Source organism: Chlamydotis macqueenii, chromosome 2, assembly GCF_036417535.1.
Source record: "Chlamydotis macqueenii isolate bChlMac1 chromosome 2, bChlMac1.mat, whole genome shotgun sequence".
NCBI lineage: Eukaryota > Metazoa > Chordata > Aves > Otidiformes > Otididae > Chlamydotis > Chlamydotis macqueenii.
Genome location: NC_141557.1, coordinates 149,499,709 through 149,773,348, shown reverse-complemented (window position 1 = coordinate 149,773,348; position 273,640 = coordinate 149,499,709). Strand labels below are relative to the sequence as shown.

At 42.0% G+C, this 273,640-nt stretch overlaps 1 protein-coding gene across 6 annotated transcripts; it reads left to right on the top strand.

The window, feature by feature from the left end:
• Nucleotides 1–95,046: 95,046 nt before the first annotated feature.
• Nucleotides 95,047–273,405, top strand: SAMD12 (sterile alpha motif domain containing 12). 6 transcript variants are annotated; one of them, XR_015257733.1, is made up of 7 exons: nt 95,047–95,168; nt 116,816–116,994; nt 144,124–144,253; nt 181,919–182,059; nt 192,287–192,358; nt 257,965–258,082; nt 264,134–273,405. XR_015257733.1 is itself a non-coding variant. In XM_086741199.1 (6 exons), the coding sequence occupies exons 1-6, from the start codon at nt 95,156–95,158 to the stop codon at nt 264,154–264,156; spliced, it is 558 nt and encodes a 185-aa protein (XP_086597325.1). In that variant the 5' UTR covers nt 95,047–95,155; the 3' UTR covers nt 264,157–273,405. The 6 variants fall into 6 exon arrangements, 4 of the variants coding, with proteins under 4 accessions (XP_086597325.1, XP_086597322.1, XP_086597323.1 ...); XR_015257734.1 differs by lacking the exon at nt 192,287–192,358; XM_086741199.1 differs by lacking the exon at nt 257,965–258,082.
• The last annotated feature ends 235 nt before the right edge of the window (nt 273,406–273,640 follow it).

The window sequence follows — 273,640 nt, the reverse complement described above, 5'->3', positions numbered from 1 at the left end:
GTAAAAAAAAAAAAGAAGAATCATTTACCATTGCCCTCAGCTACAGAATGGGCACCTGCAAAGAGATGGGCCCCCAAAAAAGGGAACAGAGTGTATGAGTGTTCTTATCAGAAGCTCATGTGATTTTAAGGACCAGTAATCACTCACAGCTCAAGCCAAAGGCTTCGGTGGCTGCAGAGAGAGACTGTACTCTTGGATTTTTTCCTTAAACCATGCGAGCAGGGCTTGAGTATTCAACATATTCCTTTCCCTTGTGTAAAGGAAGGAAAAGCCATCAGCATTTAGCTTTGTATGACAAATATTCCTCTATTACAACTGAGACGATCTTAAGCAAAGAATGAGAAAGACATTCCTGGTAGATATGATAGGTGCTCATCAGAAGAGCTCTCCTTACCAAGAGTACACATGGGACATCCTGCCTTAAAATATTTGGGTTTCATTGTCACTGAATTCTCACATCACTTTTTGTACCAAAAGGAATAAACTTCCTTTTATATTTCACATCCTATATATTAGCATCTCATTTGTCAGTGTAGCTTAGAAATGGTGCTGAACACCAAAAAAAATCCTAGTTTTGTGTTGATTCATTTGAAATAATTTACATACTTTTACAACAGAAACTGTTTTTACATATAATTAAAAGGCTTAAAAGATGATAACAACAGAGTCTCAAATTTGCAAAATAAACACCAGATGTTTCCATGACTCTGCCAGGTGTGGAGGTTTGGGGTGTTGTAGGTATTAAAATGAGAATAATCATCTTACTGGCAGCAAAACGAAGAGGAATCCCACACACCTCTTACAAACGTTTCCATCCTAGTCCTTTCTACATTAGCTCTATTTAATACAACAATTTGGCAATTGGTAGCGTAGCTATAGTATTGAGTAGTAATATATTAAAAACTGCATCAGTGGAGTCACTTTAACAGAGCTATTGGCTAGGGAAAAGCACAGCTGCTTCTTAGTACATGGTACTGGTTTTAATTTATACATTTATACTTCCATATTCCAGCTAATTAGATGTAAGTCTCATTGTAAACAACACTGTGAACGTCTGTGGCCCTTCATGAATCACAATACAGAAGAAGATGCTCACAGCCACACAGTATAGTTTATGCTATAGCTACCCTATGAATATGCTATATTTCACTAGAGTATAGCCCTGACTGAATTTCCTGTGAAACTTTAGCATTAAACTATTACCTGTGTCTTTTAAAATATGATTTTTTTTCCTCTAAAGTTACACCTGTTCAATGAATTACACCTTTTAAAGCTGGTTCCGCTAACCAGGTGCCCACACTCAGGCAGACACTTCTCAGCCAGTTTATGCCTCATTTATCAATTCAGCTTTGCTCAGCTGGAAGGAATCGAACACTTCACATCCTGAGCAGGCGACACTTAAACTGTATTCCCTTCCCCAAAGAGCCTCCAGCCCAAAATAGCCAAGACAAACAAAAGCAAGACCCAGGATAATGAGGGAGAGGGTGAGGCAAACAGAAAGTGGGAGGGTTGCTTGGAAAAAATGTGGGTTTGGGGGTGGTGGTTTGTTTTTCAAGGAAGGCTGCAGGAGGAAAGAGGAGTTGTGAGGTGGGCAGCAGGTGGGAGAGGGGTCCCTGTGTCTGTGGCACGGAGGAAATCCACTGTGGGGGAGAGAGAGGTGGGGGCAAGGAGGGAGGCCTGATGGCTGGGGACAACCAGCCAGAGCTGGGCCTTGGGGGTGACAGGAAGAGGGATGCTGTGCTCAGGGTACCCTGACCTGCTGGGGTACCAGTGCCTGCCCTCCTCCCAGCCTGGCTTTGGGCCAGACTCAGGAGAAGGCAACCATTTTGCCAGCCCTGGGCTAGTGGTGAGGCCGCCCCTGCCTTGGGGTGGAAAGGAGGAGAGGAATGGGGAGGAGAGAGGAGTGTGCTGCCTCTGCTGCCCTGGGTTGTCCTGCTGTATCGGCTTCTTCTGTGCTGAGAAAAAGGAAACACAGTTTCAGGAATATTTGAGGGAAGTGGTTAGATAGGCTTTAAGGGAGGTTCTTCAGTTGTCATCTGTCCAGCCGTTCTCTCAAAGAGCGGAAACAACCCTCAGTTATCAAAAAATACCGTGGGTTTAAAGCAGAAGCTTAAGATTTCAAAATCTTCTACAACCCCATTTTTTAGATCTTTTTTTTTATACGCACTTGTCCTCTAGAGAGTCAGCCTTTTGGGTCCCAGAAAATATACAATGTTTTGGAATAGGAGAGAAATTAAAGAAGAAACTAGATAATAAGCTCTCTAATCATCTTTCTTTATGCTATGCCCATCGCCAAGCGCAACAGATTCCTGGTCCCTGACTGTGACTCATGGATGCTCTCATAGTAAAATTACCAATCAATGATATAGTCTGCTATAGACCGAAAGTTATAAAATAAAGCCTGGTACTATATAGCTTTAAAAAGTTTAGAGAGCAGGACAACAAAGGTTCAAAGAATTGGTTAGGAATGTGCACATGTCTGTATCCGAACACCACACACACACTGACACACACCACACACCATGGACCCAACTTGTACTGGGGGCTTCAGCAGGCTGTGGTGATGAATTCAATTAAACCCAGCCCTTCATCGTCCTCAGACACCCATCCTGCCCATCCAGGTACGAGTCAACACCGCCGCCTCCAAGGCAGAGGTATCTGGTTTGCTTGTGAATCACCTTCAAAATGTCCACATTTTCAGCCTTAAAGTAATTCAAAACTGTGGCTCAGACATAAGCAAATATTTATAGAAAAAAAAGAACCAGCAATTTCGGCAGACTATCAGAAACTATTCAATTTTGGACAAATGTCAAATATAGGAAATACCCATCCTCCAAAATATTTCTTTGTTGAAATAATTTGGAGAAGCCAAGAAATTGGACAAAAATAACTGAAAAAAAAAGAGAGTTTTACATTTTTCTTCCTTCACCTTAATTAGATGGTAGAACCAATATTGGCAATAAGCTCAGTAGTGAGGATGGATAAAAATATCTACAAAGCTAAGGCTGCAGTTGTTGTGCCACTGTTCCCAGTGGAGTTGAAGACAGATCTATGGGAAAGGGCTTTAAGAGTGGACTCAAAATCGCAATGAATTGAGTAATTCTATTTTTGTATTAGAGTTTGGAACTGAACAAAACTTGAGACAGTAAAGCAGGTGAACGCAATGCGAACGTAGTTTATTCCACTCATCATCATCCTCATCCCTTGTATTTATGGCAAGTTTGCGTAGGATTCCTCTGTTTGTTTTTTTGCATTTAAAAAAAGTTCTTCATACTACCAGGTTATTTTTTTTAAATCATCCTGACCTTTCGTACCTAGGAGGTTATTTAAAAGGAACCACATGATGAAAGATTGTGGCTTTGGCAATATTTCTTATATGAAGAGGACAGGGCGTGGTTCAATAACGGTGAAGACAGAACTTTCTGGAGAATATTTTTGTCCTTTATTTCTTTATCTAAGAAGGAAAGTCTTCATCCACTTTTAAATAAATAAATAAACTTTCTGGCAAGTTGGACTTACATCATTCTGGATGTGCAGAACTTTGTCAGCACACAAAAGAAGATTTCTGCCTATTGATAGGATCGATTGTGTGGTATTGGTATTGTGCTTCAGCTCTGCCTATGGCACTTACGATGAGTGAAATGACACGTCCTAAAGGATGATTAGTCCTACATAATGCAATGGAAACTCAGTGTCAGTAAGAGATGGATCAGGTCCTTCTCTTCTTTGAAGGGGAGAAACAGAGACATCAAAGATCAAGGTGCCTAAATCCCAGAAGGGTTGCAGGAGCCTCTCCTGGCCAGAGTGAGGGAAGACGAACATAGACTCACGTTTTCGGGAAGGGCGTCCACACTCAGGAGATGTGTCAATGCTTGAAGAAGGATGTGTTTTTTGGATTGCAACAAAATAAGCTGAGAGTGACTGGCAAGCCGGTGAAGCCGGCGGGAAACCGGGCTATTCCGGTCTCCGGGAGGTAGAGAAGAGCAGCTTGGTTTTATGCGGCGTGGGTTGGGAGCCAGCACAAGGATAGAAGGAATGGGTAGTTACTGCTGTTGAGACGTGTTTTCAAAGTCTAAGAGGACTGACATGCTGAAACCTCAAGAAGCCAGAGGACTGATGCAGGAAAACTACATTTTGTACCTCAAAATCAGACTTTCTCTCTTGAAATAATCACCAAAATCAAGTACCCAGAAAACAAATCTCTCTTCTTTGAAAGGAATAAATTTATTTGGCAGCTAATGACCAAGACCCATAGCAGTATTTGGGTGATTTTGTGTTGATAGAGGATGCTCACAGAAAAGTGATGGCAGCACCACAGCAGTAGCAGAAGTGGTGACCCAGTGATGCTCCCAAGCTCTCTCTGTACCCTTCAAGGGCTCGGACACTTTAAACTCAGGACAAGGATGCCCAGACCCACCAAGGAAATTGCTGCAAAGGTTTGCATGCTGAGACTGGGTCCCACCCCATCACTGGCTCAGACATCTCTCTGAAACATGGTCTCGTAGCCTGGCTCTCCCTGGCTCTTCCTTTGGGAGATTATTGCACCCTTTGGGTGTAGATCATTGCTTCACCTTCCTGCCACACCTGGCGCTGCTGGTGCCCACCTCTCCTTGCCCAACTGCACACAGGCAGGGAGGTGGCAGCAGGGGTGGACTCCCTCCTCCCCACCCTTAGGGGCTCCTACCCATCGGCTGCCGGGAAGAGGCCCTGACTCAGCCTGGATGCACCAGCCTCCAGCTTCCAGCCTGGAATGGGGCCACGCCAGCAGCTGAGTGCATATTGAACAGTGGTAGAAAAATGGGCAGGCAGGGACTGCATTTGCATTAAACAGGCATAGAGAAAAGTGCAGGCAGAGGCTGCATTTGTTAGACAGGCATAGAAAGAAGCGCCTGCTAGGATAAAAGCGATGGCCAGGGCCTACAGTGCTCTCCCCCCTCTTCCCCAGCCTCTGAGGAAAGCAGCCACATCTGCAGGCTATGAGATGTCCCATCCAGTGTAACCCACACTTACCAGTGTGCAGTGGCTCAGCCCCTAAAAAGAGGGATGGAGGGCTGTGGCCACTGATCCCATGGTAAGGATGCAGCTTTCTACCCCAGTACCCAAGGACTTGAGCCATGGGGCTGGTGGGTGCACAGCAAGCCCGTGCAGGGATGGTGGGTGCATGGGGCAGTGTGTTCTCACCCGGAATGCTTCCCATCTCCAGGACAGCATTGCTCATCCTCTGTGCACTGTTGGAGGCTGTGGGTCTGGTTCCCCAATGGTTTGCGTTTGCTCAAATCTGGAGAAATTCTGCAGAAGTCAATGGAAAAAGAAATACATGTGAAATAGAAATCTTATCCCAGAGAGCCTGGGCAGCCAGCGGTTCTTCAGAGGCAGGAAAGGTATCTTTCATTCAAGGAGGAGGGGATTCATTTATCAGCCAGAGTAAACAGACAATTCTGTAGCTGATTTTGTAACCCTATTATGACAATAAACCTGAAACTACCCCACGTATTCCATTTTTATTAATAATTCCCTCACATACAGCAGATCCTGTTCAAAGGAGCTGGTGAAGTTTTCCTGAAGACACAGAGGAGTTCTTATATCCTGACATAGGGGTTTGCAGCAGGGGGGCGAATGCTGTGTTTTACCCAACTGCACAAATCCAGAAGGATTTTAAGGCCTACAGATTTGCCCCTTCTCTTTCAAAGATAAAGAAAAAAAAATCTCCTTTTATTTTAACCATAATAACCTTAGAATAACTCCAGAAAGTTCTTTGAAGAAGCAACTCTTTCCCTGCAATTGTGTGGTGCACCAAACTGACACCGGTGCAATATGCAGGGAGTTGTCTGACAGACTAAGCACGCAGTACTGGGGAGTCTGTAACGAGGCCCAAGGTGTAATTGTAGGAGTTCTGCCCAAGGAAGTAACAAAACCCCTCTGTTCAGCACTGTGAATTCAGACTCCAAGTCAATTTAGGGTTCTCTTCAATTAAACTAATTGTAGAATGTTTCTTCGTGTGCAAAGAGAAGCATTTCAAAATGAACAACGTTGGGTGAGACACACACAGGTCTGGCTGTTCACGTCCCATCGTCCTTGTTCCCTTACAACTGTTCTGATCACACAATAGCCCTATTACTGCTGTTCCTGCTTTGTTGCTGTCTGTAGTTTATTGATGCAATTCCTTCCTCCACTCCGGTGGAGTAAATGGCTCTGCTGTTACCCTGCATTTTACCCCTCTCCCATCCAGCCGTGCTGTCATCCTCCTCTCGGCATGCAGAAAACCTGCAAGGCACAAACTGAGACAGCAAAGAGCAGCATTAGCCCCAGAGCCACCCCACCTTAAATACTGAAAATATTTTGTCAGTGCAAAGGCTCCGTGAGTGGCGAATGGGACGGCAAAGTGCCATGCTATTGCTCTGAGCCATGCTGCTTTTGCAAGCTGCTTTGGAACCGCAGAAATTGCACCTAGTGTTGCACACAAATCTCCCAGCTCCCTCTGACGCCATGGTAAGAGAGTGGTTACTGCGACATTCCGCAATGTAATCCTGAAGGGTATAGGAAAACTCAAACACCCACAGAATACAGAATAAAATAACCCTGACAACTAAAAGTCTGGGTTATATGAAGGGTAATGACTAGGAAAACCCTTAAGCTAGGAAAATACAGTCCTGCGAAGAATCATCATTGCTCCCACGATGCAGGTATTATGAGACACATGCTTCAGTTTTGCTGGAGCAACAATAAATCTGACACACACACAAAAAAGCATCAGTCCTGTTGCCTGCTTAGCCTTGCTTAAGACTAAAATACCTACAAACACATTCAGCAAGGGAAGTACTTAATCAGCAGTTTCCTGGGTTTGCTCTCATGCCCCAGAGATACCATACCCATGGAAACATTAAGTGTAGAAATAAATGTATACTTCCAGAGTTGGTGAATTAAACAGTAAATTAAGATAATTACAATAATAAGAATAAAAATGTCTATAATTCTTTAATAACCACGTGTTCCTCTTTTCTAGGAGGATTTCATATCCAGCCCTGGAGATATTATTCGCTCTCACTTCAGAGTAAGTTCATGTTCAATTGAGAGATGCCTGGAGGGAACCTCATGCCAACACTGGAGGGAGGCTTGGAGTAATTTCCCCACCTCCTGAGCACTTTACTACCTTCTTGGTAAAGTATCCTTCGGGGAGATAAAGGGTCCTTAGCCGTCATGTACTTAATGCTCAGTGGTGTTTTTTTATGTTCCAAATGTAAGGTGTTTTCCAAAAAAAATTCCCACTGAGGCATAACAAGCTGGCAGCGTTTCCCTGAAAAATCCCAAGTACTGAATCTTGGGAAAGGATGCTGACTCACTGATACTGGTGGCTCAATACTGAGCTCTGATACAAAGAAGTAGGACAGTTGCATTACTCAAGCAGGAGAAAGAAAGGTACAGAAATGGGAAAGCAAGAGGGAGGAAAAGACAATTTTATCTTTCCTTATGGTTGAAGACATACTGTAAGAAGGGTGACTTTAGACTCATTTGTCATACATAGGTTTAGCTGATCTGCATTAATTTGTATTATCCAGGTTTTCTGTGTTGTGCCTAAGGAACACAAATTCAATTTTAAATTGTGGGACGTCTAGCTCTGTTCTCATCCCAAGCCACAAAGAAAATCTTCCTCTCCTTTCTCTCCAACCAAACTTTGAAGACAATGTAATCCTCCTTACTCGGAGTAAAACCTGAAATGGATAAGAAAACACTTATTTATAATGGACAGTTTAGAACTGCCTTTTGTGAGAGGGCATCTGATTTATGGTGTAGTGTCATTCACTACTTCAGTCAAACAGCTTATGTCCAAAAGTATAAGGCAATCTTCAGCCTCATGTCAGGCATGAAAAGATGCATCTTACTTATTACATGTCTTTTTAATTATGATTTAAGGTTTGAGCCTGGTAGTCTTCCAAGTCCAAGGCTTACTTGATTCTTTTGGATTTCTAAATGCTTTAAAGAAAAGAGCTACTGAAAAATTAAATTGCCACAGGCAAGCAAAATAGAGCCAGTCTGCACCACTGCCAGCATAGATAGTCATTGCTGCAAAGGGAAATACTTTCAGTATGACAGCTACAGTCTTCAGACAAAGAATTATAAGGAAAAATGTTATTTCGATGTTTATTCAGTCTAAGAAAATCTCCTTGCATCTGGAAAGATGGGCTGAGGAGAAATGAATACAACTTAGTTCTAGTTCAGCTATACCATGCAGGATTACTCGAGCAATAACCTCAGCTGCTGGGAGCCAACCCAGCCACCCGACATTCTGTCTCGCAGCCATTTTAATCCCCTTAATACAACACTGAGCACCAACCAGAGAAATTCTTGTGGAAGTTCAGATTTCAGATCCACTGGCTTTTCACTTCTCCCTCCCTGGCAAGCGTTTGCTGGTTGTGCTGAAGGGGAATTCTGAGCCCGCAAAGACAGGCACCTGATTACCCAAAAACTTTCTGGGTTATGCTAACGTGTCTGGTTTCAGTCTGGTCTCCATAGATTTTCTGCAAACCCTGTTTCAGTTCCTCTTTTCTTGTGAATTTCTCTGTGAAGAGAAATATAATTTTTCTGTGGATGCGATTCTGGTCTTGCTTGGACTGGTGTTGCATGGCTGTGTATCTTGATTTGGAGTTTTGTTTTATTTACTGAAAGCATAGGAGAATGACTGGGCTCTGCAGCCTACCCCAGAGCAACCTCTCTCTTCACGCTGCTACAGCTCCACCAGTGGAAAGGGGCCACAGACAATACAAGAGAGTAGCAAATGAGATATCTAGTTCCTGGAGGTGCATTTCCAGCTAGAGGACAAAACAGGGGGTACCACTAGGAGCAGCCATCTGGGAACTCCTATTACCAAGGCTTACTTGCTATTGAAAACAGTGGGAAGCTCAAGGGAAATGGTTAGTGCCTGCTTGCTAAGGCTCTGATAGCAAGAGCAGACCAAAAAAAAATATAATCTCAGATTAAGTCCCTGGGTCACTTTTTCAGTGTTAGCTTGAGACAACAGTTTGGTTTCCTTTTAAATGTTTGATTAAAATAATATCAATACACTACAAGTGGAGAGTCAATATGTTAACACTTCCCATTTTGCTGCTCAGTCCAATGCCTTTGTACTCAGAAAGATTTGGCACCGTAGTTTGTTCGAATATGGCAAGAGAGGGAGCTTTGGCTTGGTTATTCGCTATCTGCATCTGTCTGGCACGATGCTCTGTTCTTCTCCCACAGCCACAGAGCCACCTCCCTTACTGAGCCGGCTGCAGCCACAGACGGGCAGAGCCCAAAGGCGCTTAAGCAGCTCACCCTTGCTTACCCTGAAACTTCCCCTTGCTCTGTCAGGAAGGACTGAGGGAACCCCAGCTGAGAAAGTCAGTTTAGCTCATTCACATGCACTCTTAAATTCAAAGCCAGAGGTTAAACTAAGCTTTTCCTTCTGAAGAGACTCATTTATTTGAAGTCAAACAGGCAATTCTGTCCCCCTCCTCACAAACCAAACAAAAGTAAATGTAGTATGTTCAACTTAAAGCATTTTAAATTAAAATAAAAGAGAAAAAAACCCCAATTATTTTCATAATCTTGTTTTTATTTTCAAAGCCTAAAAGGGCTGAGCTGAACTAACATGGAAGTCAACCCCACCTGACTGCAGTCAGTGGAATGGTTCCAATTCACACAAAGGCTGTACGTGCCTGTAAAACCAGGAGGAAAAAAAAAAAAGAAAAAGCATTTATATCTTCAGAAATCATTAAATCATGTATTTATGATTATACAACAAATGGTTAGGTCTGATGACTTAGGAAACTAGGGGACAGAAAATAAAGTGTTATTTTACACTGTGTATACATATTGCATCTACATTTTGTGAGAGTAAACAGATGCAGAAAACGTTCCCTTTAGCAGGCACTGTCACAAACAATCTGTGGGGCAGGGACAGAACTACTTAATTCCTCTGTGTAAAAAGCACAAAAAGTACTGGCCTAAAACTGCCTGCTATGAAGAAGGCTTAGATCCCTCTTTTTTAAAAAGGCCCCAGTTTGTCACATGCTGGCACATTCAACTTGTACAGGTCCCCTGGCCCACTTTCTGCTTTCACGTCCCTGTCTTTCTCTGCCTTGCAGGCTGCTCTTGGTGGGACAGCTGTGTACAGCCCCTCAATAAAGTCAGATTAGGAAATCAATCCCACTAATTATCACATCCAAAACAAATACAGCCCGAAGTTGCAAAGTAAGAAGGATTTTGCCTGCACTTCTGCATCTCTTCAGAAGAGAAGCCAAACTTTTAAGAAAGTTGGCAGAAGGTATTAAAAGGAGCTTTTCTTACAAAGCGAGAGAGAGCAACAAGTGGGTGTTGAAGTGATTACCTTCAAAACAGCTCAAAGACAGACATGCTTATTTGGCTTCTTTTCACCTGGGTTATCCATTACTTTTCTTCAGACAAAAATTACTTGATTTGTGTTCAACAAACAGTGAAAGCAGCTTTTATTTGACATTGTATAAGGTTGTCTGTTACTCAGAAGTGTAGCTCTTATTTTTATGGCACAAATGAGTAACTGTGACTTCTGTGGAAGTTATGGAAAGAGCATGCAAGGAGGAAATCAGTTATTTAGCCCTTTCTGGAAGAAAGGTTCTTCATTTCTTAATAATTGCTGATGTTCCTGCTGTAGCAGCCTATGTGCATATTCATATGGCCCTGAATCAAAACGGGCTTTTACACTTGGGCAGTGTAACTTGTCCTTCTTCCTGTGGCACTGGAATAGATGGTGAGGAACGATGTAATGAGGAAAAGCTCCAGAAGAGCCGATACATTAATAAGAGTTGAGCCCAGACCTGTATCTGGGATGTGAGCCACCCTTTGATTATGGCACAACTGTGACTACAGTCCAGGCTTTCCACTCCATCCCAGTGCCTATGACCGAGTATACCAAATGCTCTCCCTCTTCTCTCCTACTCATCTGCTCCTCATTGTGGGGAAAGAACAAAATCCATATTTCTAGTCTGAAGTCTCATTGTATTCATGGACAGGGAGAAGCAGTGTGAGGTGTCTCTTCTGCAGGCAGCTTGTGCAACTGCCCATGCTGAGCTGCTAAATAATGTCTGAGAAGTCAAAATGTCAAATGACTGAGAAACAAAAGAGGTCTGAGGAAAATGAGGAAGAGTCGGACCACAAAAAGAGGGATTCAGAAGGAGGAGTAGGCAACAGTGAAGGAGTAAGTAGAATAAAACAGAAAACAGTATAATTAAAGAAGCGGTTTGGTGTGGTATGCTGTGCCCTAGCTCTAACAAGGCACATCTCATGCATGTTAGAGACCCTCCATTTCTGCAGTTTCTCCGTTTCTTCCAGAATCACAGGGGGGTTAGCGTGCTCCCCAGCCGAGACTACCAGGTCAGAGAGAGGAGTACCCTGAGGATAACTGGTCTGACCTTTAAAGACAGACGTAAAGAAGGCATTCAGAACCTCCGCCTTTTCCTTATCCTCAGTGGTCACATTCCCAGCCTCATCCAGCAAAGAGTGGATATTAGTGATAGAACTAGAGGCAATGGTTTCAAGCTGCGCCAGGGGAGATTCAGGCTGGACATTAGGAAATATTACTTCTCGGAAAGGGTAGTCAGGCACTGGAATGCACTGCCCAGGAAGGTGGTGGAGTCACCGACCATGGGGGTGTTCAAGAAACGTTTGGATGTTGTGTTGAGGGATATGATTTAGCTGAGAAGTATTGGTGATGGTTGGACTGGATGATCTTTTAGGTCTTTTCCAATCTTGATAATTCTGTGATTCTGTGATTCTGTGATATTCTCCTTTGTCCTCCTCTTACTGTTAATGTATTTATAAAAGAGTTTCTTATTCCTTTTCACCCCAGTGGCCAGGTTAAATTCAAGCTGGGCTTTTGCCTTTCTGATTTCACCTCTACACATCCTAACGACTTCCTTGTATTCATTCTCAGTTGCCCGTCCCTCCTTCCACAGGCGGTAGATTCTCTTTTTCTCCCGGAGCCTCAAGAATAGCTCCCTATTCATCCACGCCGGTCTTCTTCCCCGCCGGCTCATTTTGCGGCTCAGGGGGACCGCCTGCTCCTGCGCCCTTAAGACTCCCTTCTTGAAGAGCAACCAGCTCTCTTGGACCCCTTTGTTCGCTAAGACTGAATGCCAGGGGACTCCCCCTACTAGTCTCTTGAACAATTCAAAGTCCGCCCTCCGGAAGTCCAAGGTAGCAGTTTTACTATTCCCCCTCCAAGCTCCACCATGAATTGAGAAATTTATCATTTCATGGTCACTCTGTCCAAGGCAGCCCCCAACCTCCACATCTCCCACCAGACCTTCCCTGTTTGCGAACAGCAGGTCTAGCGGGGCAGTTCCTCTCGTGGGCTCTCTGACCAACTGCATTAGGAAGGCATCCTCTATGCACTCCAAAAACCTCCTAGACTGCTTCTTCTGTGCTGTGCTGTACTCCCAGCATATGTCAGGGAAGTTGAAGTCCCCCATGAGGACAAGGGCTGACGACCATGCAGCTCGTGCCAGCTGCTTGTAGAATACCTCATCTGTCTCTTCATCCTGGTTTGGCGGTCTATAACAGACGCCCACCAGGATGTCTGCCTTGTCAGCCCTTCCTCTGATCTTTACCCTGGGAACAGGGAGGTTGTATAGATGTACAGATGACCTCCAGAGGTCCTTTCCATCATCAGCCATTCCGTGATTCTGTGAATGCCAGAAGGTGTGTTCATGCTATGAAACTTGTTGGACCTTGGCCAGAAGGAGCAGAGGCAGTAAATGGTGTGGGGCTATGTCACCGAGGCCCACATCACCTGGCACCATCTCCACAGAGGTTGTGGCACAAGTTTCAAAGCCCTCACCCTACTGTGGAAGCAACAGTACAACAAAGCAGCTGGACTCCCTTTTTCTCTGCCTCTCTGGGACTGGTTTTTGCTTATTTAGGAAAGTCATTTGCATTTGCTTTTAAAGTTTGTACTTCAGGAAAAAAAATCTTGTGTTTATTATAACAAAGAGGACTTGAAAATAGATGGTGTGCATGTATGCTTAGGTCAGAAGTGCACTTGCCTCAGCTGATAATTATTCTGTATTTTTAGCATCAGGGTGGACAAATCTTTCTATTTTCTCCATTGGACCAAAAAAAAAAAATTTCCTTCCTGTTACACACCCAGAAGTCACAATGATTGTTCTGATGACAGTGTCTACTTCGTTAACGCATGCATGAAAGCTGCTTTAAAGCAGGCAGATAAATACAGCTTGGCTTTATTTTAAGCTTTTCACTTTTTTACTAACGTGAAGCTTCAGCTCAGTTGGAGTGATGGCTAAAATTTGCAGTCCATAGTTCTCCAGTTCAAATGCGGCAATCTAATGTAGATCTAATGCGTTCAGCTCAACATTCAGAAATACACACTTAGATATATTCAGAATTACGCTATTGTTTGTCTTGATTCTGCTTTTAAATAATCCTCAAATTTCCAGTTTTGGTGAGTATAATTTACAAGAAAATCCCTCTTTTACTTACATAAAACAAGCTTAAATAAACATCTTTAAACTACTTCCATGTTTGCTTTATTTTATTAAGATAAAGTAGTGATAAAAATGAATTAGGGATTAAATAATTCCCCACAAAAGCCTTTTTTACAGACAGTAGAAGCTTCCAGAGATTTACGATGAAGGGATTCTACCTCATTAGGTGGCTAATTCTTGCCAATCTGTTTACACAGAGAACAACTGAAATACAAGAATTAAGATGGTTTAAGAATTAAATGAAACAGCTCTGCACGATGTTACAGAAAGCAAAGCTGTGGAGCTTTTGTTGAAATTTCTATTTATTAAGATGTGAGAAATCCTGTTGTCTGGCAAAGTGACCCCAAATCCCAAGTGCTCCGATCTGGTGGCAGGGATTTCTCTCACTTAACCAGCCATGGCAAATGTGACCTTGACCAAACTGAAGCCCTCCACAACGGCGGTGGGAGCACACAGAGCGACCACGCGGCTCATGCCAGCTCTTTGGTCTGCACACACAGACCAGGTGGATGTGAGGAGTATGGAGCTCTGTTCTGTCCTGCCTACAGGCTCAGATATTGGAAGAGAATTAGATCACCTCCCCCTTCCTCTCTGTATATTAGTCTTTCCTCCATTTCTCACTAGCTCTTTTGATGACTTGTATTTAATAACACCCCTGGATGGTTTTTAAAAACATGCTGTTTTAATGTTTCTTTAACAAAACACAAATTCCCATCAGACATAATTTTATGGTCTTATTACTCACACCAATGTTGAATTCCCCTCATTATTCCTATTGACTTTGGCTTTACTTAAATCCTGTGGCTGTGCATTAGTGCTTCTGCATAATATAAAATCATTTCCCTTTGGTAAGATTTACACTACACTGCTTTAAATATGATTGAATATCTCCTTGTTCTTGCAAGAAAGCAAATAAGGTGTCCTTTACCTGACTGTCTGTTCTTATTTGTTTCCAAATTAAACAGTCCTCTGATTATTTGCTCTTATCCTGTAGTGCTTTGCATAGCCCATGAAGATCATTTGCAGATTAGAGCAGTAGAGTCAGGCAGGAGAAGAGGAAAATGGACTGGAGAGAAATGGAGTGAGGACAAAGGCTACAACCGTCCGTTGAAAATGTTTTTCCCATATGTTCTTTTGACATAAAATTGGTTTCTCGATGTCAGTGCACAGACACCCCTCAAGCAGCGGGTAGCCTCTCATGAAAGGAGCAGAGATGCAGAGCAAAGAAAATTGGATCAGAAATTAGAAAACCGGGAAAACAAAAAGGGAGATAAGAAAGATCTGCTATCTGGCTGGTGCAGAAAGATCTAAGAATCTTGTCACCAAACAGTTGCAAAGGGACTCCTGACAAATAAGGGTGGGAACAGACCAACACTATGTGATTTTGTTGACCAGAAAAGATCATAAAGTTTAGACATAAGTGTGACTTGTTACCTTGTCTTGCTGGTTGACCATAAAGCTATTGCCTTTGTGTGTTATGAATGCTGTAGCTGCATTTCACTTTAGTTTTGTTTTTTGGGGTTGGCTTTTTTTCTTCTCATTTTCTTGAGGTGCTGGACACTACTGCACTGTCTACTCAAGCAAACTGCACTTAAACAGCACCTCTGCAAAAGTATAGGACAGGCATGGAATTTTCCATTTTGTTAGAAAGTGTGTATTTGTCAAACCCAGCCAGTTTCAGTGGGAGCACACATGCCAGCTTCCTCAGGAAGAATTTTGCAGCACCCACCTGGAATTTCCAGTGAAAACAGCCTGCTCAGTCTCCACGACAGTCTGTTTGTCAAGGCACATACCTGGGGTGTGAGAGATCCAGAGTCAAGTTCTTGGCTAAGAAAGATACCACTGGTGATATAAAACAAAATAGCTCTGAAAGGAGAGGCTGACAGAGCCCTAACCGAAGACAGACAATCATGTGGCACGAAGGCACTTATATCCACTTTGTCTGACTCTTTGAAAGAACAGAATTGCTACAGCATGAAGGAAACAAATAAAACTATTTTCTGAGCTGCTGACAGCTCTGTTACTTCGGTGGACCTGGAAAAATCAAGCTATCCATACATTCCTTCTTTGTCCTCTTGATAGTCAAAACTGGTGGTCACAGTCTATACAGGCTACACCAATTACTACTGCATGAAGGTCTGATGACAAAGTCATGGCTTGAGCCATACTGCAAAAGAAATCTCCCTTCTCCCAGGAAGAAAGTATTTATTTCTTCCATCTGATTCTTTCTCTCTTGATCTGGTATCATGCCCAAATCTTCTCTTTGAAAAGATACAGAAGGTGCATCTTTCTGGGAACCCTTGGACCACACTTGAATCAAGATATGCTCCTAGCACCAGATGGCAATTTCTCCCACTCCGTGGCTTCCATCAGTGATGAGAGACTGGTCTGAACATCAATTTAAACTATATTTTGGAACTATACTGGAGACTAATGCAGATTTTCTTAGTGGCGGGTCATACTCACCCATGACTGAGTATCATATTGCAAGAAGACCGAATGATACTTCTTGAAGCTGCATCTCCAAAACATGACTAAATACCCTCTTTCACTGAATGTCCTGAAATACAAATGGGCTTAGTTATACTTTCACTGTAAGTCACCAGTAGTGCTACTGACATCACTGGGATGAGACCCTAAAGGAGGAGGATGTGCTGTGCTAATAATGTTAATAATCATTTTTTCCAGAAAGCCCTCCTTTGTAAATGAAAAGCCCTGTAATAGCATGGAGTCCTACTCATATAATTTCCTTTTCTTGCATTGCAGTATGCCTGGACTTAATAATGGTGGAAGAGGATATGGCAAGATTTAACCTTACTGAACCTAATGTGAGACTGACATTGAAACACTGACCTACTCAGCTTGCCCATTAATTAAGGAATATGCAAAGATGTATGTGTGTATTTCACAGTAACTCTGGATGCAACTGATGGAGTAAAAGACCCCAGAAAGGGAAGTTATTTTCATGGTTTTCCATGTTCCAGCTGGCAGCATAGCATAGCTCCTAGGTCCGCGCTTCCTCTTTCTACCAAAGAGGCTGAAGGGACTGAGTGTTTCTCACGACCTCTATGTGTTCAGCCTGTTGGCAATAACCACGGACAGGTGCAAATACCAAGGGGTTTCTGTTAAAATTAACAAACACCCTAAGACGCACCCAGACACCTGGGAAAATTAGATATTTTCCCCAGATACCATAACAACCTATACTTCCCCTCTCACAAGCTTTAAGGCTGCCTATAAACAAAAGGAATGCTACTGAGGAGAAAAAGGAACCCAGAATTAATTTGTGAGAACAGAGTGGTGACAAACAAATTTCCTACCAATGTTTTGTACATTCCCATCCTCCACCACCTTTAGCAGTCGGCTTTTTTTTCCTCCAACGGACTGCGTGAATCCCCATTAGACAAATACCCTCTCACAGATACTGTTTCTCGCCTTTCCACATCTCATTCAGTTTCTCATCAGATCACAAAGTTTTTATCTTCTATGGAAATGTCTAATGGTGTCTAATCTATGACTGGTCCTTCGCACCATCCGTTGTCAAGCAATTGCTGCCCTACTGTGCCTGGGGATACCTGGCTTGATCCTGAAGAACCTCATAATCCAGGTGGAAACTCAGTCTAAGAAGCTAGACTGAAGGTGACACCTCAGCTGCTACCTCTAACTGCAATGCCTGTACCTGTCCTAGCAAGATTAAAGCTGTAGAGATGTGAAGTAAAGGAAGTTAATTTCTGCTCTGTTTCCCACCATGATGTCACACTTGCACCATCTGGTTCCCAACTCAGCTGGGAAAAATGGCAAGAACCCACATCCTCACTCGCATGGGGGGCTAGTCACCACCTTGCAGGCGTCACCACCTTGTAGAGGTACAGGCAAGAAGAACCATTATATAGAGTCCTTGAATCAAAACTGGAACTGTTCATGTCTAACAAAGCTAAAGAGGGAAAATAGTTGCATGGATGGAAGGGGGAAGGGGTCACCTGTTAAACGGAAGATGATTCATTATCCAGGGCATCACAAGAGAACGGAAAAAACTTCCTTTTCTGTAAGGTCAAAAAACATCAACTAAAGGTTCTTATTTTTCACCTGATAACATCCATTTCCAGGTGGCAGTAAAAGCAGCCATGGCTCCACATCAGGCCCAAAAAGGCTGGCTGTTCTTCGGAGGCATTTTTCTGTGCCAGTGCCTGCCACATTTCCCCTTCACTCCCACATCCCTTTGACACAAATTCAGCAGCAAAAGCCCAGAGGAAAAGCAGAAGCAATGAAAATGTCCAGAACAATGAAGAACATACACTCAAAACTCGAAGTCCATACTCTACCCTTCTGGGCTGTGCTCAGCTTTCCTGCTGTTGCTGCTGCCAGTGGCCCAGTCGCAGCCTCCAGGCTCCACTGAGGTGGGTGCCAACATGTGTCCCAGTCCTGTATGGCCACAGTTTCTGGCAGTGCTGACCTCTGAGCTGTGCCCTGGCCTCGGCTGGGCATGTGCCAGCTGGCCTGGGCTAACCCTGTGATAGGGACACCATGAGGAATGGGAACAACCACATGCTGGTGTCCAAGCCCTACAAATCTCCCTGGGCCTGTAGCCCACATACTTAATTGTGGAGTCAGTCCCCAAGTCCAGATGGAACCCCACACATCTCAGGCCTCTCTCTTTCATTTTTTCCTCTGTATATGTGTGACCAGGGTGAACGCAGGCGCAGTGTGAACGGACATTTGGGCAGGGCAGCCAAAAATCACTCCTTTCTGCAGAGTGCTGGTTACGGAGGCACTGGTCACTGTGGGGAGATACTCACCTCTACAGACTCTGTAGGCCAAAATTCAAATGTTCCCCCTAGCCTCAGCTATGAAACCTCTCTCTTGTTTCTTGATTTCTACAAGGGACTGAACAACTGCTATTTGGGCCAAAATTTAATCCTGGTGTTACAACAATGGACTATAATGACCTGAAGGTGTTTTGGATTTGCTTTTTGCTGTAGCAAGCCAGATGGACACAGAATAGTGATTTTTCCTTAAGTATCTGAAAGGAAAAATCAAATTTTATTAAAAATACCATAGAGAATGATTGCTTCTTTCACATTCTATCACTCCACTACACAACAAAATATATGAAAGTAGCCCAACTGCATATCTAGTCATACAAAGGCAACAAAAAGCACATTACAAATAATATATGATTCCACACAGTGAAATAGCATCCATAATACAATTCTAATAATCCCAGAAAAAATAGAATTCCACAGCCAATGAGATTTTCCTGACCTGTGTGTAAAAACCATTGGATTAGTCTTCATCCAGCATTGTTTCTATGAGGCTGAAACAAAACAGTATTAACTTAGTTCTGGGGGGAAGCAGGATTTAAAGTCTCTAAATATACACTTAATGTTGTAAACTGAGTATAATAAACTAAAGAAAAGTAAATTTAGAATCGAAAGAAAATTAACAGAATAAGGAGGTCTGACCGTAAATCAGTGAGTAAGTAGCTTTTGTAAACTCAAATGTGTGTTATAGTCCACAAAATTAAAATCTGAAAGTGGTGGAAAGTGTTGATTTTTGCCATCTGGCAAGTCTGGGGTCCAAAGACAATCCTAGACCTTATTAAAGTCAGTGGTCTGGCTGGATCATCTTCCAGGTACAACAGAACAGTTTGGGTAAAAAACAGCAGAAATTAATCAAAACAGTTACAGATCCATAAATAAATATTAATCCACAAGTTATTGTAGAAATTCTTTAGAAAGTAGAATCTCTGAAACACTTCATGTTTTCTTTGAACCAAGCAGTAAATTGAGACAACTCTTTACTTGACAAGTCTATGCTGCTCATTTCCCGTGCTGGCAAAAAAACATCACGAATAGGCACAATTTCATGGCCACGGGCCCATGATTGCATTTGAGCAACATCATATACAACCTGTGGGTTACAAAGGCCTACAGAGAACTGGCTTTAAAAATTCAGAAATGCATGGTGGAGAATAAGATGGGCAGACAACACGAGCACTTGTTTGAGGAGATTTGTATTTAATGCCCGCTTCTGTGCACCATTAGCTGTTTGCTGATGTTGAATGCACCATTAGCAAGTTCGCTGATGATACCAAACTGGGAGGTGCTGTTGACTCCCTTGAGGGACAAGAGGCCTTGCAGAGGGATCTGGATAGATTTGAGCATTGGTCTATGGTTAATGGGATGAAATTTAAAAAGTCCAAATGCCAGACTCTGCACAGGTATAGACTGGGAGAGGAGTGGCTGGAGAGCAGCCCTGCAGAAAGGGATCTGGGGGTGCTGGTTGGCAGTAGGCTCAATATGAGTCAGCAGCGCGCCCTGACAGCCAAGAGGGCAAACGGCATCCCAGGGGTGCGTCAAACACAGCAAAACCAGCTGACCAAGAGAGGTAATTATCCCATTGTATTCAGCGTTGGTGCAGCCTCACCTTGAGTACTGTGTGCAGTTCTGGGCCCTGACATTTGAGAAGGATGTGAAGGTACTGGAATGTGTCCAGAGGAGGGCGATTCTGGTGAAAGGGCTGGAAGGAATGTCCTGTGAGTAGCAGCTAAGGACTTTGGACTTGTCTAGTTTGGAGAAAAGGAAACTGGGAAGTGACCTCATTGCTCTCTACAGCTTCCTGAGGAGAAGCAGAAAGGGAGGTGATGATCTCTTCTCCTTGGTATTCAGTGACAGGACACTTGGAAACGGTTAAAAGTTGTGCCGGGGAAGTTTAGACCGGACATTAGGAAGCATTTCTTTACCAAGAGGGTGATCAAACACTGGAACAGGTGGTTGATGCCCCAAGCCTGTCAGTGTTTAAGAGGCATTAGTATTAGTATAAAGGGCATTGTCCTTAACAACACGCTTTAACTTTTGGTCAGCTCTGAATTGGTCAGGCAGTTGGACTAGATGATGGTTGTAGGTCCCTTCCATCTATTCTATTCCATTCCATTCCATTCCATTCCATTCCATTCTATTCTATTCTATTCTATTCTATTCTATTCTATTCTATTCTACCCAGTCTGGTAAACTGGTGAGATGAATACTCAGGGAATCTGCCAGCAATGCTCTACCAGCAATTTGAAGATCCCCAGGTGGGACATTTTCTGGATGCAGTGATTTAAGTATTTAAACATGAAGGCACTGTAAATTTTTTTCACTGTCTCATTGTCAACCCAACTTCTGCCACTCAGCCTTTCTGCAGTGGTGCAATGACTTGGAGGGATGAGTTCTGGTGCAAACTGTGAGATGGTCTGTCATGGGCAAAGAGCTGAAATTCACATTCTTCGTGTAATGGGAAAAACCTGAAGTACAGACGCTCTCAGACTGGAGAGATGGAGGGAAAATAATAGCAGAAGGCAACAGCTCCAGGGAAAGTTGAAATGTAGATCTTTGTTGAAAGACAAATCAGTGATCCCTATAACCTTTAAAAACATCCCAACGTCTTGCTTCAGGCTACAGCTGGATCCAGCAGAGTCGGCAGCATCTGCATGAGTGACGCAGCTGGACTGAGGTCCATGTGCAGGCGCGCGTGGGTGCCAAGTTGGGACGAGTCAGTGGGGGTAGGTCGGGGTGACATTTATGGCTGGCTGGCCCAAGGGCCCCATTTCATTCCTTGCGCCAACGTCTGTGCCAATCATGCTGAAAGACTACCAGAAAAATTATGTTTTGAAACAAGAATAGAGCCTGCTTAATCCTGGTTAACACAAAGCCTCTCTTAAAAATGATGTGCACATTTTTAAGAGTTTGTTTCACGCTGACTAAACCACAAAAAGGGGACATTCTTTATTACTATTTCTCTTGAAGCAAATTAATTTCCATTCCCGCTGAAGTGAACCTTAGGGAGTGAGGAAGAATCACAAGAGCTAATGGGGAAGGCGTCGCCCATGTAACACCACCAAAAATATTCAGTTACTCTTTCCCCACAAAGCCACTGGGTAATTTAAAATAATAAAACATCAGAAAACAGGGCAGCTTGCTTCTCTGTAATTTAGAAGCATAAAAGGGAATGGATGCTGTAATTACAGACTGCAAAACCAAAAGCCCCATTTTTTAAAGTTGTTTCAGCGGACTTTTTTTTAATTGCTATTAGCTCCTCCAAAGCGGGGACAAAACCTCCAGTCAAGGGCTTTGTTCAAATTTGAATAGACCAAGGAAAAACAATGTACCCCAAAAGGTGTTGGAGGGGCCCCTTGCAGACCAGAAGTGGTTAGTGTGACACAAGGCAGATATTCATGCCGAGACTAGGATCTGCTGCAGGCAGAGGTAGGTGAACAAGAGGACATTTAGCATGTCTATGGTATTTTCCATCAGGCCAGATCAGCATCCTCACTTGACAGATCAGCCACTTGAGGCACAGAAATAATAAGACTGATTTTAAAAAAGACTGCTGAAGAGACAAAAATTAAGCTAAGTTAACATGCCTTCTGCATTTTTTCTTAAAACTACTAATCCTTTGGGTTTGTGCACATACAAAAGGTAGTTAGTTGCATATGTGTACTGTAGTTAGTTATATGTATGCATATACAGTATCGTTAGTTATTTTCCAAAATTAGCCAATTTAGCTCAAGTGCTCTAGGACCATTGCAATGAGAGAGATCAGGTGCCATCTCTTCAAACAAACAGAAGGAAACCCAGAGGGAAAGAGATGCTTTCACTGAACCTTTTCAGGGTAGTGAAGAGAAACAACCTAACTTCAAGAATAGCACAGCTTTTCCAGTGAAGTTCCTTGTTCTGAGGTAAAAGGAAGTCACTTCCAGCAGCTCTGTATCCTTTCTTGGCAATTCAGGCTGATGGTGTTGGTCATTGTCTGTTCCGCTTGGAAGGCCAAAAGAGATGGAAACACGCTGTCTCCTGCATCTGCCAGAACATATTTGCAGGCAAGGCTTCTGACTTTCTTATTTCCTTTCCTGTTTTGTTGTGCAGGGATTTTAAGCTCCTGGCTTCCAAGCTCTCTTTTTATAGGACTTTTGCCCTTGTTTATTGTCATTCAGTTTTTAGTTGTTTTTGTTAAGATGCCCAGAATCCTTCAGGCGTGGATGCCCATAAATTAAAACGCATTATTATTATAATAAAGTTGCGTCACTGCTGAAAGCCAGACTGGCCAACACAGATCTCTAAATAGAGGGTGACAAGTTGGATAGTATTGACCTCTACAACTAGCAACACAGCAGAAAGTATCTAATCTGGGAGGTGGAAAATATGGAGAGGAGATGTACAAAGGCATGTTGATATAAGCTTCTGGTGGTCTGAAAAGTTCATCTTTGAAAACTGGGATTACCATGAAAATCCTTAAAACTTTCATAGGGAACTGAGATGAATTATATGCTTATAAGACTGTGGTTGTTCTAAACTATTGGGATTAAATGCTAAAACAGGCAGCATGCTTTGACTCCCATCTCAAATGAGGCAACCAGCTTGAGAGAGCAGTGACTATGCACTACCACAATTACAGGGAGAGTTTGCTTATTGCAGCAGCCACCTGAAACGAAGAGTTCAATGATCAAATAAAACAGGCTGCTCTTTCTCCAAGCTTTTCTTTGAATATCCAAATGAAAAGTTTTCACTTCAGGGCTTTGAACACAGAAAAAAATGCCCCAGGTGTTATTGCTTGTCATTTCTCTGCTGCGATCAACCCAACTCACAGACAAAAATTCAAAGACTTAGCAGTTATCTTTGTAAGTGTGAAAACACTAGATAGAATCCATCCTGCACAACCAGGAAACCTTGAAATTGTGCTGCAATTTTAACACCTAAAAAAGCTATTCCTTAAGTGCCTAAGTTGTTCATGAGGTAAAGGAGATGCCTTGGAAGGCTTTCAGAAGAAAATTCTACTGTCTAATGTAGATGTATAATGTTAAGCAACGAAGATTTCCATCCAAGGGGCCTTCAAAAATCTGCTTTTCTCCATTTATTGTACAGGGAATGTTGTCACCTAAAAGGTATTAGATTCAAAAATTTAGCCACAAGTTAGTTGCTTGAGTTAAATGAGTTGGATCCAACTCCTTCTCCTTCTACCTACACTTTAACTCTCAAGCGCCCTCCATATGAAAACTATAAAGGTGTTTTTATACATAAAAATGCACCACACTCCTGTGAAGAAAGCAAATGTTATTTCCATTTCCCCATAAGAAAACTGACTCATAGAAAAGGGACAAAATTACTTAGGTTAGGTATGCAATGCATAGTTTTGAACTCAAGTTGTACCTTGTCCTTCATTTCCAGGACTACAACAGAATAAAATCCACACCCGTGGTCAAATGCCATCTGCAAAAGGCTGAAAACACAACTGCTAAAATACATCCTCCAAGCTTACATCAAACTCTACTTTAGCAGAAAAATACCTCCTAGAGTCCAAGTTCTACTGCCCACAATCTCTCATGCTAATATGTCTTTTTAATTTATAGTTTATTAGTCTTATTCATGGTACTCTACGTAAAAATTCATTAACCACCCTGCCTTCTGGTTGCCTTTACATCTGAAATGTTTTCATACCAATTTTTGGCTGGTTTGATTTCTTAGTCTTTTCCAATTGAAAAATTATGGGTCCTGGTTCTTGTTTTATTTGTAAAATATCTGATGATCTAACAAACAGAAAATCTTAGAAGAAAAATCTTCCCTTGGAAAAAAAGTTCTAAAAGCTATGTCTGATTTGTCATAGGTTTTCCCCTGAATATAAATAATATTTATTTTAGCCAGTAGGATTCAATACAGCAGATATTAGAAGGTTGATCCAGAACTATATGATAATGACGTTTGAACTCCTGCTGTCATTACTTTAACGGAAAGTCCTACTTTCAGCTTTGCTAACCAGGAAACAGGCAGAACTAGATATTCTTTAAAAGCCACAGCTGCAAAATTTCTACATAAGGAAGTCCTTTTTCTATTTTTATTTGTGAAAAGGTAGACTTTTTTACATATACGTGGATGCCTTGCATCGCCATGTCAGAGAGGATGACAGTAAACATCCCGTTTTGCTAGGATGGGAAAAGGTGAAGCACTAGCAATTCCTCACTTCAGATTTTAAATATAAAAGCAACTGTGTGGTATTATTAAAACAAATATTAAAACTAACTGAAAAATAGCAGTAACTTCTTCGGGAGAAATCATAATCATGGCTGATTTTACTGTTGCTCATTCTGTTACCTGCAGCTCTCAGGAGTTTGTCTATAGGTTTCTGTCAGGACCTGGCCATAGGTCAGACACAAAGGGTCTGTCCTTCTGGTTACTATTAACTACGATGCAAGTCTGGTCAGCCTGCTATGTCCCTCCCTCATTGCAAAGGGATCTGAAACGTGCAGCAGATTTTGCACTTGAATAACTCCTCCCCTCTGGACCACTGCTTCTGAGTGGGTCCTACTGTAGCTAGACGCTGGGAGAACTGGAGGTCTACAGTCCTGGCTTTGATCTGGTTAAACTCAGATAAAGTTCATCAGGGTTAAACTTTTAATAAATATTTTGGGCCACATTAACTGAATCATCTACCATGATATTTTCCCCTTTCACTGAAGTACAATTCAGTTATTCATGTGTGTTAATTAATAATCCTTCAAGAACCAAAACATTAGTACATAATTTATTCCTTTCTGCCAAGAAAATTATACAAAGGACTTTGTGTTCATTGCTCTGTTGCCAGAAGAACTATACTTAAGAAACAGAAAATCAGAGAAAGACAGACTGCCCATTCTGTAAAAGCATCAAAGACAGAGATCAGACTTTGCTTATCAACCTTGATGGTCAAATGGGAGACTTCAACAAACACATCTCACATAAACTGTCAACTCATCTGGAAAAAAAAGTTCTTGCTAGGGCACTTTTCTTTGTTATCTGGTATCAGAGCTTTATAACTGCTCTGCTCCTTTAACCACAAGACTCATTAATGAGGACTACTTGGCAATGGCTACATCACAGCTTTGAGATAATGTCTCCAGATGTGATTTAATGAGGGAAAAATACATCCCTCCTGCAAAGATAAACAATGTGAAACTTTCCCAGCACTGTCTGTTCTAGTCTGGTGGAGAGGACATAGTTCAGTGCTGATGACACAGCTCTTCCGCTGCAACCACCTCTCGGATGCAGCAGCTGAGCTGAGCACTCAATGTTCGGGGTGGTCAGAAAGCCTGCCTTCACACATGAACCATACTGCTAACATTTAGATTTAGTTTGTTTAGTTGTTCTTGTCTAACCACTCTTCAATAGCCGTTCACTGTATTCTTATATTACTCTAAACGGCCTGTTTGCTTCATGCATACCTCTTCTGCCCATTTGACACTACAAAATAATAAACTGGAAAACTTGCCTAAACATTTATTAAAACGCTCATTCTTGTTCAGCAAAGCTATCTATTTATGAAAGCAATCACAGAATCGTAGAATCATAGAATGGTTTGGGTTGGAAGGGACCTTCAAAGGTCATCTAGTCCAACCCCCCTGCAAGAAGCAGGGACATCCCCAACTAGATCAGGTTGCTCAGAGCCTCATCCAGCCTGGCCTTGAACGTTTCCAGAGATGGGGCTTCCACCACCTTTCTGGGCAACCTGTTCCAGTGTTCCACAACCCTCATTGTAAAAAATTTTTTCCTAATATCCAATCTAAACCTACCTCCCTCTATTTTAAAACCATTACCCCTTGTCCTATCGCGACAGACCCTACTGAACAGCCTCTCCCCATCTTTCTTGTAGGCCCCCTTGAGGTACTGGAAGACCGCTATAAGGTCTCCCCGGAGCCTCCTCCTCTCCAGGCTCAACAGCCCCAACTCTCTCAGCCTGTCCTCATAGGAGAGGTGCTCCAGCCCTTCTATCATCTTCGTGGCCCTCCTCTGGACCTTCTCCAACTGGTCCATGTCCTTCTTATGTTGGGGGCTCCAGAACTGGACACAGTACTCCAGGTGGGGTCTCACCAGAGTAGAGGGGGAGAATCACCTCCCTCGACCTACTGGCCACACTTCTCTTGATGCAATCCAGGATGCGGTTGGCCTTCTGGGCCGCAAGGGCACATTGCCGGCTCATGTTGAGCTTCTTGTCCACCAGCACTCCCAAGTCCTTCTCCTCAGAGCTGCTCTCAATCCATTCCCCACCCAGCCTGTATTTGTGCCTGGGATTGCCATGACCCAGATGCAGGACCTTGCAGTTGGCCTGGTTGAATTTCATGAGGTTGGCATGGGCCCACCCCTCCAGCCTGTCTAGGTCCCTCTGGATGGCATCCCTCCCTTCCAGTGTGTTGACAGCACCACACAGCTTGGTGTCATCAGCGAACTTGCTGAGGGTGCACTCTATCCCACTGTCCATGTCGCCGACAAAGATGTTGAACAGGGCTGGGCCCAACACGGACCCCTGAGAGACACCACTCATGACTGGTCTCCACATGGACATTGAGTCGTTAACCACCACTCTCTGAGTGCGGCCATCCAGCCAATCTAAGTTCTCACATGGAACGATCTTATCCATCCACATGAGGAGCCCTAAGAGACAGAATTAATATAGAGGTTTATGAATTCATTATATCAAATTCTTGCCTGTCAATGGAGAATAGCTCATCCCCATCCCAAGATGTGTATTTCTGTCTCCCTTGTCTCCAGATAAGGCACAATTATAGTATTTGGTTTGAGAAGGTTTTACTTCGATGTTCAAGTGACGACTTGAGTATATAAATATACGGGTCGTTCCTCAAGAAAACAGTTTCTCCTACAAGATTGTGTAGTATTTGGAAAGCACCCAAGTAAGATCTTCATAAAACTGTCTGGTTTTCTGGTGGTTTTGTCCTCAAACAAAACAGATGTGCTCAGGTTTTGCTGCCCTCTGCCAGTGCAGGCACAAGTACTGTGGTAAAGAAAAAAAAATCTGGTAACCAAGCCTTTGATATAGAAAAACCACATGGAGTTGAGTCATAAACTGTGGACACGAGACAACTAATTATGGGTTATGTTAGGCATGGGGAACAGGTTAACTGCTACATAATTACAATTGAGATCGCTGTGGACACAGTCAAGGAAATCCAGTTAATAGAAAGAAGTAAATGAAAATGCATTGGTATCTATGAAGGAAAACAAGTCCTGTCTGTTTTCTTTAGCTTCTTCAGTGATTTCAGATGTTCTCGATGCTCTACCACTGCTTAAGCATTATACTTATGAAGAACAAACAGGGGTTTATATTTCACATTCAGCTATTTTTTTGTGAGAACAGCAGGGAAAGAATTAGTAAAGGTTTATTTAATAAGTGCCCTGCACAGGCTGCACTGCCAGTTGAGTGAAACTCTAGATACAAGCAACATAATACAAACTCGGAATCTGTGAAATGGAAACTTGTGTGAAATGGATCACTGAGTGGTGGAAAGGAGATGGGTGGTCATACCAAAATGGTTGGTAGTTAAAGGGCTATAGGGAAAGGTGAGGCACTTGAAGTGGGACTCATTGGAGGACGCCATGGGCAGCAGAGTCCTGAAGCTGCCCTGGGCACCCTGCCGGCAAGGGCGGCCCTGCCAAGGCTTGGGTAGAGCTGCCTGCTCCCGGGCCGCTTCTTGTGGAGAAAAACCTTCTTCTGCCAACAACAAAGGAGGAAGAAAAGTGAGGTGAGTGTCCAGATGGGCTGCATCCCCAGGGCTTCCCTGAAGGCCTGACTCAGACCAGTTTGCAGGCTTCCCCATTTCCTCCTAGCTTGGTGGAAACTTTTATCCCGGTTCCTTGAACTCACCCTCCAAAAGTACACACCATTTCTGAGTACACACCTATATATAGCCTCCTTCTGCAATGCCACCTCACTGCCAGAGTCTGTTTCCCGTTGACAACAGCTAAATGCGGTATTAAAGTTTGAGGTTGAGGTGATGGGTCTCTACCTGAGTGAGTGGGCAGGCAGCCAAATGAATGTCCAGTTCGCTTGACCTTACCGTGGCGTCACAACTTGCACAGTGAAGTTGCAGGCAAATACTGTGGCTCTTTGGGTTTCTCTGTTTGCCACGATGATTCCTCTTTTGGTGCCATTGTGGGGATGCTGTGGGTAAGCCCGGGCGGTGCAGTGCACGCTGGCAGCCACCAGCGCAGGGTATCCCTCTGCCCCACCAGGCATTTCCTTCCAGCTCTGTGGCTGGGGATGTACTCTTGTTCAAGACACCCAGGTGTGCTCCTGGTCTTTCCTGGTACATAGGCATTCATCTTCATTTTTGATCTGCAGCTGTAAAGGCACAGGTCTCCTCTTTAGACCATCAAGGAGGATGTCACAATGTCCTTGAACTTTTCCGTAAAAATTTCTGACAGTTTCTGAGTCCCATATGGACTGGAGAAGGTGTCCTGTTTAAAGCACATTGACATCAATATATTTATACAAGTTAATCATGTGGGAAATGTCCAAGGTGAATAAATCCATCTAGCATCTCACAAGCCTCCATAGTTTTTATTACTGAAAACAACTTAGTCATCAGCAGACTTTAATTAGCTGGCTACCTGCTTCCTCCTGCAGATCCTCAGTGTCTGAGACACCCCCTGTCCCAGAAATGATCCCTGGCTTTACATCACAATTTATTTCTTTTCTTTGCTAAGGAAGAGATTTCCCCTGTGTAATCACTTCTAAGTCTTTGCCAAGACTTTGCTTCTTGCCCCATGGTTACTTATGCTCCATTTGTACCATTTATACTGTGGTTATTTGGAGTGTCTATTAAAAAATTATGAAGGGCTTTTTTGAACATTAGTGTAAATTGAGTTTTCCAGATCACCTTTTCTGCAACTCGTCTTCAGGCTGTACTATTCCAGTCACTAACAAATTGCTGCTCACCAAACCTATGATTTAGAAAGACAGAAGGACTTGTGATTCCTCTCCGCACAAAGAAACATCCTGTCTCAAGGCCTCAACCCTGAGTTATGACCATGTGGAGTTTTGCAGCCACTGCATATTAGAAATAACAACTAATTACAAAACTGCAGGAAGTGAAACATAATTACTAAGGAACAGTATTTCAATGCCACCATAGTTTATTTGGACAGATGAGCGTGTCTTGAAAATGAAGGATTTCCCACAGGAGAAATAAAGATTCTTAAATTGCATTTTGTTCTAAAGGCCATTTCTACACTTTTCTTTTCATCGCCTCCTTTGAAGGAAATCATAACTCAGAGAGGCAGAGGGTTAAGGGTGGAATGAGCATTAAAGGCTCCTGCCACTGCAGTGAGAATCTGAAAAAGATTTTCAGAGAGTCCAAACCTATGATATTTTTTTGCTGTTTCTCCTGGCAGTGATGTGATAGGATTTAAAGCAAATTTGGGCCCTGATGGATGACAACTGCTGCTCTGAGGGAAAAAAATTCAGAAGATTATTTTGGAAAGCCTTTATGTATCACCAAGCAAGGACCACACACATAAAAGTTTAGGGATCCATTTCCAAGTAATCTAACTAGAAAAAAAGAGGGGAAAAAAAAAAAGAAAAAAAAAAAAAAGAAAGCAAGAAAACCAGCACTGTGTGGCACCTGGGAGATGTTAGATTATCCAGGCTATCTACTGCACAAGAAGAGGAAAGCACCAGTGTAGCCTTGGTGATTGCTACAGTCATTTCTACAGCTAAAGTATCTGCTTTAGTGTGTGTCTATCTGATGTCAGCTGGATAAGTTACTCAAGTTTTTCTGATAGGCAGGTGGTCGCTCCCAGCTGTGTGCTGTGCCCCTAACTTCACTCTCTTCTCCCAGAAAAAGATCTTGAAATGACACTCAGCCATAAACACATTATTTTGATTCCATTAATTTGGCGACCTGAGGTAGCTTATAGGCCACTCCATTTCTTGGCTGAACTGGAAAATGTTAAAACACTGGAGTCAACTGACTTAGACATTCATCCTTAAACATCCACCAAAACTGAACTGTGTCACTCCTACATTTATGCCATGGACCAGCTCTCCCCTGACAGATCACAGAAGTTAAATTGGAAGTTTCATATCCACTTCAGAAATCCTCTTCTATTTGCTGTGCAAATTTAGTGAGAATACCTCTGGCACTGTCTAATCCACACGCATTGTCCTTTTTTTTTTTTTCCTTTTTGTTTTAACTTTCAAGTTTCTCTCCTTTTACAGTTTTATTTTGGTGGCAGGCACCCATTTCCTTCATGTCCAATTTAGGTATGGGACACTTTCCCAGAACTGAAATGAAGGCATGAGTAAGGAAAATGGTATTCAGAGTATGAGCACTGGTGAGGAGTAGATGCCCTCCATTACCACCAGTGAAGTCTTATCATAAGCATGATGAGTAAGTTTGGAGCTGTCATTAAGGCAGGTTTATTTTGGCATAAGATGAAATAATCACTTTTTAAATTGAATTTCAACTTTATAGACTCAAGGAGTGATAAATTACATCCTTATTTATTTGGTCTTGACACACGGAAGGACCATTCGTCTGTGCGGCAGAGATCTCTCACAGAGCACTGTTTAACCACAAGGCCTCCTCCAAAACCTCTGGATATCAGCAAGACTGACTTCAGCAGGGTTTTTGGCTCAAAGTAAGTGTGCCCATGCGACTGTCAATGCCACAGCAATAGTTCTAATCCTTTTTACTTGCACGGGGCAACATCGCATCATATTCATCCCTATTGCCCAGAGGAGCAAGTTTCTCACCTGCACCCAAAAGCCCTGGTGGCACAGAGAAGCCTTGGATGAAGAATATAGAACCTGGCACATAAAAAAAAGCACTGTCTGCTCTGCATCCCACTAGCACCTTCCTGTGGTGTTTTGTTCTCTGTGTGGAATATTTTTACTTTTCTTCACGTTAGCCATATCATCAGGTCTCACACATGCTTGATGGCCATGTCTATGAAGTAAAATAGTGGCAAATGTTGAAATTATGTCAGTGAAAATAAACAGCAATTTCTAAGGAAGCTGAAAACTGGGTGCATACAAGTGCTGATGGGCTGAAGTGTCTATTCTTCCAATCTTGCAGTAATACGTATCGTGTTGAAATTTGAAAACAAGGAGTGAGCATGAATAAAAAGAAGGTCCTAATTCTTTTTCCAAGCATATTTTCTTATTTACTAAAACAAATGGGTAAAACTATCATCAGGAAAACATTGTTACATGACCATCGCCCGAAGTGTATTCTTACCACTGGATCATAATTCCTTTTCTTTCCACTCCTTAAAAGTTCATTCAGTTCTAACTTCTACAGTAATGTTTATCTAGAGTACCTAATTATATAGTGCAACCTGCATCTGGAGTGCTGGTTCAAGGTTATTATAGTTCTCCACAGACATAACAAAAATATTGTTTTAAACTTATCCATTGAGGAAAAATGGCTGCATTTTACCACTGATAGAAGCATATGGATGTAAAATAAAATCATTAGAACTTTAGAAATGTAAGAGTGTTGTCTATTTAGACGAATTTCCTCCATGACACTTGCTGTCACAAAAGTATCTCCTTTTTGTTTCTGCTGCAGACATAAAATCTGAAAAATTTAAACTAAATATATTAGATGTATAAAATGACAGCTTGTAGAGATAGACAAATAAGAAAGGTGAGTTTTATGAATGCTTCTCAGTACATGTTCCTTATTGGCAAGACTTGGCAAGATTAATGAAATATGAAAAATGGAGTAGGAATAATAATTTAATAGCTTTTCAGTACTCAATATCTGAAAAAGATGCTTCTACTTAATCTATACCATAGTGATTATATGCAGAGCACCATTACTTTTACTACAAAGAAGAAAACTTTTTCTTTGGCAGCAGTAAAGGGAAAGTGGGTAGATAAAACAAACTCTTTAATTCATATGTCCTTACTCATAGGTTTCCCGTCAAGCATGGTTTCTTCTTTATTTAGAATCAATACTAAGTAAGGAAAGGATAAATATATAAATCGCAAAACTCTTTCTGTGGGTGTACTGGTAGCCAAAGTAAATTGTCTGAGGTTTGAAGAGACCATGCGCTTGTTCTGTATTTGCTCTAAAATTCAGAAGTGATGAAGAAATAGAATCCCTAGAATGAGGGCTGTGAGCCCTGCTGGGAGCGCTGGCCCTGTTTATGGCATGCAGCATTCCTGACAGATCCCCTGCTGCTCACTTCCATAGTATTCCTGGTATCTGCGGAGAGGGTGAGGTCTCACACACAGCCAAAACTGCGAAGTGAGGAGCCTTTGACTGGGGCCCAGCTCGTCTCTGCGTGCCAAATGACTGCAAGGCAAGAACACCGTAAGACCCTCTCCTAAGGGATTTATACTGTGGAAGCCTGACCCTGCTAACAACTTGCGCAGCTGCTTGAGTGCAAAGATAAAAGTAATCCCTTTAAAGTCAACAATTACTTTAAGACAAAGAAAGAGATTAATTATTTTACTCACAGTGAAATACATTAATTGTACATTTACCACTCCCCCTCTCAAAAAAAAAAAAAAAAGATTTCACTGTTCCCAGGCAACTCACTTACACTTTCTCTGTGTCAGTGCCCTTTTGGGAAATGGAGGCAGGAAAATGTCCAGGTGATGATGTGATAGCATTCTGGAAGTTCACATTTGTGGCATGTTCTAAGAACTTCACAAAAAGGTGAGTCAGAAGTGGAGAGACTCTGATTCTTTTTTTTTAATAATGCTTCTGTTTATTTGCTCAGGTAAGGCAGTCCTCAGATAATGAAGTCAGCTGAGAGAAATCACAAGTTTATTAAAGGTATGATTTCATATTACATGAAAACTCCTGGGGTTTTAAATGTGTGCCAATATTTTTTATTCTTCTTTATTATCAGAAAGAGCCTTCACTTTTATCTGGGTAAAAAATAGTATCAATATTAAAATAAGTTTGGGAACATGGGAACTGCTCCTTCTAGGTATCTGAAGTAAGCAAGTTTAAAAAATAGGAAGGTATGAAATACTTGTGTGTGATACAGATGCTTCTATGCAGCAGGCTTCATCAAAGCTGTGAGGTTCCTAAATCCACGACCACTTAAGCCCTATCTTTAAAATCAGGCATGTCACTCTCAACACCATCTGGGCAGATAAGCCTGGTCAAGTCACTGTAGAAAATTCCTTCACCCTTCATAAAAGGTTTCAACTTGCGAAAGGTTAAATGTCACCTCAAAACATCTGAGTTCAGCCAGCTAGCAGGCTCCAATTCTTGCTCAGTAAAAATTGCCAGAAGTGGATCAATATCCTGAAGAATTATTACTTGCATTATGTTACTGTATAGTTCAATCAAACTCTCTTCCTTCCTGCTTCCTTCCATTCCTCCTTCCTTCCTCCCTTCCTTCCTTCCTCTGCCCATTCCAGAAACTGCAATAAAATGATCTGAGCACTCAAAATGAGCATGAAAAACAGAGGGAGAGGCTTTACTGGCTCAGTTCCAAAGGAAATGAAATTACTTTGAGGAATTTTCAAATTTTGCATAAAATTAGCTGGATGCCAACCCACATGTTTAGATGTGGGTCAGATGAAAATTACTGTCACAGGAGATGTGGAAGGTCAAATTATGAGATAACCCGCTGCTTGGTCTTGTGTCCAACAATGACAAAAATCTGGAAGGAAGTGGTAACTTGAAGGGGGCTATCTGGGACTGCAGGCTGCCAGCACTGGTGCAGTGTTTTTCTTGCATGTTCATTCAGAATTAAAAGACATAGCAAAAAAAAATGTCATAAGGTTGATGCTTATGCATGTACAAAAGGTTCAAATAAATGCAGTTCTGGAGACATTTGGTTTCAGGAGGACTAACACTTGAGTTTGCAGGAGAATCATTTCTTTAGGAGAAAGACTGCTGGTATAGGAATGGAGATGACATGAAAGCAGTGTTGGGGCAGCTGTGATGGTGGTGTGGGTGGCCTAGATCTTAGGCAACATGTCTCAAGCACTTCATTTGCGAGGTGTTGGGAGAAGGCTGCAGAAAATCTCTGCCCAAATTTCTCATGGAATAAACAAAAGAAACAATTCAACATTTCAGAGTGGAAAGTCTGGGAGAGGATGACAACTTTTCCAACCTTGTTTTCATTATTTATTTCAGACTTTAGAAATACTAGGGAAGGTATTTGCTCTCCACAGTACAGCTCACAGTACCCAGAACAGGGCAAACACAGAGCATGACGATGTTTTAGGTATAACACAATACTAAAGATGGTCTCTTGTTTGACATCTAAGACCCCAGTTGAATAGTACAAGACTTAAAAGCCCTACAGGTCATAGGGGAAAAATGAAAGAGGAAAGCAGGAAGAGCTCCAGCAGTGAGCTTGGCAGCCAAAGGGAAGTTGGGTCTATTGGTCTATTCAAGCGTGGGACACAGTAAGTGAATTTTTTGGAGCTGAGGAAGAGCCTGATTAGAAATGTCAGGAAAGAAAGGAAATTTTTCAGCCCAGACATGGAATATGGCTTGCAGACATGGGCCAGGCTGGAGCAGGCAGGATGCAGGAGCTAGGGATGAATTCGTCAGTGCAAGAAAACATTTCAGACTTAGTCCAAAGAAGGTGGGAGAATTTCACGCCTGCCAAAGAAATCATGGGAGACTTTGGGGTGAGATCACTACTCACCTAGAGAGTGGGGTAGGACCTCAACCAAGGAGGGGGCTCTCAGCCTCGGGTTCCATCCACAGAAAGATCACCACAAAGCTAAGTGGGGAAAGCAAACAGCAGCAGAACTGAGGCCAGACAGGTCCAAATCTGATACAAGTACTTAAATGCAGGGATACCTCACATTTTTCCAGACTTCCATCAATGCTATTATAGAGAGGATTGTGAGAACAGGCAAATTGCTGCTACAAGATGATGCTCCTGCTGAGCCCAAGTTAAAGGAAAATTAAAATTTTTTGAGAATCCTTTGTTCCACTCGCAGCACAAAATTAAGGGAAAGCTGAAGCAATCGATCCAATGCAGTACAGTATCAGGAGCTCCTCTTAGTCTGAGTGAAACCTCTACAATTCCTACATTAGCTATCAGTATTTTTTTCATCATAAGGAAAATTATTTTCATATGAGATTTTTGTATAAGATGAATGCTCAAACAACAGCAAAATATTCCCAAGTAAACTGGGAAGGATAAACAGAATACCTTATGGTCTCATCACACACAGAGCTCTTCCAGGCCTCCTCGCCAAGCCAGTACAGTTCAATGGATGTGATGCTCCTTTAGGAGTTGCACTTCTGTTGTGTATCTGGCTGGTTTTAGTGTGCATTCTCTACTGTCCTCTTCACATCCATGCTCAAAAGCTCCTGAGGACTATCACTGAATTCGCCTGAGAGCAAAGCAGAAAAGAAGAAAAAAAAAAAGGAAAGGGATGAAACACCTGTCTTCTGTTTTTCATGTTTTTCTATTTCCAGCATTATCAAACTACATGAGAACAAGTAGTCCCAAAGAAGAATTAATGTACATAATAAATTTTGTTCTACTTCAAGCTAGGGGACAATAGGTTTACGGTGGAAAATTTGACCCAGTCCTTTGTTTTTTCTTGAGTTCCATAACCAAAAAAAAAAAAAAAAAAATTGGAATTTGTTTTTTCAATTTCAAAAGCTTGAGCTTTCACTCTGAAAGCACAACACAAACTATAAAGCATGTGGGTGCTTTGGCAACACATTTGGGTTTTAATGAGCATCATGTATATTTTAACTGGGGAGAAAGAAGTTCCTGTGTTTTTTTTCCAATATACCATTGCTTCAGTGGGAGTCAAAAGTGAAGTGAAACCATCGTGTTAACCAAGAGGATACCAAGATGATAGTGTTCTTTGGTTGTTCCCAGCACTAATACCCACTTGAAAGCAATAAGGAGACCTTATTTCCTTTTGGGGGGCTTATTTTAGCATTTGAAATATGGCAGATAGCATAATTGGATTTTAAGTATCTGATCCAAATTTATTTCAGGGGATTGAGTCAAAACAAATACAAATTCAAGTTTGCCTAGTGCATTTAAAACCTGGCAGCACACGTGTTTCAGGACCTCACCAATTACAGCACTTCACTCATTTCTGAAACAGTTGGCTGCACATTATTTCTATCTAAAACCGTGTCCCACACTTTCAGGCTTAGTTGCGGGTTCGTAAGTGTTTGTTCTATTATTCAATCATATTATAAAATGAACCACATTTTCCAATAGCTACTTCATGTTCCCTATTTCGTTTTTAATTGCGGCATTTCTTCAAACATCAGTTGTCCCACAGGATTTCATTTTTGGACCACTTTTGCAAGCCACTAAAAATGATGAATTCTTGAAGCTCGCAATCCGAGCTCCGTTTAAGCCCACATACCAAAATCTTATCCAAAACCATGTCAAAGAAGCCAAAACCAACCCCATACCACTTCCTAGGTCTAAGTTGCATAATGAGTAGGTCTGTACCCTCCCATAAAAAAAATAAAAACCCCTGGCCTGCTGTATTTTTCATGGACAGAGTTACCTCAATATCCATGAGGCATCGATATTGTATTGCACTATGTAAACAAGAGCCTTCTGTCATTTGTATCTGCTTTTAACTCTTGCATTTAAAATCCTCTGATCTCCTGTGGTCTGATGACGTTGTCACTCAAACACAGAGAAAAAGAGTTTGTGATTACTAATAGGCTAGTTTTTGTCAGCTAAACCACCTTTTAATCTTTATTTTAATTTTTGAAGGCCTAAAACTGTCCAGATGCTGCTGGTCCTTGTTGTCCCATACCCATTTGTCCCCTTAAAGACCCTTCTCTGCCCTGTCTTGTAACCGCTAGAATATCCCACACTTTCTCAGATAAGTATATGGGTCTTTCAGTGTAGCCCTAAATAATTTACAGAAAAATCTCAGGCCAGTAATCTAGCTTTTTGAGGAAAAAGACAGATCATTATTATGAAGTCCACATGTGAAGAAAACAATCAATCATCATCTTCTGGTGGAATGACAAAAAAATGCTGGTGAGGATGGGGTTGCTGCCACATGACTTTGGTGGCTGGGATCCCAGCAATCATCACATCTGAAGCAGGCCAAAAAGGACAGGCACCTTCAGCTACATCTCCTGTCACCATTCTTGTTGTAACTTCTTGTTACAACACTAAAATTATCAAATTTTAATTTTTCATGTATTATATGTTGCAAAGCACTTCAAGTGGAATTACTTCTTTTACCTAAAGTCTCCTGAACTCTAGGAAGTTTTGCTCTGGGACCAAAGTAATGAGTTTGTCAGTGGGATGCGTTCAAAAATAGACTCTAACCAGTCTCACTGCTGGAGGTTCAGCAGCGAGAGACATGAGATAAGGAGCTACAGCCTCTTCCAGGTGTCACCAACTACTGCTGGTTTCTGGTCCTGTAAGCTGTCGAGCAGCATGCAGAGCATGTAGGGAGCAGCAAGGTGGTGACAACGCCCCCCAGCAGCTACTGGTTCTGCCACCTCTAGTGTCTTTGTGCTCACTAAGCAGCACATTGCTGGCTGCAGGTTGCTGCCATTATCCCTCCAGTGACATGGAGTCCATGTACTGGCATGCAGGCTGCGGAGCTTTTGAAGAAGAGAAACTAGGGATGTTTGCTGAAGCTCGGATAGTTGCCTAAAACTAGTCCCCACATGGCAAAGCAAGTGGAGGCCCAGTTTTTGCTAAGCAAGTTGAGTTTGCAGTTTGTGTTTCTGTATAGCACTGGAAACCCTTAGCCCACATCTTCACCACTTTTCCACACCATAGTTACAGGCTTCTTAAATTTCCCTTCTATCACACAGTTGCTCACAAAGCTTACCTCCCTACTACACAGATCATTCCTGCTTCATTTAGGACAAGAATCCTCAGATCTTTCAGGAAGGCAAATCAAAGCAAGATGAGGCTGTGCGTTTTGCTTTCACATCCAATGAGAAACCAGAAATATTTATTCCTACACTGTAATGAAGAACATGGTATCACTGCTAGAACCAAGGTGTGGGCTAGATCCTCCTTTCTCCGATTCTGAAATTCCTCTTTTGGGAACTGTAGTCCACAAACAGCAGGTGAATAAAGGTGTCTGTGAGGCATGAAAGAAACATCTCAGAATATTAAAAAAAAAAAGGTCTATGTCCATGAATTTAAGAAGCAAGCAGATCCATGTGCATGTCCTGGTCCCTCATGAAGGAATCCGTGGAGTTCCTCAGCTTGGGAGAGTCGTGGGAAAACTCTGTAAATTGAAGACATAGAAAGAAAAAGCAAGAGAAATGCAGAGTATACAGAAACACAGTTAAGGGTGGACCTACACTCTGGTTCAGTAGTTAGTTCATAAGCCCTTAATATATGGCTTCTTTAAAGAGGCCTTCAGCTTATTTATGATTCCACATCAGAGCAGTGTTACAGCAACCTTATTTTGGGTGGCCAAAATGTTGATGATTGTGACAAGTTTGCATCTGGCAAAAAAGGTCATATTTGCCTTGACATGAGCATAAAAATTTCTCCTGGCCAAAGCTGCTCCTGGAGAGTTCAGGTACACAACTGGAATGGGCTGAATGCTGTGTTACGCCATCCTATAAGTGTCAGTCATGCTTTCTCAAGGAGGAGTGATGGTATAAATTCTGCCAGCTCTTCTGGCTGCCTTCCCTACCCAATTCATCCTGTCTGGCATGAGCGGTGAGATCTCAGCCAAGGCTTAAGCTCATCAAAGTGATCCATCACTCATCATCCATATCAGAAATGACAGCGATGTAGAAGCTGAAAGTCATCAGTGGATTGGATACACCAAAGTCAATGTTCCTCCCTAATCTTTCCCGTGTCGCCACACAAAAGCTAAGCCAGAATCAAGGGGATATAAATTAATAGGAAAATATAAATTGATTCTAAACTATAGATCGCTGTTAACCTCCTCTCCCAAAAGAAACACGGAAACTGCTAAACCATTACCACAGGTCCTTTCCTAAGATTTCCTCGCTCTTACAGATAGACACAGTACTTCTATGTGAACTTCTAAACATAGGTACAATGCCACACACTGCTGTTTCCTATAATGAACAGTACAAACCAGTGCTCAGTAAAACTATTCTACCATGCTTATTAACTTTTAAATTATCTATAGTCCAAAGTTCCTTATGAGCTGTATGTATACATCTGTATCTGGTTGAGAGTGTTGGAAATGAAAGTAAGAAAGTGAATTCCAAACAGAGCCATTCCGCGTGCAGTTATGCAGAAGGACGTTAAATTCAGATTACAGTCGGTATCTGTAATTTTGATGGTTCTTAACGTCTAAGAGCCTGTCTTGCAGCTAGCTTGCTTTACACAAAGAGAGTTTTGTTTGCAATTTTTAAGATTCTTTGAAAAGCCAATAAAAATCCTCTCAGCAATTCCTCTATGTGGAATCATATTGACAGCATGGAGGGGTCATTGACAGGGCTGGGATTTCTACCCAGAGAAACGAAGACCAAACTGTCACCTTCTGAGTGGACTAGCATTCTAAGCGAACACGAAACGCGTCCAAAAGTAAGCTTCACAGATGCTTTTTAGATGCAGGCAAATGGCAAATCTCAGCAACCAGGTATAATTTCAAGTCTTGATGGTCACAGACCATGGGTGCCGATTTACAAGTATTTCTTTTCTTATTTTTCTTTTCTCCCTTGACACATTCATGACCTTTTTCGCATTATTCCCTCTAGTGATTTCTTATCTCAAAGCTTCTCTTTCCTGTCTGTCTGCATAGGAAGTCCCATACTCAAATGTTACTCAACATAAGACTAAAATTTCTGTTCCCATCCGCAGTCTCCCCTGTTTCTGCTTTTTGTCCCAAATTTCCTTGTTCTTCTTTTATTCCATGCACATGATCCTGGCTCCACGCCCAGCCTCTCCAAATTGGTTCTGCATCTAGTGAGTCTGCTTCCCATCATTTTTCCCACTTGGGGTCTTTGTTTCAATCTTTCCTTTCTTCCCATCAGTTCTCACTAATGCCCATTCCACTCTCTCCTTAGGCTGCTTAATCATCTCTCCCTCTGCAGTCTCTCTTTGTGCAGACCGGCTTCTCATCCGATCTGCTCTCTTTTGTAACTACGTCCTCATCCCAACAGTGTCTAAAGGTGACCTATGTCCTTCCACTCATCCTGCCTTGTGGCTTTTCATCTCGCCAGCATGAGTTTCTTCATCTCTGCCTTTGTTCTGTTCTGATCTTGCCAGTCTCACATTTTTTTTATATTGCCTCTGCTCTTCCTTACTGATTTTAGATTACAGTCTCTTTGTTCAACCAATTTCTTCTTTTATTTCCTTTTCGACAAAACTCACCAGCTCCCATGCTTTTCCAGCTCAGTCTCTTGGTTCTCTCTGGCCACATATCTGAGATATTGGTCTTTTCTCATCTGGACTCAAGTTAGATGGTTTCTTGCTCTCCGATGATTTGGCAGTGTGTAGGCACAGAAGGCATAAGTCATGTGCCAGCCTGCTGCTACTTTTAAAAGCATCTGCAAGGAAATCCTGTGTTGGTAAGGATGCAGAAGGCTCAAGTCACTCTGTGGAGATAATGCAGTTGGCATGCAAAAGGTAGCACATGCTCAGGACAGACAGGAATTTTAAGGAACTTATCTGCCAAGCTCTACCATATTACTAATGAATTGGGTTTAAAACCCAGCCAAATATGGGCAAATGCTTATGTGTCTGGCACCAGGATGCCTCCAGCCTGCCAACCTTCAAGTCAAAGCATGGAGAAGCTAGCATTTCCAAAAAAGAATTCTTACAACCAATTCATTAACATTGGCAAAACAATGTCTTTTTTTCCTAATCCTTTTTCTGGGAAACAGCATAACCATTTTCACTGAAACTTTCCAAAAAAAATCTAAGCAGCAGAGGCAGACAGCATAAAAATTCACAAAGTTATAAATAACCAGAATATGGGATTTATAATTAGAAGCAAATTTACAGTATTGGGTAGCATAGTATCGATAACAAACATTTTTATTACTGTAGCCCCAAAAATGCTGTTCAGGGACCACAATTCCACTGTGTTAAGTGTGTAGAAACACAGAAGAGGGATTAGTCTACAATATTGTTGTCCCGAAGAGCTTATAATTCAGATTTTAGACAACAGGAAACAGACAGATTCAGACTCATGGGGAGTGCAAGGAAACAATAAGAAAATTCAGTGTGTCTGGCAAATCATTTCAAGGTACCGTCAGCCTATGTATTATCGAGCTTTTCATAGGTGTTTCGGAAAATAAAGAGTTTTTCAGGAAAATGAGGCTTGATCAGACAACAAGGTACTTTTGCAGACACTTATGGAGGCATGGGGTCAGGGTAGGAAAAAGCATGGAGGAATTTAAGTGAAACTAATTAGCCGTGCTGTGGACTTCACAGCAGATGGCATCCAGAAGAGAGAAAGGGCCAATAACTAGCAAGGGAGTGGACTGGAAAGAAAGCCAGAGTTAACAACGGCACCCAAGAGGTTATTCTGGTTATTGGGATTGCCACGTGCGCCCATCTCTGTGCGTAAGAGGGGACTGTATGACCTAAGGACCATTGTTCCCCTTTCCTTTCACCTTCTCGCCACCACAAAAAGGAGGAAACACAGACCACCTGCTGCACCGTTGCATGCATGGGAAGGAGCATTATTATCTTCTGAGAGATCAGTTGGGCTAAAATAAAACTCATATATAGCTCTAATTAAAGCGGGGAAGGGGGGTTGGGTGTGGGATAGAAGTGACCTTATCACCTTGATTTGAAAGCTTGAAACTCTCCACCATCCTTAGTGCTGCTCCTCAGCCTCCTCTGCGATGCAGGAGGCGGCCGAGGCCCAAGAGGTGTTTTGGGCAGAGGGGTGGGTGTTCAAGGCCGCTAAGGTTTGTTCCCCTTTCCCAGCAAGAGGACTGCAGAACAGCAGGGACAAATTCATGGTTTCACCCCAGACGGAGGAACCCTTGACGCAACCGACCTCCAGCCCGGCTGGCCGTACCTCCAGCCCAGGAGCTGCAGCTGTGAGCGCGGCTGCGGCAGAGCTGCGGGGCCCGAACAGCCCTGGCTCTCAGCGCCGCAGCAAAAACAGCGCCGCGACTCCCGGCCCCGCACCCTCCGCCCCGCGACTGGGCGGCTCCGCGGGCACGGGCTGGGCAGAGCGGCGGGGGCTCGGCGGCAGCGTGCGGTGTGAGCGCCATCTGCTGGGCCGGGGGAGCGGCGTGGAGGAGGCCTGCGCCGCCACCGCCCCACGCCACGGCCCGTTATCGCCCCACGCCATGGCCGCGGCGTGAGGGGGCGCTGGATGTTCCCCTACTCGCCAGCAAGGCCGGCTCCTCACAGCAGGCATGGGGCTACGTGGAACAGGGTGATGGCCTCTCCCTGCGCACAAAGCACAGCACGGGAACAGCGCGTTATCCGGAGGGGCAATGGTGGTGGAGATGTCACCCTGAGCATGGCGCCGGCACAGCCATCTCCGGCATCCCAGCTCCAGTCCCTGCGAGGTGCTGAGCGAGGGGGTGCTGAGCCTGCCTTGCCGTGAGTCCTCTGTTGTGCGGGCCACCCTGGTCCCACTGCCAGTGCCCTCAGGCCAAGCTCAGTGCTGCCTTCACACCCACCGGCGTGCCCGTGGTGTATGCTGCTCAGGCCTTGTTAGCTCTTGCAGGTGACTTCAAGCTGAATTCAGAGCTTTGCCTGCAAACCCGCAGCGTGTTAAGTACCACTAATTTAGATTTGAGTGAGACATCTGTAGTGGACACTGCAGTTTGCTTCTCCCTGCGGAAAGCATCCCTTGCTCTCTGTTGGGTTTATCATCTTTGGCAGGAAGACGAGCTCTTACAGAAGCCTAAGCCTCTTCTCCAAAAGCAGTGAGGGGGCTCATCTTCCCAAAACAGTCATTCAGCAATCTCTGGACCTTGGCTGAGAGCATGTGGTCTCCCGCTAGCCCCACAAAGCTGTCTCTGTGGGGCATAAATATTCCTTCCTACAGCAATCAACATCTGGTCCCGAGCGGCTGGCTGAGGTGAGAGTGGATCATTGGAGGGGATGGAGCAGCATGAGATAATCTCAGCTCTTTGTTCGCATTGGAAAACTGCTGGAGAAATAATACCACCATTCCAGTGCCAGTGGCCTGGTGTGACCTGCTTTGCTGCAAATGCTTGTCTCTGGCTCACACTTTCAGCTTCTCTCCACCACACATTTGTAAAGTTTCAGGGGGAAATGATGCAGATTATTTTCTGATGGATTTCACCATTATCTTCGTACTGAGTTCACTGAGAAAAGGAAGCCCTTCAAGAAGGATCAAGAGGTGAAGAATCCATAACTTCCCTTGGCAATTTGTTCCAGTTAAATTTTTATTACTGATTTCTAATTTGCATTTGTCTGGCTTTGTCTGCAGACTATCTAGCTGTCTTTGTTTTTCTTTTTTACTAGTTGGTAGAAACTCAATCACATATTTTCCCAGTCTTTTTTTGATTAGCTAAACTGGCTGAGCCTATTACAGTTGTCACTGTACGGCATATCTCTAGGGCTTTGGCAATTTTTATTCTCTCCAATATCTTCTCTAGTTTTTCAACATCCGCTCTGAAATGGGAAGAGTTGATCTGTACAAATATATTCCAGTTTCAGTCTGATCAGGAAGACTATGAACAGAGAAAAATCCCAATACCCATGACTCCTATCTTCACATACTGAGACCAGATCTATGACCATATTGGCCCTTTTCTTGAAGATTCACACTGAAAGCTTACACTTCTCTCTTCTTCTGCTTTCCAGCACTCTCACTGTTTATTTTTCTGCAACCACTGCCTACGTTTCTTCTTCTTGACATACTACTTTCACTTGATTTTAATAAATTGATCAATTGATTTGAAAAGGTGCGGCTTAAGAAATGATCATCTTTTTTTTGCCCTATAAACATTACTTTTTACCACAAGAAAGACCCCGTTTGATGGTAATTCCCAATGACAGCTACTTTATGAGATTTGCAGTGGTAATATGTGAAGTCAATATGTGTAAATTTCAGGTAGACGTGAGCATATTTTCTGTCCTCATTGTCAGAGGCTGAGGGCTGAGGCACAGCAGCGGTCCAACAATTTATGACATGATGAGTTTTGTTGACTAGCTGTGTGCATGTCCTCAGCCTATAGCAAACACGAGATAAAGCATTTCAACTTAAATCTCAGTAGAAGACATGCACATCACTTTGCATGTGTACATTTAAACCCCTGGGAATTCATTCAATAATCCCTTAACCCATGAGAAGTCACTTATTTGTCGGAGTCCCGAGTTAGGGAATGTGGTTTCAGCAGCTCTTCCCTTAGCACATCTCCAGGACTCTATTTTCTCTGGAACAACCAATGTGAAATAACCAAATAACACAAGAGTTATTTTAAAAGAGAGAAAATGTCTTTGAAAAGAGATAAAAAAGATTTTAATAACATCCACATCCACATTTCAAGAGAAGTGAATTGCCACTATTGATTTTTCAGGCAAGCAGTGATGAAGTTGCAACAAGAAGTCTTGACGGCAATCAAGAGAGATTTCAGGGCCTAGGACAACTGGTTAAGGGATTAGGACCACAAGCAGTATTCTCCTCTATCCTTCCAGTTGCAGGGAATGATGAAGGAAGAAACAGGAAAAGCAAGCAGATCAATACCTCGTCCTGAGCCTGGTGTCATTGGCAGAATTTAGGGTTTTTTTCTGTTATGGGTTGGTTTACACAACACCAGACCATCTGGCAACAGACAGTTCATCCTTGTAGTCCTCCTGACTACAAGGATGTTGTGAGGTTATTCAGGGAGAAAATTAGAAAGGCCAAAGCTCAACTAAAGCTTAATCTGGCTACTGCTGTAAAAGACAATTTAAAATGTTTCTATAAATACATTAGCAACATAAAGGAGGGCTAAGAAGAATCTCCATCCTTTATTGGCTGTAGGAGGAAACGTAGTGACAAAGGATGAGGAAAAGGCTGAGATACTTAATACCTTCTTTGCCTCAGTCTTTAATAGTAAGACCAGTTGCTCTTGGGGTACCTAGCCCCCTGAGCTGGAAGATAGGGATGGAGAGCAGAATGAAGCCCCCATAATCCAAGGCGAAATGGTTAGTGACCCGCTGCACCACTTATTCACACACAAGTCTATGGAGCCAGATGGGATCCACTCAAGGGGACTGACGGAGCTGGTGGAAGTGCTCACAAAGCCACTTTCCATCATTTATCAGCAGTCCTGGCTAACCAGGGAGGTCCCAGTTGACTGGAAGTTAGCAAATGTGATGCCCATCTACAGGAAGGGCCAGAAGGAGGATCTGGGGAACTACAGACCTGTCAGTCTGACCTCAGTAGTGGGGAAGGTTATGGAGCAGATCATCCTGTGTGCCATCATGCAACACGTACAGGACAACCAGGTGATCAGGCCCAGTCAGCATGGGTTTCTGAAAGGCAGGTCCTGTTTGACCAACCTGGTCTCCTTCTATGACAAGGTGTCCTGCTTAGAGGATGAGGGAAAGGCTATGAATGTTGTCTATGTAGACTTTAGTAAAGCCTCTGACACCATTCCTCACAGTATTCTCCTGGAGAAACTGGCTGCTCGTGGCTGGGATGGAAGTACTCTTTGCTGTGTGAAAAACTGGCTGTACGGCTGGGCCCAAAGAGTTGTGGAGAATGGAGTTAAATCCAGTTGGCAGCCAGTCACAAATGGTGCTCCCCAGGGCTCAGTACTCGGGTCAGTTCTGTTTAATATCTTTATCAATGATCTGGATGAGGAGATCAAGTGCTCCCTCAGTAAGTTTGCAGATGACACCAAGTTGGGCAGAAGTGTTGATCTGCTTGAGGGAAGGAAAGATCTACAGAAGTCTCTGGACTGATGGATTGATGGACTGAGGTGAACTGTATGAGGTTCAACAAGGCCAAGGGCCAGGTCCTGTGCTTGGGTCACAACAACCCCATGCAACCCTACAGGCTTGGGGAAGAGTGGCTGGAAAGCTGCCTGGCAGAAAAGGACCTGGAGGTGCTGGTTGACAGCGGTCTGAATATGAGCCAACAGTGTGCCCGGATGGCCAAGAAGGCCAATAGCATCCTGGCTTCTGTCAGAAATAGTGTGGCCAGCAGGAGTAGGGAAGTGATCATCCCCCTGTACTTGGCCCTGGTGAGGTCACACCTGGAATACTGTGTTCTGTTTTGGGCCCCTCACTGCAGGAAAGACATTGAGGTGCTGGAGAGTGTCTGAAAAAGGACATCGAAGCTGGTGAAGGGTCTAGAGAACAAGTCTTATGAGGAGCATCTGAGGGAACTGGGGTTGTTTAGTCTGGAGAAAAGGAGGCTCAGGGGAGACTTTATCGCTCCCTATGACCACCTGCAAGAAGGTAACAAGCGATAGGACAAGAGGAAATGGCCTCAAGCTGCACCAAGGGAGGTTTAGATTGGATATTAGGAAAAGTTTCTTCACCAAAAGAGTTGTTAAGCATTGTAACAGGTTGCCCAAGGAGGTGTTGGAGTCGCCATCCCAGGAGGTATTTAAAAGATGTGTAGATGTGGCACTTAGGGACTTGGTTTAGTGGTGGACTTGGCAGTACTAGGCTAACAGTTGGACTCCATGATCTTAAAGGTTTTTTACAACCTAAATGGTTCTATGATTCTACGATTCTATGCTTACATCTGTCTCTTTGGCCATTTTTTTTGTCAGGTCTGCCAATAACTCCTGTTATCTAGGCAGAGACAACCTCTGTGTTGTGGCCAGAGATCTCCCTTTTCAAATTTACACTAGCCACAGAGGCTGCTGCTTCTGCTTTTCAAGCCAGTTTTCCCCAGTTATTTACACGCTGAGTATTCATGACAAAGTTTAACTGTTTCCAAGAGAGGTATATTAAACTGCCTTATGACAGCAGAGGTGATTCACTTTACTGGAATAATGGTGCACACTCCTGGGAATTGCACTCTTTTAACTAGGTTGATTTCAGATTAAATTAATTAAAGCTGCACGAAAAAAAAATGTAGATGAATGCTAAAATATCCCACTGAGATTCTAAAGACTCTTAACAATGATTAACTGCTATCTTAAAACCACTTAACTATTCGCTTCTGAGACCTTACCCTACAGATCCTTCTCCATACAGAAGAGAAGTACCCAACCCTCCACTTTCAATCCCCTCTTTTTATTAATGTTCCCTCTAAGCACCTTTTGGAAAATATATGAATGGTGTTTTCAGACCATCTGTAGTGATCTTGCTCTTCATCAGAATCCCCATATGCATCCTTCCACCATACTTTGAGATAAAAATGTGTTGCAAATCACTTGCAAATAAAAGAAGGCAGCAGAGGTGAAGCTGAGAGCTTGAGGCAAAGGATACACTCTGGTGTTCACCTTGGTAGGACATTCCTTCCCAGTAATAGAAATCAAAGCTGGCATGTAAAAGCTTACCTTTTTTTCTTTTCTTTTTCTTTTGCTTTCTTTTTTTTTTTTTTTTAGAAATAACTAAGTATTTAGCCATCATTGGTACAGCTAACACAATGATGGACTAGGGTTGGCAGAGTATGAACAGAATTATTAACTAACTGCTTTTTCCCAGTTTGCCCCTTTCCAGCTTCAGTAATGTGGTTAAAATAACTGTTTGTTGTCTATATTCTGAGTCCTATCACTCAGATCCCTACCTTCAGTGGATCTGCACCTCTGGGGATATGAAAGTGGGAAACTTTCCAAATAGATGTAAAAAGATTGAAGCCAAAAGGTTATTCTTCTCTTTCAAAATGTCATTCTGAAATCTTGTATAGAAGGCATTATCCAAATGATAAGCAGGGTGAATTAACCCAGACTTTCTCCTTGGAGAGAACTCAATCAATTATTTTTTGTTATGAATAGAATTTCTTGTTACAGTGGTCCAGCTGCTTGGCAGTTTTATCAACTTTGCTACAGTCAGCCCAAGGCTACGGGCATAGGCATGGTCGGGGCAGCCATACATTTCTTGTTTCTGTTGAGTGCACCCTGACTTCATTGCCGGGTACAAGAAGACTCTTACACCTGTAAAATCAATTTTGAGGAGAAAACGCCACTCTACTTAGGAAAGTAACAAAACTTCCACTGAGCTCCAGGAAACCGAGTCTTCTGATTTCTCAACATCGGTGCCATCAAATAATTCAAATTTCTTCATTACTGAGGACTTTTTAATATTAACCTGTGGGGACAAGGATATTTCTGCTTTACGTCCTGGTTGTATTTTTTTTTCAATAAATTATTTCTCTGTCTCTTCCCTTTCTTTCCTTTTGTGTGTCTGTTAGGGTTGTCTACCAAGTTTATTGAGAATGGCTATAAATAGCAGTGTTAGAACCTTTCTAATTGTCTTAATCGTGATTCCCCGGAGTCCCTGTATGCACATAGCACATACATTGATCCAAACAGTTTAATCTAAATTGGATGTATTGCATCTTTCAACACCATTTGATAAAGCTGACCATAAGCTGTTGTGGACCATGCCTGGAGCTGCCAGAGGTGGGGCAGCTTTGGCTGGTAACTCCTGCCAAGGTGAGGGGGAGATCTGGGAGGAAGGAACCATCCTGATGCTGAGCACGCTGCATTTTTGACTTCTTGGAAGCATGAAGCAACCTGACAGCTTGTCCATAATTAAAAGGTTTACTAAGATAGCACTGTGATAGAGTGTCTGCAGCACTGAGATGCAGCAGGACTTCTTTTTTTTTTTGCTGCTATCATTTATATTAACTCCCAGAGGAAAATCAGTTGTGCTAATTAGGACTTGTGAGTCTAAATGTCAATATGCAACTGCAGTCTACAGAAGAAAAAGCTCTTCAGAAATAATGTCTTTGCTGTACAGAAGAACACACAACAAAACATTTGTGCACAAGATTATTCTGAAGCCAGTGTAAGGACAGGAACTAGCCATTTTGGAAATACCTTTGTTAACATTTGGCTGTTGTAGAGTGAATTTTTCGACATTGTCTTCTCTTGAACACTCATTATTTGTTCTTCATTTCAAAATGTCCTGCAGTAAATCTGAGTCTGTGTTGTTCATATCAAGACAGAAGAGAAAATGAAAGAGAGAGGTAAAAGACATCTTAACTAATTCAAATCTTAAAGGTTATACTTCGAGAACACAGATATTTGCCTTTTTTCCTCCCTGAGCTCTTTACCTTTCCTTGCAATTGAGATATAAAATAAATTTCTTAAGAATAGTAAGATAAAAATAACTTCTGGTAAACTGCATTTTCATGAAGTGGTTGGTTAGAAAAATATTGATGTTTAAACAACTGTAGAAAGAAAATCAATAATGAATGCAGTAGTTTGTAGGAAATTCTTTAAAAATAGAATTCCTTTTAATGTCCGTAGTGAAGGAGAGAAATCGGTGATATTATTACCTATCCAAAATAGCCAGCCTATAGCTAATTTCTTCTCTTTGATGAAATATGATCTTGAACAAGTTATTTGTCCTTTATTTGATATGACATAGCTTTAAATCAGTGTGTATAGAGTGTGACACGTCAGCCAAGCATGGGCGACACTGACTGAAACCAGCAGTGACTCAGGCCCAGGAAACATGGTGAACTATAATGTGCACAGAGCCCCCCCAAGCTTTGCAGCACAATATTCACCTACAGTCCTGAAAAATAACTGTGACCTGCAGATTATTTGCAACATTTCACTGTAAAGCCTTGTGCAACCAGATCAAATGTTCTTTTAGTGTTACGAAACTTGGCATATAGATTTCTTGAAACGCGCCTCACATCCTTGAGTGAACATCACTGCTCACTAAATCTGGGCTCCCACCTGTGCTGGCCTCAGCCATTAATTTTCTCCAGTCAGGCGTACAAAACCTGCTGCCCCCAGTTTGGATATGCTTTAGTTCAAGATGGATTTACCACAATTAAGAACCTGGTAACATAGTAATATAGACCTTCTCAGCTCACTGTGAAAACTCTAGTGTGTCTCAACAGACAGCACATCTGGACACTGAAGGAATGCAAAGCCAGTCAGGTTGTGGTAATATATTTTGTACTTTGTTGTCCATCCTGATCTAGGTTAACCTAGATGTTCAAAACTAGCTATCTGTCATACAAGTGGAAGCTGAGTTATGACTCACTCTTATCTTCCACCTGAAAATTGTCAAGCACTTTAGGAAAGGACTGTTAGAGGATTTGATTCTCAAGAAAAATACTGAGTTGAAATCTGTATTTATTTGTAACTGTGACCTAACAAATCTATAACCTGGCAGACAGAAGTTTGTTATTAACACCCTGGGGCCTAGCAGGGCGGGAACTTCCACTTGGAATGATCTAGTAACAAATATTTTCTTGGCAAAATAGAAGCATTTTATGGTGAAAATACCAACTTCCTTAAAAAATAGAGTTGTTTTTCTACTGAGCAAAAATGAAAATGAAATATTGGGTTTCACATTGGCTTGGACAAAATTGTTTTGTTAAGCGGCAGCGTGTTCCAGCATCCATGCCCAGGACCCACAGCTGACAACGTGCAGGCAGCAGTTCTGGCCACAGATGTCAGCGCTCTGTCCCTGGGCAGAAGGGAGGTGTCTAATTCCACAGAGGAAGCGTGGTGTCAGACATGGTGTTCTTGCTGTTGTTCCTGTTGGCTAGCTTGTGGGCTCTCCACCTCCTTCCTCCTCTGTCCAATGCTGTCAATCCTATTCTGGGCTCCTGAGCTCTTCCCAGCCCAAGTGTCCAGTGCCCAAGCAACTCCCTTGGATTTCTGAATTCCTTTCTCCAAATGGGACTTCCCTGGCCAATCTGCATCCAAATCTCCCGATCTTTCCACCCTGTTTACTTACCCCAGGTTTTAACCTATCATTTTTGCTCTTGCTCAATTTCCTGCTTGTATTTCTGTTCTTCCCTTGGCTGGTACTCTCTCCAGCGCCTTCTGGGCATAGTTATTTCCTCATTTGTATTGACAGTCCTGCAACCATCAGAAAGCTTCATCCCCTGTATGCACAGGCCTTCTTCCAGGTCATCAGTACACAACGGAGGCAGTCTAGCTAGCAATACTAATCCCTGGGTAACCGAAGCTGGGATTCAGTCTGCCAGAACTTAAAGGACAGAACACTCTGAGGAGAGAGCTGACAACAGCAGAAAGGGAAAAACTGGAGAACTAAAACATTTCTTGAAATAGAGAAGTGGGGAAAAAGGAAAAACAAGAGTGAGAGAATCAGTGGTTTCAAACTGACTTTGATACCATGGCGTGAAAATCTAAAATAAAAAGATAATACAGGCTTAACCTTCCAGCTTCCTCGATGCACAGGATCAAAATGGTGAGACGTTTCCTACTCCGGTGACACTTTGTCTTTTGGATACATGCCTTTTTAATCAGCCTCGGACTCCTCAGTTTAGGAAGACATTGAAGGTTTCCAAAGATCTTTCTGGCCTCAGGTAAAGTCAGTGTTGCCAAAATAATATCTCAGACCCACAACTACTGTCAGCACAGGGACTTCCAGCCTGCAGCAAATGTGTAAAAAATTAAGCTAGTTTACCCTCTGCACTGAGGCTAACCTAATTCCAACTACTTTGCATCTACGATGGGTTAAAATGCACACGCAGCTGCTGTGATCCCAATGGCACAGAGTGCATTACCCATGGTACGCCATTTCCATGGGTGCACTTGCTGTCTTTCTGAGGGTCTACAGGCACCTGGTCCAGGCTTTCTAGACTCGATGGGAAGTTTTTTCTTCATGTGAATGGTCCTTGGGATCAGTCTCGCAATGACAAAAGAGGTCGCCTTCTGGCTAATTATCACCTTGCCAAAATACTTGCTATCTTCCTATTCCAGATACAAAATCGCTGGGATGGGAGACTGTTTCAGACGTTAACATGATTAATAGTATCACTAGAAGACTTCTGCACACTTCTGCTCTGCAAGCACTGTGCTGCCAATACTGGTCAATAACAGACTATCACAAAATAAATAAATGATATTTGCACGTGATAAGCTCCAGGTCCAGTATAAGTAGAGCAAGTAATTGCAGAGGAAAACAATTTCTCCTTCAGATGTTTCTTAGGAGTATGAGGGATAAGTCAACTCTGGCAAGGCTGATTTAGCAGGAATCTGGTGGACCTCAGTAGAAGAGGAATGTTATCCCTCCTGCCTCCAGGCAGGTGGTAGAATTTTAACAAGGTTTTCCCAAGAGACCCCTCAAAGCACATCACTTTATGTAATTCATTAGCTCAGCTGCACCTGAGGTCTTGGATTTTCTGGACAGGATGTGCTTCTACAAAGTGACTATAAAAAATAGAGACCATGCTAAAGCTCAAATCTCCAGAGGAAGTCCAGATGGCTATTCTAAAAATGCAATCAAAAAAAGCCCCCTGGCCTTGATGGTTTGCAGACTGATTTTAATAAGAACTACCAGAGCATTTTCTCTCCCAAATTGGGAGAGGATTTTTCAGTACTGAAATAACAATCTGTCACTCAATTAAAATTTGTTTATGCCACAAACCACGTGGAACTCAGATGTTAGAGGATAGAAAGTGCCACTGACAACCCAATTTGTCAATTGTTTTATTCAGTTTTAGTTTAACCTCGTATTTTTGCTCTAACCTCCTTTTAAAAATCTGAATAAATTTTACAATAGTTGTGGGAAGAATAATTTTAACTATAGACTTGAGGAAGTCAGGGTCTGAGCAATTAACACTTCAGTCAAGGCTGGCTGAAGATACAATTTCAAAAATCTTAGCAGATGTGAAGCGATGCTACATAGGAGGTGGCACGTTGTCTCTGCTGCAATGCTACAGTACCTGAACACTTTCTAATAAACATAGAGGTGAAATTTGGAGGATAGCATGTAACAAGTGTTGGCATAAATTTTGACAAACCATTACTCAAGAGATTATTTTCTAATGTTCATGCATGCTCAAGCCAGCAAGGAGCACTCTTAACCAAAAGGAAAAGAGTAAAAATGAATGTCTTGTCTTTCACAATGTATAATTAAGCTATGAAACTCATTTTTTACAAAATATTGAGGTCAAGAGTTTAGTGGCATTAAAAGAAAGATTACATATTATAAGGATAATACTAAATCAAATGGGGTGGAAAAAAATTGCAGGTAATACACAACCTCCCTGCTGCAGGCAAAGACAACTCCTAATTAATAATAAGATGAATTTTCCCCTTGGCAGGTTATGCTGAAAATGTTCACCACTGGGTCTCCTGATGCTCCCTCCCTCTGCCAGGAACAAACTCACCAAGACACTGAACCCAAAATCCACCAGCGTGCTCCTGGTTCCCAGCATACTTCTTGAAAGGATATCACCCAAAGAAATGCCCATCAAAATTATGGTGATTTTGAGTGAAAAAGACTGTCTGAAGCATGACTGGGAAATTGTGTCCCATTCTTGTACAGCTTGTTTTGTCTGAAAGATTGGCATTTTATTCTGAAAAGGGCCAAACTAGGTGGGTAACCACTGGTAGGGGGTGGGACAAACAGTGGGGAGGATCTTGCCTGCATAAGGGGGCTAGCACAGCTGGAGAGATGGAGTATTCAGGTCTCTGAAGTGTGAGTTGACCCACATGGAGAGACAAATTGTTCTTTAGCTTCTTCCACTGTCACTCACAAGAAATTCAAGGTCATCAGAAAAGACAATATTCTGCTCCAGATCGTCACAAAATACGATTTCTTCCTATGGGAATAAAAATTAAAGCGGTTATCTAAGGAAAATCTACATAAAGAAAAAATTATGTGGAGATGGACTCCAACAAAGATGGGCATGGGGAGGAGATTAAAACAGTCTAAATAAATAAAATTGTGTTTTTGTTAAAAGCAGTTTCTTCTGAAAACAAAACAAAAGAAAAGGCCAAAACATAGTAGCATCAGGCATAAAAAAATAAACCATTTTAAACTGGACGATTCCAGTGAAATACTTCCGTTAGCTCTACGTACAGTTATGCTCCCAGGTAGAAAGGCTAGTAATGAAGATTGGAAACAGAAGAACATGCTGAATGGGAGGCGTCGAGTCAAACTGTGAGACCTGGCCTCATTTGTAACTGTTGATCCATTGGCTTCACACATGGATACAACTCCTTGCCAATGCCCAGGATCCTAACAGTCACGCTTCTAATTAACTTGGACTCCGGTTTCATATTTTCCCTATGATAACAGCATTGTAATAAATCCCAGAGATTACATTTTTAGCACAAGGCTCACTGTGGAGCTGCCTGGGAGATGAAATTGTGACAAGTAGTGCAGGAAGCTTCAGTGAAAGATGAGATGCTCTGCTGAGAATAAAAGCAAGGCCAGCAGTTACAGCTCCAAGGAGGAAATTCAATGGGCCACAAAACATTATATTTGAGGGTGTTAAATTGATTGCTAAGTGGGTTAAGAGAGAAATTCCCCTCTCCCATTCAGCATGGCAGAGGTGGAAGATTGAAGCTGCTGCCTAATAAAGATTGTGCTTTTCTCTGAAGCCTCCGGCAGGGCCTGTGAGAAAAGCAGGGAGAGGCTCACTGCCATGTCCAGTGCCATTTCAGAAGCCCAGAATAAAATCAACTGCCTTTTCAGGGTGCACAGGTTTTGGGTCACATCCACCAGCCCCATCCAGATGTCTCACCAGATGCCTCAGATGCTCCATCGAACACCCCTAGACCCTGATGTTCAGTCACCCAGACTGAGACCCAGAGCTCCGTTGAGCAAAATGGGAGCTGAGACACTAAAATTTGGATGCAGATGTCATTGTCTAGAGCTGAATCTGGACCCTGTAATGTGTTATCAGTGGCTGAGTGTTAACTGCTCTGTAATTAAAGGACATAAGCTGGTAACAGAATAAGTCCTTGCAAACCAGTCCTTGCAGGATCTCAAGTGCCCTCAAACTTTTATGAAGAGGAACAGTAAATATTTGGTCTGTAAATGAGTTTCTGGAAAAAAGAAATGAGAATGCAGCTAAATATATCCTTTGAATCTTATCCTGTGAATCTCAGAAGACCTGAGTCGGCAGTCTTTTCTCCATTACAGTTCCCACTGCTGTACATGGGATGATGGACTGTGGCTGTAAGTACCATTGTGGGCAGAGTGGAAAGGAGGAGAGGTGAGTTCCTCCCATAGGCATGGAGCAAATCCAGCGAGCACAACACTCCATCTACACAACGAACTGGAGCTGGGCCTCCACACTCCCTTCGGTCAAGGGGAATCTACTCTCACCTCCCCCACGCTGCAACGCTGGCTCTTTTCCGCCTCCTCTTCGCCATTTACTGGAGCACAAGGAATTGGATTACGTTAACCTCTGTGCTCATGCAAGGGAGGAGGAAAGACTCTCGTTTCTCTTCTTCCCTGCAGCACAGGTCCAATGACATCCTCGCCCTGGGTTGCTGGCCTGGCTTGATTAAACCCTGAATAAGCACAGCCAGATTTGAGTCAAAGCTTTTGCTACTTAAAGCAATTTTCTGGAAAGGGTTAATAAGCAGTTTGAAAATCCTGTATCAAAGACATATGTCTATATGCCTGAAATAATGCAGAATGTTTTATTTTCAGATGAGTTTGCTCCATTCTATTTAAATTCTGTGACCTTAAGGAAATCAAGTTAGTTCTAGCTTTTAGTTTATAGATTTTGTGTTTGGTATTCAAGGTTAACTTCTTGCTTGATTAGACACAAGCAAATGCTAGCAGCTGCAGTACTACAGTGGAAACAAAATTCTGTACTCTATTTGGTCAGAAATGTCAAGAATCTGGTAGTTAACTACAAAGAATTAAGGTAAGTTAGATGGTCTTTTGTTTTCATGTTGAAAAACATAAAAATGTCATAATGTAGGACATATGCAATGATTTGAAGATGACTGTCCTTATTTACAGAGGGTGTGCTACTCTGTTTTTAATTCATTATCACTGTCATCACAGAACCAGTAGAGGAAAGTTCAAGCAATTTGGGAAAATATTTACCTGCTGAAGGAGCCATGCACATTGTCCTTGTAACGCTGTAAATGCCTGCAAAAATTCAGCAGGATTGGACAATGTAAAATTTGTATTATATGGCTGTTCTGGTTTTGTTGGGGGGGGGAGGGCTAAGGCAAACAAGGACAAAAGAAAATTAAGCAAATACACAGGACCAAGGCAGGTTCAGATAAAACAGCAGTGTTGTGTTTGCCCCAGATTAGGTGCATAATATGCACTGGTACTGGCACAAGTTGGTCTCCTGTCTAGCCAGCTGCCTCTGCCAAGTCTCTATACGCTCTCATTTTCATACCCCAGAGTCTTTCCAACCTATAGATATGGTGCATATCCTTTGACCACTTAATAGCCACCATGGATTGTGAGACACCTTTTGCAATTGGTGTGTCAGAGGCACAGAACAAGTCCCCACCTCCTAAGAAACTGAGCTGCTCTGGCTAAGACTCACTGGACCTGAAGCTGGCTGCTCTCAGGGGCTGCCAAAGCTAAGAGCATTCTCAGATCCAGTGTAAGAACAACTATGTTCAAGACTGATTTCAGGCTGCTGCAGATCTCATTTGCCTTGGCAACAGGCTGTGTCAGGGAGCTCTCTTCTGGGAAGGGGCCATGGATGGATCTGCTTATGGACAGTGACATGAAGCCAGGCCAGAAGAAATAGGTGAAGGCATCAGGCCAGGCATTGAGTGCCACCTGCAGGCAGGCAGAGTAGACATTGAAGAGGCTCTGGTATTGCCCTGGGAGGTATCATTGGCTTGCCCCAGAGATGTTTCCCAAGGCCTCGTCTCTGAACTTGGCCTTCATTGTACAGTCATGGCCAGCATCTCCAGGGAAATATCACTGTTACGCAGCTGTTTCATGCTCCCAGCTCCAACATGAGCATCAGCTTCAAGTCAGACCTTTGCCTTATGATGTTTGGTTTACAAATATTACTGGCTTTATCTCTGAGTGAAGAGAGATGAAGTTAGTTTGCAGTCAAAGTAAACACCTTTGAAATGACCTTGGCTAGTACACGGCTGTTATGCATCAGTTTGGAATGAGCTTGAGAAGAGAATACACATTGGCTGCTTCTTTTGATGCAAAGTTCAAGTGCAGACTTGAGAGCTTGTTGATTGGGAACATTCAGATATGGATCAGGGAAAGAATGCTTCCTCCTCCACCTTTTATTTTCTTCCGTTAATATAATTTCCAGATATTTCCACAAGGCATCGGCAATAGTTGTTGCTATGTGGCAAAGAAACTCTTTTTAGAGTCTTTACAAGTCATTGTAGACACATATACAAAAGATTTTTTGATACTAAAGGAATACGACTATTTTTTTCAGTTACTAAGTCAGGATTCAATCATAATTTCTTTTTAGGAGCTGCCAGTGCAAACCAAAATGAAAAAAAAAATGAATTAATGCCCTAAATATGTGACTTTGCATTTGAAGAAATCTAGTCTTTCAGCAGTGCTACTGAGGGTACACAGTGCCCTGAACTTTCAGCAAGATACATAGAGTAAGGACTACTTTATATAGAGAAAGGTCCTAAAAGCTGTCATCAGAATTACAGCAGTTCTCAGAGGTCTCCTCAGTGTGGGAATGCAGGGGATCTTCAGACCCACTTTTTTCTTGAGGAAGGTGAGGAAGGAGAGACTTAGCTAGAACTCCGCTGTGGCATGGCTGTTCAGAAAAGAGCTGTAACTAAAAATTGCCCAGAGAGGTGGTGGATGCCCCATCCCTGGAAACATCCAAGGCCAGGTTGGCGGGGCTCTGAGCAACCTGATCTGGCTGAAGGTGTCCCTGCTCCTTGCAGGGAGGTGGGGCTAGATGACCTTTGAAGGTCCTTCCAACCCAAACTATTCTATAATCCTATGATTCTCTGATTCTAAAATTGTCTGCATGCATCAGGGAGCTCAAAGGACTAACGTTTTTGGTACAAGTCCTGAGACTGTTCTGTGCCAATTAGAAGTGGTCATCAGTGGGACTGGGTGGGCTGTAGGCTCTGAGATGTGAAGCATATAGCTCCCCTAGCGCTTGTTCTGTCACTGTCTGCAGATACAGCCTGGTCTAACTGTCCATTCTCTTTGTATTACTTTGTTCATCAATGGCCTTCCCATCTCTAAAGATTCCAGTATCTCACCGCTGTGGTGATTGAGGGGTTTCTCCCTGTTTCAGGGACTAAATATCTGCCGGCACAGACCCACCTTTGCAGGACCCTAAGGAGCAGAGGCTGGGCTAAATGCTTGGTTTTGTGAGAAGCCTGAAGAAGGAGCAAGATTTGAGGCTAAAAGCTGGCAAAAAGGAGCAGGAGAAAAGAAGCTATGCCATTATCATTTAATCCTTCTGTGGAAAGAAGCAAGGACCTAATATCAACAGATGAAATTTCCCAATGAAAATGTTTCTTGGGACCTAGTGTTGCCTAATCCATGGACCAAAACTGTTTGGAGCGTTGGTTTGAGGCTGGTGGCCTACTGTGTGCGTTTCCTGGATGGCCCAATCTACTGGCTTTGTGCCTGGGAGTTCAACTGCATCTTGTTTAAAACATGGCACGCAGCTCTTAGATCTGAGTGATTACTGGCTGATTTAGACAAATGTTGAAATGAATACAGAGGTGAGGGCTTTCCTCTTCCCCACAGAAGACTGCAAAATAAATCATAGATGGTAATGTTGATGTCTTGGAAATAAAAGCTAAAGTAAACTGTCAATGAGACTTACGTAAATGACTCTAATAATTTTGTTTTGAAGATAACTCAAACTCTTAGCATCAGCCAGCTGGCATCTTCAAAGTCTGTCTATAAATACTAAAAGCTTTTCTTTGGCAAGAATACCAAAATATTACTGGTATCTCTGGCACATAATTCAAATAAAAATGAAGTCAACTGTAAATGTTATCACAAACCTTAAATAGTCCTGATATCAACGAAATGGAGAGCTTCATTATGCCAGGCTGACATAACCTCAAGTAGTTCTTGAACAACAAGGACTGTGTTGGGTGATCCGCTCTTAGATACATGAAGTGTTTTAACAAGAGGCATGTTTTCTCACACAACTTGGTACCTTTCCCTTGATGTTGCTGACTCTGCAGTGATAACTCCCTCCTCTTTGGCTCTCTCTGCAGCAAGACTCAGGTTGGACTGCTGCCTAACCTAGGTAGATTTTCCTTAGTCTAGTCCCTGATCTTTGAGACCTCCTGAGCGTTTTGCATATGACCAAACAGCACATAGACCAAATATCCTGTGCCCTTTGGAGAAGGTCAGCCTAGCAGCACATCTGGTGAAGGCTGGTGCTGTGGATGCACTGAGGATTTCTGCATGCCCTTGATGGACATCTCTGGCCTGGTGTGTGAGCACTTTGTGTGAGTGTCTAAGGCACAGGTAGAGGCTCAGACACTCAGGAGAGGACTGCCATATGATTGGAAATCCTATAGAAATAAAGCAGTTACCCAAAGTACAGTCAGAGGAGGTTTGAGGAAGATGATACTGGGAGAAGCTGGGTATCCAGTAGCCCCATCGATTCCTGATTCCTGGAAAATGTGTCTCTTGCAGCCAAAGGTAATGGTGTCCTTCTTGTTACTTTTGCCTGTATTGATTAAGCCTGGTATGTTCACAAAGATGACAGTTTGCCCGCTAATGCACAGGTCATTTCTCTACTCTGAGATTAAGAACAAGCACAAAACACCATTTGGTGGCTGCTTCCCAAAGCTTACACAGAGTGGGTAGAAAAACGAGAAAAGCTGATGGCTGCTGGCAGGCTGGGCTGTGACGCGTATGCCCTCATCAGCACCAAACCTGTGTGAACTGCAAGAACAAAAGCTTGGGGGCCATGCTAAGGCACGTGTGTGCCTGGGTTCCTCATCCTTCTCCTCCCCTCAGCTCTCCCAGATAAGCTTTTGTCCTTGCATTATACACCAGCATCCTTGTATACAAATTACGTGGTGAGTCTGGAACCGAGAACCATCAAATTAATAAAAGTGTGGAGATACCCACTTTGTTAGTCAGTCCAGCGACTGTGGTGATGTAGCTAATTGCATACAGTCCAACCCTGGGAGTCCCACGCGAGCAGCTGCATCTGTGCCGCAACCTGGCAAACCCCAGCAGAGCTCTGCGTGACACAGCCCTGAGCCTGGGCAGACCGAGACCCGCAGGATTCGTAATTTAATTTTTACAGCTCTGTGATATGGAATGATGAAACTAGCAAAAATTACAATTTTGTACTGCTGAAATATATTAAAAAAATAGTGCCTGTGATGCAGAAAGAATACATTGCCAGGCACAATTATTTTTAGATAAAAAGCAATAGGAGTTGTAAGATGTAGACTTTCATTTTTCCTGTCTTTTCAAGCATCAGCTTGGCAAAGGGTTAGGTATTCCTAATGCAATATTCCATGGTTATGCAGAAGGACAAGTTGTGCAATATGGCATCATATTTTTCAAGGCTAACTAATGAAAGAGGCCAAAAGTGTGTGTAGATATTTTTTCTGCAAATCAGTAATGTGGAAGATAATAAAATATTTATGTTATGTAACAGGAACCCTCTGGTTATGCTTTATTTTTGGAAAGGTTAAAAAAATGCAAGGGCTTCTCTGAAATGAACAATTTACTCACTTAATGGGAAATGTGACATGGATTTAGCAGAAGCCATGAACAAAAGCAGCAGACTGAGGCAGCAAGTGGAGTGCTCCAGAGTTCGGGTGCATTGTGCTTGCTGCGAGCCACCATCACGTGGAGGATTATGTGCTCCCTGCATTTGCCAGGAGGGCAGTTTTTCTCTGTTTCCCCACACAAATGTGTGTCTCGAGTATGCTTCTAAGGCTTTTAACTGAGACGGAGTGTGTTTCCACACCGGATTACCAGTGAGCAGCTAATACTCTGCCAGGGAGGGATCCAAGAGAGGGAAACAGAGCTCAGCCTAAGCGTGTTGGTGATGCCCTCACTTTCCAAACAAGGTTGGAGGCTGGTTTTGCTTGAACCATTGCAAATGAGGGGGTGCAGGATCACCTGCTGGTGGTGATGTTGGAGTCAAAGTGTTTGTCTCTCCCAGTGTTAACTCTCTGAGTGCAAAACAGGTGTTGAAATTGTCTCTGATAATATCACATCATCACAGGCATACTTGGCCTTTCCCAAAATGATGCAAAAATACCACAGAAAGATAAATAGAGTGTTCTTTACATGCTGCCTAGACATTTCATCGTAGCATTGCTACGTAACAATGCTACACTACACCGTGCCATTACCCACCTGCTGACAGGGTATTATCCTAAGTAAGGGTTCAGGTATCCTGCAGATAAATTTGATAAGTGAACAGATGCAGGGGAAAAAAAAAGGCAGGAACACTTAGTGGAGAAATGTTGGCAGAGAGCCTGAATCTCAAAATTGTAACTCTGTTCGTTATCAGGTCAGGGAGAACGGACTCACGCACACAGTCCTGTGCCGTGTTACTGGTCTTATTTATTCAGTTAACAGTCCTGCGATCAAAACAGCTTAGCTATTTGTTATAGATGTGCTTGACAAAAAGACCATGCAAGACTAAGTGGTTTTTAGCAGTGGCAGGGTTTTTTTCACCCCTGCTTTAGCAGCTGTTTGTCTGAGGGCCACTTGCACCAGACTGTGACTGGCCAAACGGGCAGTGGTCAACAGGAAACACAGATTTTGGAACTTCTCTGGCCAAGGCTATCATGCTGGCTAGTGACAGCCATGCTGTGCAGAGCTGCTTTTAGGGATCAAGTCAGATAACAGTGAAGAGACAGGGATTGTTAGTGACTGCTCAAGATTTTATATTAATTTTTTTTTTGCTTCATCCATGTGTGGAAGTACGTTCCCTGAAGCAGCTGTGGACAATGTGTTTCATTCCACAGCTCCTGCATTAGGATTCAAAGTATGGGGAAGGGGAGTGATTGGGACAGGAGGATTTTGCTAGGCCTTACATAGTTTGTGCTTACTAGCACCTGGAGAAGATGCTGTTGGTTTTCTGCTTATTCTCGGGGACCCTGGAGAAGGAAGAATGCCTGCTGTATCCCAGCCTTACACAAGCAACAAAATACAAAGCAAACATCAATTTGGATCAGCAGTGTTAGGTTTCCTGAGTTCATGAGGAGCAGTTAGCTCTTAGTTGTTAATATCTGCCAAGTATTATAAGAGATAAAACTCAGAAAAATTGCCAAAAGCAGAGTTGTCAATCACTGCCCCTGGCTGTTGGCAGATGGAGGGTGTGTGGCAGAGACAGGACAAGGACAAGCCATTAACTCCTTCACTGCTGGAAGCCGTCATCCCAGGTACCCTCACTTCTGTACAGTCACTCAAACGTGCCCCTGGCAGTGGCCCCTACAGATGTTTCAAAGGCTGGCGAAACAAAACACACATCTGTAATTGCTCAGCACAGAGGTACAGTGATGAAGGGGAAATTCTTATTAACATGTAAGGATGCTACAAATCATGCAACTATTGAAAAGTTAGGGGGCATGCTGGAAAAGTGATTGGTAGCATCCAAAGTAGGAAGATATTCAGCTGTTATATTCAGCTTCCCATACAATATAAAGGCTGCTAGGCACCTATATGGCCATGGATATGTTGTTTTCTCATGAGGATATCAGTGTTTGAAGAAAGATTAAGGGAATGTGTGACTGCAAGACCCTGCTACTCCTCTGCTACTACAGTGCTGGGCAGCAAAAGGCAGAAGAAAGAGCCCCACTCTCCATGTACGGAGCGCACTGCCTGAAGGAAACACCTAACTGCTACACAAGAGACAGCTTAAAAAATTCCCAAGCAGCTGAATTTGCTTCTAAAATTTCCAAATGATGCAACATCACAACAGCCCAGGCACACTCTGCCCTTTCCCCAGCTTTCTGCAAGTCACCAGTACTTCCCACCTCACACCAGTCACCTCCCTTCTCAGGCAGGGCTGCCTGCATCCCTGCTATCAGCAGAATGCCAGTGTGTGGCTTCAGCCTCACACAATTAAAAGTTTAAGAGGCTTGCGATGTGGAAGGCAAGTTCCTAAATCAAATAAAAATGTTCTCCATTTGCTTCAGACTCTACAATAATTTGTTCCAAATTTCATGCTCTCCATTGGTCCAATTTACACAAACTCACACTAATTAGCTGCAGAACCTCTTTTAAATTTACAAAAGCAATCATTCTCTGTGATAGCTCTATGCTATGCCCAACTCCCTCTGAATAGACTTTAATGACACAGTAACCATGGTTACAGTATATAAAATATGCAGCCACGAAATGTAGAAATGTAACAGCGTAATATAATTTTCTCTGGAAAATAAAGGTTTTTGGCATATTTGCATTAATTAGGACATCACATTAAGTATTTCATGTCTGCATTCTTTATGAAAATAAAAGTCATAACAGACAAAATTATTCTTGAATTCTGTTCAGTGGCAAACAGTACCCTTGGGAAAGCATTTTCCCTGATAAAACAGGACATTTTAACTGGACATCTATAAGTGCCATTCTGGTAAACTGGAGTTATAGCGTGTTGGAAACAAGCCGAGATCCACTGCGATCGGAGCAGCCATATGTCACAGAGCTCGGGCATTTAATCTGAGGAGTGGCGACTGGGAGGAAGCAGCAGAACCTCTCATCCACAGAAGCGAGCGGATAACGGGGGAAACCCATGGACCAACATAGCAAATGAGGACTCGCTGCATCATGTTTCCAAGCTTTTTGCTTTTCTGTTGCTATTTGTTATTATATCTGTTTAACTGGTATGAAACAACCTATTGTACATCAATCAAGCCCTCTGCTAAACTATACTCTGAATATTTTGTGAATCCTGCCACCCCCTCCATCAAAGTTTTGTGTATACACAGCTCTTTTGGGTGAGAGTTGGGGATGCTCAGATGCTGTTGACAATCTGCCTCTCTGCAGCAGATCTGATTGTACTGGTGGGCTGGGACATGATCTCGAGCATTTTATCGCTCCAGCTTACACCTTTAACATCTCCACTTTGGCAGTTTGTTGGGAAAAGGGAGAGGGGTGACCATCCCAGGGAAAGGGAGAGGCAAAATGCAACCCTGCTCTGACTTCTACTGTAGCTGTATTGCATGCTACCATACACACGTAAAACATAATGGGATGGGCGCATCACTATCAATGAGTTTGGAGTTGTAAAGAAAACTTGAACCAACTTGGCTGTAGTGACTGAAACTCAAAAGCTTACTTCCAAAGTAGATGCTGCTTGCTGCTCTGTCCCTTTCAGGGGACAACTTCAGAGCAGTCCTGACACACCCATCTGCTTATTCTTATTTGCAGGAGTGATGCCCTAATGAGTGGCAAATAGCCTTGAAGTGACAGTTTTCCAGCAATACAAAGACAGTTGCTTTATTTTCTCTTGAAACATTCATCAAATGACATTACAAGAGGAATGCATTGACAAAAACTAGTCTCCTCATGACAAACTGATGTACAAGAGAAAAGATTAAATTAATTGAAAAAACATTTATTATGAATAGGTCATTTAGCTCTAGCCTCAAGCAAACCACCTTCTTATCAGCTGGACATGGAGAGTTCAGCTCTACCTCTTGTTCTCTCAGCTGCAGCCTAGTGAAAGCAACACAAAGGAAGGAAGATTAACCTTAGAAAATACAAAAGGATGAAAGGTTGGTGAAAATCCTTCAGTTCCATTTAGGTCAGGCTGGCATTCAGCAACAACTCCGTCCAATTAGGCAACTGGAGCGGATTTGCTCTTTGTCCCCATGTCTTGTGCACCCTTGTTGCAGAAACAGAAATGAAGGATAACATTTTTATTCCAGTTCCAAAATACAGATATAACAATTTTCAATTTTTTCCTCAGGGAAATATTTCAATATTCCTAGGGAAAAGGTGCTACATTTCTTTTTTGTTACAGTCTTATCCTTTTTTGTTGTTGTTATGTCTTTGTTTGTTTGTTTGTTTTTCCCACCACGCAGACAAGATCAAATTTGGAACCCCAATTTTGCTTAGCTAGATCTTGTTTTCTTTAATACAATCCTCTGATTAGGACTTTCCAATCCAGTCCAAGATAACACAGAAAATGCAATTAAGATTGACATGTACATGTTCTTTATAACCTTGGACTCAGTTTCTAAGATACACTGTGTCTGTGCAGAAGGGACAAAAAGAGCAGGATTCCTTTCTGAACCCTGTGCATTTTGAAACTGTTTATCCTCACAGCACAGAGCATCTCACTCAGATATTTACAAAGCACCTGTCACTATGGGAACAAAATTAAACATCAGAAAAGCAAAGGGAAAAAAAGTATTTTCTAGTCTTCTGCTTGCTTCTGAAGAAAAAGAAGGACCGAGTAGAGCACCAGCTCCAAACTTCAGTCTAGGTTTGAGTTCATTTCCAGCAAAAAGCACCAATGACAACACCATCTTCCATCCTCCCTGTTTTTGAAGAGCATAACACCACTAAAGAAATCAAAGAACATATTTGAGAAGATAATGACTATGTCCTGGTCTACATACTGTCATTCTGATAAAAAGTATCGTAAAATCCTAGTCCTCACTGAGTCAATGCAAAAATTAGCACGGTTTTAAGTCTTTTTCTTTTTTTTCAGTGAAACATATGTTCAACATGCTCTACAGTACTTGGACCTGAAGTAAGTACTTCATGACTGCCGCCCATCCAGACAGAACTAGTAGTCAGAGGACCAGACTCGTGATGGTTGGGATTTCGTGGCCCCTCTGAAGTCTCAATGACAGACTGGTGTTGGTTCCTGCTCTGCGATACGGCTGTGCCCGCCTGTCCTGGTCCAGCTCTGCACCCCACAGAGAGTGGTGGCAAAGGTACCTTCCACGCCACTCTTACCCAAACACCCAGCACTGACATGCCCGCTCACTGAACAACATGTCCTCAAATCATTCTGATGTTCTGAATAATTCAAACCTACTAAAAATATATGTCATTTTTAAGAATAATTAGACTACTATTATCCTTTGAAACTGAGTAAGTATATTAAAATTATTTTTAAACAGGACAAAGATATAGAACTATGAGCTCCTTCTTAGTCTTTACTGCTATGTTCTTAAGGTATGTATTTCCACATGCATTGGGTTCTGCACCCAATAGTGACTTGTGGTATCATATATTGTGGTTTCTTCTCCAGTCCCACTTCCATGCAGAAATGCCAGCCAGGCACATCTTGGAAGCTAGTTGTCTGAAAAGTAATACACTTTATTTGATATTATTAACACATGATACTTGTGCTTGATGGTCAAAACCTGTGCTGACCTCATCAGGAGTGTTTCCTGATTCAGGGCTGCCAAACAGAATTTGACCCACAGCTTTACTGAAGAGACCCTGAGCAGATCAGTTGAAGCAGTAAACATCACATCCAGACCTGCAGTTGTGTTTAAGTTCTCCCTCCTCTCCAGCCCACGTTGAACTGTATTTATCCTTTAAAAAAAAAAATAACTCTACTTGCAGATATTTTTCAGTTGCTTGGAAAGAAGAAAGTCCTTGCTTAAAATTGCTGCATTGCAACATCGCTGCTTCCGGCTACTCAACATCCCATGGCATTGCATGAAACGCCGTGTCCACACAGGCCTACCTTAGTGAGGGTTCCAGTCAAGCACAACATGAGTCATCTTCTGAGCTTCAGCTGGCTGACTTGCAAGGAATTTGCAGGTGTGTGTTTGTTTGGATTACAAGACGACTATTTCAAGTGGAGACAGAATGTTTCATTCCTGCTCCTCACTCCCATATGCACATTATATTTGTCACTCCTCTCCACAAACATTTGTAAACTAAAAATAATGTGTTAAATATACGTACTATATTACAGTGCTTTGGAAGACGTAGAGCCATCTCTGCTTACAACTTGAATTTTGTCTCTTGGCTGTCTCCCTCCTTTGGTAGACAGCACTCTCGCTGTGCCAGTTGGAAAGAAAGACCCATCCCTTTCCCCTCACCCCTTCTCAGTTTACTCACCATTACTTTCATAGTTAACATTCAGAGAAAATCAACATCTTCTGAAAGTACAAATATTTTGTAGACAGCCTTGGGAAACCTGGCTTGAATCATCTTTCAGGGTAAATTTGTGAGACCTCTTTTTCTGCCAATGAAAGTTACGTGCAAGCAAACAACAGCCTAACCAAGAGCCCATCGGTTAAACAAACTTGGTCTTCATTTCCAGCACAGTCTTTCTCTTTGCACTGTGTCAATTTTGCTGAATAGCTCAGACTCTCCTGGAATAATTGTCTCATTAGATATACAGGATACCAGTTGTAAACTGCATTCTGTCATCTCAAGAATAAATTATACCCAACCAGCTACCGAACAGTGAGTGAGGATAGAGTCTGGCACATGTATTTTGCATGACTCTCAGAACAAGCAGTATCTATCTGTGCTCATTACCACTCAGGTAGCAAGGTCAAGGTAAAATCCTTTTCATTGCTTCATCTCTTCCAAAGGTCATGCAAAAACGAGTGCAATCATTATCCAGCATCACCTAACATTGGATCAAAATATTTTAATAGAAATCAGAACTGATTATTCACAAGGTCTCCTCAGTGGTCTTTCACAGATGCATGGGAGACAGATAAAAAGAGAGGGGGAGCAGGCAAAGAAGAAAGAGTCTATAGAAAACAAGGGAAAAAGAATAATAGAATCATAGAATAGTTAGGGTTGGAAGGGACCTTTAAAGGTCTTCCAGTACAACCTCCCTGCAAGAAGCAAGGACATCTTCAACTCGATCAGGTTGCTCAGAGCCCTGTCCAACCTGGCCTTGAATGTTTCCAGGGATGGGGCATCCACCACCTCTCTGGACAACCTGTTCACGTTTCACCACCCCATAGTAAATTTCTTTTTCCATATATCCAGTCTTAATCTACTGTCCTCTATTTTAAAACCATTAATCCTCGTCCTGTCACAATAGGCCCTGCTAAAGAGTTTCTCCTCATCTTTCATATCAGCCACCTTTAGATACTGGAAGATCACTGTAAGGTCTCCTCGGAGCCTCCTCTTCTCCAGGCTGAACAGCCCCAGCTCTCTCAGCCTGTCCTCATAGGAGAGGTGCTCCAGCCCTCTGATCATCTTCGTGTCCTCCTCTGGACTCACTCCAACAGGTCCATGTCCTTCTTATGTTGGGGCCTCCAGAGCTGGACGCAGTATTCCAGGTGTGGTCTCACCAGAGTAGAGGGGCAGAATCACCTCCCTCAACCTGCTGGCCACGCTTCCTTTGATGCAGACCAGGATGAAATTGGAGAAAAGAAAGAGAGAACTATGTGAATGTTAAGTGAGAATTAAAAATGGGATAAATATGTTAAAAATTCAAGAAAAAAAAATAAAAAGGAGTGAACAAGCACAGAATGCAAAGATTGTAAATGAAATAATGTCAAATCATCATTATATACAGCTGTCTTCTTTTCAGCAGAGGTGCCAATAATCTTCACTTCTGAAATTGTCTGACCTCAATTTAATTGTACTTTAAGCATCCAACAAGGTGTCACAAGTTGAAATAGAATACACAATTATTTTCATTTTTCTTAATTGAAGTAAAATGACATTCCATTTGTATTCTGTTTTCTTTGCTATTAACACTTAAAGAAGAAGATAGCCAAAATGATTGGACCTTTTTGTCCTTGATTGCATCTTTCCCTCTCAAAGAAGGTAATTTGCTCTTAGGTGGTTTAAGTGTTTGATTAATTAGGGACCCCAGATGTAGAAACACACAGGATACTCATTAGCAGAAGAGAATGAGAATTAAGGAATTCAGTGATGATTTGCCTGAAATGGACAGTGCTACCAAGTGCTTCACAGGCTGTAACAGGAGTGCTGTATCTTTAATAAATAAGTAGCGTTGGCAATTTCAGGAGTCATACAGTGATATATCATTTTGCTCCGAGGCATTGGTTCCACCTATCCAATCTTCATAATCATTCTGATAAACCATTAGGACCTTCTTCCCCATTCCTGCTTGTCAAAAACTGTCACTGAGCTCCAATGAGTCCGGTCATGCACTAAGACATCACATGGGAAGACACGTGGACGTACTCAGCTCGTCTCTCATAGTGCCTAAGACAACCATGTTCCAATTTTGTGACTTGTCACCAGCTCAGCGCATATGTCACACTGGCTCTATAGTGATGGCAACACATGCCCATTAAAATACATTAGAGATCTTCTCCCTTGTTTATTCTCTCAAGGGAAAGAAATTTGGTTTTGTTTCCTTTTGACTTTACTTGCTTTCTTAACACTTTTCCAGTAGGATATGTCAACTTGAGATAGCATTAACGGGTTCTTGATTCTAGCCATACCACGCTATTGAAAATAGAGCCCCAATGTTTTTTTTTCAAGGCATATAAAATTAAGGCTAATTTTTAAGGCCTCCTAAAATCATACTTAGATGCTACTATAGTTTCCTGATCCTGTAATTGGCTATAAATTGGCAAACCAGAAGGCTACAATGAAGCCTCCTCCTGCTTTGAAAGGTGCACACATTGGACACTCCTGGTCAGAGTGAAGGTCCGGCTCTTACGAGTGCTGCCAGTGAGAGCAGCATGCAGCTGCAGGGATGTTTATGTGATGCTCTTCATGAGGGGGTAACTGAACAAGAGCCTGTGCCCCAAAAGCCAGGCTCCTGTTGTTGAATCTCTTGGCCATGGAGTTATGATGGTTAATGATAAGAGGGATTTTCCCTTTGGCTAATATCCTTCCACCTGAGATACTTCTGATTGAGGATGGCATGTGGGAGGAGCCAGAGACAGAGGAGAAAGCTCAGGAAATCTTTATGAAAAAGCCAGCCACTAGAAAAAGACTTGCAGAAGATCATTTCTTACAGCAGAAGGTGCATAATTTAGAAATAATGATTTGCAATGCAGACTGTTCACATAGTTAAGCAGAAAGAAAGAAAATTTTACAAATGAAAGGAATGAAACTCTACTACTGTGGGATTAATGGAAAACACCAAGGAGACATTAACTCTGCCTGCAAAACGTAGTAGACATTTAGCATACTGAAAAGTATTTCTATATTATTTTAAAGGAGTAGCAAAAATATAAAAAAAATACACAAAAGGGATTGAAGATTATCTCTGCCATGTGATATTCATAGCCAGAGAAAATAGCTATTATTATTTATGTAGGAAGGTTAGACAATACAGGATTCTTGTGGACATTCAGCAATGTTGTTTAATAATGAGAAGTAATGTCAATCTTGCTGCAATCATAGACAGATTAATCTCAAGTATTTCTAATACTCAGCTGAAAAATAATGAACAAACAACAGATCCAACCCCCACACATACATAAACACACAGAAACACTCACTCCTGCATCCTAATCTCCAAGGACCGAAAAGGTTTTGGTTTGTGACCCAACACTCAGGCTGTATTTGGAGTTGACCCTGGAGACAGGCACCTTGGGGCTACCCTAGGTCTGCCCTGCGCCACCCTAGAGTAAATGTGGAGATCAGAGGACTATTGATAGCTAAATATGTATCTTCTGTATATCTTGTATGTTAAATCCACTGTTGCTGCTTCCTTGGAGGGGCTGAATCATCATTTCTATCTTCGGGGTTTTATTAAATGTGTTCTTTAATGCTGTTTAAGTCATCAATGAACATTGTTGAACACCTGAAATTAAGATTTTAGAAGGTACAGTTCATAGGTAAAGACTCTCCTGGCTGCACCCATGCTGGCCCTTCAGCGAGCTGCCGAGAGTGAAGCCCTTCTGAAAGTCAAGTCACTTTCTTGGGTGCTTGAAATAAAGTTTTCCTTAGAAAGCTTCATTATGCACCTAAGTTCATGCTAGGCGAGAATGCGGCTAAATGTCCCTCCTGCGTAGGGACTCACTGGCAATGTGCAGGAAACACTGGAAGGAGTCAGGCCATGTTTTACTAGGCTAGGATCTATTTCACAAAACCATGATCAAAGCTGATCCTTTGGTTTGCTCAGAGCTACATGAGTATGAATTAAAATGACAACTCCATGTGAAAACATTTGTTACTAGGGAAAGTTATAGATCTCAAAATAGAAAAAAAAACCAACAGAAGAGTGTGAGAATGAATAATGAATAGAGTTTATAAAACCTCTTGGGAAATTCTAATAGAAAATACATAGCATTTTACCATAAAAATCCTAGATGATGGTATTTAATGCCAAACCAAAACCAACATTTATGTTAAAGCCTGAGAAAATGAGAATTTAGTAAGCATTCAGTGCCCAATTTCCTTTTGTCATATGTGCTACAAAATATTATTGAAATATTTTAAATTAGAAACTGACTATGTACGACATCCTAAAGCAGGCTTGCAGCAGCTGCAAGGCTAGGAAACTTCTGTAAAATTAGTGACATTTTCACTGTAAAAAAAAGAAAAAAAGTGCAATATTATGGTTAAACCTAAATATTTTTGGGAAAATCACTATGGTAAAGGAGGCACTACAAGTACAGTATAAGGGACTTCTTAAGAAAATACAGCTTTTGGCAGCAATGTGGGTTCTACTCTTTATAAAACAACAGGTGAAATGACTAATAGTCCAAATTGTATATGATAATATAATTCTTGAATTTCCCAACCTCAGTTGATTGGAAACTGCTAGCAGTAAAGGTCTGAACAGGATGGAATAGTGATTTATTTACTAAATGGTCAATGAATCAACAGGAAGTGGTGGCGATTTGGACTCTGTTTCAGTGGGTGTGAAGCTCTTGAAGAAAAAAATGGCAATAAAAATAACTGTGGATAGGCTGAGTCCTTCATGTTAAATTGCAATATGAACAAATGTAAATCTGGAATTAAGTTAGAGCATTAGGGCTTCCAGTTTCCATGATGGAAACAAAACTTAGACCATTTAATGTAATAAAATCCAGGATGTAGGAAATTCCTATCCCAGACCATTAAAAGAACTGGAATATGAAATGGCAAGTCCAGTAGGAGGGACTTAGTGAAACTGTAAATGTTGTCTGGAAGGTTGAAAACGCAGTGTCTAACTTCAGAGAAGGAGTAAAACATGATTCTGAGCAACAGTAGGCCTTTTAATGTGAAAATTTTAGAACAGATTTTGGAGGCATGCATAAGTAAGAGTGGAGAGGCAATAGAAAGCAGACCGAACTGCAGCATGGCTTTATCAAAGATAGCTCATGACAGACTAATTTAATATATTTTTTTAAATAAAATCAGTGATTTCCCAGACAAAGGTAAGACAGATAAGAGACAGACAGATTAAGGTTACAGATAGATAGATAGATTTAAGTTAAGCATTTCTTACAACACTTCATAGGAAATCATTATTTAAGTTGAAGATAATAGGGATTAATGTGAAGTGGATAGGGAGCTGTTTAAGGAAAAATTTGCCCTAAGTCATATTTAAAAAAGAATTATGAGGATGGCAGACATTACTCCCTCAATTATCATTATTGGGACCTATGCTGCTTAATATATTAGTGGTCAAAGAGGTAGAATCAACTTATTTGCTAAAGAAATAGGCAGATGACACAAAGTTGAGAGATATTATGAACACCAAGAAAGTAGAGGGTCACAAAAATTTTTTTTCACAAGACACTGAAAAACTTTGTTTGATATACGGTGTTCTTTTCTGCTTACCTATGTTCAAGAAAAACAAACCTAAGTCAGAATAAGAACATAGAGGGCTTTGGAAAATGGAGCATCCATTTGATGAGAAAAAATGAAAAGATAATTTATTTTGCTTAGGCAAATGAAGGTTCAGAGGGGATTGACGGTTCCTCATATTTGGGGGAAATTGTTAAAAAGGGAGAAGAACCGTTTAGGTGAAATTTTAATACTGGCCTAAGACCAAATACTATAAACCAATAATGAGTATTTATTAGCATAGAAGTTCAGAAGAAGACTTTTAAACATCTCCGGAAATAAATTCAGGAAGAGTTTTCAAAAAAATGTTATGAGATCCAGAGTCTGAACTCCATTTTAAGATGGAACCTGGTAAGTTCAGGAAACTACTCTTTCGCAACTTAAAATGCCTCAAGATGGAAAATGAAGCCTGATATTAGTCTTTGGTACTTGATATTTTGGTATCTTCAAGATACTGTGAAGCATGTGTTGATTATAGAATCATAGAATCTTTAAGGTTGGAAAAGACCTCTAAGTTCACCAATCTAAACATCAAAAGATGTTTGTTTGCATCATACTTATATTTGTATACATTTGTACATGACATACATGACATTTTATATATAATATTTAGATTTATTTAAGAAGATCATTCTTAGTAGGAGAAAGGAAAATGTTGTTATCCTTTCTAAGTATAATTCAACTTCTGAGTTGGAGTGAGTGAGTGAGAAAGAATAATATTTCATATTTTTATTAAATTCTAGATGTTGCCCAACCCAAGAGAATGTAAATGGAAGACAGTTGTTGTTCTAGTGCCATTAAATTCTTAGGTGATTGATTGGTATGTCCTGTTCCCATCCTCAACAGCAAAACAGCTACCAGATTTGGGGTCACATTGGTGATCTGGTTTCTTCTGTCCCCTCTGTAACACGAAGTAGTAGACCACTTCCTAGCATAACTTAAAAGTTTTATTTAATATTTTCCTTCCAGGGACATTGATGAGGTCCTTGAATTCTTCTATTTTTCCTGTGGACCATTATAATTTAACTTTTCATTCACCTAATATAGACTCAAGGTTTGTTTTAAGATACTGGGATGCATTCTTGACTTTAGGATATAGCCTGGTGTAGATTAAAAACTTTACAAGTTAACTGCTGTTGCATGGTTTCCCCAGCTAGGCGAAACACAACTGTGTGACCCATGTGGGTCTCTATTAGTCTTTGTTTCTTTGTCCCTCGCTTCTGCAATTGTACAGATGATGTAGCAAGGGGAACGGGTGGGTGGGTTGGCTGTCACCACCTAAATTGCTTGTGTTGTGTTCCTGTAATACCTTTTCTTTTCATATAATAATGTTTAAGAGCCATTCGACAATTATGGCTTCTGAAGACATTGTACAAAAGACATTTGATATATGTTCTAAGCTCAAAACATGACTGATCTCACAAACAAAGGCAGCCTTTAGGGAGGGCCTCTGTTCTTGAAGGTTCCCCAAACAAGTACCATAGGCAGCATGCAAGAAGTGTGTATTGACAGAAGCAGCCTTGTTCCTTAAGAAGAGCACAATCCCTATCTACTTCTCTAGACACCACAAATAAATGTATAGATATCATTGGCACTTGGGTTTTTTTGCATATGAGAAACATTAGCAATGACAAAACTGGCTTTTTTTTTTTTAGGGGAAGCATTGTCTGTGTTGGACTGTAGAAATGTCATTAAGTTTACATTTTCCAAGCCTCATGTTCTCTCCTCTGGACTTTGAAAATCCATAGGATAAAGAATACATCCTAAAGCTGTAGTAGCTCCTGATTCTCAGAAAAAAATAGATGTAGCAAAATAAGAAGCTCAGATACTGCATTCAAACTTATCTCTTACTGGAACACGGAGAAAGAACAGGCTGGTCAACCTCCTAAAATTATACAGATGGCTTGTGTATCCTGGAAAGCTACTGACATTTTAATGCAGAAGGTTTTTCTTGGTGGATGGAAGTCAGCCTTTGCTATGAAACAAGGATAAGGACATGGACCTGTTGGAGTGAGTCCAGAGGAGGGCCACAAAGATGATCGGAGGGATGCAGCACCTCTCCTGTGAGGACAGGCTGAGAGAGTTGGGTCTGTTCAGCCTGGAGAAGATAAGGCTCTGGGAGACCTTACAGCATCTTTCCAGTACCTAAAGGGGGCCTACAAGAAAGCTGGAGAGGGACTTTTGGCAAGGGCAAGTAGTGATGGGACAAGGGGTGATGGCTTTAAACTGGAAGAGGGTAGTTTTAGAATAGACATAAGGAAAAATTCTTTGCTGTGAGGGTGGTGAGGCACTGGAACAGGTTGCCCAGAGAAGCTGTGATCCCCCTCCCTGGAAGTGTTCAAGGTCAGGTTGGATGGGGCTTTGTGACCTGGTTTAGTGGAAGGTGTCCCTGCCTATGGCGGGGAGGGGGTTGGAACTAGAAGGTCTTTAAGATCCCTTCCAACCCAAACCATTCTATGATTCTACAATTCTATGATATACAAAGAACAGAAAAAGAAGATTATAGTGCATCATAAAGGGATCTAGCAGAAGCACTTGCCACACTAGGCACCTTCCACTCTGTATTTTTGGATACACTCCAGTTGTTCTTTGTCCCCAAACCTGTAATTATCAATGTTCTTAGCATGAACCCCACGGTCGTATGCCAGGTGGGTGCTGTGAGACAGGTACCAGGTAGACTAGTTGCACGCCAAGCAGCTTCACAGCTTGAATTCCTACTGTCGGCTATGTCCATGCAGATACTTGCTGGTATGATTAGTGAGAGAAACAATATTAGAAAGGTTAACAAAACTGGTCACAATGCTTATGGCATTATTATTGAGGTGGACAATTGAGAGGACAGATGTCCCAGTCCTACTTATCTTAGAAATTGCTTTTATGTGTTGGCAGTATTTCAGGACCAACCAGCTGGACAAAACTCAGTATCTTTGCCCTCTTGTAATATTTTACACTAATAAATATTTATTCCAGTAAATGAATGCTTGGGTTTTACAAACACCTCTTCTATAGAATAGGTCTTCTACCCACACTAGAAGGTGGTGAACTTCTCTTTCCCTTCGAGTCCATGCAGTTTTTTGCTGGAGAATTCAGGAGCATAGAGTTTCTGTGAATCTTACATTCCTTTTATCAGCAGGAGGTCATATGCTCTGCCAATCCCATATTCATGTAAATCCATAAGCCTAAAGGGGGGGATTTACAGAGAAGTCTGTGAAAGCAACTTTGCAATACTTGCCTGGTTCTGTATCTTATTAGCTTCTGCAGGCAATGGGCCAATCCAGCTCCTAGTTACTGCAGTATTAAACTAAATAACTGTCTTAATAACATAGCAAAATATATTCAGAGCCCTATGGTGCAAAATATATTAGATTATTTCAAAGACAGGACAATCTGAGTCTCTAGAGAAAAACAAATGTAATTAAAATTATTTCTACTCCAAAAATTCACTTCTCATTACAAACGTTGCCACAGAGTATTCCCAATGCAATTTTTATTCAGAGTTAGAGAAAGAGATATTAGCCTTCCTGAAGACTGTGTTATCTTGAATAAGACAGTGCATTGCCTTGAGTGAAAGAGGAATGGAAATTAGATGCTAGATTGTGTCAGATGACTTTTAGTCTTCAAATTTATATGGTCCAGGTAGGAAAACATAGTATTTGCTGAGGCAGAGATGGAAGACTTAATCACATGTGACTTCAGAGTGCAATTATGTGGTAATAATTGCAGTTTTTAAACATTTGTGGAAAATACTGTGTAAGATACAAAAAAATATAGACATAAAAAGTGATGAACACTAAATAAAATCCTCAGGTTACTTACCTAACTGAGAATACTTTATTATGTGGAATCGGGGCCATCAGCAGCAGGTCATCTTATCTGACTCATCTTTAATTCATTTACATTTCATTTTATTAATTTAAATGTTCAGAGAAAATGAGAATGAATTAAATAGATTCACAGGGACTGTGAATGCAAAACATATGCTCTTCACTGCGTTATAAGAAAAGAGTTTGCTGAGGAAGAAATCTGCTTATGCCTTTTACTTGGGCAGGATATTTAGACGGCAGCAGGTAGAAGCACCACTTGAAAACATACAAACACTTAGTTTTGCTCCTCGGCGAATAATATGTGAAGAGTTCTTCCTCTGGGTGACAGGAACAAGATCATGATTTCTCTAAAAACAGACTAGAAAAGGGGATGTTGATACAGCAGGGAAAAGCTACAAGGCAATAATTACAGAACAGTTCATACAACTATAATTGAAATAGTTAAAAATATTTTGCCTGTGGGAACTCTGAATAGGTTTGAGATAGACAGATGGCTGTCTTTAACAAACAAAACCAAAAAACCAACTCTGTCATTTCTAGATAAGGCCAACAGGCTTAGATTTTTGATGCATAGCTGAAAAAGTGCACTATATCCAAACATACAAAAAATATCATGTATTGATGCAGAGTGATGTCATACGGCTCCTCGATGGTAACTCACTGAGGGACTGGAGACAATCCAGCAGAAAATATAAATAGAGTTATTAGCAAAAACAATTGCCAGAGGTCAAACAGGGGATTTCTATTTTCCTGTTCCCCAGCCAATCCTGTCCACTCAACCACACCTGCTCTCAAATTCTACAGTCCTACCGCTGCATTTCTTAACCTTTGCCATTTTTCTGCTAAGCAATGAGTAAGAAATGTCTGCATCCTCCCATATAATCGTTCAAGGAGACTCGTAGAAACGCTTCCCCCTTTTCCATTTCTCCCTCATTCTCCAGGCAGCAAGATGAAAAGACGCTCCATCACCCCTGCTGGCAAATGCCTCCCACAGATATTGCAGCCCAGTAAGTGCTTTGTGGTTCTACACTGCGGGTATTTCCATCCTCTCCTCCTTTCTGGAGGAAAAGTGTAAATGTGAAAGAACAGCAAATGAGAGCCCTTCGCTGTGATTAGGAAAAGCTGTCTTCACTAATGAGCAGTGTCCTTCAGATGAAAAGGATGGAAGGAAATGTCCAGCTTCTTGCAGAGAGCCAAGTCTCCTTTTGCAGGAAGATCAAAGCCCACATTACTTCATGTTTTACTGTAGCTTTCTAATAGCTGCCATCAGACATATACATCTCAAGGAGAAGATTGCCCAGCAGCTCCTATTTTATGTGGCGGAAGGTGCTCACCTAGTGTCTCTTGAAAAGGTGCAGCTGGTGTTGCCCTGCTCTGGAGGGCACCAATCAGGTATCCTGGGCAGGGAGGGAAGTACAGATCCCTGTTCTCCTGGCTGCCCTCCCTCTGTGTGTTTGGTGTTGGACTCCTGTCATGCAGTTGCTGTAGCCATGTTACGCCAGTACGTTTATGCATCTAGTAAAAGCACCACAAAACCTGGATTTACCTTCTGTCAAGATGCCCAATGATTTAGGAAAAAATAAATCAGTGCAAATCTTAAATCCATCTGCACCATTTCTCCAAAGTCCAAGAACATTCAAAAATAGATACTTACAATAGATAACATTAATTTTTCAACAGAGAAAAAGATCCATTCTGCTTTATGCATTAAGCTGGAATATAGGAAAGAGGCTCCAAGCCCTTTTGCCCATGGTAAATGTGATACCGCATTGCTGCTGTTAGAGAACCCGCTGCTTTCTGCATTGCTGCTTTATGGCAAGTGGAGGTCACATGTGAGTTTGCAAACATGGCAGGTGAAAAGCTGAGAGACCTGCCTATAGAAGAACATCTCAGCTTTGCTATAGAGAGCTCATACTGCTTGAACAAGATCTGACATTAAAGAAGGGCAGAGCCATTGCCAGTCAGACCGAGCTGGCAGGAGTAAGTGAGCAGAAGTAAGTAAGTAAGTGATGACAAGTAAGCAGGTGATGCACAGCTCAGGCTGTTCAGGCTGTAGGAGCAGTACAAACATGGCTTGCAGTATGGGCAAGAGAAAATTATGGTACTGCAGACACAACCCCCAAGCTCTGGGAAAGACAGAGGCACAGCAGAAATAGGGTGCTGCGGGTGTCCCACAAAATCCTCAATATATAACTTCACATGCTTGTGAGGAAAATTTGATAGGAACACTGCAAAAAAAACCCCAGTGGTGATGTGTTTAGGTGACATGCTTGGGTGACATGCGTCAGTGTGCACCACTCAAGTGATAGTTCCTTGAAGTGCTGGTGGTTACTGTTTGGCATTTGGACCCACACAACCTCAAATACAATGAAGACACAACACTGTTTCTGTTGTGTCATCAGAGAGACAAGAAGTCTGTTTAATTAATGTTGGATGCGATTTTTTACTTTCTGTACATAAGACTGTTTACTTGCAATATTTTAAGACTTGCCCAGGTTATGTGTAGTTTGTTACCTGAAGATGAAATTCCTGAGAGTGGTTGTTTGCATGTAGATGTGACTATGGGTATGATTTGTGTACCTGTTGAATTCTCTACCAGAGAATTATAGAATCATTGAATAGTTTGGGTTGGAAGGGACCTTTAAAGGTCATCTAGTCCAACTCCCCTGCAAGAAGCAGGGACATCTCCAACTGGATCAGGTTGCTCAGAGACCTGTCCAACCTGGAGTTGAATGTTTCCAGGGATGGGGCATCCACCACCTCTCTGGGCAACCTGTTCCAGTGTTCCACCACCCCCATTGTAAATTTTTTTTCCTAATATCTCATCTGAATCTACCTCCCTCTATGTTAAACCCATTAGTCCTTGTCCTATCACAACAGGCCCTCCTAAAGAGTTTTTCCCTTCACTTTTTATTGAAGAAGCACACAGGTTCAGTACTGCTACAAGAAATACCCGTAATGGGAACTGGGCTTCATTACCATCAGATGATAATGCAGTGCAAAGTCCATTCATTTATTATAAAAGCCACTGATTAAGGAACTTCTGCTGAAGGATTTGTTCACAGAGTTAAAATTCAGCTTAATCTGATCCCGGGTAGCAGAAGTCACTTCAGCTATCATTTACAGCAAGAGATGATCAATCACAGAAACTTGTGTGATGTTTTAGGAGAAATTTAATCTTGTGAATGACAAAATATGATCTGCAATGACAACAAAGTCATTGACAAAGTCAATGACAACGAAGTCATAGAGCATCAGATGAGGCCTTTGTGACCAACGGGGTTCAAGTCCATAGAGCTTGCAGGGCTAGGAGGAGTATTTGTGAAACTCTGTGGTTTAAAAACATATTCCAAGTTAATGAGTAACATAAGATATATTGCCTGGGCACAACAGACCCATTCCAGCTTTTATTACAGGGGGTAAACTTTAAAATTTTAAATAGGTCTGTATGAGTTTGCATCAGTACAGACTCACAGAACCGTGTGGGTTGGGAGAGACCTTGGGGGTTTCTACTTCAACCTCCTGCTCAAAGCAGGGTCAACACTGAATTCAGACTGGGTTGTTCAGGGCCTTGTTGGGTCTTGAAAGCCTTCAAGGATGGAGCTTTGCAACCCTATAGTGCAGTAATACAGTACTGTCATTCAGGAGAAAGGCTTGTCAGAACCGCTCTGTCCTCTTGCCCTGCCTGGAGCTTTGTTATCACTTAGTTGAGCTGTGAAGGCAATTGTTCTTCTGACCAGGTGGCTACACCTTATTTGTTTAGATTTTGAATCTAACTAATGGCACAGACTTTTTGGACAATTGTTTGAATGCTTCTCAGAAATTGTGTCCATGTTTTTTAATAACTAGTCCAAAATCCAGTATTGCTTGGATTATTTTATTTTATTTTATTTGTTTACTTTACCCGAAAAGAATACAGAAGCACAAGCAGTAGCGGCAGAGGTCATCTTATACTGCATCGACTCAGCAGGACAGAAGCTGAACTTTGCCAGATGACACTTCAGATGGACAGAGTCCTCTTCTATTAAGAATACAATTTTTGCAGCAGGACCAGAATCTAATGTTGACATTACAAAGAAATAGCTTGCAAGTATCAAAGTTTAGAACTGCCAGAAAAATGACAGGCATACTGTTTATTTCAGAGGCTTACTTCTTGCATGTTCTTAAAGAAACTTTATTCTTATCTCTGCTTGAGGTGTAGATCAGCACCATTTCAGAGAATCTCAAGCCTGCCCTGGGCAGACCTTACCGAAACCCGCAGAAACAGTCAAATCCTGGATCATAAGCAGGCAACACTGACCTTCATCTTGTGCTACTGCCACTCTGATTTCTGATGCCTCAGACTATGAAGTCAGCGCGCTGCTTACTTAAGCCCTTTGGGATAACAGTAAGGCCACTATATTTGAGGCACGAACACTTAATAAAACCAAGAGAGAGTATATTGCTGTTGAAAAGACTCTTTTACATAAAAATAGCGGAACTACCCTTCAGGTCATAGATGCAACCAGCACACAGATTATTTTGTTTGGCGAACAACAGAAGGATTCAAATGAGTGGAGATATAAAATGCCTAATGGTCAGTGAGATAACGTGGATTTACAGGCATAAATTAAGATCTTCACTGACATAAAAAGCAGATCAGAAACTGAACACAGGACAGATGTTTCACCATTTTTTATCTTCACTAGGTGTCTGCACAATGACAAGTAATTGTCGGGAGTACTGGAATGGTTACTGCAATTATTTGAAAGAGATTCCTCATTACATCTGATTCAACAAACATTAAGTGGCTTTCTGGCAACAAGATGGCCTAGCAATCCTAAGCACTTTAATTTGAGATTGCAAATGAATTTTCCCCAAATGCAGTTGTGCAGTGTAAGTTACTCACTATCTCGTTATTCCATTAAAACGATAGGGAAAATATGTACAATCGGCTCATGCTAAACTTCAACTCATTTTCAGAAGAAAAACCTCACAGTGGAATGTGTATTGGATGCTTTAGTTCAAAATAATCTTAAATATCTAATTACTTGCAGAATATAACAGTGACCAATGCCCTTCCAGCCTGACTTACATGGGTCAGCACAGCACAGTTGACATGAAGGGCCCGTGAGCTGATGCACCATTTAACCGCTGCTCTGCTCTCCTCCTGGAAGGAAATGCCCAGACATAACACTAACGCCACTAATTGCACCTGCTGCTATAGCTCACTGTTCTCTCTACTGTTTTCAGCCAGGAAGAAAATCTCAGAGAATCAATATCTGACCAAGGATCACCATTCACCATCTTAGGATTTGAACTTCTTAAGGGAGAAAAGCACGATGCAGGGGCATCCCTGGAAGCTTACCTTCAGGCAGACCAGAGAACCTGAAAACGTCGGTAGAATTTTAAAACTGTTAACTGAAGGAAAGTGGGAAAATCTTCCCTGGAGACTTTCTATAAACCCTTTTATGGCATAACAGTAAGAGCATGTTAAGATGTGGCTTGCCAAACATTTTTGAAAGACCTATTCAGCCCTCAGTCAGTGAAAGATTCCTTGCTTCTGACATGGGGTGAACTCACTACAGGGCAGGCGGCCACCACAAAGCAGCATTGATAGCTCATTTGGAGGCCTTACTAAAGGCACGTCCTTGCGCAGGCTCTCAGCAAGAGGGAAGATTTCAGTCTGCGGAAGATACTGAGTCTTTCCGTGTTTGTGGGATTTGCAGTACTTTTCTCCCACCGTGTTGCCGTGTACTGCTTTGCCTTTCTGATACGGTGTCATCAGATAAAAAAAGACACTGTTGCACCAGAAAACATCTTCCATCGTGTGGTAGGAAGCTTGCATCTTCATTTTGCAACGAAGAACTATTTAGCTCTAAAGGCCTCTTAGGGTGGTTCTGGAACAGGCAGAGGTGAAATACAGAATAAAGGACTTAAAACCTACCCTGGGAAGAGTTCAGGATTCACTTGGAGTACAAACAGCGGCAGCAGCAGAGGAGCAGCTCAGAGCACAAAGGAAAAATGAAGCAGCCTTATGAGCGAAACTGAAGGAGGCAGATGGCAATTAGGTGTCAGTAAGTTCTCATTAAAAGTGGATGGTTTCCAGACTCAATTAAAAGAAAACTCTTCAGAAAGATCTTTTGGAGCAGTAGAGAGGAAAAAGCAGGAGCATTAAAACCCTTACAAGGCTGCAGTGTACCACAAAATCTTTTATTTTTTTTTTGTTGTTTGGGAAAATGGTGAAAATCTCATATTTGAAATCTGTAGTTCTGTCACATAACTCAGATTTCTGATGCTATAAGCTTGCAAAACAGATGTGTTCAAACTAGTAGAAAAAAGGGAGTACAGTAGAAAAATAAAAAGCGTAACTAAAACATTGTGCTTTGTTTTCTTCCTGTGTGTTAAAAATAATGAACTCATTACAACTTACATTCTTAAAAATAACCTACAGTAGGAGTCTTAGGAGAATGCACAGATTTCTTACCTATAAGACACATAATAAAAGAATATTTTTGCCTGTTATCTTGGAGAAATGATGCTATGAAAGCCATTAGGCTCAGAGCTTGGTCGCTTACTGCCCTCAGTAGTCACGCCAGTCACACCAGCCCAGGCTGCAGTTCCCCGAGTCGTGTGGGTTGAACCGTCGGTATCCCCAGGGCTGACCGCAGTTCATTCCTCGTCTGCTCACCTGCACTCACAACGTACCCATTGGGTCTGAGTGTGGGTCAGAACTCCACCCGTTTACACCGTGACCTCCAGCAGGTTTTGCCGGTGAATGACCGCACTGAATGCACCACACTGCCCCGGCGTCGGGGCTCAGCACGGCCTCCAGCTACTCTGCAATGCACGCGGGGTGGAGTGCCGGCTGGCGAGGCTGAGGGCTACCAGCACCTTCCACACTGGGCTGAGAAGGAGAGGGCTGAGCTGTTCCCTAGACTCTGTTGTTCCTGGCAGTCATTTCCACACAGCTGGGACAACAAACGGTAAGTACACAACTGCTGGGTGTAGTCTCCATCCCAGAGCCCAAGAGGACAGTCACACCAGCTCCTGCTGGTCGGTAGGAAGCCAAACTGTGATGGAATACTCCACTGCGAGGACTCTCAGAGATGTCACTGAAAGAATCTCAAAGGGCACCAGAAACTTGTGTTTAGACAGCAGACTTGATGCTGGAACATCTTCACACCAGTCACAAACACCACTTACATTTCTGAGCTTACTGCACGTTTCAGAGCTTCTCCATTGAACTGTTTCAGGGCAGGGCACTTGGGGACACCTTCACCCAGTTTGGTACAGCACCATAATGTCTGCAAGGGCACTTAAGTAACGTACTGAGCTTGCAACGCGGTCTGGAAATGTCATCTTGCAAAATTTCCTTCTTTTTCCCTCTTCTCTTCTTGTCCCCAGGGCTTCTCAGCAGCTCAGGCAAAGCCACTTGCGAAGATGAGCACAAAATAACTTAAAACTTATTTTGTGCTTATCTTTGGGGTGGCAAAATCCAACTTTGCAATGGAATGGGGCTTGGGGGTTACTGGGTTAAGGAAGCAAAACCTCAAGGGATTGTGGGAGGTTTTGTGGTCATACAGATGGAAATGGAAGAATTTAATGTTCTTCTCTCACTAGCATTCCTCCATTTGACTATCAATACTGCACCAGCGAAACATCCGACCCCTGTCCCCAAACAGACCATGTTCACCTCCATACGGGGACAGAGAGGAAGACAGCAGGTTTCTTTGGCGATAGGGAAGCATGAAAAAGCACCAGAAAGCTGGAGCGACAGCTCAGAAGAGCCTCAGTGAGCTGGGCTTGTTGCTTCTGCTGTTGGGTGGCAGTGGGAAAGGTGCACTTCTCCGAGAAACCAACACTTCTCACCTTCCCATTCCCACCTGTGCAGCAGTAGTGCCTAAGCTGGGTGTGCAGCTGTGTGTGATTCCACAAACTAGTCTTTTCTCCTGCTAGGACAGGCAAACAAGTATCACAGGGCATTATTTGGGTTATTAACTACTCTCAGAAGTCTGTTACCTACCCTTGGCCTTGACAGCAAGACCCATGCACAGACACTTCAGCCAGTGGGAACAGAGATTTCTGTTTTCCTGAGCTGTGGGTCAACTGAACCATAATAGTTATTGCAGTCAGATCTGCTCCTTGCTTCTACCCCAATCTAATCCAAAATAATGCCATTCATTTTCCTGGAATGATGCTTGTGGGTGTGAGAAAGTAGGAATTGAGGACTTGGCACTCCCAAAGCTTGTCTTCATTTGCAATCATTAGTTTAAGTTAATACAACTGAATGACTTCATTTGTGCTTAGCTTGGTTTTAGCGAGCGCTGGCATTCAGGGAAACACCACTCCAGCTACTGGAGTGATTTGATTAGCAGCGCTGAGTGATTAGATTAGCAGAGTGGCTGGACAGAGCTGTTAATTACTTGTTGTCATTCCAGCTGATTTATCCTCACTGCACCAGCAGCTCCAGCTATGCATTTGCACAGATAAAACCTGGGCATGCCTATATCCCGTTGTTTGTTCGTAATTTACAGCCTTGCCTTCTGTCAGTCCCTTAGCTTACACAGTGGAGGTCTGCACTGGGCTGTAAGCTCTGTGGTTAGCCTGTACTGGGGATCATTGTATGGTACTGAAAATGTCAGCGAGAGAAACTATTGGTTCTTTGTCGTAACTCCAGCAGAGATGTATGTCAGATTCTCTGGGTAATGCTGTTTCTGGAGTGCTGCTTCCTGGCACACCACAGTGCCTCACTGCAGAAACAGTACAGTTTTGTGACGCTGTTGCAAACAGCAGTAGTTTTCACTGTCTATTAAGCTCTGTTGAGTTCCATGTTGTGGCCAAAAGCTTCCTAGGAAATAACCCTAGTTTTAAGGCTGAAGCTCCAGAGAGGATCATAGAATGATGGAATGGTTTGGGTTGGAAGGGACCTTTAAAGGCCATCTAGTCCAACCACCCTGCAAAGAGCAGGGACATCTCCAACCAGATCAAGTTACTCAGAGCCCCGTCCAACCTGGCCTTGAATGTTTCCAGGAATGGGGCATCCACCACTTCGCTGGGCAACCTGTTCCAGTGTTCCACCACCCTCATCATAAAAAAAAAAATAAAATTCCTTATGTCCAGTCCAAATCTACCCTCTTTAAATTTAAAATAATTACTCCTTGTCCTATCACAACAGGCCCCACTAAAAAGTTTCTCCCGATTTTTCTTATAGGCCCCCTTTCAGTACTGGAAGGCTGCTATAAGGTCTCCCCGGAGCCTTCTCTTCTCCAGGCTGAACAGCCCCAACTCTTTCAGCCTGTCCTCACAGAAGAGGTGCTCCAGCCCTCTGATCATATTCATGGCCTCCTCTGGACTTGCTCCAACAGCTCGATGTCCTTCTTATGTTGGGGGCTCCAAGAGCTGGGTGCAGTACTGCAGGTGAGGTCTCAACAGAGTGGAGTAGAGGAGGAGAATCACCTCCCTCGACCTGCTGGCCACGCTTCTTTTGATCCAGCCCAGGATGCGGTTGGTCTTCTGGGCTGCGAGTGATCATTGACGGCTCACGTCCAGCTTTTCATCCAAGTTTTTCTCGGCAGGGCTGCACTCAATCCCTTCATCCCCCAGCCTGTTTTGATACTGGGGGTTGCCCTGACCCTTGTGCAGGACCTTGCACTTGGTCTTACTGAACCTCATGATGTTTGCATGGGCCCACTTCTCGAGCTTGTCCAGGTCCCATTTCGTCCTTCAGGCATGTCGACTGCACCACTCAGCTTGGTGTTCTCGAAGGGGTGGGTGCCCACTTGCTATTTGTGAGCATTTCTGTTCAAAGACAAATTAAAGCAAATAGGCAGTGAGGGGAGGATTCCTCTTTGTAAATGTCCTCTATGAGTTCCATGTTTAAGCTTACTGGTCATCTGTGCTACTGCCGCTGTCAGGAGAGAGGATGACAAGCACCTTCGATGAATGCTGCTTTTTCTCCCCTTGGTGACTTCTAGGAAATGTAGTTTTACTGAGCGCTTGATGCTTTGACAGATAAAGTTCAGTGAGATGAATCCTACCCTTCCCGCTCCCTGCCATGAGGAAGCAGACCTATGCTGCTGCTCCGCTGCCAAGAAATAGCAGACGTTCTGTTTGCCCATATGGAAGCAGCGCTCTGAATACTTGTGCTTGGAATACATGTGGAATTCCCTTTCTATTAAAAAGCAAAACCAAACAACCTGCTAGGAAATAAGTGGACTGCTTTTAGGAATGTGGAACAGTTCTTCTTTCCTGGATGCTAGGGACAATGTAGTGTTGGGTCACTATGAATTCCCTTGTCTCTCCAGGCAGTAAAAGCATGCAGAGCACAAAGGGAAAACACAAAGCAATGCTGTATGAATGATCTCAAAACATAACACTGATGAGGAAAAGTAACATAAAAAAGAGGATAGGGCTGTGATGCCTTGCATTGCTGATAACAGTTGATGTTTGCATAGTGACAGCGTCAAATCCTTCAATACTGGACCTACACCTCCTCTGCACTGGGAATTTTCACTATACGAGGTGCAAGGCAATGAAAAATCAGGGTCATAATATCCCACTGAGTTTCTGAGTCATCTTATTGCACTGAAATAAAAGCACTTTAGAAAATAGAAGCCATCTGTGATGTTAAATGCAATTATCTGATTTGCCTTAACAAATGCTCACAAATCACCGCCAACCACTTGGATTTTTCAACACTGTTCTGAGTCATTCATAAGCAGGTAAAGGTCATCATGCTAAGACATTATCAACTCTGATCATTATCAAGTTATTATTATCTGCAATAACACAATTGCTTCCATCCAAATACAGCATATAAAAGCCTTTTAAAGAAAGAGACAGGTTATTTTTTTTAGCGCTGACCTTCAGAGGATCATACTCAGTATGTTACTACACTGAAGTCTGTGCAGTATTGATTATTACTTATAGCTTCATCCTGCTGGCACTGAGGTAAATGACAAAAATTACTATTGTTAAAGGTCAAATGCCAAGCTCTGTGCTCCAGATTCTCCATGGCGGAAGCTTCTCTACATCGGGAATTCCCCAGATACGTCCTTTTTGTCTATTTGCCCAGTGGCTTTGCCCAGGGCCCTTTGCAACAGGGCCACTGTGATGGTTGTAAAATATCGGTTGCAAAATATATAAAAAAAAATAAAACCAGAAAACTAAATATTCTGGTTGTAAATGCACTGTGCTCAGGATGTAGCAGCCCTACTGTGCATACCCAGATCACCTTCTAGATGGGTTCTGCACACATAGAATCATAGAATCATAGAATCACATGGTTGGATGGGACCTATAAGATCATCTAGTCCAACCGTCTTCCCACTACCATTGCTGCCACAGCTACTAAACCATATCCTGTAGCTTCTCATCAAGCCGCCTCTTGAACACTGCCAGGGACGGAGACTCCACCACCTCCCTGGGCAGGCCGTTCCAGTGCCTTACCACTCTTTGAGAGAAAAAGTTTTTCCTCAAGTCCAATCTAAACCTCCTCTGGTACAACTTGTGGCCATTTCCTCGGGTCCTGCTTGTTGCCTGGAAGAAGAGGCCAAACCCCTGTTCATCACAACCTGCCTTCAGGAAGCTATAGAGTGCAATGAGGTCTCCCCTGAGCCTCCTCTTCTTCAGACACGTCCCACACCGCACAGGCTCATGCATTTCTCTCTGAGGAGACCCAGAAGAGCTATGATAATGCTATCTAAGACTTTGTCAGATGTTATTTACACCTGTAACAAAACCTATCAATAGGAATTTAAAATAGTCACTCCCATCTTCAAGAAGGACAAGGAGGATCTGGAGAACTACAGACGAGTCAGCCTCACCTCGACCCTTGTGAAGGTCACGGAGCAACTAATCCTGGAAACTATTTCCCATATTTAGGATGGAAATACCATTAGGATGGAATCTATGGTCAAAATGGATTTACAAAGGGGAAATCATGCCTGACTAACCTGAGAGGCTTCTACGATGAAATGACTGGCTTGATGGACAAGCAAGGCTTTCAACACTGTGTCCTATAACACCTTCTTAGAAAAACTGATGAAATACAGACTAGATACATGGTTAGTGAGGTGGATTGAAAAGTGGCTGATATGCTGGGGTCAAAGGGTTGTGATCAGCAGCACAAAGTCCATTTGGAAGCCAGACACTAGTGGAATACTCCAGGGGTCAATACTGTTCTGTCATCTTCGTTAGTGACCTACTGGGATGATGGGACAGCATGCAGTCTCAGCAAGCTTGCTGATAATCCAAAACTGGGAAGAGTAGCTGACATACTGGATAGTTGTGCTGGAGGACATGGAAATACATGTCCATCAAAGGTCCATGAAGATGATTAAGGGATTGGAGTATCTCTCAAACAAGGAGAGGCTGAGATCTGGGCCTGTTCAGCTTGTAGAAGAAAAGGCTACTTGTATAAATACCTGATGAAGGGGAGGGAGTAAAGAAGATCAAGCCAGATTATTCTCAGCAGTACCCAGTTAAAAGAAATGAGGCAATGGTCACAGACTGAAATACAGGAAATTCCATTTAGATTGAAGAAGAAACTGTAAGGAATGATCAAACACTGGAGCAGGTTGCCCAGGAAGGCCGTGGAGTCTCCACCCTTGGCAATATTCCGCCTGAGCAACCTGCTCTAGTTGCCCTTGGTCTGAGCAGAGGGTTCTAGATGATCTCCAGAGCTGCCTTCTAGCCCCAGTGACTCTGTGATTGCGGGTTACTGAGAGTATACAATTGTTATAGCCCACATCAAGTTGCAGTTCAGCAAATAATAGCAGAAGTGAGGATTGTTTAAACAAGTTACCCAACTGTTTGCCAACTGGTCACACGGACCTGCTATGGTAGACTGTTTCTCTAGCTCTGTTTACATATCCATCCTCTACGAGGTATGGTTCTTTCATTTTCTACGAGAAATGCTTATGCAGTAAGGCTCAGTGATTCACACTCTCCCACCAAGAGCAAGGGAGGTACTCCAGGTTTTACTCTTCTCTGAAGAAAAGGGACCAAGCATTTTTCAGGAAACCATACATCTCATTCACTGCTCTCAGATCTCCAGTACAATCATCTCATCTGAGGCTGTGACTGAAGCAGTCAAGCTCTGCATTGGTGACACTACCCTCACTCGCTTGCTGCCCAGTTCCTTGTGCTGCCACGTGCGTTTGGGCAGTCATCAGTGAATAAGAGCAGGTAACGGATGGGGGTAACCCATATAAGGTTTTCCTCATACCCAGCCTGAACCTCTCTATTTTCAGCTTATGCCTGATTTATCCCAACCTCCATGCTGCACTACTGTGAAAAGCCCGACTCAAAAAGCTGTCATCTAAGGCACCACAGCTGTGGTCTACACATGCAGCCCCACTGCTGATTTTGGATTGTCCTGCTGTTTGTTGTCACAAACTTACTTCAGGAGGGAAATGTGTAGCATGTTTCCACATTGGCATAAAAATACTCTTTAGGGTACCACTAAGCAATGAATGAAAAAACAATTTGGATCATTAGAGGATGGCAAAAGTCAGTACCACTCTCTGCGCGTGGCTTAAGAGATAGGTGTTACAGGGGAGTGGAATTAACCTCACACTTGTAAGAGGACAGACCTTTGTATACACTGCTGTCCACCCCAGACATGTATAGATCATAATAACGCATCTGCTTCCCCTCCTCAGTTTTCTATCATATGAAATAAAACATAGTAAATTATACAGGTTTTTGGAGTATTTTAACACTCAAATTCCATTTATTTCCTTGCAACTAAGAGCAGATATTGGCTATTTAAGAATATAATTTTTTATTTAAAAAAATAATTGATTACTGAACAGATAGAATTAGAGAAAACACCAGAAATTGCAACAGTAATGATAAAATACATCTTGAAGATATCCTATGATCTTTTCTGAGTCTCCTATAGACCCCCAAATGCACTTCCTGTGGTATTACGGATTATCATGCAAGATACTTTTGACAATAAGAGAATACAGGCGTGTAAGATAAAAAATACTCAAAATATACTTCAGCAATAGTATAGGCAAAGAATATTATACAATTATGCTACTACACGATTAAAACCTGCTTTTCAGTGTCTTAACGGCATACTGTTGAAATCATATTATATATTTCAAACATGTTTATTATGTTTTTGGGCAGATTACAGCCTCCCTACCTAACAGCTCTTCTGAAGTCATTCTGAGTCCCCAGAAAACTGCTTCTAAATATTAGTGTTTACACTTCAGCACATAGCACACCTTGGTTCATTCTGTGATACTACAATTGGATCCACACAAGTGTAAGAATCTGTTTCTGTGGATCAGAGCATGGGACTTAAGTCTAAACTTGGTTTCTCCCCTTTTCTCAGCATATGCTTTGTTCAGTTATAGAGCACCTTTTCATCTTAAAATCAAAACCCTGAAGGTTGGATAATAAAAAAAAAAAAAAATCAGCAATGCACCCAACACTTTTTCCCTGTGCCTTTCAGGTATTTGCATGAGACTCAGCAGGTCTTCTTCTCAGGAAATGCCACTTCCTACAAAAAAAAAAAGAGAATGCATAGAAACTCTCCACCTCCTCCTCTCACTCCAGATTTGGCACCCAGTATGCTTGTTTTTCCAGCCATGTGGCTGGCTCTGACAAAGGGATGGGAATTGGATGGGAATTCTCTACTTACCACTTTCACACCTGAATTTCCAGCTACCTCCTACACTGTGGTGACCATAAAATTTCTGCTGAAGCTTCCTGTTTTTTCATTACTAAACCAGTGCAGCTCGTGGCCTAGGGCATGTGCCTGAACCACCATAGAGCCCTTCTGTTTTCCTCTTCCAGCCCTCAGTACCAGCAGAGGTACTGAAGTGGAAAACCCCACTTCTTCTTCCCCATCAATATCAAATCTGTATGGTCCTATGCGTGTTCCTCCCACACCTTCCCCCAATCTAAACGCATTAATCTTCAGTTACCTTTGAAAAATCCCACCCATTTCCATGTGCTGATTCCCAGCAATATGCAAGGCAATGCAAGCGTCCAGCTACTGAGTTGTTAGGCTGGTGATACGGCTATTTCTGTCAGACTGGAGTCTGAGGACAAACTTTGAATGGTTTTAACTTTGCCATCACAGTCTAGGCCCATTCAGCTAAATGAATCATAGCCAAAAATATTCAGTCATGGCTGTAAAGCTGTTCACTGCCAGAAGCACTTGGTGCCTGGCTTGAGGTCAATGACTTTCAGATGTTTCTCCCACTGTCCCTGAAAGATGGCTCTGTGCATGTGTCTGGGCACCCAAAGTAAATAATCTTGTTTGAAAACACTGGGTCACAACAATACAGCAGAAGTACCTCTCTAACAAGGTCATCAGATGAAGATGAGTGAGAATTTCACTATCTTTTACAATAAGGACTTAAGAGCACAAAGGGATGCTTAAAGCTTAATGACTGTTAAATTTCTGTAAGGTGAAAGGGGAATAAAAGGGAGAAATGATGATGGATGATAGTGTAGTGGAGCATATAAGCCTAACATCTTGTAGACTTCAGAACTCTTCTAGTAGAGCTGTGCTGTTGATGGATGTACTTTCATCTAATGTTAGCTGGCAGGAGTCCTACCTGGGAATAATTCAAATGGCTAAGGAGCCTCTGGTCAGTATTGCTTATTTCATCTGGTGACCAAGGGCAAAATGCACAGCAAACTGACTTTGGCTGTGACAAACTGAGTCTGTTTAAAGGGAGCTTGCTACTCTTTTAAGAGAAAGTTTAAAAAAAATCTGCCTGGAGAGAGGCAAGGTAAAAAGAGAAGCAAGAAAGCAAGGAAGCGTGATGAGACAGCTTTTTCTGAGCAGAGAAAGCTGGTCTTTTTCTACTCTATAATTTAGCAGGGTGTTTTTAGAAAGTTAGCTTGCTCTCACTGATGTTTTTGAAAGCTCTGCTCAAAACAGATTGTATTTTACCATAGATTAATTGAATCAATTTACAGCCTCTTTTCTCTAATGAGTGACATACATTAAATTACAATTTGCCTAGTCTTGACCAGAATTTGAGAAGTTTCTGATGTTTTCAGATACAGCTAAATACTAGGTTTCACTAGCTATCATGTAACATTAGGTATCAAACACTACACCTTTTAACATCTGTCATGCCCTATTTGCTATCTAGTCACAGCCATAATTTTGCTGTTCTTCAGCAGGCGCAAAGTCGTAATTAAAAACTACAGGGCTGTTTAAAGGGCTTAGTAAAATCGTACTCACTGGGGATGTCCTCAGGGTCCACAGCTGAAATGTAGTTACCAGTCAGAAATTCAGCATACTAATGGGGATAGGACTCCAGCTCTCCACATCCATGCCACTTGAACCCTGAGCCTTGATTTATTCACCCTATTCTGACTCATTCTAACCAAAAAAACACTGCTTCACATGTGCATCAGCCAGATAATTACTCTAACATAGCTCCAAATATTGTCACAAATAAATAAATGATTAATTGGATACATCAGCTTAATACAAAATGTCATCAAAATCACAAAAGTTTATGTAATGATGTTGAGAAGAAACTGCTGAAGGCTGTGTGTGTGTATTACATATATTTGAAAGCTGTGAAATCCAGGAATACCCTATTTTCTTGACACAAAGTATGTGAATATCAGCCCATTTCAGCCAGCGCAGGGGACCACGTGTGCATTGTGCTTGGGCACACCAGCACATCCTCTCAATCGTTATTACTTATAATGCACTGTGAGTATGCCTACCACTTTGCAAACACGTGAAAGACAAGGCTGCTGCTCCAGGGAGCTTGTATCTTGCCTCATACGCAACACAAAGGCTAATAGTTCAAATGCATACGAGAGCAAAGAACAAGTGAGGTCTTCAGGGCAAAGTTGGTAATAGAAGGCTTTGGGAAAGAGTTGAGCTTTAAGGCCTTTCAGTACAGGCTCTGGTTTTCTCTCATAAAATAAATAATGAAGACCTCATTTTATTTTAATTACTTTACATATTTCAAGAATGACAAAATTCCTGGGGTTTATGAAGTTCTGATTCATTTGTACATTGTATGTTCTTGCACTCTAATGCAAACTCAGGGAAGTTTGTTTTGCAAAAATAACCCGTCATGAATAACACTCATTAGCTGCAATAACCACTGCTAACAAACAAAAAGAACATGTGAAAATGTTTTCACACCCTATCTGTATTTACCCTTGTGTACTTGGTCCCTGTGCTGTTCCTCTTGACTTTAATAATGACATAATTTGGTGAGTGAAGGAACTCATAGAATCTTTTTGGGTAGGTTAGTATCTGTTGATACATTTAAAACAAACAAACAAACAAGGGTATTTCTGAAGGAGAGAAATCTTCAAAACTTTTTTGACATCTCAAAACGAAACTGGAAAGGGTACAAAGCCACAGTTGTTTTTTTGGACAGCAAATATTTTAGGACAGATCTTAAGGGTGCCAGGCTGTTTGGCTTAGGATTTGTGAGGAACTGAAGCAAAGGCTCAGTTACCATGTCCCTAATTGCCTTAATTTTCTGGATTTTCTAGGCACTCGATCAGAGTTGGACAGAAGGAAGATGGTGAATGGAGAAAGGCTGAGGGCCTCAGGCCGGGGCAAGGTGCTGACGGGAAGATCTGGTGCTTTCTGTGTGCCTTTCTCCTTCCCTGGAAAACCTCCGCACTAGTGAGAATCATAGAATCTTTAAGGTTGGAAAAGATCTCTAGGATCATCAAGTCCAACCATCAACCTAACACCACATGTCCACTAAACCATTTCCTGAAGTGCTACATCTACACGCTTTTTGAACACCTCCAAGGATGGTGACTCCACCACTTCCCTGGGCAGCCCGTTCCAGTGCCTGACCACTCTTTCAGTAAAGAAGTGTTTCCTAATATCCAACCTAAACCTCCCCTACCGCAGCTTGACGCCATTTCCTCTCGTTCTATTGCCAGTTACTTGGGAGAAGAGAACAACACCCACCTCACTACAACCTCCCTTCAGGTAGTTGTAGAGAGCAATGAGGTCTCCCCTCAGCCTCCTCTTCTCCAAACTAAACAACCCCAGTTCCCTCAGCTGCTCCTCACAGGACTTGTGCTCCAGACCCGTCACCAGCTTTGCTGTCCTTCTCTGGACGTGCTCCAGCACCTCAATGTCTTCCTTGTAGTGAGAGGCCCAAAACCACACTCAGTATTTGAGGTGTGGCCTCACCAGGGCCGAGTACAGGGACACAATCACCTCCCAGCTCCCGCTGGTCGGGCTGGCACCGGGGTCCCTCAGGGCCGCCAGACTGGAAGCCGCAGGGACTGAAATCCCCTGTGCACCTGCGCAATGGCCGTTCCTGCTGGCGGGGCACCTGCTCAGCCCCTTCTTCCCACACCTCGGTGCTGCTCACCGGTTCCCCGGCCTCCCACGGCCCAGCCAGCGCCACCGGCCGCTGCCAGCCCCCCGCCCTGGTCGGAGCCCTCGGATGCCGCCAAGTCCCCCACAAAGGCCCTCGGGGGAGGCCGGTGCCTCGGCCGAGCGCTCGGCAGCCCCCGGGCACGGCGGGCCCGCGGGAGGCCGCTCGGGACTGCATTTCCCAGGCTGCCGCGGGGCGGGCGCGCGGCCCCGCCCGCCTGTCAGCGGGAGCGCTGCAGGTTGATCGCCGCGGCTGCAGATGAGCGGAGCCCGCGCGCGGGCGGGGGGGGCGGCCGGGGCTGCGCCGCCGGGGCCGGGTCGGCGGCCGGCGCACTATGCGAGGCCGGGAGGATGGCGGTGGAAGGTAAGGGCTCCGCGTCCTCTGCCCGCTGCCCCCGGGGTCCCTCCCCTGTCTCCTCCCCCGGGCACTCACCTGTGCCGCGGCGGGGCCGGCCTCGCTCGGCGGGGAGGGGGCTGTGCCCTCCGGCGGAGCCTGAGGCGGTGGCGGCGGGGCCGCTCTGCCGCCCGCTGCACCGGCCTCGCTCCCCGCGCCCCTCGGCCCGGCCGCCCCCAGCGCCGCGCCTGCCCCCGCCCCAGGTGGCGCAGGGTGGGCCCGCCCGCCCCTGGGGGCTGGCAGCGGGGGCTGCCCGCTCAGCCTGCGGCAACCGGAGGCTTTAGTCCGGCAACTTCCCGGCGGGCCCGGAGGTGCCGCCTCTCCCGGCAGGAGCGGCAGACCTGCGCCGCCTCCCTCCCTCCCTCCCTTCGGAGCGGCCACCGCGGCCCCGCTCCGCTCGCCCGGCGTCTTCCCGCCGAGGCGCCGCCGTCTGTCCGGGTTCTGCCGCCCGGATCCCCGAGGTGCCCCGAGGCCGTGACACCCACCAAGCTCAAGCAGCCCCCGCGTGGGCGCTGAGCTGTCGGCCCCGGGGGGTGCTCGGCCCCTCCTTCCCCCCACCGCAGGAGATGGAAAAGCTTAAGGGCCGAGGTGCCCGGTTCCTGGGTAGCCCGGAGCTGTGAGGTGCCCGGCTCCAGGGGAAGTGCCCGGTAACTGAGCAAGGTGGACACTTTGCTGAGGTCTTCCAATAGCTGCTGGGCTCCTGCGGCAGCCTGACGTTGGCTGCTTGTTCCCTTCCCGCGGGGCTTTCGGATAGTTGGAGGAGAGATGTGACTAGGTGGATGGGAAGAGGAGAAGTCCACTTCCCTGCTGTCCACTTCCAAAATTTGCTCAGTTTTCTAGTGCTTTAAGCATTGAGAAACCTGGGGTTTGTGTCCTATCTTTTGTGCCCTTGGGGAAGTTTCAGAACTCCACAGTGTGGAAACCAGCCATCTGACCTCTCTTCTATGCTTAATTTGGGGTATGTTGCTTTTTTGGGGGGTGCTCATCTTGAGACTACCTTGAGCTTTGTTTCTCAGATATACTGAGATCTACAGTCCCATCAAAGACCACTTGCTTTATTACTGAAAATCATGCTGACGCTGTCTCATTGCTGAGTACCCAAGTGAGCAGCACAGGTGATAGTCCAGCAAAAACTTGGGCTTACTGAAGGCAGTGGGCAGCTTAACAACCCTGAAAACCAGCTTCCTAGGCAAACTCAAAAAAAGGTAAACAAAACCGCTATGTCTCAAAAGGTGCCTGTGTACATTCTAAGCTCTAAGATTCTCCATGAGTCAAACAGATTTCTTATGCACAGGCTGCTTTATTGAATGGCAGTTTTGAAGACTGTAATGATACAAAGAGGGAAGGTAGTGGTCCTGAATAAAAGCATTGCTTTTTTGGTGACAAAAACTTAGCAACATGAACTGGGCATGCGTGCCCGGTAGTGGGTAAGTAAGTAAATGAAACAGACTGCCATGCACCAGATGGTTCATATGCCAGCAGCAACCCCTGTTTCAGTGTGCTCTCTAATGTCATCCTCCTTTATTCACTTGAAGTCCTTCTCAGTCTGTTTGCTAGATCTTTTCAGGTTTGTAATAATTCCTGTCGTATCTGCAGTGCCTTCCATCTGAGAATCTCTAAAAGCTTTGTAAATATTAATGAAGGAAAGCTCTGCTAAAGCTTTGGGAAGCAGTACTGCTTTGCCTTCTCCTGAGATGGGATTTTTTTCTTTAACTCCTTCTTCCCATTTCTTTCCCCCAGGATGCATCCCTGCTATGGTCTCTCAGAACAGGCTTTCTTGTCTGTATGTTCTGTTTTCCTCCCATTTTGAGTTTTTCTCTTTCAAGTTTCTTGCCTTTGCATAATTATATTACCCTCACGCTAGCACAGCAAGATGACTACTTACTTCTTCAGCACAAGTAGCCATGCAGCTGTGATTACTTTGTGTGAATGTAGTGCATGCACATTTAAAGTCTTTTCTTATCCATTCTTTTCTCTTGGAACTATGTTTCTTTGTGGTTAAAAACATGCTTTTATCTTAATGCGTCTTCTGCCGTACTGGAACCCTGGATGTGAGCCATGTTCTTTTCATGAACTGTGACTTTTGGCAGGTAATGTGGCATTACAGCTTCTGTTTGGGAAGTTGAGAGGTTACTTGTCCCTGATGGCTCTGATCACTGCAGAGTGAGGATCCTACTCTAGTCAAAAGTAAAGTTGCTGTTGACTCTTCTAAATTGATAGTTTCGTAGAAAAATGCCAATTTGCTGAACTCAAAATGTCTTGGACTCAGGAAACACAGACTGCCTTTTTTCTTTCCTAGTTGTTTGATTTGTTTGTTTTCATTGGAAAAATGTCTTCCTGGTTTGCTGTTTGTGATCTCGAGAGCATAACCTACTGTACATCAGCTTTGAAGGCTTGGAAATAAGGAAAGCCCTGAAAACTTCATTTAAGCTGAGATTGTCTGGCCTTCCAGTCTCTGTGGTAGTTGGCTGGGAGCTTGGCTAGGATGGGCTTCCTGGGTCTTCAAACCTTTTCATAGAGTGTAGCAAGGCCTCTGGACAGCTGGGCCAACTGGCTTCTTATTCGAACTCGCAAGTGGCTGGCTCTGGGGTGCAGCTGGCAGGGAGTGGAGAGGTCCCTGGGGCACAAGGGAACCACGGATCCTGGAGCGTGGGAGTTCCCGGCTGGAGCCAACATCCGGTGCCCCACCAGCTCCGCCACGGCTATTGTTCTGTGGAAGCCGCCTGTTTGTCAGCCTTAGCTATGAACGCAGAGACTCTTTGTTTCTCCTTTCAGAAATACCCTGTGTGGCTAAAGAGAAATTGTTTTGTAACTTCTAGTTTGTGGAGGATCTTTGAAAAATTCAGATTCCATTTTATTTAACAAACTGTTGAAGTCTTCCTCAAATTTGATTATTTTTAATGCTGTCTTAGCATGGAGTGCTGGAGTTTAGTTATGGCAACAAATGTCCGGTGGTTTACTTAAGGAAAATATCCCAGATTTTTTACTGGGATAGCTGACAGCAATGGATTTGCAAATATGACATAGGAATTTGGAAGGTACTACGGTTCCTTGCCAGTTATATATAATACATACCTGAGTGTCCCGAAAGAGATTATGTAGACTGGGAGATCCTTTGGGCTGTGTAGTACCAGTGCTTCCTGATTGATGAAAGGATTGGTGTGTGTATGGGGAAAGTGAGTTTGCGCTCCTTAATATGAGCCCATCTAGATGGGAGCACTGCCAAGGTAAGTCTATTTTTAGACCTAACAGTTTTGACAATATTCCTTTAAGTGTTTTTTTTCCCTCTAGTAAGAATGAAAGAACTAGGTCAGAGCCAGTAGAAAAAGGCTTTTGATCTCTGCAACAGTGTTCTCTTTTTTTTTTTCTTTTTGCTCTTATGCAGCAGAGGTAAAGGGAAATAAAGAAATGGTGATTTCCTCCCCTCCCCCCTGTGTTTATTGCACAGGAAAGTGAGAGACTGACAGCACCCACCAGATAATGTATGCTTGCAGGTAATCCCACACAGTTCTGTCGGATCCCCTGCAGCTCTGACCTGTGGTGTCTTTGAGATTCCTGAGCTAAAAAGCACTAATTATATCATGGAGTTCTTTTATAGTAAGTGTTTAATGAACTTCGCTCTAACATCTTTCCTTCTGTGTATAGGCTTTGGGAAGTGCATACATACATTTGTTGCTAGTCTCTTCCTGAAAGTTAATGTAAAACTCTACTGTCCTGTGTCTCTTCTGTAGTGGGCTTGTGCTACTAAGACTGGATCTGCCTACTGGAGACTATTTTTTACTAGGAAGTGGAGTCTTGCTGACATAAAATGACAATGACTCTGGCCTTACCCCTTGGTAATCCTCAAGGGGACTAGAGACTCAAAGGAGATTAGGGCATTCTGGGGTGTAGCATCAAGGTTAACTGCTGCAAAACTGACCTTTCTTGTAGCTTCTAACCAACTTCTATCAAAGCAATCCCCTGAATTTCAGCAATGTGATATAATTGGGTGGAAAGCCTTCAGTGCCTAGCCAACTCCAATGGATATTGAATGCTGCCACGTGTTTCCTCAGAGACTTGAGATACAGTGAGCTCATAGACGTGCTATGCCAACTCTGCCAGGAAAGTTAAAGTGAGTTCAGGACCACCCGAAGGACAGCTTTGAAGCAGGTTTCGGTGTAGGTATCTATCATGCTGTCAGGGTGTGCCCAAAAGTGCAACTCTTTTGACAAGTATTGGGTTATTCAACTTTGTCTTATTCCTACGCCCAATCCAGGCTCAGACTAGATGTCTCCACATCTGTGGAGAATGTGATCTAATAGATGGGTTTTCAGCACACTTAATTGCCGGTGAACCAAAGAAGTACCAAACTCTGTCATTCAAATATAGCATGTGCTTCCGTCAATGCTCTTGTTTTCTTCAGTAGTTTCCAACCACTCCTTAACTTGAGGGACTCAGACATGGCTCGGAAAGAGCTGCCAGTTGGAAGCAAGGCTGAGATACACATCTACCTCTTCAGCTGAAACTGTGACGTTGGGCTGTAGCAGAGGAGTTGGGTAAGACCAGTGGTGGAGGTACACACAAGACAGAGAGGAGTAAGACCTGAACTCCAGCCTTCAGTCTTGGTACCAGTTCTGTACGTTATTTAGTGTCCATGTATTGCAAAAATGTATCAGCAATTATAGGATTCCAGACTGGGACGCAGGTCTTCTCCCATCCATATTCATGTAGCAGCCTTCTTGTTGGGCTGTAACATCCCTACCCTTCTTTCCTGTTTAGCAACAGCAAACTTCAGAAGATAGGGTTTCCTTTCTTTATGCACCACCACCACCCTCCCTCCCTGCCCAGTGTGCAGGTGGCAGTGTGTGCTCCTCTGCTTGGAGCCTCTGCTTAGAACTTTCCTATCAAGGGTGCTACATTTGAAAGTCAGCTCCATCACAGTTCATTGCATGTGTCTTTAACAAGCTAGTCAATGATCCCTCTCCAATGGAATAGTGTAGCTAGTTAAGGCCAGGAGTCTATTTTGGACTGCAAGGTCTCATTTTGAATAGGTTCACTATGCTCCTCAGGCATCATATAGGGAGACTGTGAGCTCAGGTTCAGAAGGTGCATTCCACTGTGTGAACTGGAGACCCCAAAATGAAGCTGTGGCAACAAAGAATGTCACTGCTCTGAAGTCTCTTTGGGTGTGTTCAGACTGAGTGAGGAGTAAATAATGATGACAGGTTATGTGGTCATTTTCCCCTCTCTGCTTTTAGAAATGAACCTATATTAGGCAGGAATCAAAATACAGTATAGACTTGATGTGTCACTGCATTTTCCTTGGATAAAATTTGGTTGTAGGATAAGAGTGTACCCGTGAACTCTGAAGTGCTTTCAGGTCAATTAATTTTGATGAAATTCTGTGAGTGCTTGGCCTTACCCTTTGAAATACTTGGAAGACTTAAGCTCCAGGAGGACATTGATTAATATAAATTGGCTGTTTCAATGCAATCAAATATCATCATAAGGATAAACCTTGTCAGGTGGTAGTGATGTATGGGCAAAGGGAAGGAATGGTGCTTTGAAAGTTCACGTGCTTTCTCCACTGAGAAGGCAAATGAGCAAATGACAAGAATTAGACATTAGAAGGATTTCCTGCTACTGGAAAGCACTCATAAGGTCTGAAGTGACATTGTAAGATCTCATATTTACTGTTTAAATGGAAATTATAGAATAGAATTCTTCTTGAGAGGTTGTTGTTTGTGTGGGGTTATTTTTGTTCCCCTAAGATGTCCAAGCATGGCAGGTAACATCCAAGGAGGTTGTGTAGCTGTCGTGGTTTTGTTAGTGAGGGGGGGCCTAAGGTGGTAGCTTCTGTAGGAAACTGCTAGAAGTCGCTCCCCTTTGCTCAGTGGACTCGGCCGGGCCTAGGGCGGACCCGCTGCTGGCCAAGGCCGAGCCAATTGGTAGCAGAATGTCCCGTGATAACGCCTCTGCGATAACGTATTTAAGAAAGGGAAAACAGAAAAAAAAAAAAAAGGAAGAGAGAAGAGAAGATGTGAAGAAGCTGAGCAGGGGCAGAGGCGCAGAGGGGCGCCTCATTGCGCCTTGCAGGCCTCACCCTCTGGCCTCTCGCCAACTTGGTCCGGCCCAGCTGCAAGGAGTGGAGAGGAGATGAGAAGTGAATAAGATGTAAAAAAGATCCTGAGAGACATCTACCAGCCTGTTGTGAGGAACGGCTGCAGACACCAAGGTCAGTTCAGAAGGAGGGGGAGGAGTAATGCGGCTCCTGGCCAAGATTCCCCTGCAGCCTGTGGTGACGACCATGGTGGAGCAGGTTGTCCCCCTGCAGCCCATGGAGGTCCACGGAGGAGCAGAGATCCACTTGGAGCCCGTGAAGGACCCCACATCGGGGGAGGTGGATGCCTGAAGGCGGCTGTGGCCTGTGGAGGGCCAGCTGGGGCAGCTGTTCTGGAGAGACTGAACTCCGTGGAAGAGATGACCCACACCGGAGCAGTTCCACGAAGGACTGTGGCGTAGGGGTGGGACCCCATGCTGGAGCAGGGGAGGAATGTGAGGAGTTCTTCCCCTGACCATGAAGCAGTGGCGTGAAACAATGTATGATGAACTGACCGCAACCCCCATTCCCTCTTCCCCCCTGTGCCGCTCAGGAGGGGAAGGTAGTAGAGATAATGTTAAGCTTGGGAAGAGGGAGGTGTGGAGGGAGGTTATTTTGTTCTCTGTCTCATTATCCTGCTGTTTATAGTAATAAATGAGTAGTTTTCCCCAAGTCGAGTCTGTTTTGCCCGTGATGGTAAGTTTAAGTATTTCTCCCTGTCCTTATCTCAAACCTTGAGCCGTTTTTCCTTATATTTTCTCTCCCTATTCTCTCGGAGGGTGGGGGGAGTGAGAGAGAGACTGCGTAGTCTGGTCCCGATCAGGGCTGAACTACAACAGTAGCTTTGTTCCTCTTGTTTCCACCTCAGTGTATGAGGCCAAGGCAAGCTGCTTGATGTCAATCTCAAGGGTTATGGCAGGAGAGCAGCAGTGAGAAGCTCGGAGTAAGGCACTGTAGCCAGGTGGTGTCGGAGTTGCAGAATGGTCCAGGTTGTTCAGCTGATAACCATGGAGAGGTTTCTGTCCAAAACATCATCTGAGGAGGCTTGCGGGTGGTTGCAGACCTAAGTGTCTGGAGAGCACTGTAAGTTTTTGTTTTGCTCACTGGACTCTGAAAATGCTACAGCTAATTTGCAGAGGTAGTAGAGCTGTTGGAGGGCTACTGCTCAGTGCACTAAGTATTGAGTTTCTGGGTTTGTTAGGGATACCATGACTGGTTCTGGTGCCAACTTTCTCTGCTGTCCTGGCTGAGACAGCTTTTGTGCCCTGTCCTGTCTCTCTGGTGTGTCTCTTTCTGTCCAAACTGTATGACCTCTGCGGCAAGGACTGCCCTTTCTGTGCATGGGAGATACTCAGAGGTTGTGACTGAGCAATCCTGTTGTGGGTTATTTCTCATGAAAGCTATTGCCTTTGAATGGATACGGGCATTTACCCTTGTACACTAACAGTTGAACAACTCAGCCCTCAATTATTTGGTCAAAGCATGCAGAGAATGTGGAGGGAGTTGTTCTGGAAGGTGCCAAAGGCAAAGGTGGAGAAAATGGCCAGAAAATTGAGTAATTTTGAAGTCTTGTGAAATCGTCTGGTTCGTGGTGGTCAAAATAGCAAACAGGATTTCAGGAGCTATGAGGAAGAGCTCAGAACAATGCGAGAAACAACACTGTTTCTATGTCATAGCATATTGCTCTTGTATTTGGAATGCTCCCTGCAGTTTTGCTTGCCACACCATAAAAAAGGCACAGGACTGGAAAAAGTACAGGAAAGGGCAGTTGGCTGGTCAGAGATGTGGTGTGTTCTCTGAGGGCAGGTTGCAAAGTTTCAGATTCTTTAGCTTGGAAAAGAGATGACCACGGGGACAATCCTTAGGCACTGAAGAATGGTTTGGAGAAGGTGAAAAAGGAACTAGTTCACAAGGCAGAACAATGAAGCTGTAGAGTTTTGTGCTTAAAATAAAAAAAAAGGAAATAGGGTTGGTTTTTTTTTTTTTTTTTATAAAACGCAGTTCCCTGGTGCAGCTTTCAACCTTGGGTCATTCCTAGCCTGACAAGGGAGGATGAATTCCTGTACGCCCTGCTTTTACACGGTTTCCTTAAGCAGTGGCAGAAAGGGCTAGACTCGTAGTCTGACCCAGCCTGATCACTTTTATGGCAAAGTCAAGCTCATCTCGTGCATCCAGAACAATTCCACTCACCACAACAGGCTGATTGGTATCAAGTAACTGAGAGGAGAATTTGGCCCGGGTAACCTAGAAACACAGAGAGGAAATGGGGAATTGGGTACTGAGCTGTAAAAACGTTAACAGACAGGTAGTGATGTATAAGATATGTAGCTCTCCTTTTCAGTATATAAGAACTGATACTGTTCTCTAAGAGGAACTGTCTGCTGTGTCAGGTCAATGGGACTGGGGAGGAAGGAGGGACCTTGCATTAGGCTGCAGCTGCAGAAATGCCATCCTGGAAAACACCAGTTCCCCACAGCAGGAATGGTTGGAAACTGCTGTACTGCCCTGCATAAAGGAGGTGAACTATGTCTGAGAGACACCTTCAGGAGAGCCTGAAGCAGATTAGATTTACAGATCTCACCTTTAGTGGCTTCTGCCTTGGGTTGGTTGTATGTTCCATCACCTTTGCATAGGATCCTCTTTCTCCCTCCAGAAGCATCCCGTGGCAGAAAGATTACAAAGAGAATGATGAGGGAGTTGCTGTCAGCAGCCTCATGTTCTCTGTGCAGCATGAGCTAAACTTGGCATTAAAGAGCAGGTTCGTTACTCAGAACAGCAAGAATTCACCCTAATATGTGCTGCTGCTGGATGAAGCAGGCAGGTGGGCAGGGGGACTGAACTTGGGCTGAAGTGAACTCTGTGTTCTGTTACAGAATCTAATATGCTTGCTGTGACAGAACAGGAAAAGAGCATGAGACAGATATTTGGGGTGGATTGTAGCCTGTCTTTAGTGCAGTCCTATCCATCTCTGTGTAACGTGGAACCTTGCTAGCTAATAGTCTCCAGCTGAATATTCAGGTCATTACTTCTCTCCATTCCCCCACTTATTTGCTCTCCTCTACCCTGTTTTTGTGACTTTTTTTTTTTTTTCCTCCCCCTGGAGGGGATTTTAGTTGAGTTGATTTGCTTCTCTGCAAATAACCTAGTAAAAGCAAGAGAGAGACTTTTAATAATGCTATTTCAGAAATGTAAAGAAAGAAGAATTGTAATGTGTGTAAATAGAAGCTTTCTCCTGGATTTTCCTCTAGCAAAATAATTACATGCTCTCAGCTAACGGTTTGTTGCTACACAAATCAGCTGGGATACTACAGTGGGTAGGATACAGTGGTATAAGTAAGCAGTAGGAGGTGAAGAATTTTACTGGGGGAAGGAAAGAAGGCGTTTCCAGGCTCTTCAGTTAAATGTGCAAGGGAAGGGGTAGCCTTGAACAATGATAAAGGAGTTAACTTTTAGGCAGTTGAGAGAAAGCCAGGACTGAAAACAGAAGTCAACTGCTGGATTGCAAACTAGTTATGCTAGTGAGAATGAATAAATACATTTTCTTTTGTGTTTTGACAACTTTGTGCGGTATTCATGGGACAAGAAATACAGCCTGGATCCACAGCTAAACTGCAGCCATTTCTGTGCCACATGTTCAGCAGATGCCAGCTTTCATGAGTAGGGCAAAGGCAGAGATCTACAATGCATGTCTGGGACAGTGCACCGCTGATGCCATAATGAAAGTGTCACCTGTGTGTGTCTGAGCCATGCTTTGTATGCTGATAGAATCATAGAATGGTTAGGGTTGGAAGGGACCTTCAAAGGTCATCTAGTCCAACCCCCCTGCAAGGAGCAGGGACATCCCTGACTAGGTCAGGTTGCTCAGAGCCTCATCCAGCCTGGCCTTGAACGTTTCCAGAGATGGGGCCTCCACCACCTTTCTGGGCAACCTGTTCCAGTGTTCTATAACTCGCATTGTAAAAATTTTTTTCCTAATTTCTAATCTAAATCTACCCCCCTCTATTTTAAAACCATTACCTCTCGTCCTAGCGCAACAGGCCCTACTAAACAGCCTTTCCCCATCTTTCTTGTAGGCCCCCTTGAGGTACTGGAAGACCACTATCAGGTCTCCCCGGAGCCTCCTCCTCTCCAGGCTGAACAGCCCCAACTCTCTCAGCCTGTCCTCATAAGAGAGGTGCTCCAGCCCTTTTATCATCTTCGTGGCCCTCCTCTGGACCTTCTCCAACTGGTCCATGTCCTTCTTGTGCTGGGGGCTCCAGAACTGGACACAGTACTCCAGGTGGGGTCTCACCAGGGCAGAGTAGAGGGGGAGAATCACCTCCCTCGACCTGCTGGCCACGCTTCTCTTGATGCAGCCCAGGATGCGGTTGGCCTTCTGGGCCGCAAGGGCGCATTGCCTGCTCATGTTAAGCTTCTCATCCACCAGCACTCCCAAGTCCTTCTCCTCAGGGCTGCTCCCGATCCATTCCCCGCCCAGCCTGTATTTGTGCCTGGGATTGCCATGACCCAGGTGCAGGACCTTGCATTTGGCCTGGTTGAACTTCATGAGGTTGGCACAGGCCCACCTCTCCAGCCTGTCAAGGTCCCTCTGGATGGCATCCCTCCCTTCCAGCGTGTCGACGGCACCACACAACTTGGTGTCGTCGACGAACTTGCTGAGGGTGCACTCTATCCCACTGTCCATGTCGCCGACAAAGATGTTGAATAGGGCTGGGCCCAGCCACTCGTGACCGGTCTCCACATGGACATTGAGCTGTTGACCACCACTCTCTGAGTGCGCCATCCAGCCAACTCCTTATCCACCGAGTGGTCCGTCCATCAAACCCATTTCTCTCTAGTTTAGAGAGAAGGATGTCATGCGGAACAGTGTCAAAAGCTTTGCACAAGTCCAGGTAGATGATGTCAGTTGCTCATCCCTTGTCCACCGATGCCATCACCCCATCATAGAAGGCCACCAAATTGGTCAGGCTCGATCTGCCCTTGGTGAAGCCATGTTGGCTGTCACCAACGACCTCCTTGCTCTCCATGTGCCTTAGCATGGTTTCCAGGAGAATCTGCTCCATGACCTTGCCAGGCACAGAGGTGAGGCTGACCGGCCTGTAGTTACCTGGGTCTTCCTTATTCCCCTTTTTAAAAATTGGGGTTATGTTCCCCCTCTTCCAGTCATCGGGGGCCTCACCAGACCGCCACGACTTCTCAATACGATAGCCAGTGGCTTGGCAACTTCATCTGCCAGTTCCCTCAGGACCTGCGGATGGATCTCATCAGGCCCCATGGACTTGTGCACCTTCAGGTTCCTCAGATGATCCCGAACCTGCTCTTCGAGTACAATGGGCAGTTCTTCATTCTCGCAGTCCCTGCTTGCACCTTCTACAGCTTGGGCGGTGGGACAGGAACTCTTGCCGGTGAAGACTGAGGCAAAAATGTCATTGAGAACCTCAGCCTTCTCCATGTCCTGGGTAACCAGGACACCAGTTCCCTTCTGGAGGGGGCCTACATTTACCCTGGACTTTCTTTTGTCCCCTACGTACCTATAAAAGCTCTTCCTGTTACATTTTATATCCCTGGCCAGATTCAGTTCTGCCAGGGCTTTGGCCTTCCTTACCTTATCCCTGGCCACTCGCGCAGCCTCTTTGTAGTCCTCCCAGGCTACCTTTCCCTACTTCCACCCTCTATAGGCTTCCTTTTTCACTTTCAGTTGGTCCAGGGGCTCCTTGCTCATCCACGCCGGCCTCCTGGCCTTTTTGCCCGACTTGTTTTTCATCGGGATGCACCTCTGCTGAGCTTGGAGGAGGTACTCCTTGAATATGGACGAACTTTCCTGGGCCCCTCTTCCCTCCAGGGCCGCCTCCCATGGCACTTGGCCCATCAGGTCCCTGAAGAGGCCGAAATCCGCCTTCCTGAAGTCTAGGGCAGAGAGCTTGCCATGTAGTTTCCTTGCTGCCCCGTGGATCTTGAACTCCACCATGTCATGGTCGCTGCAGCCAAGGCTGTCCTTTAGTTTCACATCCCCCACCAGTCCCTCCCTGTTGGTGAGCACAAGGTCGAGCATGGCACCCCTCCTTGTTGGCTCCTCTATCGCCTGCAGGAGGAAGTTGTCATCCACGCATCCCAGGAACCTCCTGGACTGCCTGTGCCCTGCCGTGTTGTCTCTCCAACAGATGTCAGGGTGGTTGAAGTCCCCCATGAGAACCAGGGCCTGTGACCGTGAGGCTGCTCCTATCTGCCTATAGAGCACTTTATCTGCTCTGTCCTCCTGGCCAGGCGGCCTGTAGCAGACCCCTACTGTGACGTCCCCTGTCCGTCCCCATCCTCTAATCTTGACCCATAAGCTCTCTGTCAGCTCCTCCTGCATCCCCAGGCGGAGCTCCACACACTCCAGCTGGTTGCTGATGTAGAGAGCGACACCCCCTCCTCGTCTCCCCTTCCTGTCCTTTCTAAAAAGCCTATACCCCTCCATGTTGATGCTCCAGTCGTATGTGTCATCCCACCACGTCTCCGTGATGCCAATGAGGTCGTAGCCCTGCTCGTGTGCAAGCATCTCCAGCTCTTCCTGTTTATTCCCCATGCTGCGTGCATTGGTATAGAGACACTTCAGCTGGGCCCCCGACAAAGCCGACTTGCTGGCTGGAGCTACAGGGGTGCTATTGGACCGCAGTTTAGGTTTATTTGCACTTATCTGTGATCCCTCCTCAGCTTCTGGACCCTCGGTGCTGGCACTGGTGCCATGCTGACAGCAGTGGGCTGAACTGTGCTCCCCCTCCCCCAGCAACACTAGTTTAAAGCCCTCCGGACGAGCCTGGCAAGTCTTTGTCCAAGCGCACTCTTCCCCCTCTTGGTTAGGTGCACGCCATCCGCCCCTAGCAGCCCGCGCTTCTCAAAGCACGCCCCATGGTCTAGATACCCAAAGCCCTGGCTGTAGCACCACTCCCTGAGCCAAGAGTTAACCTGCCAGATACGTCTGATAGGCTCACTAGTGTTTAGAAAAGGTTTCTGTAATGCTGGCTGATTATAAAATTGAATAGTAGTGCTATTAGGACTTGAGATGAGGCATTTTTAGAAATATAATTTGCAGTGGAGCATGACTTGCTAATCTCCTAAGTAGTGATTGCAAGACAATTCTTCCAGGACTAGTGGAACTAATGAAGATTTGTTTCTTACCTGGATGTGTTCTTTGTATTTTCTGTCTACTTCCTCTCCATACTCACTGTGAAATCCTCAGAGGGCAACAGTGGTACCTACTCTGGAGTTTGCCAAAGTCAGTTGGTAACTGACAATTGCAATGTATGGTGGATGATACTTTTCTTTTGAGAGCGCATTATTTTAGGTCTCTTCCACTCTATCTACTCATTGATTTCTTGATTATTTTTTTTTTTATTTTTCATACTTATACTTCTTGTCTTCTGTAGCACCCTCTTTGATTGCAAGTCTGTGCATCTCACAAACTTGAAATCCAGAGGAGTTGCTTCACTTTTCAGGAGAAGCTTTGTAGATGCTCACACAAGCCTTCTTATTAACAGAGGATGAAATTCGTTTGCAAAGCAAATTACCAGCTATTTTGTACTGTAATCCATTGCTCAAATTATGTTCCTGTACACATCCTTGCAGGGGGGTTGGACTAGATGACCTTTAAAGGTCCCTTCCAACCCAAACCATTCTATGTGATGCATGTTACTTACTGACCTTTATTACTTTCTTCACTAAGATCCATTTTGCTCTGAGCTAACTGCATAGCTCACGAGTCCCCTTTTTCACCAGTATTCTCCTCTTCCTCTATATCTGTACAGGATTTGTGGTAGACTTGCCTTACTTATTCACTGAATTGGTCCATTTTTCAATGAGCTTCTCTGTTGCTAGTGTGAATTCAAGTGTTGCTTGTACCAACTGTACATTTATAAAAATGGAATGAGAAACTGCTTTAGAAATAATTTGGCTGTCCAGTCATTGTGCCTGCTTTTTATAATGAAATCCCGTTGCTGTTACAAAGGCAGAATTTGCATTGCTGAGGCTCTGAGGTCTATCAAGCATAGTGATAATATGCAGTCTGTCTCCTGAAGAGCAGGTGTAACAGAAACTGTCTTTTATGTTTACAGCATTTGCTAAAGTCTGTGAGATAAGAGATGGCAAGTGGATATTGCCATACATAAAATAAGCAGTTTCGAGTAGTAAAACTGTCAAAAATGCACAAGTAAATTTCTTAGCTGAGTAAACTTAAGTACATCTATATCTTGGTGGGATGAAGGTCTTAAAAAAAGCAAATTTAACCCCTACAAGAAGACGATTTCTTATTCTGGGCTTAGTGTTTCTGTTCTGTAGACAACTAAGGAGTCTTTCTTCTCTCTGTACACTTAAGATTTGCATTGCCTTCAACCAAGTTACGAGTTTAGTTTGATTCCAGATGAAACTGCTAAGTTACTCTTTCTGGTTTCTTGATATAATTCTGATGCTGTGCCATCAGCTACCTCTTACAACTGAAGGTGTGTGTAAGAGATGTATGTGGAGTGTAGTAGATTGTCTCACATTTTTTATCTTTCTATGTTTGTCTCTGCCTTTAGTTTTGCACCATTTTTCATTGTTTCTGGAGAGAGCGAGTGACTTGTAGCAGTAATTGGCTTGGTACCATGGGATGACTACCCAGTTACCCAGCTAGAGATGTTCAGGGATAGTTGCATCAGGAGTGCAGTTACTTTTAAATTTTGTCTTGCTGATGATAATTCTAAACGGGTAAAAAAGACAAAAGCCCCATAATTTGCAGTTACAAACTAAAAGGAACACCCTTTCTCTGAACACTTTATCACGTTCTGCCTCTGTCCTCTTCCTACACCCGTCTCCCCTTTGCTCTGCCCTCCCTGCCCATCTTGACTTGGTTCAATGTCCAGTTCCTTGCTGCAGAGCTGTTTCTTCCCCTTCAAGATACATCCCAGCTGGAGGGCACGTCCCACTGATTCAACAAACTCTAGATTGTAAAATTCCTATGTTGTAAGAAGTTTATTGTTTTTTAAACTGATTAATCCAGTAGGTGATTAACGGTCATGATAAAAAGGGGTTAGAAAGAGAAGCAGCTTCAGGAGGGACCTGAAGGTACAGCAGTGTGTGTCTCTGTTTGCCAAGCCTTGCTGTCTGTGTTGGAGCTTTGAACTCAAACCTACGGGTACAGCTCATCAGTAGCAGCGGTTTATAAATCATCCCACAGCTCAGCGCTGGCCTGGCTTTAGGCGCAGCTTAATGCTGATTTTTTGATGCTGAGAACAGAAGCAGATAGCTAGAAACCAGTATTACTTCAGCTAAGTACTTTGGGAATTCCCCTTAGAGGAGGTTTCTGATAGATTCATGTTACTTGTACTGAAGTAGAGAAGATCCCGACTGATTTGGTGGTTTTTTTTCTCTGTGTGAATGCTGCTGATTTGGTGGCCGTTAGATAGGCAAATTCGAGAAACAGAGTGGGCAAAATCTTGAAGCTACTTCCTCAGCAGATTGCCAGCAATATTTACTAGGTGGCAACATAAGCAGCAGGTTGTATTGATGTGAAACTTGGTCTGCAATTTTAGCTGGTCCAAAGTGATGGGCTGGGGGACTGTGCTGATTTACATTAGCCGGAGATGGGACTGTATTGAGGAGTAATTCCTCTAGGCAAAAGCCAGACAGTTTCTCAAAACTAGAAACTGATTGGTGAAGCAGATGGACCATCTGTAGGATTTACAGAAACTTATTATCTGGCAGAAAGTTTTTCCACAGTAAAGTAGTAAAAATAATCCTAAATTTTATGGTATAAATTAAGGTAATCTTTATTAGCTGTTTTTAATTTTGTTTTTTAGTACTGTAGAAGTGTTACTAACTGCTCGGGTCATATAATCTTTGAAATAATTCCATGTTTTCTATGGATATTCAGAGTTACTAATAAAGTAGAAGCTTCTGGAAATACAAGAAGGGCTTTGCAGTGTGGATCCTTCTTGCTTGTTTGGTCAGCGTGAGCAGCCATCTCAATCTGGAATCAGATCTTGGTGTTCTCAATGCAAGTGTCTCCTCTCTGATCAACCCGGTTAAAGTGGGTTGTGAATGATGGCAAGCAAAAAGCCCCAGGGATGTTGTTTGACTACTCGGTATTGAAATACAGCATCTGGAAGTGTATAGAAGTCTGACTGAAAGCACTGACTGCAAAATTTGATGTGGCTGGAGATTTGATTTTCTTTTGACAAAGCACTAGGCAGAGAGGGAGGGAACAGGTCCCTGCTGTCCAAGAGCTGCTGTCCAAAGGTCTTGTAGGATCTCCTTTCCTGGAAATACCTGTTAAATCTTCATGAAAACTTGGGATGACTGAAAAGATATTTCAATCCTTTCTATAAGGTCCCTGCTATGTCCAACGTGAGTTTGTTAGTGTTCCAGCTGTATGAACTGTCTTTTTGTCTGTCTTTTTCAACAATGTGGCATTTTATGGTGGGAGTAGCAGGTGGATTGTATGGATTTACCTCTTAGCATGGAGCAGCTAAGTCTGTGACATGAATACATAAAATTGAGCTTGTGTGCTTGGCAGTATTTGACACATGGAAATTTTCTAAGGATTGTAAGAGGTTGGATTGGTATCTCCCATGCCTGCTTTTTGTCTCTGAATAGCAAAAGCTAGCATATGACTGTGATGCACACAGAGGGCACATGAGTAAGAAGATGCTATTTTTACTCGATCGCTTTTTTTAGAATAGAGCGATTGTTATTGCTTGTAACTCAAGTACTTGCCAAATATGCTTTAATGTAGCCTTAATTGATCTTCTTAAAATTTTAAGCAGCCAGCAGTATTCCCACTGAAACAAGTAGTTATGACATGTTTGACACAGTAGGCAGCAGAGCACAGAGGTAGCGATTGATCATAGATTTGATCTGCTAAGCCTTGAGCCTACAGATGGAGAGTCAAAGACTTTCCATCTGCCCATGTAAAACTTTGGATATATCAAGGCTGTGTTTTGAAGAGTGCCTTCAGGCTTTTCTCAAGTCAGGATTCACAGAGTACCCTCTAGTAAAAGGCAAGGCTTGCCCCTGGATGCCAGTAACTTACTGTGGCTCTTGGTGACTCTTGTGTACCATCAAGTGTGCCCAGACAAGCTGTCTTTTGGCTGCTGGCCATCCGGGAGGCAGGCGTGTATGGGAGGGAGGTAGCAAGGGGAGCGCAGCATTCACGTTGCCCTGCGAGCTCTGCTTTTGAACTGTATACGCGTGCTGTGAGGGATCTGCGGGGGCAGAGAGCTCGGCTCACGTGTATCAGCTTCTGCAAGGCAACAAATTCTCCTGCTCTGTATACGTGGAAAGGTCTTGGGCTTGTGTTCTAGCATGTGGAAAAAATACACTGTGTGTTGCATTAATTTTGTTCCTTCACTAGTTTTTTAGGACAGATGTGGTCATTTTTCCATTTTGGGTGCTCCACTTAGTATTTTCTCACTGAGTTTTTGACTGTCATAACTTGGCAGACCTCAGCAGTCTTTTCTTTAAAGTTCAGGAAAAGTGGATGTTTTCCTGTAGATTTAGCTCTACCAGTGAGCTAGGAGTACAGGAGCACTTAAGTACCTTTGTTTTAAATAATAGTTTGTTTTGTAAATGTAATCTGTGGATCTATATTATTGTGTCTGCCAGCACCATTCATCATGTGCTTGTTGCAGTGCAGTTGGATCTGTACAGAACATCCACCCTCCCTCCCTAAAAGAAAACAAGTTCCCTCCACAGAAAGCTTTCAATCCAAGTTAAGTGACAATTGTTGGGGAGCATGAGAGACACAGCATTAATCAATTGTTAGGTGGAGTTTTCAGCAGGGAAAGGAGAATCTAAGCGCTCTGACACTGGATGAGGAGTTGTGTTGTTGAGACATATGGATAATGCATTAATGTTGAGAATGTATTAAAGAATATTGGAAGAGCTTCTGTTTCAAAATCTTATGATACTGCTGATATTTAGTGGTATTAGGCTGATACTGTCAGATGATTTGGAGGTAGGGTTTGGTGTCTTGATGGACTTTTAAAGACTGGGAATGATGAGCTGGATTTAATTTGGTAGAGTGAAGAGATGCTGAGACAATAGGGATATTGTCAAAGCTGTGGTGTGGGAAAATGGTCTGAATGCAGAGGGTGGGGTGAGCTAGTGTTAGCTAATACCAGGGTAATGAGAAGTAAGAGCCTGGACAAGTATTTTAGCAAGAGACTACTTTATAGGTAGAATCTTTTCCAAACAAATGCCATTAAGTCCTGAAAGATATTTAAGAAGAGTCAGCTAAGGGGGTCGGAGCACTTGGGTTGTGGTAAAGTTGGTAATTTGTAATTCTTTTGTAAGAGCTACTTAGACTCAGTTCTACAACTTGTTAATCCTGGGTGCTGTCAGCCCCTTTAGTTTTGCATAGTCAGTCCTGAGTTTAGAACTGGTCTTATCTGGCTAAAATTATAATGTGCAGATTTAAGAATATGTTATTATTGACCAAACATTGACCTCTTTCACTGCTTTTAACAAATCTTGAAATACAAGCCATGCAATTTTGGCTTGTATTGACACTTAAAAGGAGACAAGAGCTCCACCTCTGTGTGCCACAGAGATGGATATATGTATTTCTGTGTGGTAACAGGAAATAACAGACCCATGCAAGCAACTATTCATTTCTTCTTATTCTCTGTGTAGCTGAGAGTTGGAGGCAGCACTAAAGGAAAACAATACAGCTGGCTACCTGAGGATGGCTCAGAATAAAGAGAGATTAGCTTTGCCAAGTGACTGAGATACTTACTCTCACCTCTGCTTTTCTCCTCCTTCCCTTCAGTCTGCCTTCTCCCCATGCTGAGGTTCTTGTTCTAGGTGTGTCTTCCTTAAGGAACAGATTCAGTCCAGGTGTATGGTAAGCCAAGACTGTGACGTGGGGGTAAAGGAGAGAGATTAACTCTTGCTTCTACCCCTAGGAAATAAAAAAAAAAAAGTTGTCTCCCTCCCCACTTCCAATATCAGTAACTTTTGAATAGTCTTTCTTGAGGAAGCCTTGTTTCTTTTAACCAGTCACCTCTTTTTAGTAAAAAAGTAACGGGCCTGTATGTAATCACTAGCAGCGTCTCCAATTTTTTTTCCTCTTTTGTATCCTGAAGGAGCCCAATATAAAGCATTGCTGAAACAGCACTAACATTCATTACTCTTGAAGAAATTATGGGCCAAGAGTCAAGCAGCATCTTGCCATGCGATTTATTTATTTTTTAAGCCATCCAGGTGATGCTTATGCTACCATGTTATTAGAAATCTGGCTTATATGCTCCCTGTAATGAATGGTAAATCAGTGCTGTAACACAGAAGGTTTTCTTGTCCATCCCCTACCACCCTCCTCCCTAATCTGTATTGTTTGGGGGCACTGGGAAGGCAGGAGTTGCAATCCACAGGAAGCTTGCTGCTGGCAGTGTTAAGTCCCACTGTGCTTTGTGATTTCTCTCTAGTGAGCACTGTAAGAGGGCTGACAGCAGCCAAAACCTGCCTATTTCTGGATGCTGCTGAGGTGTGTTAGTGTTTCAGAGGTGTATGCAGGAGCTAGGCAAGATCCTTGCAGAAGACAGTTGGAGAGATTTTTATGGACCACATTTCATGCCAAGTATCTTTCCCTTCTAATTTCCAGCCCTTGTGGAGTAGAGAGTACTTTTACAAGTTGGTTAGGTTATCTCCCATTTTTTTTGTACAGGAGGGAATTATTTTGGCTACTAACAGAACAGTTTCCATCCTCACTGGGCTGTGAAAAAGTCTGTCTTGATATCCATTTTTTCAGTGGTCTGGAGCATAAGTAGTAATTAGTAATTACTTGTTTCTTTCAGGTAGGTAAATATGATCTAGATGAGATAAATAATGCTAGGTGGATATGATCTAGGAGACAGAGAGAATTTTTTAGTGTCTTAAGACACACTGATGTAAATATAACCCACAAAATCATATCTCTTTGAAACCTCCCAGGGGAGCTTAAAAGCCCCAAAGACTCCAACAGTTTGGCAGGTTCTGTATACCCCTCCATAATGGCCCTACTCACAGTGAGATTGAAATACAGTTCCCTTCCCATTTTTTAGTTTTGTTTACTAGTTTTCTGTGGACCAGTTACATATTATTTTATTCTTCTGTACAAAATGGCTGTAGTTTCTAATAAAACACGTTGCAGTTCTTTACTGCTTTCCATCACTCATTGTTAATTAATTATCCTTCATAATGTTCCTTTGACTTGAAGGAGATATTTCCATCCCTAGCTTGCAGATGTAGGTATTGAAGTGCTTGGATAGATCACTTATCTTTTACAAATATTTGGATGTTTTTAAAAATCCCAAGGAGAAAAACCCAACTTTTTGGCCTTTGCTTTAATTCTTCACCAAGGACTTGCTGTAATTTAGGCTCAAAGTTTTCAGTTAAGACTCTGGGATTTCAGTGAACGTATTTTCAAAAGGTGCTGTAGTTGAAGGACCCTCTGCCTTCTCCAGCTGCTTGAGCCTGTTTCCTCTGAGAAGGCTTTCAAGGGCCAATCCGTAGCTGGTAGAAACTGGCAGTTCTCATTCCTTCCCCACCCTTTGCTTCTAAGCCAAACAAGAGCAAAAGGGCAGCTTTTATTTTGGCTTTACATTGTGTTTTGGGTTTCTGTTCAGGTCTGTCAAACATTGCACCACAGTATCTGAGAAAAGTTCTTTTGCATACAGGGGAAGTTGGGACCATTAATTACGAGTGGGGCTAAAAGCGCAGTTACCCAGAAACACGAATGCAAAAATCAGATACTGGCATGAAGGGGAAGTTGCCTCAGGATCCACCCATTTTAAAGTTGCTACAAATGGAAAGAAGGTTGTTAATGCTGCTTTCTATGTGAGTGCTGGAAGAACTGTGAAATTTTGGACAGAAAACTGTTAAACTACTGCCATAGTTCTAAATGTGCATTTCTGTGCTATGGTTTGCATTTGTTTTATTTTTTCCTCCGGCTGCTTTCCTTATTCTGCTTTCATTAGTTCACACTTCATTATATGCTCCTAGTACATCCCTCTTGCTTATTAGCATGGTGTAGGTGGTAATTTGCAGTGGTTCAAAGTGCTAAAGGAGAGATAATCAGCTGGGTAAGTCATTACTCTGTGCAGAGACTGACTTGCTGTGCACGGCTTACTTATTTCACATTGTTTAGGACCTAGAATGTTGTAGTAATTGAAAAAGTAATAGAAAAACTTTAACTTGCTTGCCTAGAAAAGAAAAAAAGGTACAGCTGAATGATGAATACATGGGATATGTTGTCCTACCCTAGTAAAAGATGTAAGCTGAGGGTCTTGGATGCTGTAGTGAATCCAGTAGAACACAGTTCAACACAGGAGCCTGCACTAAATAGCCTTATCCAGTGCTGCATTGCCTCTCATTTTGTTTTTCAAATATAATCCTGCATCCATGTCAAGGTACAGACAGTTCTTTTGCTGTGCTCTGACATAACTCTGGTTACCATGTGGCACTTCATAGTACTTTGTGATAAATGTTTGTCACACTGAGTTCTTCTTTCCTAAGCAGTGTTTTCTTTGTCATATTTTTTTCCCAGCTATCCATTGCAATCTGAATCCAAATGGTATTGATCACCCTGTCCCCACAGAAGGTATTAATCTGCAACTTGAAGGTGAAGGAGTTGAATCGCCCTCTGTTAAGAACACTAGTCCTCCAAAAGGGCCTGAATCAAAAGAGACACCCAAGAGACAACAAGTGGAGCCAGAAATATCTAAGGTAGGTAGCGCTGGGTTCTTATTTATTTTGGTGAGTCTTAAAGAATCTAGGCTTCTTGAAGTCCTGGCTACTGCTTAAAAAGCATTTATTATCCTGTTGAAGACATACAGAGGTGTGAAAGTAACAGTTTGAGGCAGTGGGTGTCACAGAAGCAAGGTATTGCTTCGGAATTTTAGCCCACACACATCTTGGACATTGCACTATTTTATTTTTCTCTAGATGAAGATAATTAAAATAATGGAATCTCTCTCTTTCAGGCACTATGGAGACTCTTTTCCAAATGACTTGGGTAACGAGAATGGGAATAGATATGTCTTTCTTGAGTGTTTGCTTGTTTATTGTTTTGGTTTTTGGGTTTTTTTTCTGGGGCAAGTAAAGGAAGACAAAGGTCCTGTGGATATATGAATATGTGGATTTTTATATGGGTGACTGTGTTTGAGGAACTGTTAACTAATTTTAGGTAAAATACCAGGTCAGTTCTTCCATGTCTGTTATGTCAGTGAATAAACATACTTCAGAGGTGAATGCCTAAAGACAAATGAAATGTTTGTTCTCATTCATAAGCTGCTGCTTCTTGTTTGCGTGCAGCAGACATGACTACCAAGTGCAGGTGAATGTGTGTGCTCCGGATGCTTTGGGTATAGGACAGTATTTTGTCATATTACATTTACTTTTCATTCTAGTTAAAAACAGGAGAATGTTTTAAAAAAATGGGGGAGATTCTTTAAAAACCTTATCAGTTTTTTGATCTTTAAAGGCCTAAAACCAGGGTTTGGGGAGTGATTTCTGCAGAGCGGAAAAAATTGAGTTTTTACTGAATTTGACACTTTGGGAGTTAACAGAGCAAATAAAATCAGTGACTTTTTTTTTTAATGTCAAAAAAGGCAATAACAATTAATTCAATGACAGAAGAAATAAGAGTATTTCCTCCTGTCATCAGTACAGTAAATCTAACAATACGTATATAGTTGTGATGTATTTTACTTTCAGAATAAAATAGCATTAAACATTTTGAGCAGTAGCCTTGACAATAAAGGTTTAGTATGAATTCTCCATTCTGATTTTTATCTAAAATATCTAGTTTTAGATAAGTACAATTTAAACTCCTTTCATTCTGTCTTAAGTCATTGAACTAGATCCAGTACAGGTTGGCATTGATCAAAATCACTGCTACTTGCCGTCTAGCACGTTCCTGATTTGTCTTGAGCCTTTAGAGAACCGGTTTGTGCTTATTGTTTTGAGTCATCCATTTGGTAACAAGACCACCAAATTTTGTATAGGCTTTGAGACAAAGCTCAGCTAATAATGCTGTTACCCAGCTTTTTGCAGACAAAGGCAAGCTAACCCTGCCCATGTTTCAACATTACCAGATGCAAACCTGCCCTGTATTGGAAGCTAAGGAGGTATGTTAAGCTCAGAGGAGATCTTACAAGTTTGGTCATGAAGAAGATAAATGATGCAATGTGGCTTCCAGTCGAGAATGGACTCGTGTAGTTGACATGGAACACAGGCAGATCAAACTTGTCTTTGCTTGCAAAAGACTCCTCCCAGTGGAAAAGTGGAACGAAGCATATTGGTGGTTTAATGAAATGGAGCATGTTTCCACTGTCTGGTTTGATGAATAGAGAAAGCTGGGGAAGAGAGAAAACATAGTGCTCTCTAAGTAGTGAAATCAGGTATTGGTTTCCTACATCTGATTGCAGTAGCTTTATTTAGAAAGCTGAGCATGTTTCATATTTAAAAACAAACAAACCACCAAACAAAACTAAACACTTGCTTGATGGAATAAGCTTGGCATAATAGTATCAAGCTAATGACATAGACTGTTTTTTTTAATGTATTGTTGCATTGTTAGTAACTTTGGGGTTTTTTTTGTGTGGTATTAACTTAGTGATGTTTTTCATCTGGATTCATATGTTACAGCCTGAGGTTGCCTGCCTTTTCTGGCTTGCTCTGCCTTAAATTTAAAAATTGTGTTCCTTTATGCTCTAAAATGTGAATATAGTGTTGGGTTTGTAACTTGTGTGGCTTTAGGACTTGAGTTAAGCTGTCATTATGAAACTTTATCCATGCAATCATATGTGTATAATGGAAAGATGAGCGGGAATAGAGGAAAGTTTTGTAAATAAAACACTGTGGGCAGATGCATTTGTTTTATATTTCCTCATTGCTCAGTTGTTTTCAAAAAGATTTCTTTGCAATCTTGTGTTTTTAAATAATAGTAACACATACGTCATATCCACAGTAGTGAGACTAAATTGCACACAGCAATGCAATGGCTGGAATGCAATTTAAGATACCTTATAGACCATCTTCTCTGCTTTCAGCTTTCTAATTTGTCTTCATTGGGACCAGCACTTTAAACTGCTGGCTGCTTTAAGGTTTTGCTGTCCAAAGAAACAAACAAAATCTCCTTTCTAATGAAGTGTGCCCTTCATTTTCTGTCCTCAGCTATGGACTGGCAGAACAGTAGTAACTCATGGGCTACAGATAGATTTAAAGTTCCTTTTTATGCAGCTACTGTAACGTAAATAGGGGAGTACAAGTATTTGTTTCTATATTTGGGATGCAGACAGCAGAAGGTGTAGGGTGAGTAAAGGATCACTCATTTGGAAGTTCCTGATGAGTATGAAATCTAATTTTTATAGCTTGACTGAGGTAGAATTTTAACGGAAGACGGAACAATGATCTTGGTCTCCCTCAGCTGGTTCCCTAAGGAACCAACTTGTTACTAATATGGGTGTTGTGGTTTAACTCCAGGCAGCACCGAAGCACCACACAGCTGCTCACTCACTCCCCTCTGGTGGGATGGGGGAGAGAATCAGAAGGGTAGAAGTGAGAAAACTCGTGGGTTGAGATAAGGACAGTATAATAGGTAAAGCAAAAGCCATGCACGCAAGCAAAGCAAAACAAGGAATTCATTCACTGCTTCCCATGGGCAGGCAGGTGTTCAGCCATCTCCAGGAAAGCAGGGCTCTGTTATGCATAGCAGTTACTTGGGAAGACAAACGCCATCACTGTAAAGTCCCCTCCTTCCTTCTTCTTCCCCCAGCTTTACAAGCTGAGCACAATGTCGTATGGTGTGGAATATCCCTTTGGTCAGTTGGCATCAGCTGTCCCAGTTGTGTCCCCTCCCAGCTTCTTGTGCACCCTTAGCCTACTCGCTGGTGGGGTGGTGTGAGAAGCAGAAAAGGTCTTGACTCTGTGTAAGCACTGCTCAGCGATAATTAAAACATCCCTATATTACCAACACTGTTTCCAGCACAAATCCAAAACATAGCCCCATACAAGTTACTATGAAGAAAATTAACTCTATCCCAGTCAAAACCAGCAGTGAGCAAGTCCAGAAAAGGCAAAGTTTATTAATATCTTAAACTGATGTGCATAATCCAGTAAGACTCTGATAATGTACAGGATATAATAAAAATTAAGGAAATTATATGAAGTATAAAAATATTTCAATTTTTTTTGTTTTATGTGTTTATTTTAAAGTGTGTATTTATGTATATAAATATACACACTTCCTTGGTCAGTAACTGATTTTTCAGTATTCATAGTACATACAAAAATTCAGGCAGTTGAGTTAACACTTTTACAGAGCAGAAAACATCATTGGAGAAAGCAAAGATGGTTTTTAGTATACGTTTGTAATATATATTATTTCTTTAACTAACACCTTCTACATTTAACCTCTGTTATGTGTATTTTCTGGAATTCTTATCTTTATTTCATTAAAATGTTACTTATCGCTCTTCTGTCTGGTCTGTTTGGTTTTAATATCACTGTTCTCTCAAGATAAACCAAATGAGTCTGGGGTGTGGGGACACAGTGAATTTGGGGACATTTGTGGTTATGCAGTAGAGTTCTTTTCCTAACCTTTTTGAAGTCCTGTACTTCTCTGAGTATAGGCTTTAACAGAAGGCAACTTTCCTAACAAAATTCAGAAAATCGTCTCTTATAGAAGTATTCACTTTAGCAAGGCTTCCCACGTGTTGCACTCAAAGCCCCGTTCATTGTAAGTGTGAGACCCAAATCTGGTCTGTCACTTATTAGTAGATTGTTATTTATCCAGGGAGTTTTGATTCCCAAGTAAGGTGTGTGTATCTTGTGACACACTTTGTCTCATTATGTGGTAGCAGCGGTAGTAAATAATTAAGTGTTTTTAATGGCAACCACTACCGTTAGACTTTTTATCTTCTGTTAGCGATGGCAGATTTTTTTATCTGATTCGAAGACAAATTAACAGTCCTTTAAAATGTTCATGAAAACTGTGAAAAGAAACTGGTAAAAGAAGTGAGAAGCTTTTTTATCTTGCCTTCTGTTGATGAGTTGTACATAGGCACAAGTAGACTATACTTTTTGTTGCAGTGTAGCTCATTAATTCCTTTGCTTGCTTTTGCTTTCTTTAAAAAAATACTTTTTTTTCAAAATGACATCAAACAACACTGAAGGGCTGACTCAACTCAGTAATAAGAGGATGAGAATTTATCTCTGCTTACTGGGCCCAGTTCAGGATGGATGGAGGTGGAAGCAGCTCCTCCGGCTTCCTGGGGAGTTCTGCTCTGCTCGGGAAGTATTTGGGGTGTGTGTGTCAAGCGTGTGATGAAATGTCCAAGCACGAAAGAGTGAGGCTTCTGAGTCATAAGGGTGTTACAGAATTCTTCTTAGAAATATAAAAGTGTTTTGTCATTACTTAAAAAAAAAAAAAAATCCTGGTACTGTTCTCTAATAAAAGAATAGAAAAAGTAGTTTTCTAGAAGAATTCTCCGGATTTTTTAATCAGTGGCTTCTGCTTCACAGTGTTTATCCTTTTTGGTCAAGCTTATAAAAGGCATTGGATGAGAAAGACAGTATTTGCCAAGTAGTGGTGCTGGTGATGAGTACGATGGAACATACACATTCATCAGCACAGCTGCTGTGCTAAGACCATTTTATTCTTTGGCTGCTTTTTTTTTTTTTTTTTTTTGGCAAACACCAATGGGCATTGAAGTGAGGTGATGAGGTTTTACTATTTTCCTTTATCTTCCAACTATTCCCATCTTGTAAAGCTTCTGGTGGCCACAGAATATGTGAATGAGAACCTAGATTGGACTGGCTGAAGTTAACAAACGTTTTGCCTGTTGCAGTGAAGGTTCAGCATAACCCCAGCTGGGCTATGCCACTCCTCCAGGCTTTGCTTTAAAATGGTGCGGCAGCATGGGAGGGTGTTTGAATTGCAGACCTCTACATGTATCTGGTAGCGGTGCAGCCCCTGGATGGTGAAATGTTACTTTGCTAACAGAATGTTTGCTTTTCTTAGTTGATTTCTGTGGAGAGGTAGCTAACAGATCACCAATGTCCACATCAGATCACCACAATGAAAGCCAATAGATACAGTGTGTGAGTAATTTTTATTTTTTTTAATTGTTTTCTTTCTCTCCCTACTCTTCAACTGCAATAGTGCCAAAACACCACTTATTCCGTTGGATCTTTTTTATGACTAGCAAAAATACGTATAGAATCTGAGTGTATAGTATGTCTGAAGTGGATTTAAAAATATTTGGTAAATACTAATATCAGCGGAAATAATTACACCCCAGGGCAAGGGGCCTTTCTAATGTCTCATTCTGTGACTATTAGAAACAGAATAATAATGTGCTCAATTCTATCTTAATTTTCAATAGACTTTTTCTCTCATGTGCTGTATAGTTAGATGTATGCATGTTGTCTTGCTTTCAGGAGTCTAAATTGGGGATTTAAATGTTTCATGTGTTATGTATTTCTGCCTCTCTCAGCCTGTCATTCGTGATTGTGAGCTCTGGTTGAAGTCTGAAGTTTCAGAACCATGCAGTGAACAAACCTATCTTGAGTGGTGAAACAGGAGTGCTGGGTGACCCTGTACATTTCAAGCAGCTGAGGCTGATGTTTTGTTTATCACTCTGAGATTTTACTGGTGTGAATGAAGTGCTGGGGTAGCCCTACCTGTAGTACCAATATAGCTGCTTGGTTCAGAATTTACTGTCACAAACCAGGAAAACAAGAAACATCTCTCTCTGTTGGGGTCCTGTGAGACAGTTTGTTATAGGAGGACAAATGCCTGATTCAGAACCCACATGTATTCTTGCTGTAGCATGTTTTTCCCCATTGCTATATCGTCCATTCTCGTTATAAATAGTGTAATATGAAGGCCCACATTTTTGCAGTGAGGTTTCTACATTCAGCATAAAAGATCTGACTTCTCCTGTTCATCCTGTTCACTCTGACTGCGTGTCTGGGGATTCTGGAATATCATCTGCCCTGACAGCAGCCGCATGTAAGTGGCTTGAGTTGGTATGCTGTGCCCTGCCCAGGACAGTGAGGGGAAAAGAAGGGCATCTGCAAAGGACCATTATTCATTTCTTTCTCCTTCACCCCCCATCACAAGGCGAGATTATTTTCCTATTGCTTCTCTTCTTTTTTTTCCCCGCAGGAAGTCAAAATAATTAGCTCAGTCTAATACTTAGCTCTTTAGATGGGTATAAGTAGAACAGGTGAAGTTTACTCACAGAGACTGCTATTGATTGACCTTCCAAACTATTTAAATGGATCCTTTATGACATTCATCTGTACAAGCATGCTCTATCTATGACTTCAGTCTATAAGGTGATACTAGGAAGAGAAATTTCTCTTTGTCAGGCTTTTTACAGGTGGACTTTCACCAAAAAATCAATGATGAAGACACTTTCATTGGTTCCATACACACAGTGCGTGCACGTGAAGGACGGCAAGGTGTCGGCTCGCGGGAAATGGTGCCGTCTGTGACCCTGTGGTGTGCTAGGGGCTGCACAAATGCACAGCAACAGCAAAGCAGTGGCTGCTGCTGCAGGGAGCGAATGGAGTCCTCGTGTAGGGCAGACAAGAGCAGATGGTTACAGAGAGGCAGCTGAGGGAGCATAAGGAGGGAAATGGAGTCTGGTCTGACTCCTGTTGTCCTGTGAAAGCTATCAGTGTGAAATTTGTGTTCTTTCCCATTACACTAGTGTGAAAAGGAGCAGCAATTGCAGTACATATTAGCAAACATAAGCAGTAAAAAGCTGTGGTAGTACTCTAGAAATAAGTGGTATGTCTAGTACTATAGATACATGTAGACATAAACACATTATTTAGAAGAACAACCTCTCTTCGGGGGAAGAAGAAGTATAGATAAAAAGATGGAGTGGCTTTTATGGGAGAAAGCAATTCCATACAGTGTATGAATGCATAATGTACTTATAGTGCCAGTTCTGCCGCTTACCTTGTCATGAAGCTGTTCCACAAAGCCATCCAAACCCTCTGCTTTCACTTTGAAGCTACTTTAAGGGCTTCATAGAGATTGCTTCAAAAATAAAGCAGTATTTTAATGACATAGCTGCCTTGATGGCGAAGGAAAAGTATAGAATTGCCCGATAAAGAAAATGATAGCATTGTGATTAGAGGAATTACAGAATGTATTATTGTACCAATTTAGTGTTTAAAATGGAAAAGCAGTTTAATACTCCACTGCTGGCACTGCAGGTTCTGCCAATAGTGCATCTCATCTGAGTTACAACAATAATTTCATTAATCTGCCACATGTGCTCGCTGGACTCTTGTGACAAAACTGATTAGCAGTTGCTGTAGTCCACCCTTTTCTCTACAAGTGAGAAATTTTTTCTTTTCCATTTTGAAAAACGACAGAACTGCTGAGCACCAGGAGTGAAATGGGTCACAATCACGGGGGGGATGTGGGGCTGTAATAGTCTTGATAATGTCTGAAGGGCGTTTCTTGTGTTATCAACCTGTCAAGCTTTCCCTCGCTGCAGAGGTGTGCCGAGGAGGGAAGGGATTTCATTAGGAGGGTCTGGAAAAGGGTGGCCTGGGGCAGAGTGGAATCTGTCTTCCCCTCGGTTACTGTGGGTGGAATTGAGCTTGCTGATGAGGGCAACTTAAATTAAGTGTCTGTATGTAAGCTAGGTCTCTACACTCCTGTAACCTTTGGTGGAATCTAGTCAGCATGATGAGAGGGATCAGACTCCATCTGAAGTGACCACTGCTAAGTTGAGTCTGTCTACGCTTTGGGGACTGCATTGACACTTGAGTTTAGTTATTCAGATCGCAAACTCGGTTCTGTCCTCTGCCTTAGCCTCTAGCTAACCAGCCTCTGCGTTAGATGTTGAAATGGTTATTAATGTCTGATGGAGGTGAAACCTTGTGTTAGGAGACTGTATTTCACAAGCTGCATTTACCTCAAAAATCATTGTTTGAACACTTGCGATAGACTAGTCCCATGTATATGGCTCTGTTCAAGGTGATCTTCTGGCAAGCAAATACTGCTTAATCTGAAAAAAAGGTCTGTCTTTTGGATGGAAAGGAAATAATTGGAGAGTGTGTGTTTCACTTTTCCCCTTTCTTTTAATTGGTCTTGAAATTTAGAAGCCTGTCACTGTTCCTTAGAAGTAAAGTTCTTGCTCTGTGGCTCAGTTTTTCCAACTGTAGAAGAATGATGATATAGGACCAGTTAAAACTGTTGTTCAATACGAAATAGAGATTTGGAATAAATTTGCTACCAAAATTTTATCTTTTGCATGTGTATGTATGTAAAATTGATTGTCCAAAAGCTCTGCGATGGAAACTGGAAATTATTGGCTTGGTCAGGCTGCCTGAGAACTACAAATGCATCAGCGTGTTTGTTGCCTGTTCCTATTCTTATCCATGGGACAGAATCTCCAGGTGTTTTCCGTGGGGTAGTGGTGAAGGCCTCCACTGGTGCTTTGTCTGTGTAATGCCTCTGATTTTGACTGGAAGTATTTGGTGGATGAGGACTGCCATTACTGGAGCGTGCATGGTGTTTGGCTCTGAGGGATATCTTGTCTCATTTGGGCCTCTAGGCACTGCAGAAATGCCAACAGTAATGACCTCTGAAATTAAGGAGGCTTTTCACTATGCTTTCATTTCACACTTTGCAAATACTGTTCTTTTTAGCTATTTCTGAATGTGGACTTCAGTCAGGAGTGTTTCTTTTTTATCTCTATTCCACAGTCAGCTACAGATTACTGTACAGCTGATGTGCCACCGCAGGGAGCAGGGACACAACTCCCAAATGTTAAAGCAGACATTTTCTGTGATGCTGTGTATTATCAGTGGGGCAAGAAGAAGGTAAGGAGAGTGTTGTTTTTGATGAGAGACAGTTCTCCCCTTTTTTTTTTTTTTTTTTTTTTAACCAGCTGCTCTGTAAGTAGCATGGGCTTTCCTTGGCTGTGATGTCAGTAAGTGTAACCTGCACATAGTGATTCAGCCTGGGGATGGCTTTAAAGCTGGAAGTGTCGGTTAGTGTGCAGCTGAGGCCTTTGCCACTTGGAGAAGACAAACACTGTTGGTGAGCAAGAGTGGGATCAAACATCACAAGTAATTTCTCTTTAGGGAACATGAATACAAGTCCTTCAACAATCCATGGCTTAAGAAGAGAAAAGAGATTAGTTTTTGTTTTTAAGCTAGTTATTTACTTTAGCTTTTAAACTGTCTCCTGCTCTGTTCATGCAAACTTGGGATGTTTTCTTATTCTCAAAGTATACCAGCTGTCATCTTTGAGACCCTACAGACTGACACATGGTCATCTTCTGCCCACCAGTTTAATCTTCACCTGCCAAACTGATCTTGTTACCCCTAGAGCCTGTATCTTTTCCCTTCATCCATCCACCCATGGAGAGCGGAGAGTTCACTAGGCTGAAAAAGTTAGCTATGACCAGTTAAGACTGGAGTAGTAGTATTCACCCATGCTTCTCAAACTGTTGCCTGAAATGGAAGATGTTGATCCATAGGCAGTGCTACCAGAGCCTGCCTATGCCTGATTCAAACTGAACAACCATCAGAATCTGCACTGGGCTTCCCACCAGTCTGACTGAGAGTTTGCAGAAGCTCAGTGTGGGCTTCAGGAGGCAGCTGTGCCCATCTTATGCCCCACAGTAGCTAACAGATGTGATCCTTCTTGCAACCTCAAGAGCTGCAACAGTAGAAGAAGCCAGAGTGTGCAGCCTGGGCTGTTGGGGAGCGGGAGCAAGGCCACTGTTTGGGGTTGTAAGAAGCTGTTAAACTGGTTGTTTCTTACAACATAAACATTGCATTTCCTGCCTTCCTAGAGGTTGCCATGCAATGGCTAGCAGTCATTAACACTGTCTGGAGCAACAGTTCTTCCATCTCTTTTACCTCCTAGTTCCTCACCCAGCGATCATAGTTATTGCTGGTAGAGACTGTTCTTAAAAGATGTACTTGGTAGAATGAATATTTCTAATTTTACCAATGTCTAGGAATTAATATTGTGATGATGCATCAAGCTGCACTTCTAGGGTTAAATGTGTCCTTGACATGCATATCTAAAAATAGATAATCTTCAGCTCTGAACAAGGAAGGGTTACTGCACATCTTGAAGCCTTTTTTTCTATCCTTAACGTAGAGAATCTCATAAGGGGGTATTATGTTCTGCCTATTTTCCTTTTTTCTCTAATGTCTTTAAGTGCATCCATCAACTACTGATGACTTTGCTGACCTAGACCCTCTACATTTTTTGCCTTTTTTTTCCTTGCTTTAAACAAAAGCCTGACAATAAGTCTGTATCTAATGATTTTAGAAATGCTATTAATTCATCTTTCATTCAAGGCTGATTGCTTTCAATCTTAGCAGTACACTTCAGATTGCGAAGGATTTTGTGAATGTCATTTTGTTTTGAAAAGGTAGATGTGACTGAACTTCAGCATACCTATGCTGATGTACAGTCTTTTATCTAAATAAAGCTTGTGTATAGGTTTGAAGATGTATTTTTAAATAATCAATATCCTTGCTGATTAACTAGAAAAACTTTTTTTCTGGAGATAAACACTTATTATAATTATATGTTCTCCTTCAGATGTAAGACTTTCTCAAACTTTTATTTTGGTGACTCAGAATTTTTGCTTTTTTTTCAGGTTTGTTGTAAAGAACAAATAGCTTAATTGTCAACATTTCAGCATTAGATAGTGATTTGTGAAGTTGATGAGAAAAACTGACATTGTTATTCCATGTGCTAAGCGTTTCTGAAACCTTTATTGTTGACTGTAGAAGAAGAATCTGAAAATGAAGTGCTTGTTAAGGTTCATGCTTATTAAACTGTCACTACTGTTTTCTTCTTCTGTAGAGAAGGCTACTTCATGACTTGCAAAACTATAGCTGATTGTCCACAGTAACTGGTAGCAGATTATTTCAGAAAATATTTTTTTTGCCTGAAAAATTATCAACTTTTTTTTTTATCTTAACTGTTGTTTCATGTTCCCTTAGTTTGTGTTGAAATAATTTAGTATTGGAAGACTTTTACTTTCAAACGGTATTTTTGAAGTAAGCGTTCAGCATGTTGATTAAACTCTCAAATTCATACGAAATTCAAATAGTTGTATATGTCCATTAGAACATATTGCCCCTTCTGCCTTTTGCTGGGAGAAAAACAGTGCAAGATATTACCTTTCTTTTTTTTTTTCCTGTTTACTTTTTCTCCTCTACACTGGTTTCAAGGTTCCAAAGGACGCAAAAGTGCTGATAAAAGCCAAAAAGAAGAATAATTGGAAAGGAAGTTGTCTTAACTTTTTATTCCAGAAAGAATACTGTAGAACGTAGTCAGGTTACATGAATAGGCCTGACATTTGAAGGAAAAAAAAACCACCCGAGAGTGCATTGTTGTGCTTTAAAATATTTTATGCAAATTGCAAGTGATTCTAAAAACACAAAATAAACTGAACAGATGAAATTCAACTTGAAAATTAAATTGGCTCCTCTATATGTGGCACAATGATGGCAAATAAAACCAGGCCACTGTTGATTAAATTCTTACTTAACTCTTTTTTGCATGTTCATCATCATCTTCCTTCCTGACCACTCTCCCATGGTTATGTTTTTGTTCTGGGTTTGTGAGTTGTTCCCTCCTCCCCTTTTTTTTTTTTTTTTTTTTTTTCCCCTCCTTGTACCGGAGTGGAGAGGGGCAGGATGGAGTGGAAGCGCAAGTGTTTCCTAGCTGCCCCGAGCTGCTGACTGGGCACCCCATGTAGTGGGGTATTGCCTGCAGCACGGTTCAGTCCCCAGCCCCTACTTTCTCTCATTTTGAGTTGACAGCTCAGTTCTTTGCATTCAGCGAGTTGATGATCAATGCATCATCCCACTTGCATTATCTCACTTTGGCTTTTATTAGTGGTAGAGTACTCTGTACTAGTTGATCAAAAATAACCAGTGAGAACCATCCCCTTTGGCAGCATTTCCTTGTTGATTTGGCTTATCTTAATCACTTTGCTGTGCTGGCAGTATTTAGGAGGAGAGTATTGCTTTACTGCTTTTGCTGCTGAGAGAAAAGTCTGTGGAAACGCAGTCTAAATAGAGCTAGGGGTAGACTGAATCAGATTAGGAGGAGGAACAGGAGGTATCAATTTAAAAGAGTAGTAACCTTAATAACCAAATGTGTTTTGATTTTACACCACTTCACCAGCTTTACCAAATGCTTCGGTTTGTCCTAATGTGTAGGAGATGAAAATTGGGTGATCTTACAGTGAAAGAGGAGATTGCAAACATTTTTTTTTTGTTCAGAGAAAAATGTAGCAGCCCTCTGTGTCCAGTGCTATTATTACATAAGCAATAGAATGAGGAGCAGTGAAATTACCCATCTTGTAGCCTGGGATATATGACTGAGCTCAGAGGATCAAACGAAGAAGCCGAGGAATGCAAAGGCTGCAGGGAGAGTAGGTGGATGGTGGAGATCATGCTAAATAGTAGAACATGTGCAGCAAAAGGGAATTTGACTGCAGAGGATGAAATATAGTGCAATGGAAGAATAATTTCTAGAATGAGTCTGAGTATCCCACTGTATTTATAAATCTTAGAATTGAGGAAGAGATAAAACCAGACAATTGTTGCTGCTGCATGCAAATACACTAGAAGAATAAAACTTGTGTGCTGACACAAGCAAGTAGGGCTATAAAACAAGGTAGAACTTGAAATTTTCCTACCTATTAGAAAGTTCCTCTCATAATTTTATTAATGGATATTAATCTGCCGCATGTATAAACAGATTGACTATAAACTCTCCCTTAGCAAAGCTCATATTGGTTGTTTCTCTTTTAATCCTGTTCTAAATAGGTTGACAAGGATTATTGTATAAAAACAGTAAATTGAGTTTTTTTGACCTTTGCAGCATCTGCATGAAATATAAAGATATAAGCGATGAGCTTTGGATGTGTTATTGATGTTTTAATCAGTAAAGCAACACAAAGTAAAAACTGCATGTCAATGTTTCATTACTACATTCACTTTTGAGATTAATTATCCCAAGTGGTTCTTATGTTTGTTAGGGAAAGCCTTTAGGCCCAGTGAATTTTGACTAATTTGTTAGAAAAGTTATTCTAATTTACAATCTTTATTCTCTCCAAACATACATAAAATACAAATGTAGCTTTTACTGTGTTGCAACACAAATCTTACACAGTAAGTAATTGTGACAGTGCTAGCAAGTACTTTCAAACAATGTGCTATAATAGTTCAGTGCATTTCTAATGTGTGTTCTGCCTGGGTTAAGAAGTCATAAAGATGTTAAATAGCATTCCCAAAGGTTATCTCTGATTATACTAGCCAAGAGAATAGCATCAGAATCATTTGTGGATATTGATAATATTTTATTGTCTGACAGGAAACAGCCTTTTCTTATCTGTATCCACTAATAATTTTGAGTAGGAAAATAATGAAAGTTTGTAGTACTGTGTTCAAAGAAGTAAAACAGCAGTAGGACAGAAGTGAGGAAGAAACCTCTACCTCCATGTAAAATTTAATCTCATGAAGTAAATTTTGAAGCTTTTAGTAATTAATCACAAGGCAACTGCATCTCATCTAGGGACAGTTTAGAAGTGTTCGACTTCAGTGGAAAATCCTTGTTGACTCAGCAGGTTTTGGAAACAAGTCATCATAAACAGCGGGTAACAAAATTTAACTTATAATTGGAAAATGGTGATATAGCTGCTATGTACAAGGGGAAAGTAGATTCATGTGGGACGCTTCAATGAGCAAGTGAAGTGGAAGAGAAATGGGAAGATGAGGGGACTGACTGCTAGAACTGTGCTATCGCATCATGGCGTGAGTGCACTGTCTCATGAGCTGTGAGCAGGAGAACAGCTTAAATGGCATAGAAGAGACAGGGCAGGTGAGAAAGAAAATGTGAAAAGTACAACACATCTCCAAGAGAAAGCTGAATTCCTTACCAGCTAGATTATCTGGAAGCCCCATGCAGTGCTTTGCAAAACTGTCTGGGTCTGTCAAAATGCTGCCTGTCAGTAGATGGTGCTCTTTATATCAGCTATTTACTCATGCTGCCTGTGTTTGGCTGTGTTTTCAAATAAAAGGTCTGGTAACATTCCTTAACAGTTCATTTCTCTGAATTCTGATGTCTGGGAGATTAGAAAATGGAGGCTTTTGAGGGGCTGCCAAAAGAAATGAAAAAAGTAGTGTTGACTGGGTTCCTTTGAAACATCCTCCATCCTTGAATTTTTTCAACAACTTATTTTGCTTGTGAACACGTATTGTTTTGAACTTGGACAAATTCAGAAGCTTCCAGCATAAAAACCTTGAACAAACATTGTGGACTGGAGAATATATAGCAGACTAATTCCTTTTGGAGACTGACCTGTGAGACATTGCCGTAACATGGTCTAAAATAAAACTGCAAAGCAGATTTGGCAAGTCATTTGCAGTTCTAAAGTTTTGTTTTGCTTATCAACTCTGCAGTTTTACCTGCTGTTTCTGGATAGATAGGAATGAGCTTATTTTTAAATGTAATGCTTCTTAGAAGGGACTTAAATGAATCAATGCAATTTTGAGTTTTACCTGGAGTCATTTATTCATCGTTAGTTGGATGGATATAAAAAGCTGCATAAAAATTAAGATTTCCTTGTTAATGTGATTGAAGCATTATTGGATCTACCTGCATTTTTTGTTATTCAGAAAATATACCAGCTCTGGAGGAAAAAAGTAAAATGTGTTAATTATGTAAAAATATCACTTGCCAAAGGCTGCTGTTGAGACGAAAGCCCTGATTTGGGCAGCACACCAGCATGGCAGACCTAATGGGGAATTTAAGATGCTTAGAGTTACATATGTCTTTATGCAGTGGCCTGTGTATAGAACATCACCTACTTAACCAAGAGTTAAATTTTGGCTTGTGAGATGATTTTGCCCCTGGAGTGAATCTTGAGAACTGTCTGCTGTTCACTGCCTGACACTACTGGACTCTCTGCAAACAAAAATTGAAGGATTAACATGAATTTTTAATGTAATCTTAAACTACAAGCAAATGATCCAAGGAAGAGAAGGGAACTGAGTTCCCTTCAGAAATTTAATTCAAATATTTCTAGTTCTTATTTGGGGCCAGTTTGTCATCCCAGCACATTGATTTAGATATCCCTTCACAGATGTCTCTCCAGAAAGGTTATATATTGTAAGTACTCAACACATTGCAGCAGATGATTTTCATTCTCCCACTGCTTAATTTACCTTCTCTCAGCCCTTCTTTCACATTCACATCCTTATGACCCAGGTTCCTTATATTGAGGCCAGGTGGACATAATATTTTTGTTGAAAAATCTCAACTCCACATTTTCAGGGACATCTCACAGATGCCTTCCCAAAAAAGATGTTGCTGGGATATTTGGGGCTGATTTACAAATGGTACCTGGAACCCAAGATGCAAATTTTCACTTTACTGGCATTTCTCCCCTGCTTAGCCTCCCTGTAGTGCCTGCTGGGATATTCCTGGGAAAGTCCCATTTTCCCATGAATGGCCTGATCTAGGAGATACGTTCAGAGCATGGCAACAATATTAACTTCCGCCTTCCCTTCCTTCCTGCCTCTTGAATCTGGTCTGCTGAGTCCCATCTATGTGGGCTTTAATTGCTCCAAATCTTTGAGTTTTTGAGCAGAGATAGTGCTGCTGCCACAGCCTTCTGTTTCCTTTTAAATAAGAACAAGCTTCTGATCTTTCTTTTGCTTTCAAGTTTATTTGCTGCGCTACAAGGGGTGCTTCCTGTGAGTGAGGTGTCTCTCTTTGGCCTGGGCTGGCCTTGATATGAATATGGGACTTGTGCTCTGTGGCTTTTTCTGTGTCTTCTTGTTGGCTAACCTAGACAGGAGGGGCTGGCCTTCATGAGTCTTGGAGTCTTTTTGCTTTCTCTAATAAAGGGGATAGAAAGGCATTGTAGTGCTTAAACTCTTTTTATGAATATAGGACTTCATAGGGATGATAAGAGAACAGGGGAATTTCCTTATTAGGGAGAGAAGACTAGTTTCCCAAAAGTAATTAGCAAGAAATTACACTGATGTCAGAAATGCCCTGCTAGTTTTGAAAAATAAGTAGAGTATCTGCCTTCTAGATACTTATTTAAATTTAGAAATCCATTATGACCTTCTACACAGGCTTTGCAATGCTATTGCGTGAATCAGATGGGCTAATCTGCCGCTTCTGTCAACATCTGCCTTTTTTCTCCTGCCTTTGCTGGAAGTGGAAGCAACGTCACACTGGGATGCAAGAGGTTGACCTGTCAGCTGAGACTCAAGAGACATTTTCTTATTTGTACTCCTGTACATGTCTGGCCTATGAAGTTGTTCTCCTCAAAATGTATTTGGCTCAAGAGAACACAGTTAAGAATCAACTGGCAAAGGTATCTAGAAAACTTTGATTGCTGTTGGGGTATAAAATACCTTGGCTGCTGCACTTGGCTTCTGCATATGAATGAGCCTCTCCGTAAAGATTGAAAGTTGGCATGGGAAGTTTATGCTACTTTTTACACTACAAGCCTCTTAATTGGCGCATCTGCTGGAAATGAAGGTGACAAAAATGTGATTCACTCAGAAGGAGTAAACCTTGTAGGAAAGCAACCTGTCATTATTTAATAGGGATAAAGATCCTCTCAGGATGTTAAATGTTCTCCTTGTACAAATGTACTGTTGTTGAGCTAATGGCAGAATTAACCTCACCACCTGCTAACGCTGAAGTAAGTTTCTTTTATAGCTCTTCTCATATAGAAATACTTCACTGTCTGTGTCTTTCCAATAAAAAAAATGGACTGTACCCCTCACCTCTGACATACAGGAGCTATCAAAAAATCCACAGCTACTTCTCAAACCCTAAGCTGTGACACATTGAGTACCTTCTTGAAAGAATACTGTAATTAGAAATGGAAGGATCAAGGTGTGATCTCTGCTGGACAGATTTATTATGTCAGGGTAACTCCATCAGTAAATCCAAAGAATAAAAAAAAATTCTGCAGGTATCATTAACTACAACTCCTTCAGAGAAAGCCTTAGCAAAAGGAATATTATGCCATAGACGTGTTTTTCTTTAAAAAGCATGTCACCAAAAAGCACATGACCCCACTGACACTGTCAGATACCTGTTTCTGAGATTAGGCTTAGCCTATATTTGAATAACCTTTTTATCAGGATATCCTGAATATTTAGAAGCATAGGGAAGATTTTTTTTTTTTTTAGTTTAATTTGTAAGGAGGACTTGGGATTTTAGATAAACGTTTATGTTTTGTTACTAGTGTTACCTGAAATCTCTGTAAAGACCAGAGGTACTGCTCTGTTCAACTTCTTTTTTTTTTTTTTTTTTTTTCCTATTAAATAAAGAACTATTTGTATTATAGTAGTATTCCTAGTAAAGAAAACTAACTTTTATAAGCCTTAGAAAATTCTACCATTGAGCTACACATTGTAATTTTTAATTTACACATTTCAGTTCATATCCATGTTAGCATGGATAATGTGAGTATGAAACAGGTACCTTTAAAACAGTCATGGTCCTGTCTAGTTCTTCTCAAGGCAGCCTGTTTTGTGATTCTTATTGCTAACTATTGATAATTGAGCTGGTTTTGAAAGAATCCAATTAAGTGACAGAAGAATTGCAGATAAGGCATCACCAAATATATGTGCTTATGAGTCAGAAGTGTTCTCATGATCCATAAAACAAATACAGACTGACCAACTTCCTTTAACTCTTATTGAATTCACAAGTATAAAATCAAAACTTTGTGCTGTTCTTCAGACCTTTACATTTTTAGCTTGTCTTTTGTTATTTATTGTTCTACAATTAAAGAGCCACAAGATTTCAATGTATTATTGATGTTTTCATGCAAATTAAACATTTTTCCAGTCTAATTTGACCAGTGGATTTTGTTGCTACTACAGGCTGTATTTTAGCTAAATTCTTCTATGTGACCATCTTTAAATAAGTATGTGAGAAATTCCAAGAAATCAGTGGACCTACTTATATGCCTAAGTTGTATTTATTTTAATTCCTGATAAGCAGTCTTGGTTTCTTTCAAGTGTAGATGTAGCTGCCTAAGATGCAACTTGCAGAGGTGCTAGGATTGGTTGGAAAAAAAAGAAAAAGTGGGAATGAAGTGTCCTTTATAATTGTCAGTTTTGTAGTATAGGTAGATTTTGAGTGGTGGTTTTGTTTTGGTTTTTTTTTTTTTTTAATTTTTATTTTAATCTAGACCTGAAGAAAATATTTTTGACAAATACAAAACATCCTCAAAAGTGGAATTTCAGTTGCTCTGATGATATTTCTGAGTTCAGGACAAATTGTTGGCAAAAGGGGAGCTACATTTCATCACTGTCTTAGTTACTAGATATTTCTGTTTGCTTTCCTCCCTGTACCTGAATAGATTGGAACTTAGAGCTTTCACCAAGATGGGGCACTCTCCTGTGCCTACTGCCAATCTGAACAGAGTATTCTGTGATGAAGACTCACACCATAAATCATTTTCGCAGTGGATGTAGTACTTAGTCCTTAAGACAGGACAACAGACAATCTGCAACTTTTGTGTGCCATGTTAAGGGTTAATGTCTCAAATTTTTATTCTTGCTGTAGTGGATGGTTAAATGCAATAAAAAACATATGCTTGTAATAAAATTTAGTTAATTACTTGTTGTAAGTTGCTGTTAATACCAAGCTGTTAATTGAAATTAATTCTGTTCCTTGTTTGACTCAACAGTGGTAACAAGCAGGCTAGAGAAGTTCAGGGAGGAGCCTTCACAGCTGCCCAAGGCATGCTAGTACGGCACCCGTTGTGTGAACAGAAATTGTCCATTCTCCACATCTGTGCAGGACACAGAGTAGGTTTCTGTTTGTAAAAGCAGGACAAGAATGTAATCTATGATAGAAGATGGTGATGGTTAGAGTCCAGACTTGAACAGATTTGAATTGTCTCAGGTAGAGAAGGGGAATCAAAATCACAACAATTGAGGTATCTTGTGAAGTAGGAACCCTCACCCTGACAGAGCAACTCTCCTTCTCTGCGTTTTCTCTGCAAATATCCAAAAGCAAATATTTATTTTTTTGATTGGAAGGAATCTTCTGCATTGAGTGAAATGGATCTTTAGTTTGGCAGGATTAGAAATGCAGTGTTTTTAAACTGAGTGAATTTTAAAACATTACACTCTTTGGATTTGGCTGTCAAAACCGAAAATTGATTGTGCTCTTGGTCCTACTTGTGATTTTATTTTAAGCATTGTTGGCCTGTCTGTCCCAGTTGTGGCTTTCAGGATTTTTGATAGCAATTAGAATGATGTCAGGCAAGCTTCTTGACAATGCTGAGGAGTGCTCTGTCTTCTCCTTTCTCGTCCTGCCACTCCAGTTCTTCACAGTTTGCTGATAGTGCCACTGCCATTTATCTCAACACCAGCATCTGCCAGTCATGATTCTTGCTTTCAGAGTGTGATATCTCACTGAAAGACAGATCTCTCACGGGAAATGTGTCAGCTTATTTATCCTTGCTTGTTGTTTTGATACTGTCTTTATCCCAATCAGGATAATGCTCAGTGATATTTTTTTGCACAACTTTATCCTTTCTTGTTGATGGTTATACTGGTGACAGCCTTAAGAAGGAGTTAACTCCTTCTAACAACTTCTTGCTTTCCAGACCAATCCCATTATTTTTCATAATTTGTTTCCTTTTCCCTCCTTTGCAGTCTGTCTGTAGTACACCTAAGCTTGTGGCACCAGTACAGAAGGTAGTGGATTGGGCCAATGCCAGTATTGCTTGAAAGCCAGGTAAAACCTCCCTCTTCCTTCATTGCTCTTTGAAAAAGTCATAGTATTAGACTGATTTGGGAGCCTGGGGTAGAAGTTTCTGCTTGTCCAGAGCTGGCTTTAAGCACTGCCAGAGCAGTCTCTTGGTAGGCACAGCAATTTCCAGCAGTCTGCTGGAGGCAACAAAAAGAAGCCAGGGGCTGACTTTTGGCCCTTGTGCTTGTGAAAAGGTGAAGAGACTCTGTAATGGAGACAGGAGGCTGTGGACCACTGCTGCTAATATAGGAGGGAGGCCCCCCCCTAGAGACGGCATTTGTTCCTCTTCTTTTCCTCCAGAAAGTGGGAGGATAGGAGGAGCAAATCTATTTTACAGGACCTGTTCCACTTCTGCACCTTTCCTCTTCCTGGAGACCCTGCCAGTCTCCAGTCTTTCCCCTACCTGGTCCTTCCTGGAGAGGGCTGACTTGGCCCTGTTCACCTTGTGCTGAGAGCCCTGAGCTGGTGCTGCTCAGGTGTCCTCATCTCCCTTTTTCACTCTCTTCTCTCCCCTCTCCCCTATGATGTCAGAGGACCATCCTCATCTGTTCAGTGCCTGGATCGAGGGGGCAGTGATCCCTCTGTGGTTCCAGATTGTGTCTCTTCTTGGACTTCAGGTGTGTTTGAACTAGCTTGGAGTCTGTGAGGATGTGGTTCTCCTGGGGCCTCCGGTACCTTGTCTGGACTTCATTTGTGCTCCTGTGAGACACAGTGAGATGGCTGCACTGAGTTGCTTCTCTTAAAAAAAAAAACCAACGTGTTCTGGGAATGTAGATTTAGGTGAAACAGAAGGCATTGTAGCTCTACTCTGATCCTTCTGCTGACCAGTGGTGGTAAATAACTCCCTCTTGTGTGTGCTTCTAACTGATCTTGTCTTTTGTGGGATCCTCTATGTGGACTCCAACGTCAGGCAGTGTGGTGTGGCCAGATGCCAGCGGACCAGACCAGGGCGAGGAGGGACTGTGTGTAGGACAACTTGCATGGGAGCAATGGAGGAAGGACTGAGATGTGGGCTGGGTGCTGCTTCCAGCAGCGTGCTTTGAGCATCAGGCTGTGTTAACAGATACGAGGGCCCTGGGAGCAGCCTCCAAGTCTTACTCATGGCATCATTCTGTGCCTCTCTGCCGTGCCCGGGGGTCATGTATTAGGCCAACCAGTTGCATTTTGCCATGTGGAGCAAATAAGTTTGAGGCTGCAAATGTGAGACAGAAGCTTGCAATTCAGGGAGTACAAGGTGCTTGCTGACCACACTTCCAGCACAATTTGGGAGTCGTGGTAGGTACCCTACATCTCTACAGTTTTCATTCAAAGTGGACACTGTGTGTTGCTCAGTCATAGGTGTATGACTTGCACAATAGCTGCTGTAGTGTCTCTATTTTAATCCTTGCTAGGTGGCATTAGAGTTAATGTCTTGGCTAAATAAAGTTGGTTCTTTAAACTTTTTAAAGTTGTTCTTTAAAGTGTGCTTTAAGCTAAATTGCAATGATTTTTTTTTTTAATATATTTTGTTTACCATATTGATTCTTTGTTTTTCACAGGGAATTAAGTAATAAATGAGAATGTGACTGAATTTCTGATACAATTAAAGTTTTAAACATTCAATCTTTTATCAATGTATAAGGGAAAGTGTCTTACAGTATTTTCTTTTTTTTTTAAATAAACACATTTCTTTTGGTTTGTCACTTTGTTCTGTTCTTAGTATTAAAATTCTAAATAACATGGACAGGAACCCAACACAACGGAAATTTCAGTGGTTTTATGGAGTGTCTGCTTATTACTGTAATTTTCTTCAGTCTTTGCTGGAAAAAATCTGTAAGTATGACTATCTGACTGTCTGAGAAAGTGTATTTCTAAACCAAAATGTGTCCTTTCCAGATTCTTCAATATTTTAAGATGTCATATAAAAATACATTCACAGGTTTGGCTCATTTCTTCTGTTCTTTCCAGAACTGAAACTGGCTTTTATGTTTAGTCATTGATTCTGAATTCTATGCAGGCAGTTTAACGTTGGAGAAGTGATTTGGAATATATAAAAAAGATTCTTATTTTCTTGGTTTCAGAAATAGAATCTAAGCATGTTAAAAAAAAAAAAATCATGCTTTTGAAGTTCTTACTGGACATTGCTGCTCCTGCTGCTTCTTGTCATAAACGATGAAGATGATGCTGTTAGTCTTGCTTCCAGAGCAGCCTGAAAAGATTTGACAGTAGCTTAGATGATAGCTTTTGGAGCTGTATAGTTTAAGTTCTCTGCTATATCTATCTATATCAAATACACATAAATTTTTAATTTGCTAATTTTTACAAATATCATTGGCTTTTTACAGTTTGCTTGCAAAGACGTTTATATTTTGATTTAACAAATAGTTCCTTCTCAACTTCACGCATGAAGTTATCCCACTCCTTTCCTCCCAGTCTCTCTCTCTGGTCACAGATACATCAATGGTTTTCTGACACATTTTAATGTGGGTGACAGCCACCCATCTCACTCTGTCCCTCTTAGGTGGCAGCGACCATGTTAATTCTTTCCTTTGCTCTTTCCTTACCTCCCCTCACAGGTGTCAGCCCCATTTTCTCTCAGACTGCCTAACTGGTTTAACACAGTGGTTCGACGCTGAGTGGTTGTACTCCACGTCTACTCTGTGTTAAGATTTCTTTGTGTCAGAAACACAGCTGGCAGAGCTCCACACGCTGGTCTAATAAATGCCGGTGCTTCTCGTTGAAGACTTGCCTTGCTTATGTCCTTTGACCAACACAGTTATAACAAAATTGGTCCTGCTTTGTCTTTTTCTAGTTAAATTGTAAACTCCAGAGCAGAGTCTCTCGTGATGTGTGTTGGAGCTGAATCTGCCTTAACGCACTGAGCAGCGCCTCTTTTATCTCTCTTTCATATAAGTGGTTTTTTAGGCAGAAACTGTAGGGTCTGACTTTGGATAAATTTGAATGTAAATATGCGTTAACTCTGCTTCTATGTCAGGATCAGTGTGTTGGCAAACTGGATGTTACAGGTGGTGTCAGGCAGCCTTCTTCCAGCAGACCTGCGGTCCTGTTTGACTGAGGACCCTGATCTCCACAGTCACTGGATTTTGTAATCTGAGCAGATTTGTAGTTTGGGTTGGAGACGCTCTTTTAAATAACTTGGCTCATAGTACATAAAGTAGTTTTAATAATGAGATTGAATCCTCTGACACTCAAAAATACAGCGGCCTTTCTTCTCTGGAGCAAAATACAATAAATAAAGGCAAATTCTGGTGAATAAATTGACCTTCAAAATTGGCAGACGTGGTAAACTGCACCTGGAAGGCTGAAGAGATAACTTGTATGTCATTGCTTAGGGCGAGCAGGGCTTGGTTGCTAATGCTGTTCCGAACACTGAAATACACTCTCTAGTATTGTGCTGTAAGATTGATTTGTTTATTTATTTGTTCTTGAGTTGGTGAATTTAAGTACTGTCTTTTCTGCACCATGGAACAAAGAGAGCATGAAATCGTGTCACGTATTAAATATGCTAATTTTGTTTTCTTCTTGGGAGTAATTTTTATGGTTTGATATACACATAGCAAAATCTGGGGTTAGGCAATTTTGAAGAAAGAGTTTGACACAAAATCCTGAAGAAATAGATTTCTCCTTCAAATACACAAGAAAAGATCAGAAAAGTGATTATTCTCATTAGATGGATATCTGGCACGTGAGTTGGCATAGCGCTTGGCAGGATTATAACTAAAAATGTTGCCAGCAAAGAGCAATCTCAGGATGAGCTTATTTCAGGAAAATGACAGGGAAGACGAGACCAAAGATTTTTTTTTTTTAATATACTATTTTATTTTAATCAGTTTAGGCCTACTGTTTGACTGAGCTGATAAACAGAAATAAAGTAAAATATAATATGTTTTCCACCAGTCTAGGTAGTTTATATATAGTTAGTGGCAGGGGACTCATTTGGTAGGTATGTTTATGGTAAGGGTAATTTTCCTTGGTTTACTGGGATTTTTTTTTTTCAGTGTAAAATCTAGCTTTAGAGCAGGGAAGAAACTAACAAATGAATTTTGTGGGAGGGAAGCATATTTTTTAATAGCCTTTCATTTAGAGCATCTGGTGGGAAAATATTTGGAGTATGATGTTCCAAAAATGAAAGCAACAATAATATACTTTTTATAACCATTGCTTTAAAACCCCTGTATTCCTCTAACTCATCAAGTTTTTATGAATTAGAAAATTAAACATAACGTCTGATGGTGTCGATGTAAAAATGTTCTCTTTGGACTGCAGTTGTAAGTTCATCAAACGTTTCAATCATAATTCTGAACATTGGACAGTAAAAAATCAGCATGTATGTTTGTTGTGCAGTGATCTGTATATTGCAGGGCATAATAGCTACATTTGAAATGGTCTTTCAGTTCTACAGGCACAGAGGGAAATGTTAAATTTGTACTGTAATTGCTGATAAACTTGTTCGTTAGATATTTATCATGATGTGCTTAAACCTTTTAAGAGGAGAATAGTTGCTGAACTGAAAAGAGCATCCTCTTAGTTAAAACAAACATTGTCACTACTTGTGTACTTTCAGCTAGGAATAAATAGCTTGTAAATCTATAGCTAGCTATATATATTTGTATACAAATATTTGTAATTTCAGAATGTTTATGATGTACAAGAAAAGCCATTAACTATTTCTTTTTTAAGGGCTGACAGACTTTCCTCTAGTCTTCAAAAATTCCAGTGCTCAAGAAATAACTTTAAATTTAAGCAGAAACTCATATAAAGATACACCTTAAAGTCTTGACCCTGTTGTTTGGGGATTTCTATGAAATCAAAGAGACTGCTTTTATTATATGGCTATTTTTACTTTTTTTTTTTTCTTTGATGTGTTTGTGAAGGACATGCATTTCTATATGCGTGTAATGAAAATCAGCTAACTGATACCATAATATTGGGCTCTTCATTGAAATTCAGTTTTTTCTTTGACTCAAATAGCAGTAACAAGTAGGCTAGAGAAGTTCAAAGAGGAGCCTTTGATCTTCTTCGTTGCGTGAGGAACAGTTACAGGGCACTTGCTCTCCCTCCAGAGGCTGCCCCTTCTCCAGACCTGTGCGGTGTCCAGAGCAGGTTTCTGTATGTGCAGAAGACGAACAGAAAGGTTAGTGGTAGAGCAAGCGCTGTCCTGGTTACAGCGTACCATGAACACCTCTGGAAATTTCAGGTTTTTTTGGACACCAAGTCTGTCAGTCAGGCTTCTGCCTGCTGCAGGTTGATGAGTGGCAGCAAAAGATGAGAATCAATTATTTGCAGTGGTTTTGTGCATTATTGTGATACCTGTAAATGTGGGTGCTGTCTGTTCATGTGTTTGAAACAGGAGTGTATTTTTGTTCAAAACAAAAAAAAAGGCTGAGCTAAAGGATGTGCATTTTATTATATATTAAACTGTAATTTTCCTGCTGTTTCTTTAACTTCTGCCCAGGTAATGAAAAAGAGATAGAGAAAATGGGACATGAGAAATTCAATACATGTTTGCCCGCTGGAATTTTAGCTCTGCTGTATTCCTTGGCCCTAACTTAGTATCTCTGCATGAGATATTTTATGGACTTAATCGGACGTGCAAAGCACTAGCTTAAAACTGCTTTGGTCCTTTGGGCTTCCAGTTATGAAAAATTTCATAGCAACTTTGAAAAGATCTGTCTGACAAAGTACATCTGCATAAATGCCGAAATAAACCCTGGCTGGCAATATCAAGGGAATCTGCCATGAGTCCTAATGGAGAACAGTTGAGATCACATTTGCTTTCACCTCAAATTTGTGCAGAAAAAGTTCTCTTGAATTCTTCTACACCACTAAGGGGCTGGGGGACAGGTATTCTTCATGTACAGTGTGGGAAGGAGAATACTTGGATTTTATTCCATAGACTCAGTTTTTTGACAGAATAACGAAGTAAATTGACACATTGGTGTTCACACCCACTTACAATCACAATTGTCTAATGTTAAACATTTGTTACTGGTAATACCACCCATCTATTTAATATTTCCTTAGACTCCTGGGCAGACTGTGTTGCTAAAAAGAAAAGATGAAATAACTGAATATGTTTTCTTTTTTGTTGTTGTTTTGCCTACTTTTACAAAATACCTGCAGTTCAGGTTGTCTACAACTCAGCATTTTTATATGGCTAAAAAAAATGTATGTGCAAAGGTGAATGGTTTCATTACATGAAATGTGACTTTATACATATGATAATGCAGTTGACTTAATTTATGGAAGTTTTCTGTATAAACTGTTAATTTATTTGTTGAGATAATCTATTATAAAACTGACTTTTCAGGAAAGTATTGAACAGTGGGGTTTTAAATTTATTTATAAAGAAGCGACTGTTTTAAGCAGGAGTTCTACTTACTTCACATAATGGTGATTGTAGGAGGGTTGAAGGTAAGAAGGAAGCACAAAAACTAAAACTCCTTGTAAACATCACTCAACTAGGAACAATGTCAACTGAAATGCTCAGTATGAACCGGTATCACCAGCTCTCCTTCCACTGGTGTGTAGTCTCCTTTTCCCAGGCAGAACCAGTCTTTAAGCTTGTTTGCACAAAAGATTGCTTGTTGCAAGATCTTTTCTAATTGTGGTTGAGGAATATGCCTGGCCTGAGGATACTCCTGATCTTCCACGGTTATATCCAAACTGGAACACAAACATTCATCCCTCTTGTGAATTTGAAGTCTTCAAAGGCTGCAGCTATTGCCCTTTGGGTGCAGAGTTGGTCACTCTTTTAAACTGTTATTCAAGTAGGACACGGTGCAATATGTTTCTGTGATGCAGGGAATGTGTATGCAATGCAAAATAATGTTAAAGAACCTTCTGCTGTGTGTGAGTCCTGTGTGATGTATTTGAATAGCTGCCTCTTGTGTAACGTGCTGGTGATTATTGGATATCTGGCAGTCAGAGCAGCTCCTATCTTTATATCGTATGTAGACATCACAGATTAATATTTCTGAAACTTGTGCGTGGACTAAACATCATTTTTGTTCTTCCTTCTGTGTCTCTAGTCTGGGACTGTGAAGCTGACCAAGCCTGTGGCATTATGGACCCAGCAGGATGTCTGCAAATGGCTGAAGAAACATTGCCCTAATCAGTATCAAATCTACAGTGAGTCATTCAAACAGCATGACATAACTGGTAAAGTATGCACTATCAGAAATATTTCCCTTCCTTAAAATGTGGCAAATGGTTTTACTTGGTGATTAATAGATTGTGATTGTGCACTGAGGGCGTTTTGTTGATTGTATGACTAGAGAGTTTAAGATTTAGAGCAGAGGGAATATACCAGCTTTCATAAGATGTGGTAAGTGATTTCCTCATCTGCCTAAAATATAAATTTCTGATTATTCAGGGTTAATATAGTAAGGAAAGAAGTCAGTCTGTGTGGGGGATAAGGGCCACACTCTGTTCATTCCAAATAAATAACCCACCCTCCAAACATTAAGAAATGTCCTATGAGGAAAAATGCAGATGAGTTCTTTTCACTGAGGTGCTTCACCTTGAGTTCATATTCTTCTTTGCCTTTTTTTTTCTTTTTTTAATTCAACTTAAGAGTCACTAACATGGAAGATGGGAAGCAAGCCTAGGTGAGCCCCTCCCGAGGGCTGAAGCAGGATCAATACAGCAAGTTCATTTCTGATAGATGTTTGTCTAACTTTGTTCTGGAAAATTTGCAGTGGAGGAGATTTTTACATCTCTCTAATCCAGTATTTTATGGTCCTTAAAGTTGATATTTTTCTAGTATCAATCTAAATTATAATTTCTAGCCAGTGAAACCGATTTCTGTCCCAGGCATAGCTTGAGTACAAATAATTGTTCTTTCTTGCAGTCTTTCCTTTATTGGGTAGGGAGCTTCCCACTTGCACATACTTCCCTTGTCTAGCCTAAAAAAAATTTGTTTGTTCTATCGTGGTTTGTCCCTCAAATACCCGCAGGACCTCCACACCTTCAACACTTGATGTCTTGTCTTAAAATAATATATTAAAAAGCATAATTGTATTTTATTTTCCTGTTTACTTTAGAAGTTTATATTGATTTTGTTGATCTGCTTGACTTGTTAACTCCTACTCAGTTTGCTGTATAGTGGTATTTTAGCTGACCGCTTTAAACTGACATCAGTTTAGCAGAGTAACTGAATTCATATAAATATAGATGTATCCTGGGAGATAAGTAGTGTTTTTACTTATATCCCAGGCAGTAATTATTCTGTAAAAAGTTTAATGTGGAACACACTGAAGTGGTGGTATACAAAACTGGGAATTGTCATTCAGCCATTTAATATCAAGCAGAGACTTGAGTTTCACATACAAATGTCAGTCTTAACAATAATATATTGTTAACTAATGCGTGTTTCAATCAGTGTCTGTTCATATAAGTGTACTTGTGGTGTTTCAAATTTTCCATTGATTCCTGTTGCTGTTCTTTCCTTTCTGATAATACATGAATGATTGCAAACATAGCAAACCAAACTACCAGTATTTGTTTACTACGTAGCCATGAATACGCACACACACTTTTATATGAGAGGTGGTTTGTATTGGTTTGGTAAGTGTTGAGTTTTAGTACATAGCTATTGTGCCCATTTCCTCTAAGTCATCATCTGTTAAATGCAGTCCATAGGAATGTAGTCGGTGTCTCCACCCATGTGTACAGAGCTGACTGTATCCAGAGCGCTACCAGAAAAAAACTGAAGCTGTTTTAAAATTTTTTACTATCATATTGTCTCTTTTGAGAATTAAGGCTCTGTGAGATGAAGTTGTTTTCATTTCAACATAAACATAGATGGAGACCTTGTAGTTTCATTGCAGATGTGCAAAACTTTGAACTTTATAGACCTCTGTGAAAAAGAAGAATCAAGATCAATCTTTCTTACTTTACACAAAAGAAGCATAAGGAAAATATTAGTATGAGTGTTAGAAAGTAAGTCTGCAGGGAAGAAAATAACTTTAATTCAGTAACTACCAAAGAAAAGAAGAAACATGATCAATGTTTGTACAGATTTTATAAAAGTATATTGTGATAATATTTTGAGTGAAATCAATAACTCGGGAGGATATTTCCAGTGCTGCTGGTCCCTGTGACTCCGATTATTTAAAATCTAATAAGGGGATACAACAGTGGATTTGTGGCTCAAAAAAAGTAGAGCATGAAAGGAGCATGGAAACTAATATGACGATTAAGCCAAGGTACTGTAACTGGTTCCAGATACGGCTGTGGAAAAGTGATGTGATTGTTGAAAATTTCTCAGGAATTAAAGTAAATTTACAGGCTGCTTTGATATGGAAAAATACAATGGAAAAGAACTTGAAGAAAGTGACATGAAAAGGACATAAGGATATTTAAACTTTTATTTGAAGATGAAATCTAAGGCATGGTCATAAGCCAGGCAAATAGTCTTGGGCTAACATATCTAGCAGTTGTCAACCATAGGTGTTGAAAAGTGTGGCATTTTACTTGGGACTATTAGTTGCTGATAACAGTTTATTGAGTTGGGGGCCAAACACAACCCAAAATGCCCTTTCCTTTGTGGAGATTTTATACCTTTTTACTACTCCTGACAAAGAGCAGCTGCAGATGTATAAGAAAAAAATGCTTAATCTGGTGATTTACTTAGTGAGAAAAAAGATCTTCATATTAAATCATCTTGAGGATGCCATGGGACAGAGTATACTTTCATCAGATTTGCAGATGACACCAAATTGAGGGTAGAAGTCAATAGACTCAAGAGAAGGGCTACCATTCATAGGGACCTAGGCACAGGGTCCAGACGTAGGCTGGAGGACTGCCTCAACTGCCTTATGAAATTCAACAAGGACAAATGCAAAGTTCTGCAGCTGGGAAGGTGGAGCCCCTTGCACTCCATACAGCCTGTGGCTGGCTGGCTGGGGAGCTGCTTTGGTGAAAAGGACCTGTGGTCTTGATAGTCAGGAAGATGAAATGAACCAGTGTTGTGCTCTGGCAGCAAAGGATGCTAACAGAATCATGGGCAGTATTAACAGGAGCATAGCATAACAAGTATAGTCATTATTCCTTTTTACTCTGCACTTTTTAGACTCCAGTTCTTGGATCTCCAGTGCTAGAACTTGCATTGGAGTGAAAGTTCAGGTGAGGGCCACCAAGATGCCTGGGGCTGGAGCACTTGCTCTGTGAGGAGGAGATTGAGGGAGCTGGGCTTGTTCAGCCTGAGGAAGAGGCAGCTTGCTGGGGTGGGATTGGGGAACTAGCAGCAGCCCCCAGTTTGTAGCCCCCATTTATTTATCAAAAAAAATGGAGCCAGACCCTTCACAGTGATGTATGAGAGTCACCAGACTTGAGTTGAAAGAAGAGGCTGAGGCTGAACATAAGGAGAAACTTCTTCCTCATGAGAACAGTTGGGCATTGGAACAGGTTGCTCAGAGAGCTTGCGCAGTCTCTGTCCTTGGAAGGTTTGAAGCCCCAGTTAGATAAAACCTTGAGAAACCTGATCTGTTCTCATAGCTGACCCTGCTTTGAGCAGGAGGTTGGGCTAGAAATCTGCTGAGATCCCTTCCAACCTGAATTATTCTGTATGGTTGCTGAGTACTTACTGAGTACCTCAGAACCAGTGAAATGCATTTTGCAGCCAGTTAGGGAGAATTAAAGATGGAAAAGTCTAATAAGAAATTGGGAGACTTTTTTTATACACAAAATCCTTGAGTTCAGGGAGTGGAGCATTTGGTTAAGTTGTCTTACTCAGCAGCAGGTCAGAGGTCATTTTCATGGTGTTTGACCTAGAGTCGGAACCAAAAGAATTTGAAGGGCTAATACTGAGTGAGATCTAAGGGCACCTGAGAGGAATTTGCAATGGTAGGAAAAATAAGACAGTAAAAAGGGAGCAACAAAGATGACAGTGGCCTGTACAACCAAGAAAGCAATGTAATGGTAGGGCCATGTCACCGAAGGCTCTACAACTGGTGTGGGCATTTACACCAGTGTAAGGGGACATAGAAAGTTGCTCTGACTGGCCAGCTTTTTACACTCATTTTATACTGGTATAATCCAGGAGGCAAACCTCAGAAGTGGACCTTGCTTTCAGTGTGTATTTGGGGCTTTGAATTTGCTGGGCAGCAATACTTTTAAACGACTAGGGAGTTCTTGAGAGATGAGTTTTCTTTGATGGTCTTATCCTGTACCATTGAAACAAATGAAGATATTTGCAATGTCTCAGCATTAACAGGAGCAAGACTGGGCATAGAATGACTACGGAATAACCATTTTGGGGACAATGGTCCATTGAAAAAGTAAGAAGTCTAAGTAACTGCTTATCAATGTGTGATTTGTTGAAAGGAAGGAAGGAAAGAAACCCCGCTTCACCTCGTTTTTACGCCATGTTCCCCAGTGTGCTAATGCATGTCTTCAGAGCATGAGGTTTTAATGCTATGATCATTAACCAAACCTCATTCTGTCAAAGGAATACCCAAGAGGTACCTTGGTGCAAGTGAAGGAATTTGATAGGAGGTAGTTGAAAGGACTCAAGCCTTATTAAATTAAACTTTTACAGAGGAAAGGAACAGGATGCAAGAAAACCTTTTTTTTTTTTTTTTTTTTAGTTTTAGAAGGGACCAGAATTTATGAATATTCATTAAATACTAAACGGCACCTCAGAAAATGAAATATGAACTGCTACTGCAAACCTGCTGCAAATAGCTTTAAAATCTAGCTAATTCTATAACCTTTAAAGATGCTTGCATTAAATCAGCTATATTGACAAATTTTTATGAAATTCATATAAAATCTTGCTTTTAAAATCTGAATTTATTTGATTTTTTCACTTCAAAAGTATCTTTGCAAATGCTAGGGGTTTATCATATCAGCTGAAATGCTCAAGTTATTTAGCATGTTGGTGAAGGGATGGTCTCGTGGTTTAAGGTGCTACACTGAAATTTGGGGAAATCTTTGCTCCATTTCAGGTAACTCTGGTATTCTTAGGAAGCACTCTGAATCCTCAGGGTCTAAGTTACTCTATCCAAACAGAGAAGGGGCATCTTTTTATGATCAAAGTGTTGCCAGATACCTTTCTGATTTCCAGAACATATATAGTTTAATTTTGCCCTTTGTTTCAGGGAACTCAGCTGAGTTTCGTGCTGCAACCAATGCAGTGACCTGGGGATGAAAGGTGTCCAGTGGAGCGCAGGATGCATGGGTTTCTTTAATACCTCTGGTGCAGGAAGGGTGACCTAAACCAGGTGGCTTTATTCACCATGTTGTGACCTCCTGATCATGTTCATCCTCCTTGTATATGTTTTGGCGTCTGTACAACAAAGATAAAGATACCGTTGTTGTTAAATGTGTTGTAATATGTGTGTAAAAGGCGTTGGTTGAGCCAGCTGAGTCTTCCTGTTAACAGTTCCGTTTCATTAGGAACAACTTCTACTCATTTCTTGATCCTTCCCATGGCAAATTATTCCAAATTTGTAATCCTTCATCCTCCCGTTACTATCACATTGACCCAAAATATCTCTTTAGCACAACTAATGTGAGCCTTGATGCAAGAAGCAAAACAGTCTTCTGTGAAGTGACCTCAATAGGTGTTCACCCCAATGCTTCCCTGTCTGTGTTACCGGACACCTGCCCCTCCGGAGTCTTCTCACAAATCCTACTGTAGTTACAGTGCAGAAGACTACACAAACCAGCACCTTTTCTTATTTTACTGGACATTTTTTTATTGTCCCTTATAAACTGATCACAACATACTCTCAAGGTTGTTATTGGTAGAGGACTGTTTTTATGATCAGGTTTTGGACTGGTACCAAGTGAAGAAGGCCCTGGGTCAGGGCAAAGTGTTCTAGGAAGTACTTTAGCCTCCTTTAAAGCATTATTAAAGTTTTGCTTACCACATTTTTCTCTGTGTGGTCTCAAACCTGTAGCAAGTTTTGAGCATTCTACAGCACTGTCATAGATCTCAGTAAGCATCTAGTGTATTCACAGAAGATAAGAGTTTTTTAGTAGAAACAAAAAGAACCTTGATTATGTCCAAATGGAGCGTATTTCTGATAAAATAATTAATTATCTTCCTTGTTTTGCATGTGACAGTGCTCTTCATCACAAAAGATCTCTCCTCCTAAGCAGTGTTCATCTGATAGTGATGGTATAGAGGCAGTTTCCACCTCCAGCCATCTCTGTGAAGCCCTTCCCTTCTCCGTGGTGCAAAGCTTAAGCCAGCCTTGCCCAGGTCCTTATTTGTGCCACTTTTCCCAGCCCTTTTCTGTGAGGTCTTAACAGCAGTGTTGGTTGGTGGGCTGTCAGATCAATCGTGACTACATCCATCTGCGGTTTAAAAAATAAAATAAAATCACTGCTTCACCCTGGAGAGAGCTTTCATTCTGCTGCCTGGATAAGGTCAGACTTATTTGCAGCTTTCTTTGTGGAGCTGTGATGCTTGTGTTGGAAAATGTGAGGTACTGAAGTTTTCCCTGTTTCATACTTGGCTGATCTCAAATTTTTAACATGTGGAACACATCAAAGAGTGACGGTTTTGGAGTAAGGCTCCTGTTTGCATAATACGTGGCAACTGTTCTTTTTGCATGGAAAATTCTAGCAGAAATATATTAATGTAACCCTGTGCTTATATAGCATAGAATTGAAAGAAGTTGGGTGAGCCAAATAGTTGGAAAGTGGAAATCTTTTTTTTTCATTATTCAACCTCTTACCAATAAAGAAAATTTTGCATGAAAGTAATCTTCTCTCATGTCTTAGCAATGGTTCCTGGGTGTGGCTTTTCAGTCAGATTATACCTCATGCAATATGCAGCTAACTCCCACAACCAAAGGCAAAGCTGTAACAGCTCATGAGAGATCTGGTATAACCAGGAGGGCTCATCTGCAGTTCAGAAGGGGACAATGAGGCTTTTGAACACTTCATGGAAGTTGTAATTTAAGTATTAACATAGTTGATTATTTTCTAATAAGTTGGCTTTTCTGTGAGAAATAATCTGTGGACTATCATGACAGAAAGTAATCTTTTGATATATATATATATATATATTTTAATCTGGAACAGGAGAATGTTTCCTAATTAGCTGCCATCACAAAATCTTCATTATTAAAGCAGCTTGCTGCTTGTGCATGGGAGAACTAGGCTCTGTATGCGTAAGAGGAAGTTGAGTCAATTAGTTGCGGAGTTATCTTCTCTTCCGTGTGCAAACCAGTGGGGAGTGTCTAATGCCCTTATTTGTTACATAAAATCCTGTGTGGAAGAAGTGATATTATCATCTGTTCTGTGTAATAGGAAAGGGAACTTGCTGAAGGGCGATTGAGGCATTTTTGGCCTTGCTTGCCAACAACATTAATGTTATTCCTTCTATATCTACTAAATTCAGAATGAACAGTTTCCATGCTCCTGCCCCACTATCAGCTGTGAGATCTGCTGTGCAAGCAGATGATGAATGTTTTACACCATTTCCTGTCTTACTGGGTATTTCTTGGGTCTGATTGCTTTTCCTTGGTATGCTCTCTCCACTTGTAACTACCTGGGAAGATCTCTCATGGTTTCAATAAATGATTACAGCACACTCAGAAGTGAATTGCACTCTAGCAGCCTCTTTTTCTTTACTCTGTCACTATGTAAGAATTCAGTAGGAGCCGTGATGGCCGCGTTTGCTGTAGCTTTTATTCCTACCTGATGTATAACGCAGAATCCAAATCATCTTTGAACTGAAATTGTAATTCCTGTCCTTTAGCTTCAGATTTGAAATTCCCTGTCAACTTAGTTTAGGTAAGTTCTTCTGTACCCTTAGAGTGTGAGTATTTAGGTGACAGGAGAAAAAGGTATATTGCACTTAATTTGAAGCCGTGTTTACTTCCTCCTCAGTCTGTAGTCCTCAAGTGCTGTCAGATGTTGGGCAATTAATGTTTCATAATTACATGCAATGATATTTGGATTATTCCTTCCCTCTAACAAGATTTTTTTTTTATTTTTAATTTAATCTTGTTCTATTTATTTTAGTCAACTTTTACTGACTAGAGATCGTATCATCTTTTACCCTTCTCACTGAAAACATGTTTGTTGTACAGTCTTTGTAAACGAGATCCACTGTATTCTCTACAAAACACTGCTTCACATCAGTATGGTGTAAAACTCACCCCCAGAACCTCTGACCATGGCAGCCGGTTTCAAAATCAATTTCTGTTTCTCACTCAAAGGGGAGCTAAAAATGTGAATTAAGGTAAGATATGGAAACTGTATCAAATGGCTTAGCAAAGCCTATTTCAGGAATTCTCAAACCGTATTGTAAAGCTTTGTGATATTTCCTAGTTTGCTGATAAGGCTGCACAGTGTGTCTGCAAGAGGAACTGAACACTGGTTGTGATCCGCTGACAGAGCCAAAAAGCTTAGGGAGCTACTGATTTAGCCTTTGGGTACTTACCCTGTCTATCTTAGGTGACTCAGGCACCCAACTTAAGTGGGATTTGTAAGACCAAGGGTAAGAGAGTAAATTGCTGAAGTAATCAATGGAGGGGTGCAGGATGCCTCCAAAATGAGTGAATTTAGCGGACTTAATATAACTAAGAGAAGATATTATGAAAACACTCCTGTGCACCCTGTTTCCTTCGTCCACTTTGTTTTGTTTTGTGACCCTTCACATGTTCTTGAAGAAGTATGGTGTATTGAGAAATACCCACAAAGAAGCATGCATTTTATCAGCTATTTTTTCTTTAGTTGCTTTACAGGAGTATTGATTACTTTATTAATAGTTCTAACACTTTGCCAAATATTGAAGCTCTACCCTCTCATTTTATTTCTTAGGAAGTTATTTTTTTTACAGGTTTTTGGAGCCATCGCAAACTGTTAATGATTACATTATTACTTTACTGTGTTCCTTGATCAATCACTAGGCTGTGTGATCCCATTATCTAGAAGCTAGCCAGAGCTGGAGCACTGTTGTTACTTTGAGACCTCCAAGGAACAGCTTGAAGACATAGGATGTAGCATTGTAAACCCTCATGGCACATCTTTATTTCCTTTTTTTTTATTTATTTCCCCACTTTATTAATACTGATTAACTACTTCAGTGTGGTACATAACAGCCTGGAGTCTTTCCACTCAGAGGACGGGGTCCTTAGTTTAGAAGTGGCTGTTGAATATCTAGGCCTTCCTACGAATTGTACCGATTCCAAGTATTGTGCCCTGACCAAAGTCTCATTAAGCTGTAATTCTGTGTTGCTTTTTAAAAACTTTTGCTGTATCTATTGAGTCTAGAACTTACTTTTTCAGCTCGATTAAACTGCTGGTTAGTAGTGCTAGGCTCTCATCTCCCACCAAGTGAGGCTTTCCTGCAGTGCTTCAGAAGTTCTGGTTCCCGTTCTGGTGGGAACCAGGATGGCAATGGGAGGTATTGGAGGGTCTCCTTTCAGATTACTTGTGCTGTCGTCTGGGAAGGAGCATTTATTGTCTTTTCTGTGAAGACACAAAGTTAATTTTATGGCTCAGTTGTAGGTAAGGAAAACTTAGATGGGGAAAACTTCAGTGATTAAGTGGAGGAGTTGTTGGAGGACCTTACAATTCTTCACTTTGAAGAAGTGAATTAATTTGCTGCTTAGTGGGTGTGTGTTTGTGATATCAGTGAGCAGCTAGAGCTGATTCTTTTTATTTCAGCTTGTTACTTGCCAGCATGTGCTATTCACGATATGGGGATTTAGTCTTAGTGTAATCTTATAATTATTTGGCAGCGTTCCCCAGTCTAATAACACAGCTAACCTAATGATGAAATGCAGAAGGAAGCTCTCCTGAAATCCGAACCTGGAGGAAGCCACAGCTGAGAGTTTGACTTCTCCTTTGTGACACAAAGGAGCGAGTGTGCATTTATTCTCTCTCATCCGATCAGTCTGCAATTCATGGTGTCCCTTCTCTCACCTCCAGCTCTCACCGTTCTCTCTGCGACTCCTCTCGAGCCAGATGCGCTCTGCAGACTATGCTGCGATTCCAGCTTCTCTGCTGTCTTTCTAATTTTTTTTAATATATGTGTGTAGCTAACAAATCCACTCCTGCACCAAACCTCTGACAGATGGATTAACCCATATCCTAAATGTTGCCCTCTCCCAAGGCTCTGGTTTCAGCTGCTTTCTGCTGCCTGTGTCAGGGCCCGCGGCCTTGTCCAGGGGAACCGGGCCCGCCCTCAGTCCCCCGCTGGTGCTGAGCCACGGCAGCTAGCCGCCTGCAGGCCGCAGCACGGGGGAAAAAAAAAAATTAATCAGTGGCGGGGGAAAAAAAAAAAATCAGTGTGTTTTTTGACCTCTTGCCGGTGCAGAGCCGGCGGCCGGGTGCGGTCCCGCCGGGCGCCGCAGGGGGGAGCCGGCACACAGGGCACGGCCCCGCCGCAGCCCGGCCATCGCCGGCCCCGGGCACCCAGCGCTCCCCAGGCCGGGGGGAGGCGGCAGCAGCCCCCCTGAGTTACTGCAGTGGGGTTTGTCCCAACAGGGTGTCAGCGTTTGTGCGATCAGGGGCGGCAGGAGGGTGCAAGGCAAGCCAGTCCTTACCCCTCGCTTTCAGCCTCTTTTATTAGCTGCTCAGTTCCTAGTTTTTCCACGTCCTTCTTTGAACATTATTCTGGTTTTGGAAACAGCAGCCCAGCCATCTGAGCCTTTTACAGAGAGCAAAGAAACTGGAGGAAAAGGCACTCTCCTCTTCCACACCTCCCCTATATTGTAAAAAAAAAAAATCCAAAGCTGCTTTTTTTTTTTTTTATTTACCCGCTCAAGTGCTAAAACAGCTGGCCTCTGAAAGTCAAGATTTGCCAAGAGAATAGCCTTCAGTAAAAAGAAGTGCCTCCTAGTGCTCCAGTGAAAATTATTGTTTGATTTGATACAGTTAATTGCACGGGTTGGATGTCTGACAGGGTCTGGTACAGTGCACTTGACACTGAGCTTTATCCTTGTTATCATAGAATGCACAGCGGAGCGAGCTTACAAATACCTGGCTCTTTTAGCAGAGGTATAAGGACCCAGCTCCAGCATTTTCCTCTGAATCAGTGGAAGGAGCTCTTGGAACAAAAGAAAAAAAAAAAAAAGGCTGGATTCTGTCCAAGCCCTTACTGCAGTCAGGAATTGATCTTCAGCCCTTCACCCAGCAAGGATCTGCGCACCCTGTGAAGTGTTTATCTGATTCCTCAGATCCGAGTGATGATCAACACTTAACTGATGCAGGAGAAGGCTTTCTGTCTTTCTGTGTGCAGCCAGAAGAATTGCTTCCTACTCAGAAAGAGGAAGCCACCATGAGAAACTTGTGTCTTTTAACTGGAGCACTTATCCTATGAGGACAGGCTAAGAGAGTTGAGGCTGTTCAGCCTGGAGAAGAGAAGGCTCCAGGGAGACCTTACAGTGGTCTTCCAGTACCTAAAGGGGAACTTTTGACAAGGGCATGTAGTGATAGGACAAGGGGTAATGGCTTTAAACTGGATGAGGGTAAGTTTAGATTAGAAATTCTTCACTATGAGGGTGGTGAGGCACTGGAACAGGTTGCCCAGAGAAGCTGTGGCTGCCCCATCCCTGGAAGTGTTCAAGGCCAGGTTGGATGGGGCTTTGAGTCACCTGGTCTAGTGGAAGATGTCCCTGCCCATGGCAGAGGAGTTGGAACTAGGTGATTTTTAAGGTCCCTTCCAACCCAAACCATTCTATGATTCTATGAATTGATTTTGTTACCTGTAAACAGAAGCCCTGCACTTAGAAATGTGAGTCTAGACAAACAAAAGAAATAGGACCTTAATAAGCCATTTTGGTCTGAAACATGAACATGTAGATTAATACATTACCTTCTTAACAAGGTGCACTAAAGACATAATTCCTTAAAAAAACCCAACAAAATACAGTCTTCCGTCACCTGAGGTTTCATTAACCATACTGAGCCCCCAACTACTTTCCAGTGGCAAACTGTTTTACAGCAATCAACATTAAATGATATAAAACTTGGGGGACTCCTGTTCTAATAGCTTGTTATGAACTACAGCTACTATCTAACATAATCCAGTATGTGAATGCATACATGTGAGGGCTGTGTTGCTGCTAAAAGTCAGGTGTTCTATTCTTATTGAACTTCAGTTCAATCCACAGTTCTCTGTGGATTTTAGTCTTTCAGGACTACATTGCAGCATATTTACAGCAGAAGTGGGGTTAAAGGGTGAAAAAAAACCAAACAAACCCAAATAAAAAGACCCAGAAGGAGCCCCAAAGCCATGTCAGAAGATGAGCTATCCCACAGAAGTCTTCAGAACCTTAACAGCCTGCAACCCATCAGGCTGGGCAGATGTCACCCTGTTCCCCAGTAGCCGTGCTTGAAGCACAGCAGAATTCCTGCCCAGCCGCTTGGTAAGAGAAGCCTCCCAAGTTCCACAGACAAAAATGTTGCTTCTTAATTGCTGACTGAAAAAAACCAAATCCTCCCCCAAGGGGAATTTGAGGTTTTGTTCTGTTTTGTGAAATTCCGAACAGTGATACCCTTGAGGAAATGTGTATCTTCTGTCAGTGTGCCATGCATTTGAGACAAGCTGTCAATGTAATCCCAGTCCTGTCAACCGTTCTGACAGGGCACCTGCATTGCACAGGGCCGGGTGACATTGTGCTGTGATTACAGGAAGGTCTTTTACAGAACTGTTTGATCCCCAAATAAGTTTAGGTGTATAAACCCCAGTCACTTTCTCTGCAGGTTCTGTTGGGTGCAGTGAATTGCGAATTGAAATGACTTACCTGTGTGCAGGTCAAAATCACCAAATCCTGGAGTTATTTAGGTTGGAAAGGTCCTTTTGAGATCATCTAGTCCAACCCCCCTGCTCAAGCAAGGTCAGCTAGAACAGATTGTCCAGGACCGTGTCCAGTTGGGTTTTGAATATCGGCACAGATATTCTAGTTAGTCAAAGTTTTCCATGACTGTTATTTTGAATGTACACTTTTAAATGTTTGTTTTGCATAGGTTATGTAGATTTTTGTCTTGCAGTACATGTTCTTGATCTAAATATAACAGCTCAGAACCTGAAGATGGATTAATAAGGTTATTCAAAAAGCAGTGCCAAATGTGGAATAATCCCAAATGGCCTATAAGGAAATGTTTGTTACATGTTCTAATTTTTTGTTGCCATTGTTAAGTATAAACACTGTCTGGAGAAATGCCAGGAATGTGACAATCTGTTATGAGCATATCAAATCTATGAAGTAGTGCAATCCAGTCCGCTGTCAAGCACTAGTTAAACTGCAATGCTAAAATGCTCTTGTCCATTGGTCTCTGAATGTTATATGCATGTAGATAAAGCTTGTCATATATTGGCTTATCAAAACCAAACCAAAGACAGCTTGATTGTGATGAATGTCACCTGTAACCTTTATCCTGAGCTAATCTACTTCTGAATTTGGCATTCACGGATGTGTACAGTCCTTTTTAATGTCACATTAAGCCATATTCAGACCCATATCATACTAACTCATTCCAAGTCTATCTCATGGCGGAAGCTCCTTTCTGTTGAAAAATGGTGATCTGGGATTTTTTTTTACTCAACACAAGGAGCTACAGACCTATTAGCCTCTTTCCAATTCTGCCAAAATAATGTAACAGTTAATTTAGGTTTCTGTCAACAAAGAATTGCATTGTATAGTTAATACCAGTCATCTTGATGCCTGTCAAACTAACTTGGTACTTTTTTCTTTCTTTTTTCTTTTCCATTGGCAAGGGTACAAGTTAACAGCTACCATGTGGAATACAGTATCTTTTTTTGCCTCCGAAGCATGCAGTTTAGGATCACATGACATCTTAATTAAATACGTGCCTTTTAATTCCGTATACCGCACGCTGGTGTCAGGCTGGTTCATTGACAGATGCCCGTACGCCACAGGGAGACACTAATGAAAAGGGCCTTTATTGGTGCCCCCTGCATTGGCAGCATCATTGGTTGTGCAGCATCATTCAGACTTTCTGTGCTGGTTGCCCAAGTGTTGCAGTTGATGTGGTAGCAAACAATTAGCAGGATGGGTTAATGGTACCAGTGTGGTATAAATAATCTAGCTAACTGGTCCTGACAAATTTTGTTTTATTGTAGCCAAACATGGTGCAATATATGAGAAATTCCTTCATCCTGCAGATGTGGTCTCTTCTCCCTTGGAAAGCAGGCTGTCAAAGAAGAAAATGAATTGGGAGTTATTGCAGGTAGCCACGTTACATGCACTCTAAATGCAAAGCAATGGGACTAATGTAATCTCTGGTTATAAAAGTTGTATTGAATAGCAGAGACTGTTGTAACATACACAGGTCAGGTCACTTAGGTCTCCTACAAGGATGCTATGTCCAGTTGTGATGTTTTAATTCTAAGAATACAATAGAAGTAGATGGAAGGCGGAGCTCAGCCTTTTCCCAAGCCGGGAAGATGAGCCTTGTGTTGTCATGTTACAGGAGATGAAGCTGCTGAAAGGAAGGTTGATAGGTGACCTGATAACTGGGTATAGGGATTTACCAGGACAACAGCGTGTGTTCAAAAGCTGAAATTGGAAGCTTGAGTGATTCAGTGATCAGAAAATGAATACTGGCTTTGCAGGTCATTCAGCACTGGAAGTGCTTACTAGGAAGAAGGGTAGATGCTAACAGAATTGAGTTTTTAAAAGGGGAGAAAGGTGGGTGGAAAAATACGTGGTAAGCATGTGTACGTGCAGCACCCAGGCTGCATGTTCACAGTGGTCCTTTAGCAGAAATATCTGTGACCCCTAGCTTATGGTATACTTTACAACCTTGTTGTGTGAATTTGGGTAGGGGGTCATTTGTATTTGTGGTTTTGTTTTTCTCCTTCTTGAGAGTCTAGCCCTTCAGAAGTAAAGGCCCTTGGGAAGCTCAAATGAGCCTTGAACAAGGCACCCCATATAGCAGGAGAAACTGATCAGCAAAACTACAGATAAAATAATCTGGCAGTTACCCAGCTATTCTTCTTGTACTCTACACATGGTTTTTCCTGCTTGTTCAATCAGTGTGTCAGACTAGATGTAGGTTTAAAACTTTTGATAAAAGAGCAACTTATCTTTGTATTTCCCCTTCAAGCTGTATGTGAGCAGTCTTGCATGCCACTACATATACTCCATTGTAAACATCCCATTTGGAGTAACTACCTGTACTTAGGAAATTACATGGTAAAACCAGTTAGTAATTTATATGTGTAATGTGTATTTTCCTGACAGCTCTCCTAGAGTTTGAATCTATTATATTTTCCTGTGTTTAACCAGAGAGCATATTAGGCTAGGTTCATGTAATATAGAAAGTCTAACTCTGAGATTTAAAGTCCTCTGTCTTCTTTTAGAATTCCCCTGTGACTTGAATTTTGCAAATGTACCAAATGTGACATATGCAAAGATGACATCTGTAAACAATCTATTACACATTTCTCATGAGTCCAGTGTGATGCTGATACATGCTCACATACCTGCTGTTCCTTTAGTTCTCTTCTTAGGCATCATTTCTGTACAAGATTCCCCATATAGCCTATTAATACCATCTGTTTTCCATGTCTATTTACACATTCTTCCTAGATCAGATAAACATTTGTTTCTGAAGCCGCATGTGATGCTGTCTTGCTGGGACAGGTACTAGAACTTACAGCCTGGTAGGAGACTGACTTCTTGAGCTGTCACCTGGGAATTGCTGTAAAAAGCACTGTAGGGCAGATACCTAATTCTTATGTCATGCTATGCATTTCCTTACATTTGGCACATCAGAAGTGGCTCTTGCACTGTCATAAAAATGATAATTAAAATAACTATTTGAAGACCATTTATTCCAAAGGCATACTCGAAATATTTTTTCTAATTCAGAAATGTGTGGCCTTCAACTGATATAGCCTGGATCAGATCAATAGAAGGATTTTAACCATGGAGCACTCTTTGGCCTCCATATGCTACATAAAGTAGTGCCATAAGGTTTCCCGATCTAAGGCTGTGTTGCTGGGATGGGACTTAAAACTGCAAAGTGCAGACAGCAAATCAATTTATAGGAAAGCAGGGTTCACACTGGCTGTGTTTATCCCATTTTTAGGCAAGAGTATATTCTACTTGTGCAAATGCTATTGCTTTTTTTTTCCTATGCTTATGGCTTCTTTAGGTTTAAATAGATTACCTAATCTCAGGGTTTGAGATTTTTCAAAAGCTCTTGGAGAATTCAGATTGGGAAGTTCAGGTGTTCTCTGGTGTCCATTCAGAAAAGTAATTCAAGAACTGTAGAGTTCCAGGAGATTTTATCTTGGTGCATGAATTTTCTTTAAAAAAAAGCAGAAAGAGTTACCTGCTCAACTTGAGAGAATACATTGGCCATAGAACTTTACAAGACTCTTTTTTTGACAAGGCCAAATCTTAAACTACTGTGTGAATGGTTCAAAGGGGAGCACTGACACTGGATCATCTGAGTCTGATTTCCTGCACCTTTAATATCCCTTTCATAATTTATAGATCTGCATTGTTGCAGCATGACACAGCTTTGCCTGAGCACAGCTCTCAGGCTAGATGAAGGATTGCGTGGAGTATTCATGAGCAGTCTTCTCTGCGGGCCATGAGTGAGGTAGAACCTTATAAGGGAACGGTCTGTGATGCTGGAATGGATGAATTCATATTTCAATGCCTATACACCCACAAACTGCAACTTTAACTTACAGTGTTGAACTGCATTGATTCCCACATTGTTCATCACCAGAGCTTAATTCAGTGGAGCTCTCCCTGACAGCTTATGGCAATTACAGTTGTATGTGATGGGTTTTAATCTTCTACAGGGACCAGTCATTAGAGGACAATGAGAGCTTAATTTTCCCAGTGAATTTCACAGCAACCGGCAGATAGTAGAGGAAGTCTTGAGAGTTTTCTGTTTCAGGGACTGATGAATGTCCATTCCAAAGACTGCAAGTTCAGGCTCTGTTTTGGTCATCTTCAAACCTTCTATTGTTTTCTTGTCCTAGTCTTAGTATTTTAAATTTGTGTGTGTGTGTTTTCACAGATTTTTGATCCTTCTTTTGAATAGTCATCTTTTCCACTAGTGGAAACCTTTAGAAGTACAGGAGGGACAGTTGTCTCCTCTTATTCTATCTAGCTCCACAAAGGCACTACCTGGCTTGGATGAATCTGTCCTTTAGCCTGGGTTGGAGCAGGCACTGTCTCCTGAAATTACTTTTTGAGTGGGTCTGTTGAGTGGTTGCAGACTGAAATGCTTTAAAGGTTCTAACATGAGAAAATTTAGGTTGATCTTTATGAAGACAGTGTGTTGGCACAAAGGCTTACTCTCAAGTTATGCTTTCCAACTAGAAACTGTGGGATTTTTTTCTTCCTCCCAACAGTTATTTAATTCTTTTAACTGAACTGCAAGTATTTTCCCTGACTTTGTATTGAAAACCGTTGAAATTTTGGCATGTGTGCTACATCAGGCAGAAGATGCATCTAGCCTAGAATCCTCCCTTTGTCCAAAAGTAGTGCTTAGGGAGGAGTGTGAGTACAGGCCAAACATATTTCCTCCTAATACCTCCTAATACCCTCTTCCAGCAGTTTGTTGTTCGCCATCTTCCACCAGGTAGGATAACTCATGTGTTTGAGCAGCTGCTATATGAACACATAGCCGAAGTCTCTGTGGTAATATGTATGAGTAAAGGATGGAGATAAGAGTGCTCATCCAACCTGAAAGATGACATTTCCTGATTTCTGAGATCTGAGCAATGCAGCTTTAATATTGACTTTTCATGTGCTCAGCGATGGTGGTGTGGTTTGTACTAGAAGAGATGCATATTTTAAGATGCAAGGGAGTAATAAGGGTATTCAAAAAACCCACAAAACACACAAGAAACACCAGGCTGATGAAGCAGGAAACTGTGTACCTCTTGAGCTTGTAGTTTTTACTGATACTTAGTTAATATTTTAGCTGGTATCACAATTAGTTTTACGTCCAGAAAATGCAACCTAAATGTGCACAGTATGTGCCTGTGTGTGTCTGTTTCAATTTTCATACATGATCCAGACTTGCGGTATTTGAATCATACAATGGTTTGGGTTGGAAGGAACCTTTAGAAGTCATCTAGTCCAACCCCCTTGCAAGGAGCAGGGACCTCTTCAACTCAATCAGGTTGCTCAGAGCCCCGTCCTTGAATATCTCCAGGGATGGGGCATCTACCACCTCTCTGGGCAACCTGTTCCAGTGTTCCACCACCCTCATTGTAAAACTTTTTTTCCTTATGTCTAGTCTAAATCTACCCTCTTTTAGTTTAGAACCATTACCCTTTGTCCTATCACAACAGGCCCTGCTAAAGAGTTTGACCCCATCTTCCTTGCAGACCCCCTTTAGGTACTGGAAGGCTGCTGTAAGATCTCCCTGGAGCCTTCTCTTCTCTAGGCTGAACAACCCCAGTCTGAGATATTTCTGTCAACATTGATGGAAGTCTGCTTTGAAAAACTTGCAGTGTTTACTTACGGATCCCTACTGTTGCAATACAGTTCTGACCTTCAGAGACACCACTTCTGAAGAACACACAGAGCCTTTTTATTTTGTTGAATTTGATGAATGATGCCTGGCTTTCATTTCCCTGACAGACTGTTTATTTTCACCAGGTGTGCTTCAGGACTGACTCTTTGTTTGTTTGTTTTTATTAGACAGCTAGTTAGTTGTCAGTAAAATAACAATTACAGTATCTGAACATTTATTGCTTGTTCTAGAATGCCAGATGTCAGGATACAACTTACAGGAAAAGATGGAAACTTCATCTCTTCTTAGTCATAGTAGTCTTGAAAATTGAAGGCAAAGTAGAATATGTTTTTTTACATTCCATCTGAGTGAATCCTTCAGTAGTAAGCAAGATTTGCATACTCTTTATGTAAGCAAGCTCTAGCTAAACAGCATCCACTAAATCTTGTACTGTCTATTGCTGACTTGCAAAAATTGCGGGGAACTGTTACACCAATATGATCATCCATCTGGCAGAAAAAATGTTGTAAACTGCAGTGCCGTTAACGCTTTTGTATGGCAAAAGCTCTGATGTGCTGGATCCATTCCGTACCTCCATGAATTGCCCCGTGGTGGGTTGACCTTGACTGGATGCCAGAGGCCCACCAAGCCGCTCTATCACTCCCTTCCTCAGCAGGATGGGGAGGGGAGGAAATAAGATGGAAAAATACCCTGAAACCTCGTGGGTCAAGATAAAGGCAGATAAAGCAAAAGCAAAGGCTGTGCATGGAAGCAAAGGAAAACAAAATATTTATTCTCTGCTTCCCACCTGCAGGTGATGTCCAGCCACTGCCCAGGAAGTACGGCTTCAGTACATGTAGTGGTTGCTCCAGAAGACAAACATCATAATAACAAATGCCCCCCTCTCCTCCTCCTTTTCCTTAGCTTTTATTGATGAGCAGACATCATATGGTCTGGAATATCCCTTTGGTCAGTTGGGGTCAGCTGTCCTGGCTGCATCCACTGCCAAGATCTTGCCACCCCCAGCCTGCTGGTGTGGGGGGAGTGCTGGAGGGACAGCCTTGATGCTGTGCGAGCACTGCTCAGTAGTAGCCAAAGCACTGCTGTCTCATCAGCACCTTTCCAGCTACCAGTGAGGGCTGCTGTGGGGAAAATTAACTCCATCTCAGCCAGACACAATACATATCCACAGTAAAAGAATAGTATAAACAATCGTAGTCTGAAACACTCACTTGTACAAACCTGCAATTATAATTGGTATCGAGAGACTGTGGGAAGCAGTATCTTTTCATAGTATCTCTCAAATATATATCAAAATGTTTAAACAGCTTTCCCAAAGAGTTTGAGGACTTGCTAATTCTAGACTGATATGTGAGTTTAAAAAAAAATATACAAGTTGCTGTTTTTCAGTAACTAATGACTTTATCTGGCTGCAGAGAAGTGAAGTTGCCAAATTTGACCTTGGACCAGAATCATAGCTGGAATATTGAACTTTTTTAGTTTTATGTAAACCACAGTGACCAGTCATGTAATTGTCCTCTGCAGGAGGTTATTGAAAAGCACTGAAATGGATTGCAACTGCAGTGGCCCAATGTGGACAACAAATTAGTTCGACTCAGCTTCAAATTTTGCAGTAAAATGCCTTGTGCCCATAAATGATTATGTCAGCTGGTTGTCAAACCACATTGGAAGTGGGTTAACCTAAATGTGGGTTGGATTCGTCCTCAACAAAGTAGGCATGGATGCTCTTGTGTCCTCTTGCAATTCTTGCAAGCATAGTAAGTTTTTTAAGTAGTAAAGCAGTATCTTATTGTGGACTGATGTGTCCTGTCCTGCTCCAGGGGCATCCAGGCAGGATTTAATCTCTAGTTTTAAAAACTGGTGTGTGGCTGTTACCATCCTGTGCAATATTAGTTTGTGGGGAGATATCTTTGTCCCGATTACTCCCCAGTCATGCCTCAGGCAACTGTATGTGGTCATGTACTGGAAATGCTCAGTGTAATTGACCTCTGGAGAGGGGAGCTTTATCTTTCCCAGCTGTCAGGCAGTAACTTAACAGAGCTATAAAAGCGGGAGTCGGGGCAGGTTCCAGGTAAGGGGACGACCAGAGCTCTCTCCAGTGCCTTTGTGAAATAGAACAGCTGTGGCCAAACTGTGTTGTATTGACTATTGCCTCACAATAATATGATGAGAAGTTTGATGCTGTTATTTAAAAATCTTCTGCATCTCTTGTTAGATGTGCCACATTGCTGTCATAACTTGTGGTAGTGTGAATAGTATAACTCGTATCCAAACCCGTGTGCTGCTAATCCAGTGAACCAGGTGGAGTCGTAGAAATCTTCAGTGAATCCAAGTTAGAACAACAGAAATCTGGACCGTAGATCTTCACCTCAACAAACATGTTTCCAGTTCCTGCAAGTATTTAAGACTATGTAGAAATAGAACTTAATGGAAGGAGAAATAATAGACTGCCTTCCTGCCACACCACTGCTGGACTGAATATAGCAGTTGGAGATGATGCAAATTCGTTATTCCTTTTTTAGGGTGATAAGCCCAGGAAAAATTATACTTATTTGTCTTTCCACTTTTGTGGGTTTTTACCACAATCAAAAAATAATAATAAAGAATAAAAAATAACAATATCACCTGACTAAAAGAGTTTTTAAAAAGGCACTGGAGATAACTTGTGTGCTTTATTTTCATTGTAGTACCAGGCTGAGAAGATAGAGAAAAACTTAGCTGATAGAGAAGCAATTTAGCCTCCCTAAGCAAATGCTGTTCTAGCTTTGCACAGCCTTATGACTCTACAATAAAAATGCTTTAATGTGAACAACTTTCATCTTGGTGTACTATTGAATTTTTATTGTTAAAAATAATAAATAATAGCCTGAAATTTCATTGTGTTTCTCATTTGATGGTTTATACTCCACTCTTTCTGTTTTGGAGCACTACTGCTGTAACATCCAGGCAGGCTTTATAACAAATTCAGAACAAGGACTATGTGAAAATAACTTTGTAATAAACAGCTTATTAAAACTGAAGATATAAAATATGAATGAAAGTGTGAATGCCTCAGTTATGAGTAACACTTTGCATGAGTTCACACCTGAGTAGGTAAGTGTATATGGGGCAGTATTTTACTTCATCACACAAGTAAAATTTCTTATCTAAGAACATGGATTTCCCACAAGCTGCTCCTGGATTTGAAATGTGTCTCTCTATCTCTTTTTAAAATCACTTCATTTCATAGAGGCTGTTTTGTGTGACTGAGATTATCTGATACTCCATATTGAAGTGCAAGTTTCTCTTGCTTTCAGGGAACTCTTGATTGCATTGCAGAAGTCAGTTGTAGCAAGAAACATTTCTACGTTAAGAGCTTGGTTAGCTGAGTGCTGATCTGTCCTTCAGCTCTCTAAAAGCCATTTCCCCCAGTCATTCTGGGACTTCTTAAGGCAGACTTGAATTTATTCTCTTTTCTACACAAGTTTTTAGTGAAAGGTTTTGCAAGTGCATTGAATCATAGAATCATAGAATGGTTTGGGTTGGAAGGGACCTTTAAAGGCCATCTAGTCCAACCCCCCTGCAAGGAGCAGGGACATCTTCAACTTGATCAGGTTGCTCAGAGCCCCGTCCAACCTGGCCTTGAATGTTTCCAGGGATGGGGGATCTACCACCAGGTGCACCAGGTGCAAACACACCATTGTGCCTCTTGAGGCCAGCTTTGAAAAGTAAAGCTGTACAAGCAGCATGAGGATCAGTCTATGTCTGCGGTGTGTCCTCGTTGAATTGTCCTGTCTGGAAAGAGCTCTTTTCCAGCTGCAGACCGTGAAGGGATCAGCAAGAAGAGGAAGTAGAGAGCTGCTCTCTCATTGAGGGTGATTGCGTGGTGTTTATCCCAAGTCTGGAATGTCTTATCCCATTAATTATTGCCCTTAGGTAAAGACCTAAACCTGGTAACTGTCTTTACAAGTATCAGATTTTTGTCAGTCTTCCTTTCTTTCTCAGATGCTCTTATTGCCCATGCTTTAAGGCTGTTCCTGTGGAGTCTGGGCCAGCAGTCTAATTGTACTTGCAGGTGGGAGGACACCAATATTCATTAGTATTTTTTTCTATGTGACCAGACAATGCTTCAGAAGTAGTACTGGCTTAGAGGTCAGGACTTCAGAACACATTAAGGGTGTGCCCAAGAAATGCAAGTGAACTGACATCGACATACCCTACAACTATAATTAATGATCCCCGTGAATCAGGCAGAATGTACGTGTAAAACTCCTTTACAGCTCTTCTGACTTGTGCAATGTGATATGCAGCATGTTGCCCTTCAGAAGTAATCCAAAACTGGACTTGAGATTACTGCTTTTTGGGCTTTTTTCGCACGTTGTCTCTTACAGGATTTCATAGAAACAGCATTCCTTGAATAAATATGTTGTTGCTTTCCCCAGCACAGTATCCCAGTCATTTACACCTCTTATCTTTCTTCTCCTTATTTCCAGTGTTTGAAATTTTTGGAACACCTTTCTCATGTGGCATAAGCAAGAGCTGGGACAGATCTGAAAACAGCAAAATCCTTCAAATGCCTAGAAATGAAAATTAAATCTAAATAAAATGTGAAACGTAATCAAACATCTCTTTCCCATTGCTTTTCCTCATTTCCACTGTTGAGAGAACTAAGTTATTTAATAGTTTAGAACAGGTAAGAAACAGCAGAGGAAGTCCTTTCCAACTGTTCTCACTTGTGCCAATCACAGAATCACAGAATTATTATCAAGATTGGAAAAGACCTAAAAGATCATCCAGTCTAACTATCACCAATACTTCTCAGCTAAATCGTATCCCTCAACACAACATCCAAACGTTTCTTGAACACCCCCATGGTCGGTGACTCCACCACCTTCCTGGGCAGTGCATTCCAGTGCCTGACTACCCTTTCCGAGAAGTAATATTTCCTAATGTCCAGCCTGAATCTCCCCTGGCGCAGCTTGAAACCATTGCCTCTAGTTCTATCACTATGGATAGAGAGAATGGACAGAGAGAATTCACAAGGGAGGAGATAATTTTATCTCACCTCCGAATCTCTGATTTCTGAGAAACCAGCTTATGCTTTTGCTTTTCAGGAAGAGAGAATGAATCCTGGAAGTCATCTTGTTTTTTGAGATTGATCTGCCCATCAGAGGTGTGGCAGAGCTACTATATCAGCAGAGCTAGCTGGGTTTTGCCAACAGAACTTGTGGCTCTATAATGTTGCTGTGTTAATGTCAGTGATGATTCATCAAACATCTTTTGGCACTGGGGCTAATTAGTAAGGGATGGTTTGTGGCCATGCAGCTAAGGGCTTTTACTTTTCAGGACAGAATGGCTGTGTTCACACCATCTATGGGGAACAGCTCCCAATCTCTGCTCGTTCCTGAATCATACCTGGGAGTTTCTGGGGAAGCATTAAGTGGCCAAGGCCAAAATCATCCCAGGAACTGCTGGGGGGATTTGATAGTAGACTGAGTTCCAGTGCCTGAACAACGGTGGTACTGGTTAATTTACTAGACTGGACAGTGGTAGAGAATGCACATTTTGGAACCAACTGCAACCCTGTTTTCAGGGTGTGCAACATCAAGTGAGCTCCAAAGGGCTGGAAAAAAAAAACGTTTTGCATCCTTAGTAGTCCCTGTCCTTCTGCCTTTCTAACCTTCCTAGTCATAGCATTTCCTTTAGAGAAATCCAATGTCTGCATGCTCCTACTGAGGGATACTGCAGGTGGTGTACACCAGTATACGAACAATTTTGAGGGAGATTCCAATTAGCTAGGTATTTTTTCACCTGTCTCCTTGATTTGCACATTTCAATCAAAGGTATTCCTATACAAATTATGTAAGACTCTTCTATTCCGTAGCTGCTAATTGTGACCTTGCTAACTCTTTTGAAGTTCAGGCAGCCAAATTTGCTGCTCTGTACTTTTCATGGAATAGAAACAACAAGTCATTGAGGTTGGAAGGGAGCTCTGGAGGTCATCTTGTCCAACCCCCTGCTCAAAGCAAGATCAGCTACAGCAGGTTGTCCAGGGCTGTGTCCCATCAGTTTTGAGTATCTCCAGGAATGGAAACTGCAACTTTTCTGAACATATGTTCTAGTGTTCAAGCGCACTCATAATAAAAAAGGTTCTTTAAGTTTAAATGGAACTTCCTCTGTTTTGGTTTGTGGCCATTGTCTCTTTAGTCCTCCCATCAGGTATTTGCACACGTTGAAAAGCTCCCCCCTCCGAGCCTTCTCTTCTCCTGGCTGAGCTCTCTCAGCCTTTCCTCACCTGACAGAAGGTCCAGTCCATTGATCATCTTCATGGCCCTTTGCTGGACTTGCTCCATTATGTCCATGGGTCTCTTGTACTGAGGAGCCCACAACTGGACACAGCACTCCAGATGTGACCACACCAGGGTCAAGTAGAGCGGAAGGATCACCTCCCTCAACCTGCTGGAAATGCTCTGCGTTGCTGCAGCTCAGGAGGCTGTTGGCCGCCTTTGCTCAAAGGGCACGTTGTAGCCTAATGTTCAACTGCATATTCATCAGGACCCCTGCTCCTTTTCTTGCTAGCTGAATAACAAAAATGTTTCCTACACCACTATTAATGGACCTTATGCAATCTCCTCCTTATCATTTAAGTAGCACCTGGCTGCTGAGAGCAGATACAAGGTCCTGTGGACATGACTGGGAGTGCCCATGGCTCGCTGTGTGTTGCAGAAAGAATCTTGGCCTGCCCATCTTCAAAGGTCATCAGAAAATTGCTTGGGAGCAGGCTAGAAATGACTTGATTTAGATCAGCTTCTTATGCAACTGTGCTGAAGGATTTGTAGCTGATACTTCAGTCTATAGACAGCTGTGATCCTACTTACCATCCCGCTGATTTACTTCTGGGGTATTGACAGGATTTCACACTGTCAGTGCTCACGTGGTGCACAACATATTCCTTAAGCAGAGAAGCTCTGCAGGCTGAGAAAATTGTAGAAAATAACTTGTTTCAGTGGGAAGAAAACAGAAGAAAAGTAGTGAGGAAAACCGAGCACAATGTGTATCACAAAGAGGGCTCAAAGGAGAATATTACAGGAGAAATATAAGTGAATTGAGCAAAGAGTATTTACAAATCAGGATATTTGTTTTACAATTTTAATTATACACTGGCAGATGAAGTAAATAATTTCTTAGTATTTGTTGTCGCTTTTGGGGGTTTTTATTGCTGCTATTCAGATCTTGCTACGTGAATATTGTTGCTTGCTGAAGTTTCACAAGACATGCATCTACAACCCAGGAAAGAGTGTTAAGCCTAAATGTTTTCTTATTATGTAGAAACAAGAAATTGTATTTCAGGCATAACTAAAACTACGTTTGGAACTATCCCTAAAATGATTTGGCTTTTTTATTGAAGTCTGAGTGCAAGCTAATGAATGGAGATGAAGATAAACAATTTAGTACTTGACTAAGGATTAAATTTGTGGCTCGGTGTTAGTACTCAGAAAACACTCTCTAGACTCTTGTGGTTTAGGAAAGTTTTGCCAGGCTGAAAATGATGTATTTCTTTTCTTTGTTCTCGGTGTGTGTGTAAACGAGTGGAAAAATTATTTTGTGTATTTGTGTCTGAGCTCGGATATGAGTGGATGCATCTTCATTGAACCTGTCAGAATCGTCACTCTTTGCACCAGGAAAGTATCTGGCCCCAGACTTAACCAGTGTCACTTAACCAGTGTGTCACTGGTACCTAATGCATATTCTGTAAGTAACAGCACTGTGCTTAAAACAGTGTGTCATCTGCTCTTTTGGTCTGCTCAGAGAGCTAGTCTGCAGTGCTACCGTTCCTGTGATGATAGTTTCCAGTCTTCTTCCTCTGTATAAATTATTACATGCAAATTGTCGGTAAGGGTTATAATACATTCACTAGCTACAGTTGTTGCTTTTTCTCTTATCTGATTTTATTGGTTGATTAGTGTTTGTTCAATTTGGTGCCTCTTTAACAAAAAGACTTGAAAGTGGATCATGTCATGTTCAAATGTGTCCTCTCCATCTACTCTTTCTTAAAAACAAGGTGTAACTGGAGATTCATACGTAATACAATGCTTTCATGTTTGCTGTTCTGAAGTGATGCAGACTCTCCGAGAGAGAAAAAAAATAATTTGTAGGAGAAAGGAAACCCACTGGAGCTATCAGAAAGACAATATAATACAAAGCAAAAAAAAAAAAAAACAAACCTGTTTCCTGAGGCTTGGGAGTTTACTAATACTTGATTGGTTTATGTACATGTCTTTTTCTTCCTCTTCCTCTTTCCCACACTTTTTCCCAAGGCCTTTTGGAATGCTGGATCTTATGCAGAGGTATATAGCCCCCCAGAACTGCTGTCTCCATCTCGTGCAGACCCAAATAACCTGAGCTTCTCTGAACTGTCTCTTCCAAAAGCTTCATCTGAAGACTGCAAGGACCTGAGAATCACCCATTTCACTGCTAGATGGCTCTGATTGCGAGTTAGCCTCATTATTGAACTCATTTTTCATTTTAATTAGGTTAGGCTTACCTTGTAGCATGTGTTTCTTGTTTTGCCCCTTCCTGATAGATCAAATCACATTGGGAATGGGAGACTTGTTCTGCCATTTTAAGATATTGGTGAGGTTCTTCTCACAAGCAGCTCTAAGGATTGCTGTAGTCACTGGAAGCCATCCACTGACCTTAGGCTCAGCTGCAGCTCAAATTAGCCAAGTCTATTTTTCTTAATTAGTCCCTAAACTACAAGCTTTTGGAGGCTGAGAAAAGTATGTTGGGAAAGTGTTGTTAAATTCTTGCTTTGTTCCCAAACTCCTTTCTAGGCATCTGCTGCCGAGCAGCCACAGAATAAGTAACACTAACAAATCCCATTACATCCAATGCAGGACCTAGGTGCGATGCTCTGGATTGCCAACTCCTGAATTATCATCCAGAACAGTCTCCTTGTGTGCCTGCTGAAAAAGCCTGGAGGTTGCTGAACATCCTCTTTTCCTTTTTATTTAGCCATGAATTTACCTCAGTGCCTGGAGTTGCTTCTTTATGCGTGTCCAAAATTGTCACAATCTGAGCAGAAGAGCAGAAGGGAAAATAAGTCTGGCTTCCTCCTCAGCCTGAGGGCTTTCAAATCCTGCCTCCAAGCTAACCACCTGCCTGGGCAGTCGGTGCTTTCCCTGGTGTGCAGGGAAGGGCGCTGTGTAACACGACGCTAGCCTGAGGTCTGCAGTGGGTTCTCTGTGTCTGGTCTTGGAAATAGGCTGGGAGGTGGCAGAGGTTTGTGCCCTTGAATCTCACGTACAAGTTCCTGAGTGCACTGCAACAAGGTCAGTGCAGCCTTTCCTCGGGAGTCCTGGGGCTCCTGGCTTGGAGGAGGAGCTGGGCTTCGGCACATTCCCCTGGGATTTCTGAGATAAGGCATCTCCCTCTTTTTGGGAGAGCTCCCTTGCTCCTAGCTATGGTAGTTATTTTTAGAAAAAAAAGGTCACACAATATCTTCCTGCCTTCCTGCACCTTTAGGGGAAATGAGCTTTTATTGATTCTTGGGAGAGAGACCCAAATCCAGAGCAGGGGTCTGGGCTGCATGTTCAGTTTGGAACACAGTGCCAGGCTGCAGCTTCTATCAAGGCTTCTGAACGTTAATGTTATATTATTGTTATGATTGCTCCTGCTTCTACATGCATGGTGGAATGCCTTGCTGAGTCAAATGCATGGGGTACAGGAGGCAGAATTTAAAAAAATAAGGCCTGGATTCTGTTACAGGGACCCGTTGCTTACAAAGTAGGTACACTAAGTCATTGCTTAGGTATCTGTTTTATTTCTGATCCAAAATGACTGTGGTCTCACAGTCTTCTACAGGTCGAGTGCAAGTATTAAATAGGAGGAGTAGACCAGCAGAATAAAATCCTGGTGTTCTGATTCTCCTCACAGCTACATTAATAAAGGCTGCAAGAAATGCAGAGGAGCTCTGCAAAGTTTATTGTACTACTGAAACAGCAATGTAGCGACAGATTCATGTCTGTATCTGTAAGACTGCATAGAATTGAGTAGAGGTGACTCTTACAATAGGAAAATTATTTTCCCCTATCTTATAAAATGGACAGCATAAACTGTGAGTTAAGAGCCCATCAGAGGTGGTGTGTGCAGCTTGACAGGTGCCAGGCTTACAGTTACAGCCCCCAAAGAGAAATGGTAGAGCAAAAAGTGCATCAGGAGAGATGTGGCTGCTTCTTCCTTCGGGTTAGGAGAGTTGAAGCAGTCTGCAGTGCTTAACCTATGAGCATGCTGCTTTTAATTTTCCGTTTTTATTAACATGAATTATTAACATCATGAATATTAACATGAAACCTTTCTCAATTTCATTTTTTATTAAAAAATGAAGGGTTAAGCTGGTACAGGCATGGAAGAAAGCACCACTGAAAGCTGCTTGGAGATAACGGTGTGGAGCAGGAGGGAGCTAGGGGTGCGGATTGGGAAATGTTGTAATAGTGTAGGTACCTCAGCATTGGGATATGAAAGCTTATTTTAATATTTAATAAAATTTTAATTTTGCTCTTTTTTTTTTAAGCAAAGCAGTGATTAGAAAATCTTACTAGAAAACGTAAGTTCTCAAATTCTGATCCACTGGAACGTGTGATGGCCCGCAGAGCTTTCGTAATGCAGTGCAGTATGCTGTCTGGTCACATTATGTAGGTCCTCCTTGCTTCCCACAAGTTTGGCATTAAAAGAAACTCACAAAATGAATTAAACATGTTCCAAATACTACTTCTTTGTGCAAGCTTTTGCCTGAATGCTGTATGGCAGATAGACTAATCGGGAGCAAGAAGGGACAGCTTTCCCCAGCATCACAGAATGAGTGAGGCAGGCCCCAAGATCGCCTTCCAAAGCGTTACAAAATGCATATAAATGGATTGTCTTTCCTCGTCTTTCCATATGTTGCATACTGAATTATTGTGTCCTTCATGTGTATTTTGTGACGTAGCACCTCTGGGTTATTGATTGGATTGATTAGTAGCAAATCAGAGCAAGCAGCAATATTTACTGACAATTTCTGTCCCTTGGATGGGGGAGGCAGGCTTGCAGAGCCTGGTCTTCAGCCATGCGAGTGTCTCGTACTGGTGCAGCTCAAAGAGCTCAGTGGGTACATTTGTCTGTGATAGGAGCAAGTGTTTGCCCTCAGTTAATTAAATGGCAGCTTTTTTAAAATGTACATGTGTACTTCCCAGGGCTTTTCCCCTTTTTCTGAATGCACACACCAGTTCTATTTCTAGGCAGAACCACAGAGCTCTTTTGCTTTAGAAATATCAGAAGGTAAGACAGTCTTCTGCGTGATTTCAAGGATTTCCCAGTTCCAGTTGGACTGGGCACTTCCAAGAATGAGGGTTGGTATTTTTGTGTGCATGTGTCTGTGTGGTTAATTTTTTGTGGTGACAAGAAAACTCTTTTTCTGTAAGAAAACTCTTTTTCTCTAAGAAAACTGATTTTTGTAAGGTCCACCATTAGGAGTTACAGGAAAGGCTCTTGTTTGATTTTGCTGTAAAGAGTTCAGTCGATTCTAATGCTTTCCAAATTGGCTTTCCCTTTCCTAATCTGTTCTGTTTAGAAGCTGTGGGTTATAATATATGAGTGTGTTTTTACTCCTGAATAAATTAACAGGAGTTTTGCCAGCAGGCATGATCTAATGTGATTTTTTTTTTTAATTAATAAAGAAATGGGATATGTAACACATAATGGGTTGCACACTGAGCGACACTAGATTAACTAAGAATTGAAGAACTGTGTGTCCTGCTGATGGTGGACAAAATCAAAGATGTTGACAGATTCACTCAGTCCATCACAAACAAAAAAGACCTTGAGGTTGTTTGACTAGGAGAACCAAAAATGCAGCACACAGATACCAGCAAACAATAGTCCTGGATTTTATTTCTTAAAAAATATGGTGTGCAATATAATAGAAGTCCATTATTATAAGTCTTTGTATCTTTATATATATCTGTAGATAATATGTAATTTTGTGTGGCCAGGAAGTAGGTTGGCAAATGTATATACAACAAGCAATGTGGATTTATAGACTGCCTGCTAAAGGTTTACATTTATCCTTAATTTACTTTGTGGGTCCTATCGAGTCCTTCCTAAGAGCACTAAAAATGGTTGTCGCACATTTTACAGTACATTTGAAAAGTGGTGTAATGTGATTTGTGCCTGAATTTGTATTTCAGAGGGGAATTCAAGTTATTACTATTTCCTCCTATTAAAATCATCAGGTCCTGAATATGCTCAGCTGCAAACCAGGACTGTCTAACAGTCTTTTACTCAGGACTTGTAAGGAATCAATATAGTTCCCATCAGTACAGTAAATTACTTACTGAACCACTTCCAGTAATCACAATGCACAATTTCTCATTAACCCCTTCTCTGTGTAAAAACAATATTGTCTTAGAATAATGTTATTTTGGAATATATCTGTAAATCACTAGACTCCAGAGTAATTAATTCAAAATTTCATAACTACGGCTGCTACACATAAGGGTGTGTGGTGGTCCCACACAGTTAAAGTATACAATTAAATACTGTCTTGAAAATGTGTGGATAAATCAAGGAGCAAGAATTGCTTCCTTTATTTACGGGAGGAGTTGAGAGTCAGGAGACTCTCGCTTCTGGAGAGGGATTTTTGTCTTTAGCATGATCTTTCAAGATACCTGGACTGTTTTGAGCTCCTTGGCTGGAAGAAAGTATCCACCAGGGAGAGAACAAGGGTATTTTTAAAATGCAGTCTCCAAAATGAATATTCAAGATCTATGCTCTGTTAATTCACTGTCTTTTAGTATTTTTGCCTGACTTCACTGTTAGGCAGGCTTGCTGTTTTCTTTCGATAGCATAAATCCAGCAGTGTTGTGACTGGGCAGATGAGCATGCTGGAGCCTGTGTAGCAGGGCGTAGCGTAGGAGCCCTAAAGGCAGCGGTGGCTGGGCAGAAGCAGCTGGAGGTAGGTAGCTGGGAGAGGTCATTGGGAAGAGCTGGAGAAAAACAGAGTGCCAGAAAGACATCTCCTAGGTTGGTGCGTTTTCAGAAACCATTGTTGAGCAGGAGTTAAGGTCAAAGGACTGTGTCAGAATTAAGAGAATAGAAAATGTCAGCGTTATTTGATGGAATATGGAGGGAATTGGGAAAGGCAGTGCTAAGGTGAGAGGAAGTTATGCCAAACTAAGTCGTCTGAGTTAAATAGCTTCACAGATATATTGCTGACCACTTAATAGCTTTGTCAGAAACAGGCAAATTTAGAAACAAAGTAATGTCTTGGTTGTTGCTAATTTTGTGTTTGAAAATGCAGCTGGGTTAAAGGTTGTGTTAAGTTACTTCTATTTCATATCCTGTTCATGTTTGCGTTTCAGAAGTGTGGAGGAAGGGCGAAAAGGTGCAAGAGTACTGTGGCCTGAGAGGGGTTTTATGGAAATAAACTGGTTTTATTGTAGATTTATTGGCAGCAGTAACAACAGTCATCACTTCCTCTTGTCAGAACTATAAACAGACATGATGTGAAGACAAAGGATGCAGATAATAATCAGAAAATGTCTTTGTTTACACGGCTGCTTTTTTGAGTTTGATCAGACATTAATTGACCGGTAGGACACTGTTTTCTTTGAGAAAATTTACTGTAGATCTGGCCTCATCCAGATCCAGCAAATAGTGAAAGAGAAGGAGCCAGAAAATCATCTTATTTCTCTTTGATGATGTTAACAAATAGAGGCGTATCCAAAGCTGATTTGGTACATGAGCAAATGCCTTCCTGTGCTTTCCCGTGCCTTCCACTGGAGCCGAACTGGAGTCATGGGCCTCTCCCATTCCTGTCACTAACCAGGAAGTAATTCCTACAGCTTCATGAAAGTTTGCTGCATTTGTTAACAGGATGAGAAAGCACAAGAATGCTGCCTCTGATGTTGGAGAACTTCCTCAGTTGGAGATCTCTGATATTCATCAAGGTTAAATAGTCGTCTTTGCTCCTTCTGGCCCCTATCATGAGAAACTATTGTTCCCTCTGCTGTATTTCCGTACCAGTATCCCTTGTGTCTCCTATCTGTCTAAGTTGGTCCCCAGTTGAGAGTTGTTCATTGTGTCAGAAGTATCAGGCAGCTTCCAATAGCAGTTTTGGGAGCTAATTTTCCTTCGCCTAGGCTGGCAGCTGCCATTATTCTAGAACATAGATCAATAAAGCTTTTGCTGCTATGGTGACTCTGATGAAAAATGAATCAATTTTTACTTTTGAAGCAAGGGAGTCTCCCCTGATTAGTGAGATATTAGATAGCTGAAGTGAAGCAAAGAGGGTGGTAGTGCAAGCTGCAGTTTACCAAGCGTCTACACTGATCTTAGGGGCTGAAATGATTCGTAAGACGAGCCAGATCTAACTGCTTTTGCAAGAAAAGCTACAGATTTGCCACAAGGCATTGATGACAAAGTGACTGATGTGTCTGATTGACTAGTGATGAGACTGGTGTGAGAAGGAGAGACGTGCTTTCAAATTCTCATGTGGAAAGCAGAAAATCTAGGACTGTAGCAGATCTGATGGGTTATCAAGAACACTGTCATGAAGTCATATCAAGTTTGCTCAGAGAATTGGATTTCTGGTTTGTGCTGCTTCTTTTACAGGGTGTTTCTGAACCTAGCATCCTCAGTTGTATTCATATGCATTTGTTCTCTTTTCAACTTAGTTCCTTAGTTTAATAGTTCTTCTCTTTGCCCAATGTTCTTCTCCCTCCCTCCCATCATCATGAGGCCATTTTCATTTTGTAGGTGACTTCTTTTTCTCGCCTCTTCTCATAGTTTCACCATTCCTCACTGTGAAGTCATAGCCTCTCTCTCTGCCTATTCTTGTTTGAATTCTTCTTTCATGAGTATATGATGAGAACTTTGTACTTGTGTCTCATCAGCACCTGAACAATGATATTAGTGTCTGTATCTCTGTTATGGAAATTTCTTACTCAGTAAGTCCTAGGAGGCTTGTTTTTAAGCACTGAAGTGAAGAGAAGCCAACAATCAGGCTATATAAGCAAAAGGAAAGCTATGGTCAGAGTATTTCAAGTAGAAAAACCCAGTGAACTAGAATTATGAATATGTTTGTGGCACTAAAGAGGTAAATACAAAAGAAACATATTTGAAATTGTTCTACCCCAAAACTAAAGAAGCCCTTTATTATCAATTAAGTAAGAATATTCTAGTGTATCAACAACAATTTAAAATGGTGTTTGCAGCATTTAAGTATAGACTTGAAAAAGTTTTCCTCTTGCATAATTTAGGGGCTTAGTGAATACCATGTTCCTGTTTTTCTAGGTTTGTCAGCTAGATCCATCCAGAAATGTGATCAAAAGACATATGACTGAATTTTACAAATCATGGAAGCAACAGATAAGCTGAATGTTGAACAGTTGACCAAATACTGCAGTGCAAGAACTAGAGTGCAGCTGAAGCAATTAGTAAGAAATCAATATAAAACAGACAAAAATGGGCAGTGAGCTTCTGGAATTTGCTACCCCAGGAGGCTGCAGAGACGGACAGTATCAGGAAGATCAAAAAGACACAGTTATGGACACCAGGACAATAAGTATGTGCTAAAAATGCTGTACTTTCTAACAACCCTAGTATAACAGTTCTGGATGCTGGCATGATACAAAGAAAATCACTTCAGAAAGTAGCCCGCTCAATAGCTAGCTCTCTCCTGCTGCCAGTCTGAATACAGGGCTGGGTGAGCTGTTGGTCTGGCATTAGGGCATTTTTTAAGGTCCTTGTGTTCTCCATCCTGTTCTTTCTTTCCTAGATTCTGTGCCCCATGGTAAGTAAACTGAATATCTTTTCTTGTTATTCAGGTATACTCATCATGTTGTACTCAGGAGACAAGATCACCTTTCTTGGCTATATTTCACACACATCATTTGTTCCCACTAGTGGTTTATAATTTTAATCAACTTTAAATTAGTCATTGTCTTCTTCAGAGTTTTGTGTAAGACTTAATATCTTAATAACTATTTGCTCTCACTTACTGGTATTTCTTCATTTCTTTCTACACGTATAAGTAGTCCTTTTTACCTACGCATTCACCTCCATTACAAGTGTACTTTCAAGGCTTCTCGCATGGTGTCCCTCTTGATGTCTGTGAACTGGCAGCTGGTGCAGCTTCACAGACTCTGGGAGAAGAGCAGTAGGCTATACCAGTGCAGGGAGGTACAAGCATTTCTCATTAGGTACAGCGGACCGTGCCGCATTCCTTGCTCTAGGGCCAATGCCAACCTCATTGGACCGATGCTTATACTCATATTAATGTTCTGTGGCATGCAATGTTTATCCCTCCATTCAAATTTTCATCTAATCCCGGCTTGATCAAATAAGATCTGCAGCAGCTAAGTCATATTAGGAAAAATTAGGCCATCAATCCATTATTAAGCTGGAAAGTATTTTGTATTCTGTCTCTGCCCTCGAGGTGTCTCAGAACATTCCATGGCTGATCTGTCCTGAGTATGAGAGGGCTGGGGTTTAGGTGCTAAAAGATGCATACAGATACTGAGGGAGTTGTGGGGTTTTTTTAAAGCATCACAGCGTAGCTGTTGTTAGATCATCTAGTCAAACCTCCAACTCAAGGCAGGTTCAACTACAGCAAGTTGCTCAGGACCGTGTTAGTCAGGTTTTAAATATTTCTGAAAACAGAGACTCCACAACCTCTCTGGACAACTGGTTTCAGTGTTCAATAACCCTTACAGTGTTCTTAGCACCGAATGATAACTCTTTCAGATATGTACAGTACAGGAAGCAAGACAGCGGAGCATCCAAATTCATCAGCTGATTGTCAGGACCATGTCCTTACCTTATATCTTTTCAAAGTCATGACTTAGTACCAGAATAAGAAATTATTCCAGTTCTGACTTGGATGTTCTTATTCTGAGAGGGAAGAAAGTATGGGGAGGATTGAATTTTCTTAGTTCAGGTCATTTACTGCATTCTTAAAATGCCACATTTGGATATTTGCCTTCTTGCTTCATCACTGCCTCAACATGTCGCATTGGGTTTGGTGCAGGAAAGAGTTAATTTAAGATGACTTGTAAAAGCTGCTGCAGATAGTATGAGTCAAAGACAATTTTTTCCAATGGCATTGTGCTTTGAGTCAAAGCCGCAGAGGAACTGGCGTGCCAGGAGTTGAAAAGAGACATCTCTGTTTTGTGCACACTCAACTTCCAAAGGCAGTGACTGGGGTAGAAAACCCATTTGAATATGAAATAAAGAGTTGCCCGGAGGAAGTAAAGTGTAATGACTGTGTCCATGGCCAAAAAGAGGTGGAGGTCACTGGATCAGATGCATGGCCTCTCTCTGTCCTTTCACATTACTGTTGGTGACTCCCTGCCCTAAGATGACATGCGTGTTGGCACTCTTTAAACTGATGACTTTTTTTTTTTTTTTTGCTTTCGGTTGCTAGATTGACATTGCAGACCATACTCTTGGACTGCTGTACATCCTTTGTAAATTGCTTTAAGATGTTTTAGTGTGATAAGATGATATAAAAATTGAAGTCATTATTACTATCTGTATCACCAGGGGAATTGGACAGCTGGCATTGATCTGTAAGAGACTGATTTCCGTATTTTGTTATTACATTAACCCATAGAATTTTTCTTGTTTATGGTTTCAAAGAAATTTTTCCTGATGAAAAGGTCATCCTCTGTAGCATGTAGTGCTTGCCCTTCTGCAAGGAAGGGCAGAAAATGTATGAACCCTGTCATTTTTTATCTTATCCAGAACATCATGCTTTGTTAATAGTAATATCCCAGTATTTCCATTGCCTCCTATCAAGATCCCACTAACTGCTTCACAGAACCGCTTGTGAGTGAAATCTAGCAGTTAGTGAAGGGCATACTGCTAACTGCTTGGTTTGGGGCGAATATTATGCAGCTCTTTAAATTCTTGGCAGTTATCTTAATTTTTAAAATTAAAATAATCTAAAAATTCTGTACTCATTGCTGTTTTGTAAGTAAAGAGATTGAATAAGGGCCTTATCTTGCTATGTTGAGTAATACTTTACGACGAGCTAAATTGTACCATTCATCCAAAAGCCACAGTAATGGTAGCACAGAGGCTGCTGTGTTGCAAAGGGAGGAACTTGCTTGTCACTATCTTCTGGTTTCAGAATGAAGCCTGAGAAATCGAAGAAGGGGATTTTTAGTAATGAAAAGCACTCACAGTCAGAACTGGAGGAGGTAAAAAAGTTTAGTGTGGTTAAAAGAGTGAAAGAAACAACATGCCATTTTCTGAGGTCGTATCAACGCAGCTCCGGTGTGCTTTGCCAGCGTTGGCCAGAGCACCTTTGGATAGCAAATACAGATACAAGGAGTCAAGGGTCAGCAGAGAGTCGCAGGACACTCCTCCCTGTACCTAGCTCATAAAATGAGTGAAGACCAGAGAAAGTTAAGTCTTGTTTTTCTTCTTCAGGTAAAGCCCTACTTGATGCTTTGGTTTTCTGCTTGGTCCAAATAACTTCTTTAGCGTTGGCTCAGCCAGCGTGCTACGTTCCTCCTGTTTGCTTATAACATGGCAATGCCCAAAAGATGGAGTCAGAGTTCCACTAGCAGAATCTAGGGAGTGTGGATTGTTTGATTTTTTTAGCGTCTCCAAGCTGTGTGGGACCACATTACCCTAATGGAAAAGTTAAGTCATGAACTGGGAGTGATCACCTGCAAGACCATAGACTCCTTATGGTTGTCAAATGTTTTTTTTATAGTTGAGAAAAGTTCTTTTTCAGGGATAATTTAGATATAACTGATTGTGCAAAGGGAGATCTCTGACTCTTTTTTCTACTGTGCTGTGATAGGTTATTGTTGAGAGGGATTTGGAAGCCTAGACCACAAAGTGCAGGTCCCTCCTGAGAAACGGTGCTATTACACTATAAACAAGTCTGAATTGCAACAATATTCATCCTCAGTATATCTTAAATTGATTAAATTGGTCCAATTCACTTTCACTAGTGGTTTCTTAACAGTAATTTAGATGCTTGAAAATAGATGAGGGTCTATTTAGGCACCTGGATCAACTGTAGACTTATGGGGGATATCCTATCTTGGGAGAACTGCTGGCACTTAAGAACAGCAATTGGTTGTCTAAAACAGCAGAAGATACCTGTTCTGCATGCCTAAATGTCTCATAAAGCATCAAAACAATACAGAAAATCAAAAGAAAAGAGAGGAGTGGAACAATAGATCTCTGACAGTCAGGAAGTACCTAACTGAGGAAACAAGAACCACTCAGACTGAGGTATTTCAGGGCTGAGAATTTTTGCTGTAGCAAATTAGGTTGTCAGAGTGAGAATATTGCATTAATGGAAATCCTTGGGTGATTTTTCTTTTTGACTTTTTCATCCAGGCCGTGCTTTGTTGAGACTTACTGACAAAAAGCTTGAACGAATGGGCATTGCCCAGGAAAGCCTGCGACAGCACATTCTGCAGCAAGTCCTTCAGCTGAAGGTGAGAGAAGAAGTCCGAAACCTCCAGCTGCTTACACAAGGTATGAAAAATAATTTTTATGTGGACAGTTATTGAGATCAGGTAGAAGAAGTTTGCCTGAGGGCATAAAGGTGACTCGACATTCTCCCGCAAGAAATGATGCGTGAAAATGTCTCATAGATTCCACATGCCTTCCAGGTTGGGAACAAAAGGTAAAATAATCCATAAATAAATAGAGATGTTCAGCTGCCTGCTTTGCATGATGAATAGACTCCATCTTCACCTTAATGGTAGTCTTACTTAACTGTCTGCTTACTAAGATGAAAATAATTACGTATAAAGGGGACAAGTAGTGAACATGCTGTCTTTACAGACATTGTATATTTTGCATTAATTGTTTACTTTCAGTGTTAGATAAAAGAGTAATCTCTGTAACCTGTTTTATAGTAAGAGCTGTCAGTGGAAAATTACCTGTTAGACTCTGTTTTTTTGCAGATGGCTGATTCCTTTTTCATGTTGGAGTAATTTTATTGACTTGAACAGTGTTGCTTCTAATTTATGGTACTAAGAAAATGCAAAACTGGGCTCAATATGGAAATCTTTATTAGAAGACAGGGAAGAAGGAGTAACAAAAAAGCTCATACATATTTTCCAAATGAGGTTAAGATGTTTTATGATGACTGGTGTTATTAGCTCTCTATTACGACTTTTTAACAGCTGTGGTAACATGGAAGAAAAGCAATCATTGTGTTAGTAGTGTAAAGTAATATTTAGACATCCTCTACTATATAGCTGCAATACTTTTTCAGTGTTAAAAGTTGTCTGGTAGTCCAGTGAGATAGCATAAACCGCATACTGCTGTTGTGTTTTGGTTCAGTGCCCGTAATATGTCACATCATGTGAAAAAAATAGAGTTCTTCAGTACATGCAGTGTATTTTTAACAAGATGTCCTTCAGACATGACATTATGTTCCTGATTAAGCCTTGCTCACTGTGTTTGGGGAAAAACTCTCTGATTAGTTGGGTAAGCTGCATTTTATCTGAAAGAGCCAATGTCTAAACTGAATTGTTCCTTCAGGTTTGGTGTTACGTGGATTGTGGTGAGGAGCTTTAGGGCTCCTTCGTTTAGCCATAACCTGTGGATATGATCTCACCTCATCTCATCTCATGTCATGTCAAAGGCAGTGCATGCTGAAGCACCAGTATATTCCCCAGATGTTTAGAACTCTTCCTTTTCCCTTCAACCATTCATCCTTTCATCCATTATTCCTATGTCCTTTTCTTCAGTGTCGGCTGAGTTTTCTCTTCCCCTACATCTGGAGTGGTACGTGAGAGGTTGTCAAACTGCAAAGTTCTGGTCACCAACCGTCATTGTTTTAGGCCCGCTTACGGAAATTGGGATTTTATTGATATGGGACGGTGAAGACCCACTAGCTATACCTGTATTTGGCATTGAGGACTATGTGTTTCCAGGCTTCTCCTCTATTGTTTCTCTCTGGTTTCCGTCTGGACACATCAAGTGGTATGTGAATCATGATAAGTCAGATGGTGGCAACTGCCATTTCGAGGAATTCAGGGCAGCATCCTTTGAGATTTATTCCTTGCCCATGCAACTGAGGATACAATTTTGGACTTTGGTAAGAGGATGATTAAGTACATGCTGGACTATGAAGGCTTGTGATAGATGTATGGATGTATGTTTAATGTAGTCTCTCTCTGACACATAGACAGAACATTGTTATTTAATCTGATCATGTAAAGGCATCACATGCTTTATGAAAGCCAGTACAAGCTTCCAAAAACTGGTGGTCTGCAGCTCCTGCTGTCTTCCCCTGCAATGGCACTGGCCATTGCACTGCACTTCAGCTCCACTCCAGCCTTCTTAAATAGAGCTGGAGTTACAGGGCAGCACAAGAGTCCCTAAAACATTCCCCTGTGCAGCAGAGCTGTGTTAATTGTATGACCTGAGAGTGGAGGAGACAGTGAGTGACAGGATGACAGCAGTATTCCTGTCCCTTATCACCTCATTTACACCGCAGTGGAGTGTGTGTCTGTTGAAAGTGCTTGTTTGCAAGTACTAAGATTAAGATACAATTTCTCAACTGCAGTGCAGTCTGTAAGGCTGTGTGTATGTCAGTCGTTCCCTGAAACAGGTTCTGTCCCCTTGTCCAGTTTCTTCAAAGTGTGTCCACACACATTCTTATTACGGTTTATACATTCCTAATCCAGGTTGTTACTGGAATAGCTTTCTGTAACTGCTTTTCTGTTTTGGTGAACATTTGGAGAACTTTTTTTCTCTCAAAAGTAACACATTTGCATGCCAGCATTTTCTGCCTTTTGGAAATTCCACTTGAAAAATGCAGGTCATAGTGTAGCTATTGCTACTCTGAGCTTTGCTATCTTCCAAAATGTCCTCCAAAAAGAGGCGGGGGGGAAGCCCTCTGTCTCTGGAGCAGTGCACAGCTCAGGAGATGGTTAGGTGAAAGAAGCTGTTAAAACCCCTTTCTGAATTAATTTAGCACACCAGCTGGGCTGCAAGCAATGAGGTCCTAATTCAGAGCCCATTGATGTCAGCGAAAAGACTTCCACTGACTTCAAACCCCAACTGAAGCTGGAGCGAACAGGAAAAGTTTTTAAAAAGCATTATGTAATACTTATCAGATATTTTATGTTCTGTTGTCCTCGGAGAAAGTTAACCTCTTTTTAAAAACTCAATGGAGAGCTAGCATTCTTTTCTACCCGTTTCAGAAAAATGCTTAAAACTATTTCATTCTTCTTCAGGCAGGACACACCATCCAGTCTGTTCTGGGAATTTTTCAAGCCAGAATAGTATGTGATTGTGTAATTCAAGGTTTGTCTTGAGTTTAGGAAGACTTTTCTTTGGAGTAAGAACTGTCTAATTGAGGCTATTATCAGCAGAAACACTATTCCAACCTCCACTAGGATAGAAGGGCACAGGCCCAACTACTGATGTGTGCTTTTTTTTTCCACAGACTTAGTGATGTTGAGGAACTAATTTGACAAAATATCTCCCAGTGTCTCCTGGAGAGAGCTGCACACTGTTGGAAACACCATTATTGTACTGTTACCACTGTAAGCCTGAGTTGAAAGATCATTTTTCAAAAAAAGCCTTACATAACTACACAGAGAAGAAGTTATTTTGAGATTTTTCAATGTGAGTCCTGCTTTTGGCTAGCATAGAAGAGACTATCCTCAAAGTGGCAGAACAGTGCTATGTGTGATTCTGAGCAAGTTATCCATAGGCAGCAATCTGCTAATAGGGCTGAGCTTAAGAAGCATTTTTGGATTTGGATTAAATTATACCTGCATTTAAGATGACGTTAGGCCCCCTCCTAAGCTCCTCTGTGAGTTTCATGTAGGGCAAAGTGCTACTTGAATATACTGCCAAGCCACAGAATGTGCCAAATTTTCTTAAAAGAAAAATTTCTCCTGCTAGCAAAATGTGTTAGAATAACGCTTTATGCTTCATTGAAAACCATCACAGCTGTTCATACCTGTTGAAATTATTTCTTCAGTAAATTTTCTGTTCATCTTTACACTGGTGCTCAGCTACTGAAGAACATACATGCTCAATGGTAACCGCAATAAGATGAATATTTTTCTTTCCTTCAGTTTCCACAATTGTCCCATTCAAAGGCAGTTATAGTACCCTAACACTGTGTTCTGCCACGAAGGGAAGTAGAGAGCCTTCAAAGATGCATCTCATCTTCTGAGGAAAGATGAAGTAAGAGCCATATATTCTAGTGATGGATCTTTCACTGGGTTTTACAGGAGCCTTGTAACAGAAACATTGCCTTCAGGGTCCATGTAGTGAGTAAACCTGGACCAAGAAACCGCCCCAACTGAAACGCACTATAAGGATTTCTACAGCACTATCAGCCTCTTAATAGTAAAGTAAAGGCAAACTTGATCAAAATTTGAGCTGTTTGGCACTGAGCCCTCTCAGGCTGTCAGAAACATGATGCTAATTCCTGTTCACCTTATCTGCTTCTTCCTTGTGAATGTTGAGGGTGGCAGGAACCTGAGCACTGCCATTCCGGCTTGCATCACCCCGTGTGAGGAGATGCGTTGTCATTTTCCAGAATCGAAGCCTTGAAGTACTAAACTCGCTCCCATCTTCTGAACTCCTGCATATGAAGATCTTCCCTGCTGTGGTGGCTCCAGTACGCAGCATGAATGACTGGGAGTTATACACCTGTTAAAAAGGGACTTGAGTGGACAGAAAATGACAACATGCGACCTTGCAAAGTGCAGAGCTGGAAGGTCATTTGGAGTTAAGAGAACACAATTGCAGCTTGCTGTCCCCCTGCTGTGGAGACTTTATGGATGCAGTGGTATCTGAACTGCCATTGCCTACTGTCTTTCATGGCCATTGAAGAAGCGTTGCTTTAGATCAGCACATTTCTTTGTCGACACTGTAAAGAAGTCAGAAGAACCAAAGTTTGTGATAGAAGGTCATCCTGTTACACTTCCAGGATGTATTGTTTTCTTTCCTGGGTTCTTTCTGGGCTCAAGGTTTTGGTACCCAAGGAATCACAAGTTCCTTCCGCCAGAAGTACTCTTGTTCTTGTCTGTAAAAAACAGCAGATGTTGTCTCTGTGAGCACTCCAGGTAGGCAGTGTGTTTGCCATTCCAGGCAGCTGGCGGGGGAAGCGTGTAACACTTGAGGAATCTTGGTTTCATGTCCCTGTGGTGGTGTTCAGAGGCATGCGGCATTTGAAATCTTGACTGTCCTCTTACCAGGCACCTGTTTCTTTTGTTTTCATTATCTTGACCTCACCTTTTTGTTTTCCCTAACCCTGAAGCTTCCAGCTAGTCAGGAAGTGCCTTTTCTTCTTACAGCACAAATGACTATGCAAATGTTTATCGCATATGCTGCAAACATGGCATCTATCCGAGGCACAGAAAAAAACACTTACTATTTCTAAAGAGCTCCAGTAAACTTAATTCCCAGCTGATTTCCTTTGCCCTGTGCTCCCATTATGCTCCAAAATCTCTGAGAGACCTTAGGGAACACTAAGTAGTATGAACCCAAAAGTAGTAGTTTATCCCTTATCATAGCATCAAAATTATGTTCTAGCACTCAACATGCTAAATTGCCTGATTATAGGTAAAGAAACCTTAACCTTCTTCTCAACGTGAGTTTATTTTCACTCCTTTCCATTATGTGTCTTTTTTTTCTCTACCACTGTAGGAATAATAGCGTTTATACTTAACACTGCTCCTCCAGGACTGTAAAACAACTTTGCTACCATCCATTAGAGTACAAAAGAGCAGTCTTTTTGTATTTTTCCCACTCCCGGTCAAGGGCATTTTCAGCACTTACAGAGGACGTAGGCACCGGAGTCAGAAGCCGTGGTTGTTCCTGAGAGGTTTTTCAGACTTTAGGCACTGTTAAGACTTCTGAAAATCAATTTTTTCAGGTTACAAGTATGCACCGAGGGGTTCTCTGTAGTTTTCATTTGTTTTAGCTAAAGCAGAATATCGTATGTGGAGTGCATATCTTAGCGCAGATAAAATGTTTAAAATACATGCATCAGTGACGATAAATATCAAAATCCATCTATGGTATCAGTTATTTGAATTTCATGTGGCTGAAGAATATACTTCGCAGTGCAATCAATGGTCCCTGCCAGACCATTGAATTACTATGGTTCTGTTAGTTACCTTTTAGCTGTTGCTGGGATGCTAATACATATTCATATCAAATAGCTGAGTGCTTCAGCTGACAGGTAAAATCAGTTCCAATACACTGGACAATACATTGCAGTGCGCTCTGGATGGGTTTAGCACAGAATTGTCCTTCAGTGTGCGTAGGACATTAGTTTGGAGTATGAGTAAGGAAACATATATGCAACTATGATATTTGTATTGATGAACTTCTGCTGCAAGATTTTAGCTGTATAGTACTACAATGTACTTGCATTTTTATGTGTTTCTATAAATAATATTGCAACTCAGTCTACTGGGAATGTAGTATTAGCTGTTTTGTATGATTGCAAGGACATGATTGCAGTAGTCTGGTTTTCTAATTATTTTATTAATGTTGATTTTTTTCATTTTTGCTTTTCAAATTTCTAAGAAGTCAGTCTACTGGAAAATTTGGTCTGGAAAGTTTAGTCCTTCTGAGCTAATGCATACCCAAAACTGTCTCACATGTTTGATGAATAGATATTACATATATATATATATATACATACACACACATACGTATATGTATGTATTTCCTCACTCATGTGTAAATTGGAAAGAGAAAAAACGGTTTTGCTCAAGGCTTAAGAAAAATAATTAAAATATTGCTGTTTGTGCTGCAGCCAGTCATGAAAGACTTTTAACTAAATAGGAAAGTTTTGAGCAGTCAGAGGCTGTGATTTAACAACAGCTGTTTGTGATCAGTGCCAGTAGAAATCACTTGTTTTCACCCAGCCGAAAAGAACAGGCTGGTAAAAGGGATTCCAGGAATAGGTACAGTCTTTCACACAGTTTAAATAAATCAAATCTACATATTGTAAGATGGTGCCATTTACAATGTAACATATTTGCCATTTCTAATGAGATTTTTCCAGAAATGAGCCATAGAATAAAATTAGAGTTGATAGTTTTTTTATAAAAGAACTAAGGAAATCAGAGCCCTAGCTGTATCTCCAGCCCCTTAGAAAGCACATAGAAATTTTCACTGCTGGGCTTCTGGTTCAAAACCTGACTGTCTTCAGCAACTGACACCTTTATGGTCAAACTGAGTGGATTGCATTGGAAATAAGAAGATAAGAAATGTCATTCTCAGTTGGATCCAGTATCCCTCTGTTCCGGTACTCTGCCTCTGACAGTAGCAGATGCTGTTTAGGCAGAGCCCAGAACCCCGGCTCCTCTCTCTGGTCCCGTCCCCTTTGGCTCCCCAGCATCCAGAACTGCTGCATTAGGAACAGTACTTCCCTGCCTAATTCTTTTAGTGTTCACTGAGTATCTGTCTCAGTCATGAAACAAATTGTTTACTACAAGTTTTCTTACAAACTAGAATATAGTCACTGGCAGCCTCAGTGGTCCCGAAAGCGCTAAAGCCTAACTTGGCATGCCTTCAGTTGGGTACCTTCTGCCTCTCACAGAGGCTCTAAGTAATCCTACTAATCCTGTCCTGCTAGCGCAGTAGTAGCGACACCTCCTCTGTATTTCAGGTACACCAGCCACACCTCAGACACATCAGATGAATTGTGCCTGTTGCTCTCCATTGATTATCACAGGAGCTCAGGATGCCTGCCAGATGTGTTTGTCTACACGGTAAACAACTAAACCTAGATGAGATCAATTCCCACTCGCTATGCCTAAGTGCAAACTCCTACGCTGAAAAAAGTTAGTCTGAAAGCTGGATGAATTGCCCTCTTCACTCAGATGAGTTTTGGTAACACCATCTTTCTGATTTTATGAAACTGGTGTTGCTGACGCCTGCATGAAATGTGTTCTGTTTGTAAAGTGTTTCACCATACTGGCACTTGTAACAAACATGAAAGGCACTTCAAGCATTTTTGAAAATGTAAAATAAAGTTTTCCTGTTTTGAATCCCTGAAGGTGAATGTTGCCAAATATTTCAAAAGCATTTTTCTTCCTGTTGTTATGGCCTGTGCAATAAAGATTTATAATTACTGGAAAGATTCAAGGGAGACAGGAGAAAAACTCTCTCCTTTTGGTGCCTTTCTAAAGGTACATTTCTAAGTTGTGAAAAAAAAAAAACTTGTTTTATTTAAAAGCTTCTCTTTTTTCATTCACATTCTTTAAAAGCCTTTCTGTAATGTAATTTTAAAAATTAATGTGATTCTATTCAAATACAAGTTTACTCTTAATGACTTTTATGCTTCATATGACAGAGCACCTTCATTTATTTAGTTATACATAGACAGTCAGCAGTGTTATGAACTGTTTCTTTACTACTAAGCAATATGCAGATCTCTGGCATCTTCCACAAAGGAAAGGGTGGGTTTTTTCAGACTCTTTATTTGACATGATCATAAAGCACGGGTACTAGCCCAGTGTTTTATGACAGGCTCAAGTATGATTAATAATTTTAACTATGCTGGTTCCCACTTAAGATCAATATTATAGACTTTTTCCAGTCACTATTTGAATGGATTTTAATTGAAATTGATTCCCTATAAAGTAATAAATTGAAGTGTATTAACAGTGATCTTGTGGTCCTTGACATTAAGGAGTTCTGAGTTCTAACAAAATTCTGAACAGTTCTCAAAAAGTACCTGATCCTCCTCTATGCAGCCTAAGTACTCATAAAGCACTGAGGATATTTTTAAGTGCTAATTCCAACAGATGACAGCATAAATACAGCAGCCTTAATTTGCAACATGAATGTGAATGGAAATGTGGCAGGGAATTGCTGTTTTTTAAAAAAGTGTTTTTCTGTTTGCAGTTCAGTTGCAGCTGTATTGTGTGATTCTAAAATTGAAATCTATACTGTTATGCATAGTGTTACCTTCAAAGGTTTTGTCAGTAAACATACCTCCCAGTCACCTGACTTAATAAAAATTACCTGTACAAAGAAAGGTTACATTGAGAAAATCTGCAGTGAGTAGCTCTGTAAGCACTTCAGTGTTTTTCTGATGGTATCATGGTAAGGGCATTGAGTCAGTCTTGGAGTTTTTCTCAGTGTCAGCATGAGGAGTTGATTTTTAGGCGGCATGTACATGGCAAACCACACAGTTCTGAAGCTCCTCAACCAAGGTTTCATCCATGTTATGCTTATCCACATCATTGGAAAAGTAGTTGGCTTGTACGACAACTTCCCCCTGAAGACAACCTGATTAGAAAATAGCCAGACTCAGGAATATGCACATCATTTTATATCCGGGCAGCCTAGTATAAAATGTCAGGACTGTAACTTTGCATGCTCATTCAACTATACATGAGGGCCAGAGCTGTCGTCCTCAGGAGCTGTGGGTATAAGCATGTTAGAGACTTTTGTACATGAACAAAAAGACATGTCAAGGTTCCTCTTCAAGCTTGAGCGCAGTCTGAAGGCGTATACATTGACATGGACTTAGAGTTTTGAGACCTCTCCACTAGAAAGAGGATTCAGATCTTCCCAGTCAGTTCATCTGGAACACCCAGCTGCCATCAGCTGCCATGTGATGGTATGAGATGGAGTTGAAGCAACTCCAACACTGGGGCCTTGAAACAAGTAATTTTGTATATTCTTTTATTCTTTACTGAGACCAGTGGGGAGGCTTACTGGGTAATGTCAGCTGGCAGACTCTGAAGTTCAGTTCTTGAGTTTTTTGTGTTGAGAGACCACTGCTGTGTAGGACTTTCAGGAGCTGAGTTTTGAGAGAAAGACCTGAAAGAAAAAAAGGTCTTGCACAGCAAAAAGAGGAGATTTTTACTAACTGATTATGCTTTTGTTCGGGGAGCAGTAATGCAAAGCTCCTGTTGTTAAAATTTACTCTTCAAAGTCCTCTAAGCTGTATGGGTTTTGTTTTCTTTCCTCTTTGGCATGTGTCAGAGGTAAAGATGGTGAGGGAATGGTAATCACATTGCCTTCTTTCCTTAAAGTGTTAGATTGTTCCAGTCTTCTTGAGAAATAAGAGGAAAGCCTTCTTTCTTACGCTTTGTTTTTGTCTTTCATTCCTTTAAGAACTCCTGAGTAACTGAGGATTGTTTATTAAGGTTGAGCTGAGAGATTAATATCTTCTGCTCTAGTTTTCTTTTGCTGATTTTCCTTTAGCCTGAGTATTTAAAGGGCTGATTAGACTGCAGTTGTCTGGTGAGGAATTTCTTTAGCTTGTTCCAGAGAGTGTAGCTATGTGACACACTTTTCAGCCGTTCCTTGTGTTTTTCTGTCATAAGGTGCCAAGATGGTCCAGCTGTATTTAAAGAATCTGAGATGCCAGAAGGAGCAATCAGCACTGTCTTAGACAATGGACTGGCTTTTAAAAGTGTCAGGCAATTAAGCATGCAGATAAACTTTTGAAAATTCCCAACGCTGATCACTCCCATGGTGTCACAGCAGTTATAACTCTTCGTTCAAACTTTAGAGATTTTGAAGTAAACAAACTATATTTTAGGTGAAAGGGACAGGAAAGAGGAAGGGAGGGGCAGTCCTACCTCTAAAGCTCCACTGACGAATCAGTTGTCACCTGTGTAGTTTCTGAATGCGTCTTTCTCTAGACTCAAGAATTGCTTTAACGTGTCCAGCAGTGCAGCTGCCATCCATTCTGTTCCAGCTGTTGACTGTGACACTAACCACTGCTATTGTTGACTTTTGTAGATCTCTACTTAAACCTGGAGCATGGTTTTTTGAGGGTCATAGAAAAGCAGCCAGCCCTTACAGCCCATCAAGGTAACGAATGTCTTTTTGCTGGGATGTATCTTCATAAAATGAGACATCTATGAGCTTTTTTTTTTGTCTTTTTCTAGAAATGTTTCCTTTAGGTGTAGAGTTTTTTTCAGCTATGGTCGTGAAAACAGTGTTTCATTTTCTTCTATTCCTAATAAGTTATTTCCAAGTGAATTATTGTTGTTTACTGATATTTGTTTGCTGGAATTGTTTGTTGATAAATTTTATTTCTCTCTTCCTAAATATCAGCTACTGTGATAAGCACTAAAATGTGTGACCATTGCCTTGTCAGCAACTCATGTTTTCCTTTATTAAACTGTTACTGCCATTCTTGAGATCTCTTTGGTTCCCTCTAGTAATGGGAATGTCACTGTGGGAATTTTACTGTACTTCTACATGGCTTAGCTGATCACATGATAATTCTGGTATCAGAATATATATTTTACTGATTTCTTCAGTGTTTTCTCTTCATCCAGATGATCAGAACCCAGGGTATTTAGGTGAGGAATGGAAACAGATGCTGGGACCAGAAGAGAGGATCCTTTTATCAAGAATGTCTCTAGGAGTTAGGAGCACCTAAAGCCCGTGTCTTTCTTAAGTTTCTGCTGCTTATAATTAATTTGACTAGAGTATTTGGGAAAGTGTTTAGCAGATTTAAAACTTGATCACTACTCTTCACGCACACATTCTGTATCAATTCTAGCACAGTGAGCAAATAGCAAGAGTAGCTGCTCTACTAAGGAGAATGTAAATTTATGGCTAACACCAGCCACGGATTGGTTTTATCCCAATTATCTCACTTTGAAAATCTGAGACCTCAACTTTGCTCTTGGTTCTGTGAGGGCAAATGAAGGAGTAATGCTCCATTGATTTTAGCGAAATGTGAAACTAGTTAAAATGAGAACAGGATCAACCCCATTTTTCCTCTACAACATGAGACTATAAAGCCCATTCAGATCAATGAAGGGTACCAATGACTTTGCTGACCTTTGGATCAAATCCATAAACCTTTTTAGTTACTTAATTAAAAATACAAATACAGAACTGTAAGTATTGTGTTTTCTAACCCAACATAGGTCTTTCTAAAATTGAAAAATAAAATCCCTTGCAAATTTTATTGTATCAAAAATACAATTTTGATATTTTATTATCTTTAGAACATTTTTCATAACAATATAAAGCCTTGCGCTTGGTCTCAAAATCTCGTTTCATGATGTGTACTTCCTATGTTATTTGCAATCCTGATTTCATGTACTGTTGAAAATGAAACCCACAAAACTTGCTTTTATCTTACTCTTTTTATTCATATTCTTTACTAAAATGGCATAATCAAAGATAAAAACAAGTATACTGACTTTCAGCTTGAGCAGTTTGAGTTGTCTTTGTCACAGCTTACGTTAGCCAGCTAAAAGTTAGGTGTCTGGTTGAACTCATTGCTTGCATTCTTCAGATAATCAATGAAGAACAACAGCCACCTCCAGATAATCTGTGCCCTTCTAAACCAGATGCCCATGACAGGTGCATCATGTTGCCCTCTGGAGGTTCCTGTCTCTGTCAGCTGAGGACTTGCCATATAATTTGGGATAGCTAAAATTAAATAGAGGAAAAGCAGGCAGTAGCTTTTCCCATTTTTTGCTTCTTAGCATGAAGCATATAACAAGTGACATTACCCACTTTTAATTTGCCACCAATCTTCCCCTGCTTCAGTATATTAATTTTATTGTCTTTACCTCTTAGCAAAATTTGGTTATGCTATGGTGTTAAATTGCTTTTTTTTTTTTTTGCTACAATTGATAACATCATCTTTCATATTACATTACTTTCTGTGTGCATTTTTTTAAACTGAGCTAACTACTGCTCATTGGTAGTAGAATTAAAGCACCAGCAAAAAAGGCTAAAATGAATGAGTTACAAGTTCTGGGTTAAGGGGTTTTGGGGTTGTTTTCTTACTTGTAATTTAAATGGTCCTTTAATCTGAAGCAGACAAGGACTCATTTTATATGTTATCTTGGGATAGGTTTATAACTTGTGCTTTGACAATTTTTCTCAGACATGAGTGCTTTAATAACTGCAGTTAGACAGATCCTGGTCCTGTGAGTTCTTCCTTTCATTTGGATGTGGCTGAGCTGGATACAAATATTAAACTTCTTTTTTTTTTTTTTTTTTATGATTGTGGCTTTTGTTGCCTCTGTGGAGCTGCGTCCAGTCTTACCGAGGAAGACCAGGACCACGGTGGCAGCCCCAGATGAAATGCTTATTGGGAACTGAACTTTTGCTTTATAATTCAGAAAACTTACTGAAAACTTCTTCCCTTTCATATAATTAGTAAGTACAGGCAATGAAGGTGCAAGTCTCTTGAAAAACATGAACTGCATAGTTTCAATTAAATAGAAAAGCTGGTAAAACCTATCCAAAAGTGACTTGAGATAGTAACACAGAACAACTGAAAAAACATGCTTCTTCATGTGTCTTTTTTTTCGGCTTTCCATGTTTCCCTTAAATCTCCCTTGCATTCTCATGCAACTCATTCGTTTTATTGAATGCTAAAGCCTTTTACCAGCTGCCAAAAGTTTTTATTTTGGGGTTTCCTCTTATGTGGGAGGGTGGTTTCCTCCTTCCCTTCGTGCTAGTTTCATTGCTATCTTTAGGACTCAGAGCCTACTGGAGACCTTCCTGTCTCCCTTTTATTACACAGCCTCCTCCTTCCTTGCTGCAAGTTCCTGCTCCTGAGGGCAAAGAAGAAAACAAGCACTGAAGCCGCCTTTTTGAGCTGCCTGCCTGATGCAGGCGGCTTTTGTTTTAAACACAGGAGTCCAGTTCCTGGAGAGCAGGGCTGCGTGTACTCAGCAGAAGCATTCCCCAGAGTGGGTGTTTTTAGGAACGGTTCCTGCGTGAAGGAAGGTGCGCCTCGCTGCCCAGTGCCTTGGCTGCAGAGTGCAGTGAGCTTCTGATACAGAGCGCTGTATGCTGTAGCATTTACTCTAAAAGCAGTTTACTCCTTTCTGTTTGTTAGTCTTTTACTTCAGCACATTAATCCAACCTCTTCTGCCACTGTTAAGACATCTGTAGCTGCAGCCCTTTAGTTGCTTCCTTTTGTGGGAACTTTTAGATGTTTATTTTTTCTATGAACATATCGATTTCCTATCTTTACCTTTCTTGTGCTGTAGAGAAAAAGAAGTGAAATTGGAGGTGTTATATTTGCAGAGAGATATAATTGGATCTCTTTTTTTTTTTTTTCCTGAGAGAAAAATAAAGTGGATGCCAGCCTGGCTTTTTCGGCATAGCTTTCAAGGATACAGGGAATACAGCTGCAGTGGGATGTGAGTATCCAGGTGCCAAGCCATGAACATAGTGGGAGTAGGCAGCAAGCCCCAGTCAGGCACCTCCATTTAAATCTCTGCTGTGGAGCTCTTCGAGTGCCTGCCGTCATCTCTGCTCCAAGTAGATGCTACCTGGGGGAAACAAAGGACCCTACATTTTCCCTTCAGCCTCTGCCTGCTGGGAATGAGAGCAGTCTCTGTCTGAGGAGCGCGCAGTCCTGTTACTGCCTGTCCTAATTTGCTGTACAGCTGAGCCTGTGACCGGAGGCAGTCTGAATGTGGAGGGCGCAGGCACAGGGAGTCACGCTGGGTGTCAGATCACCTCCCGAGAGCTCTGCCAGGATCCATATCAACCACATTATGCCTCTGCTGAGTGTGTTTCTGGCTTTCCTTTTTTATTTATTTTTTTAAATCACTGGCTTTACCCCAACCAGCACGTCAGGTATTAATAGGAAAGTAATATTATTTTATTTGTTATTAGCTCATCTCTTGGACTCAGATGTTCTAATCTCTGTCCTTCTGTTATCACCCAGCTCTCTTTGAAGTGCTATCCTTCTTTGGTTTATTTACTCTCCTTCTGTAATTGAGAACTTTATTGTTGATTGCCATGAAAAATTGTCAGTTTTTAAAGATAAATGATCCATCTTCTGTTCCTTCCGTGCATCCAGTTTTTATGGCTATAGGAATCCAATGAAAGGTTGAAATGGGATGAGGAGGATGAGGGTGTCCCAGGGTGTTACCTAAATGTCTGATCTACAGATGAAAAAGGATGCTGGGATTTCTGTTCAGGAAAGTGCTGGTAAAACTGCCCAGTTCTTAGCACTAGATATTTTAATGACTTCAGTTCCAAACTCGAAGTATAGCATTGCAGAGAGAGGTCAGTGGTGCCCATTTCTAACAGCAGAATGGTGCAACATAACACAGCAGCCTGAGATGGCATTCTCCTGAAAAATAAGAGGGCTGTGTGAAAAAATTTCAAGCAGGAGACACACGTATCTCCTCATTTAGAAAGCAAGGCATTGTACTTCTTAATAAACATAGTTTTCTGTATTCTCTCCGTCACACAGATGCACATGCAGGCACACACTCTATTTGGATAAAAACGTAAATAGTAAATTAAGGATATGATTAAAAATTAAACAGCCACTGCAGAAACCATCAATAGTAAGTGCTTATTCACTTACATATAACAGCATGCTGGTGTGATAGCTTCAAATTGGCTGCTGAAACTGATTTGCAGCAAATAAGGCTGGCTTTCCAAAAGGATATTTCTGGTTTTCAGTAATCAAACCCTCAGCTCTGATTGCTTGTTTTGTTCCTTCACATTTTTGGCCAGCCTTTTGAAGTAACTGATAATGTGCGTGACTTTCCTGAACTATAGTGGGTGATGCACTTAATCCTCCACTTCTGGTGCTTAGCAAGTATGGGTCTGACCCAGCTTTGTCCTCTCTCATGCATTGTGAGACTTACACCATTTGCCCCTCATCTCCATCCCGTTTTTCTGCAGGGCTTCACCAGATCCCCTGTCCATTGTGTGACCCACCTTGCTGGCTGTTCGTTTATGTGTGCGCTGCATGATAAGCTGAAGGGCAAAGCTGATTTATCCAAACTCACCTGCCCATCCAAGTGCCACATCCACACGTGCACACCCATGATCTACAGACCAGCTCCATCTGGCACGCGTGGCAGAGGCTTCAGGTTCTGGAAGGGCACCCCCCAGCTCCATAGTCCCTCTCCATCCCCTTTCATCACATTTTTGTCCTGCTCTTGCATGATCTGCATGTGGAGGCCTCCATATCAGAAGACAAGATGTTTGGCCATCTTGCTTTGGAGCTAGAGGTGGCGTGGTTTTGAGCTAGGGCAAGTCATTCTCAGTAAAGCTCTTACAGCCTGGATTCAACAGTGGCAGCTCAGTGTTAGCTTTAAACATTTAGGAGGAAACTGAAACAAAGTTAAAGACCTCTCAAAATTGGGGCTAATCTGGCAGGGCTGAGCAAAGCATGATCTTTTCCAGTTGTAAGCTCTGTCTTCTTGGATGTTTGCTTTTCAGATGGGTTAATATGGATATGTGACCAGTGTATGGTACAAAGGAGCTTTTGCATATATGAAGGCTCCTGCCTTCACATGGCCAAAATTGCGTGCTGCTCACTCCAGAAAGCAGCTGAGCTTTGTATTTGTTATCTAGGTCTCCTGTCTTCATTTAGGCTGGAGATCTCCTTACCTCTTTTCTCCTGCCAGTCAAAAGCGAGAAATGAACGGGTGTTACTTGAGTTAAAGATCTACAGCCAACCCAGTATCAGTGGGTTGTGTATATCCTGTAAAAAAAAAAAACCTTTACTCTAATTCTACCTTCCTGTGAGAAAGTAGCATGTCCCCTGAATGGCTGCCAGACTCCTTGAATGTGGCTGCAGGTGGCTCAAACATGTTTTTTGTTAAAACACAGCTGGAGGATGATTTCTGTCACAAACACCTCAGCCCTGTCAACTGTTTCTGTGCTTGTTCTGCTCCAGTTGGTGTGGTCCGTACTTGGAGCCGTATAGTGGTTGGCTCTGGTAGCTGCTGGCATTGTAGTTCAACACTGGCTGCAGCTGTGCTTTGGGGAGCTGGACAAATGAGTGGCAAACACCGCAGCAGCTGTTGTCCATTCAGGGTTCCCTCCAGTCACTTGACCACTGACTTATTGTGAGGGGTATGAAGGCTGTCCTGATAGGGATACTGGTGGTGGGAGTTTCTGGATATAGCAGGGGGGTAGTATGAGAAGGGATACTGCAGCGCTAAGAAAGTAGAGGAGGGGATAACAGGTGTGAACTAGGTCTGAGATGCTGCTGGAGAGCCACTACTGGAGCCAGGATCCTGGGTTAGGTGGACTCAGTATGGGCTTCACTCTTGCTTTCTGTGCTTTGTTTCCTGACTCCACCAAAGTCTTTCCAATATAGTTGCGTCCCTGTCCCAGCCACCAGTTCTCACACTGTGGAGAGAAGGGAGGAAGCCAAGCGTGCCCAGGTGGAACACAGGGAAGAACGTTGGAAACCTACTGGCTTAGGCTGGTAGAGCTGAATTGCTGTCAGCAGCAGAGGGAAACCACTTCAGAATGGTCTCAAGTGTACAGAATACCACAGGGAGCAATTCCTTTTCTTCTTGATGTCCTGAAGAACAGATGGATCTGACACGTTTATTGCCGTAAGCTGTCTTGTATTATCAGCACATCAGATCTAGGCGCTTGACAGATGTGCCAAACAGAAAATAAAATCCATCCATGCCCAGTTGTATGGGTTTTAGCATCTCTAGTTCCTATTTAGAGCTATTCTCTTTATTGTCCAACTTAGCCTGTGTATAAATGAGGAGGTATTTTCATTTAAAATTAGGGGAAGACAGAGACAAACAAACAGTTACAAGTGCAAACTGATCTTGTGAGCTTTAAAAGCGTTGTTTGGCATCTTCAGCTTCTTCGTTCAGAGCTGTGTCTGAGAGAGGAAAAATGTCAAACTCAGTGCAAAGAGGCCAGGGTGAACTATACTGGTAGTAGTGAAACAAGATTTTGTACATGTTGGCAGCTTGAATAGCTTGAAGTTATAAAACTTGTGTTAAAATTGAAAAAGCATGAAGTTAAAGCTTTTGAAGCCAGCAGCATGTTTGCTCAAAAGTTCTTGCAACCCCATTCTGAATATCAAAAACTGATTTTATTCGCATTTACCCCATTCCTCTTTCTTCCTCCCAGCACACACTTGGATTCTATGGGGGATGAGGCAGCAAGTGCTTCCATGTCTTTTTTCATAGCAAGATCTCTGTCATGGGGTTTTTTCCTACCTTTAAAAAAATCAAAGAACTAAAAATTGTGTTGACATACTGCAGTATTTCCAACAGTTGCAAACTGTGCAGTGCAAAGTGAGTATGAAATATTTAAAGTGATTTTAAACTGAAACTATGCTATATATTTACTTTTAAAAAGAAAAGTATGTTGGATTTATTTGAACTTTAGACAGCATAGTAAAGTTAGATCTTACAGGTTCTTGTAGTTATTTAAATTTGTATTTTCCAATGTATAGCAGTGTGTATTTGCTGCTGAAGTGCAAAGGAAGTCAGATAACAGAATTGGTGAAAGTCACTGGTTAAACACCTGTTGTTGAAGAGCTAAACTCTTTTTTTACTTCTGCAGGTGCAGAGATAGTATCTTTTTCATGTTTTTTCAGCTATTTCAATTCAGTGACTAGTTCATTCAAAAGTGAGAAACCACTTGGGAAAAAAAAAAGCTGAAAAGGTTATTTTCCTCTTTTAATCTATAAACAAAATCTGTGCAGTAGAGAATAAGATCTACCAGTTCTGAGATATTAAGAAGTATGGAAACCAGAACTAAGACATTCAGTTCATCAAGTGAAGGTAATGCTTCCTTGCTTAATGAGATTGATTACCTAAAAAGTAATTATAATCTTATTTTTGCCTTGATTATGTAGATTATTTGGAAAATACTGTTCTTCAACATTTTTATTACGTGTCACTTTTACACACTAAGATCTATTTTACAACTAGAACTTAACATGACTCCCAAAGGAAAGCACCCTAGTCAACCCTAGTCAACAAAACCTATCGTTACTCATGCCCAAGTATACTGAGAATGTAAGGAGTTAAAAACTCTCACAACATCCTTATAGACAAGTTGCCCAACTGTGGGATCAACAGGTTCATGGTGCGCTGGGTGAAGAACGGGCTGAACCACAGAGTTCAAACGGTTGCAGTGAATGGAGCTTCATCTGGCTGGCAACCAGTCAGCAGCGGTGTTCCTCAGGGTTCAATTCTAGGGCCAGTCCTGTTCAATATATTCATCAGTGATCGGAATGGAGGACTTGAATGCACCATTTGCAAGTTTGCTGATTATACCAAACTGGGAGGCACTGTTGACTCTTGAGGGACAAGAGGCCTTGTAGAGGGATCTGGATAGATTGGAGCATTGAGCTGTGATTAGTGGGATTAAATTTAACAAGTTGAAATGCTGGACTCTGCATCTAGGATGGAATAATGCTGGGCACAAGTACAGACTGGGAGAAGAGTGGCTGGAGAGCAGCCCTGCAGAAAGGGGTCTGGGGGTGCTGGTTGGCAGCAGGCTCAATATGAGTCAGCAGCATGCCCTGACAGCCAAGAGGGCAAAACCACATCCTGGGGTGCATCAAACACAGTGTAAACAGCCAGTCAAGAGAGGTGATTATCCCGCTGTATTCAGAGTTGGTGCGGCCAACTGTGTGCAGTTCTGGGCCCCAGCTAAGAGGGTTGTGAAGGTCCTTGAATGCATCCATGAAAGGCAACAATGATGGTGAAAGGGCTGGAAGGAATGTCCTGTGAGTAGCAGCTAAGGACTTTGGGCTTGTCTAGTTTGGAGAAAAGGAAGCTGGGAGGTGACCTCATTGCTCTCTACAGCTTCCTCAGGAGAAGTGGAGAGGGAGGTGCTGATCTCTTCTCCCTGGTATCCAGTGATAGGACACTTGGAAATGGTTAAAAGCTGTGCCGGGGAGGTTTAGACTGAACCTCTCATTTCTTTACTGAGAGGGTGGTCAGACACTGGAATGGGCTTCCTAGAGAGGTGGTCGATGCCCCCAGCCTGTCAGTGTTTAAAAGGCATTTGGACATTGCTCTTAACAACATGCTTTAACTTGGTCAGCCCTGAATTGGTCAGGCAGTTAGACTAGATGATGATTGTAGATCCCTTCCAACTGAAATAGTCTATTCTAGTCTATCCTATTCTAAAATCAATCAAGAGTTGTGTATAACAGTGCTAATCATGGAAATAAATATGTGTAGGTTGTGTTAACTGAAAAAAAGAAATGCTATATTTATTGACACATGCTATATTTAGTTTTAGATCAACATGCTGACAAGTTCAGTATTACATCTGGAGTCTACTGCCCACAAGCTTAGGACAAGTAGTATGAAGAAATATTAACAGAAAGCCGTTGTATGGAGGACAGAGAAGAACAAGTAATCTTTTCTGGTTTAGAGGTCCAGAAGGCCCATGTATGAAGCACAAGGAGGTAGCTGGGAGGAGCCAACCTGGATTTACTAAGGGCGAAACAGCCTGCTTGCCTTCTACATTGAGATAATGGGCTGTGTGGACAAGGGAGGAGCAATGCATGTTGTTAACGTTGACTTTACAAAGGCCTTTGACATGGTCTCCCACAGCGTCCTTGCAGCCAAATTGCTGACTTATGGACTGGAAAAGTAGACAACAAGTGAATGGAGAATTTAGTGGCATCCCTAATGGACTGATACAGGGGCTAACACAGTCCAGATACCCTTGTTGGTGATCATGATGATGAGACAGGATTCCCCATCAGCAAGTTTGTGGGATGCTACCAAACTGGGGAGGGCGCTTGACATGCTGGAGGGCAGCACTGTCCTTCAGAGGGATCTGGACAAACTGGAGTAGTGGGCTGAAAGAGACCTTAGGAAGTTCAGGAAACACCTGAATTCGCATCTGGGATGGAGTAACCCCGTGCACCAGTCCAGGCTGGGACCTGACTGGCCGCGGAGCACTTTGCTGAAAAAATGCCTCAGGGTCTTGGTAAACAACAGTTTGAATATGAACAAGCAGTGTGCCCTTGCTGCAAAGGAGGACAGCAGCATGCTGGGCTGCACAAGCAGCAGTGTAGCCAGCGGGTCAAGGGAACTGATCGTTCCCTTCTATTTGGCACTGATGAGATGGCATCTTGAACAGTCTGTGCAGTTTTGCACTCAGTACAAGAAAGGCTTTGACAGACTGGAGCGAGTCAATGGATGGGTCACCAAGACCGTGAGGGCCTGGAGCACATCATGTAGGAAAACAGGCTGAGGGCTGGGTTTGTTCAGCCTGAAGACAAGGTTTGGAGGGTCTTACTGCTATCTGCAACTGCCTGTTGGGAGGGCGCAGGAAGGACAGAACCAGATTCTTCTCAGATGTGCACGGGGCCGGAACGAGAGGCAATGGACACAAGTTGTAATATAGAAAATTCTAACTAAATGTATTGGGAGGGGGAAAGAGTGGTCAAACAGTGTAATGGCCCCAGAGAAGGTGTGGATCTCCATCCTTGTAGATATTCCAAACTTGACTGGACATGGCCCAGGACAACCTCCTCTAACGCTGATCCTGCTCTGAGCAGGAGGTTGGACTAGAGACCTCCAGAGGTGCCTTCCATCCTGCACGGTTTTGTGATTGATAGATGCCAGTGTGTGAGCTAATTGCCAGAGCTTCCCTTTGCGAGTCACTCTAGGAAAAATAGGAACCATTTGAGATGTTTTATGTAATTTGCTTTAGGCACCTACTGTGGTATAAGTTGAACCTCACTCTGGGAGATCCTGATCTCTTCTCTGGCATGACAAGCTGAATAGATGCCCACCCTAATCTAGGGTGTGTAATAAGAGTTAAAATCTAAAGAGGGTTGCTTTTGTTTCTGAGTAAAGGAGAGCAAAGGAAATTAGTAAAGGAATTTACTTTGCTTTATTCTGAGTCATCAGAAGAAAGTGGTTGAGAATTAGAAGAGAGAAGGCAATGTGTGCAAAAATTATCGCAAAAGAGTTTCTGATCTGAAAAAGAGGAAGGAATGAGTAAAAGCAACTGAATAATGTCAAAGGACTTTGAAAGAGCTGTTTTCTTTGAACTTTGGAATAGACAGGTAAGGGCTGGGAAGAAAAGGAAAATAAAGTTCAAGGGAACTGACAGTTTTTTGGAAGACGAGATACTACAGACATGGCAGCAGACTGTTGTGTTGAAGGAGGAAGACAAAAAATATCACAAGTTCTTCAAGCTCTCTGCAATTACTTGAAAATCAGGATTACTACAACTAATGGGAACAGGAGGATGCATTGCTAAGGGAAAAATTCAAGAAGTAGCACAAACACCTAGTTTAATGAGTTGCAACTACAAGAGGTATTAAAATTCAGGCTTTTCAGGACTATGGAAATAAGAGAAAGATGAAGGAAATTGAGTTGTATTCCTTTGTCAACAAGGAGGGGAAAGGTGATCAGAAAGAGGAGGATGCACAGCAGCCTTTTTTGGATTCAGTTTTCCCAAACAAATTAGTTGTGACAGGGTGCTTGGAACAGTTAACTTAAATAGAGGGAAAAGAACACAAGCTGGAGAGGGAGACAGAGATGAAATACATGGAGGGAAGCTGGGTGCAGTCGAGTTGTCAGGATCTCTTGAAGTTGGCCCCTGAGTACCTGGGAGTCAGAAGAGACCATCCCTGAACTTTAGCTTTTATCTTTATGCACTTGTGAAGGATGAGGAAGGGCAAACTTAAACACTGAAATGAGGAAGCCTGTCAGCTTAACTTTGATACATGGTGAAATGCTCCAGAAAATTATTAATCAATTTGTAAGCACCTAGAGGATAATAAGCTGATAGAAAAAGAGCCAGTGTGGATTTGTTAAGAAAAAAAAATGTGTCAAACCTCTCTAATTTCCTTTCCTAACAGAATAAGGGGTGTAGCAGACAGAAGCAGTAGGTATGTCTTTAGTAAGGCTTTTGGCAGTGTTCCGGAGAGCCACATAGCTTTCTTGCAAGTAAACGGGGTCAATCTAGATGAAGTTCCTGTGAGGCAGGTGAAGGACTGGTTGAAGTACTGAAGGAATAGTTATTTGCTTGGCAGGTGGGGAGGGAGTCTCAAGGACAGTGCTCTTAGATTCTGCCGCAGGTTGCATGCTGCTCCTGGAGAGTGTGGTGTGCGAGTGACGTAAGCTCCAGTAGGCTTTGGATATTGTGGAGGGCGGGTTTAGAGTCCAAAGTGGTCTTGATAAAATGCAGAAATGGTTGAAATGAGTAAGATGGGAATTCAGCAAATGTAAGTAAGAAGACCTGCAGTGAGGAAGGGAAAACAAGTGTATGTGTGCAGACGAGGGATGTCTGAGTAAGTAACAGCACTGTGAGAGAGCATGTGGTGGTGGGGTATCACAAGCTGAATATGAGTCACACTGTGATACGGCTGGGGGAGAAAATGGGGACGAGACCAGACATCAGTGTAAGTAGGAGTCTTGCATGCAAGCCATAGGATATCCCTCACTCTTCTGTTGGCTCTCTGTCGCTCTGCTGGGATGGTGTCCAGAGCCGGCTTCACACCATGAAACAATATAGACAAACTGAGGAAAGCCAGGAAGAGAGCTGTAGGAGTGAGCAGAGACTTAGGAAAGAGCAGCGAAGAAATACTGAAAGAGTTAGGTCCAGGATGCAAGGACAAAGTTGGAAACAGACACAATATTCCGGGTATATGAAAGGATTTGTAATGTAAAATAATAGTGGTGTTTACCCATGCCCTTTCTACCTACCCAAAGGTAAGAGGGAAAGTAATTAGTTCAATTTACACCTAAGAAGGTTTTGTTGGGGCGTTAGAAACTTAGCATAAGCATATTAGAGTGGTGTATTTGAAGGGATGAGAGTAGAGGAGGGTTGTAGGTGTGAGGAATAGGTCAGAGTCACCTGTGAGGATATTTGTCTTTGCCTCAACTGAAGGGATAGACTAGATGATCTTTTTGAAGTCCAGTTCTATCTATGGTTCTGTCCACCAAAGAAAAACACAAATTAAAATGCAGAATAAAACTGATTTAAACCAAGGGTTCCGTTTTGTTAATTTGAACTGTGATTATATTCAGCATTTTAAATAACCCTGATTTAAATTAATCCCTTATGTTGCAGTGTTAGCATCTTCTATTTATGGAGGTCTTTTACAATGCCTTTTTATTTATTGAAAAAAAAATGCTTCTTGGTATGATAATCTCTTTGAGTATGAGTTATACAGGTAATGATGAAGAGGCTAAGATGTTCTTAAAAGCGTTCTGAGGTATTTGCTTTAATGCCTTAGTTTTTCAGTAAATTGGCTGAATCCATACTGTAAAAACTAGACATCTCTTGAGACAACATTGTCCTAATAAATACCAATTTCTTAAATAGGTAACACTTGCATAAAGAAATTCCTCCTCTCTGAAAATGAACTACTCTCCAAACACACAGCTCATCCAGACAGTAGCCTTGTATATCTTTATCCAGCGCTCTACTGGTGACATTAATTCAATGAGGAGACCAGAATGAGAGCCTGCTAGTTATTTTTCATGTTTGATTTTCTCCTCTATGAATTTAATATAAAGATGGTTATGTTAAGCAAATTAAACCTCAGCTTTTTATTTTCTGCTGCTGAGTGAAGTAATGTAGAAGGATTTTTTTTTCCTTTTCCCTGAAGAATGGAACATTTGACCACAATTACCATTTTTGACATTAGATAGAGCACCTTGCTGTCTGTTACCACAAGTGATTTATTAGTACATAGGGCACACTAAAAAACAGTGTCTGACTGGCCAACGGGACATAGCAATCACACAACGCAATGCCTGCAGAATCAAATTATGTTTGGCATTTAATATAAAGCCAAACTGCAAAAGAAGACTTAAAACAAACAAACAGAAAATTTTCAAAAGAGGAAAGCCCAAAAGAAAACAGAAACCAGGTAATTGCTGGGATAAATTTTCTTCTTACAGGAAATCTGTGCTGAGCAGGGCGTCCAAGGCAAGGGAAGAGCTGCTTTCTGCCCTTTCGCATTCTGCTGTCCCTGGCTGTCCTGCTTCCTCTCTCTGTCTCTCTGCACATATGTGCCACCCACCTAAGGAAACAAATAGAAATGCTGGTCCCAGGGTGGCACTTCGATCCTTCAAGTTGATTCTGACCAGGGAGGTTTCTTGCGTGTAATAAAAGGTTATACACACACTCAGGACTTGTGCTTGTTCAGTGTGGAGGACACATGCTCACCTTGCTGGCGCAGAAGCACTGTCATCCACTGAGCTCCGTTTAACCAGGTGCCGAGCACCTTTCATCTGAGAAAAAAGAATTCTTCACAGCCTCTGCTAAAGATGTTTCTGACTGGTGTAATGCATTAACAGCAGGGATGAAAGAGTTAATTCATTTTCCATCCATAATTTTTTTCTTTGTAGAACCGATTTGACACAGTCTAGCAGGGTGCTGTTATTGAAAAATTGAAGCACCAGGTGTGATTAAATAAGATCACACGTTTCATTCCCTCTTTAATTTCACATCACCCTTCAGCAGCTGTATCCCTTTGCTTTCCTGTAGGTGGAGAATGCATCGCATTTACAGCAGGCAGCTTGCTGCATTGGTAGGATGCACCATTGGGCTCTCGTGAATCAGATCTGTTTGTGCACACAAATTATTTATTGTTTGATGGACCAAACTTATTAATCTTCTCAAGACTGGAAAATACAGAGTGCATTTGGTTAAGGGAGACAAACGTAGATCAGTTCCTCAGTATTTCCAGAGGTTCATGCATGCAGCAGAACAGGTTTCATTCCACTACAAAAAGAGTGAAAAGGTGAAGCATAGACAGTGGTGGACTTGGGATCTTCTTTCTGTTCTTACTATGCATAGCTCTATAGGATCTGATGAGATTTCATGGCCTGCCGCCGACACAAGGAGACCGAACCAGTGCCCTTCTGGCCACCACAGAGCAGCAAGACTGGCACTGTGCACAGACTGTACCTTCGTCACTCTGCTGCTGGGTCAGAAAGGTGGCACTGGGGCCACAATTGCTATTTGCAGTTAGAACATGATGCCAGAAAAAGAAGACAATCAGATTTTTAACTTTCCATTGCTTTAGAGCAGTGTTTCTATGAAAAACTGAATTGGATTCTTAGAAAATTTCTGGTAGTTATTCCAGGCAACGCTTCCAAACTCTGGCTGGCCTCACTTCTCAGTCAAAAAGCAACTCAAACCAAAGAGATTTATCTTGTGGTTTTTTCCTGTCCTTGGAGGAAGAGGGGCTTCTTTGCAATACTCTGACGCTGTTACCTGTGGTAAAAGGTTTATGCAGATATGACTGTGCCCTGGCCTGAGGTGTTCCTGTGCAACTCTGCCATAATGAACCCAAAGAACAGAAGTTTGTGCTCTGTTGTGCATCAGTGTGGATTATCGTCTTGTGGTGTCAGCACCAAGGCATACAGTTTCTGGGAACACGGGTTTGGGTGTTTCTGAAGAGGCTTGCCGCTGTAGCTTTGGCTTTGTTTTCTCCTCCTGCACCTCTGATGCTGCACTCCACTGATTATCTGCTGCACTCAGTGGTGATATCACACGTTTATACAGCTCTGATGTTTCACGATACAATATAGTAACACTTCTCAGCAATCTTGAGCAGCATTTGCCTGTTGCCTATTTATAAATGCGGTTGTACAGCAGTCTTGCCTGTCCTCCAGCACCCCTAGCCCCCTGGTTTTGCTCACCGAGGACTTGTCAAAAATGCATCCATCAAAATTAAACAGATTAACCAAACAAGTAAATTTGTACCTGAATACCATCACTCTTTCTTTCCCAAGTGAACGGGATTTTATTTGCTGTAGCATTATTCCCACATAAAAGAAGAAAGATGCCAGGGGAGGGTGACAGAAGAAGTTTAGAGGTTCCAGGGAGGCATCTGGGTCTGTGTTTGAGTATAAATAATGCCTATGAACACCTGTCCCTTCTTAAATTTTATCTTGGAAGCAGCATTGGGACCAGCTCATTTGATGTCTCCTTTTTTAAATCAAGCTCTGCAGATAAACCGACTGCCTGTAGTGCAAGGCTGTCCTTAAAAGTGAGCTGACATTTATGCAAACATGACTTCGTTCATGCAGGAAAAGATACTCTTTGATCTGTGAGAGGACAAAAAATAAAACTCTATAAAACTCCAAAGAAAACTATTTTTCTTTTCTTTACGTTAGTACATCAGTCTTCACGGAGGTGGAGGAAGCTGCTCTGACCTTTCTTTCCTTGTGTGATACAGACTGAGTGTGGCTGTTTCATCAGAAGTGCGGCCAGTATCAAATCAATGGTTGGAACTAGCTATGCCAGTTTTGCTGTAATTATTGCCATATGCAATGCACTGTGTTTTCGGCAAATATTTCTGTAGTGACTCTGAGCTGTCTAAGATTTACTGCTGTTAACACAAACAGGTTTATTTCTTAACTACGTACATATACACAAGGCAACTGTGTCAAAAGGTGAAAGTATATTTACATAATTGTTTCTTATTATGCTGGGGATTTTTTAAAATTGTCTTTTGATGTTGCAATGAAGGGCTTAGGAAATCTTTCCGGTTGTGAAAGTTACCCAGTAATGTCAGCTTAAAGAATTAAAAATTCCAGTGTTGACCTCCTTCAGAAATAAGGAGATTTAAAAAGAGCCACATTTTGCTCTGGATGTTTTGGGAATTTGAGTCTTTAGGCTATTTGTGATTACAGGCTGAAGCAGTAAACCTTTTTATAAAAACCAAAGTAGGTATTTTCATGCCATTCCCTGGTTTGTGGAGCTGTTGCTTTAAGGGAATCGCTAGATTAATATTGGGAAAGTTGGCAGTAGCCCTTACTCCTCCTGCCAATGCAAAGCAGGGTGTTATTTTCCCTACTGCTTTCCCCATACCTCTCCTTTTCTTTAGGTGGATGAACTTCTCTTTCTTGCTTAAAAACCAAATGCCTTTGCCATTGGTGCTGCTTTTTCCAGCAAAGTCCTTTAATGCTGCTCTTTTCCTCCCCACATGCAAAGCAGCCTTTGCTCACACCTGCTGTGTGATAGGGTCCTTCTCCCTGTGGAGAGCACGACATCTGATTTGTTTCCTCAATGGAGAAAGAGAGAGACATTCTCAAGAAATTCTCCCGCTTTCCTGCTTGCTGACAACAAAAAGAGATTTTAAAGCATTTGGTGTTTCTGGAGAGAGGAAAAAACAGCAGAGTCCTAGACAGGGAAAAAAAAAAAAAAAAAAAACTGCCATGGAAAAAGAAATTGAACATAATTTGAGCTATAATTAAAGGTCTTAAAAAGAAGCCAAACTGCCAAGTTGGAAAGAAAAATGTACATCTTGAAATAAAGTACCTTTATGGAAGGATATGCTTGGGGTTACAATGTAGGACTGCCGTTCAGGACATCTTGGTTCTATTTCTGCTCTGGACTTCCCGGATGGTCCCAGACCAGATCTTAACCCTTATTTGCCTTGATGGTCCATATGTAAAATTTGGTGGTGTTGTGAGTCTTCATATTTCAGAGTGCTTGTAAGCACAAGGAGATGATAGAAGTTATTTAAAGAGAAGCTGCTGTGGCATTGCAGTGACGGCAGCTTTTGTTTATTATCTTAAACAGATTTCATATCCTTTAAAATATAGGAACCATTGTGAAACGGTGTATAACTGCATCCCTGGGGAATCTGTTTGTTGTTAGCGTAGTGTAACCTACAGCTTCAGAATGAGTTAAAAGGTAAAGTGAAAGAAGGTGCTTCATAGAGAGCTTCAGAGAGAAGGACCTTGTGGTCTGCCTGCTGATGCTGTCTGTGCAGGCTGCATGTGACTTTGAAAGCAGCAGAGTTTGTTACATGCAATCTGCTTGCTAGTTAGCAGCCAAGCTGAAACCAGAGGCTCGGAGTTGAGCTGTCTGGGATCTGGATGGGGGAAGGTTTCACATCTGTGAGGTTGCTTCTTCTGTGACAGGTAACAGGAAGCTCACAGGCTGCACGATGTGATCAGTGGGAGAGTAGGGCACCCCTGCTCCTACCTGGAAAATCCACGTGTGCAGCTTTAAGCTACTGGATAGGTGTTGCAACCTACCAATGCTCCCATTTGGGATATGGTTAGAGCTGGTGTCTTACACATGGCTAGTTGCATCATTAATAAATTATTGAACCCGTATGAATAAATTCAAGGATTCTTATCTTTTAAAGGTGACCCACAACACTTTAAACTCTCTTTTATGTTTACAGTTGAATACGTCAGCCACTCTGACAGTGTTTCCAATTTGCACTCAGCAAATCTGGATTTTGTGAGACAAATGAAAAGCCTGTAATGCACTGTGACTTTCTTCTGCAGTACAAATCAAAATAAATCAAAGTTATTCTCTCCTGTTCTCACTACTGGTATCAAAACTGTCTCCAAATCAGCATGAAAATGTGCTAAGAGGTAAAGTAAGATGTGGATTTTGGTGGCATCTTGGTTTAATAATTTGTTGCTATATGAGCAAAAATGCACATTCCTTGGTGATTATTGTGTGTTTGAAGGGCCAGTACAAATTACATTTTCACAGGTGTCAAAGTAGGAGATATTTGTTAGTAGTATTTCAGGACTCTTTTAATTCACTACACATGTTCTTTGTATATGTTTCTGCGGAGCAGTTTGAAAGATCTTTTGTATTTAAAAATTCACCGAACAATTTCACAAGCTGATAGCAATCTTGCAACATGGTATTTATCCTAATCTGATGACATTGGGACACATGCTGTGTTTTAAAATAGAATGGTCAGGCTTTTGGGTCCATTTGCTGTAACATCTCCATGGTAGTCTGAACTTTGGGTCACTGGTGACAGTTCTGTCCCCTCTCCAGTGCTCACTGTGATACCCATATACATTTCCCAAACCTACTGTTCACTTCCATTGTTATCTCTGTAACTAGAGGAAACCACCAGATTTCCACCATCACCATCCACATGTCCATTGCTGAGGACAATAGAGCTTGTGGATAAGGAGCAAAGAACCATGGAACAGAAACACTTCAAAAAATAGTAACAACCAAACAAACCCTGACTACTGGAAACAGAAGATTCAGAACTTAACATTGGTTGAGTTGCAGCAGAAGTAATGAAGTGTGAAATGTGCTATTCCCAACCAGTATGCCATGCTGCTTTAATTTACAGAATATATAATTATATGACATTAACATTCTGGTACGTCAGTCTTTGACAAAAATTAAAATGGGAACAGACAAATGCATGGATCTATTTATAAGACAATTATTGTAATAGCAGTGGATAAGAATACAAACTTAAATAATTTTCATTATTTTAAGATTACGCCTTTAATATTCTTTGGTTTTGTGCCCTGGTAAATACTTGCATGATGTTGCAAACCAACTTAGTTCAGTAAACCTTTACTAAACACTTGTGGAAGTCCTTCCAGCACACTTCTAACTTCATCTGAATCCCATGAGTGTAAGACCAGGGATCTGCTTAGAGATCTGCTTTTGAACTTCAGGGATAAACTACATGTGAGATTGGTTTTCCCGGTCAAACAGCGGTCCATTTAGACCAATGTTCAGCCTTTGGCAGTGGCCCGAATGATCTGGTTAACCAGATGTACAATGCTACAGCAATTACAGTGAAAAGCACCACATCCCGTCACTCCAGGCATCTGTGTTAACCACAGAGTTGTTAGAATAGGAGATGCACTTTTATTTCATTTGCAAAGAGATGACAAATATTTACAATTAATGGTTCCCACTATATGATTACAGAGGAAGAGGAGAGAATCCTTTCCTAATCTTCTGCTGGCAATTTCTCCACTGAGAGGCTGTTAGGTCCCAAATTGACCTGCTATGCTTGTGGTGCGGTCCAAGTATCTTTTATTTAAACTATTTTTGAGAAAATCCAATGAGTCTGGATTGCTCAGGAGACTCTTAGTGGTCTCTATTGTAATTTGCTTCCATGTAGCTGAGGCCAGAAGTAAACAGATGATTAAAATCAGATTGGATGGCTTAGGAAATGAATATGCTTTTCTAACATGCCCACTAATGGACAAGTGTCCCCATCACAAACCTGCCACAAGGGCATCCACTCTCCTCAAAAGGCCAAGTAACTCAATTTCCAAGGCTAATTAACCTCTCCTCCTCCTTGGATATGATGCTTCCTTTTAGGGTCAACTTACGAGGCTGAGAATTGCATTGTTTGGGGTTTCTTTTTTACTCATACCTGATACAGGTTTTTTCAGATGAAGAATAAATACATCATAGAATCATAGAATTGTAGAATGGTTTTGGTTGGAAGGGACCTTCAAGGGTCACCTAGTTCCAACCCCCCTCTGTGGTCAGGAATACCTTCCATTAGACCCACTGAAAGCTCCATCCAACCTGTCCTTGAACATGTCCAGGGATGGGGCATTCACAACTTCTCTGGGCAACCTGGTCCAGTGCCTCAGTACCCTCACAATAAAGAATTTCTTCATCATGTCTGATCTAAACCTACCCTCTTCCAGTTTAAAGCCATTACCCCTTGTCCTGTCCTTTGCCGTAAGTTCTCAGGCTTTGTTTTGTTGTGGTGGATTGGTTTGGTTTGGTTTGTTTTTTTTTTTTTTCCAGAAGGTGTGTGTTAAAAATCAGATTAGTTTTTGTCTTTCTACCACTTGATAATGATTTATACTGAGCCCATAGACAACCTAGGGGATACAGCGTGCATATGCGCAGTCAGGTTGGGTCAAGAGATGACCTTTCTGAGTTCCCATCTCCAGAGGAAGCAGAATTGTTCAGTCTCTGGCATGCTAACAGGGCGATGCTGAGGGGCAAACTAATTTTGGTATCTTCATGCAGAAAAAAAACCCTCTGAAACTTAATGACCTTCTGTAGGGGAAAAAGGCTTTAGGCATGAAGATACAAGCAGAAATCAACAAGATTGTCATCTGGGGAGTGGAGAGAATACAGAAAAAGAAACAACTGGAATACATTGTATGTCTGAGTTAACTGAAAAATCTTATTTTGACATAGAAGCATGATTGGCAGAGCAGGTAAGGTATGATTTTTGACATACCACATTACTGTATTTAAAACACAGCTCTTGGTCCTTCACAAGGAATGAAGGAGGATTTTTATTGATGACTACCTGTCCTGGTTTTGGCAGGGATGGAGTTAATTTTCCTCTCAGTAGCTGGCGTGTTTTGGATTTCATGTGTGTGAAGAATGTTGATAAAACACCCTGATGGTATGAGTTGTTGTGAATGAGACCAAGGACACTCTCCAGCTTTCCAAGTCTCGTTAATGTGCAGGTGCAGGAAGCTGGAAGAAAGAGAGACAGAATAATTGACCCAAACTGGCCAAAGAGAGTATTCCATGCCATAAACATCATGCTCAGTATATGAGTGGGGGTTGGCCAGGACAGGTATCTGCCTTCGCGGCATCCATCCCTCCCTCTCACTCACTGGCTTTGTTCCCTCTACCTTGCTGGCTCCCTTTCGCTCCTTCGCTTGCTGCTCAGTTTCATTTCCATGATTGCTGCTTGGAACAGCTCTATCGGTCATTAGGACATTGGGTGGTGAGAAAACGTACATTTTTCATTTTGTATATTTTAATATCCTTATATTATGTTATTATTGTAGTTTTCCTTTGTTATTTTAGTAAACTGTCTTGATCTCAACCCATGAGTTTTCCTTTCTTTCCAGTTCTCTCCCCCATCCCACTGGGGAGGGGGAGGGGGAGTGAGAAACTGTGTGGTGACTGGGGCCAAACCACAACAGTGCCTAATGGTTAGGTATGTTACACACCATCAAAGTCATTGAATCAACACAGCACTAAATTCTGACAGTCATCTAGTGGTGTATTATAAGCAGGAAAAAACTGGAGAGAATAGTGGGAGTTTGGGAAAGAGGGGTACATTTCTGACAGGAACAACAAGAAACTCATGTTATTGAGATTATGCTGAGGAAAATTGTCAGACTTTGAGTATGACACTTGAAGAGGTGGTGAATCTGGTTTAAAAAAACAAGATATAGCAACCGTTTAGAATATTTTAATGTAGTTAAAGTAGTTTAAAGTAGTTTAAAGTCGTTTTCTTACATGTACAGATTATGTCAGTGTTCATACAAGAGTGGGCGGTGGCTTGGCATGGGGATGTTTGGGAACAGAATTTTTCTCTCTCACCTTGGACAACAAAGTTTCTTAGGAAGAGAAAAAAGCAGTCTAGGTTGAATACTAATGAAAAATATATATGAGGTTTCACAGATTATATAGTCCATCCCTTCGCACTGAAATAAAATCAGTGTATCACATTTATAGTCCTATCTGGAAAATGGATAGAGTTCTTTTTAGTTGAGATTATCAGTGGTTTGATAGCCTATCACAAACATCAATTATACAATGACCTATTATAACACTAATTGCACATATCATGCAGCAACCATACAGTTGCTGAAGGACATGATAATGGCATGGTAACTTAGTCAAATTACTTTGTGTGTCACCAGGCCCTGGCCCATGCACTTTGGTGGTGACCAAGAGGAATAAGCTTATTCTTACAGAGGTGCTAAGGCTGCAGAGCTTCAAGAATACAAGCCTGCGTACTGACCCTGAGTATTTGATTCATCTGTGAGAACAGGGGATGGTATTGTTCCTGTTCACTCTGGGGGCTCTGATGTGGGAGGCTGCCTTAACGCAGAGGCTGAGACGTTGTGCCTAAGCAGCTACTTGGGGAATTAGTTTCTATTGGACTTCTCTGGCTGGTATTCCACGTTAGACAGGCGGTGCTAGGTCTCACTGAAACTCCCACTGTGCAAAAGGCTGACAGATGCTTTGGGCTGACACAACAATAACACCAACTTTTTATGATAGAGGAATTCAACATATCCCTGAGCTAGCTCAAGTCTTTCTCTGTTCTGTTTAAAAAATATTGACAAAGTGGGCCACGTTATCACTCAAGTCATTAATATATAACCTATAAAAGGACCTGGGCAAAAAAAAAAAAAAAAATAAAGGAAAAACTCCAAACCTATTTTCTGCTCCTATGCTCCTTCTGCTGGTTATGCAGAAGCAGTAAACAAGCCCTATTCCCAGAGCTGTACTGACAGCACTGATGATGGTGGTGCACAAATTAGGAGGTAAACAAAAAGCTGTGTTAATTTCAAGCTCCATTAGAAACACAGGCGGTAAAAAAAATCAATGTCTCCCAAACAGAAAAGGTCAAAATTGGTAGGAAAAGAAAGTTGATTTTCTGGTAGGTATAAGACTATTATTATTATTATTATTACTATTATTATTATTATTATTATTTCTTTTAAATTGTATGTAAGCAAGAAGAAGCTACTGGACAATATCCTGTTAATTACTAACACATTGAAAATACATAACTACAAAAAAATTGTTTTTAAAGAAAAATATACTCAGCTTTGGCTCAGGTTGAAATTCTTATATTTAAAGGCTGTTTTCTATTTTAAATTTTGCCTGTAGGTTCTGTGGATATTCAGTTACACTTATAGTCTTGGCATGACACATTTGAGGGATCATTCTTTTGAAAAGTGTAATCATCAGATTTCACTGTTTTCTCTTGGCATAGTCTGTTTTTGGATCCAAATCCTTGGGGCCTGTTAGTTTAAATTTTAGACTTTGTTGTGCATCCAGATTAAGTCTGGAAATACATGTGTGTCATTTTGTTATCAAGTTGTCTAGCAGAGGATAACAGGAAGAACAAATGCTGCTTTATATGTTTTCATTTCATGGTAGTGTCACCTTCAACTCCACTAACATTAAATGTTTATCACTTCATGTGGTCTTTGCTTTGCGTATGATACTGAATTTCACATGGCCGTGTTAAATAATGTATGGTGATGGAGTTCTGCAGTACAGTGTTAGGAACCAGTTCTTCAAACGTGAATGCATATGCAAAAACCTTGGCATATAAACACCACAGAGTAAGTGTGACCTTACAGGAGGAAAATCGCTCGCTGTCTAAGTGTTTGAGGAACTGGTGGTCTTAGTGTGGCCACAGATGTTCTGAAAATTATTTCTCTTACTCTTACTCATGATAACTCTACTCTAGTTAAATGTTTTTAGTGTAACCTTCTTTGACCAAGAGCAGTGTTGAGAACAGGGCTGTTAACGCTTCTTCATTCTCCAGCACCAGCTAGTCATAGCATTTTACCAACACTTCTTAGTGTTCATCCCTGTGTCGTAGGCAACATTCACCTCTAGAGAGTGGGACCAAGTCACAGTGAGTTCAAAGACCACCTTTTAATGTATTCATGTGATATTTAGATGGATTTGAAACTATCTTCCACAACAGTATGGTTAATATCTTTGTAGCAGAGTCAGGTTCTCTGTGGTAGAGAGCGCAGATAAGAGATACAAAATGGTCCCAGCTCAACACATTTCCTTCCCAACAGCTGCATCTCCTCATTGTCTCTTCCTCTCGTCCCTAAGACACAGCTTGCACTTCTAATTGTCGTTTCCTTCAGTGGACATTAGAATGCTTGTTAAATTGGCCGTTTGTGTCCCAGAACTCTCCAGCCTGTCCGGTGACTCACTCAGACCTGCCTTTTGCATGCCCTCAGGGAGCATGGAACAAGCTATCTCTGTACTTGCAGCTTCTGGTCCTAAACTATTGTGCATCAAATTCAATCCTCCTTTATTGCTTCATTAACCACTTAAAACTGCAGTTGTTGTAAGAAAAAAAAGTTACTTTTAAAGAGAAATAAGTCTGAAAGGATGTGTTCTCTCATATGAATTCCAATGTCTTCTTTGGGTTTTTGTTTTTACAAGTTACCAAGTACCTTTCTCCTCCCTGGCTGTGCTGTCCTGCCAACCTTACCTGCCTACCTCCTGTTTCTTAACGTAATAACCACCAGAAGAGATTTATTCTACCTGACAGGGTTGTAATTAAGGCATGAAGGTAGCATGTAGAAGTCAGTTCGCCCATCTGTAGTTACACTGGGAGTATATTGCTAACAGCAGTCAAATCTTGTTTGGCCGGGAAGGTAGGCAGTTGTGATTTGAGGATGTGTGGAAAGCTGATAAGTTGAGTGCCGGCTTTCAAAAGTTCCCCTGATTTGTTTACTTTCATGTTCAAGTTTCAGCTTTCTAGGCTAATGATTGCCCATTTTGAGAACATGACATTTGTATTTATTTCAGAAAATGATACCTTTTGTCTCTCTAGAGAGTAGACAATGGTGTGTTCTGTCAAAGCTTCAGTTATAAACAGCCTCCCTTCTGCAAGTATGAGGCCAAATACTGCCCCTTGCAATCATCAGAAGCTAACTTCAGTGACTCTTGGGGTTTGGCCAGCTGGTTTTTGTGTCTGTCTGATAATAAATTATGAACATCATGTTGAAAAAGACTTTGTGAAACTAGCCTCCATGACATCTAAGTAGTAATGACTTCAGTGAAGCTTGAGGGCACACAAAGTGCTCACCGTTTACTACTACAGTGAATTCTTTCACAAGACTTTTCCTCTTTTGCAGCACAATTAATTTTACGTTTCATTTACTGACACTGGCATGCACTTAGCTTTATAATATTAGTTAAAATTGGTTTATGATCTCAGTCTTATTTTTAGCGCACTGAAAGCAGGGGAATAATTGAAGTGTGCTGTTGTACAATTTAGGGCTTGTGGTGGACTTGGAGAGATGAGGATGTGCCATTCCTGCTTTGGTTGGCCTAGAGGGAATAGCTCTTCTGTTTAACATTTCATTGTAATCTCTCTGATGATACCTCAAAATGTCAGCTTGTGCCTCATAGCTTAAGTTCTTCCCAGAATAACTTCTGATGTACCCCAGTTTAAAAATTAAATCTCAGCAATACATGCCAATAACATTCAAATCTGAAAGGCTGTTGAAGTTCAGTATATCGTTTATTTTGTTTTAGTTCTTTTTTCAATTCTAAGTTATGTATGTTAATACCAATGGGTTGACTATAGGCTGCCACAGGTCACGCTGAAAGCTTTACCAGGTTGTGGTGTTATATTCTAGTGAAGCCTTGGTAACTTTCCAGCATGAAAAGAAATGAAGAAGTATTTTGCCTGGAGTTGTCTTACTTGCTTTATATGATAGTGCTTTGGTTCTAAAAAGCCTGTTTTTCTAACAAAAGAAGTGTTTTAGCTTTTCTACAAAGAAATGGATGCAGTAGAACGTCAGTCAAGCATTGATTAAAATTTAGTTTGGGGCTCACACTGGCTTCCACAACATTCCTTAAATCTTGTGATGTCTTGGAGAAAGGGACATTCATAAATGTTTCCTATCAGGAGTGATGCCTTGTCAGGAGTTTGAAGGAGGAAGAACACTCTGAGACATCTACATGTGAATGGCATCCTACTTGACTTGCCTTCAGGGAAAATAGTATGTGTAGATCATAAGGCTGGCTCTGTCTTTTGAGTTTATGAAGCATTTGCCTCTGTGTTTGCTTTTTCCTATGAGATAAAGCAACCACTGAGAAGCACTGAAGCTCGGTATATTAGGATGCACAAGACACAGAGCTCAAAGAGCGGTAAGACCTTCATCAGCCGAACGAGTTGGTCCACGTGCTGACCTGACCTTACTCGCACTTTTCCTGTTAGAAGAGTAGGTTATTTGCTAGAGTCATTCTGAACTCTCACTATGAAACACAGTTTTTCTGCTGTGCTCATATCTAAAAGCTATCTATTTTTATTGCTATCCCCATCTGAAATATTTCAGGCTAATGAAACAATATGATTGTTTTTATCTCCAAAGTATTTCATTTCTACTGAAGAATATCATACAGAAGAATGCAAATCTAAATCTGAGCAGTTATCTCTGCTAAGCTACTTTTAAAAAATGAATTAGCTTAGTAAAGAACTGGCAAACACATGCTGAACATTTTGTGAGGATCGCTGATTGTGAAGTTTTGTTAAACTGCGCTTTCTCCAGGCACGTACAAAAATAGCAACTTTGGAAATCATGAAGCTGTATCTTTTTCACAACTGAAGCTATTATGAGACTGCAGGCAGCATTCTCATTCCCTTTTTTCTCCTTTGAAAGCTGAACATCATCTCAGAAATGTGAGGAAGGAGTAAGCGTGGTGCTTAATGTGACTGACTGCTCAAGAAATAGGTAGTATTTGCAGTTTTAAGCACTAGCCAGCAATTAGGGTTTGCAGCACTGAGTTTCATTCCATTTTCATTAGTGAGGCCATTAACAAAAATTTGATACAATCTTTTCCTCCTGTTACACGTGTAACTCAAGTAAGTGAAGACTTCAACTATTTCCAGGCCAGTATTACTGTCTTTATGAACCTGCCTCTGTGATGCCTGTAAGCACAAGGAAAGTGAACTCCTGCAGTCTTTGGGAAACTGCCCCCCAGAAAGTGATTTGGAATCTTTTTCAGGCCTGACTCTTGTGTGCATATGAAACCTAAGCTGCTTCTCTTTCCTTCCAGCCCTTCTTAGGCTCCCTCCCTCCCTGGCAGCTTTTACAGACTAGTGCGGTCCTTCCCCAGTGCTATAATTCCACCTCCCATTGCCCATGGCTAAATGATGGCATCACCTATGCTATTCCTTGGGAAGAGCTCCCTGAGAGCTACCACTAAGTCACCCCACGGTCTCCTTCTGATCCCACCTGATGCTGTATCTTGCTGGCTGAAAGTCTGCAAGCATTTCAGCTACCGAGGTGTGCTGACTGCTTGCTGTCTTGCCAACCAATGTCTCAGTGTTTCCTTGTGTCTCTCCATCCGCTGTGTTTGTCTTGTCTTCAGCTATGTCTGCACTGCCTTCTGCAACATGATGTAGAGAACAAAATCCAGCCAGGAGCTCGGAGGAGTCTACCTGTAGGAGGAAAAGCTTTGTGCTCTGCTACCCTAGCTCCTTTTCTTGAGCTAACTCATTTAAACTTGGATTGCTGTACCGTGCATTATGCTCTAGCGCACAGATCTTCTTTTTGTTTCGTGTTGGGAATGCACCAGGCATGAGGAGTAGGGGAATATTTTTGTTACTAATAGGTAAATATGTTTTCACATTAATTAGACAAGCAATATATTTGTATACATTACAGAGCTGCCCTATAATGACTGGGAAAATCATTAGAACTCACCTTTTCTTCACTAATGTGCTGCTTGTGTCCCATCTGGTTTGTCTTGCCAGGCTTCAGGACACAGGCAGTGTAGTTGTAAGTGTAGGTTCCCTCCCCCTCTTACAAGTCTTAAAATAATACAGTTATTAAGAGTATCATGTAAGAATTTTAATTTCTCCACCAGGATGATCTCTTAATGAAACTGCCAGTTTGGCTTTTCCTTGTCTCCTGAGTGTTTTGATAAATGTACTATTTTACAGAAAATTTCTGCTTTTCTCTCCTTGATGCTGTTCATATTGAACCTAAAAAATGCTTAAGTGTTCTGCAACGTTGATTTTTTTCTTATCAGCTTTCTATAAAAATGAAGGGGAGGGACAGAATACAAAAACCTGGCATTTGAAGATGCTTTCCAACTCTTTTAGCTGTTGTTTAGTATTGCTGTTGTACCTGCCAGCCCCTGGTGAGAATGGCTGCATATGCATACTAGAAGGCAGTGGCTGTCCTAAGGAGCTCACCTGCTAACGAAGTCAAAAGGTAGGAAGGATCACCTGAGGGTTGCTCCTTGGAGGATCAGGCGCAGAGGCACTGTACCACACATTTTGGGTTGCGTGGGAAGTCTGCGGTGGGACCAGAACTGAATGCCAGCTCCAAGTCCCTCCAGCCTCTATTCCTGAGGAAAAATCCTCCTAATGGGTTTCAAACCCCCATCAGGGAAAGCAATTCTCTGAGAATCAGTGTGGGCAAAAGTGAAAGCAATGCCAAGCCTTGTGGCTCCTTTCCTACCTCTGCAGCACTTTCAGGAGCACTAATGAGACCTACCAGCCTTTTTTGTCTGACCTAGCTGCTGAAGACTAGAGGAAGATGTGATTTATTAGCAAGGACCGGGATGGATAGCATCATAAATCTCCTCTGGAAAGCAACAATTAAAGTTGCCAGGGCTTTCTCCTTTGCCACATACAGTCCACGCGACTCTGACCAGATTTGACCGGCTTATTCTGCTAAATGAGGGTGTTGAAATGACCATCTGCAGTTTATTAATAAGTGTATAAATCTGAACTATAAGCGGGAAAAAAGATGAACTGGTGCTAGTATATCTGTGACATATACTTAATAATGAAACTTAAACTCTTATACAGCCTGATACAAATTACTTGCTCTACTGCGCCAGTTCTGCCACAGCTACACATTTCATTTTTGTGATATGCTCTGCGACTGCTCCACTAATAAGTGCTGAGAAGGGAGAGTAATAGATAGATCCATCTGGTATTTACAGAGGACTGTTTTAATGGTGCTACAAAACTGATGTGCTCAGCGTTCCTTGCAGCTGCAGTTGCCTTCGTGTCAGTAATCCTATCAGGAGGGTTGCTGGTTTCCACAGTAATTAGAACCCTGAAGCAAATAAACAGCAAATGAATTCTCTTCTTTTGAAGTTATCTTTTTTTTCCCCCCTCTTTTAAATAGCCCTGCTCCAGTATAATTATGTACCAGTCATTATAACATTAAAAATCATTTTAAGTGAATGAATGCTATTTTTGTTGTTGTTGTTCCTTGCTAATTATTATGAACTAATTGTAATTTAGGATAGTCTTCTAAAAATCTCATTTCATTACCGAACGGCCACTGACTTAAACTGCTTCCCGCCTTGATCCCAGGGAGAGGCAGCAGCTCCACGTTGGGTTCATCTAAGCCGGTCTGGTGGCTTGTACCACATGTGGGTGGAGCGCGAGTTGTTGCTCAAAGCCATTTCCATAAACTCCTGCCCTTCTAGCATTTAAGCCATAGGTTAAATATAAATTCACAGTACTGTATGCTTGCCACCAGGGGAGTGATGACAGAGATACAATACGATAATGTAGGGAGGTAACAGCCTTCCTATCTGGCTTTTTGCAACTGTGTCTGGGAGAATGCATTGAGCCCCAAGCAGCTAGTTCCTGAAAAGATACTGGCAGGAGTTCAGAGGACAGTTAAGAACCCGTGCAGTCTTCTGGGGAGGGTTTGACTCTAAATTGGTGGTATCTTCACCGTTTATCTTGGTTATTAGTTTGCAACATTTGTGGCTTCAGTCAGATGTTTTGGATTTGTGCTCACATATGCTGAGTTACGGTATGGACGCTGGGTCATCGCTGTATAAACTCTGTCGTCTGGTTTGCGTTTTTTGGCTCTTGTATTCGAACCGGTTTCAAGATTAAAAAAGTAGAATAATAAGGATCAGTTTCAGCTACATAAGCAAGTATATATTAATTGACATTTACTGGTAATGAGGTATGAGAATGAAAAGCCCACCCCACCTCTCAGATCCCAGCTGGAGTTTTTAAGATTGGCTGTTAGAAGAAAAATGGCTTTGTACTCACAAATTGAGCACATTCAGCCCAGAGTTACTAGCACATAATAAACATGGAAACATCTAGTGACACTTTCTTTAATGGACTCATTCTTTAGACTGGAACCACAGCTTTTATAACTCAGATTCTTAAAATGCCTTTTGTAATGTCGTTTCTTAAACAGCCTTAGCTTCTGTTGTCCTGTAACGGCAATTCTCTCCCACCAAGAGCACCAAGACGGCACAGCCCTCTGGCTGTAACCTGGCATGTCTGCAGAAATACCTGAGAGGGATGATGTGGAGATACTAAAGCTCCAGGTGGTTCAGGTATTTCTAAAGTGCAGTTCAAAGTGGAGTTCAGGAGACACTTTTATAGTATTGGCTGTGCTGAGGACTTCCCTCCTTTCCTCACCCCTCCTGATGTTATTTTCGGGTGAGAGAGATTTATAGTGATAGAGCAAATTGCCACGTTAAATCTGAGCTCAACTTTCGAATCAGTCGCTGCTGAGCAGAGCCTATGTACACAAATACGTAGGGGAAAGATAAGCCAAATCTGCTAATGCTTTAAGTCAATGCGTCTGTGATGGAGCACATAAAATCCTCTAAGGAGAATTACGATGTTCTGAGTTATAACTACTTTATGCTTGAATGAAAGCATCCACTCGGAGGTTTAAGGGACCCAAGCTCCTACACAGTGACTTCATTCTTCAGGGTGATTTACCTTAATTTTCCTCAGTGTTTCCATGTTTTGGATTGGAGCTCATGTATGCTGAATTACAGGGTATAGGTCTTGGGTCATCTTTTTCTAAACCCTGTATTTTATCCTGCCTTTTTTTTCCTCTTGGCTTTCAAAAGGCATCTCCTGAGGAAAGAATGTGGTTTTGTGCTTGTGATACATCCCAGAGGCTATTTAGGTAATGTTTTCTTGACAAGGAGGTGCTTATGTTTTTTGGTTTTTTTTTTGCTAAGTCTTTTATTCCAATTGTGATAAATTTGTGCTGTATAACAGTGAAAATAAAACCCCCATAGTTTCTTTTGAAATGAGCTGAGGAGTGTACCATCCAAATGCCTCATGCTATCAGAGAAATCCTTAACACCTACTGTTGCACACACTTCTGCTGATCCAGGAGTTTTTAAGCAAAGAAAGCAAGATATGCTTCATAGCCGTGTATCAGCCCCAAAAGGAAGAGGGAATCCATTTAGAGGAGAAAATTCTGTTTCCAGGAGTCCTAAAATCTTGCAGTGATCTGCCAGGCAGCAGATCCCGAAAAGATACCTGATCACAAATAGCACTGGTATGTCTGATACAGGCTTCTGACTGATATTTCAGTCAGCTAGATAAAAGTGAAGATAGAAGTGAAGCAAAGGTAAAGAGTCTAATAATCCAAAAAACAAGCACTCACACATACACTGTCTCTCATCTGAGAAAAAATGGACATAGCAGGCATGAATGGAGTCACAGCAGGCATGAAAAACTAGTTTCCTAGTCCAGAGAAAATTTAACAATATAGAAAAAGATGCTTTTAATTAATTTTTACTCTCAACAACACATTAAAATTTGAACAAGTTAGATGCAATTAATGAGACAAGAAAATAATTAAAAAAAAAAAAAAGCCGGACTGTGATACTGTGCTCCTTGCAATTATTTCTTAATGCTAAATAAACACACTGGTGAGAAAATTGTAATTTGTAATTATTACACAGTGCTAGAAAAACCAGTGTGATAGCCAGTGCCAGGTATGCCCTCGACAAATAAAACAGTTATTTATAGCATTTATGTGCAATGTTGCATTCTGCCAGCTTATAAAGGAGGAATTCAGTGATGCTGTAGATTTGGTAAAAGACCATGAGGCCAACCTGTTCCATATTGGATTTGGGGAGATGGGGAAAGGAGAGGGGAGGGATAGCAATGTCTATCGTGGAGAGAAAGGCAATGAAATGTGACCCTCTTTTAATTAAAGGCTCCCACAAAGTAATTTCCCCCTTTAGCTGGTGATAATATGCTTTTGGCAGGAAGAGTAATGTGAACAAAACACTCTTCCTTATAAGCAAAATCAAGGAGAGCAGGCAAGTTGTATTCAGTAGCAATTTGTTGGAGAATTTGTCATCTGTTTTTGCAGAGTGCTTTGAGTTGGACAGCAGGGATGGGGTGTTGTGCTCGTGCCTGGTGAGTGGCAGCAGCAGTGGGGTTTGAAAGCCTTTTAGAGGAGCCTGGCGATAGTCTCCCATGGGAAATTATGGAAAATACCTGTCAGTCTTAATGGAAACTCATCATTCCAAAAGGAGACTAATGTGCTCTTTGGAAGTATATTTTATCAGCTTTAAGTCTTCTTTGTGGTAACATAAAAAAGGGTAAATACAATAGAGGCAGTGAGATCTTATAAACATCTCCCCAGCTTGGGGAATTTTTAAAAAGAGCTACACAGGTTCCCTCTGGATATTTGAAAAGGGTGTAAATAAAGACGAAAATTGACTTTTTTTCCCTATTTTGATAATTTCTGAAGCATTTACTCCTTACTGTCTGCCTGGTTGTGAATCCTTTGGACTTTGCAGGACTGGTTTGAGCTAATATGCATTATTTCCATTTCCCAGCCTAACAGAGCTTTCCTGGTGAAGGGACCTTCTAAGGACCTATGGCCAGAATAAGTGGGGCCCTTTTTTTCCCCCCAGTGGTTAGATATCATTTTGGTCTGTATCCTTAGAGGTCTGTATCCTTACAGAAGTGCGCCACTCTTTTACATGGGATGGGAGAAAACATACAGCTGATGTAGCTTAATTAGTGTATTGTGCCTCACATTGTAGGGTCTTCTGCAAAATATGCCCCAGGAAGGATTTTTTACAAAGGTGAAATGCAGCATCCTGTTGAGCCGAGAGACTAAATGACCCTGAAGTGGGTCTGCAATTAGTGAGCAGTAGCCAGGAGAAATCATGCCGTGTCTGATACACAATGCGGTGCTTTCCAACCAGAAGGGACACATGCACAGAGCTAGGGAACAGCTGATGGCAAGCCTTTCTGGAAGAACAAGCTGTAACACAGCAAAACTTAATCAGTGCTGTCCTCCCTCTTTCCTGCTCTGTATGTCTTTATTTCTGCCTCGTACATCTGCTGCTTCTATTGAAGACATTATTTGAGACATTAATGTCTAAACCAGGGATCCTACGGAGAAGTCTTGCAGTGTGATGGGTTTAGGTGGAGCTAAGCTTCATTTCCACTGAGCTTTAGGAAATGGCCAGAGGTTAGAGATGCAATAGTCGTTGTTACTGTCAAATCTGTTAAAACTAGAGGAACGTAGAAATGTAAAGACGTGAAGAAAGTCTTAAGTGACATGCTGGTACCAGCTTTTGCTGTCATACTGATTAGGGTAGGGTTAGGTTCAATGTGATAGGCTACCTTGGAGTAATTGGCCAGAGCCCTTCCTTTTGTTCTGCTGATCCATTTTGGTCCCTTTTCTTGAATAATCTCACCATAATTAAAAAAAAAAAAATTGAAATCCCTGCTCTTAATCTGATGACTCCAGAAGTAGGTGAGTTGCTGTTGTTGGGCTTGTCCTTCAGGCAGGTCAGAGAAGAAGCATGCACTCGCACGTGAAAAGCAGAGAGGAGGAAGGCTGGTTCTGATAGCGACTGTAGTAAGCCATCTAATCTGTCTGAGCCACAGTTCTAACAATAATTAAGCAGTGGATGTAATACCACAGTAATACCAGCTGGGGTTTCCTCTAAGGCTCTAGACAGATTTTCCCTGCAGAATTAGCTCGAGATGCTCTTCTCTAACTAGCATAGCTCAAGTGAGAGCGGCCCCAGTGCAAGTGAAACCTGAGGTGCTTGTATCCGTGTTATAACTTCTGGTGTCACACGAAGGCATCCTTGGTGCTACTGTGAATACTCAGGCATCCCTGATGGAAGAGGCACAACACTGTCTAGTTGTTTGCATGTGTCACAAGGTGGTGGCACAGATCGCATTACATTTTTAGGGATTGCAGCAGTTTTGGTAGGTTCCAGCAGCTGCTAATTCCGTTTTCAGAGGGTACCCAGTCACACTGCCGGACTGAACTGGGAAATAGCTGTTAATGGCAGAGGTTGACCTCCTTTTCAGAGACTCCCCCTCTCTCCTGCTCTCCAAGATGTGTGCAGTCTGGCAGTGAGGTGGCTGCGTGTTTGGTGGAGCATGAACCAACCCTGAAGAACCTCTTCAAGCAACTGTTGCTCCTGCTTTCACTGCTTCTATGAGCCTAATACTGATCCACAGTACTTTGGTTTTTTACTTTCTGTTAGATCGAGACATATTCTGACCCCTCATCCCTCTTGAGGAAGAGAGGACAGGCAGAGACTATCCCATCTGACCCCTTAGTAGAAAGTTTTTCCATTTCTTGCCCATAGCTCTTTCACCCTAGTGCTGCAGCTGGACTTCTGGGCTTTGACTTACTAGTCATCTGTCCATCTGAACCTGTTGCCTGCGTCTAAGTCAGTACTACCATGTCCATCAGCTGGCATCTCCCTCAGTTTCCCCACTTTTAAGGACGTTTGGCTTGCATCTGACTGTGTGAAAGGTGTTTCTGTCCTGCCTTCTATTCATATTTCATGTGTTCCCAGGGCTGCTTCTCTTCACAGCTCTGCTGGTACCTCTGGCAGGGGCAGAGGCATTTCTGGCCATCTACCAGAAATACCAGAGGAGCGAGGTACAGGGTATCTCCTCCACCTGATACTCATCTTAAAATTCTAGAAGTCTTTTTAATAGCAGATCTTCTTTTTTTTTTTTTAATGAGCCTCATTATGCCTAATTTGTTCAGCTTTTTGTGAACTGCCATATGGCATCAATGGAAACCTGGTGAAAATGTATTTATCATCTCACAAAACTTATATAAAGATGTCAAACACACATAATTAAAAGCATTCTTTTTAAGATATATTTTTGCCAATTAGTCTCTTGGAGCCTCTGGACCAAGTCTTATCGGCTGGCTGGCAGGGAATATCTTGACGATGTGTGTCACGAGTCAGGATGAGATATAAAGCAAGTGTATCAGTAGTGCTATTTCAGGTATCACAAACTAATTCTGAGTTCTTGAAGATCTTGAGTCAAATGTTTCATTCTTATTTCTTAGGAGAATCTCTCTTGCTACAGAGTAGAAAATGAGGCACGATGGAGGAGTGTTTCTTCCCTCGGTGGAAGTGTGCAGGCATGACATAGTACAGCCTGGGTTTTTCCCACCAAACTTGCATTACACACCTGGAGCTGGGAGACAAGAAATTCCTTTCAAGTCACCAATTCAGATAGGCTTCCAGAAAGCAGTTCAAATTTGAGGCAACATTATTCCTCTTCAGAATACAAAGTAATCAGGTTCTAAGCTTACAAAGGCATTTATTTAAATGCTTTCAATTCGGTGGGATGGAGCCAGCATATAAGGTCTAGCTCTGTAGCCTGGCAGAATTTGCTTGGACAAGAATTTGGCTTCTAGAGAGTGAAGATTTTTTTGGAGAAGCCAGGCACAGCTCTCCTTAGAAGTCTTTAGTTTCACTTTATGAAAATGTTTGATACTGCTGCTCCTTTGCCCAAGACTTGTACCAGTCACTTCTCTTCCTAAAAACCAATTACATCACTCATTCTCCATTCATTAAATAAGGAAACTCATAGATTTATTTTTTGTTCCTTTTACTGTGCATGTTACATAAATTCACCTGCGAGGCCAGGCTTGTGCTGGAGCAGCTCTAGTCAGCAGCTGCTTTCAAGTGCTCTGCACCTTGTGCTGTAGACGTGTCTATGGCAGCAGTGAGAGCCCCATCACAATCTTCCACCTAGCACAGCAATGGCAATATTTAGTAGATGGGCTCCAGTTTTGAGATGTTTCTGTAGCAGTTTAAGGTCATCTGGGTGGAGGCTGCTGCAGCTTCTCCTCTCCAGCTTCTGGCAAGTTCCTAACTCCTCTCTTGGGACTTGTTCAGCAGCATGGTGAACTGATTTACTGAGTCTGTCTGGCCAGAAACCAGTCACTTTAATTAATAATTACTACCAAAGCATTAGGGGTTTTGTGCACGGAGACATTTGTTGTTCATATTAGCACTCTTCGCATCATGCAAGTATGTTCTCACCTTCTCCATGTACACAAGCACACACACTTGCTCATATTCCATTTGGAGGATGGAACTGTAGCATGTTACTAAGATCTGACTTTCTGGTCCATGTTTCCACCTTCCTCTGAGCAACATTACTGCAGAAAGCAGGAAGGCCTGTACTTTTTGAAAAGTAGCACCTTTTGTATCTGAGCTTTCAGGAATTGGTGCAAAAATTCCAGCTCTGTTTCCACACCTACCTGCTGCACGTACAGAGTTTTGGCATGGGAATGGTGTGTGCTGGATCAGGCCTCCCTGAAAATCTGTACCAAAATATTTGCTGTGGGACAGACCTCATTTTGGGTCTGGTGGACCCAGACTCCAGTGATGGAGTTGTTTACCAGTATACATGGACAGCGCTGGCAATTATGTTTGCTTCCTGAGGGTGCTCTGTATCCCCAGTTGTTCCTGAGGCTGATGGGGTAGATCAGCTGCAGGTCCCGTCTGTGGAGAAACAGGTCTAGGTCTCTTCCCAGAGGAAGTCCGGAGCTTTTCAGTGGTTCCCCCCATCGACGGAGGCTCCGTCAGATGGTGTGGGTGGGAGGTGAGCAGGTGGAAGTGAGTCCTCCCTGGGTCAGATCACCAGACCGCACAAACCCAGCCTCCATGCGGGTCTCCTGTTGCGGGCTTAGAAGACAAATAAGCAAAAGGTCTTTCCTTGTATACTTAGCAATTGTTTGCCAGCGATAAGAGGACATTTTAGGGAGGGCACTGCTTTCCTGTACCCATCCTCCCCACACCAAAGCTCTACCCGTGACTTTAGCAATAACTATTCACCGTTCGAGAGTGCCTTTCCTCTTTGGCGACGTTATTTAGCACAGGCTTCAATTAAACAAGCAAGCCGGGGAAAATAGGGGGTGGTTGCCTAGTAACCAATTGCCTTGAGATCTGGAAAGATATGGCAGAGTTAAGGGTTAATTTTAGCAGGTGAAAGTAGAAATGTCCAGGGATGTTTTAAGCTAGAAAGATCTAGGACATAGATCCACATAGAAGAAGTGGAGTTCCCACTGGGTTCTCTCTCCAAATAACAACACAAGAAGACAGGTGTTTGTTTCGTTAAAATCCAAGCTGATGGAAGTTTAGAGAGAACACAAACAAGATCACTGTTTGAGGGTGCTTCCTTGTGTGTGATATTTACATAATTTGCCACGGCATTGCAACATTTTCTATCTGTGCATCTCATTCAGAGTTCAAAGCTTGCCTTAAATAAGCAGCTGCACATGGCCGCATAGCCTACAAAAACCAGCGACTGCTTCTGTGCACGTGTTCCCTGGGATAGCCTGGTTTTTACAAGGTACCCACAGGTGTCCAAAGATCTGTATTAAATACTTTAAGGTTTATTTTGAGAGAGCCAAGGCCTGCATAGAGCTTCTGGGGGCTTCACACCTCTGAAAATCAAGCAGCAATCATGCTGCTTCAAAACTTCCTGTTCTGCCTTATCGACTGCCTATTTTCCCTTCTGTAATGCATTTTAAGTAGTTCTAGAATTGGATAAGCAGAGAAGAGCGACGGTTTGTGCGATAAGGCATGCTACTTCATGAAAACATCCTTGGCATATGCTGCTAAACAATCTTGAACCAAAGAGCATGAATACAGATGTGGAGCTGAGTGGCCTTTTGGGAGACCTGCGTGCCCTCCCCCAGCAGAGAGAGGAGCGGTGAAGGAGCCAAGCACGAGGCAAGTGAGACGTGAAGCTACCTAAGTGTGCTTCAGCCTGGACTCTCGTTTACGGTGTCATCATGAAGAATGAAACTCATCTGCAGATATGCAGATTGATTCCCTGTGAAGGTAATCACGAGGCATCCTGTAAAATATTTCCTTGCACATTGACTGGTACGTGCAGTCTGTCTGCAATATGCACTAGTTATTTTCTGTCTCGGTATTAGAGTCCTCTTTCTTACTGATGAAAAGCACAGGGTAAAATTAATCTTTTCCACGTGCTGTTGTTATTTCTTTATGCTTATTGGTATTGTGACAGCACTTCAGAAGCCCTCCTTGGGGGCCAACACCTGGCTGCACTCGGTGTTTTATGGATATGGAGTGCAAAGACTGCAAAAGATTGCATCCTAAATATGTCAGAAAGCAGCAGGTAAATACAAGAAATAGATATGGCAGAAAAATAAGATGGTAGCTCTCTTAAAATAAGCCACAATCTCAATAAACCTGTTAAATGTTTGTAGACATCCTGTAGACGTAAAGGAAAATCTTTCTAGATTTCTTCTAAGAGTTTTCAGGAAGACAGTAAGGTATGGCTTTGCCAGTGTTTTGAACAAACTCTGCCCAGAAGTGGTCGCCTCTTGAGAGAAAATCTAATTGTCTTCAGAGATTTTTTTTGACTGACTAGCAGAGGCTGGTGTCCCTGGCAGAGTTAGGATCAATAGCTTGGTAACAAATAAGAAATGATGGGTAAAGATAGGCTCTGCTCAGAGGGACCTTGAAAGTCTTCAGGCATTTCTGAGTCTGCTGTTGCAGATATGAATCCACTATCATCAAAGCAAAGAAACAGAAAATATTCTTCGTGGCAGCATTTTGTATGGAGGGGAAGCAGGGCCAGGAGAGCCTGTGAAGTGTTACAACCCACAACTGATGGACCCGGGCTCTCAAGATAGTCAAGAGCTTGGACGAATTTTCATTTGGAAATTGAAAATCTTATAAGGGTAAGAGGGAAATACTGCCAAGACTTAAATATGTTTTTAATCTGTGCAAGATTGCCGAGGTCCTTGCTGGAGCACTTTTTGTACTGTCGCATTTTAAACTGATGCCTGGATTGTTTTGCATCAAATTTGCCATGCTTTGGGCTAGGTACGAGTACCTTAAGACATCCTAAAGCTAGCAGCTTTGTGCTAGGTGCAGAAGAGCAATGTATGTGTTTGGGATTTTTTCTGTGTTTTATAGTGAAATCCTTTAGAGTGTAACTTAAAATACCATATCCCCTCACTTCTGTTCCCACTCAGAAAAGGGTGTGTGCTGGACTTGCTGTGCAGAATCCCACTTACACCACAACAGCCCCTCTGTCCAGAAGTGCTTTCCTGTGGGACAATTGTATTTTATGTTGGGATTTACCAGTCGCAAAGCATTTCCCTGTTTCCTCATCTCCAGTAACAGAGGTTTTTAAGTGATCAGTTTGTCCCTGAGCAAGGAAGCAACTTTGTTGATGATCATACAATCTCCAAGCACAAGGTGTGCTTATCGCTGTTTATGTAGGACCTACAGGCAATATTTTTTTTTAATTAAATTGCTTTGACCTAGAATGAGGTTTAATTAAATACTTATTAAACAGACTTAAACAAAGAGGCATTTAGTAAACCACTGTGCAAATTTTAAGGTAATTAAAATTTGAGATCTGTTTACTTCACACTATCTCTATAATTGATGCTAAATGTGAACAAATCAAATAAGTACACTTTTTATTATGTTTCGGTTTTTTGTCTTGTGCAAGCTAAGATTGCTAACGATCCCTTTGAATTATTTCTCCATCTGATCTGTTGGATTCATCATTAGAGTGAGCGTCTTTGGGCTTCGTAGTTACTGCTTGGTTTGGATGCACCAAAGAAGTCTTGCATAATACAGAGGTGACAGGGCACTCATTAAAGAAAACACGATAAAATATTAACTGAAGACAATAAAGAGGAAAGGAGTCCTAACCAGAAACGTTGACAACTGGCTTTCCTAGTTAGGCTCGGGGAGGCTCAAAGGGAAAAGTATGTGGAACCAATAAAATAGAAAAATGTCCTCCAAGTTTCTAGAATTGGAACTGGACCAACTCCAGTAGAGCAGGACTGTATTCAGTCCACCAAGACAGCTGACTAACTTAATCTTGAGACTAAGGTCAAGAAAGCACTGAGCAGTATTCATCATTTTCTAGCCAAGAATGACAGACCCTTGCTCCGAGTGATAAATAATCAGTATGCACACACTGAGAGCCACCCAAGGCTCACAGAGAGTCAAAAACGATCGTGATGTGTGGGACCAGCCTGCCTCTGCAAAACGAGAGACTTAACAAAGCCAACATATTTCTATATTGGTACCATCTGTTACTACTGCTCCTGCTCTGCAGCAGCTGATGTGACCCAGCTGTGGATCAGCGTTTATGAAGGAGCTGAGGATTATGTGCTCAATATCTCTTCAATACATCCTGCTGTGAACTCTGCTGATTTCCAGGGAAGCCTCCGGAGAGCAATCTGAATGCTGCGAAAGCTGCCAGCTCTTCCTCTCGTTGTCCTCCGCGTTGTCCTGCCTTTCCTGCTCCCCTGTCTGTCCTCCCTTACCTTGGGAATTCATCCATCCCCAAGCACCTCAATTGTGGGTTTTGCTTTCAGAGTTGCAGTCTGTAACACAGAAAATTAGAAAATACTTACAGCCCGTTGGACAGGTGGGATTTCAGATGACCTGCAGAAATCTGGAGACAACTGAATATAACCGTAGATAAAAGCCATAATTAAACTTCATTTTTCTGAAAAAGAAAAACCATGTGAAAACAATGGGCTCTCCCATTTACCCTCTAGTTTACAAAGGAACATAAATAAGTTCTTATTGTACCGAGTCCTTTAAAAAGATCTGTCATTCTCAGCATTTTTGTAAATTAGTCTGACTTTGAAATTGTGGTATGTGGATGGTTTCAAAGGTGAAAGGATGAGCATTATTTGCATAATAAAATCACAAAGAGAGTGAGTATGCAAAATTTAATTTATTTAAAATTCACCCATCCAACATGCTGGGCACAAGTGTGGAAGATTAATAACAAGAATAGTCACCTACAGCATATAAATTAATGGCAATGTCCAGAACGAAGAGCTTCCTTCCCCACACTCAGAAAAACCTTTGGAGAAGAGGTAGGCAGCATGACCCAAACATGATCAATTCTGTTGGAGCAAGGGGAGCGAGGACAGGCAGCCCCGTGCCCCCTGTGCTGGCAGCAGGCTTGCTGTAACCTGCCGTGGGGCTCCGAGTATGAGCTGCTGTGGGGCCAGATGGCTGAATGAGCAGGTCTGGGTGGCAGCAGTACCTCTGTCAAATGAAGGACATTGTAAGTGTCCTAAAGGATCTGCTCCTGTGTTCCAGAGATGTAAGTTTGTCGCTTTTTCCCTCAATCACGTTTCTGTAGTTGGTTGACGCAAAATGGATGACAGGAAGGTATTTGGTAGTTTCAGAATATTTTTTTTCTTCTATTACAAGCATCAGTGACTGTAATGTTTGCAACAATGCCACTATGTTTCAGACAAAAACTTGCTGAAAAGATTATGTTTTATTATAGTTTTTGTGTTACATGGTTAGTGATGTGATACACTTTAAAAGTCCAGACTGAGACACCCTAAATTCTTCCCGCATGCACTGTATCTCCTAGTAGATGGTTCCTGAGGCTCCTACCCAATAGGGAATATTTGTCCAAGGAACAGGGAAGGATGTTTAAGCTTGGATCTGATGAAGAATAGGTTTGGGCTCTTCTCTCCCAACTGTAGACCTAATGATGTGACCTACATCTTGCCTAATTTAAATGTCTGCCTCCAGATGAGATGAGATGAGATGAGATGCACACCAGAAATGTCTATTGCTGTCTCCATTGTGGAAGAAAGGAGGGTAGCCATCGACCTCTCAGCTGTTCTGCTCTGTAGACATCTGCTGTTGGCTAGATGAATCGTCTCCTAAGGGGATTGAATGATGGCCTGAAAACATTTAGTAAATAACTATGTATGCTCATGGTATTGAAATTAAGTCTGTAAGGGAATGTCCTAGAAGGCTTCATAACAGAGATTAAAGCATCTGAATATCAAAGTGTATGGGAAGAACAAAGACTACTGTTAGATTTTAAATGCTTTTATGGTTTGAATATATAATTTGCAAATATTAGTGGGTTTATTTTGGTTTATTTTTTTTTAATCAAGTCCATCCCAAAAAGCTTATCTAAAAGCTCTGCAGGTAGCTTGGAACAGACAGGGGCTCTCTGTTCATGACCATTTGCTTACTTTACTGCTATGTAATTCATTGATATGAACCTCTCTGCCTACTAACAATGATGGTTGTGTCTATACTGTGTCCAAATTGTGGGATCCAGTACTCTTTCCCAGTTCCTGGGTCTGGCTACTTCTCAGCTCCCCAGTGGTGGAAGACCCACATGTTCCCTCCTCTCAGCAGACCCTGACATCTCCATTTCTATACAGAGAAAGCCCAAGTAGCAGAGCACCACAGGATGCTCCAGTGAGCCCCTCAGTTGGACCATCAGAGGGGCGTAATTGTGGGTCAGGTGGATTTTGTAGCATGTTCCTGCCCTACATTACAAACTGAGCCATGGTGATATAGTTCACCTCAGGCGTAGATCAACATGCAGGCTGTTACAAGTTTAATGCTTGGCTTTGCTCCCAGAGTCCATTGTTTGAAGGTTTACAGAACAAATGAGCAAAAATTTTGTTATCATATGGGACAATGATAAAGTTTCTTCCTGCTTTACTTTCTTCACCTTCCCATTTCTTGTCCTTCTTCTGAACTGGTCCATATTGTGTCTTCCTCCTCTGCCTCCAGTTCTTCCCACAGTGCACAAGAGTCACATACCTGCCAGCTGCTCACCCTGTCCTTTCCCTTCCTTGGTAGGGTGAGCTGCCACACATGTTTGCAGCACCAGACCAGGGGTTCCCAGCTTGGACGCCTGAGAAGTCAGTAGGAAATGGCAGCTGGAGAGAGTCTGCAGCCTGAAAAGAGTCAGGTGAATGAGGGCTGGGGAAAAGAGAGCGATGCCCTGGTGTGGAGTTGTTACACTCAGGGACCTACTCAGGAGCAGCAGCCAGAGAAACCACAGTTACCCTCTGCCCAGCCATCATCAAGCAGTAATTATCAATAGGTGTTATGGCTAATGCTAAAAAAAGACCCAAAGTTGGGTAATTGTAGGAACTTTCTCCATTCAGACCGTGAGTCTCTTGCTGGGGAGCAAGAAAGCCAGGATAAAGGCAACACATCTAAGTTGAATGATCTCTTCTAGGCAGTTTTCACTGGGCAGAATGGAATCACCATGCAAGAAAGTCAGAGGTGGGATGCGAATCCCATAGTACAAGGGTGGAGCTGTCAGAGGTGTATGAAGATGACGGCCCCCACAGTGACATTCTGAGTGCAGCAGAGAGTTGCTGGGAAGCAGAGGAGCAGGGGACAGGCAGAAAATATGTGATATGGTCAGAGTATGGAGGATAAATTTCAGTGTGCTGACAGCATATGGATTAACAGATCAGCAGGATCTAGTAATCTAGATGCAAATCTACAGATCTGCATTGATAGAGCTGAGACCAAATACCATCACTAAGAGAGCTGCACGGCTGAATGGGAATTTAAGAGGTGACACAGCAGTGGAGAGAACTGACAGAGCAGCACACACAGGTGAGATTAGCCCGGGAGAGATCATTTAGCTTAGTTCCTGTGCCGTTGCTATGTTCCCTCTACATCCAGGAAGAAATCATGAGGGATGAAGCCAAAACAAGAGCAATGACCCTAATTTGCTGTAAATCCTTTCCTGTTGGCCCAGCTTTCACTTCCTCATGACAGTGGCATAACGGAAGGTCATCTCCTGAGAGCATTCCCTCTATCAGCTTTTCAGAAGGTGAAGAGCAACTATGTTTGCTGTGGAGGAGTATGAAATCTGGCTGATACCATTTGTCGAGGAAAATCGTTGAGGGTAGATTTGTGCTTTAGTAGAGCTGAAAATACGTAGCATGAGATGCTGTCCAGATGTGAAGAATGCCTTTTTATTTATTCTTGATCCAGAAAAAGTATGAATGTTAGTAAATATTGTCTCCTTCCGAAGAGATTTATGGCACAAGCTTAATGTAGGCTTCTCAGGAAGGTATGAGAGGAGAATATAAAATGAAACATGGGTGTTTATAATTGAAGAACATTCTCCCCAGGGGATCATATCACATTTTTTTTAAATGAAAATTCAGTCAACTAGATATTTAGTTAGCCCAAGGAAATGTTTTCAGTTATCAATTAAAGGGAGTATGTGTGTTCTGTTGCTTGAAGATGCCATATCTTTAAATGAATCAGGATGCTGGATAATTATCACTTTACTCTTTATTAAATTGCTGGTTTTCCTCCAGCAGTGGCTGCAGCAGCTGTTCAGCCACATTCATTAACTTGTAGAGTAAAATATTTTATTTTAACCACACATACTAGGACTAAGGTTATTTTTTTCAAAGTTAGTTTTTCAGCTGATATTTGAATACTAGAATCAGTAGGTATTTCACCCATTTGCTGTTTTAATATGATTTCTCATAAAGACAATTTTCTAAATACGATTTATGTTTGGGATGGACTTAACTATAAAGTTGCTTTCGGTGCTGTTTTAAAGATCTGCATTTTTGAGAGTTTACATTAAAAATACAAAATGGCTTGCTCGCTGATTAAAGCAAGTACATTAGAAAAAGCATTTATATGTGAAAAATGCTTTTTCTTGTATGTTAATAGGGCAGAGCTCAAAAAAATATTTCATTTATTGAACATTCACTCAATATTTAAGCTAAAGCACAGTTCTACTTTAGATGAAAAGACATTTAAATGCACTGGTCAAGGTGGGATTTTATTGATTTTTGTAATTGCAGACTGCATCAAAACTTGGTGGTCCTGGAACACACAGGAATAATGCTGCAGAAGCATGAGAAGCTCTGCCCCCTGCTTCCCCCCCAGAAAAAAAAAAAACATTTAGCTATAGTATTTGCCAGCATCTCTATGTGATAATTGCTAAGACAAATATGTAAGCAGGGATTTTCCAGTGGCTGGGTCAGGACTGTAGATCTGATCACTGTATTCCATATTTGCATACTCAATCTTGGCCATCTTTTCTTTCAGACCATCGGATCTGATCCGATGGGTCTCATAGGATCTGTAAGTTTTGTTTCTGAGAACACTGCTGAACTCATTCAAGTCTGTAGAATGAGGACAAGATACTAAATTGAGTGCCTACACACCCTAGATGATGAAGTTGAAGGACGATAGGTAAAGAATAAGGATCTAAGGAAACTCTCCAATGATGAGTACACAATAGTGTACATTATGAGCTGAGTTAGCATTAAAGGCATTTCTGCTTTATTCCTCAAGTATAACACTGTTTTACTTCAAGAATTAAAGGCTTTAGAGAAAAATACAAGGCTACAAATTTTTAATTAATGGCCATTGCTGGAAAGAAGCAATCACAGAAGAGAATAGCTGAGGTGGGAAGCAACCTTAAGATTGTCTAGTCCAAGCCCTCTGCTCAAGGCAGGATCCTCTAGAGCCACATGCTCAGGCCATGTCCCGTTGGGCTTTGAATATCTCCAAAGATACAGACTCCATAACCACTTCAACCTGTTCCAGTGTTTGACCACCATCACAGTAAAAAAAAGTCTCTTATGTTTAAATGAAATTTCCTGTATGTCAAGTCCATGCCCATAGCCTCTTGACGTGTCGCTCGGCAGCGCTTAGAAGAGCGTGGCTTCATCTTCTCTACTTCCCCCCACCAGGTGTTTACACACATGTGCATGATCCACCTGAGCATTCTCTTTTCCTGGTTGAACAGCTGCAGCTCTCTCAGCCTCTCCTCATATGACAGAAGCTCCAGTCCCTTAATCATCTTCGTGGCCCTTTGCTGGACTTACTCCAGTAAGTCCATGTCTCTCTTATACTGAGGAGCCCAGCACTGGACACAGCACCCCTGATGTGTTTCACCGGTGCTGAGCAGAGGGGAAGGATCACCTCCCTCAACCTGCTGGAAAGGCTTTGCCCTACTGCAGCCCAGGAGGCTGTTGGCCACCTTTGTGGCAAGGGCACGTTGCTGGATCATGGTCAGCTTGATGTCTACCAGGACCCCCAGGGCCTTCTGCAAAGCTGCTTTCCAGATGTTTGGCCGAGGCATGTACTGGTGCCTGGGGTTATTCCTCCCCAGGGGCAGGACTTTGTGATTCTCTTTGCTGAAGTTCATGAGAACAACAACACTGGAACAATGGGAGACTCACTGGAGCTCAAGTTTGTTTCCTAAGGAGACGTGGACTGAGTACCTTGAATGTTAAGTAAAATTAAAGGATCCACTGGTTTCCCGTGGTGTAGTTAAACCCTGTCGTTCTCTAGACTGGCAGACCAGGAACTAGTTTGCTGAACTGCTAAAATTAGGCTCCCAAAATCAGATGGGAGTTTCAGATTAAGAAGCTTAAGCCTGGAAGTGCTGGAAGTCTTCCCGTTCCATGAGGTGGAATTTGGAGGTGACCCACACTTGTTATTGTTAGGTCATTTCTAGATGCAAAAATAATGAGGTTGAAATCCTAATTTTTATCTCCTTTTTTTTGCAAGCTTTTTCTTTCAAAAGGCTTAAAGAGCAGTTTTTGTCTGGTACGTGTTCATACCCAGATAGGCCCAAATGTAGTGCAGCTTTTCCAAAAACTACGATCTGAACGATTCAGCTTTCCTGGCAGTCACAGCCAGCGCTCGAAGGCAGTCTGACATGTTCAGTCCAAGCGAAGGTGGTGTGCATACAATGAAAGACCTCTCATTGTTCTTAACCTTAGCTGTGAAGTAGTATCAAGCAAGCGCAGGCAAGTTTTTCTTTGTGTGTTTTCAGCTTAACTGAAGTTTGAAAATGGATGAACTGAATTGCAACGTAGAGGAGAAGACCAAAAAAAAAAAGGCAAAAGGAGTCAAAAGGGTTATGAGTAAGCATGTGCTCAAGATTCAGGATCATTATTCTAAAGATATTAAGATACATAGACATTGTATACTACTAAGATTTTAATATTTATGTTAGATAATAGTAGGGCCAGATGTTTTTCTAAGAGTATTTGCTCTCAAGAAAACTGTTTAGCAGGGCTAAAAGAGGTCCCATTTGTAGACTGCCCAAATGCACTGAGTAATTTGTCATCTGAAAGTGTAACGAAGGAATGCCTGTTCCTTAAGGGAGCTCTTATGATAAAATGGCTCAAAATCACTCAACCGTCTCAGTAGGCCTTCATCTTAGTTCAAAGTTAGCCCAGGGTGATGAAGGATTTACTTTTGCCTGTCCCAAGTAATTTCAGGTAAAATCAGATTTCTTTCTTATGTTGCCTTCTGTTTACAAACCCCTCAAAATTACACACCAAGTCCATTGCAGTGTTGACGTGCCAGTTGTGTTTTCTGGTGGGTGTCCTTTAAACAAAATCTATAATGAATCTTTCTGTATGGAGACTACTGTAAATTCAAAAATACGTGCACTGTTGACTCTCCTAGGACCAGGGTTTCTGTATCTTGTTTTGAAGTGTAACACAAAGCGTAAAGAATCAAGATTTCTTGGCATGATAATGTATATTTAAAAAAATGTTGACTGGAGTCAGGACTTGTTTTTAACTGTTTGGAAGGGGCTCGGGGAAGGAGACGGGGAGCATACGGGGGCTGGCTATCTTTCCCAGACAGTTGACTGACGCTGTGAAAATCCAAGTTCACGCGGAGGAGGCACGACTTCACAGCTCTGCTTTTCACATGTTGCTGTCAGCAACTCTTTCAGAAAGAATCAGCACAGAAATAGGCAGGTTTGGTGCTCACCAGCAATCCCACCCTAACACCATCTGGTGAAAACGAGAAGCCCTGGGAGCAGTTTGTGCAAGTGGGTTCTTCAAACAGGTTATGATCCCACCTGCAGTGCCTGTAAAATGCTGCCCAGTGTCATTTTTTTTCAAAAGAGAACAAGGAAAGGGAAAATACCTTGATACTATAAAACGTATGTTCTTGTGCAAATATGCAACCTGATATTTGGATCAAGCTCTTCTTATCCTGTGAGTTTTTTATTAAATGAGCTATACAATCCCTGTAAAAAAAAAGCAACTGTATATTCTTTTCAAGTTTTGGAATTGTGTAGCTTTTAGCATACATTTTGTTTAACTTCATTTTCGTTTGCTGAAAAGCAAAGGTTAGTTTAGATTTATCTTAGGTTGAGATCAATATGATTCAGACATCGCTGGACCTTTCTGGACAGACCTGGCACAGGCTGCAGAGAACTGAATGGCTCTGAACTTCTGTATCGAATGCTTTTTGGTCATTTATTTTCTCTAGAATTGCAGTTTGTAGAATAAGTGACTGAATTATAATTTTTTTGCACGTAAAATAATGAAAACCAACTGGTGCACTGCAGGGAACAGAGGGCCTTTGCATCATCATAAAATAGGCTTTAGCAAAGAATTTTTAATAATTAGATTTTTCATATTTTCTAAAATTTCAACATTTTGTTTTCTTAATTCAATTTACTTACCAGAACAAACACTAGGAAATATATATTGAAATCCTTTTGTTTCTTCTCTGACATGGGAAGTTCATCTTTGGACAGTAGTTCTGTTTTTATTTTTCTGCTTTCAAATTCACTGCTAGCAATTTAATCCAAGCTTAGCTGTAAATGAACATATGACTCATTCTCTAGATGAGAGTTTGAAGGGGAGTCTTTACATATCTTGCTTGTTATTGTTTTAGTTCCTTTTAAATATTTTAAGATTTGCCTTCAATATTAAAATAGTCTATAAGAGAAACATAGTGCTGTTCCAGAACTGGCCAGTTGTCAGTATTGACTACAAAAGTCATTTCTGTTGAGAGAAGTGTCTGCTGATCTTCAAAAAGTATTGACATTTTCAGTACATTTGGGGTTGCATAATTGTGGGAATGGCTTTTTCTGTTCTCACATTGCCAATCTTTTGTACAAGTTGTCAGTCTATGGGAGGAAATTTGAAAAAGTTCAAGAACAGCAGTAGGCTGAAAAACAGTAGAAAAAGCTGTGGAGGGCAAATACAAATAGAGGAGAGTTTGGATTTTTTTAGATCTAAATACCCAGTATTGCTGTGATACTTCTCTGAATCGCTTATTTTCATTTAATACAGTGAATGAAAAATTAAGCTAAGTGCTTTTAAAAGTAACCTCACTACTCTCCACATATTTTAAGCTCTCTCATCAGAACAGCAGTTTAAATATTGTTAAGTTTACTGACTTAATCATAAAATGTTGCAATACAGTAGCAAACGCAATCAAGAACCAGGAACTACATCTGAGTCCGTGGAGGAGCATGAGATATCAGATGCATTACTTCCTCCAAGAGAAATTGTCTACCTAAAAATATTTCTACATGTACTGGATTAAAGCAGGAGAATTCAAAAATAAGTTGTGATTGCTGCAATCTCTGTAGAAAAGTTTACAAAATACCCATGCCGTATTGCAGTTCTCTGCAGAATAGCAATATTCTGTCTTTTCTCTCATAAAAAATGATTTTCCAGATTTTATTACAACTCATGCCTTGCTTAAAAGCCTATCTGCATGACTTGCTGGCAAAGGTAGCATTTCAACCCTCAAAATCTTAAAACTGTGGCCAATCGTATGGTTTATCATGACTGTGACAGTATTTGGTATTTCTCTATGAGCTACTGCTTCTGAAATCATGTGAAATTATGAGTTTTCAGCTTTCATTAAGCAATGAAAAAGAAGTTTCTGGCCCTTCATGGTCTGGAGAGAACAGCTTGGAAATGTGACTCTAACAACTGAAAAATCAGAAAGTAAATCAATCTCTCATATTGATTTTTCATCCAGCCTTATGGTTTTGTGGAGGGGAGTGTGACTCTCATCTTCTGCCGAGACTGACACTATTGTCAATATTCTGTGATCTCTGGCAGTATATTTTATCGTCCAGATCAGAGTCTCTAATTTTATACAAAAATAAAACTATTGATAGGCAAAGTGAGAACAGAGAGATGGAAAAGAAGACTGCTTTGAAAAGTATCTCTGTGCGTGTGCAGGAGCATCTATTTTTAAATATGCCCAGAAAGTTCCTTTTCTGCAGGATTATTTATCTGTATCTATGTAATTGTGTGCATACATATAGGTGCATATATATATATGTATATGTGTGCGTATTGGTGCACACCTATAAGTGGTCTTGCAGAAGAAGAAGCAAACCTGCATGATCCTGCATAAGGCTGGATCAGGTTTATCTGGAGAGCTTTGATAGCTCCGACATGGTTAGGATCCCTGTGCTTTTGATATTCAGTGCTCGGTTCCACGTGATACATCCAAACTCATCTCCTCCAGCCAGGAGAGAAAAGTACAGGGCAAAGTTTTGCTGTAATTATAGATGTAATAAACCACTTTTATATTTCTTCAGAAGCAGTTAACTGAGAACACCCATAAGCTTAGATCCAGCAATCTACTATTTTAAGATTGCCCAGAGCAAGTTAATTTTAGTTTTAGTGCTTTGTAATTTAACTAGAGGACTGCACCTAAAATTTTAAGATTGAGTTTTGCAGACCTTAAGAAGATTTGCTTCTTTGAGCTTATTATTATTTATAGTTGAAGTGTGTTTAATAATTTGCTGTCTTATGTGCACAAAGCTACCACTACAATCCCGGTTTAGCTAATGGTACTTGACGGCATTTTTGTTTTTCTCCTGGGGTGTTTTAGAGACGCTGTGCTGTGATCTTACCCTGATCTTAATGAGATCCAGCCGGGAGTTGAAAGAGTACCCCTCCTCTCCATACACGCACACACGCTCCAGAAACGTCAATGTGGTCCTTTTATTGTGCAAAGCAGGAATTTAGAAAGTGGCTGCAGCCTCTGGGAGCGGGAGTTCCTGTGAGGGGTTGATGAGAGGTAACTAAGACAGGAGAGACTGTGGTCAACAGGCTTCCAGGCGTCGTACAGGACCCACACCTCCAGAGAATGGATGTTTCTGAGAGGGCTACAAACCAACACAGGCTGAAAAACTCCTGGTATTCTGGAGTTTCCAGCTAAATCCGAAGAGAAACATCAGTCCACAGCCACTAATCTGGTAGTGTGGTCCAAACACTCCCACTAGTAACAGCCCTGCCTTTAGTCCTGTTTTGAGAAGACTTGGTCTCTCTTGAGAAGACCTGGCTCCTACAAGAGGAGTCCCATCTGGGGAAGCAAACAGCTCTGAGACATCCATAGCTGTCTCACCCCATCCAAAAGATGTGTAAGTTACCTAAAAAGTAGTCACTGAGTTCGATGTAGTTGAGCATCTGAAGAGTGCAGAGGAAGAGGCAGGGGAAGGATTAACCGTTGTGGTTTTTTTGCTGTAAATGGCACAGAAATGTGAGTGACTTCTGAGCAGGACGTTCATTTGACTGCCCTTGGTTTGGCATGGAAACCCGACAGGCTTTCCCGCAGCCATCCTCCAGCTGTGAGTATGCCATGCCGTTAAATTTAACGCTCCTGCTTGGAAACCTGTTTATCTGAAAGTGTATTTTGAGACAAAAAGATCATGCTGGATGAGCTGTAACACTTGAAGGGCATGGTACGGACTTGCTTTGTCTGCCTCCGGGTGCCCTTCAGACAGGCTGCATCCCAGAGGAAACTCTCTGCTTAAGTTTCCGAAGATCCAGAGAGGCAGAAGTAAATGGGAGGAAAAAATGAGCAGGGTGATGGCCTGACTGTCTTTGCTTGTGTCTTACCATATAAAGTAGAGAAAAGTTTATGCCATTTAAAAAAAAAAAATTAAAAAAGGAACAAGGAAAAAGTCAAAGGAAACATGTTTAAACAGCTAAAGGTGAGTCAGCATACAGGAAGCTAATGCACATGACTGGTGAGATTATCAGTAAATCTTTTTTCCCACTTTTCCTCTCCCTCTTTTCCTCTAAATTACAGTTTAATGACTCTGCTTTTGAAAAAAAACACCCTGTGAATTAAGCATAAAGCTTGTTGCTTTCCTGGAGCCTGAAATCTCTCTGTCCTGCAGAGAGGTCGGCTCTCTTCCCCTGCAGCCACCGAGGCACAGAGCCACACGCCCGTGGACTGCAGGGGATAAATTTTTAAGCCCCAAACATGTTTTAAAGCTCTCCTGCTAATTACTAGGTTCAGGAGGGAAAAACTTTGATTTCACAGTGAGTGTCTTCAAGGTCATTTTTTTAGCCATGCACAGAAAGGATTTTCAGTACTTTTGGTCATGAGTGTTTAAGTGAGGTGATACTGTAGGGCCTGGATTCATGGCATCTGCTGAGGCACCAAACACCAAGGATAACCACAACTCTAATTAGAAGCACCATCATTAATTTAGAGATCTAAAGTAATTAAGGGTAATTAATAATCACCATTAATTAAGGTATAAATTAGGTGGGGTGAATGCAGTTGTAAGGTCAGACTCTGGTTGATCTGATTTCTGTATGTAACGGAGGAAAGAGGTCTCAAGAAGTTCTCCAGCTCCCTTCCAAAGCTCTCCTGTAACGTAGCTAGCGATGCCAAAACCCCTCGCATCCCTAATTCACGGTGTCACTCTGGCATCTTTCACAAAAGCTCATCTTTTACTGGGGAGGTGAGGAGCTGGGTTTTGAGGGTTTTTTTTTCACTTCTTCAGAGTTGCAATATACTTGATAGAACGGATGGAAGCACATGCACTGGCAAGCCTGCTGCACTAATCCTCATGGGATGCCCAACTGCCTTGTTTCCTGAGTACATGGTGTTCATCAGCATAGGTTGGCTGTGATGCAACTCCAGCCAACACCCTGAGTGTTTCATAGTCTTGACATAACTTGATTCCAGGAATGACTAGAGCCAAATCTGCTTTAACTTTTCTCCTTCTTCATTTGCACTTATTTACCTCGATTTCCTGCCCACAATAGAAGACTGTAAAGTCTAACCACAGCTCAGGAGAGGAAGGTGTGGCTTCTTCCTTTGTCCCTCCAGAGAGACCTGAAATAGGAACAGGGAGAAGGAAAATTTCTCTTCCTTTAAAGAAGATGCATCAATTCAGAGCAGTAGGTACTCAATAATGTTCATCAGCCTGTTTAAGCAAAGCTCCTACTGACTTTGAGTTCAGGTTCAGAACCTTGTTCGTGGACACAGATGGAGATTTGCAGGGGAGGAATCCTAATACCCACATTTTTAAGCCCTTAATAGGCACGTAAATAAGTGGCTCAACTTTCAAAGTAACAACCTGGAGAAGAGAAGGCTCTGGGGAGACTTTATAGCAGCTTTCCAGTACCTAAAGGGGGCTTATAGGAAAGATGGGGAGAAACTCTTCAGCAGGGCCTGTTGTGAAAGCATGAGGGGTAATGGTTTTAAAATAGAGGGAGGCAGATTCAGACTGGACATTAGGAAAAATGGTGGTGGAGGGTGGTGGAACACTGGAACAGGTTGCCCAGAGAGGTGGTGTTTCCCCATCCCTGGAAACATTCAAGGCCAGGTTGGATGGGGCTCTGAGCAACCTGATTGAGTTGGAGATGTCCCTGCTCCTTGCAGGGGGGTTGGACCTTTAAAGGTCTATTCCAGCCCAAACCATTCTATGATTCTGTAACACTCAGCTCCATCCACTGAAGTTTCAATACTGATATTTGAAATGGCAGGGAGCTGCTGCAGGTTCAGCATTGTTTAAAAAAAAAACAAGAACCACCAGCACAGCCCTTCTCTGAAACCCTGTTTTGCATTGGCAAGGCACAAAATGCTGATTTCTTCTCACCTCCAAGCAAAGGGTAATAGCAGATGTTATGTTACTCTAATCTCACTGATGACTATTTTTACAAAACAGTCTACAGTACATTTACTAGTACATGATGAAGGGGCATAAATAATTTAAACAACAGTTGTCAAAATAAATGAGCAAAGTGCATTTTGTGATAAATTACACTTGCTTTTTTAATGTGCATCTCACTTAGTTGCAAAATTCAGTAATTTGCAGTGGATCTCCCAATCATTAAAGTGAATTAGCAAGCCTCTACTCTCTTAGCCATAATTTTAATCTTAACTAGAAAGGAATTATTTAGTATTATTTTGGCCAGGGTTCCTCCTTAATATTCTTTTACAGCCGCAGTCTTACAGTGTAATGTAAATTATGTATGTGTCCTGGTGACTTGGATTTTAGAGCTGAAAGCTGTTTATGAACAGTAAAGAATTTCAGCTACTGTAAACACATAATTGTTTTAAATAGAGTTTAACAACAATTCATATCACTGGCTGCTTCAGTCCTTCCATTGGCATGCAAGTGCCAACTGAATTTACGGTTGCTTAAGGGGTGCATAATGGGAAGTTATTTTTTAGAGGTCTAATACCAACATTAATGTATACACAGAGCATACATCTGCTTAATTTGTCTGCTTGCTTGTGTTTAGGTTTTAATTTACATGATGGAACTCCCTTGTACTGGGTCTTGTTTTTTAATATGTATACATCTGTGCTTGTTCTCCTTTATAGTTACCCAAGACTACTTTTCTCACTTCCTTTCTCCTGAATCTAAAGGAGGCTGCCACAGTTGAGCATCTCTGCAAGTCAGAACTTAAGTCATTTTTCCCTGCCAGTCTGTGGGTGCCTATGATGATTTTTTGTTTTGTTTTGAGCTGGGATTATTTAAAGAGAAAAAAAAACATGGCAGAAAACCCACAAAAATTGGCAGCAGGCTTCAGGTGCACTGGTAATAACTAAAGTATTTTTTTAAAGCATTTGGCTTGCATGGGCTAGTTATGGAGATGACAGTATGATTTTAAATAAATCATCCCTGGTTAAGGATCACTGTGTGTCCATTTTGGTCTTGCCTTGAAATCAAAGAGCATATTTCCCGTAAGTATCACTCAGAATAAGGAGAGACGAAACAGAAACACTTAAATGCAGACTTTTAGAGGTAAGTCTGGCATGCATTGTGACACACAAAGGATGAACTGTAGTGAAAAATATTTTTGTTTGGAGCTGCTGACAGTGTGGGTGTATGCAGTAATCAGTGCCAATACAGAGAGACAAGACAAAAATATTATATAGAATCATAGAATGGTTTGAGTTGAGTTAGAAGAGACCTTAAAGAGCATTTAGTTCCAGCTCCTCTGCTGTGGGCAGGCACACTTTCCACTAGACCAGGTTGCTCAAAGCCCCACTTAACCTGGCCCTGAACACTTCCAGGGATGGGGCATCCACACCTTCTCTGGGCAACCTGTTCCAGTGCCTCACCAGCCTCACAGTAAACAATTTCTTCCTTATGTCTGATCTAAACCTACCCTCTTCCAGTTTAAAGCTATTACCCCTTATTCCATCACTACATGCCCTCGTCAAAAGTTTCTCCACATTTTTTTTGTAGACCCCCTTTAGGTTCTGGAAGGCCACTATAAGGTCTCCTCGGAGCCTCCTCTTCTCCAGGCTGAGCAACCCCAACTTTCTCAGCCTGCCCTCATAGGAGAGGTGCTCCAGCCCTCTGATCATCTTCACAGCCCTGCTCTGCACCCAATCCAACAGATCTACGTTCTTATGTTGGGGGCTCCAGAGCTGGACGCAGTACTCCAGGTGGGGTCTTACCAGCGCAGAGCAGAGGGGGAGAATCACTTCCCTCAACCTGCTGGCCACAGTCCTCTTGATGCAGCTCAGGATGCAGTTGGCTTTCTGGTTGCAAGGGCACATTGCCGGCTGCTGTTGAGCTTCTCATCCACCAGCACTCCCAAGTCCTTCTCCTCAGGGCTGCTCTCAATCCCTTCTCTGCTCAGCCTGTATTTGTGCTTGGGATTGCCACAACCCATGTGCAGGATCTTGCACTTGGCCTTGTTGAACTTCATGAGGTTTGCATGGGCCCACCTCTCCAGTCTGTCAAGGTCCCACTGAATGGCATCCCTTCCCTCCAGCATGTCAACCACACCACACAGTTTGAAGTCGTCGGCAAACTTGCTGAAGGTGCACTCAGTCCCACTGTCCATGTCACCAACAAAGCTGTTAAACACGACCGGTCTCAATACTGACCCCTGAGGAACACCACTTGTCATTGGTGGACATTGAGCCATTGACCACCACTCTTTGATTGTGGCCATCCAGCCAATTCCTTATCCACCAAGTGGTCCATCCATGAGATCCAGGTCACTCCAGTTTAGAAACAAGGGTGTCGTGCAAGATGGTGTGAAATGCTTTGCACAAGTCCAGGTAGATGACATCAGTTGGTCATGACTTGTCCACCAATGCGGTAACCTCATCATAGAAGCCCACCAAATTGATCAGGCACAATTTGCCCTTAGTGAAGCCGTGTTGGCTGTCACCAATCACTTCCTTATATTCCATCTGCCTTAGCATTGTTTCCAGGAGGATCTGCTCCATGATCTTGCCAGGCACAGATGGGAGACTGACTGGCCTGTAGTTCCCTGGGTCTTCCTTGTTCCCCTTTTTAAAAATGGGGGTTATGTTTCCCCTTTTCCAGTTGACAGGAACCTGACCAGTCTGCCACGATTTCTCAAATATGATGGACAGTGGCTTGGCAACTTCATCCGCCAGTTCCCTCAGGGCCCACAGATGCATCTCATCAGGTCCCATGGGCTTGTGCACCTTCAGGTTCCTTAGATGGTCTCGAATCTGCTCTTCTGCTACAGTGGGCAGTTCTTAATTCTCCCAGTCCCTGCCTTTGCCTTCTGTGACTTGGGTGATGTGGCTAGAGCACTTTCTGGTGAAGACTGAGGCAAAAAAGTCGAGTACTTCAGCCTTCTCCATGTCCTGGGTAACTACGTCTTTCATTTCCTTCTGGAGAGGACTCACGTTTTCCCTGGTCTTCCTTTTATCCCTGATGCACCTATAGAAGGTTTTCTTGTTGCCCTTGACATCGCTGGTTGGATTTAATTCTGTCAGGGCTTTTAGCCTTACCTGATCCCTGGATGCAGGGACCAGAGAAGTGAGCACCAGCCAAGCTGCTGTCAGAAACCTCCACAGAAATGGCCCAGGGAGACTGTATTTCACCTTGCTAGTGGTTGCCATGGTCTTCAAAAGGCAAAGTTTCCAAACTAATTATGTCTCTCACAGTCAAATCCTATAAAACATTTTTAGAGTATATTATTACTCATCAGTGTATAAAAATGGCACCGCCTTGCTAAAAAAATCTGTTCTCTGTGTGTATTCAGATACATGCATGCAGCCTTGCTTAACTAAAATACTTTTGTTGCTTTTTTTTTTCCCTTAGCTCTGTAGATGCAGCTGAGCTCGCAGTTCATTTTCTCACATGTTACCTGAGGTTACCAGTTGGGCAGCACAGGCAGTTGGACTAGATGAGCATTGTAGGTCCCTTCCAACTGAACTATTATATCAATGAAACCCTTGCTCTTCTGCATTACTAATCAGATTTTGAGGACTCACCTACTTTCAGGTACCTCCTAGGTTTCTCTGTGTTCCCACTGCAGCGGTAAGGATGTCCCAAGAGTGATCAGGTTTGGGGTTGGGAAGAGGAGGCAGATGACCGACTCTGCACTGACTGTGCAGACAGTCTGCAGACATAATACAGGTAACAGCAGTAGGTGTCTAAACATAGTTGGATGAATCTGGGCCACATTTTCATTTGCAAGACCTTTGCTGATACAGCAACCCAAAAATACCAAGTGTGGCAGGTGGACTTTGGGTTGAATGTGTTATATGGCGTAAGCAGCTAATGCTGTGTGATGAGGAAGGATATTTTAAGCAATTAGCTGCTGTCACCTTCAGTGGTACTTTTGCTAGACAACTCAGTATGGTTTCAGAACAGATCCAGATCCTTACCACAGGTTTTAAAGACCCTTTAGAGAAATCCAATTAAGTTGTGGCTGTCGGGAGCGTAGAGGGCTGTGTCTTAGCCTCGGCTTCGATGGAGAAGGTTATCAAGCTTTCCAAAAACCTCTTAGAAGCTGCCACAAGGTTTTGGAAGTACAATCTCAAACACAGGGCAAAACCATGGTCTCAGAACTGGTTTTCATGTTAGATCAGGTGAACTGGAGTTGTGTAAAGATATTAGCCACTCAATCATGAGCTGGTATCCTAGACATTTGTCCTGCAGGCAGCCTGCTGTCTGGGATTAGGGGTCATTTTCTTTAAATGTCATTGCAAATGATATTTCAGCATGGTGGTATGGATGAGTTGCTGGATCTGCAGGATGTAGGTATTTAGTCATAATCACTTGTGATTATTTTATATATAGTCACGATAGATTTTGTGATATATATCTATGTTTCTCATTACATTTTAGCTAGAGTTATCATAGACATATATCCTGTCTAGATTCTAAACACAGATCCTGTCTGTATTTTGCATTTATTGTGCAAAAAATGTTTTTAAAGTGTTGTGCATGCTTACGAGCACCTCGTGTTGTCACACCAGAGACGATGGCTGTCTGGTGATAGACGCGGTGAACTCCTTTGTTCATGGGCAAATGAGTACGCAATTGTGCGGTTGGTTTGTAAAGCACGCTGGGATGAACAGCACTCCGTAAAAGCAAGATAATTGCCATTCATTAAAATTTGTTTTAAAAGACCATGTACATACATAGACTTCCATTTCCGAATCTTCTACTTCAACTCCAAATCAGTATCATTAATGAAACTGAGTAATTTGCTGTTAGCTGAGAGTGTGTTTTTTGCGTATCTGAACTGAAATATCAGGACTGTAACTGCAGTGCGTGTTTTTCCCATGCAGTTCCTTTACAAATGGCATGTGCCCCATTGTCTGATCCCTACTTCTGTGATTACAAAATAGCCAGGTTACATACAAACAACTAAATTATATATTTGCATAAAATACTGCTGTGGCTCTGCGGAAGCCATTTTGGGCTGTTCAATGCTTACGGTTTCTTTCGTTGAAATGGGTTGTTATTTCACCAGCAGTACTGCAGAGTTGTTCCAGTCATTTGCTTGAAAACATTTTTTCGTTATTCTACTCTGATTGCTGCAAATGAAGTAAATAATATTTTGTAAAATAAGTAATAAAAGACAATAAAAGAAAGTCCTGCTAATGTAGTTCTTTCTGCCATTTAAACCTATGGGATTTTTGTAAACCGGATTTCAAAGTCCTTGGGCAGAAACTAGCCTTTACTTAAGTGTTTGAATAGCACAGTGGGACCCTGATTCATGGCTGGGCACTGACAAAGCAACACTACTAAAAATAGTTTGCCGAGTTGGGCCCTCCAGTAGCGAAAGGGAAGTCAGAGAACGCATAATTTTAAGAAATGCTCTGGCTTTTGCCAGTGGGTCTGCTGTCCCTATTGTTATTTAAAACCAGAATTAGCCGTGCCTGTTATCTACAGTGCAGTCTATCTGTTCGCAGGCTGCTGGCATCATTCTTTATTACCTTTCTAAATCAAGTTAAACACCGGTGTTCTTTGGGAGGGCACAGTCAGCATTTGGGAAGACACAAGATATGACTCCATGTTATGAATACTTCAGTTGCAGAGCTGGCTGAAGAGGCTTCTGCTGCTGCCCATGGCCATTCCTCCCCTCTCCCTGCTAGGACTGCTCTAGCTGTGATGGAGCTCTAAGGCCGATCTGGGAAACTAATTGGTTTAAAGCCTTGGTCTAGCTTTTCTCATGGGCTTATTTCACAGATCCATTGTCCTGTGCAGCAAGGTTGGCCCAGCAGCAGGGCAGTGAGGAGGGGAAGGGAAGATTGGAGGACCACCTCTGTCTCCACCATTGTGTGATTCATCACATGGAATCACGCTCCCAGTATTGTGTGCGTGCTGGAAGCAGAGCCATGGTCTTCAGCTCACGGGCAGAAAGGGAACCTCCTGCCATTGCACGAAGGTGCAACGAGAGAGCTAGCCTGGCAGAGAACAGAACGGCTCCCATTATGCATCCTGAAGGACACAGAATGTGCATGCTCCAGAAGCAGGTAGATATTCCCAAAGGGCCATGTGGAATTTGCACAGATAAGGAGATTCACCATCTCAGCATTGCATAAACCATGTACTTTAGCATAAGAAGCTAGAACAGAAGGAAAAACTTGCTTTCCGAGAGAGAAGGGCAGAACTATTGGATCACCTTTTTTATGTACCAAATTCAGAAGTCATACCTTCTTGCCAGAGATATCACAGGTTATTTACTGGTTAAATTCTTGAGATTTTGAATGAGAAGCAAAAAAGTGGGGTTTTTAAAAGCTTGCTTTTTTTTTTTCTTTCTACATAACGCTAGTAGTATCTTTAAGATGAAAATCCGGAAGGGGTGGATTTCCTCAACTTCTGACTGATGATCAGGGTGGATTTATAGCAGTGGATTTAGAAATGCTTACTGGAGTGGCCTGGCCTGTGTAATAGCTGTGCACAATATCCATGTGCAATAAAGAAACAGCTTTCAATTATATCAGAAAATGTAATTTCCTGAGCCATTAAAATGAGTTTCTGATCTGGCACCTGGGCCAATATGTTGAAGACAAAAATTCTTGTTGGCAGACTGTGCTCTGGTGATCACTGAGACGTCTCCAGGATGGTCATTAGGGCCGTAGATACAGTAATCTCATGGGAGCTTCTAACTAGAGAAAGTTGGAAAAAAAAGGGAGGCCTGAGCTGTAGCAGCATGTTGTAGTTACGCCCTAGTGAGGTGAGATCATTTCTCTTTGTAATCTCGGAACTGAAAGTAGAAGCTGAATGACAGTGCCATTAAGAAGTTGATACTTAACATATTTACAGCTCTCTCAGTTCCCACACCCTTTGGGACCAAACTCCAGAATCCTGAAACCTGAGACTCTTTCAGGAAAAACCGTCTGTTAGTGGGGTGAACTAAGTGGCAGTCCCTGAACATCTCACACTGCTTTTCAGTGTCAGCATCCATTTCTCCATGATGCACCCAGTCTGGTGCAGCCTAAGCGGAGATGAGCACCGAATACAAAATCCTTGAAGGGTGGGTTGGAGGTGACAGTGAACAGCCTAAAAATGGCTTAGCGACAAATGTTCTGCCTGTGATAGTGGCTGGGCTTGTAAAAGGAATCTGACAGCCTGGCTACCTGAGCGAGTTACCGTGAGGCAGCTGGAAGATGGAGTGTGAATGCTAATCGTGTGTTGCGTGCTCTCCTTCAGTGACCATGCACCGAGCTGCCTTGCGTTCACCGTGGGGTAAGGGCATACACATGGACAGCAGAGCACCTGTTCTGTAGTAAATCCAGATGCTGGTTACCTCGCAGTAATGCGTTCACGGAGGCATACTCTTGGTTATCCAAAATAGACAAATGCACGACGCAGACTGAAGATTTCAGACATATGGACATGCCAGAAGTTTCGAATCTCTTGTGGGTGAGGCTTTAGAAATGTCTTCAGGGGTTATCAGAACTTGTTGCAGCCCCAGATCTGCTTTTGAATGATGTGTCAGCACTTGTTTAGGATAAATATTAGAAGACTTGTAGGAATCATAAGACAAAATTTTCACAAGTAACTTGGAAATCAAAGTCTTGTTGACTTCTAATGAGACTTTGGAGTGCAAATCACTTGGGATTTTTTGAAAATCTTGTCCATCTTCTTTCTAGCCAAAATCTATTTCATGCTCCAGTGGCAGAAATTCTTCCTTCCTTCCTTCCTTCCTTGAAGCAAAAATTTAATTGGGATCCGGACTTTTCTGGCACTGGAAGAGAAATACCACATCCCATTAGATATTTTCCCCTGATTTTTGAAGCACAGAAGTTTGTCTGCACATGAATTGTGATAAACTGTTTGGCCTGAGATAAAATGGTAGAACTTCTCCAGTTACAAATTCCTACCAACCTAGTTGCCTACCACAGCTAAAATATGAAAGATGTTTAATAATAAACAAAGCATTATTTTTGTTTGCTTTAATTTTACTTACCTGTGTGAATTCCTTGACTGTGATGTCCATTTGTTCATGTATTGCAGGTGGAAATGAAAAGCAAATCAGTGGCAAATCGAAACAATTTGGCAGCGTGGACACAATAAATTATCCAGCTGCAAAATTATACCAATAGTGCTGAGTAAATAATTCCTCTAAAAAACTTTAGTACTTTGTGGATTGTTTGCAGGAAGCATCTCATTGTCTCAGTTGTGTGTACGAATTTCTAAGAAGATTATTTAGTGTGTAATTTCCTTGTCAAATTCCAATATCCAAGGCCTTAAAGGAATTTAGGGCTCTTATCCCTCACTGGAATCTGTATCATTCTTGATTTTGGTAGAAATGTAAGCATTAAACATACTAATCCTGAACATTTTGGTATCTACATTTCACATGCTAATTGGAATTTGTAACAATCAAATGAAGCATTAAGTTGCAATTCCTGTCACCTCTTGTTTGCCGTTTAATTGCTGGATACCTACTCTGAGCTCATCATTCAGCTTTCTTGATAATCAGTGAGGAGAGGTACTGCCAAAGAATCATTTATCCAATCTGACAACTAAGTAGGTGGGTCACTCTTCCAGGAGCCCTGTCTTGCTTCACTGCTTGTTGAAGAAGCCTGGATAACCAGCTTGCCTGTCCAGGATGGGTGAAATGAGTTTGTCTGTGCAGCCACCACACAAACTTCAGAGCCAGGTGAGCTGGTGCTCTGCAGAGGGAGTTATTTCTCACAGCTCAGCACAGGCAGGGATGCATTGGATGTCCCAATTCTATCTGTGATTTGCATTAGGTCTGGGATGCAGTCTGCAGTTAGGTGTGGAAGTATCCAGCTAGCTTTAATAAAGCTACCTGGAGAAGTTCAGCTGAGTCATCTCATAAGCTTCCAGGTGGGAAGGAGATAGGTTATGTATTTTTTGATGCTTTCCATTGTGCAGAACAATTACATGTTTATTTAATAGACAGCAAAGCGAAGTCTCGTGGTCTATGATATGGCAGATAAGGCCTTCACCTTAACCACCGAGTTCCTGCTCTGCTGCATATTTCACTGTCTTGCATTCATCAGTCCATACTGGTATGTTCTGCAAGCAAAGCAGATTTGGGTCCACCCAAATGATGAATGAAAGTGGTTTTCCTGATATGACATTTAGCCCCAAACCCCTCTATTTAAAGTGTGGTGATGGCCTTCTGTCTGACTTTTAAAGGTCAGTTTCTACCTGGTATTGAATTATTTTCTGTCACTAAATACATCATCGGTCCTGTCCTTGATTTACAGTGGGTATGTCTCCACTGCAGCACCTGAGAGCATGTCCCAGCCCCGAGTGCTGGATGCCCAGACTGGCTGGTGATGACTGCGTGTGAGGGTGAGGACAGGGAGCGTGTTGTCTTCCTAAATGTGGCCTTCCCTTGTAGGAAGGCTGGGTTTGCAGACATCCAGGAGGACATGGAGTACTCCAGCAAGTCTTGTAATCTGCCCACAGGACCCACCTGCAGCACATTGCAGACGTGGTCCATATTGCTCAGTTTGGGCAAAGGAGGACATGACACAACATGTTGCTTGGGATGGCATCAGCCAAATGCAGCATCATCTCCGCAGCATACTGAACAGCCACTGGGCTCTGAAACTATTTACATACATTTCTGTGCACTCATATTTACATGAACATGTGCGTGATTCTGAGGAGACAGAAAAATATGCAGCTGCTTTGGGTAGCTTCCAAATGTAAATAACAGGAAAGGGGCAAATCGGAGTAAAGCAGATTTTGCAACTGATCAGAGTTCCTGTGCCGAGTAACTGTAACTTCTGAAAAACTTGAATGACTGAACATCTCACTGGCTAGATATTCTTTGTTTCATACCTGTTATGTTTTCATGAATGACTTCTTCCTTGGCTCTGTGGTCAGCACAGCCCACATAATTTCCAGCCTTGGACTTCGTACCTGACTTGAGAACCTCTTTGATACAATCAGCCCATCTTTTCGTTTATCAAGCCCTTTTACAGAGGGACCATTACTGGTGTCTAGGGTCTCTGGTGGGTGTACCTCAAAGATGCAGTCTTAATAACCACCTAGGGAACCCAGGTGATAACTCATTTTGATCTCTGTAGTTCGTTTTCCAGCCACCCAGACAGACATGAAGCTCGACTTGCAGAGCGGCGAGCACTCTCAGCTGCTGGCTTTGTCACAGCACCAGAACTAGGGTGGAAGGGGACCTCTGCCTCGGGCAGGACCTTCCCTCTCCCTCAGTTTGGCCCTGCAGTTGGGAGAGTCAGACCAGGGGCCTTTGAACTGATTTGATTTTTAGAACAGTAGTGATGTATATACCTTGCTAATTTTTCTGTAGACCTTTTTGAGGATGCCTAGGGAGAATTCCTCGATCTAGTCACGACCAGATTGATGAGGATAAAATGGTGACTGCTTTTTTCCGAGACAACCCAGCGGCCATGAGGGGCCATGCTGAATTGTAACATTGGCAGTTCAGCGATTTCCCTTTCAGGTGGCAATCAGTAAGGGTCAGTTTCCAGATAAAATCGAATTTTGGGGCAGATTAGGAGAAGGCATCATCTAAAAGCATATTGAGAAGTCTGCATCGATGGTCAAACCCAAACTTTGCCATCTTTAGGGTCCTGCTTGTACCCCTCCTTGAAGCTGCAGCTTCCAGACCCAGCCTACATAATCCAGGAGCCTCCTCAAACACCCTCTCCTCCGTACAGTTTTCACCTAACTCAGGAGCTCCGCAGAGCTCTGATGGCCTGAAGCTCTTGGTGCTGGAGCCAGGAGCTGGACAGACAACACCAACCTTGTAACTCTCTTTGTGCCTAACTAAGATCTGTAATATCTCCTCACTGATGTATTTTGAAATTGAGGCACTTTGTTTGTGAAATGATTGCACACTGTGCTCGTGTCTTTACCAGTCTGGGGTTGGATGTTGTGCATTAGATGAGGTTGTGGGCCACAGGCTGAACTGCAAAGATAAAGCAAAGTACCAAATGGTACTGAAAGGCACTTTCTCTGCGTTTTTTGGTGCTTGCAGGGATCCTGGGGAAAAAAAAAACAGTGATAGCGCGATGTGATAATACAGATAAAGGGTGTATATAATTCATTCCTCCAAAGTTGCTGCTTCAACTCATTAAGGAGGGAGGAGGGGGCTGATTTTGTAAGCTTCATGATCTGTTTTTGTTTTGTTTTGTGGTAAATGTGTGTGTGCACATGTGCAGTCTTTTAGATGGTTTCAGTGGGTATAATTTCCCTTTTCGCTTGCTTAATCACTTCACAGAATGGAAACTTTCATTTCAGGGAACCTCACAGTGAGTATCTCCCCAAAGGTGGATAGTTTGTTCCACCTATTAATCCTGCATAAGCTCTGCAAGGGAGTCGTAGCTCCAGAGAGTTTCCAAACCCTTTTGTTATAATACTTTGATTTTTCTAGTGAAGTCATTGGTTTCATCTGACTATGTTTCTTAACACGATGCATATTTCGCTGAAGATCCCAAAGCAAGCAATAGGATGCTATAATGGACAGGACTGATTCCCAAATGCTACTGCATGCTTCTGAATGGGACAGGCTTGAAAGCGTCCTGCAGAAGCTGCAGAAGAAATGCAGGGACAAGTTCCAGGTGATGAGCAGAGCAGCCACCAAACCACTACAGGCCACTGGGGACTGTGTGGTAAAGCACCTTATATGCATGTTAAAGGCCATGTCTTTTTTCAGCTCATTCGCTTTGCACAGTTCCTGGTGCTTCATATTAAAACTCAGTCTCTTGAGAGGAAAGCAATTGATATGCAAAGGCTCACGATGTAGTAGTGCAAATGGCTATTCAGAGCCACGGAGTGTGGAAGACTGTTCGTCTGTGACAACCTTTTTCACTTCCTGCAGAGCACCCCACAAGGACTTGCGCGATCAAGAACTGATTGCAGGCAGGCAGCGAGAGATACGCGTGATAAGGCATAAAGTCAGCAATCTCATACGCATTTTCAGTTTCGGATGGGACCAGGTGAGACTGTCAGACTCCTTAGCATCACAGTCCTTTAAATCTTTCTATTTGCTATAATTTGAGTCTGCAGAAAAGGATGCTGGTGGACAGCCAGTTCACTGTTCACAGTGATGGGTAAGCATGCAGCAGATCAAGAGGATTCTTTGAAAGAAGTTTTAAACACTGAGGAAGTGGTTGCATGCACTTTTTCAAAATATTTTAACTGCTTGTTAGTTCAAGGAAATCACTGTGATCTGTTGAATGCAAAAGCATTTTTCTTTTTTCTTTGTATGTTTGCAGCAGCAGGTAGGTGGTGGGATGTATGAAGCATCTTGAGTAAGGATGAGTGCACCACTTTGAAAGAAGAGTCTCTCCCAGGATTTTGCCTGGTTTTCAACCAAACTTCTAAGCTCAGGAAATTTTCACATGCTGGTTAGGCTCAGGCATAAAAAAAGACATAATTTCTTGGGACAGATTTTTGTCCTGAAGTTTCCAGATTAACACTGTAAAATCAAGCTCGGAAGATGCTAAAAGGCTTCTAAGATATTTTTCAGAACAAGGCTGGAGTGTGAGCTCAAGTCCTTTTGAGAGCTGTCCACCATGAACTCTGATTTTTGAAGGAAGGGGCAAGGAACTGAAATTCCTGCATAAATAATCTGTATACAGAATCAACGCGTGTCCTCATTTTGTTTAACCTAGTAAGGTTGCTGAGAGATTTGCTTTGGTAGGGAAGCTGGAGCTGTGCATGAGTCATGAAGAGAATCTTGGCTTATCTGACTATTTGAGGGCATTGAATAGCTTAGTGAAACACATTTTGGACAACTACATTTTCAACCCATTTTGTGTGAACCAACTGTGTTCCACAGAGCAGCTGCGATAACCTCTGACTAATTGGCTTTTCAGAAGGTTACCTGCTGAGAGCATCTGCCATGACATCCATTCTCCCAGATATGTTTCATCTCAGAATTGCCTGATGCAGGCTATAGAGCCCAGCATCACAGGCAAGAAGTGAGTTTTCTCTTGAGTCAGAATAGAGGGGAAAGGATTTGCCCGACCTTGTTGAATGTTCATCATCTGTCTTGCAGCACTGAGCATCCTGTCTAAACTGCCTTTTGAAGGCCACCCTGAAGCCTTCCTTGAGACGAGATTTGCCGTTGATCCAGACAGCGAATCTGTGAGCGAGCCAGGATCCCGCATACCCACGTACTTGCAATGGCTTATTAGGGCTTTCACACTGCGTCGGGCAGCGTCACACACAGTGCCGTGCCCGAGCAGGCTGTGTGCAAGCTGTATGCCAGCTGCTGCCTCCAAGCCCTTGTGTGGACCTGGAACCACTTGGAGTGAGCAGCGTAGCAACACATGAATAATACCAAGGAGTTTATTGCATGTAAAGTCATTATCTTCCATAGATCTCATAAGGGAATATTTATTCAGTAGTGTATTTGTGGTGATGGCATCAACAGATATTTAAAACTACATTCAAGAGGATTAAGAGTACCTGGTTATGGGTGCATGTTGTCCAGAAGAAGAAGTGTCTTCAAAAAAGAAACCCTGAACTCACATTTGCAGAAATAGCGATTCGCATGTCAGCTGTTCTTTGTTTTAAAGACCCTGTGCTTGGATTCTTGTGATGATACATCAATGTCCCTGGTTATCTGAATAAAACCATCTTCTTTCATGGTTGGGTTTCATGATTCATGACAAATATGTCCTAACTGTATCCTACAAAAAATAGGGGTGAAGGGAAAGCAACATTTGTTTTTAATTCCATGTATTTTCATCTTTTATAGTTATTTTGCATGGCCTCCTTAATTAATATTGAATGCTTGGGATTAGGATTACTGTGTTTAATGCTCTAGATGTTGTGCTCATAGATTCATCCCTTCTGTCAAGCTACTCCCAAACGAAAATCTTTGTTTCCTGCTTGGCAAGCCAATTGAAAAATGAAAAGCAAGAAGAGACTCCCTTCCTTTCCCCCTTTGGTACTGTCCTACCGTATTGACACTGCATTTGACAAACAATATTAAATAACCTTCAAGACTGTATCAGCTACCAGGTCTTAGTAATGAGGGGGAAATTAGGCAAGACAGACCAAGACGTGACTGGTTGGGAATCAGAACAAAATTGGCAGTGTTATCAAAAAGCATCCACGTCTCTGTTTTCTCCCTCGGCTGCTGGGTGTTGCGCTCAGCGCATTGATTAATGTGTCACAGCCTAACACAGGCTGCTCAGCTGGGACGCTTGCGGCAAGGCCGTTTGCTGTCTCTGTGCAGCCCTGAGGTTTGACTCGCTGCCTGTTTCAGCCGGGGCTGCTCCCAGGAGAGGAGGCGGCTGGGAGGTGGGCAGAGCAAGCTGGTGAGCGTGGCTTTGCCGCCACCTCCGTGCTGGCTCCAGCTAGCTACAAGCGTGCAAACGTTGGAGGTAACCTTGGTTCTCTGGCACTGTTGACTTTGCTTATCAGCGACCTGTTAGGTAATAAGGATGTGCGGCAATAGCTGCATTTACCCAGAGGTTAAAAGAACTGCTGCTGTTCTCCACCCAGAACAGAAATGGAATGGTTTTGTCACAGAGTGAAACCAAACTCTGGTACAACTTCGGTCTCACTTGACCTGGTGCAAATGGCTCCTGTCCCTGCCACAGCTGCTCGGCAGCAGCATTTCCCAGCCCCTCAAACCCTCCTTCCACCACGGTGACTGACCCGGATCAGCAGCTCCCCAGGTAGATATTTTTTGCATTAACTTGCATGAGCCTCAGGGAGACCAGGCCCTGTGCTCTCACACCTCAGTGGTAATAACTCAATGTACAATAAAGAAAAGGATAATCTATGAATGGGCTGCCAGCTGTTTCCTTTTGTCAGTGTACAAAGTTCTTCAAAGTTAGCGATATCTCTCATTAGTAAGTAGCAAGATGCAACAAGTCTGCAATAATGTACAGAATACTATAATGTCTCAAGTGACATGAGAAGCATGATGTGACATGCCCATGGCCTTTCTGACACAGGAAAAATACTAGTAAATGCAGCTGAATACACTATCTCACCAGATTCCAAGGAATAGCTGGTGTATGGATGTTGAAAATAAGCATTTTTAATAATAATTCAAGGTTTGAAATGTCCTGACCTTAGAAATATAGTATAAAATTAGTTCCAGGAAAAGAAACCTCACAAAGGTAATAGATGTTTCTTTCCTTTATCAGAATCCCTCAATTATGAAAATGTGACAAATAGATAATTCTTCTAGGTTGAGCTGAATTAACATGTGTTTAAAATAAATGAAAAATAGATCCCTTCCCCAGTTAGAAAAAAATCACACAGTACAAGTACTCAAAAAAAATGAAATACATCTCTGGCTTTGAAATGATTGTTGTCTTTCTACAGCAGCTTCTTGAAAATGTCATGTGAGATTAGATCTGTACGCCGTTGTATTGGTAAGCGTACCAACCCCCTGCAAAGGGCGGTCTTCGTTCCAAAAGGGTACATTCTCAGGCAAGGTTTTCAAAGACAGCTCCTCATTTGTGATACCTTTTAAAAAGATCTTACTTTCAGAAAGCGCTGGATATGTACTGTTAGAAAACCAGGGTGCTTAGAGGAGTCTCCAGCTGGGCATCAGAAATTATATAGGTAATGAAGAAGAATAAGTGCTTGTAAAACCCTGTCCTCAAAAGACAAAGTGAGAAGAAATGGGCTAAATACCACTGAATCCTCAGTTTGCTTGCTCTTAATGCAGAGTTTAACAGAATTACTACTAGTCCCTTGGTCGGAGTCACTGGTTGTGTACAGCCCGGCTGTGCCTGGTGTCATGCGTGGCCCAAAGCGGTTGCACTCCCTCTACGCTGTGGATGGAGCTGGGGTTGGGACCAGTCCCCATTTCTCCTCATTCAAGGTTTCCATGTGAAGGGCCAGCTGGCTCATTTCAAGCTTAAGCACGAGTACAAGCCAGCGGCTTAGACAATGCAGATGACTGGGGAATTGCAGCACGAGTGCAATCCTGAGGCCTGGCCTAAAATAATTAGTCAGTTTACCCGTTTTATTTTAGTCCCGCGACTCTGTGGCTAGGCAAAGTATTTTCCATTGCTTGGGAGAGCTTTTCAAATTTTCCCTTCTTTGCCGCAGACGAGCTATTTAACTGTGCTGGGGGGTGCAGTCAGTTATCTCTCTAGATCAGCTGAGGGCTCAAAACTTTCCTGTATGTTCTTCCATGGAATAAAACAGTTGCTGGGTTCCAAATGTGCATCTTTCTCAGGGCACTACTGACTTGGGTATCTCACGTGGTAGATGATGGTAGGAGATGGTGGGATTGTTGCTCTAGAGAACCTTGAGAACAAAAGCAAAGCAGCTGTAAAACCAGAAATCAAAAGTAGCACCGTAATCAGGCGAATATACTAAATAAGGAAGGAAATAGCTAAAGAGATTGGTTTTTATTGTTCTTCTATTTCGTAGGACATATTTATACTGATGGATAAAGTCCTCACAGCAGAGTGTGGGGATATTAAAATCTTATTCAGCATTCTTCCAGCACCTGCTCATTTAACATCCCATCCTTTCCATGCTCAATCAGACCTTCTTGCCTACTGCTGCAAAGGTTTGGGGTTGGGAGAGGCAAATATGGGCAAACTGACAGCTTGACATCCCGCAGAGAAGAGCCCGCCAGGCGTGATTTTGAAGGGTTGAGAAGCAGAAAGCCACTGCCAGCCAGAGTTTCAGCTAATTTGAAAACTGCCTTGGCAGCATCAGTATCCCATTAGCTTCTCAATTTGGAGTCTGGCCCAAAAAAAACCCCAACAATCCAGCTCTTCCCACCCATACAGACACGTACATTCATGCAAGAAGCAGGACATCAGCTGGAAAGGGTGCAGAGCCCAGTGTCCCAGCACTGCCCTGGTCAGAGATCCACTCTGTAAAATTGTTGATGGCTGAGGGCTCCTGAGAAACACAGCTGCGCCCAAACATGTTGAAATAACGTGGTGAACTGGCCTCTGCATGGCTTCTGGAGACTAGCGTAAGCCTGTGATGGGTGTACTTGCATTTTCGTGGCTGTATACTGAATAAACAACTGAAAGGCAGAACAGGGAGCACAAGTCCCCATCAGAAAAAGTACAATCATAAAATAATTTAGGTTGGGAGAGACTTCTGGAGATCATTACACTCAACCATGCTCAAAGCAGGGTGAAGTTAGGCTGTTCAGGGCCTAGTCTGGTTGAGTTGCAGATATCTCCATAGGTGGAGATCACACAACCTGGTCAGGTAACTTGTTCCAAAATTTGACCACCCTCAGTAATAAGATTTTTTTCCTTGTATGTAACTGGAGTGTCTCTTGTGGCATCTTGTCTCCATTACCTCTTGTCCTTTTGCTGTGCATCTTAGAGAAGAGTTAGGTGGAAGGAAGGAGAAACTACAAGAAACCTCCACATATTCTTCCTTCATGGTGTGATCACCTTACAGCTTTGCAAGGGCTTTCAGGCAAGGAATAGCAGCCACCAAAACTGAGTGTGCTTTACTGCTTTTAGCAGGGAAAGAGAAGCTCTCTGCAACCCCTGTAATTGTCTTATGGAGGGGGGAGCAGGGAAGTGGGTGAGCTGTTTTATATCACCTACGCAGCAATGACCAACTCTTGCCATCTTGGACAGCAGAAGTGGTGAGGGAACGTCAGCTCCTACTTTGGCTTTTGATGGAGCCTTTCCGGCATTTGACTACTGAGCCGTCGGTAGTTAATGCAAGCCCAACCAAGCCAAAGACCCTGCTCTCTGCAGCTGGGACTCAGAAGAGTAAGCAGTGCTTTCACATGGAGCAATAAAATTCAAGTAGGATTTGTTAAATCATACAAATGATTGCTGGTCTGCACTCTATATTTATCTAAGGAATTGATTAGGCACTGAGTTTTTTTGGTTGATGGGTAAAGCTGATTAAAAAAGTACCAGGGTCACAATATATATTCTAGGAGTTTGTCTTTACAGCAGAAGTACATTTACTCAGCTCCCACCTGACTTTTTAATTTCAGTTGAAATACATGGTAATTCCTTTGCTCTGTTCTATACTCACTGTCTGGTTTTGGTTTTCTGTTTTGTTTCTTACAGCCCCAGCAGAGAGCTCTCCATAAACATTTCCAGCCTCTAAAGCTGCTGTCCTGCCACTTGATATGAAAGTGAACTTTCCTTCATGAAAAAAAAACCATAATAAATGGCACTGCCAGAAGGTGACCATGGAGCATTGAAGACAAACCTGATGTGAAATCAGCCTGCTCAAGATGATGCATCCTGGGAAGACCTGGTTTGCTCTGGAGTAAAAATGTGGTGCATAATTTCCAGTGCTAATTTGTTGAAAATGGTCATTGACAGACCTTTAGCTGGAAAATTTCTTCCAGTTTTCATCACTGTGCATAACTTTTGAGTTCCCTTTAGGGGACTGTCTATGCCCTTCACTAGAAGTCCTGTTTTAGCATGGCAACTACTGGATTCTTTTATTATGTATGCAGCTGGCATGATGTTTTAGGAAAAACTACAGCAATTCTCCAATCTCAGTGGATATGTTCACAATATTACACCCTGATAGGAATGTATATGTCTTGTATATGTTAGTTTTGCAGTCTAATGGTATTCTCTTAAACAATATCAGCACTTCATATGTGCTTTTCACACAGAATTAGCACAGTCCGTATATATATAATGGTCTTTTTTACAATACTGAGGATATGTTTCAGTATTTGTGCTGAAACCGCATCCAAACGGAAGTCCTCTACTAGCATACCTTCACCCATTCACAGTAGATTGTGTAGATAGATTTGCACGTGGCAGAGGTGTGACTTCTTTTATCGAGGCTTACAGAACAGCTGTCACAGAGGTAGCAAAGACCAGGGTAGGCTGAATGAGCCGTAGGAGATGGTGTCTGCTCTCCCTCTCATCCGCCAAATATCAAACATTCTCATTTCTAGTGTGCCAATGTGTTTTCTTAACTTGGCAAGGGAGAGAGCCCTTCTCAGAGATGTGTGTGACCCTGGGTTTGGTCTACGATAAAACCAGAATAAACTGGAAGGATTCAGGTTCTTTATGCTGGCCACCATTGATGTTTTGGGCAGGATTGGGCAATCGTAGTCCAAACCAAACTCTCTGAATAAGGTGAAGTGTAAGAATATACTTCTAAGGAGCAAGACACTCCCTTTGGAGAGGACAGACTTCTTCATTAATTTTTTCCACTTTCTATCCAAAATGGTATTTTAGTAGGAACTGGGAATAAGCAAATGGTTCCAATAAGCCTTTCAATATACTGTAGCAGGCTCAAGACTGTTGCGTTCAATCTGAGCGTTGTTTTTTGTTCAGTCTCTAAATGGCTGGCCTCATCACTGGCTGTATCACAACTGGCTGTGGTACTGTTTCTTCCATGGGGACTCAGTGGAATTAGTGTCTGTCACTCACATCAGGACCTTCTTGACACACTCTTTATAATGAACTGATGCCATCAGCATACTGAGGGGACTTACCAATTTGTTCCTTCTTTCTTTAATATCAAAGGTAGCTTTTTGTGTATTTAGAGACCATCACTCTCTCCAGTCTGATAGACGGGTACTATAGAGTCGCTGTGAGCATATATACCAAACTCTGGGTGAGACAGCATACCGGTGTGAAGATGCAGCGATGGAGAGAAGGTACAGCTACATCAAGTCAAAGGGAGCTTTTTAGAGGAAGCTCCTGTGTTATAATTCTTAAAAACTATTATACAGTTCATTGCTAGAGAATGGAAGGTCGACCACTGAGGGTGCCTGTACGACCAACAGATAAATATCGCTAGAGCTTAATTTTTTTCTGATGAGTATGGGCTTAGGTTTCAGCTCTCCACCCATCTCAGATTCAGCATGTTGGATACTTCTGTAGTATTCAGTCCAAAAGCAAATTATTTTTATTAATGACCAAGATTTTCAGAAGTTGCTAGTGATTTCTAATGGTTTGGGTCTTTCCATGGGTTCTGAAATGGAACTCGCAAGAATTACAAAGCAGTAAGCTTCTACATTCTCTTTCTGAAAATCCTGGTCCCTGATTTTAAATTAATTGGTGTAAAAATTCTCCTTAAGACGTAAGAATCTTTGCCAACAGCAACATTTGCACTTTTTAGAGCTTTTCATAGGGTTGCAGGTCGGAATCTGATACAAGAGAGCCAGCCGTGCGCATGGCACAGGTCCACTGTAAGCTTCAGCAAATTTTACAGCTCTTTCTGCTACAGGTTTTAAAAATGCACTCTGGCAACGGACATCAATTTCATGTTGGTACAGCAATTAAAAAAACCACACTTTGATGTAAGTTATTTTAAACAGGAGAATGCTATACTTCTGCAGTAGGGATTCTCTTATTTTACTACCCAGTGAAAAAATCTGGAATAATTTGAATGACAAAAGAAGAGTTTGTCAGAGAGTGTTATCTTAAAAGGCGTAGGAGAAGGAGTTGAGTTAGGCAGAGAGCCACTAGAAGCATTTTTTGTATCAATGTTAGTTTTGAACATCTTCCAGTATATGGGCATGAATTTAGATGTGTGCACTTCTCCTGTTAAAACAGTTTGTTTTAAAAGCTTCCCAGGATTTTAGCTACGGTGACCTAGAAAAGCAGTGTTATAGGCCCTGAGAAATGTGAAAATCAAGTCCAGACCTTTGTGTAGCCGGGCTCGGTGAGAAGTCTGCTGTAGGTGCCTATCGGACAAATCTCCTCTGAAGCTGGTGTAGGTCTCCATCCTACAGCCAGCCTGTGCATGTGGATAACTGCAAGCATAGTTCCCCCGAGTTCCCTAACACTTCTCACCTGTGTAACTGTCTGCCAGAGCCATAAGGAAATAACTGTACTTTTTGGCTTGTATCTAACTATTCATTGTGTTTGGATTTTTTTTAATCACTGTTATTCTCCCAAAGTAGGCCATGCTTCCTCAGGGATATTTATGAAATTGTTCTACATCTCCTGAACAACTGTCTGGATCCCAGCATATTCTTCTGAAAACTTTTTAATATAAATAAACATGTGGGAGAGATTTTTTTGTTATGATGAATGGGGGCAGGTACTGTGTTCTCGGAAAGGCTATTGAGTGCAGACAATCAAGTCTGTTGCATTTTTTATGCTGAACACCTTATTAATAGCAGACACATCCGCTTTTGCCTGGGTCACAGGAACAGTTCAGGGGAAAGAATGCTTTATCTCTAGTCAATAAATCATTTATGTCGAGAGTGCCAAAGACCAAGTCAACATGAAAGGGAGTGAATAAGTCATTCCGGCAAAGGAAGTGAATTTAAATACGCTCAGAGCCATTAGTTTGGTGCAAAAGAGTAGGAGACCAACGCTATTTTCATAAAGCAGCAATTATCAGCCCTGTGGAGATAGATAAATTTGCAAAGGCCAGTGCTGCTGCTATGTTGATCATCAGTTGTCATCTCTGAAACAAACCAGTACTGCCATCAGGACACCGTTCCCCATGTGCAGACCTGCAGCCTTCCTCCCGTGCCCGATTCCTCTCCCCGCCACCGTGCTCGCCTGGTTTCTTTGTGTCGAGAAAGCAGCATCAGGCCCTGCTAAGAAACACTGACAGAGGCTCAGCCATCCCAAGTGCTTCAGATTGTGAGAAGGCCTGCATTAGAAACCTGAAGGAATTGCTCATTCCAGAAAATACACTGCAGCTGAAAGCATCCTTTGCACTATTTTCTTCCTTGTTTTTTTCGTCTGCCTGGCTTTCTGTGCCTGAACCCACCATTTATGCAGTTAAGGGAAATGCAGCCAGGAGGGGAGTTTGCAAAAGCTCCGCGAGCCCTTTGGTTTCGCCCACCCAACTGCATGGTGAGGAGCTCATCCCTCCCCATTCCTTAGGGTAAGTGCCATCACTCAACAGCAGCTGCAGCGTCGTTGAGGAAATCAAACTATTAAAATGGCAACATTCTGGGTTTGTTTTGCCCTGAATTTTTGGGAGACCCCAGGCCAGACCCCTGGCAGACCTACGTTGGCACTACTCCATCAAAGTCTCTGGAGATGTGTTGATTAATGCGAGCCATAGAGCCAGGCCTGGGGTGGTTTTTTATTATCACTAAAACTAACTTTCCTGCACCCACCACAAAGCCACAAAATCTCAATTATTCAAAATTGTCTCAGGCAAGCAAAGTAAAATCCTTTCACATTGGACCCCTTTTAACAATAAACGTCTCTGCCGTCAGAGTCTCCTTGAATGGCCCCGCTGCAGGACTGTGCTGCAATTGACCCTGGTATATATAGACTGTGGTCAATAAGATTTTAATTTAAAAAGAAAAAGTGCTGTGGTATAATTAAAATTGATGGGCAGGGGAGAGCACTAGCAGCATTACCTGCAACCTCCTACAGTAAAATTCAGGAGAGTTACCTGGAGTGCAAAAAAACCCCACCAACATAACGTATGGGTGACTAGGCAGGCTCATGAGGATAAATCAGCGAGTGAGAAAAGTAGATGCTTGATGAGGGAAGCCAAAAAAGTCTATGGGAAGTCAGTGGCCAATTGTTTAGGGCTGGTTAGAGCGAAGGCTTTACATGTATCCTAACAAACACAGGCATCGCAAAGCTAAGCCTGATGTTAGACAGGCACGCACAGTGATTACTCACAGCACATGCAAAAACCAACAAATATTCTTGTTTGATATTTGAAAGCAGTCGAAGGAAGGAGTGAGATTGCACATTAAAATGTAATTCCTGCTGCTCCATCAGTAATTATGGGTGCTATTAAGCAGCAACTATCCAAACATTGTTAAATTTGCAGAACCAAAATCCAAACGCGTAGGAAAACTCGCCTAGGACTCCTCAGAACTGGAAGGCATAAAAGAAGCTTCAGATGACACCAAAAAACACAATAATTGAAAAGAACAAGTGATTTTACCCAGAAAACTATGGGCTCATTAGCTTCCTATCCATCTTAGGCAAAATCATGGAAAGGTTGATATGACACAATCATTAAAGCAATTAAAAATTGATAAAACTCTCCAAATGATTTTTATAGAAACATATCATGCCAAATAAACTCACTATCATTTTTTGTGATATGAAAGGCTTATTGATAAAAGAGACTCTGCTGACATACTGTACTTAGCCTTCCACAGATCGTTTGATTCTGATAAAGAACAAAATAGCACAATGCAAATCAACGTAGCCCGTATTAAGTGGATTAAAAATGATTATGGGCAAGATCCCCAAAAAAGCTGTAAATATGAAATTATCATCAGCAAGACTATTTCTAATGAGCCCCCCCGAGGTGTGCTCTATTTTCAATATTGTTTCCAGAAAAAGAGAAAATTATTGTTCGGAAGAGCCAGAGATGACAAAAACAGAGGTGTGGTAAATGATGATATGGAGCAGGGCAGTGGTACGGACCAGCCTGGAGCATGGCAAAGTCAGAAATCCAGGAGAGACGCAGCAGGTCCCATGTAGAGGCATGGGGAGCGCGTCTGGAATACGACAGTGTCTGTGAAGGTCTGAGAAATAACCCGTTCAGCATCAGCCCCAGAGATGCTCTTACCGGCTGGGATGTAGGACCTGGCAACAGCGACGCTGTTCCAGTTTGTTTGGTTACTGCCTGTCTTTCAAAAAGGTTATCGACAACTTGGGAAGATTATTTTCACTAGCTCCCAGTGTCATTCAAGGGCAGGAAAGCAGGTCTTATTATAGTGTCAGACTAATGAAGCTTAAGCTATTAATTTATCAGAGGCAATCTGAAGAGGTGACTTGATCTCCATCTGCAATCACAATCTTCTACCTGGGCAGGGAAGTGCTAACTGAAGGCAAGGAGCTCTTTTATTTAGAAGAAAAGGGAATGATGTGCTTTACTGGTTGGAAACTGATTTCAGGCTAGAAATTAAGTGCAAATGCTCGACAGGGAGGATGATTACCTGTGGAGACAACTTACTTAGTTACCTGGCATGTTCTCCATCACATAAAGTCTTTAAATGTATGCAGAGTATTTTTCTAAGTCAATAAGCTCTACCTCAATCTGAAATCCAGGCTCGATGCAGCAATTACTGGATGAGGCTGTTAGGTGTGTGTTGTGCAAGGATTAGACTAGAACATCAGACGTAAACTTCTAAATTAAAAATATCTTAAAGTTTCCAATATTACAGGAAGGCAGGGCAACCTATACCCATTTTTTCACACTAAATGGTATTAATTTAAACAGCTTCTATGAACAGAGCTGTGCTTGCCAGCATTTGGTCTGAGCATCGGTAGGTCTGCTTGCAGTTGCAAGGTCCTCCTGCGTGTAATTAAAGGAAGAAAAACCAAACAAAAAATGAGCAACACAAACCCTTGGACATACAGAGAAAGTCTGCTGTCTTTCATTAATAAGAGCCAGGGACAAAATGATGCACTCAGATGATGGGGCCAAGTGGAAGTGTAGTCTGAGCAAGGAATAAGTGTGGCTTTGCCTCTTGATTAAGGAGGTAGCATCTTGTTGGCAAGAAACAGATTTTCCTGCCTTCAGCAACCAGCCGAGAAGCTGCGGTGCGGATTGAGAATTATATTGTATCGCTGTGCAACTGAACGTGGTACATGAGTTCCTTGCTTCAAAGACAGCAAACTGTTCCTGCTATCACAACGAGCCCCATCGGAGCTGGTTAATAAAGCCCTAGAAGTGAAATTACTTCAGTGGGACTATCCAGAGTAATGAGAGCTGCTCCCTGTAGTGGGTTTTTGCAAAACTGGGCCCTATTGGTTGGTTTGAATGCTGTACCTTAGAAAGAAGCAAAGGAGCACTTGGCGTCTGATGGAGGTTTCACAAAACCGCTGTTGATAGGTGCAAGGTGAGCACCAGCTATCAGAGCCACCTTCCACCGTGCTTCGTCGGGCGGCGGGGAACAGCACAAACTAGGATGTACATTTGAAAGAGTAAAGAGTTCACACAGACAAGAGAAACTACAAAAGCAATACTTACTGCAAATTGGTATCGAATCGACATCAAGAAGCTGAAACAAGAAGGGAGCTAGCCACAGCCATAGCTAAGGAGATAAAGATTTTTGGGGATTCTTGCTCTAATCCAGTGTGAAATCCTAAGAAAATGAGTTTGTTCTAGATTTATTGTTTAAAGAACATCGGTACATGTCGGCTGCCTGTCAAATAAATTCTGTGGAGTCACTGGCTTGAGTACGTGGTGGTTACAAGTGTCCTTGCGCTGCCGAGCCACCTTGCAGCTCTGGAGGAGAGCGGTTCTCAACAGGCACCCCTGGGGTCAGGCTGGACGGAGAAGCAGCGGAACTCACAGGTGACTACGTAACATCTGCTTCTGCCATAGAAGTGGGATTGCCAGCGTTATTCTAACACAGCCAGGCTTAGTCTGAGAATGAGATTAAAAGCTCCTTTCTGATTTTAATTCCAAATATATCTAAATACTTTTTCAGAAAAAAAAAAAAATCCTCTGTAGCTGTTGTTACATCTCTAATCACGTTACTTCTATTAAGCACTTGCCTTGAATTCATCTATTTAATATCATAAGTCACCAAATTAAATAGCGATATACAGGGGTTTTTTAAAGCAGGGAGATCGATATTGCAGCAAAACTCCATGTAAGCAATAAGAAGCTGTGCAGAGAAAAAAAAAAACGAACCACAATCTGCCCCATCAGATGCTTAAGGGACTTGTTTGGATGGTTGGTTTTGTTTGCTGAGCGTGGCTTTTACATCTAGACAGAGGTTTTCCCTCTTGAGCCAGGCTCTGGTCTCTACACTTGTCCAGATAAATCTTTGGAGTCCTCTAACCACTTCATCTGCGTCCCTTGTATGCAAGAGGCTCCTTCTCTGCTTTTCTTCTGAGAAAGGTAGAAAAGAGATTAAGTGGCAACAGAGAAAGCACACAGGGACATGAGCTTCCAGCCTATGCAAAGCATCTCCGCATGAGACCCAGCGCGCAGCCTTCTCCCCGGGAGTCCAGCGCCGCGAAGGGGAGGAATGGGGCCGTGCTGGGTTAACCCGCCAGCAAAGCCCACTGTCCTGTGTCATGCTGAGCGCTCTCCTGAAGCCGTTGCAGGAGACGTTACCTTGCAGAATCACACCCCATGTTTCAGGGCATCAGCCGGGTTGCTGCTGTCTGCTGGGCTTCTCCTAAAATGCAGACAAACTGCACGGGGCAATACTCTGGCAATGAGAGTGACCAGCGTTTCCCCAAAGAGGCGACGTGCTCTGAGGAGAAGACTCCTTTGCTTTGCACTAAGCTGCTGGGATACTTGGCAAGAGTAAGAGGCACATTTTTAACTTTCTCACAGCTATTGCAGTCTGAAAGTGGCAGGGACGTGCTTTGAGACCTGCTGGGCTTTGCTTTCAGTTTCTTTTAGGGACTGTAACTATGTGCACTTGCCTCGCAATTATTATTTCTTTTCGACAAGTGGGTGTAAGATGGGCGTAATGTCTGCCTGACTCTGTGCAGCATAAACCAGCAAAGGAGCCTCGAAGTTTGGGCTCCTCTATTTTGGGGAGTTTAATTTAAAGTCAAGAACTTGACCTGGAAGAGGGCAGATAACTGACAGCTGGAATTATAGCTCTGCCAAAGGTTGCCCCTAAATTGATGGCCCATGTACGGAGTCAGATGCCAAGCTGCGCCTGCGTGTCGGCACCGGCAACTGATGATGGACAGGAGCTGCAGGGAGCGAGAGGGAGGACCTGGGAAATCTGGTGGCCTGATGCAGGAGAGCTGGATGCAGAAAGGCTGAGAGCAAGCCCGTGGCCGTGCTGTGTGGTCAAAATGGGCTCCTGAAGCCGGCCAGTTGTGTCTGGTCCAGCTGCCGTTGGGGTCAGTTCTGCTTTACATTCACTAAGGAAATACTCTAGGTCAGTGATCGCCTTCTAACGTTAACTTGGCTGGGAATCTAGGAAAATGCCAGCAACACACTGGTTGGTTAAAAAGCAACACACTGTTATTCCCAGTCCGTCTGTGGCTGAACTTTTTAAAGACGGAGCCAAATGAGGTGGCATAAGACAAAAGTGTGCCTTTTCGTTTGATGTACACTGCATTTCCCCAGGCATCTGAGGTGTTCATCTGTACAACAGTGCTTTTCTCCCAGAACAGAAATAATCATGCAATCTAATTTTTACTATACGAAGTGGCCATCACTGTTAATTCCACCCTACAGTTTTTATATTTACTCTTTAATTCCTTCTGTTTTCAAAAATCAACAAAAACCAAAACCCAGGTGGGAGGGAGGAATTCTTTTAAACGACGAAATTAAAATCAATATCAAATTTTTGGTATCTTTGGGCATGATCTCTGGAAGCTTTGGATTTCTGCTTTATCATTTTGTATATTTGACAATTTTGTACTCTGCATTGTTTGACTTCATTTGTGCATGGCGATGTATTAAAACATGGAATTTTTATTATACAGTAAAAGTATTTTGTTTTATTTAAACAAGGTCAGGGCTTGATCTGTTGCATGAACAGGAGAAAAAAAAAATAGATATTTTTGCCAGCAACCACTCTCCCTGAACACTCCGACCGCTCTCATGTGAGGGGTTTCCAGTGCCTGCAAGCTGGGCAAAGCTTTTTGCCTGCCCACACGTCTCCTTTCCCGGCTGCGGTTCGTCGGGCTTGCGCAGTGGTTTGCTGTACGGCGCTGCAGCGACAC

Coding starts and splice junctions, on each gene's coding strand:
- SAMD12 (XM_086741196.1), top strand. Junction 144,254..181,918: donor CAAACAGCATGACATAACTG/GTAAAGTATGCA, acceptor TTTTTCATCCAG/GCCGTGCTTTGTTGAGACTT. Junction 182,060..192,286: donor CCTCCAGCTGCTTACACAAG/GTATGAAAAATA, acceptor TGACTTTTGTAG/ATCTCTACTTAAACCTGGAG.